Source organism: Falco punctatus (assembly GCF_963210335.1).
Source record: "Falco punctatus genome assembly, chromosome: 3".
Taxonomy (NCBI): domain Eukaryota; kingdom Metazoa; phylum Chordata; class Aves; order Falconiformes; family Falconidae; genus Falco; species Falco punctatus.
Genome location: NC_137582.1, coordinates 59,228,100 through 59,499,391, shown reverse-complemented (window position 1 = coordinate 59,499,391; position 271,292 = coordinate 59,228,100). Strand labels below are relative to the sequence as shown.

Genomic DNA, 271,292 nt, shown 5'->3' with positions numbered 1-271,292 from the left:
CCAACTTTTTTTTTTTTTTTTAAATAAGCATCACTTTGGGACATGTCAGGTAACATATATTTGACAATGAATTCCTAAATGTGACAGCTAAAAACTGACCTCTCACTGCAGCCTATCAACCCCATTACCTAAACTTCTGTGTAATTATCAACCATAATGTGTTGAAAGCCTTCTACCTGCTACAGTTATGGACACAGACATGACTCTTTAAGCATCCATTAGGAACCCATTAAGGCACACATTGCCAACACTTGAGCAAAACAAGAATAAATTAACTACTTAGATACATTTTGTGGTTGTTGTCTTCTCTTTGAAGACTCAACAACCCTGAAAGATAACTTTTCCGTGAATGAAATTTTAATTTCCTAGGATCCTCTTGGGGAGGAATGACAGCTCTGGGTATATGTTATGCAAAGAATTCTTACAGGCTATGGCTCCTGCAGCATGTCAGAGTTGTTGTAGGTACTTATCACCCTCCTATTCAAACAAAACTAACATAGCACAAATATCTTTGAGATATTTTAATTTTCTATAGCCAAAGCTCTCTTGTGCACTTGAAGGCAGGTTCAGATACCCACAGAAGAGGGGTCTTTTTTGTGGGTCATTTCCACCTCAAATGTGATGCTATTTGTACGCATTCCAACACACAAAGAAAATGGCAGGAGCAGAAAAGGAAATTTGCAGCACTTGCTAGATGAGATACTCTAGGGAACAAAGAAAATGGGAACTTTTGAAATGTCATGCTTGTTTCTGTAGAAGTTTTAAACAAGGCTATTACTCAGAAGTGTTCACAGAAAAACAAAATATTACCTAATGCTACAAGATAAGCAACTGTTATATATTTTGGAATCACATTCAGCATGTGTATAGACTCATGCTTTCTTTAGAAACTGCTTCAAGTTTGGCTCATTCACTGGAAAGAGAAACAATACCATACTTAATTAACTGCTCAAATGAACTATAAAAAGTTATTTACAGGCATTATTTTGTCTTTATTATGGAATTTTAGGAAGCAGTAATTCACCTTTCTACATGAAGGAGGCTATAAATACTATTAATTGCAGAGTAAGGCACAATATCATTAAGAGTTATTGAAACTGTCCTATCTCCTTTATTTCTTTTGCTTCTGACAATCAAGTTAAGAGAAAGAGTAATTGAACCTTTCCATCAAAATCCTGGTGTGGATTAAATCCTTGCCAATAATGAACTACCATTGATTACTTGTAAGAACTAGCAGTTTTAAAGCCACAGAATAATCCCAGAACCTCAGAAGTTGGGCCTTGAATGAGCAAGCAGCTGCACCACCAGCATGAAGGAAACAAAAGTGTACGATCAGTAGCTTCAGAACCAATTCAAATAGATCAAGAACTATAGCTGATCTATTTAAATTCATGAGATCATATTTGGAAACACAGAAGAGTTGCAGAAAAATAAATGTCTTTGACTCAAGTCTTACAGAAAATTTATCTTTCGATGGTCTGTTCAACATCTCAAGGCAGTCTGATACCATTATGTGCAACATCAGTATGAGGAATGAAGACACAAACCTAATGATTATAAAGAAGCCCTGAAAAAAATGGTCTGGGTTGGGAGATGGCTGCTTTTCAGAATTAAAAATAGGGCAACAAGAGTATTAAGTTACAGCTTAAATACATACATTTACACACACATATACACTGTGCATATGTATATACACATGTTTATATAACCTAAGCAAGCATTTCACTTATCCAGACTGTTGACATGTATGTAATGTATCAACATTAGAGTATAAATCAGCTCACCCATTCCTTAACTGCGGAAGCTTTTATACTGCATAGCCATATGTTCCTTTCAGCTGCAAAAGGATCCCAAAAGAAAGGAAAGATGATTGAACAGAGACCTGCAGGCACATATCCCTTTGGGCAGTCCGCAGAGGACCCACCAATCCACTCTGCAGATCAGGGCAAGCAACTTCAGGAGGCATTTCCCTCCCTCCCAATATCCCCCTTTAGGATTCCCAGATTAAGACATCTCTCAAGGCCATGCTCTTATTAAAGCAGTTAGAAAGCCTAAGGAAAGTCACAGCAGACTTACTGCATAGCCAAGTAGAAAAGAGGCAAATTGGATGCAAGACAGTTATTCCATAGGTGAAAAGGAGCAGCAGCCATAGGGGCAGCAAGACAGAACTGGCAGCCAGAGGTCAGCGTGGGATGAGGGCAAAGAGATCTCCTCTTCTGATTGCATCTTACCCAGGCAGCACTCCCCATTCCCTCGGCAAGGCTGTAAAGCCACAAGACATCTCTCCAGAGGGGATGAAGTGCTCTCAGCTACAGGCCACCCTCCCTCGGGCATGCTACCCAGTACTCCCAGAGCAAGTTAGACCGGCATTACTAGTGCTCGTCTGCACTTCTTGGGCAGGGGAGATTTACACTTCAAAGCTACTGACTTAGCATTGTTCCAGTAAATACCAAGTTCATCTTGAAGTTGTTATCGAAATCACATGCCAAGTCTAAAGGACAACCTTAAGGCTAAGAGAAACTTTCTTGTCCTGGTTTTTGAAAAGTATCATGACAGCAAATGCTAAAACATAAACAAAAATAACATGCACAAGTTACAAATAAGCAAGACACTGTTATCATTAACTATTCCCAGTGGTGGTAGCTTACTAGGCCTACAGTCAGTTGGTAACAACCTTAGATTTAGGTTATTACTCAAACTGCATGTCTTTGAAGGCCTATTAAAGGCAACAAGAGGATAGCCCAGCGTACTAGATAGCTGTATCTTAGCAGGTCAGGTTTCTACAAACATACATAACCAGTAACTTGGTGTTCAAGGCAAGTTTTCTCCAAGGGCAGACATTTGTTAAATAAAAATAAAAAACCCCACAAACCTAAAAATAAACATTTTTACAATCATCTCCCCCACTCCCGTTAAGGGGATACAGATTCAGTACAAGTAGATCTGGGTTCTGTTCCTCTTGAATTGTCTAATCACTTTAGCATCACAAGTAGATGCAGCCAAAAATACTGAGAACAGAAATTTTAAATAGGAAAGATATCAACAATTTATAATCTAGATCCATAGCAAACTGCTGCCACCTGCTTTATAAGCCAGCACTAATGGACAACATCACAATTCATCTTACACCTCAAGGAACACATTTCAAAGGGAGATTCCCTTGGAAGTAAGAACAAAGTCATAAGGTATAATACAGAACCATAATAAAAAACCACAATGCAAACATGCTGGGCAGTTAGGTTTTCTGCATATAATAGTTGCACTTCACCTTCACTAATATCAAATGAGCTCAGACCACACCATTGTCCATCTCCTGTCTCCCAGCCCACAAAGTCCTAATACCCTTGACCATTTTTCGAGCACTTAGCAGAAGCCAGAACTTGCCATTTCTCAGGCCACAGCACATTCACATAACCAACTACAGCTCTTTAAAAAAGCAAAGCTATAGCCAGGAAAACAGTTATGAAGTAAAAACTACCGACCTACTTATTTACCTACCTGTTAACAGGAACACTAACAATTTACATAGAAATCCATTCAATCAAGCACTTGAGTCAACAACAGCTACTAGGCTACACATACTTGAACCTCTTGACTAAAACTTACACCACCTACAGGCAGAACCGAGCTCCTGGGATAGGTGTTTATAACAAATCCAATTCACATGACTGAGCTTTTCTCATGAATGTGACCCATCTGCACCTGTGGTGAATCCTGGTGGTCATTCAAGGGCAAAAACCTGAAGCTGAACTACTTAAGTTACTGCTGATAGATTGGGAGGACAGCAGGGCCAACACTGATACAGCTGAAACACCAAATACTTCCTCAAAAGATTTACTGCTTCAGCCTGTTTTTTCATGCACAACACCTGAGGCTCTTGGACACTCTCAGGTAGGTGCTAGTGAATAAACATCTAGGTCTGGTTGTGAATTACTTGTATAAAAGCTTCTTCACCTTGTTCCCTTTTTTTCTTTTGTGTTTGGAAAGTTGCTGAGAAGACCCCCTTGGTGGCATTTAGAGATTAAGTCAAGCTGAGAAAGTGTATGATAAAGCTTAGTAGGGGAAGTGGGTACCTTAGCATGTTGTTTTTGAACGGAGGGATACAACTCAGGTTGAGGCTTTTCCAGCATTTTGAAATTAATACATTGACTAATATTAAATATGTGCCCATAAATGAGCAATATAATTAGGTCGAACAGTGAGAGTTTAGGTAACAGTTCTTGTCAGACTAGATTGGCCTTTGAGAAGGCAAGAGAGCTAAGGCAGTAAATAAGGGCATTGCACAACCTGCCAGTACTACCAAATGTTGTTTTCCCTAGTCATGCTTCAAAGAAGGCAGGTTACATTGCAGGAGCTGCCAAGTCTTGTACTGTAATCCCTGTTGATATCTCTCCCTAGTATTTTAGGGTCTCCATATTTTTTTAATAATAAAAAAATAGATTGCACTGTATTAGGTCACAATAATGCCATCTTTATACAGTGCTAGCTAACAAGTATTTTATGAAAGTGATTTCATTGAAGATTTGTTATGGGTCAAATGAAAGATGGATTGATCAGTAAACCAGGAAGATTGTGAAATCTTCTGATAGAATATATCCAGTAATCAGGGCTATTTTCTTTTCCTAAGTAAATACAGTAAAGCTGATTAATGGAGGCCAGAGCTGGGTTGTTTTCCCTTTGCCCTGACTCCTTAGCCAGCTTTCACTCTGCTTCCAATATTGAAGCAAAGGATGCCTGTTGTGGAGGCATGACACCACCATGTCTTGGCACCCCAGTCCAGAGACAAGGGGTAATGACTGGATGAAACCATCAAAAGCAACTGGATGACCCGTGTAATGTCCAACACAGGGACTGGTGAAGTAAATTTTGTGGGAGAAAATCCTGATGAACGAAACGCTGGACCTGAGATGAAACTAACTGTGCTACTGCCCTTTGGATGGTGGCTGACATGACCTTGTTCCTACCATTATCTAAACCAAATGGGGCATCCTCCCCTGGTTCTGTCTGGGCAGTGTGTGTGACCCCAGCCTCCCTGGGGCCACACGTGGGCTGTAGCTATAACAGCTCATTGTGCAAGTGAGATGGATCCATGTGGTGGACTGCGAATGGTATTTGCAGTCATTCAAGTAAATGTTTGTTTCATATTATTGCTTTGTGAAGTTTGGTTATTATTGTTTTATCAATTTTGTAGATAAAATGAGTATTTGAACTAAGCAAGGGTTCATCTGTGTCCCTAGTGCAGTCACAGCCCTGCTAATCGGTCTCCTGTCGGAGCATGCTAATGAAATTTGGTGCCTGCTGTGTGGGCAGAAGGCACTCACAGTTTTGAGAGGCATGAAGGGATAGCCTGGTGGGCAGTGAGAAGCTGTCCTGTGACAGGTTTCTGTCTCAGAAATAGTCCATAATTCTCAAATGCTCCCAAGAAAAGAGAAACATATTTTAAAGGCTTGAATGAATCTTTTTTTCTTCTTTTGTCCTATGACACAAACATATTCCTGAATTTGGACTAGATATACAATAAAATATTTTTATGGTTATCTAAATGGGTTGCTCCAGAATTTAATCACTCACTGAAGACTCATCCTTTCCCTGTTGTGAATTCTGTCACTTGAAAGCTGACTCAATTACATTTTCAGAAAGGTAGTTTAAAAAAAAAAAACAAGCAACAGTGTTGGGATAAAGTGGTTCTACTCCTCTGTGTTTTAGGTCTGAATTAGCTGTGTAGGGGTGTCCTCCAGAAGCCTATAATGATTAGTTGTTTTGTCGTGCTGTCTTTTGAAAATATTATCAAGGCAATCCTTGCCTGGAGAGTGTTTTCACAAGAATCCTTTGCTTTTGTGTGGAAATTGCCTGCCCTTTAAAGATTTGATACCTTTCTTTACTATTTACAGATGCCGTGGTGAACATTTGATCTCAGGGATGTTAACCTTTCTAAACTTTGAAGTATAGAAGCCTTCTATTTATAGGCTGGTCTCTCCTTAAAGGGAATATTTAGAGTTTTACACATCTGGTGCCTGAAGTGCCACTTCCCTGTCCAAATCAGCCTCTGATGGGCCCTGACTAGGAGAAGATCAGCACTTTTCCTTAGGTAAGCCCCAGCTACTCATGTTGGTCCTCATATTGGGCATGCAAAGCCCAATAACGGCAAATGGGCAGTTAGCTGAAATCCACCGATCTCTCTTTTTGGTATGTGTCAGAGAGAGGTTTCACTGCCTCTTTACTAGGCAATCTCTACACAGGGCAGGATACGCTTGGTCGTCTGTGCTGAGGGATTTCTGTGTGTAAAGCATGCGTGTCTGGGCATGAGCCTGGACTTAGACCTGCAGCAGATGCACACCACGAACTAGACTTTGCAAGGTGCCTTATGGAGATACTGTGGAGGGATGGTGATGTTGATGCTGGATCTCCCACATATTTTCCCACTAAGTGTTTCTGCAGCATGTGTAAAAGTGCAATCAAATTGGATGTCTGCTACCCATAGCTGGTCTTGATTTAAGCAGCTGTGGAAGGAATGAAAGAATCTTATATTTTCTTGCTTCTGGAAGTGGCAAAGGCCTACATAATAAAATACACTGGGGATATATACAAAACTAATATAATTTCCAATAAAGATTTAGGAAAAATTTTTTCTAGCCTTCATTCCTTCACTCAAAAGCATATTCATTTCTTAATTACAGTCTTGTGAGATTATCCTTTAACAAACAGCTGGTTTGAAACTGAAAGCCAGTATTACAGTACCTGGTATCTTTTTCTTTCTACTGTGAGTCCATGCTTACTGTACTCTTAACAACATATTCGCTTGGAGCATATTTCTCTGTTTTTGCTAACTAAAGGGATGGCTTCATGGCCCTATGTGCAGATCAGCCAGCCACCTCTTGCCTCAATGGAGAACAGCAAATGTGTGAGGTGAAACATCTAGGAACTATGGTTTGGTTTTGGGATTTTTTTAAGAGACCCTTGAATTCTGCCATCCAGGTACAAATAGCCAAAAATCACATAGGAGACCTAATAGTTATTTTGTCTTTAATGGTCTATCTCTAGGGATATCATTCCTGATTTTCTCCAGTTCCTGAAGAATAATTTGGCTGCCTGTGCAAGCTTGATTTGAGTTTGATTCCACAGCTGCAAAAGCCCATTGATATGTGGTGGTGAGCAAATCACCGCATTTTTTTCAGTGCTCAGCTGTTTAAAATATACTGAATGCAAAATCACTGGTAAGTTACAATGTGTTTAAATTACTCTAATTAAAGCTTCTGTAGTATGGCACAGTTCATGATATTTCATTGCAAATTATAGCTCATGTACCTACCATGGCAGGCAGGCGTTATCCCTTATCTCTTTATTCAAATACTAGGAAGAATGGGAAGAAACAAACTTCTCAAGCTAAATTGCAGACTAACTAGCTGAAGTCTTTTGACAAAATTTTTAGCACCTCTACAATGTGGCAAACAGTTAAATTATGGGCCTGAAGAGCTTCATCTGATGGTGGGAGAAAGAGAAATCCCTCCTTAGGAAGGCTTTGGTCTGTTTCTATTTTTAACAAGCTGTCTATACCATACAAAAGGGTGCACTGTGCTTAATGTTGCTTATCAAGCTGTGTACCATATTGTGCAGACTGCAAGTCTTCCTGCTGCAGACAGGAGCAAATCAAACTCACTAACAGCAAGCAGATGTTAAGCTAGTGGGAATGGATGTTTGGGAAGGGTTGGTTTGGGGTTTTGCATTAAGATGAAGATGAGCAGGGATAATCTTAGAAAATGTTTTCCTGCCTCCACTGAGGATAGATGTTGCAGAGTTTCTGAAGTGCCTTTTTCATGTTTGCTGCTAAAGCCTGAATTGCTTTTCCTGTCTCAGCATAGCCAAAGAAAGGCCTGAGTGACATAATGATTCATTGTAAAACAACTTCCAAGCAACTGTCAACATTGGTTTACATCCAGCCAGGTTGCCATCTCCCAAACTGGGTATGGACTGGCCAATTGCTGCTGGAATTGTTGCCCATGAATCTGCACAGTTTAATTGTACATTTAGACTAACTATTTAGATTAACTCGTTGTCTCAGAAGGTGGGGGGACCCTGTACATGACAAACAGCACCTTGAAACTGCTTGGTGTGCAAGGCATAAAGGTGACATAGCCATGTTGGTACAGCACTGCACCCACATTGACATGGACTTAGTAGCTTAGAGCTTGATGAACACATACTGCATCTAAGCCTGATCTGGTTTGTGATGGGTATGTGGAACCTTGTACCTCTACATTCGCCTGCTCCAAGATAGCCTCTTGTGAAGGATTTTAGTTCCAAGTCTACACTTGCGGTTTATGAAGTATCTTTCCTCTCATATACTGACAACAGAGGGAGGAAAAAAGGAAACACAAAAATAGATAGCATGGGAAAGGAGGTGCTGAGAGCACATGAGCAGCCCCAGAGCAATGTTGTCATTGCAGGGATGGACTGGTTTGTATGACTGGAGCACTGTAACAAATGACTGCAAGCTCTTTAGGAAGGACAATCTGGGCAGACATGCTGTGCAGAAGAATTCATTAAATGCACAGAGGACTGCTGTGAAATAGGTGACACGTCTGTTCAGAGTCTACGGTAGGGAACAGAGGGAATATTACGGTGGATGTCTGCTGTGGATCACGATCAAGAACAGCAACTGAGCAAAGCCAAGTATCTAGAAGAAGACTCATGACCACAGGGGATGCTGCACTGAAAGGCAGAATGTAGAGCAGGGGTCCTCAAACTACAGCCCATGGGCCAGATACAGCCCCCCAGGGTCCTCAATCCGGCCCCTGGTATTTACAGAAGCCCCCTGCCGCCCACCCCCCCCCCAGGGGTTGCAGGGGGTGGGGGGTGGGGTGGGGGGGTGGAACCAAGCAGCCGCAGATGACTGCCTGCCACTTCATCTGCACACCGGCCCCCTGTTTAAAAAGTGTGAGGACCCCTGATGTAGAGGAACAAAGCTGGGTTAATTAGCATTGGTAATATACAACCGTGGGTTGGCTTCAGGAGCGGTGGGTTGGCCAATGTAGATAAGGTGCAGCTGTGGCTGGTTCTGTTAAGTGGTTGAGTGATATGAAATCTGGGGAGAAGGAGCTGAAAGAGTGAAGGGCGGGATTATTAGGCTGAGGACCCTCAGCAAGCTGCAGCAGTGGGCTGACAGCAACCTCATGATGATCAGCAAAGACAACCATGAAGTCTTGCATCTGGGGTGGGATAACCCCACACGTGCATTGGGTCTGTCTGGCTGTGGAGCAGCTCTGCAGGATGGGACCTGGGAATCCTGTGAGACAAGATTAACATTAATCAGCAACATGCTTTTATGGCAATGGGAATCACCCACATATAAGCATTACAGGATATAGTAGAGGCTGGGCAAAGTGCTTCTTCCTTTCCTCTTGGCACTTGTCAGACCACATCTGGAGTGCTGTGTCCAGTTTGGGGCTCCCCAGTACGAAAAACACATGGACATTCTGGACCATGTCACAAAGTTGTCTTGGGGCCAGAGCACAAGACTTAGGAAAAGAGAAGGAACCAGCCTGTGCAGCCTTAAAAAGCAAAGGGCAAAGGAAATTCAATTGCTGTCTACAACTACCTAGGGAAGCAGTTGCAGAGGGGCTGGGTATAGACTTAACAGTATGTAGTGACAGGGTAAGAGGCCATGATGCAGCCCGGGTAAATCCCAGTGGTTAAGCCATGGAATAAGCTTCCCAGAGGAGCTGAGCAGCCTCCATCCTTGGAAAATATCAAACGCCCACTGACCAAACCCAGACTGTTTCTTGATACCTGCTTTAAATCTTTGCTGAACACCAGGGCTGATTATTTCTTGTCATAGCCCTAAAGAGCATGCAGAACATTTGCTGACTATCATCTTTATAGCAAAACGTTTACATGCTTGGATAGTCTTTTTCTCAGCTAGGTCTAGTTCCTTCATTCTTTCCACTTCAGGTGTTTTAAATTGATTCTCCCTGGTCTGGGTTTTGTTTTGGTTTTGGTTTTTTTTTTCTCCTCCTTGTAATTCTGTCTGTACCTTGTGGTATCCGGAACTGGACACTGGGCCCTGGCTGCTGACCCTAGGCACCACACGAGGTGAAGAAAAAATCCACAGTCTGTTTCCTCTGTCTTAGATAAGATGCTCAGGTTACAACATACAAGATTTCAGTTTGCTTTTGTTGAAGCAGCATCACAACATCAGCATGTGTGCAGTTCATGATCAACTATATGAGCTAGTTCAGCTTCTGCAGTAGTGCTGTTCTGCTGCATGGTTCCTACTCTGGTTTTTGTTTCCTGCCTCGCTCCTCTGCAGTTTAATGCATTGAAATTAATTTTACGGATTCCAGGCAGTACCCTTGGTTTTCAGAGCTGCAGAGTTTGTGATGCTCTTTTCAGTGTGCTTCAAATTAGCATTTGTTCCTGCTCTGAGATGGAATATTGGGTTGTGGCACGGCGTTAACCCTTACCCCAAATTTTTAGCTAACGTGACGTTTAGCTGCAATGACAGACTTCTTCAGCACTGAGAGCAGATAACCAAGGCCAAAAAAGGCCCATCATTTCATGATACTTCTGACATGTTCTTCCTGAGTATTGAAGTTAACCTTTCTGTTTTGTTCCCTGAATTTCTGTTTTCAGGGATACTTTCTGAACTTTTCCTGTTCTCAGACCTTCTCTGTCCTCAATGAATATTCAAAAAGAATTGTTCCAAGATTATTTTGGCCTACTTCCCTAGACTCTTTCCTGGAATTTCAGCCATTCTGATAATTAAAATACCTTTAACTCTTTATGAATGTAAGTATTTCCTTCCAGATTCTGGTCTGCATCTTAGTCCTCTGTTTAAAATTGCATTAAACATCTGGTCACAAATAACCCTAATTGCAGATGAGATACAGATCTAAAGTATACATTCACTTAAATCATTGCTTAAAAAAAAAAATCAAAAAATCCCAGCATCAATAGACACTGGATTTGCTGATAATTGGCCTTTTCATAAACACTTAAAACTGATTTGGTCCTCTTGGATCCTTCTCCTTACTTTTTCTCTATACAGCTTATATTAAGTATGCAACTGTGTTTCTTTTCACTGGCTTTTGCTGCTTCCATTTTGTCTCCAGAAATATCCTTCACTTCACATTGGTCAATGCTTAACCTTTACGTTGATATTCAATTCAAACTGGACACTTCCTCACTCTTTTCATTCAGCCATTTACTAAACCCTTCTCTAGAAAGTAATCTGACATGATGGATATTTCACATGCTCCATGTGGGCTGACATTACCAAAGCTGTGCTTTATGTTCTTAGGGTAGAAACCATGCACATGTTTTCAGAACAAAAGCTTGCTCTTAGGAATTTTTCAGAACAGGGATTTGGTCTACATGCTTGTAACTGAGCTAGTTCTGTAAGAACAGTAAGAAGAAAATCCATGGACACCCTTAGGACTAAGTTACATAATTTTTTAAATTAAGCATTCTAATTTGATAGTAAATATGCAAAGGATATAAACAGGTATTGTTTAGGATGTATTACTTAAATGCAAATATTCAGAAGCTAGTATTCACATACACTTCTCTCCACTCAGTGATCAGGTGCAGCATGATGGCTAAGGACTAAAAACTGCTAGGAGGGAAACAGTCTGTCCTTCATGGCTAGCTTAACACAAAGCAGAAGGAAACAGAGAAATAATCTTCATAGTTCTTATTGATCTCCTTTTATACTGTTGCAAGCTAGAAAGCCAAGCTATTTATTGACTGAACTTTGGATAGCCACCTCTGATTAGCTCAGCTTTCACGAGCAAATCTTACAGTTCAGTGAAAATGCTGCATGCTGTCAGAAAGTGTAGGAAGATGAGGGTTACAAAACAGATGTCATTTTTCTTCTTTACCAAATAAATTCAAAAATATTCAAGGTTAACCTTATCACAGTTGATGGCAAAACAGAAGGTGTTGACATGCTTCTGAACTTACACTTCTCTCATTTTTATTGACAAATGAGCTAAGATATTTGTCAAAGATTGACAAAATACGATCTCGGAAGAATAGAAATATTCAAACTATAATAATTTTTTCTGGATGGAGTCCTGTTTGCCTACTGAAGCTCTCAGATCAAATGTAATGATGCTCCTACTTTCATGTTTTATTTGGCAAATATACTTGCAGAGTAATGTCATTTAAGTTCCAGCCTGGCATCCTCTGGTCACAGAGGTTTCTCGCTACAAAACACTGAATTTACAAGACATGCAAGTCTCGATTCAGCATTGGCAAATTAAAAGGGGCTGAGGGACCTGCTCCTGGGGGCTGTCCTCTGCTCCTGGGGGCTGTCCTGTGTCACCTTAGGCACGGTCTCTAGGTTCACACAGGGAGGGCAATGCAGCCCTTGATGTCTCACACTCCAAAATTTCTCAGCAGTCTGTAACAAACTTAGGAATAAAATACCACAAATAAGGGTGTGCTACCAAGAAAAGTCTAGGGCCATGTATGCCTCCCAGACCCATTCCATGGAAGGAAACTTGTTATTGCTCTAAGAGCTTTGGTTAGAAACTAGACTGTGCTCCACACTCAGTAAAAACAGATCTCCAGCACCCCTTTGTTGATGTATCCAGGGGAGGTGGACATTATCTTCAGACCCTAGATCTAGAGATAGGTGTAGCCATGAACATTTGAGCAATACCTGTTAGCCAGGTACCTGGTGAACTGAGTATTACTAGAAGTACAGACATGCTCTCATTTTCAACCTTCTTTCTAGAAAAGGAAGGTTTAAAAATATTAGAGCTCAGTTCTACAGGAAGAATACAATAAAGTGGAACGTACAAATAAGTGAACTGAACCAGAAAAAAAGATTAAATTAAGACTAAACAAGTTTAAAAAATTATCATCAGACAAGGATCAAGTTTTGTTTTCAAATCCCATCATCAGACACTCAAAATCTCACATACCCAACTCTGACTTTTAAATCCAGGATCTTCTCTGCCCAGCTAATGGCAGGTAATCTACCCTAATGCTATTGAGTCTGTTTTTCCCCACAGCTGATCTGAAATACCTAGCTGTCACTGTTGTCTTTGGGTGATAAAGAAACACCATCAAGTTTCAGATCTAATCTTATGACTGTTTATATTTATCTAATCAGATTTAAAAATTATCTAATCACATTAAAAAATTATTTATCTAAAATCAGGTAAAAAAAAAATCAAATCAGATAAAAATTTAGGATGTAGGGATTTTCCTCCTCCAGTCAATGCAGAGCACCCAGCTCCTTTCCCTGGGATGATTAGCCATGGAGGGATCCAACAAGGCAGAGTCACAAATTTTTTCCCCTCTCCATTTGGAGCTCCACTAAGAGTGTACAATTTCCACTGCCAGCCCTCTCTTCTGAAAGAAATTAATTTCCAATTTATATTGCATCGGTTGCAGCGCTAGAAAGTTGGTGGACTTTTGTTGGCATTTTGCTAAGCTTCTTAAATTCATCACGTCTTAAATCCAGTAGATAAATATCCACATGATTTTCGGTTTAAAACTGGTCCTTTTGGGGTGCTTTTTATGAGCACACTTTTAAAAGAGCTGCCTGGAACTAAACACAAAGTAACAGCATCTTTTATTGACAAACATCAGTTTTAAAAATAGCTGCTTTTAATTACTAAGCTCTAAATCAGACAGTCAGTGCAACATCAAGGAGCTGCTTTTCTCTGTTGAATGTGAATAATATTTAAAAGTGAGATGTCTTCTAACTCTTTAATTTACACCTTCTAGGGATGGTTCTGAGTCACAGTTTTAATTTCTCCCTATTTTTTCCTCCATGGGTTGCAAAACACTTTTCAAAGCCTAGAATAAGTGTAGAGACCTGATCCAAAATTCCTTGGCAAATCTCCCTCCTATTGTGAGGAATATTGGCTGCCAAGAGTCCAAGACTGAACTCTGTAAGGACAGTTTTTCCAAGACTCCTTGGTCACTTCAAATATCTGTTGAAAATCTCTTCTTTGGCTGAAGCTTTCCCATTTATATTGTTCCACAGTAACATTCCTTTACCCTTAATTTGGACATTTCAGAAAATCAGAGAAATGCTCAGCTTCTATGTGGCTCTTGTACTTGAAATATAGAACCTCCGTGTGCCCCAAACTCATAGAAGAAAGAGTCTGCATTAAATGTTACCACCACTGAGCTCTGCTATTCCTCCCAAACACATAGCAGAAGGTTATTATAATTATGTAAAATCAGAAGGAGAAGGCACTTTTCACAAGGCTCATCGTCTCAGTGTTGCTGCCTCAGAGCTTTCTGAGATGAATGAGGTGTCTTTCATTCACAACTGAGACAAGTTTCATTCAGTTATTTGTTACATCTTACTGATGACTTGTAACTCCCAGTAAGTGAGCGTTTTTTCTTAACTAATGGGAAAAACATTTCTTGACTAGGATTTTCTCTGAAGCCTATTGTCTCCAGTGATGCAAAAGGAAAGCTGTGTGGTGGGTGATCACTAACCTTTTGACAGTAGGTGGTTTGGTATGGCGGAACGTTTATTAAACAAACAACATTAACTTGACCTAAGACTGACTTTGAAGTTTGATCTCTAGCAGGAAGACCTATCTAATGATTAAACCATGGAATTAGGCTCTTAGGGCCATAGCCTTGGGTGCTTCTAACTGAGATGCTGCAATTCCTCATTCTAGACATATGCTGACCACAATGAAATCCAAGGACTGAGTGAGATGATTTAAAGCCGTTCATTGAGCAAAACGTTGCTTCCAACCAGCCAAAGAAGGGATTAGTACAGGAGCAAAGGCTGGACTCTGACCTCTTTAGTGCCTAGGTGCCTGAGGGAGGAGTATGAGGTGACTCACAGCAGGGCAAGATTCATTGAACCAGAAGGAGAGGTCTTAAGGAAGCTGACTCCCCTTTTCCCAGCTATGGTACAAAGCTGAGAGCAGGCAAGTTCTGCTTTTGGAGGATTGTTTTCCCCTGGGCAATCACAGAAAGGAAGAGTGGGAATGACCCTGACACCAGAGACCAGGACTCAGGGATACCCACCCCACTGGGGCTGTGATTTAGAAGGTGGGGTGCTGCTCAGGGAGGGCAGGCCTTGTTGGGAGGAGCAGGGAAAAGAAGGGTTGTCACTCACCCCTTTGCACAGCAGATTGAGATGGCTGAAGGGATGGGAGCACGTCCTGCTGGCTCTCTTTTTCTCCCCTACCTGTAACGCAAGTCTGGAAGCCTTAGCGAAGCCATCCTGCAGTGGTGAGATAGGACTCCCCAAAATGCTTAGTGCTTGCCTATCCCAGGAGAAAGGAAGCTCTGTTAGAGCGCAGTGTTTACCGTGCTCTAATGCATCTTTAAGATATTTTTTTTTCTGTAGCCAAATATACACACATGAGCTAAAACGGTTAAGCAAAGTCAAGAAGGGAGCTTTAAAGTTTAACAAAACCAGCTTAAGAATATGCAAATTTGGTAAGACTTTTTTTACAGTGGATTTAAAAATAGCTGTCAGAATACCCTTACCATTCACGGAATGGTGTTGTATAATGATTTTGGTGCCATTACCAAATTTTAGACACTGAGGCCTAGGTATTTGAAGACGTTTACATACCCACTCCTATGGAATCACAGAATCATTTAGGTTGGAAAAGACCTTTAAGATCGTCAAGTCCAATCATTAACCCAGGACTGCCGAGTCCACCACTAAACCATTCCTCTAAGTGGGGGTTTGCGGTGAGATTCAGCTGCCTAAGCACAGATGGGTAGAGTCTTTTCAGGTGCCCAGTGGGACCCAAATCATCTGGGCAGGGCAGGTAGACATGACATGCATTCTGCTGGAATCCTGCTCTCTGCTGGAGAGGCAGCTGAGGAGGACACCAGACGGACTATACGATGGCTCCAGGCATTCAGGGCGAGGCACCCAAACCACTTTCTATGTTTTTGGGGTAGTGTTTGCTGCAGGTGCGGAGATGCCCGTGCTGGCTTTATCTGAACGTTGCACTGAGCAGCCTGCTTCATCCCTTGCTGGGGACTTCCATACCACACTGCATTTTGCTGGGGAAGACGGTCACAGTGGGGTGGGTCTGTGTCCAAATTCACAACTTTCCAAGGAGGAATATTTTTCATTCTGATCTGTGAAGCCTAAGTGACAATTTGGGTCCTAAAGATTATATTTTATTATGTGTTGATAAAGCACTGCAAAGATTTTCAGTGCTTTATTAAAGGTTTTTAATATGGATGATTGCATATATCCCAGCCAAAATCTTTTCCATCCTACATAGGTATTTATCTCAGCTAGCAGATTTTGTTTGCTCAGATCCAAATTAGAAAGTATTTAAAGCAGATAGCACATCTCTAAAAATATACTGAATTTACAATGAAGCTTTAACATTCTCTTGCTAAATTTCACACATCTCATTTGATTTCTGAAGAGAAAAGGTAAACACAGAAATTTCCTTTACCAGTTCTTATGCAGTGCTTGCAACAATAAAAAAGGAACATTTCTTCTATTGCTACCATGTTTTTTAATTAGAGAAGAAATGGCCATTCCATTTATAGGCAAGCAAGTCAAATTCCTGACTGCAGTTTGTGCCATTATTTTAATCTTTATTGGTAATGTAAGCTCCTGTGCAAATTGAATGGCTGCTGTTCAGAACCAGTCAATACAACAGGGAAGGGTGAGACAAAATTACTTCTGTCTGTCTTAGCAGGACTTTTAAATAAAATTTACTTTACGTGGCCCTGAATCTTACTAGGTTAAATTGTCACTTTAGCCATGTTCACGTTCTTGCTAATGTATTTTAACTGCAGTACAAAAGGTTAGGGTAATGGGAAGAGCTGGAAGCAGAATGGTTACAGTGAAACCCACTTGCTGCTTGTATTTAGATAATTTTCCTTCCAAGTGACAGTCCATTAAATCTCTAAATTGTTTTATTTTCTACTTAAGAAAGTCTTTGCTTAGTCTTTGGTTGTCAGGAACTAATGAAAGAAGCCTTAGGAGAAAATCTGCAAATTCTGTAAAAGTAGAACTAATATGACATGCAGGGCTTGTACAATGTTACAATGTTTGACTTCGTAGAAAAGTGAGACAGCGCATCATAAAAAGTATTTTTTACAGAGATTTTATGCTTATTTCTCCCTTAATTCTAAAATATAATAGTTTCAAAATTCAGGTTAAGCAAAATATCCTAGCCATTACTTTAAAAAATCAATCTCTATGTTAAATATATGTTACCTTAGTACAATTCCATTATTTTTTGCTACTGAACAACAGAATATAAAAAGGTTTTCAGTTTTAGTATCATACAGGTCTACCTTGATTCATATCACAGAATCCAATATAAATAATGTTTTGAAACACTCAGTTATTCAAAACTTATAAGGACTTCCTTAAATCAGTTTATGTGATACTTCTTCTTCCCCATCCCTGTTCCTCTTCGCTTGATATGGCCTTGGAGCTGCTAGCTCTTCACCTCTTCATCTCATGGTTCTTCCAGCTACAGTGGCTTACTGCAAATGCTCTTATCCTAATTGGAAAGATAACAGGAATTACCACAACCATCTGATATGCAACTCCTGCGTTATGTGCTCATAACAAAATGTTATCAACACTCATCAGCTGAAGAGTTGAAACTGTCATTATGCTTTTATGTTTGAGTACATTATGTTCTCATATTTGTGTATATTGTTCCGTATATTTGCAGTGCTGTCCCAGCTGGGAAGAAACATCATTTTGCCTAGTGTTTAGGAAGCTACGTCTATGGAGCGTTAAAGTTTGGTGAGAGAGCTCAAGATGTCCAAGTGCACTGGTGTTTTGCCATTTCACACATGGGTTTGGCTTTCAGAAAGTGCTGAGAAGATACTCTTAGGAAAAGATGGGTTCTGAGCCACCCACAACAGGTTTAAAATAAAGAATAGAAGACGACTGTATGGTCTAATTTCTGTGCTTGGGAGTATGAGATATTTCAAATAAGGAATTCAAATAAGAACGCCAATATGTCATTAAGAAAATATGTGCAACAAGTTTTAAACAGTATTCTCAATTAGTTGAGAAAGAAACAGTATACAACATACCTGCCAAAGGCTGCAGAAGAAACTTTCAGTTATTATGTTAAAAAAAATAAATTAAAAAAAAAAACTTGCTTTTTATGATAGAGTGGGAAAGTTTTAGCTTTGTTTACAGTCTCATATCAGATTTACAAGATAGTTTTAGTTATGGTAATTCTTTTTAAAAGAGCCTGGCTCTAAAAATGTAACAGTCAGTAAAGTGGTTGTTAGAAAATACTATTTTTCTCAAATTTAACACAGCATTCAGTTTGATGCATGCACTATACATACGGCTTCATTACTCTCGTAGGGCATGTGGTGTTTCCTACTGTCCATCAAGACAGATCTTGTGGATAGTATGCACTGGCTTCACTAGACATTAGCAAGGAAGCTTATTTTGGGCAACATGGCATTATATGAAATATACATTTAATTTGATCTTCTGTCATGACACACAAAGCTATAGATGTTAATGAAGCACCACAAATCAACAGAGTAGCTAGATGTAAAAAAAATGAAAAAAGGGCTCTTGCTCTTTTTTTGGCTTTTTCTTCCCTTTTTTTTTTTTTTTTTTTTTTTTTTTTTTTTATCAGTCAATTAAAGCTATGCTGATTGAAAGACATAAATTTTCCAGTTTGTAGACCCAAGCTGAATGTGGATCTGTGGTATGGTTCTTCCAACTGGTACCTCAGTAGTCACTGGCTGCATTTTAATATAAAATTTAAGCAGCATGTAAATATTTGCACAAGACCAAAAAACCAGACAGTCTAGAAACTTTGGGTTATGACTTCTGGTCCAATTTCCCTGCTTAGGCAGGGCCACCTACAGTCATCTGCCCAGCACCATGTCCCGATATCTTTTGAATATCTCCAAGGTCGGAGATTCCACAGCCTCCCTGGGCAGCCTGTGCCAGCGCTTGGTCACCCTCACCATAGAAAAGTGTTTCCTGATGTTTCAAGGGAACCGCCTGAGTTTCAGGTTGTGCCCGTTGCCTCTGGTCCTGTCACTGCGTACCACTGAAAAGAGCCTGGCACCATCCTCTTTGCACCCTCCCTTCAGGTATTTATAGGTATTGATGAGATTCCCCTGATGTATTGGGTCTGGCTGAGCCCCACAGCAGCCCACATAGCGCTGTGCTTGTGTTGGCGGCTAGAAAGGTGGTTGATAACACACCAGCGTTTTGCCTGCTGTTGAGCAGCACTCGCACAGCATCAGGGCTCTCTCTCAACCCTTCCCCTCCATTCCCACCAGTAGGCTGGGGGTGGGCAAGATCTTGGGAGGACACAGCCAGGACAGCTGCCCTAAACTAATCAATGGATGGATGCTTGCTCAGATATAAAAGCTAAGGGAAAGGAGGAGGAAGCGGGGGGATTTGTTATTCACAATGTTTGTCTTCCAGAGCAACTGCTACCTGTACTGAAGCCCTGCTCCCCAGGAAGTGGTCGAACATCACCTGCTGATGGGAAGCAGACAATAATATCTTTTGCTTTCCTTCACTTGAGCACGTGTGACTTTTGCTATTGCTTTTATTTTGACCCACAAGTTCCCCCCACCCCCATTCTGCTGAGGAAGGGGAGTGATAGAGCAGCTTGGTGGACACCTGGCGTCCAGCCAAAGGCAACCCACCTCACCTGAGCAATCTCTTCTCCAGGCTGAACAATAATCACAGCTCTCAGCTACACTTATTAAAGAGATGCTCCTGTCCCTTCATCATCTCTGTGGCCCTTTGATGCACTCTTTCCAGTGTGTCCATGTCACCCTTGTACTGGGGAGCCCAGAACAGGAACAGCATTCCAGCTGTGGCCTCACCAGTGCTGATCACTTTGGCACAGACTCCATAGCAGAAATCTTTCACAGGCAGCTACCCTGGGACAGTCTTCCCTTTTATCATAAAGATCATTTGTTGCTGTCAGTTTGAGGATTAGTAATGCCCAAATGCTCAGCCCAAAGGGTAGTAGGAAAAAACAAAGGAGCTGCAGGTTTCAGCATTGACAGGACTGTTCTGTCAAGAACAAAATCCTTGTTTGCTTAGTTGTACTTAAAGGGTTTTTTTTAATATAGATTTAAGTTATCACTCTGACCAGCCTGATGTTCAAGAGACTTTCAACACATTTTTACAAGTTGGATTCTCTGTAAGCTCACAGTAGAGCAGTCTGAACTGCTGATTATTTCTCCTTTTAAGTACCAGGCAACAGATAGCTAATGTTGTGTGCCATTATTTTCCTAATCTATATGGCCTACATAATCTGTATGATTTCCTTAATATTTTGATATGTGAAGCAATTTCATGAGCTATGAAGCCCAAGAGCCTGCAGACATGGTCAAATCCACTTCCACAGAGCAAAGCAGTGTTACTTAAACACATGTTTAAATACGTTACTGAGTTTAGAAGCAGCATTTGTGGCTTGCTGTCCCTGAGTTATCCCCTCACCAGGAAAATACAGGGTGGAATCATCAGCAGAGACAAGCTGCTATCAGCAGGATCACAGTGCCCCACACTTCTGCCATATTTTTATTGTTTCAGAGTTTGGAGTATTTAATAGGAGCATCCTGGTCCAGAGCAGTGCCCTACAGATTCATGGTCTCCTGTGGGAGGAGGACCCAGCCTACTGCTCTGCTTTGGCATAAGAGTGGCCACTGCGAGACTGCGTTGGGTGATTGCCCTGTTCTCCTGAGAGGACACAGCCTTTGGAGAACCATCTCATGGGACCCACAGCCACTGAATGCAGGAGGCTGCTGTGCAGCTGGTGCCCCAGCCCTACTCTGCCATCCGACTTGTTGGGTTGGGGATGCTGTTCACAATGATGTGGTGTTTTATCAGCTTCTGCAGTTAGGTCCACAGACACGCGCAGGTGCGTTGGCACCCTTAACTCCACCCTAAGCTCAGTACAGAAAACTGGTTCTGGAAATTATATGGCAAAATGAAGTGACCAAATTGCTGCCTACACTTTCCCTTTACGCAGCACCAAACTGGAGGTTATACTTGCTACCACCCCAGTGAGCAGCCAGCCCTGTTAGGTACTCCACTTTTCTTACACCATGAGAAGTGAAGCAGGCAATGCAAATGCAGTACATTTGGGAAAAGAGTTTTGTGCCGAGATGAATCTTTCTTTTTTTTTTTTTTTCCCCAATAGTAGCGGGTTTTTTTCCTAAGAAAAGGTAACCAAACAATACAATCCTACTATTCACAATTCAAGTAGCATGGAGCATTTCCTGCATGAAAGCTGTGCCAAGGTCTCTAGGCATACCTTGGAATAAAAAAAAAAAATAAAATCTAATCTAAGCCCAGTAAATATAACTGTATTCAAGAAAGATTTGGAAAACATGTTTTTGAAATACTTCTGTGTGTGAAGCTTATTAAATTAGTCTGTTCCTCTCAGTATAAAAAAAAATAGATTAAAACTCAAGTAATTTCATGGTCTGAAAAGACTGTCAATAAAAGTGAAATAATGTTTGTACAGTTTAGTAAGGTGAGTTAACCTTTCGAAGAACGCAGCAAATGCTTTGTGGAAAAAGAAATTACATTCACATGTCCTTTTGGCTTTGCAGAGGTAGTTTTGTAATATATCATGAAAGAGCTGCAAATACATGTATTGAATGGCAAGTACGCTGATTGTTGCCCTGTGGCAGGTTTAAGCAAGGCGACAGCCAGAATACACAGCAGAACTGTTTGAGAGATCGGTTGCTGTGTCAGTTTTGACATCTGTTTTGGAAGAATTTTGTCTGTCTCTGAAGCAGTGTGATCCTCAGTGTACAGTCGCTTTGGAAGTGTTAGCTAGTCCACGTTGTGCTGAGCACACTAATGCTTTGAAGTGTCAAAAGCTGCTCAAGATATTTTAGCAATATATAAGCCCATTTCCTTTGACAGAAGATTCAAGACAAGGCCGTGGGAGAGTGAAATTTCTTCTGGAAGATTACACCCGTTGCTATATTAAGTGGCGGAAAATCTTCCAGTCACTCTAGCCTTTGCAAATGATGATCCAAAGCCTGAGTCAATGTGCTCATATTCCTCCCCTGGCTGGGTGGCTGAGGCTCAGGAAGTGTCTGCATTGAAACAAACTGGCTGTGGCTGTAGGAAAGGAAAGCTCTGGGCTTGAAAAAACCCAGAAGTGTGTCTGTCCAAAATGGGGAAGGCAGGGGAACACGGTGCAGCGTGGAGAACTGTGCGCAGTTTAATTGTTTTCCTGCACACATTTGTTCTGTTCCCTTGAACAGTTTATTGTAATCTGAAAAAATGAGTTCATTATGAATGTATTTTTTTCTGTTCTGTTAATTTGAGAGACTTTCACAATTAGAATTCTTAAACCAAACTCATTTAATGTTCAAAAAGATGGAATTGCCACTAATTAAAGATAACAGTAAATCAAACACATAAAACAATCACATGCTGTACTGAATATGATTACAAGAGCCAAGGTATTGAACACTGTGAGATATATCCTCTGTGGCTGATGGGAAAATACGCTGTTTCTTCTCTGATATTGCAGTTTCCACCCCCCACTCAGGTAGCATTTATCCTTTTTTTAAAATACCGTCATCCTGCAGATTAGTTGCGGGCAACAAGGCTTTTCATAGTTTGGCTCTAAACCCTCATTATGATACAGCACTTTGTCTTAGGCATTGCATTGCAAGCAACAGTGAAGATTTACTTTCTACCAGTAAATGATGCACAGGCACCGGAGCCAATCCTTCTGTTGACACTGTCTATTTAAACAGCTATGGATGGTCCATCAAGCCCCTGTGCTAACAGAGAGCAGCATACAGCTCTCATCATTATTTTTCTTCCCAGTGTTCTTCATCCCCCAATTTTGTTTCCCCTACTGAAGATTATAGCAGGCCAAAATGGAGCAGAGCTCGTTAATAAACAAAGCATAAACCAAATTAATTATTTAAGTTTGGAAACATGCTAACTCAATCAAATTGATAGGAAGTTTTAGGCACTGGATTAACTGATTAATGTCCAAACTTGCGCATGTCTCTGAAGAGTCATGCAATAGTGTTCAGCTCCTTGTCTTGATGATAGACAAACATACATATCTTGGCATCAAATGAGGTGCCAATTTAAATCTGCTAGCTGAATTCAAGATCCTCTTCAAGAAAAATATCAGGATGTATGAATAGATGCTCGATAAGACAAAGCCTCGAAGTATGTTGTTATAACAGTGGTTACACTGATAGTGACTGGACTGAACTTACTCCAGGGAATAACCATGAACCTCAAAGTCTGAGCTTAAGCTCACTTCACTCCATGTAAATTAAATGAGAATGTAGAGAGCCATATAAGAAGTAGCCAAGAGGGTCTAATTTTGTGTCAAGAGTGACCCTCGTTTATGAGGTTGTGGATATACACTTGTGGATATACACATCTGCTGGCGGATGCTAACTAAGCTAGCATGATAAACATAGTCTTTCAAGGGGTTCTCTTTGTAGACACTGTTCATCTGCTCAGCTTACTGCAGCCAAACCGACGCAAAAGCCAAAGGTGTGCTAAAGACATGTAAGTGCTTCTGCACAACGAATATGTCGGTTCCCTTTTAAGAAGCAAAGCTACTATTATTCTCACTTATAATGGACTCAAGCCTTGTTTTGAAAATATAGGAGCATGAAAAAGAAGTGTAACTTTCTCTTGCCAGTTTTGCTCGCTTTCAGGGCTCTTTGAGCTGTCAGAACGGGACAGAAACCTATTGTTCATGAGAATCAGGCACGCTATATTTAATAGCATGGAGGAATATTAGAAATCTGTTTAAGAATGAATAAATCAGGCAAAAAAAGCTAAGCATTAATTAGATTTAGAAATATCACACATCTCCCAGATCAGGGACCTTATAATTAAAAATGAGTTTACAGATTTCGGTTTTGCCTGTATGAAAGAGTCATCCACTCTATTTTTATCTACAATTGTTCTTGGCAATCTGTGCCAATCTGGGAATGCTCTGGATTTTGGTCCAAAACCCTCCAGTAAATGACCTCATTAAAGATATAGCAGTATAGCATAAATTGGCAGAAAATGACTGCAGTTTCCAAAAGGCTGAGTCTCCCAATACACACAAATACGCTGGCAGCTGGTGTCAAATGTAGGTATAGGTGGAGGGTCTCTGCTACTTATGGACATAACAAGTGTTATGATTTATGGCCTGTTTGTTTCTAGATTTATCCTGGTTTATGCTGTCAGACGATTGCAATGAAGGTCCTGCTAAGGCTGCTTTTACCAAAATGAATGTTTAAAATCCGTGAGAATAAGTTGGGACAGCTCTTTATTTTGTAGACGCACCCTTATTTTTGTAGCTACTTTTAATGATCGTATTTGTTTAACGGGTTCAGAAACATGTGCAACACCACTTGTATGAGAGGTCCCAGGTCACTTCTGTTTATACAAAACAACAAAAAAACCAGTGATGATTTCATTCACATTTCGCAGCATGTGTGACTCAGAACTAGAAACGTTGCTATAAATAACATAGAAAATTGTAGATTGTTACTAAAAGCTAAGAGCTAATTTTTGCTTAGAAAAGGATCACTAGCATATCAGAGTCTCTGGTCTCTTGTGTCTCAGAGCATCAACATATTACATCTTCAGTGTAAACGGCTCAAAAATTGTGATGTTGAGATAGCATTTACAGTTAAGATTTCCTCTTGCATTTTGTATCCTGCCAAGCAAGAACAGAATATATTTTTTTATTTTACTTCTATGACCAAGTACACCTTCCTATAATTTATATGCTTAAAGGAAAGGATTTTTTTTTTTTAAAGGAACATAATATAAGCTTCTTTTGGAAAATGTATGTTTAAATCCTTGGACAGAAATGCCTACAGTTCTGATCATGTGAAGTCATTAAAGTGGTATTTTCCATTTTTTTCTGGAGTATTTGTTCTGTGCTCTTGACAGTCCTTTTGGCATCATTTCCTTCAGCATTTTCTTTTACAACCAACTACCAATTATTTTATTAATTCAGAGTAATACACTGGAGTGCCTTTGAAACAGAGGTTCCTCTGGGCTTAGAGATGACCATTCTTGCTGCAAGGAGCTGACGATTTCATTAAGCAAGATGGAGTAAGGGCTTAGTCCTGAAAACACAACGCAGACTTGCTTTTGCATGCCATGGGAGCCCAGCTGCTCAAGCAGGGGCACCTTGCTGCCTGCCAGGGAGCACATGGCTTCCTCCATACTCCACCTTGGTGCTCCAGGCTCCAGGCTGAAGGAGGCAAAGATGCCAGCCCGTGTGCTGCCTGCTTGCTCCAGCAACCTTGTATTGAAGGGACAGCCTGGAGGCTTCCATGATCATCATCCAACATCCAGTGCATGGTTTTGGGCAGTGCTGGGCTTGGCATGCAGAAGTGCTGATCCTCTCGTTGCAAGGTGTGGTGGGTCAACCTTGGCTGGCTGCTGGCCACCCACAAAGCTGCTTTCTCTGTCCCCCTCCTCAGCAGGGCAGGGAGGGATGGGTGAGTGTAAGGTGTGATGCATTCAGTGCAGCAGCAGGTTGTCTCCTCAGTTGCATTTCTTTAATTTTCCCCTCAAACCTACCAGTAACTCCTCTCACTCGATTGATATTAAATCAGTTAAAAGTTTATCTTAATGTTTGTCCAGCTGCAAACTGAGCTGGGGCCTCAGAGTGCTTCAGAGAAGTTCATTCACAGTCATTTCTCTTTCTTCATTTTGTGTTTTTAATGGGACTGTCCCATAACGCACCCATCGTTCCTCCATACAGAGCAGTAATCCTTCTTCGCTCCCGGCAAGAAGTATCCCCATGGGCCTTCTTTCTCCATATAAGATCCCACACAGCATGGACATGCTTTGAAAAGGGGTCAGCGCTCTTTCACAATGCCTGTTGCTGATCAGGAATAGCAAGGGAGAATCCTTGTAGGTGCCAGAGAGAAAGAGGCAGCATGTACACTTGGTGTTTCTAAAATGAGAGAGTATGAGTGCACCACTTAGGCTATCTGTCCTCTGATCATTCTGATCTATGCCTTCCTACCCTGCTCCCTTATCTCCCCCGTTTTCCTAGTCCACAAGACAGCTGGATGAGTGGGCAGCTTTTGAGGCAGTTAAGGAAGGGAAAAAAAGAGAGTAGATCAAGCTAGGTGATCCTGCCCCTCTGCTCTGCCCTGCTGAGGCCGCACCTGGAGCGCTGTGTCCAGTGCTGGGCTCCCCAGTTCAGGAGAGACAGGGAACCGCTGGGGAGCGCCCAGCGGAGGGCTGCCAAGGGGATGATGAGGGGACTGGAGCATCTCCCTTGTGAGGACAGGCTGGGAGAGCTGGGCCTGTTCAGCCCGGAGAAGGGAAGACGGAGAGGGGATCTTATCAATGCACACAAATATCCCATGTGTGAGTGTCAAGAGGACGGGGCCAGGCTCTTTTCAGCGGTGCCCAGCGACAGGACAAGGGGCAACGGGCACAAACTGCAGCACAGGCAGCTCCATCTGAATATGAGGAAGGACTTCTTTACCCTGAGGGTGACGGAGCAGTGGCACAGGCTGCCCAGAGAGGCTGTGGAGTCTCCTTCTCTGGAGACATTCAAAACCTGCCTGGACACGATCCTGTGCAACCTGCTGTAGGTGACCCTGCTTTAGCAGGGGTTGGACTGGGTGATCTCCAGAGGTCCTTTGCAACACCAACCATTGTGTGATTCTGTGACTTGGACTGTGGTGGGATTGGTGTTACCTCTTCATCATCTGACTACCAAAAATAATGGCCCACAGAGCCCACACCCTTCCCTTAATATCTGTTGGGGAAAAAAACCAGCCTCTTCACTGTGCTGAAGGAGAGTGTACCTTCTGATGTGAGATTCCTGATCCTGTGGAGGGAGCCTTGGCTTCTATGAAGATGTCAGGTGGAAAAGAAAGGCTGGGGTCAGGGCAAAGGAGGTATATGCTGTCTCTGTTCAAGCACACAGATAATTTTTAGGAAAATCCATGCCTTGGAAGTGTATTGACTTTTTCATGGAGTATCCCAGGGGAGGTAGAGCCACAGCTGCTGTGTTGGGTGAGTGCCTGTCTGGATTGCATTTGCTCCGCCACCTGTTGCAAATGGGAAATTATATTGTCTATTGTAGAACCAATGACAGACTTTAATAGCATGCAAATAAGCCAGAGTGTGGCTGCAGCTCTGCTGGCTCTATTTTGATCAACTGCAGCTCCAAGAAGAGAATACCCAGGGGAGAAGAAAGGACCTAAGCCCTGGTAAGAGACTTTTCAGCAAAACAGAAGAGAGAATTCACTGTTTGCCCATACAGATAAAGGATAAGGAAGTAAAGAAATAAAGAAAGGTTCTACTTTCATTCCTTTCTGCTAGAAAAGAGATAGCTGAACTCCAGTTTTAGTCCAGAAGATTAAAGTTTATTTCTAGACACTGAAATTTATACAGAAACCAACAGGTTTTCCTGTCTAAATAAAGTATGGGAGAAAAAGCTGTAAGGCATACGGTAGCCTTAGAAATCTTATATGCATGTTACAGTGAAGATGGGGGAAAAACAGCTACTAATGCTTAACACGTTGATGAATAATCCACTCTGTTACCATGATAGCCGCACTGGTACCTTGAAAGAAATCATGCTTGTGTGAATGTGGTGTGATGAATGACAAAAATAACCTTGGATACTCAAAGAGCTGGAGAAAGAGCTAATCAATCATGTTCTTTTTCATTCTTCTTAAACAACTATTGTTGCTGATAACAGGTAAGTAAATAGAATTTATTCTCCCAGTGGAGGAAAGCTGTATTAGTTGCCTGATTATAAACTTCCATATTGTGAGCAAATTGACTGTTGCAGATACTTGAGGCTCAAGGGTATGCGTGTGGTCAGAGGTATCCTTTCTGATGAAACCATGCATTTGGTGCTCAAGGCTGTTCAGCTGATGATGCTTACCCAGCCCAGATTCACAGGCTGCATTTCAGTGCCTCCCTCCCTTACAGACCTGCCTTGGCAGCACTGGTGCTTTCCATTCAGCCAGGCATTGCCTGCCTGGAAACCAGGATAAAACTTCATAAATGTGGGAGTCAAACCATTCTGAGCAAGTCTAATGCTGTAGACACTGGAAATAAACCCCTCTGCATGCTCCCATATGTGGAGTGAATGTCTGGCCCAGGGAAATGGGGCTTGGGTGCTCACGCTCAGGTGACTGACTGAATGAAAGCGAGTGTGAGTGCACATGTGGGCTGGGGCAATCCATCTCTTGGCTCATATTTTTGCCACTGGCCAGATTTGACAGCAGGTCTAAAGGTATGCATTATTCAGGTCCCAAAAGTTTCATGAAAATAAATAGTAATATAGTTCAAAACCCCATCTTAGTGCTTCCTAGAACGGGAAGGCTGCTGTGTAAGTCCACTCCTATATATATAGGCCAGATAAATCATGCCTGGTTCGCACAGTAAAAAAATAAAGCAGAGATGAAGTAGTTTGCAAATTCAGAAATCCCTGTAGAAACTGTCACTATAAGAATTTTATGAATGATTAGTTACTTGTCAAGTCATTCCTCCCTTCTGCTTCTCCTCAGATAGTTCCTTTGTTAACCTACTACAGCTCAATAAATACATTTAAGTACTGTGCAGCAAAATAAAATGCCTGCTACAGAAATGTGCCTTACAAGAGTGGCAAAATTTGTGAAGACTCATTGCCCTGTGTGTGGAATCAGGCAAAGGTCTTGTGGGTGAGATATTAGAAGATCACTTAATTAAAGACTGTCACACAGTGAGCACATGCGTGGGGAGTTTACTGAGTCCCTGTTAATTCTGGAGGCTTTTCTTAAATTCTGAGTGCTTTGCTCTGCAGCATTATTTTTTATTATTATTATTTTTTTAAATGAAAAAGCTCAGTTGGAGTTCTCCTGGAGGGCTTAGGGGTTTCTTCAAAAACCAGCTGTGCATTGTTTGAACTTTAGCAGAAGTATTGTTTATCCCCACAAGTACAGCATCTCTGCTTTCTGATCGCTTTTGCTACTGGAGCCATGGGGGGTTACACTAGACTGTAAGCTAGCCATTTGGAAATGAGGGAAGGTGACATTCACACACTGTTATTGGATTTCTTAGATATTGCTTGACAGCAGAATGGTGAAGATGTTCCTGGGATCAGCATGACTTCTTGGAGGGCAGAAGACTCCAATGGCTACAGACCGTCTGTCTCCACACTCTCTCTTTTCACTTCCCTTTGCTCTTACCCATATTATTTTGTCTTTTATTGCCATCCATCTTCACCACACATCCCTGCATCCCACCATCTATCCCATATGCACTTATTCTGTCTCTCCTGTCCTACTCTATCCCTCTTTTCCCATGAATGGGTCCTCCCTTAGCAATGATACCTCCCCAGAAGCACCTCCTTTCACACTCCTTCTCACCTTCAGTCCCAGGCAGGGGCTCCTGCTCCTCCAGCTGGGGGGAGCCTGCACACCAGTGTGATGGGCTCCTTGCTTCCAGGGCTTGCACTTGCACACAGCCACACCTGACTGTGAAGTAAGCTGGCCTCAAGCAGCACTTCAGAAGACAAGATGCCTTCCCCAAAGCTCTGACAAGGAGGTCCAAACTGAAATAATTAATTTATCATGTGGGCCAAAGTAACAGTTAATGGTGAGGTTAGTCCCCTGCCCAAAGGAGGAAAAGAAGAGAAGGATATAATAGTTCTTAAAATGGGCAGGACAGTACATTCTTTCCTTATCCCATTCACCAAAGCTGTTCTGTTGCAAAAACACTGTGGGGTCAAAGAGTCAGCTGGCAGGAGATGTTTTTTCACGTGGATCACCTTCCTGAAGTTGCTGTAAAAGGCAGCAAAAACGGCCATCAGATGGAGACAGCCTGTGTCACAGTGGGTGCTGCTCTCAATTCTGCCTGGTGCAGCAAACTTTTACAGCAAGGGGACAAATGTCTTGGAGAGGTAATAATGGCAACCATTTTCTTTGCTCCTCCTGCAATTTTTTTGCAAATAAAATGTTTTCTGCTCAAACATCCAGTGTACCTTCTAAGACATTCAGATAACCTCCCTTCCCGCAAAACCTATGGTAGGTGTCATGGCCATATTTGCAAACCAGTATTTGCAGAGGTAATGAGTTGTAGGGCTATCTCACCAGAGGAGCTTGGAGCTTGTCTGAACGCAAGCCTTTTGTGATTCCCATCCTCACAGAGCCACATAATGGTAGAGAACTGTGATCCAGAAGCTAAGCTTTCATTAAAGCCAAAATAAAACTAATATATAAATAGAATATGAACCAGGTCATTCTTGCCAATCAGAGTTTGCAGACAGTCTGAAATAATAGCTCTGAGCAATATATAAACTGTTCCCATTCTTCTCAATGCAGTGCTAACTAGGAAATCTAATTATCACAATTTAAATGTCAGCATCATTAAATATTTTGCTACTGAATACTCTAACAGAAACATCCAGCTAATGTGCTCTTATTGCATTCTCAAACCACCTCTGACATTTTTCACTGTGTGCCAGATGCACCACCTGTCTTCTGCCCAGTCACCAAACCCTCCACATTCTTCCCCAGAATTCCTAAGCTACAAGGTAATTCAGCATTGTCAGTTTGACAACCTGGGACACATCTTGAAAAGAAACTGTTTGGGAGAAGATAAATAAAATTTAGTGCTGAAATGAAAAGCACAAGGAATACTTTGCAGGCAGTAATGCTCACTTAATTCAATATAATACTGATTTTAATATTCATTTTCATATTCAGTTTGATACAGTAAGATGCTCATGATTGCATTTATCTGGATCTGCCATGGAATTTCAGACAGTTTCATTCCAGTTTGTTGAGGAGCTGGTAACAAAGATGTTGGCGAGAAAGATAATGCAACACATAAAGGTAAATATTTGTCAGGAAAATAGTAGACAGTTGCTGCCGGTTCCTCAGTGCAAGAACTTTTCACCAATTGTCACATATGCTGTGCCAGAGGCCATATTCCACCTTGAGCAAATGGCTGTTAAAAACTAGCAGATAAACTCTGTATTTATTTCACCATCCACCCAAAGCTTTTTTTCAGTTGAAATTAAGAAGCTTTACTTGAAACACTTGAATCAATCAGTTGTTTCAAGTAAAAATTGATCTTTCAGACTTGTGATCAGCAGCAATAAAAAACTACATCCTTTCCGTTACTGATACACAAATTGGAAATTGCACTGGATAATCTCCCAGAAGGCGATCCAGAAGGAGACATGGAGGACTGCAGTAAGCAAAGACTTGCTAACATCTTTTTATCCTTGATGACAGCTGTTGTCCATAGGCTAAAGCAAATCTATGAAGAACGCCTGAAGAATAAGAAGTTGCCTTACTATGATTATCCAACGGAACTAAAAGCAGGCTTGAGAGCATGAGGGATGGGAAGCTAGAGAACAGACTAAAACTGGGAGGCCTGGGATCCATCAAAAGACTAGCAAAAGTTAACAGATGAGTGGAAATGCTACCAGAAATGTTTTGGGTAGGGGGATAGGAAGAGTAGGAATATATGGTAAAGATACATGGCATGAACAGAGCTAATGGAGCTGGTAATGTTGTGGCGTGTGTATGCTCAATGTGTGGACAAAAACAGTGATCACAAAATACACAATCTATGCATGAAAAAATGGAGACATTAAGTGTAAGAGAGAGGTTTATGTAAAAGTGCCGTAGTATGGCTCTGAGCTGCGACTAGTTGGATTCCCCTGCAGACCCTGTGGTCAGTAACATACAACACTGGGCTTTCTGTCTGCTGCAGTGCCCAAAGTGTGGCCAATGTACGACAGATTCTGTGCCAGAGCAAGTCTCACAGCTGGGGCAGGCTGAGCTCCCAAGCAGCTCCTGAACATGCCTGTGGCCAGTGGGTGAATGGTTCTAGCCATGCCATGAGCCGACCTCAGCCCCAGGCACCTCTAATGCTAAATATAATATTGGTCAATAGGAGAAGCAGACCTAGAAGGAGCAGCCAAGGCTGTCTGAGGAAGGGCACAGACACCTAACTTCAGATGCTGGCAGAGGAAGTTGCCCAAATTAAGAACTGCAACCTGAAGAACCTGCAAACAGGATGCTCATCCCCATGGGGCCACCAGTGGCCACTGCGGGGACCGTGCATTGCAAGCTGCCACTTGTTTGAGGCTTGTAATGTCCATAAAATAACAAAATATTTTATAGAATTTATCTTTACAAATCATGGGTTTAAGGAAAGACTAGGAGCTAGAGTTACAGAACTGAAGGGAAAGTCTGTTCCTGATGGCAAAACAACTTTATTGTGAGTGTCACCAGGCATGCTGCAGAGATGAGGGCAGTTGATGATGCTTTCAGACTGATTCTCCAGTGTCTCTTGCATCAGTAGATGTATAAACATCTGCTCCAGGAACTACACAGATGGGTGCAAACTGAAAAATCAGTTCTCTGAACTATAGCTTGCTTTCCAGATGTTCAGGTGAGACCCATGTTATGGAAGATGTCTCCCTGATGGTGTCATCTTGGACAGAAAGACAAAAAAGAGCTTTCTATGTCAAGGCAGGAGTACTTAACACAATCTGTTTCTCCTTTAGACAATACCATTGCTGTCACAATCAAATTGAATGCTTTGTAGGTTCAAATCAGGAAACACAAGTTACTTCTCAAAAACATCTCTAGGTGAGATGAAAATTAAAATTGCAGTTCCCTTTGAAATGGAGGCCACTACTGTGTAGTTGCGCCAAACTTTGAGCTTGCCAATTTGCTTGAAATGGGGAAAGCATAGTTTGGACGAGTACCCACTGTGCACTCAAAATAGATCCTAGTTGTGCTTTTGGAAATAACTAATCAATGAGCACTTTAATATAGGGACTCCATTTCCCATCAGTGTCATCCCTCCATATAACTGGCACACTGCACTTCAAAAATTCTCTCATTAGGTACTCCACAGAGGCGCTTTATTCACTCACGCTTATCAGCTCAATATGTCCTTTTCTGATCTTAGTGTCTCTTAACCAAAAAGTATAGTGTGGGCTACTGGTTGCTTTGGACAACCTCCAAGAGCTAATTGATAGCTCTTTGGATGCAGCTTTGCCATCACTTTTGGAATGATAAACCAGTGGAAAAAAAACCAAAAAAAGCTTTGATAGCCAGGCCACAGAGATCAAAGATCCTGAAGTTTGCTGGCTTGGTAAGGAATCATATAAGAACAATTCAGACGGGAACAAGCACTAGGTTTCTAATGGTGTTTTGTTCTTTGTCTTCTCATCGTTTTCCGGTCTGCTAGTGCTCCAAGCAGAGAGTGTGTGTGGTCTCACTGCAGCCATCCAGAAGGAGAGAATTAGTGGTCTGCTCCATGACATGATTAAAGAAAACAGGCTTGTAAAACAAATACAAATTTACTGGAATATGAACATTGTCACTGGGAATGAAAACGAACCTCAGATTTTAAAGTATCTAAAAAAATCTACCCATCCATAGAGGAAAAAATTAGAAAAATAACCAGATATTCTGTAGAGGGTCAGATCTGTTTTGTATCGGTCTCGTAGGGCTCTCCAGGGAAGAACAGTCTCTGGAGGTGAGGGGAATCTCTGAGGTCCCCGAAGCAAGTCTGCGGCAGGGTCTGGAGCTGATCTGAGCCTCACAGGATGGTGCTGGCTGGGAGTTATGTATTTCCAAGTAAGCAATGCTTTATTGTGTGCCATGCTGCAAATACTTTTTCTGTTCTGATCTCACCAGACTGAACTATTCTCTTTTCTACTCCTGGGGGATCTCGCAAAGGAGAATTATAAACAAACAAACAAAACCCTTCTCTTTGTTCCTGTGTCCTCTGACTCTTCAGTGAAGTTCTCCTCCTGTGAAGAGGAGGCCTGAACTGGAGCTGAATGGGTAAGTGAAGATAAATAAATACATTTTGATGAGCTGGGATCTCAGAAGTCCTCAGCAGTATAAAGTGCATTGCTATAGATCCACCAAAGCATTTAAAACCTATGTCCAGGGCTCTCAGTATTGGTGATATTTGACCTGTAATAAAAGTAATTTATTTGGCATCATCCCTTCCAGAAAGAAAACAAGCTAATGGCTTATTATTTGATAAGTGATTTCAATGGAAACATTTTTTATTCTTGAATAATGTTTGCATCCATAAAAAGAGTATCAAATCAATGGCAGAGGTCTTTGCTAAACAGAAGAAAGAATTTGGAGACTCTTTGAAAAGTCCTTTACTTAGCTTAAATAGTTTGCATAGGCAATATGATGACGTTTCCACTTTGAAAACTATTTTCATTAAAAATATGAGAAATTTTTAACCAAGAAAGTATCCGTTACCTGGTATAGCTTTTGCTCTAATACAGTATTTCTTCCTCCAAATGGTCTATTAATCAAAACAGAATGAATGTGCTTTTTCTTCCACCTATGTGCGTTACTGTAATTTTACTTTGTTCAGCGATTTGAAAGGAAGGGTTTTTTTCCCCAATTTTCTTTCTTTCCAAGTGAATAAACATTTATATAAAATACATAATATGAGATACATACCTTTTAAAAAATTGCTTATTTGTAGAAATTAGAGGAATTAGGACGGTTACTGCATAATTTATTTTCTCAAGGAGTAAAAAGTGCTGGCTAGAAAGTAGCTGCGTCATATTTACCTCTCTTAGGTGCCAGCCTGGAAGCTGAAGCCACACAGAGAGCATTGTAGGCAGCTCTGGAGTTATCCCCAGGCCAAGAGGGCTCTGCAGTGCAGTGTAGAGGGGACATTTGCAAGAGCTCAGTTGAGGGAGGTAGGCTTTGGTAAAAAAGAAAGGCAAATAATGACCAGAAGATGAGGTCTTTCAATGGCTGTTTGTTTGGCTTCGAAGCAAGTTTGATTCTAAAAACCTCGTGTTTGTGTTTACCAGCAGCACAAAAAATTCACTGGTGGAAATTTTTATGGAAACGTCATTCTTAAATAAATATTGCAAAATACATAGAAGGGCTTTTTGAAAAAATAAAAAGTAGCATTTGTAACAGCTAAGGAACACAAACCTATCAAGTACCCTACCGTATTTGCCTAAACTGCTAGTAAAGAGAATTCAGATGTATTTTCTTCATTTTATTATTTTTTATTTTATAACAAATGCTGGTTTATTATCATTTTTTCAAGGTGGGATTAATCTAGACTACTGAGAATAGCCCTATTTCTGTTTCTAGTCAAAAAAAATTACTAAGATAAGAACTAACAGCAGGAGTCATCACCATCACGGTAAAAGTCCCTCAGAAGTGCTGTTTGTGTATTAACCACAGAAGACAGTTTTCCATTTTGCTGAAAGCATGCACAGTGTTTGGAAACATTCCCTATCTCTCTATGTCCAAAATGATGATGTGGGAACCTAGGAAAGTTCCCTCATGTGCAAAATGGCCTGAAGTCTGAAGTCTGCAGGATGCGTTCGGTGGTGCCAATCAGTTCCTGTAACTCTTAAATCCTAAAGGGTTATTGTCCAAAGCAAACTGGAGGTGTCCAAACCCACAACTCACAGCCTGGAGGTTTTAGAGTTTTCCACAGGGTTAATTATTTATTGGGACCTTGGGGTACAGTGAGTGAAATTGCATTTGAGTCTGGCAGCGTGGTATCCGCCTCTCTCAAGTCTGAGCCTAGCCATCAGTATCTGAATCAGCCACCTTGGCAAGTCACAAACTCCAGCAAAATTTGAAATATACTTTAGGAGCAATTGCTGATGGTGTCCTGCCTAAAAGCAAGATAAGATAGATTATATCTACAGTCCTGAGGCACTTTTTTCATTCTGGAATGGTAATATTTACCAGACCAAAATACAGTTAAACAGAGGAGTAGATAAAAATGGATAGTAAACTATTCTAGTTTATCATATTGTCTTCTGACAGCATTTGCTATAGATATGTTTGTAGGACTGAGGTTATACATCTAGGATTTTAATTATAAAATTCTGAAGTTCGGAATATTGAGTTTATGCTGTCAAATCTTTAATTCTGAGTCATTCCTCCCCTGTTAATGGATGGAATGGTTTTGCCAATGAATGCTATTGATTTTTTTTTTTTTTCCATTTTGGAGTTCAGCAAAAGTATTTTCATTTTTCAGAAAAAGCATTTCTGCAACAACAAAATTTGTTTGAGTTGAACTTTTACTGTTACTTCTACTGCAACATCCTTGTTAATTCATGGTAAAATTATTTCATAGGATTTACTCTCTGTATAGTTCCTTACTTTACAGAGGATAATGAATAAAAAAAATTATGCAATTCCTACAAACCTCTGGTATCAATGTAGAATGTTTTTAATACAATAGAAATTGAAAGTTTCCACATAAGACTTGGGAAAAGTTATGCTATTTAGGATGGAGCCATCCATAGTATCACAAATTCATCTTCAGTGAGAGGAAAAAGTTCCTCGGCACCGCTGTGCTGATTGAACTGTCTCTCAGCCTTTATCTTTCCTCACAGTAACCTTTAGCAGTCAATATCCATTAGCCATTTTCCTTTTGTCTTATTATAAATCTGAATTAAGATCTCAAATCTTTCTCCAGTAACCTGTTTTATTAGCTTTATTGTAGGCATGAAATTTAGTCAATAATGTTCTAATTCAGGGGTTATGAAGTAATTATAAATATAACCACTTAATGGTTGTATTTAAAAGTAATTTTGTTCTTTTAGATGCTTTACCAAGCAAAGTGCTCAAGAACTAAACCTACAGACGTTATCAAAAAAATGTAAAATATTAAAACCAGTTTTGTAAATAACGTAAAAATGTGAAAGTTTCTCTTATCAAGCTAAAAAGGTCACAGCATAAATGTGACAAGTTTGACTATAATATTAATTTTGAAGGCACAGTGCATCCTCTGAACTGGCACAGTCACAGGCTTATCAGAGAAATGGTAATACATAAAACATACAGTTGACCTTCTTCCCAAACTGCTGATCATACTTTTACGGCTTTATATTTTCCTGCATGGGTGTCAGGCCCTGCTCTCTGCCAGGGTGGATCACGGGGTCCCACCGAAATCGGTGCCGTACCCGCCTTTACACTACCCACAACTCCGGCACACGGCATGTATGGCATGACAGGGGCAGGAGTGGTTGAAAACAGCTTGGAAAGATTTTAAACACACGCATTTCTTTGTGAAAAACAGACTGACAGGACGAGCCTTAACCCCTGCGAGCAAAATGGCCGGCTAGATTACATGTGTAAGGAATAGTGTAGTGGGACAAAACGCTGTATATAATTCATAGGAAAAGTTAACAGCTTTCACTAAAATAATACATATATAGAAATGTATATTCACTTTTATTCTTTAAGGGCTTTATATATTCTTTAGTCTTTGTGCAAGTAACACTGAAGTTAGAAGATATACGACCCTTTCTGCATTGTTAATATCCCGGGATGCAATCCTGCTGCTCTTCATGTGCTCTTTTCAGTTGCCTCACCGAAGTGATGACCATTCAGTCTTGCTCATAAAAAGCACAGTAATTGCAGGCAGGGTTTTGGTGTGTGGTTAGAATTTTTTTACACCTAGTCTCCAAATTCATGCTCGAAATCATTAGTAAAGCTAATAGCTGTCTTCTGTTGAGCCAGGTTTGAGCAGTGGACAAGCTGTATCCTTTGCTTACAGTTTCACTGTCTTTCCAAAACCATTTGAAAAATTATGGCCTCAGTTATGAAAAGCTTTTTTCCTCCACTTGTATGATTAAGAAAGATGCTACTAGTGTCAAAGAAGAACTGAACTTAGATATATCCAGTTTGCTGCTTCTGCAGTTGTGTGCATTTGATTTCAGTGTGTGGAGTTAATAAATTATATAAAGTAGTCGAATGTGTCAACATATTTGCATTTATTGAGCCTAATTGAGACTATTCTGTATTTCCTAATGCATTACCTATTGTTTGCAGGATCTACTCCATCCTTCAGCTCATTTGAAGTCTTTTGTTTTTTAAGTAGGGCCCTCATGAATGTTAATAATCTCTTTCTTTCTATAATAAGTAGGAAGCCTATCTGAGATCCTGTTTTAATCATTAGTTTTGATCCCTATATTTAAAAATGAAAATTAAAGAAAAAAAAAAAGATTCCACATTGATACTCACCCAAGACAAACATTACCTCCCTAAGGAATTATTATCTTCTGTCTTTCAGTCAGCACTGTGAAGGGGCTGGACTACTTTTCTGGAACTTCTTAACGATACATGTACAACTTGCTTTTGTGAAAACTTTTGCAGCTGTCAGGAGATTTAAAATTCCAGAATTTGAAATATGTGGGCTAATAAGGGAGAATAGTATGGTCTGAAAACATGTGTAAATCCATTAGTCTTGCTTCAAGCATTTTTTATTTTTTATTTTTTAATATAGCATGCCCTGCAGATTATTGATCTTACGTATGTGCAATGGTCCTTCTGCAATCCATGCTGTAAAACCACATACAATAACCTGAAGGGTTGTAATAGTAACTGTCATGGTAACTGTAAATGTCATAAAGGAATGACATAGTCAAAATATAAAGGTTGTCAGGAGGCACCTTTACAAATTTTCTGATCCTCAGAATGTTTTCAGCTCACTTGTCATCTTTATTTTCTACACCAGAAAAGCCTAAGCTTTAAAAGAAAATAGTAAAAGGGCAGCTACATGAGCATGGTCTGCTAAATGTCTTAGGCTTGTGGCAGCTCACATGGGAATAAACCCAGTCTTACCTACAGCTGGACCTGGCTCTCCATCCTAGCCCACCTATGTCAGCAGATGCAGTGCCTGCCTGGCTAGAGGCAGGACTGGGCTGTCCTCTGAGGACCACCCAGCTGGAGATGTAGCCAGGGACTGTGAGCGGGAGAGCACAGGCTGGGCAGAAGCAGGGCAAGCCCCATAAATCCTCGGCACCAGCTCTGATGGCCAGCCCATCTACCCAAACCAGGGCAAACGAGTCCCAAAGCAGCCCTGGCCCAGAGTGGATGTGTCCAGCAGCAGTGTGCTCAAGCTTCCACAGCAGGGAGTTCACCCTGCACGATGCAAGGCTATAAACAGGCACTGCTCCCCGCAGCTCAGCTCTTTCATGGGAAATCCATCCCAGGACAAGGTGCTGGAGGTCCTGCAGGATGATTTGAGCTCCCAGCGCTGCACCAGGGCTAAAACACAGGTGTAGTTGCTATAGAAAAGTGCAATTATAAACCCCCAATACTGCACATCAAAAAGAAAGAGAAAAAGAAAGAGAAAGAAAGGAAGGAAGGAAGGAAGGAAGGAAGATGAGAGATGTCAAAAGCAAGGGAATCTGGAACTTGCAAAAGTTTGTAAGACTGCAGTCTGTGGGCTCATCCCCTACCTGAGGGCATGTGAATCCTTCTGTCCTCGCCTCTCCCTACACATCAAGGCTTACCTCCCACCTCCAAGGGTTATGCACACTTCCCACCTCAGCTCTTGCCACAGGCTTCCCTCCATTTCCACAAATTGGGTGCACAAGAAGACAAGACCAGGGGAGCTGCCGTACTGTGCTTTGTGTATCTGAGTCCTTAGCATTGCAACAGGGTCATGAGAGGCAGGGACTGAGAGAGGATATACCAAATAAATATTTCAAAAAAATACTCATGTGTCTTTAACTATGAGGCACATGTTCATTCAGAGGATTAAGGTATACATTTCTGTCCCCCTGCGTTGCTAGACTTCTGTGAGCATTGGCATAGAAATGCGGACTAGAATTTTCACCTTCAAATTGGAGCTATTTTTGTTGTATCAGTGAAAAAGCCCAGATTACAAACAGCTCAGGCTACATAATCACAATTTCCACCATCAAATTAAAAAAAGTTCAGTCAGACATGACAAAAAGCATATTCTGTGGGCTTCACGAAGATGTTCATAAAGGAGGATGGCTTTTCAAGAAACTGAAAAAGGACACATTTAAGGCAAATGTAACAAAGCTTTGCTGCTCTGATACTGTATAGCATCCTGAAGGGATTTATCATGTCACTGGGGTAGAGAGCACTGCTCCTCTTGAAGCGTTTCCACAGACAGCCCTGGGAAATCAAGCTGCAGCACACATCTGGATAGCTCTGTACACAAATGGCATCGCATTTAGAGATGAGGAGTTGGCAAGAAAAAAGCAGCAGTGTGTGCACTCATTGCTGCAAGTTCTCAGTTTGACATGAGTACCATGAGTAGACTGAGCAACTAAAGTCAGGTAAGAGGGTTCTTTTTGTCAACAAGTGGGTTGTTTTGTTGGGTTTTTTTTCATGCCACAGATCATCCAGACATAACACTTTACCTGGAGAACCATCTAAAGGACAGTTGACTAATATTTTACAATTTCGAAAAAGCTGGCAAATCACGAATCTTCAAAAAGCGCAGAAGGAAATGTGAAACACTAGTAGCATGGCATGATCCACTGTTTGCACTGAAATAACAGGTGTGGAAGATTAATACATTCAGAGAGATCAGAACAGCTTAAAAAATTCATCAGGCTGGAAGTATTTAAGCAGCTGAAAGAGGTCTTTATACAAATTAGATGTTGCTTTACTGTTTATCCCTAAAGGAAGAAAGGTTTCATAACTTTGTGGGAGAAGCTGTGTAGCTCTGAGGCTATAATACACATCTTTTTCAGACTGTTTTGCGAGAAGAGTTCTAATTGATAGTAGGATGGGACTCTAGCCAGCCTTATGGGGGACTGATTTAAGTGCTATAGATTATATGATGTTGCAGTCAGATAAGGCTGCTGCTTGCAAGAAGCCAAAGTTCGCAGAGTTCTAGGGTCGTTTCAAGTCAAAATTGTTTTTACGAGCTGGGTAAAATCTGTTTGTTGAAATATAAATATTTTTTGATCCAAAACACGGGAGGACCATACAGTTAGAAGCTGTGAGAGCTTTTTCCAGGCTTTTCAGAGCTGGAAAGAAACAAAGTCATTTACTCTTGGCTACCTTTCTGGGGCCACACACACGCTCTGCCTGTCCGTCCGCCTGCTCGCTTTGTGCTTGTTTCCACCCACAAGCTAATGCAGAGCTTCAACCAAATCAAGGCCGCGTTTCCTGGTTTTGCAATTAATTTCCAGTGAAAACCCTCTAGCCACATGCCTGGTCTTCCAATCCAGCTTTCCTATATTGTGTGGCACCTTGGGCGGTGGCTCGTCTTGTTTCAATTACCACTGAACAGATGAGGCTTGAATTTCTCTTTCATTTTGGTTGAAAGGAAGATGACCAGCATGCCCTTCCACTTCAGTGTGGTCTGCGATTGTCCAGACTTCACACTTGCAGGCAGCCACCAGCCCTGTCCAACAACACAGTATGCCTCTTGCATATTCAGGTCAAGCAGACCAAGGACAGATGTTTCTCTGGTTTTACTGCACTTTTGGCCTGGAGCGATGAGCCATTATAGGTCAAAATGGCCAATCTGCGACAAGTCCTTCTCCTTCATCTTGACATAGTTTTCTGATTGGAAATTGTCTTATTTGTTTTAATTTGAAACATGGGACTCTACATGTTCCATCCCAAACTTTGAATAGAAATATTTTCATTTCAAGCTAAAGAATATACCTACTTTTCATCACAAACTGGGAGATCCACGTGGATTTATTTAAGCTTTCAGATTAATGCAGACATAAATTTGATGGCAACGGATGAAAAAAATAATCTTTATTTTACAAGCATAATATGGTTTTAATATGCTGGTATGTTGTTAATGATGCGTAATGTGTTTTCTTTCATCAAAGTCAGAAAATGGAATTACAGTGGAGTGTTTTGCTGTTTTCTCTTTGAGAAGTAGGAAGAGTGCTGCTCTGTGGGGTGTCTGATTTAGTCACAGAATCACAGAAAAGCTGAGGCTGGAAGGGACTTCTGGAGGTCATCTGCTCCAACCCCCACCCTCGAGGAAGGTCACCTACAGCAGGTTGCCCAGGGCCATGTCCAGGTGGCTCTTAAATATCTCCAAAGAGGGAGACTCCACAACCTCCCCGGGCAACCTGTGGCAGTGTTTGATTACCATCACTGTAAAAAGTCGGTGGGGTTGCATTCAGATGGAATTTCTTGTGTTTCAGTTTGTGCCCATTGCCTCTTGTCCTGGCACTGGGCACCTCTGAAAAGAGCCTGGTATCCCTGTGTTTGTTCCCTCCCATCAGGTATTGATATACACTGATAAGATCCCCCTGAGCCTTCTCTTCTCTGGGCTGAACGGTGCTAGCTCTCTCAGCCTTTCCTCATACCTCAGTAGTTCAGGTCCCTTAATGATCTTCAGGGTCATGAGCTGGACTCTCTCCAGTAAGTCTCATATCCCTCCTGTACTGGGGAGCCCAAAACTGGGCCCAGCACTCCAGCAGTGGCTTCACCAGTGCTGAGCAGAGAGGAAGGATCACCACCTGTGACCTACTGGCAACACTCCTAATGCAGGGTACCATTGGCCATCTTTGCTGCAAGAGCACACTGCTGGCTGACGGTCGCTGGTCGTACATCAGGATCTCCAGGTCTTTCTCTGCAGAGCTGATTTCCAGCTGATCAGCACCCAGCCTGTGCTGGTGCCTGGGGCTGGTCGTCTCCAGTTGCAGGACTTTGTATTTCTCTTTGTTGAACTACATGAAATTCTCACCTGCCCATTTCTCCAGCCTGTCGAGGTCCCTCTGGATGGCAGCACAGCCTCCTATTGTATCTGCCACTCCTCCCTGTTTTGTCTCATCTGCAAACTTGCTGAGGATGCACCCTGCCTCATCATCCAGACCATTAATGAAGACATTACACAGTATTGGCCCCAACACTGAGCCCTTGGGTACACCTCCAGTGGCTTGCCCCCAGCTGGACCTTGTGCCACTGATCGCAACTCTCTGGACCTGGTCATTCGGACAGTTTTCAGTTCACCTCACTGTCTGTCCACTTATCTAACACATACAACATCAGCTTATCTGTGAGGGTCTTACAGGAAACAAAGTCACGTGCCTTGCTAAAGTCAAGGTAAAAAACATCCACCACTCCCCCTCAGCCACCAAGCTAGTCATCTCATTGTAGAAGGCCGTCACCTCACTTAAAATGTCACATAATGTATTTCTTGCTATACTTTTTAGGGGTCGAGCTATGGAGGCTGCAAAAGCAGCATTTCATATGACAAGACCTTAATTCACAGTAATTTATTTCAAGTCTTTTCTGTACAATTTGATAGATAGGCACTACAGATTGTTGTTATTCTGAAATTCATTGAAATTGTTCACTAAATAAGGAGACAATCAGTAAATAAGGAAAGCTCAGGTGACAGCAATGGCTCTGTCATTTGCAATTTTTTAACAAAAAATGACATTTTCTTATCAACAGTGAAAAATTACTCTTGTGACATAGAGAAAGAATGATGCTAAAGTAAATTCCTTTCACTGAATGAAAATATATGGTAGGAAGAATTTAAAATATTAGACAGCATGATGTGGACATGTAATTACAGTCATAGCCGGCTATAAATGATCAGTTAGATCATCCGGTCAAGTCCCCTGTCAATACTAAATTGTATTTTGCATGCATTTTGTATTGGTTTAGGCAGCCTGGGCACTTTCAGCAAATGTGATAAACATATTTTTAAATAAAAGTAATTCTGTCGTGTCTCAGAAATCTGGAGAGAGAGAGGGAAATATCACATCAAACTACTGAGTGTTGATACTTCAGGTTAGTCTTATTTCAGCTTTACAAGAAAAAGCTGTCAAGCTTTAAAGGAAGCCTCACTGCACAAAGAAATCAATGATAAAGTTCACATGGATTTCAATAAATCTGTTTCAGTTCCAAACCCATATATATGCTGGGGCAGGGACGCTGCATCTTTCTGTCTTTTTGTCTGTTAAACACCATGTGAACTGATGATAGTATAAAAGTAAAGCTGTGGATAGCTCTAATCTCAGATAACAATGGTCTCTGATTCAAAAGCAATATTCAGGGACTGGCAAATTATAGCAAACACTTCCCTGATCTGGGTAACAAACCACATCGATTTAAAATGACCAGGCATGGGCAAAGCTGCTTCTGTGGTATATAATTTCATTTACTGAAAATGGAGCATTTAAACAAGTACTCTTGGATTTTGCTGTAAGCAGGTAACTTGTCAGACCAGAAAACTTTTCAGGAACTGAGTTGCACAGCATGGGAACAAGGATCCCTGCCGAGGTGGAAGGTCTGCAGGAGCTGGCATTGCTACCTGGTGTATCAGTGATGGCAGGGATGCGGAGACCATTCAGAAAGGTCTTTCCACAGAGAAAATGTTGTCTGCATAGTGTATTACTATAGTATTTATTACTCCTTTTACGTGACCCCAAATTTAATTGTAAATCTGCACCTCTGGCCTCATCCTCAGAGCATGGATCTCCGGAGGGCTGGGCTCCTCCTTCGGAGTCTGAAAAACAGCGACTGCCAGGCACTCCTCTCCCACTACTCAGTCTCCTGGCAGTATGTTAATAAGTAGTGGCAGATGAAGCATTATTAATTAGGTTCATTTAAAGTAAAAAACCCACCACTGCCACACAAATAATACAGAGGACCCATAAAAGTTTGGATATATGAGGCCAGCCCAAGCTAGAAAGTACCGATATGTGTGGAAATAATGATGCTCTCTGGTGTAAATGGCTCTTTAGAGTGATGCTGTAAATACTTCCCCTCATTCATCACCCTGTGCTCACAAGCTCTGCACTCTCCCGAGCCGGCACCCTGGGGCTTCCACGTTCCCATCACGGTCAGAGACAAATGTCCTTTCTGTCGCAAGGTTTCAACTTTATATCACCTATTACCACAAGTTGTCATGCCGGGTTACCGTAAATCAGATTAACATTCTTGTAATGCAGCCTCTGCGATGGATCCTTAGCAGAGGAATTTCAGAGAGGGGTGCTTAGGATGGCAATTTTAGTAAGGACAGACTCCTATACAGTGTGCTAAAAGCATTAACCACAATATAAGCAAGAAAAAGCTTCAGAGCTGTTACAGCCTATTAAGCAAATACGTAACGAACGTATGTAAGCCACCTCCCGAAACACGGCTTTGGAAGTATTAGCAGAAAGTACCGGAGGAGGGTCAGCGTGATTTATTTCTGTTTTACCTGCCCCAGCACACTCTCATTTCCTGATGAACACAATGACTTGGCACAACTTGAAGCCCAGCAAGTCAGATTTCTCTCAGCAGACATCCTGATCACTCTGAAGGATATTTTAGGAACTTGCCATTAGTTCCTTTAATTAATGCCTCCCCGAAAGGGACTGGCGTAGCCTTTTCCCACATCAGCAGAACAAAATATGTTTCAGCCATTTTGTCCAATAAAGTGGGGCTGGGTGATTGCTTCTGTATCGCCTGAAACCAGTTCCCCTAAAGCCCCAGGTACCTGCTGCCGTCCATGGCAGAGCACCGGTTTCCCTGGGAGCCTTCCCACCCCTAGCACTCATTTTATAGCACTTTTTCTACACTCTCGGTTTCTTCCCAGAGGCCCCCTCAACTTTAGCAGAGGTAAGAAACCCCTTATACCACAGGATGGGACGGGATGCACCATCAGTCCTTTCCACGATAGCCAGTGGAAATCTGCGCGGCATGACTGAAGCCACTTTCCTGCCCACAGCTTGATTCCTCGCCTTGCAGCCTGTTGCAGCTGGGAAGCCTGGCCTTGCCGTCCCCAGCCAGAGCCCTCTCCTTGCCGAGAGAGCATCGGCTCTTGGCCGGTGGATGCTTGCCAACACATAGGCCACAGCCGGGTCCCAGGTCCCTCAGCTCGTCCTGTGCATCCTGCCATAGACCTGGGACTTCAGTTCCTATGAATGCTTTGCCAAATAGCAGAAAAATCAACTCGGAAAAATCAAATAATTTTTTTCATCTGGCTCTTTGAGTTCATCACGTCTTGCCTATGATTTTGCAGAGCCGTAAAACTCAGTAAGTGTACACAGCTGCCCAGTTAAAAAAAAAAAAAAAAAAAAAAAAAAAAAAAAAAGTAAAAAAAAATGCAGGTGACCAGGAATTTGCTTGCCACACAACTCCCTTCGATAGCAGGATGTTCTCGCTGAGCCGACCTAAGCATAACTTATCGCAGAAAATTATCTCACATGCTGAACAAAAATGTCCCCATTGGAACTTCAACCTTTGTCACTGATGACTGGCACCCCACGCCCCCCTCACAAGGAGATCTTCCCCACAGGTATCCTTTGAACTCTTCAGACTACGTGTGGTGGATTTCAGCAGCAGTTTGCACCACGGGCAAACTTCAGGCAGAGGTGGCAGCCGGCGCTGCTGGCCGAGCGCCAAGGGACGCCAGGGCCCTCCTTGCCACAGCCTCGCGCAGGGTGCTCGGGAGGGAGCCCGCCTGCTCCTGACGCTCGGCTTCGGGAGGGAGAACGTCTTCCTCGCCGCTGGGCACAGGGCTTTGTGCCGGTGGTGCGTAGCCAGCAGGCTCCCTCAGCCCACGGCTTCTGGCTGCCTCCCACAGGGGCTACAGCCTTGTCGTGACTTACAGACCCTGGCAGGGTAGATGTGATGGTGGCATTAATGACTTAGGCAGGACACCCAAAGCAACTGGCCAGGGAACATTCTTCCCGTCGTCTGGTAGGACATCTCACCACCACTTTGGCCAAGACAAGTCAGCGCTGGGAGGTTCTGGCTCTTTCTCGGTGTGCTTTTCCTGCAGGAAATTTCTCACTTCTCCGTGGGTGTCCCCATCAGCTCCGAACACAGCTGCGGGTTTCCCGCCCTGGGACAGCTGTGCTCCCAGAGCTGCGACCTCACTTCTCCAGAGGTTCAGGGTGGTTGCTCCCAAACCCAAGGGGAGATTCCCACTACCTGGAAACTGCCTTTTCACACTCCCACCAGTGCAGCCGTATTCTCGTTTCCATCCCACACCTGCTATACACTGTCCTCCTCCGTGGCTAACGCGCACTTGTGCAAGGGCTCCTATAATTTAAAACAAAAAAAGCAGGAAACTTCTGCGGGCTGTTGGGGGAGGGCGGTGGGCAGGGTGGGGCGCTGGGCTGTGGCGGGCAGTGTGGCTCCGGGAGCCCTGCGGCTGCCCGCCCTGCCCTGCCCTGCCCTGCCCTGCCCTTTAGCTGGGGCGGAGGCGCCCGTGGTTTCCCCGGGCCTGCCGGGAGCGCCCCCCCCCGCCGCAGCCCGCCTGGGCCCCCACCGCCCGTTGCGGACCGCGTCCCCCTAGCGCGGACCGGGCGGCAGCGCCTGCACCGGCACCTCCCAGCGCCGGCCGCGGCAGCGGGCTCCCGTGCGGCCGGCGGCGCGGAGCGGCGGCACCAAGTAACGTCACGGAACCGCTTTTATTATTTCCCCCTTTTTATTCCCCAGAAAAAAAAAAGGGGGGGGGGGGGGCTGAGGGGGGGCCGGAAGGGCCCGTGTCCCGCACCGCTCTCCCGCGGCCGCCAGCTCCGTGCGGGGGGGGCCGGGCCCCGCTGCCCACCGCCCCCGCGGGCGCTGCGGGCGGGCGTGGGCGGGGCGGGGCGGCGGCGGCGCCAATCGGGAGCGGGGGGCGGGCCGCGCCGCGCGATGCCGAGCCGAGCCGTGCCGGCCGCCGGAGTCCGCTGGGTGCTGCAGGTGGGAGCCCGGCTCCGCGGCGGCGCGTAACTTCGGCGGGCCGGGGCTGTCCGCGCCAGCCTCCTCCGCGGGGAGCGGGAGGAGGCGCCTCCTGCGGCGGCGGCAAGCACCTCCCGGGGCAGGCTCAGGTGAGAAGCCGCCGGTCTCCGCTCCCCTCGCTTTCCCGGGCCGCCCTTGTCGCCGCCCGGCCCGGCTCGGTGCAGCGCAGTGGGGCTTGGCCCGCCGGGTCGCGATGCGCCGCGGGACCGCCGAGCTGTCCTTGGCTTGAGGTCAACGGGGAGGGCCGAGGGGCGTGCGCTGCTCCGGCCGCCCCCGCGGGGCGCCGTGCCGCCGCGCTCCGCTCCGCGCCGCTGCGCGGGGAGGCCGCCGGGGGCTGCGGGTCTGCGGCGCGGGGTCGCCTCTTTGCCTTCCTCCTTTCCCCTTTCCGCCTTTTCGCTTTGGGCTGTTGGGGTGTCCCGTCCGCGCCCTCCGCCGCCCTGGGCCGTTTCGGGGTGCCCGAGGGCAGGGCTCTCCCCCGCTCCGGCGGCGGAGCGGACTTGTGGTGCGGGATGCGCGGGGCCGGGCGGTGCGGTGCGGGAGTGCCGCAGGCGGGCACGGCTCTTGCGGGAGCCTGTCCCTCAGCCGCCCTTCCCGCCTCTCTCCCCTTCGCAGAGCGCGGCATCTCCCGCGGAAGATGTGCCCGGGGCCCGCAAAGTTACGGGCTTTGCGTGGTGCGCAGCGGGGGCGGCTGCGGAGGCGGGGGGTGAACGGGGGAGCCGCTGCGCTGCGCAGGCTGGAGCGCGGCCGGGGGAGCATCTGCTGCCGAGCCCAGCCGGTGCAGGTGGGGTGCCGAAGCCTCTTTTTTGCGGTGATTTAGTGTAGGCTTAGGGTCAGTCCCGGTGAAACAGCAAGGTTTTGCTGTCGGTCGGTGGGGTCAGTGCGTCTTTAGCGTTAAAAATGTTTAATATGTTTCTCAGTGGTGCCCCCCCCCCACACACACACACACTTTGTCTTACCTTTTCGGGTTTTTAAAAAAACCCAGACCTAAAACAACTCAGCTGGCGACATTTACATTTCTGTAGTAACAGCAGTTCATTAGAAAAGAGATAGTAGCAGGAAAATTAAAAGTAGTAGTAATAGAGCCCCGGCAGTGATTGCAGATAGCGCTTAGGGATCCGTAGCCCCAGGCTCGCTGCTAGCCGGGAGGGGCGCCGGGGGCGTTGGGGGGCGTGTGGGATCGCGGGGGGCTGGGGCTGGGAGCGCAGGTTGCAATGCAGAACTGCAAGCACTGAAACTCTGCATTTTGTGCACAGTTCAGTGCTAGGTGGCCATTTTTCTGATTTTTCCTGACAGGCTGTTGGACCCCCAAAATGCTCATGTGGGATTTGAAAAACACCCCCTACCCCCCTTTCCTAGGCCAGTTTCAATGTCAAGTGCTTGCATTTTTGGATCCTAAATTGGCGATGCTTTGTTAGGCTTTAAACCTCATTAAAATGTAGCTAACCATCTCTGAGAAGGATTCTTCACCCCCCACCCCGGTCTCTGTCTCTCTGGAGTTTGTATGCTTGTTCTTCCCCTGTTTTTTCCAGGGAAGGATTTATTCCCTGGTACGATGACTGAAATGGTGACACGCAATTCGGTGTGCTGCCAGATGCTTACCTTGTTTCAGAGTTTGGGATAGGCTCAAGCAGTATTAAAAGCTTGCTAAGAGGATACCGTTATATGGTTTCCTCCATTTTCAGGCTATATTAGAAGCAGTCTAAAAATACTGGATCATCATTCCTCACACTGTAACTAACTACAAGACTTTCAAAGAAACATTCTTAGATATGCTTTGTATTTTTTTTCCTTTTTAACCTTGGAAATCGTTAGTCCTCATACCTAATAGGGAGCTACTGTTGTATCCTTGTTCTTGTAACTTGGAGGCATTGCTATTGATTCTGAATTTAACAGTTTTCAACATCAAATTATCATTGTTACGAAGGGTTGGGTATTTTAACAAAACTTCCTGAACATATACCCCTTGATGTTCCTAGAAACCCCCCAACCTTTGCCAAGTGCCATAAACATGTGCAGTTAATGCAAATTTGTTAAGAAAATGGCCTTTTCTTTTTTTAAATTGGGAGATTGCAGGGAAATAGATTATATCAGCATCTCAGTACTGCTCCTGTCCTTCCTGCAGCAGCATTTATCTCGGCATATGAAGTTTCTTTCAGAGGTAAATGTTATAGAAGTCCCTTGCTCGATTACTGGTTGCACATTACTGCCCAGAACTAGCTTAGGAAGGCACTTTACTATCTCATGCAACCTTATCTGCCATTCCACAACTTCATAACAAACCCACTGGAACATGAAATGACCTTGGAAAAGCATCTTTCAATCTGACACAAGGCATTCTCTTATGGGCGACAGCACTGCTCCATGCAGAGCTGAGTTTCTCAAATTGATCCTTCTAAGCTGATTTTTTTTTTTTTTGAAGAGGGGAGGGACATGGGTGGAATATTGAATTTGAAGGGAAAATATGTTTTTAAAAACAAACCCACTTAGCTGAAGCTGAAGCACCACTCAGCTGAAGAAGAGGTGTATTAAGACTGTACATATGATAGTGACACTTAAGTCATGGGTGAAAACAAGTCTTCCAATTTTAATCAAAGGAAACCAGCATTTCCGCTGCCAGTTCTGATTTGCTCATTCATGGGATCTTTGAAAGCCCAAATTACTAGTGGGACTAATTAAGAGCTAGTTGGGTATCTTAAATGGCGAAAAGAAGTGATGAAGTTCTAAGTAAGTTTTACATTTAGTTGTATTGTTCTCGACATCATCATGTGATGCTTCTATGTCGAAAATATTCCAGAACCCTTTCAGTCCCTGAAATACTGCTCCTCTGTAAAGGCTGCAAGAACACTTGAGAATTAGGAGCAGCCAAGGGGAGTCTTGCAGCTGTCGAGGGAATTGGTGGAGGTGGTGCCTGGCCAGTAAGCTTAATGGGATTTTGGCCTGGATTCTGGCCTTGACACTTCAGGTCTTGCAGAAGGATGGTGGACATCTCTGTGCACATGGTGGTTTTAGCTTTCAGGAAGATGGTGCCTCCTGTAGAGCAGTGCCTGCTGACAGCTTCCCACCGTGCTCCAGCCTCTGGAGCTCGTGGTACGAGTGCCACCTGCTGGGTGATGAGCACGATCTATATAAATTAAGTGTAATATATATATGTATGTGTGTATTTCTATGTGTATCCATATGCGTACTATGTTTATTAAATATCGGTGTATGTTTTTTTCATAGAGATGTTCTTGGGTGAACCGATGAAACGTTGCTAAGACCTGAAGTTTCTCACTGTCTGAGGAGTTACCACAGCTTGTGTTTTGTGAAACAAATTGTGCTTGGGTTTTGCATGGTGAGGGCAGAGGGGTGATTTTGATACTCCTGATGTTTAATGCTGCCCTTGCTTTACTGAAAGCAACTGGGAATTTTTGGTTGTGTAGCTTATTGCTTTTGACGTGATAAGCTTTCACAGTTGTCTCAATGGTCAGATAGCAAGCAGTGGAGGTAGGGCTGTAGACCTGAAATGGAGATTAAACAAACCAAACTCAGCTTTATGTTATGTATCACTTAAATGTTAAATCTCCATAACACTGCTGATTTCATAATTTCCCATGTCAACTGTCTTATTTCCGTAGTTTATGAGCATCCCATTTTGATATGAAAAATAGCACCTCTCATTTAGATTAGCTGAAGTTGTATAGAATTTGAAGGATATTGCTGGATGGTGTTTTCAGTTTTTAAAGAATACTTTTTCATATTCACACTTTAATAATGTTTGCATAGGAGAGTGAAATATTAAAGTTTGATTATGTCCTAGAATTTCCCTTGGCAGGTGACATCATAAAACCAAATCTGACCTCGTCCCCAGCAATGGCTTTCCAATTTCCATTAGTTTCTATCTTTCCTAGCTTGGTGGAGCATTGGCTGGGATGCTGTTTAAGTACCAGTGTGATTCAGCTGTATCCAGAGTGAAATCAGTTGCAGCATCAAAGCTTGTAGTTGTTCTGTATTGTACCGTCAGTATTAGGGGAAGATGCATAGCTCTGTTTTTTGGACAGCTAACCTCATTAAGGCTTTATTGTTTATATAATTTGTGGTACACTGGTGCCAGATGAGTCTTTTACCCTGCCTGTGGATTAGGAATGGGTCCAAGCTAAACCATAAAAGTTTTGAGGAAACTTTCAAAAGCTTTCAGCTGGAAAATCTGTATTGATGTGCTTTTGTGGTAAATGGAGAAAATGTTTCACTTGGTTTTGCAAGTGTCTTCCACCACTTGAGAGCTGTACACTGGAGAGTACATAACAGTCAGGAATGAGTTGATGGAACAAAAAGGAAGCAGTGTAATTGCAGAGTTCATCTTAAAGTGCAATTCTAGAAAAAAAAAAAGGCACCTGGCATATCAAGAGGGATTAAAAGATAGATTTTTGAGGAGGGGGACTCACAGTAATAATGTACTACTAAAGTTCACTGTTCCCCAAAACATTCACAGTTAATTCAATACTTGAAAAATTGTGATTTCAGTGCCTGGTGAAGAAGCAATTGACCCTGAAATTGCTGCCTGAAGCTGAACCAACATTTTCAGTTTCATAACCAGTGTCATGCCAAAATAGCATGTGAAGAGGAGCAGGGGGAATGAAAAATGTCTCTGTGGTCTTGCTCTAATGTATCGCTCCTGACTCTGACACAAGCAACTAGCATGTAGCGTAGGCAGTGGATGCTGCTGCAGTGCTCAAGGCAATTTAAATCCAATCCATTCATCCATCCCATCACGGCATATTGTGATTTCCTGCCCCCAAACCTTCTGAGGTGCTAATGGAAAGCTGCGCCTTATAACGTGTCAAACTTCAACAATCACCTGTTCTCACTCAGAAATGCATACGCAGTACAGTCGATGGGGATGCTGCACTACTATCCCTCTCTCTCTTCCCCTCCCCATCCTAAGTAAACTATTTCCGCAGCTCTCATGCTTGAATTCTGCCTGTTTTGAGTAATTCATACTCTCGTTTTGTTCCTTCCTCCTTTTTTTGCACACCACATTTCCCAGTGTCTCTACCTATTCAGCATCTACTTCCCTGGGACCTCTTGATCTCTCTCATCTGGTGATAAGTTCATTAATGTTCCATGCCACCATTCTTACTTTCTTTAATTTGAAGTCCTGTGTTTAGTCAGATCACCCAATGGCTATTACAGTCCTTGGGAGTATCTTGGAGTTGTCTACTCCGGTAAAGATGTCTTCCCAGTACTGTCAGCTTCCCTTGCAGAGGGAAAGGCGGGTAATATCTTGAGGGCAATCTGTAGCTGCAGTTGCACTGACAGTAGTGGTGCATGGTCTCATCTCTGGGGAAGGACTGCAGTTCACAAGACTGACAAGAGAAATCAGAAATGAAGACAAATCTTTTGCAATCTCTTCCCTTTCCTCTCCAATATTCTTCAGATGAAGGTGTTGGAAAGGCGCCTTTGGTAAAAGCAGTTCTAAAAAAAAGTTGCTCGCTAGCAAAGTGGTAAATACATGAGCAATCATCATCCATCTTCTGCAGTCTTTCGTGCTGTCTTATTAATGGGCCGTGGAGACAGAGGAGGAGGTAACTCATCAGCCGTTATCTGTAGGGGGCTGCAAATTAGTTGACTGTGCCAATTATGTTTTCCTTTTTGACACCAACAGATAAATTTGTCTTCGTATGGCAAGGTTTCTACAGGGATCAAAACCAAACCGTGCTAAGGCCTGTGCGGGTGGCTCACTGCCCTCCTACGCTGCCTTGGGGTTTCTGGAGGCCAAAGTGCTGCCCTGGCCCCAGGCCCCTTTGCTGGGACCCAGCAGAAGATTGCCGAGTTGTGACCGTGTCTGTATTCCTGAGAACAGTTGGTTTGAAGAATTGGCATGGTCAAAACATGAAATAGGAAGATCTCCCAATCTATTGCAAGAGATTTTGCAATGACCTTTGGCCTCTTGGCATCTGTTTGAATGATGGTCAGTCTGGTGGTTACACAGCTGCTGCAATAAGATGGCAGCGTTTCCTTCGCTGCCACCGCCTTCTCTCCACTGCAGGCTCCAGCACTCTCCTCATCTGGTGTCTCTGCACCCAGGACTTTAACTTGCAAATGCAGTTGGCTTCTCTGGTCAAAAGAAGAGCACGCCTTCTGCTGCCGTTACGTGCACATGTGCAATTTGTTTGGGTTAACCCATAGCAACTGGCATTTTGTTCAGATGTCTTTGAAGCATTCCCACTCCAAAGGAGTAATAATAAGAGAAACCACCAAACAAAAAGGCAAAGAAACTAATGCTGAGTTTGTTAAACGTTTTGGAGTGGTTGCCAAAAGAAATCAGTGCTGAGCCTGGAAAAGCTGTAAAATTTGTTCTTTGGCTTTTTATTAGGAGGAGTGACACTGGGTTTAGTCACCTGGACACTGTTTGAGGTCCAGATCAAAAAAATTGTTACTTCAGCTTGGGTATTGTTGACAGCTTGCAGATGTGTAACCATGTGTAGATAGCTGTGAGGTAGGCTGCAAGCCCCCTTAATTGCAAAGAATAAATTATCAGTTCCCCATCCTTGATTGAGAATTCTGAAGATGAGCAGTTGCTGTGGCCGTTTTTGACTTCTTTGCCGAATGTTAAATCTCCTCATCAAGGATTTAAAAATGTCAGCAGTATGAGAAAATAATATACCTTTTCTGTATGTGATGTTGCCCACCTGTTACAGCCTGATGAGGGTAGGTACAGTAAAAGATCTGACTTTTAAAAAAATATATATTTTTCCCTCTCACAAAATCTTCCTTATGAGGGCAGCCTTGGCAGAGCTTTCTTAGACGGTAATTATTGTTCTTTTATTAATATGACTTTGCTATTGTGGTGTTGTTTTTTTAAAGTAAGTTAGTGTTGTGGGTGTATGTTCAGTCCATTTAATGAGTTATCTGAAACTATTCTGTAATACAGACTTTACAGAAAACAGTAGTGTTGTAGTGTACGTTGAATCTCAAGAGTCCTTTTTTTTTTTTTTTTTTTTTTTTCCTATTTTCCTGCTGATTGCTGTAACCATGCTGCAACGGTGGACTTCGCAAACTGGAAAAATGGCTGCCTCCTGGAATATGGACGATTTTGGTGAGTCTGCAAAATGAGTTTCACTTACTTGTGCTTGCTTGGGAGAAAGAGGTGGAGTATTATTTCTTGCAAGTTGGGCTTGGTGAAAGCTAAGTGTTTTTATGGTGTTGGTTTTATGGAAGCAACAGGCAAAACTTACTGAATTTCAACTTTCTTTTTTGATGGAGTAGGTTTTTTTCTCATTCTATTTTATTTTTGGCAAAGGTGAAGGAATTAACACGCAGTGGATTAATTTGAAATAGTGTAATTTTATGAGATTGAGTGTTATTGCTTTTGTAATAACTTAAATTACTTTTCTGTAAGACACACTGTGAAGCAACAGCTTAGAACATTTTTATTTTTTATTCTTGGCTTATTCAACAGAAACAGTTGTTTCTGTGAATAGTTCAGACAGAAAATGATTAATTCATTGGATGGCTTTTCAGAAAAGCTCTGTGTGGTTCTCTTTGCTTTTCCTAATACGAGTGTTGCCTGTGGTGTGAACTTTAAGAGATGATGCGTTGATGGTGTGTTTGCGTTAAATATTGTACCAGACTTTGCTGCGAAAAGAATTTCCATCCCAAGTAGTCTCTGGTGAGATCTTTTTTCTTTAAATTAAAAGGGGGGGGGGGGGGGGCGGGGGAAGGAAAGAGAGGCACAGAGCTCTTTCAGGGTCATAGTCTTTACTGGTGTGCAGACAGCTGACCTGCAGAATACCAGTCTAGGAGTACCTGCTGTTGCTCCCTGAGGAGGCGGCTCTGGCACTTTGGACTTTCAATTAAAGATGACTGGACAGCTGCAGGGAAAACATTTGCTGCAAACATATCAGCCAGAGATCTGCTCCAAGAGGCACAGTTGGAGGTGGCAGTATTCACCCAGTGTTGTCTGTAGGAGTAAAGCTGCCTCTGAGCACTGACTGGAGGTGGTTGGCAGCTTAGAAGCCTTGGGATTTATCTCTGAGCTATTTAGACCTAGGAGGAGTGACTTGTTACTACTAATAGGCTCAATTAAGGAAAACAACTTGCTTCACCTCTCACCTGTGTGGTGGCAACCTCCCTTATGCACAGCCGTAAGATTTGAGGGAGAAGGCAAATACGGTGTGGGCATGGTGTTGGTGGCCCGTCCTGTCGCAGGGAGATGCGAGTGTCCCCATGCAGTGGTGGTCCCGTCCTGGGTAAGGCATGGGAGTGCGTGTGGGGCTGGGTGCTGGCTGCTCTCTGACAGATTGCAGCCGGGTTTAGCTGGTGCACACCTCTTCGGGTGGGGGAGGGGATGGTGTTTGGCATCACCTCTCCCCCTCTCCTTTCTTTGCAGTCTCCTGAACACGCACAATCTATGGCACCTGCGTCTTGCAGTGATGCAAAGAGCATGAGACCAAAAGATGGTTCTTAAACTTCAGAGTTTCTTCTCAGACACAGCTTTGGAGAAATCTGAGATGAAACTTGATATTTTGCTTTTGAGCGTTTCCAGAGTATTGCTGCTTAATCCTTTTTATTGATCCATAGCTTATGCCGGAAAGCTCTTGTCTCAAGGCAATATTCAGAGTCCTGGAGGATAATGGCACTAATCACATTTCATATGACCTTTCAGGCAGGATGGAACATCTGTTGCGTGGCTGCATTTTTCTCCTCTCTTAGTTCCAGTTATATACCTTTTATTCCTCAGCAGTGTGGCTTAGGAGTGCAGTTGAGAAGCGTTCTGTATGACTGGTATGTGGTAATTTGGTAGCTGAGTAGCAGTGGGGTCTGTAAGTGAACTGCTGCTTCAGATTGCCATGCTTTGATGTGCTAAGAAGTCTCGATCAGCCTGAGAGAGTAATAGCTCCTGCGCCCAGGAACAGCAGCAATGCATGTTTACTGTGATGGACATACTACCCAAAATTCTTTGAGTCTGAAAACCAGCAGAGTGCATTCCTCATGGCTTTGCTTCAGCATGTATCTTGCTTTTTTTTAGCCTATTTTGTAATGTACGTGAATAATTCGCTCCTGTGTTGCACCTATATAAAGAGATGCCGCTTTAATGTCTGGAAATGCAGTAATATGAGTGCTGAAGTGCTGCCATCACCACAGCACATCAGGGGAAGTTTGATGTGATCACATGGATGAGCATTTCCACCCAAGGTTTATTCTTAGACTTATTTTTCACTTTCACTCTGGTTTGATTTTTTTTTTTTTTTGGCAAATGCAGTTAGCAAAGTTAAAATCTGAAACAGCAATCTAAATCAAAGAGCAAAGCGTACTTTGCATGAACAGATAAATACCAGAGCTAAAAGTATAAGGAATTATTTCATTTCCTTCCACTAAAAGAGCAGAACTGATGTCACTCCAGACTCTTCCCAACGGTGTATGGTGGAAGGGCAAGAGACAGTGGGCAGCAGCTCAAACAAAAGAGGTTCACACTGGTTACAGGGAGACAGTTTTTCACCCCAGGGACAGCTGGCCAGCCAGCCAGGGGCACAGGTTGCCCAGGGAGGCTCTGCCGTCTCCATCCTTGGGGGGTTTCAAGATGTGACTGGACAAAGCCTTGAACGACCCAGTTGGATCTTGTAGCTGGCCCTGCTTGGAGCAGGAGGCTGACCCAGACACCTCTGGAGGTCTCTCCTAGCCTGTATTGTCCTGTGATCCATTAAAACCCACTTGAATTTAGAGGGGCCTTTATGCTTGGAAGAAGAGTAGAGTGACAGGGTCATAGAGGGTGCTGTGATAATGGCAAGGCTGGTGGTGGCTGTTGTAGCAGGAGGAATGCAGCATCTGCCTGGGCTTGTTCTGGAGTGCCATCTGGGGCCATCACTCAGTATTTGTTGTTTTTGGTTTTTAATGGTGCAAAGCAATTAAAACCCACGACTTGCTGCTTCTGAAGTGCAGCAGCACATACATTCTAAACTATACGCTACTTGTTTTACACCAACAGTAGCTGTATTGCTAGTTTCCAAAATTTCAGAAGTAATCAGTTGACTTTTGTTTACAAGCCTCACCTCGTAGCAGCAGACTTCAGGAGAACTAGATTCTTCATGTAGAAGGCTTCCAGTCTTTGCGGGTTTTTTTGTGTAGCTTGTTTGTGTTTTGTTTGTTGTTTTTTTTAAGCGTTGGGCTATGGCTATCCCCAGCCCTTCAAAAATATATGTGGCAGTGTGAACAGGAGGCAGATTAAAATGGGTGGTTGGTTGGACTGAACAGGAGTCAGTTCCCTAGGGCGAGCTAGGTGCTCGGACTGAACAGGAGTCAGTTCCCCAAGGCGAGCTGGGTGCTTGCGGGTGATGATGTGAAGCCTAACAGAGCTCCTGTAGAGGGGGCGTGGAGAGAGAAGTGGTCTAGATACCAAGGCAGCCTCGCAGGGTGAAATGGGTGAGCCTATAAAGAGAAGCGTGAGCGGGGTCAGAGATGACCACAGTGGATGCTTCTGAAGGAGCAAAGGGCTGCTGATGGTTCAGACACCCCCCTACCCTGAGTAATCCTTTGCATTTTTGGGAAGAAAGCCTGCAACAATGGAGTTAGTCCGGGGACGCTTGAAAGCAAACTTAAGAGTATGCAAAGTGCACTATTAGTAGGATGTAGCTTATGAACGCACGAGTGAATGAATTTGTTTAACCTGATCTCAGTTTTTCTGTTGTATTTCTGGTTTTGTTGGCTTGATTTTTCTTTCCTCCCGGAAGGGAGTTAATTTAATTTACAGATTGACTCTCCTTCTTTGTGTTGGGAAGCGATACAGGTGAATATGGAAGGGTACATTTAGTAACTCCAAGTGAGATTTCAAAGGCTTTCACTTACTTTTGTGCTTTTTTTAGCACTGTCCTGTCTGCTTCCACCCACATAGCAAGTGAACTGTAATTCTTGCCTGTTGTGCTCCAGCTGTGGTCAGTGTGGTTAGTGGGTGAGGTTGCTATGCCACAGTGTCTTGTCCCTTCCATATTCAGAGGCTGAAAGCCATCAGGATTATTGCTGTGAGAAACTAAAAGCTTTAGATTTTAACCTTAACTTTACCTTGACTGTAACCACGCTGCTCCGTGTGCCTGCACAGTAACTATCTTCAGAGTTACGTTGACGATGCTATCGTGACTTTGTCTGCTTTTCCTCAAGCCTCAAATACTACACTGGGTAATTTGATTTTTATTTTGATCTTTTTTTATACATATGCAAAGCCTTTGTATTTCTGCTTTTCTTTTTTTCCCCTAGCTGTTCATTTTCAGTTGTTGCATGGATAATAGTGCTGATGAACAAGTATTTAGCCTGACACATAAAAGCATAGCTGTAAAGAAAATGAAGCACAGAAAATTACAGTGGCAAAGGTTCCTAAATTATAGTTGTACAGGCAGATTGTGATAAGGAAGTAGTTAAACATTACTATTTAGTCAAACCTGCAACTGTGGCTGGTACTTCGATTGTCTCCTCCTTTTGCTGACACTCAATTTGTGTGGTTGGTGAGATACTCTTCCTGCTAATAAAGTCCCTGTTTTATTGAACCAAAAGCTTTTGGAAGTAAATGGGTGTGTTTTTCTGGTTTTAGGTCAAGTGCCAAACAAATGCTAATTATTTTCAGATTTGCTTTTAAAAGAAATGTTAGGTGCTTGCTATACACACTGCTTAAAAAAAACACAACACAAAACCAAGACACAAATTGATCCACCCTTCTGAGAGTGCATACATGTTCTGTTAGGTGTATTGGAAAACATACCTAATGTAATAGGACTGAACTGGGATATTCATAAACAGAAGTATTAATGTTTGAGCTGACTGTACGCTGGCTACAGCTGGAAAGCCTGCTGCTTTTATGGCAGCAGCGTGTTTGCTCGCAAGCCCCGGGTTTGATGAACAGTGCAGGCAGATGTGAGCACTGTCTTGTGCATGCTCTTTGGTGGAGTTGAGCACTTGCTCATCAGCGTGGTCTTGAGTACAAGCCCCGATCTCCTAGCAACAGAAATATTTGAAGACCTTTGCTCGGTTTCAAAGCATCACAGCAGTAATCTGTGAGACCCTGGAGACCAGCTTTCATCCACAGGGATGTGGAACCAAGCAAATGTGCTGTGTAGAACTTCCATGGAAATGAGGAGTAGAACCCTTTAGGGGAAAACTTGCACCTTTCTTCATAGGCACTGTATTTTTCCTTCTTGGAAGTTGCTGTTAGGATCCGAGTTGGTGGTTAGTAATAACTCCCTTCACCTCCCCTCCCAGGTGATTCAGAAAATGTCCTAAGGCAAGTTGGGTTACTGTGGTTAATTTTGTTTGAGCAGGATGGGTCCCTGTTTGTGAGCAGAAGGTGGTACTCTGTGGTAAAGCTAACTGCCTTTGTGCTTATCTTAACCTTGATGAAGCTATTATCATAGGTTTGTTAGGAAAAGAGTGAGGTGAAGGCAGCGGGCCAGACTGAGCAAAGGTTAACAGCCATAGCTTGGCCGTCAGCAGAATTGTGTTGCTGGGAATTGCATCGGAGGTTTTGCACAACTTTATTGTCTGCTTGGCTTTTAGCTGTTTCTGCGAGCATGTCCTTCAGAAAGCTAAGGAATGGCCAAGGGTTGTCCACCTGCGATTTCTGCCTGCCCTTTGCATTGGGGAGCCAGTCCAGAGCATGGCCAAAACCCTGCAGAAGTGGCAGTTGTTTGTGGTGGAGCCTGAGAGAAATGGATTTATCCAGTAACTGTGAGGCTGTTCAAGTTGGATCTTGGCAACTTGGTGCGCTCTTTTTTCTTTTTTTTTTTTTTTTTAAATAAAAAATAAAAAATTCTTTCTCACCAGAACAGTTGTACTGAGGTTTGGTGTTGCATCCTATTTTTAACACCAAAGCTCGCTTATCTCTAGTTAAACATGTGGTATGTTTCATTTGGGGAGAGATGGCATTTTATCAAACGCCACAAATGAGCTTTCTTGTTAGAACTAATTCAAACCAACTGAAAAAGGATTCTTCCTATTTAATATAAATTTATGTGTGCATGGTTCTCATAGTCAGAATCAGTAGAGCTTATTGTCAAAATAGAGATCACTCAGTCGTCGTTCTCTCAACCCAGCATTATGTTTGTCATATGGTACTTAAAAAATCCTTATGTATCTAGCTTATCCCAGTATTGCAGGTCTTTTGCACCAAGCTCATGTTATCTGTAGAGGAATAGAAATTCTTCTGAAGTCACCCAGTTTTAAAGCCTGCCTCTTTATGCAGAAAGATAATTGCTGGCCGGTGTGTGTTTTTTGCAGTAGCGGCAGTCACCGCAGCAGTTTGAGTTCTGTCATGTTTATGCATGGCCAGACATTGCCCACAGGCTGGTAAAAATTTGCTGCAAGAGCTTTTATTTTTCAGTCTTGGGAAGTGGGCTCCATCTAGTGTTTAAATTTAAGATTAGGCTGGACGCCAGTTCCTTTGCTTGAATGCCCTTGCAGTGTGGATAAAGGACATAGAGAAGGAATTGTGATAGGCATCGCTTTCGTTGATGATTATCTGGAACGAGACGGTTCTCGATACAGTCAGTATGGGAATGGCAACCTGAAGCACTCTGTATGTCTTGCACATGCACTTGAAACTAAAATAATCCTTTTATGAAATGGCACATGGCTAAAAAGAAATTAAACCAGCATGGCAATTATGTGATCCTGGAATATTTTGTGGTTAGCTCCTATATATACTCTCACACTATTTGATGTGGCATGTTAGAAACCAGCATGTTCATCTATAAAATCAGAATTAGAAAGCTAATTGTGGAGTTCTTTTAAGAAGTAATAAACTTTGAAATGTGGACTGGATATTAATATCCAGTCAACAGAATAGTTTTCCAATATGTAATGCTTCTCTAAAGAAAGCGTGTGGGATTCTGCACTTTATTTTTACTTATGTTTTCTTAGTATTTCAGTTTTTGTAACATATAATCCTCTGATAAAGGGTGCTTCTTTTCTTTTATTACTATTAAAAGGGATATCAGATTTTGGTCTGATTTAAACTAATATAGAAAAGTATTTGATAGTTACTGTCTCATGTTTCTAGTGCCCTGATGATAAATAATGCTGTGAAACAGAAGACAAGAAGCATGAAGAAAAAAAATTTCATATGTTCAAGGTGGTGTTAATTAATCTAAGCAACTTCTATTTTTTGTTGTTGAAAGTGGATCAAACTGGGAAAGTTTAAGTACTTAAGACAGATCACAGATTTGCCTTCTCCACTGACCTTTTACACTCCGAACTGAAGAAGCTGGGACTCCGCAATGTTTAGTTGAGGGCACAGCAGCAAATCTGCAGTGAGGAAAACTTGTACTGAGGACTATATTTAATAATCGGTACAGAGGGGTTTTGTCTAGTTGCATTTTTTTTCCTCTAATTAAAGGGAGATTTGAGGCCACATTAACAAAATTTTAGCCAGAGCTCTATGGCACCTTGCAACCATGCTTTGAGACTGATGAGGAAAGAGGCAGGCAGGCACCGTGGCCAGGATGAGTGTGGCTGCATGCCTGAGCCACCAGTCCCTGCCTGCGCAGGGACATTGCAGACCTTTGCTGCAACTCGGAGGCAGGGTGGGGATGTGTGACTTGCCCCTTTGGTCACTTACCTTGAGGGCTGGGGGTTGAAAAGCTGCAGAGGTGCCTGCCCCTTGCAAAGGCGGAGGGTGATCCCCAACCCAAATCCCAATATAGCTTTTGGCTTGTTTTCTGCCAGTTGCTGGAGCAGCGTAGAGCAGGGGCTGGGATCCAGTCCCATGTCCCTGGCAAAGAGCCCGTTGTTTTTTCATCTGTGAAATATTTGGGGTCTAGGCTTTCCAGTTGACACTTGTGAGCCAGAGCGTGGACAAAGTTAATGGGAAACATCTGGTGCCAGGAGGGAGCCACGATGGCTGCCTCGGCCACGTGAAAACAGGGAGCTGTTGCAGCAGGGTGCCGGGGTGCCTGCATATCTGCAGCGTGGGGCTCGGGAGCAGTGGCCAAAGAGGGCACCCGTGGCAGTGGGATGTAGGCAGTGAAACCCTGCAGAGCATGGGGCACATGCCCCAGAGCCTCCCAGCATTGGACTGTGCTGCTTCATTTGGCAAAGGAAGGCAGCCAGCAGTTGTGTGGGGGTGCTTGAGTATGTATACGTACACATGCTTTTTTGGCAACTCATAGATTATTATTTGGTTTTGCTTTTGAGCCACTGGTGTAGTTGGCAACCTCTAATCTTCCCATATAGGCGTAGACTTAGTCTGTCAACCCCACAGAGACAGTAGTGTTGAGGTTGATCTGCTGGCTCACCTGGACTATTTTGCTATTAAATACAGTCTTCTGTAGGCAAAATACCCCACCCATTTCTTTATCTGTTGCATTTTAAAAAAGCCCAAACCCACAAAATGCATTGTTAAATCCAGTTTACTTTCTCTTATTAGTTAATTTCACTTTTCTCTTGGAGTGGACAATGAAAACAGACCTAAGTTTGTGTTACCTGAGGCCTCTGGGTCTTCCAGTGATCCGATAGATCACTAGATACCCTGTGGTGTTTGTTTTTTTAATTACCTATTCAGAAGCAGTGGCTACACTGCAGTTTCTAAACAAAGCTTGGGTATACCTCTGTTTCCCTTCAATCCTGTAAAAACCCTTTTCTCTCTTTAAAGAAAATTGAATTTTGTCCAAATCTAAACTACTGCTAGGCCTTTAAAACCTATTTGTAAAGCTACAGGTCAAAAAGGCAGGGCAATATTTTCCTTTGTGGAGTGCCTGGTAATATGGTGCTGTCAGCTCAAACACTGCACCACCTAGAAACTGGTTTGCATGGTAGCCCACGGGGTACTTCTAGCTGAGGCTAAAGCTGGTGACAGAGGCCTTACAGGTGGTTTTTGTTGTCACCCATCAGGCAGCTGGATAGGATGCCTTCCTCACGTTCTTGCTTTGAATCTGTGAGAGGTGGGCTTTGAATCCATGCTTGCCGTGTCTGACACTGCTGGTGGTCACGGTGGTGGTGTCTCACTGCCAAGGGAGCTGGTTTGCTGTGGCACTGGCAGGGGTGGGAGGGTCCCCGAAGAGGTGTTCCCTTCCCCCAGTATGGCCCTACAGCACAGCTGCACCAGCACCTCCCAGCTGTATCTGAGATTGCTCGTGGTGAAGCTCAGTGGAGGAGGGACAAACCTCAGGAAGGCTGGACTTGGTCATGGTGCCGAACTGCAGGCAAGGAGGTGGCGGCACCAGGGGAAGCTCGTAAATAAAGGGTGTTGCTCCTCTGCTGAGCAGAGAAGGGCCTAAAGTGACAAAGCAAATGCCAAATAATCCCTCTGCACTTCAGAATGGCAAAGTTGAGGGTAATCTAGAGGAGATGCTTTGCTGCACTTGGGAAGGCTGTTGCAGAGTTTATGGCAGCAATTAAGAAAGGCATAGTCTTGAGAACGTGAGGTTGGAAGGGTGGTTCTGGCACATGAAAATCAGGTCTGGAGCTTTTTGATCGCTTCTATTGCCCTATTAGAGGAGGAAAGTGCTAAAATAGAGACAGGGAGTGGAAAAGAGCAGAAGTGATTCATGGTTTCAAGTAGTGCAGATCCTGAAGATGATGTAATTAGTACTGGCCTATTTTACCTGAAAGAAAAAGAAAGCTATAAATAAAGGGTAGGGTGGGTAAGAACAGGTAGAATATTATGAAGAAATGACTATTTTGGACTCAGTATGTCCAAGTAAAATTAAGGTATAAAATCATTTATGAGCCATCTGTGTGTTTTCTTTTGTGGTAGAGGCAGCAGATACACAATGCACTGTGGAAGTAGATAGTAAGAGCAGGTAGTTGGCATCAGCTAATTGAAGGGCTAGGCAGTGTATTTTGGGAGAAAGAGAATATACTAATGCATCAACTAACTAGATGAAGGCTGCTAAGATGACAAGACCCTTAATTTAGATCCGTATTTCAGACCATGGTATGGTCTGCTCCTGAACATTCCTCTGCGTGGTGGGCACAGCACCCGTGTTGCAGTAGACGTATGTTCACCTCTTGCACATCCATCTTTTCCCCGTGCAAACTTGAGCCTGCTGGTTTGGGAGCCAGACTTAGTCGGCACTTAGTCTTGCATTGGTTCTGGCTACCTGACTTGAACTCCCTTCTCTCTCTGCCAGGGACTGATGTCTTTGGTAGTTGCCTGACCCATTGGGTCTGTGCCACGGTAGCATGTGACGTTGGAAATTTATGAGCCAGAAACTTGCTGCTAAGAGGCTATTAATTTAAACTAGAGGAAGAGAAATCAGGAAGGCAACTTCACTGTCCTGAGTTTGAGAGGATTGGTTTCACAGCTTAAACTGTTGCTTTTGTCATTAAATTACTTTTTCACTTGACGGAGAGATGGTTCTGCTAACATCCTTCCATCGTAATATGCCCATAAGAAATAACGGTGAACTTCATTGTATTGTAGCTCTGTTCTCACAAGTTCAACATTGTGATTTTCTTTTGGTTTCTTCTGTGCTTATAGAGACAGTAATTGTTTCTGAAGGAAAGCTTGCTCTAATTTGTAGACGTTAAATTGGTAAGAATTTGCTTGCTGTTGCTGATGTAATTTCTTGTTTGTCTGACCTCATTCACCTAGCATTAAAATCATATTACTGAATCTCAGTTTAAAAATTGCTGTAGCTAATAGGGAAAACCTTTGCTTTAAGTGTTTTGTTGGCATGATCTAATCTGTATCCTTAATGTCCACTGTGGGACTGGATCCAGCTCTTCAGTGCTGACAAGTGCCTTTTAGCCTCATTTATTTATTAGGTGGAAAACAATTTAAAAGCTTAGTTATTAATGCCACTTTTTATAGGAGAAAGTAATGAAATTGCCCAGTTTGAAGACACAAGTTATATAACTTAATATCTAATCTTAAATAGCATTATTAAAGCTAAATGCCCACCATTAAAATAATTTGAGGTTCATTTTGTTACAAAACCCAAGAAGGCGGCTTTCTGACATAATACCTTGTAATGCAATGGCCAAAAAAATATTCTCTGCATATGGGGTACTTTGCAAGTTACACGTAATCCAGGCTTTATTAGCTTGCTCTGCCAGACTGCCTGCCCTTGCAATAAGTGTCCCTCATGCTTGAAGCGCAAGCATGTTTGCAGCTTTTCTCCTTACGAAAGTAGGTATGAGGTTAGTTGGAGTTACTTGTGATCTGATTGCTGTGGAAGTGGCAGTATAAAACTGGATTGGACTGGAGTATGCAATAACATTTGCAATGATCTTTTCCTTCCTCTCTTAAATGTCTGCTTTGCTCTGACCTTACAAAGGAGCAAGACCTACCTGAAAGTTTTTGATTCTAGAGAAGCGGGGACATAATCTTAATTTCTCAATTAAAAGGTACACATTCTCACATATCAAAAAATGTTTTATAACTTTTTTTTAGAACGCGCAATACACCATTGAATTCCTGAAGTTTCATTTTTCTTGGTAATTCTGTTTAAGGGAAGAAATGGCAGCTGGTCAATGGTGGGGAAAAGAAAGTGCTGAATTAATGTTGTGAGAGGGGAAGAAGAATTTCATTAATACCAGGGATGATTTTACTTTTTGTTTGATTTGATTGCTTTCACGCTTTGATTTGCATCAGCATGCAAATATTTCTTCCTTGCTGTGCTTAATGTTGAAAGAGATAAAATAAAGCAAATTACAAACAGAAGCGGTGAAGGCAAATCTTTTTATTCCGAAGGAAAATGTAAATGTTATCAGTACAAGGAAAAATTAAAAAAAAAAAAAGTACGCTTCTCAGAAAAGTGCAGCAATCACAGAGTTTTGAATATTTAAAGATCAATTTTGTCATTACATCAAACTAGCTCAATCAGAGCAGGAAAAATGCAGTATTGATAAATGGTGCTTCTGAGTGAGATATTTGAGATGGTATTGTCACCAAAGTGTATTTATAGAGCTCCCAGGAGCTGTTCAATACTAACTGCGCAGGAGTGGTAGCTTTTTGCTTCCTGGTTAGGCTTATTTTACCTGCCATATTCCAACGTGGTTTTTGTTTTTGCATAGGAAATAAACCATCACTTCTGAGATTTTTTTGGAAATTAGGATGTTAACATCTGTTCTGAAATGCACTGGTATTTCCTTTTCTGGAAGAAGAAAGGGTGGGGGGAAGTATAGAGAAACTAAAAGATCTGATAAGTTAAAAAAAGAAGACTTGTATGGGAGAATTGCTTCATTTCTTCCTGACCTATATTAAGTCCTAATATCTGCCACTTTATTGTTGAGATAAAATAATCTTTTTATTATTTTTTTAAAGGAAATGTTCCTTGTAAAATCCCTGAATGCACTACACCGCAGATCAGCCTGATCGATAACTTTACATATGTTGTAGTAGTATTTTGATGGCTTTATGGTTAAAATTTATGCTTAAAATTTAGTGTTGCTGGTGCTGTAGTGGTACTGCTGTGTGTATTATTGAAATGGCTTGCTGCAACATCTCCAGTGTAAGGGAGGAGAAACAAAAGGAGGGAAAAAGTCTTGCTTGAAGCCTACTGGCAAGAAGGTAGATAAGAGAAGGGGGTGTGTAAACAGGGGTTGCATTCTGGAGGTAAAGCAGAAGATGCAGAGGCCATCAAGAATTTTAAGTTAAAATAGGCAATGTTCATGCACACACTCCACATTTGCTTGAGGCAGAGTATGTGAGTAGTCTCATTAATGTCAGAAGGCCCCCTTACATGTTTGAAGTTGAGCGGATTTATAATTGTGTGTTGGATTATGTCCCAAGTCCATTGTGCAAAATTATTGCTTCTAATAAATTCCTACTGCTTGATGCAAAAAAAGAGGAAAGAAAAATCTTTGAACTGCCTATTGTACCACCAGAAAAAGGAAATGATGAGACAGAATTTGGGAACCCTTTTATTGTCAAATAAAGGTCTCTCCCCTGAAGTGCACCTGCGACTCCCCAGTGGGGTATTTTCCAGCTGAGGTCTTGCCGTGGGTTTGCCTGCCCTCGCCTTGCCATGTTACTTGTTGCAACGGTTAGATGCTTTTTTTCCCCACCCTGCCACTTACAGATGTCTCCTTTGGATCGCTCCCACCACCCCCCCACCTCATCCTTCTCCGCATGATCAACTGCTCTTGGCCTCAGCTTGCTGTCCTACACGGCACCTCACTGCTGCGCCCAGCACCGGCTGGCTGTCCCTCCGTGCCCTCCTGCCGTGCTGCAGGGCGCCTGGGTGCTTCTCATGGTGCTCTCCTTGCTCCAGCAGGGCTCTACCTGCTGCCTCACCCCTGTGCTGCTTGGCTGCTGTCCTGCTGCCGCCCTCAGCCCTTCTGGTCACCTGCTTGCCCCGGGCACCTGCATGGGGTGCCGGACCGGTCAGGCAGGTGGCTCTCTGCACAGACCTGCAAGCGGCTGGATGGTCATTTATGTTTCCCATTCTTCCCTTGAATCCTTCTTTTTCTAATGTAAATGCTACCTTTGCATTTACCAGCTCTTTTCGTTTGTCTCCTACTGGTTTTTGGGGCTCTCCCAAAGCTGAAACAGAGGACTGCAGACCTGTTGAAACTTTCTGACTGAAATCAAAATGGAAAAGCAAGGCCCAGGACCTCAGGAGCAGTGCTAGAAAGCTTGTTTCTGTTGGGATACCTTATTGGAATGGGTCTTTTGAATTGATTTAGAATTTTAAAAAAAGGGTCTGAGAAACTTTCATTTGAAAGCCTTGCAGCTTCTTCTGGTTATAGGCTGAGAATTGACTTTGAAGTATCCCTGAAGTGGAGCCATCTGGCTTGCTATTACTGTCTAGTGGTCACCAAAGACAGCTTTTGCTGTTTAACCTCTACAAAATGTTCCCTGCCCTTAATGAATATCTGATGCCAACCTTGGATATATAGATGATGTCTCATGGGGAGAAGGAAATCATTGTAATAACGTTATTATTTTAGCTACTAATTTGTACTTTCCAAATGTTCATATTTACTGGAAGGTATTTTTGTTATTTCATTTTAATGCAGTTGGGTTTGTTCTTAAGTCTGGGTGCAAGAGAATCCTTAGTTTTCTGGCTCATTGCATTTATTCTGTAAATATTTTTTTCATTATACCACATTTCTCTGAGTTTTTGAATATGAATACACTGAAGTATAGTGGCTTAACTTTATATTATTTGTTTTGCCTATGTAACATGTTAGATAAATGCATCTTTCAGCCATGGTGGGAGTACTGTGCTTTGAAGTGAGAATTGTACTTTGGCCAGCAACATAAAGATCTACTAGTGTATTGAATAAATATATTGCAACTACTGATGACAGTCTCCTCCTCCACCTTCTCACGAGGTGCTGCTTCTTTCTCTTACACTGGTTTGCTTCTGGAAGTGTTTTTTCTAAGCATGGTTAAATGATAGCCAGTGATGGGCCGGGTTTTATTTCCGTCACCGAGGGAAATGACGCTAACATGCTGCAGAATGTGTCTGGTAGAAACTGCACAATCATTTTGACTTTTCTGGATAAATTAATTCTCCTATAGTATCATGTTTTTAGCTTAGAGCTGTGCTTGTCCAGCATAAGCACAGCCTTTCCTCGACTCCTGCCATCGCTGTCTCAGGTTTGTGGTCCAGCTCCTCACCTCCCTCTTCTTGCTCTGCCTCCACTTGGACAATTCTTCCAGAATGACAGCTGATAAAATACTGTATAGCCCTCTTCCCTTCGATGTTTTCTTCTTTTTTTCTGTTAAACAAAAAAGAAAAATCTTGCCTGCTACCCTTCTCTAGATTGTCCTTTCCTCTGGCTGCTGTACAAAATATATCCAGAATAGCTGTGAAGTTTTCAGGCCAGTACCTCAAATTCAGGGAATGGCTCTTGTGAGCTTTTTTATTTTTCTTAAAGCTGTCTTTTGTGGGAACATCCAGAGAAAAGCAGCGGTTGCTGGTTATGGGCTTGCTGGGCATCCATGGGTTTCTCTCGCTTGCTCTGCTGTGGGCTGGGAGCCACCTCTGACCCTACGCCGCTGCTGTGAGCCCTGCCTTGAAGCAGCACTTGGGAGGGATGCAACTGCTGCTCCTTCATGTGGTGACATACCTCCTCCTGATAATGAAAGTAATATAACATAAACAGGCTCTTGCATAGCAGAGAATAGCATTTTGCAGTTATTAATCAAATCCAGACATCCTTACTTCCAACAGCAGGAGGCTGGGCTCTTGGAGCCAGGGCAGAGAGATCTTTTCTGCAGTCTTTGCAGCTTCTTCTGTATGCTTTCCCCATCTGGGGTGGTGTGCTTTGAGTCTAGTGATTTATTGTTGTTGTTATTATCATTATTTATTATTAGCTAGAGATCTGTGAGGGCATTCCTCACCCTTTGGGGTAGATTGTACTCTGCACTAAGCTGAGGGACATCCTGTCTCTTTTTGTGAGTCTCTGAGAAAGTAACAGTTCAGCAGAGCCTGGTGGTCAGAGCAGCAGCAGTCGACGGGAGAATGCCATAGCAGCACAAGACACTTCAGAAAATAATCCCAGTTTGCTGCTGACTTTCGCTTTCCCAGGATCCTGTCCCCAGAGACCCATAGGATCCTGGGTGATGTCTATGGCCTCTTGCCCGGCAGAGCAAGCTCATCTCAGTAAGAACCATCTGTGGGGACCACTGGGAGGGAATCCTGCTAGCTAATTATCAGTCTTCAGCATCTCTTCAGCCTTGCTCTGAGCTGAATATGGGAGTCAAAAGTAGCTGTACAAGCAATTTGTAAAAAATATTTTATGTGAGAAGTTAGTTCTGCCAAATAATCTACATTTTGCCTATTGAAGTAATTCTGGTGGGTTTGGGGTTTTTTTGCATTCACAGCGTGAAGTTTACTAGAATTAAGTAACTTCTACTGAGCTGGTTTGGAAGTTCTGTGATAAGACTACATTTATGTATATTAAATAATCAAATTCAGTAAGAATAGCTCTTCATTATATCAATTAACTAATGGTGCCTTTAGATTCATATGCTTCAGAGCATTTAATGCACGATGCAGAAAGAAGCAATTTTCTAGCTTGTCTATTTGTTTGCTTACAAGCAGTTTCTTTAATTCCATGTTGAAACGAGTTTTTTCCTACCTAGCTGATATTGTAGCAAGACATATCTTGTACCAAGAGGAAATGTAAACAAATCATCAGTTCATAGAGTAAGTTCACTGATGTTTATTTTTTAAAGTGTTTCTTCTTCTCCCACCTCCCTTCCCCTCTTTTTTTTTTTTTTTTTTTTTTTTAAAAAAAAAAAAGGTTTGTATAAGGCAATGCATGGCAGAGAGATTAGGGTCTCTTACTGCTTCCTGAATCCTCTCCCCTGCCCCAAATTTATAAAACACATGCGTAGTCCACCAGACGCATTGGCAATTATCTTAGCAGAGGTATTGTACAGGTTTCTGCTTTGCATTTGGTGGATGTCACCTATGGTGGCTGCCGAGGAGAGGGTGAATGGGGCGGCTGGTGGTCAGTGGCCTTGGCTATCATCGCTAAGGGACGGAGGGAGGAATGCTTTAGAAATGCCAAGTGAGTCCCAGGCGCTGGTGGCCTTGCAGGGGAAGGAGGCTGCCTTTATTCAGCTCTGCAAATACTGCTGAGAGTTGTCAAAGTCTCCGAAGCTCAGTAAGTTGTTCTAAAAACTATTTAACTCTTACTGTGAATATTTGGTAGAAATGTAGCTGTTTGGGTGAAAAAAAGGCAGCAATCTATATCCATTTTGTTCCTGAATTAGGCTTCCCAGGATTAGGATTTTTGTTGTCTTTCCTGATTTAGAAATAGTCACCCACCCTCTTTGCAAGTGTAAATTGCTTTCCCATAATGAGATCAATGGACCTTCACCGATTTACAGTAGTAGAGAATAATTTGGCTCATTACGCATTTGATGAGATATGAACAGGGAGACTATCTTTGCATGGACAAATAGCAAAATAAACATTAGGACTAATAAAAAAATGTCATATCCTCCACAGCTGTGTTCTGGCTATGTATGTAGGGAGGTGCCATTACATATGAGTGGGACAGATGTATCCGTGGGTCATTTCCATGGGTCACCCAGATGAAGGCTTTTTTCTCCTTCCTACTTCTGTTGTGCTAAAGTCTGTTTTGTCAGTCAAGGTGGCAAGAGGCTTGAGTTTAATCTTGGATTTAGCAGATGTCCTGGCAAAGTGCAGCTGCTCTTAACACAGGCATGACTGATTTTTTTTTTTTATTTTTTTTTTTTTTTTTTTTTGCCTAATGGAAACACAAATCCTAATGAAGTGTTTTACAGTTGTACCAGGCTGACGTTAAGGGTGGGAGTTTAGAACCAAAATCGGGATTTAAAACCTAGTCTGTCGTTCCTGTAATCTGGTTGAGCGATCAATCACCTTAGGGCAGCCAGCTGGCTACAGGCAAGGCTTTTGCATTCCTACAGTTTTGATGCAGACCCTCAAAACCTCTACCACTGTGACAGGTCTGGCAACTGGCTTGTGCTGCCTGGCACTGTTTATCCTTTGGGAAAAAGTTAATAGTGTTTCCTTAATTTTGTTTTTTGTCCCAAAGAAGATATGTTGCGATGGTATTTTCTGTGACATTGATAACTGATATGCATTCCATCCCTGGTGATGTGAATTCTGGAAAGGGAAGTGGGAGAAGAAGATAAAATTGATTGTGAGATGTGAGGAGTGTACTTGAAAAGTTGTAATAAAAAAATGTGGAGGTCATCTTCTTTAGTCTGCTTTAAGAGTTAAATTATTTTTGTTTCTCAAGATTAAACATATCTCAGAGTAGTAATGAATTTATACAGGAAAGTGAATTTTGGTGGAAGACTGCTATTAAGACTTTTGTAGAAAAGTAAATGTGAAAGAGCTCTGCTGCTGGCCATGGTTACTGCATGTTCTTTTCCAAATACTTTTTAAAAATATTTTATTTCCTTATGTACAAATATTTTCCCCTTTATGTAATGCTGTAATGACTTAGATGTGAATAAATGAGAAATATAACATCATCTTGCATGTAGACTTTTCTGGACTGACTTCTTGCTCTGTGTAATACAAGTGATGTTTTTATCAAGTGCATTAAGAGGAACGGGCAGAAAATGTCCAAAGGGATCACCTTGAACTTACAGATTTCATCCTGAAAGTGTCAAAATTTGGAGTGCTCTGAATTTTTCATTCCGTATATGCCATTGGTGAGTAGGGTTGGGTTATCTCTGTTCTTAGTAACAGCAGAGCTCTTTACTCTTTTTTTGTTTGGTTTTTTTTTTTTTTATATATTTGATTGGTTGGTTTTGGTTGTTTGTTTCTTTTAAATAGTGAAGAACTAAATCATGCTTACACTACTATGAGGCAACGTATTTATACACTTTGTGGGTTAGGAAGCACTCAGGAAAACAAAGATGGCTTTGAGGTGGAATAATCCTCCAGCCTCCTACTCAGGAGGCTTGAGTTTAGTCTCTAGGCTACGCTACTTCAAAATAACCCTTTCCCTCCCCTCAGTGCTGATGACCAGACCGGAGTGTTATGGCTGCTCAGTGAGGCCTCCCTGCCATGAATCGGAGACGTGTTCTCCGGTGGCTGTAACCGCGGATGAAATATCTGCGACGGCGCAGCAGCCCCTCCACGCCTGGGGCTGCCTGCTGCGGGAGCTGTGTTTTGTTTATCCACCAGCTGCTTTGAAATGGCTTGTAACAGCGCTGGAGTCTCTGCCACTGGGCTGCGGGAGGGATAATGTATGAACCTGCTGTGCTTCAAATCCAATGGTGGTGTCTCTGTAAATCAGAAACATTAACTTGTTTAAAATGTACTGTATTTTGCCATGGTTACGTGGTTTCATCTGGTGTGGGATGCAGAAGTTGCCTCTTGTCCACTAACACCAAAACCTTCTTCTGACACGTGGCCATGATGCTTGTGAGAAGACATGTCTGCAAAAATGGCAGAGGTCCTTCTCATGCGACAACCGATGTGGGGTTGATTCCAGCCATGGGTGGCCCCAGGGCTTCCTGAAGTAGGTGGGAGCCTCGTGGGCTGTCTGGCTCTTGCAGAGGTTTTTCGTTTATGCCATAAGTTTCAGTCTTTGGGCAGGACCTTATTTTGCTGTGCATTGCACCAATTTCAAACTAGAGTGGGAAGTTAAGGTTTTGGGTTTTTTTTTTTCCCCTGCCAAAGGAGAGGCCGTATTTCACTGGGAAGTGGCAGCAAAGGTTTTCAGACTTCTTTTTGGTTTTCATAGGAGATGCAACTGGACTATGCTGCACAATCTTTTTATTATTTTTTATTCTACCTAAAGCTTCCTTCTGCTGCTGATAGTGATGAGGGGAGTAAATGCAGATCAGCCAGGACAAATAAACCCTTGCATTATTTTTTTTTTCTTTTTAGCAGTATGCTTCACCCCCACACAAATCTCATTCATTTGCTTTGCAAGTACAGAAATAAAAAAGCTGGTCCCAAGTTCTGCAGGAGGTTCATGAGTAGGGTGAATCGGCTTCCCAGCACAGCACCTATATCCTCAGCAGTGTATTCGGGGAGCGTTCCAGCATGGTGAGGACACTGAAGGGATTTTGTGTGGCATGTTCTCCGAGCAGCTCTCAGGGAACTGGAGCTTCTCTTCCTCTTCTGGTGTCACATATGACTGGGGAGGTGGAGAAGAGCTCTTGGGCAAGGGGCTCCCAAACTGTAGTGCTTTGAGAGGTTAAACCTGTTACCTTGAATTATTCTCAGAAGCTACATAACAACTAACACAAATATGTTCTTATCTTTTGTGATGAATGGTGTGATCTGAAATTTCACGTGATAATTGAGTGGCTGTGTTTCTTGTTGTTCCTGACAACTTCCCAAGCCCAGGCTGCTCTCAGAGCACACTGTAGTCCTCCAGTCTTGAAGTTCATCAGCCAGTCCATGCACCTACATCTTAAAACTATCACAGGTCTTCTCAAGTAAGCTAAAAACATAAAATGGTTGTATATAAGAATATGCGGATTAGTTTTGGGAAGGCAATAAGCAGAGTGTTAAACATTTTTAGTAAGATCCATAGGTCCATGGACTATTATTCCTTTTTTTCCTTTTCTTTTTTTTTTTTTTCTTCCTTAATACCTAGCTGATGAATTACAGAAGTAATTCAAACTTTGTTTTCCTGTTCTTTTCTGCTGGCAGCTGGCAATTCTTTCACTGTGATGCATATCAAATCGCAACTCTCCAAGGCTCCCTAAAAATAGGTGTGCAAAGCTCTCACATTGTGATGTTCCTCAGGGTTTAAGTCTTTAGGTTGAGAACATGCTGGTTGAATATGAAGTCGTTGAGGACTGTTGATCTGAGAAGCCTTAGAAAACTTTGATTTTGTTATTTTCAACAATAAATTGCCCTCACCACCACCCCTAACTGACTGCTCAGAAAGTTGTTACTCTATTGCTGCTTTTTATGACCTTTGCACAACCTTTCAGAATCATGTGCTCTAGAAAATTAAACTATGAAACAGTCTTGACAAAATCTAATTGAAGGCTCAAATAACAAAGGGTACAATTGTAATGTTCTTGCTGCTAATGAAACGTAATTTAACAAGTCAGTTCAATAATCTGCTTCTAAACCCCAGAGTAAAGTTTCATTCAGTCAAATTTAAGCTACCCCAAGCCTTGCAGATGAAGCAAAGACCATGTTTATAGCCCATTTACACTGGGAGCCAGACTGTCAATGTGGAGCCCTGCCAGCCTGGGCCAGATGAGAATCTGGCTGCACACAGCGAGCATGAGATCTGTGTTTTTCACAACTAGCTTTTTGACCCTGACATCCAATCTGAAAACCACAACTGTAGCTGAATTGGTAGCAAACAGCAATTTTTTTTTTTTTTTGCACGGTAGAAATGTGTGTCAAGCCCTAGTGTGTTCAGGGGGTCTGGGCAGCTTTCCTCACGTCACTTTAGCAGAGGCCTAGATAACACATGCAATCACACCAAAACCCCTCTAGGACAGTAGCACATGCAGCTTTACTGCTTGGGAAGCAAAGCTGGCCAGAGCGGGTACACAGGGACATGGTTACAGTATTTTGTCTGATGACGAGCAGAGCTGCAATGCTCTTGGCGTGGGCAGGTGATTACATCCCAGCTGAGATCACCAGCAACTATTTTTGTATGGGGCCACACGCTAACCTTTCCGGGGGAGAAGCCAGCCACGTCACTTACCGGTTCAATTAAATGTTGTAGGAACATAGATGGCAATTAGCATCTTAGCATCACTACATTGCTTCAGTGGTGATGGATGAAGTGATTTACCTTCCATGAACTTTTTGCTTGAGAAATATCCTCTCTCCGTTGTAGGCAAAGTGTCATTAAACAGGAATCCCAAAGGGATGAGTCAGCTAAATCTGTTCCTTTCTCTAGCTTCCTGCTTTTTCTTCATCTTTCATGTTTAATATTAATTTGATTCTTTCGGAGACAGCCATTTTAACTGATTAAGTAGACCCGAAAGGTTGGTGATGTGTTGCCAACATTTTAAACAATATGTTCCTTCAAAAAATCATCCATCAGCTTCGTGCTCTTTTCAGAGGACTGGGAAAAAAAAACCTATCAGTTCTACATCCTTCACCTCGTTCCCGGAAAGATCAGTCATTCCTCCTCATTGTGTGTCTAGTTTAGTACTCCCTGGCTTGCATTGTTTTTTGTGCGCCTTCATGTGAAGGTAGTTAATGTTCCCAAAAGCAATGCTGGAAGAAATGTATCCTGTTCCTTCTGCAGGAAGGTGGTTTGGGACCTTTTCTAATGAAGGCTTCAGGAGCAGCGTTTGCACTGCATTGCTTGGGCTGCCCGTGAAGGCAGTGGATGCGTAGCAGCTCCATGACTGAGCAGCAGCCGGCTCAGTCCTAGGCTTGAACATAAGCTGTTAAGAGGTGTCCCGGGATTACCTGCCAGGTGACTTTATGCTCCAAAGGCTTTTTCCGCTGTTAGGTGTGATTCCCGTCCGCTGTTAACAGTGCTGTGCAAAGGACTGAATTTTTGAGGAGGTGCAGGAAGGGAGAGCCACAGAAAGCTGCATTAGTGGACTAGGAGAGAACCCTGTGGAGCTTAGCAAAGAAAAAAAAAATGCAGAGTACTGCACCTAGGAGGGAATAAACCTAAGCAGCAGCACAGGCTGGAGGATGGCTGCCTTAGTAACAGCCTGTGGGGAAGGATGTACAAATCCCTTTGGTGGACAAGCTGAGCGTAATTCAGCAGTGCGCCTTTAAAGCAGTGAGGGCCAACCATAGGGAGAGATAACAGAATCATTTAGGTTGGAAAAGACCATTAAGATTGAGTCCAACTGTAAACCTAACAGTGCCAAGTCTACCGCTAAACCATGTCCGTGATGATTGAAAAGAGCATAGATGGCATGTGAAGAGAAGTCCCCTCTATTCAGCAATGGATGGGCTGCATCTGGAGCCCTGTGCCCAGTTTTGGGTCCTGGTCCCATGGAAGAAAGGCTTTCAGTTTTAGAATGAGGATTATCAAGATTGCAAGGATGCTGAAGGACAGAATGGTAGACCAAGAGAGGAAGGAAATGTAACTTTATCCTGGAGAAGGAAAAATTGAAGCGGGATCTTATGCATGAATGGTTTGTAGATAAAGTGGGGCAGGCTCATCTTGAAAGTGCATGGCAGCAAGGGGAATTCCTGCTAGGTGTAAATAAATAAATTTCACAGTAAGGATAATCAAATATCAACACAGGTTTCCCAGAGAGTATGCAGACTTTTTATCATTGAAGATACTCAGAACTTGACAGAACAAAGGCTTGAGTAACCTCATCTAACTTTGAAGTTAATCCTACTTTCAGCAAGAGCTGGGACTTTGTGACTTTCAGAGGCCTCTTCCACTCAGAATTATTCAATGATTCAAATAATCTTATGCTTTATAAGATTTTTATTTGTAGCAGGATCAACTGATAGTCTGATGTTTCTCATGGAAAGTGTTTTTCCACCCATAATTACTCCATATTTGAAACACTTAGGCTAACCCTTTTATCCAAAATGAGCATGTGCCTCACCTGGAGTGGAAGAGAAGGGATTTGTTTTTTCCCAAAGCCAAAATTATCTTAACCTTATTTTCAGGAATGAAAGGATAAGATATTGTTTTACCTGTATTCAAATTCTGACAGTCCTTTCTCAAAAATTCTATTATTCTTGTGCTTTCAGGCAAAGCCTATTAGCCTAGCAGGGTGCATGGCTTCTTGGCAAGGCCATACTGAGTGAAATACTGCGCGAAAACCTTGTGTTGAATGAGGATTTGAGTAAGTTGATATGACTAGGGCTGGATGGAAGAAAAGCATTAGAGTGGAGAGTATGAGAAGGATCAGATCATGGGGGAAACAAAGGGGGCAGAACAGAAGCAAGTCAGAGGAAGGGACCAGAGCGTGGTATCTTTGCTTTGCCCTGGGTAGACTCATTCAGTGATGTGCTTGGAAGCCAGCCAGCCTCCTGTTTACTTTTTACAGAAGGGCTGTGATAAATGGGGCAAGGCAATGCAGGTGATGAAGTAGCAGACTGGACCTGACCGATCATTCAGTCCTGTCCGTTGCCCCAGGGTTCCCTAGTGATGCTATGTTGCTTTATCTGATTTTTCCTTTTTCTGAGATTTGAGAATCACGGTGCAAAAATGATGAGCTGGAGCTGAAAAGTACTGGATTGTGCTAAAGATACCAAGTGATGTAAGCACCCTTCCCTGGGTGGCACAAGTTCAGCATCCCAAATTGATGGATGCTTTTGACTTCAACGTGAGTGGCTTAGTCTCCTGTGTAAAGTGGTGGCTGGAAACATTGTGATTCAGTATCGAAGGCTATTCTTGCAGTGGTAGTTTACCAGTGTTAAGCACTACAGGAAGGCATGCGAGGAAATTGATAATTCTGTCTTCATAGCTCAATTCCTTAAATACCTTTCACCCTTTACATGGATAAGGCAGTAGTTCTTTCCTGACCCCCCAGACAAAAGGAGAGGGGGAAGGAGGGGATTTGAAATAGTGCATCAGTGGAAGGCAATTTAATTCTGGCATTTTTTAAGTACTGGATTCTTTAATATTAATGTTAATGTAATATATTATACTGTTTTGTCAGTTTTCTGTTGTAGAAGTTGGCCATCGTGATGTGTTCCTCTGAAGCTTCTCAATCTGTTCACATGCTCAGTGTTATCAGCATAAAGGAGAGGGCTGGTTTGGCCTGCCCAGTTCACTCAAAGAAAAGTAAAAATGGTCTTTCAGAGGGCCTCTCTGCTGCATGGGCTTCCACCATCCCTTTCACCTCGCTGATAGCAAATACGTATTTCATCTGTATTTTGGCTCTGCTTATGATACTGTTAGAGCCTTTATTTTTAGAGTTGCCATCTTTTCTCCTGCTGCCATATCTGTCTGCAGAGTATTGCACTCCTGCCAAGTTACACTTGCTCTAGACACAACATAAACAAAATTACATGTAAAAAATGTGAAGCTGTTTGGATTCACTGGGAAAAGTGGTTTTAGTTTCAAAATAATTTCACTTTAGCATTGTTGCTAATCTTAATCCTGTCTAAAACAAGGGTTATCTGTTGTTGATGTGTACAGGGTATAGCATGCTTTAACTCTTACCACTGCCTTGGGTTGTGTGATGCTGCTATAGGAGAAGAATTAATAATGCAATTTATGTGTATCAATAGGAAAAGTTCTCTAATTTTCATACTGATACCTGAAAAGATCCCTGGAACTATATAAATAAATGGGGGGAGGATGGGATGAAAGATAAGGAGAAAAGTATTTATCTTTCTTTAAAAATGGTGGCCCAATCAGTGCATGATACTAATGACAGAAAAGGTTTTATTCAGTGTCCTATGAAGTGTGTCTTCATCCCAAATCCATTAAATCTCTGATTATTAAGACTGTTGTGGAAGCCAAAAGGAAAAATTAGGCATGTTCTGAGAAAGTAAAATACTTGTGCTTGGGGTTGCGTTACTTTGATGCTAAGAAAAGAAAAAAAACAAAAACCAAAAAACAAAAAAAACAAACCAGCTTTGGCTGGTGTTAGTTCAGAAAACGCCTGGTTTTAGTTAGCTCTGAAGAGTAAATACTTTGAGGCTGAACTTCAGTAACGTGTGTTACTCAAGCATTGCTTTGATGACTTTTTTTTGTTTGTTTTTTCTTTAAGTTGCGGAAGAGTCACAGAAACAGAACCAAACTGGTAATTTAGATGGATGCTGCTATCTGATCCCATGCTGGTGCAGAAGGATGTAGCTGCACATCACAGCTATTATGGTGACAGAGACCTATTGAAAGCCAGTTTTTGTTAAGGCTGTTTTCAGAAGAGACGTGTAGATGTTAGGAGAACGCATATGCGGTTGCGTTTAAAAAACTGTTTCACTGAGAGACACAGTAATAGTCGAATACAATGAAAATGTAATTTTTATTCCTGCTTCTCTTATGTGTTGTGTAGGACCCCCTGGTATCTGGTAGGACTAAAATGGGTTTGACTCTCCTTTATCTAGATAGTGTTCTTCGGTTTGGAGATAAAAGTGGTGCCACAAGCAATGATGAAGGGAAGGAATTTGATTAATTAACTGCAAAGCAAGGCACAGATGAGCTCAAGTCCAGAGGACCCTGGCTCTTGGGGAGGCATGGAGCTGCACAGTTCATGAGTGACACTATTCTCTAGGACTCATTAGAATAAAACAAGCTCTAAAGAACAGGTCCCAAACTGCTCTGATACTGAGCAAGTGAGCCCAAGAAAATGTTCTGCTGTCTTTGACAATATGTGGAGCAGTGTCTTGCAACAATTTAAAAAATAAAATAAAAATAAATAATAAAGGGATTATGTGAATATTGGTAGTGGTTTTGATGGCCTGCATAACTTGCAGGCTAATTTCTGAAGCTCTTGGGCAGAGCAGCCCTGCAGCTTTAGGGGCTGCACCGCACTTCGCCTTCTCCTTCATTTAGGGGCAGGTGGCAGCTCTCACCCTTGCTGCACCCAGCCTGCCTCCCTGTGTGCCTGCCTGCCTCCCTGTGGAAAGGATGCTCTGTGTGCCTTCTCAGAACAGGGCGGGGGACAGAAATTAAGCTTGGGAAAGAGAAATACTCCAGACCATGTGTTTAGCAAGTTCTCCTCTGCAAGAGAGAATTGGTGTGGGACGAACAGTGAAAACTCTGGCTATTCTGTGTCTGCTTGCTCTATGCTGAGGTAAGATACAGTTGTGAAGTAGAGCAGCCGGTTTTAAAATATTCTGCATATCTAGAGGAAAAACGGGGGTATAAAAGGGGGAAAGCATGGTTGTGTTATGGCCTGGTTATGCTCTTGTAGCACCCATTTAAATTCCCATTTATATTTTCCTAATACACTCATCTCCTTTTTGCCTCAGAGCTATTTTAATTGAATTTGGTTGTTCTGCCTGCCATTTAGCTGTGAGCTGCGCTGACTAAAACCAGTTTCAATGCAATAACAAACCACGTTGTTTCACTAAATTTCCGGTGTTAAAAGCAGCTGACCTTCATGTGCTGCTGGGGGAAAGGGCGGGTCTGCTGAGTGATGGGAGCCACACGCAAAATCAACTTCTGCACATAATTTGGATGAGAAATTATTGTAATTGCACTAACTACCCATGTTAAACACAGTTGCTATCTTTCCCATGTGAGTGTGCGTGTAATTTTCAAATATTAACTGTGTTTGGAATTGCGTTATCAAATGGGCTGTAATCATATGCTAGAATATGTTTGGGATGAGCATGTATTTTGTAATTATTAGTTTATTACTGGGCATGATGGAGCTGTTTCATTCTTCAGTGAATACAGCATTACTCCTACTGGGCAAAACACAAATAGAGAAATGGAGTCAGAATTTAGTTTCCCATATTACACTTTTATACAACTGTACAGCTATTAAAATTATCTTTGTTTACTTTGTAAAATAGTCAGCCAATGCACTGTTTCTATTTGACACTATATTTCTGTTGGATTTGTTGAGCTGGCTGCTTGACCACTAGGGTTACCACATCGCACAGGGCAGGGGCAGGGAGGACACCCTTGCATCATTCACCCACTTCACCCGCTGACCTGCTGAGATTAGACCTGCCTGTTGCAGGGGGGAGTATCGTGTTTGCTTATTCAAAACTACTGTGGCAGATGTTATAGATATAACTGATTTTTAAAATGTTATTTAGCTGTTTTCCACCTCTGCTGTACTTCCTGGGACTCCTGATAGTTTGTTTCAGGCTCTTAGTGAGTGAGTGATAAGATTTTTCAGAGGTTTAGAAAGTCTCTGTTGCTTCTCAGTGGTTCGGTTGGGAAAGAACATGTCAAGATAAGGCCTATCAGCAGCACCGAGAAATAACCTATGCGCGGCAAGCCAGAGAGGCTGCTTATTTGTGTGTTTTGTAGTACCGCTTTAATTCTTCAGGCAGAGAAGAATTCTTTATTTCACAGAAGTTTAATTCACAAGGCAGAGAAGCAGTCTTGTGAGATCCGATACAATTATTGGATGCTGCCTGAGCGCAGAATATGCATTAGGAAATGGGGATCGAGGAGGGAGGGCTGCTTCTGCCTTCCCTGCTCCTTTCTTCTTGTCAATGCGACTAAGTTCAGTGCAGCTTTCAAATCAGATTTTAAACCTGTTCATTTAAGCAAACTACTTGGTCTGACTCTGATCATGAACATCCTTCTGTTTCTTGTAACTTGAGGATAGCACCTCCTGAAATCATTTACTAGAAAACATAATAGATGTTAAAATAGGTTGGTGCGTTCTCAGTGTAATGATGAACACTTGAATAAAATGGCTTGATTATTTTTTTTCTCATTCTCATGCACATGATTAATTCGAGTTTCTTTTAAGTTAGAAAGTAAACTTTATCGCAGTACAGTGAAGACTACAAAAAGTAAAGAAAATTATAATCTCTAGAGATACAAAAAGCCTGGGTAAGAGCAGGTCCTAACAGTTTATACTGGCTGCCCATTGGGGAGTCTGAGTTATACAATGCTGGGTTGCTGTTACTAACTTAAAGTTTTAGAAAGGTTAATTTTTTTTTGTGTGTGAGTTAAAGAATGTCAGATGATTCGTCATGATTCATATTACCTCTCCTTCCCATGTTTAATTGCCTTATTCTAGTAGCAGACTGTTACAACACTCTGCTTCTCTTCCACAAGTTACTTTACTGCTCTTTGAAGCCATGAGGCTTAAGTGAAACGAGGAGATGTAAATAAGTGGGTTGGGAGAAAGAAGGGGGAATTGAAACACTTGGAAAGACCTGATAGGTTTTATTTCCCAAAATATATGTAGGTAAAGGGAGCCTGATACAGAAATAAGTACAGGAACTTTGGAAAATTGGGAAAGAAAATACACAATACAGTTGAAAATTATATTACTGCTACATTGCAATGCTTTCAAAATGCTTTCTCCAGTAAGAATTTCAGGCTGTTTTTTAGTCCACTCCACTAGTAGGTATTTGCAGCTCATCTGTTCCACAGAACATAGTTTCTCAGGGCTGTTATTTGTCCTTCACAACAAGCCAGGCTGACCACATCCCAATGCTTAAAATACAGGCTTCCTGCGATCCTGGTGTCATCGGGAGTCATGTTCAGGCATGTGTGCGCTCAGGTACCCAAGACACTGCCTGTGTTCTTCATCTTGTCAGCCCTCTGGCTGCTGAGCATTGCAGTTGTGGAGATGAGTTCCCACTGCAGGTCTGCAGCGTGGTGGCCCAGAGGGTGGAGGTGCTCCATGGGCTTGTCCAAGCTCAGTGTTAGCTGCACAGTTGCAAGCAGCTGTTGTTTCTCTCTCTCATGTTCTACTTCAGATGTGCCATCTCTGTGCATATGGTGTACAATTGTTCCCTATAGTAAAACTCCCAAATATTTGGGATTGCTTAGGCATAGCTATAACCACTTCTTGTGGGCTGAGGAAGTTGTACCCAAAACAAAACATTCCGTATCCTTAACTTAGAAAGTTTTACACTTGGTAAACAACTACTGTAAATGTTTGAAAAACTTCCTTATTTTTCATCACTTTTTTTTTCTTTTGTAAATAGGGAAAACCAAACAACTCACTCTTCTTTTGTTTTCTTTTCTTTATGGAGATCTTAATTTTGTTTCCATACAGTTTATGCAACTAAACTTCTCATGATCTGGAGTGTAGAGTCCCAAGACAAATTTTGAATGGAGTATCTTTGGTAGTTGTTTTCTTCTTTCAGCTAATGCAGTGCAGGCCAATGCATTTGAAGTTTTTTGTTTAATCAAGCAGAGATATAAACACATATTTCTTCTAGAGAGTTACCTCATCTGTATTTTACTTCAGAAGTGTTAACACCATGAATTAGTGATGTTTGAACAAGGTACTATAATTCTTGCCCTGCCACTTTGCATCTTGGCTTCTGCAAATAGGCATCACTACTTTTGATTTCAAGTCAGCCGTCAGATTCACTTCACTTTTTCTACACCACCCTTACACAATGGAAGTGTTTCAGCCACTAAAAGAGTTAACAAGAAGTGGTTAACAACAGTTGCTGTACTCCTGGTACAAAACCTGAGGGTATTAAGGACCTACAAGACAAGAAAATAAGATGTAGCATGCTATGTAATCTTACCATAATAGCTCAGTTTGCATGGATATAGTGCACGATAACCACTGTTTTATGGCAAATTTTCCAGACATTGTAATTGCCTGCTGAATGTTGCTCTGCTCTGCTAAGTTAATTGACTGATGAATTCTATACAAACTTTAAACGTGCCACAGAATGTGATGTCTGGGAAGTTGCAAAGTGAGAATTTTGTTCGATTACTCTAAATAAAACTGATAAATAATGGGCAACATAATTTTAGCTTTAGAGAGGCTTTGAAGAAGGTAAGTGAATACAATATCTGTGTTGATGCAGCCTTTGCAAGTGCATTTCAAGATCCCAGTCAGCTACAGAAAAACAAAATTTAGCTTTGTTTTACTTTGCAAGGTAATCTTTGGGGAGTTTAACTTCAGAAGTCCTGACTTTAATCATAATAGTGGACATATGCCGGAGTATTTGGTTTCTTGGGAGTTGTGGAGTATAGAAAATTTATTTCTCTCCAGGGGTAGGCTTCTTGTCATGTTACTCTAAGTAATGTTCATTATAAGGTGGGGTTTTTAATTATTCTTACTCTTAATTGCCGCTCTTTAAAGCGGGGGGTGGGGGGTGGGGGGGTGGCGGTGGCGGGAAAGACCTAAAACCTGCCGGTGAGGATTTTACTGATGATATGAAAACAATTTCTCTTTGAAGCTCATTTCAGAGTGCTACACAAAAATGATCTTGCTGTCTGAGAGGTTTTGGCACTCTTGCACCCCAAGAAATATGTTGCCTCAGTTGTGGTGGAAACTTGAGGCTGAGTTCTCCGAGAATAAGCCGCTGTATCTCCTGCCTTTTCACTTGGGTGGAACATGAGAACAAGAGCTCAGGTTTCATATTCATCTGTATAATCACTTTCAGGTTCCTTCAAAGGGTGGCAGAATCCCCCCAAAAGGAAAATAAAGGAGGGCTTTGTATGCCTAATTCAAAGCAGAGGGTGGGTGGCATGGGGAAAGACATGGAGGCTCTATGCCACGAGACACTGCTACAGCATCTTTGATGCTACTCGTTCAAATCGACCCTGCATAGTGGTTAAGAGAAATAAAGAGTAGTGGTGGTGGTATAGCCACGGTGGTCTAGAAGAGTCTAGAGGGAGACCATGGCGTTCTATAGGAAAATGTTTTGCTTTGGCTTGAGCTCAGCCGTTGAATGTCCTGGGTGGCCGTAGCAGGCAGGTAGCCTGTTTGACTAATGGAAGTGTTATGTTGTGATAGACAGTCAGCGTGTGCAGTGCTGCCTGTCAGCAGGCATACAGCTACTGCATATGGTCTCTCTTGCCTGACAGAAACATCTAAAGGCATATTTGGAGCGTTGGGCTTGGTGGTGGTAAAGGTGGAGTGCAGAGGACAAGAAGCAGTGATAAAAGCTTAGAAACACAATCTTTCCCATGCTTAATTTCCATCTTTCCAACTTTTCTCCCCTAAATGTGAAAGGAACATAGCAGAGGAACTCGTTCAAGTCCTCCGAAAACTCATAAAACTGCCTCCAGAGGGTATCTGGCTTGTTCACATTTCTTTTTGATGTCTTCCTTCCACTTAAAATAACTCAAACTATAGATTAGCTGCTGTACAAAAAGTGGCAAAGTAGCCCCTACCTGCAAAAATTGATTTGATACCAAAGTCAGAATTGGAGGATTTGGCGACATTTTATTCCAAACTAACGGAATGATAGAGTTCTTGCAATTGCAAAGGCAACAGCTGTGTGCTGCACATAGTGTAAATGCAGTGCTTCATGTCAACGCCACTATATTTTGCCTTTGAGAAAATGTGGCTTTTGTTATTTCTGCAGTTATGTGTCTTATCAGGAGAGAACAAAGAAAGAAAATACTCCTTTTACAGCCTTATTACACTTGTCTGGCACCTCAGGCATCAGTGAAATTCCAAATAGCATGAGCTCTGGTTACTTTTGTTAAGAACATGGTACTTGTTAATAGGTGCAATGGCAATGTAAATTTTTCCTAAACAGCTTCATGCGTCAAGATACCAAAGCGTTAAAGTGGTGTGATCAGTCACAGTGGTCTCATCAGGGTCCTTGGGCAAACTGGGAAACTGAGGACCAACTGTTTGTAAGCCCTGACACCGTTAATATGACTTTATCTTGCAACAGAGATTACAGTCCCACTTTTTCTGTTTGTTTTGAAACCTTGAAAAGCGTGAGTGTTTGGCTGCTCTGGCTGCGTTAAGGAGGACCTTGGGAACTGACACTTGAGCAAAATGAGTTCAAATGCGGGGGGAATGCAGCCTGGAGCTCTTTGGTTCAGAGGTGTTATGTAAATATGTTGTTGTTATGTTTCTTTTGTAACCACTGAGATGTGCTTACCTATAACCAGATACAATGTATCAGTGTTTGCTTGTTCCTTGATTTGGGTAAGGGATGGGAAGGCAGCAAACTTTGCTGCCACCCAGAAAATGGATAGTTTTCAACCTGAATGTTTGTTTAGATTTCAGTTTCAACCTTAGCAAGTCCACGCAATTGTTTGCATTTTTTTGGAGGCCAGGGCAGGAATTGCTACATTTATTTTACTACCCAGAACAATTTGTGTGCCCAGATATTTTCTGGGAAAAAGGCAGAGCACCTGTTCTAAATCCAGGGTCCTTATATAAGCTTGTGCTTTCCTATCAGCCTTTTTTCCGAGTAACTTTTTTTAAAGCAGGCGAGTTGGCCCGATGCTTAAGGCATCAAGGGTTGTTGCTTGGCAACTTGGGCTGTGTGTGCATCCCTCTGGGAGCAGCCAGACAGATGTTTGCACACAGGCAGACCGGGAGCAATCCGGTGGTGACCAAGCAAACCCAGTCCTAAAATTATTGGTTCAGGGGATGTGTGGTAAATTCAACATTTGCACTGTGAGAGGCTGTTCGAGATACTCATTATTTGCAAAGCATAAAAAGCTTTTCAAAAGGGTGAGAGGTTGGGATGCCTTTCTTGGATATTTTTCAGTGCCTAGGGGACAAATATATGTCACTTGTCATTTTGATGAGTGAAATTTGTTTAGTTCAAAGCTGTGAGTTGAGAATGATGTTGGTCCCTCCCTCGTTGTCCTTCCCCTTTTAATGTAACAGTAACATTTTCATGCTATTAAGAGTTTTACAGAGATACAAACCCAGATCCCAGGGGCTGTTTTGCAGGTCTGTGTCCAGTTAGCAATTAGCTGTGTGTCAGTTAGAAAGGAGCTAGCCTACTGTGACTCTGCTACTTTTCTATCCCAGGATACAGCATTCTGGGTGCACACAGGACACCTGCCTTTAAGCTATGCTAGTGTATTTACCAAGGGAAAGACGCGAGGAGCCTGGACTAGTACCTCCTGATTTTTCTCCATGAATACTGACAGCAGGAGTGAGTTGCAGGGGGCATGAGCTGTCGAAGCAGAGGGAAGGGAATGGGTTTTTCCTCTTCTCACTACCTTCAACTTGGTTTTGCTGGCAGTGTTCCATCACCTGAATGTGAGACTTAAACTGTAAACTGAACTAGAGTATGGTTTTATAAGGCAGTGCATTTTGAGAGCGTCCAAGCAGCTATAAGGTGGAGGAGCTCCTGGGTGTGTGCAGATGGCCTGTTAGCCCGAGTGGACTGGTCCCTGGGAGGCCAGGCAGGCAGGGGCTGAAGGTTAGGGATATCATTTTGAGCAGTTGCTCACATAAATAAAGGCTGGTGGCCAGCACTGCAGTCTGATGCCAGCACAGGCTGGCATAGCTGCCAAAGGAGGTGGTGGTGTGACTCTGCCGTCACCCCCACTCCTCGTGTCACACCACACCCCCCACTTTTCAGTCTCGCATTGATGAGATCTTGTGGAGAATCATGGTGAGGCACTGGTCAGACTTCCTGTTTAGTTTTAACTTGGCTAGGTTTGCCTGCTTCTTCCTATGGCCTTAATACATGGTTTGGGGAAGGGGTCATGGCAGAGGTGGGATGAAGCTGCCAAGAAATGGTGGGAAGGATGGAGATTTTCTCCTGTTGGTAATGCAGACGTTTAACTGGCCAGGGAAAGCATGGCAGACAGTGGGACAGGGACAAACTGTGAGAGGCAAGGGCTACGTCTGGCTGGGTGGGCTCGGAGCAGCCGGGCACAGCTGGACACAGCCCTGTGTGCTTGGTTTTTGAAGAGCAGCTACTTCTGCCATTAAAATACTGTAAACAAGGAAAGTAGTAAGAGCAAGAGGAGTCAACATACTGGGAACAAATGTGCACTTTTCTAACTAGGGACAAAGAAATTGCACTGCATATTTTGGGTTTTGCTTTCTTGTTTTCTTCAATAAGCATATTTGGTAGATTGAAACCACCAGCCCTTTCCCTTTCTGTGAGTAAAGTTTATTCATTGTCCAACATTGAATCTGGGTTTTCTACTTTTCTGGCACTCTGAGAGAATAAAAATGGAGAGGGATAGTTTGACAGGAACCTGAAGTTCTTCTTTAGACATGCCAGGCCAGGAATGTTTTAATTCTAAGGAATCCTTGGAACTAAAGTAATCTTTCAACCATTAAAGAAACCAACCAGTGGCATCTTAGCATGTGTAACTGTAAGACAATGCAGATATAGGATAAATGTGTTCATTCTTGAGCAGAACATCTTTTCTTAGTAACACTTTGCTTATGCTTACCATAATATTATAGTTATTAATTGTACTTTATAAAAAAAGGTACTAGTGCTTCCCTTAATTGCTATTAACCTTTATTAAGATGAGAGGTGGACTGTGTTGGGTGCTTTGCAAACATTCATTGAAGTGCTTTCCCTCCCTGGTAAATTTTGCAGCTTACAAGAACTAATGATATAAAAGCAGTTGGGGACTATGCCTATTAACCTGGCCACTGAAGGTCGTTTTATTTTAGGTGTCATGAAAAGAAATTTGTAGAATGCAATTAGGATTCAGGATGGCGTTTCCCTTTCTGATGGTACTTGATAAATATGAGCATTCATTCTCCTTTGAGTCAGTGAGACTTAGCTTATGCTCAAGGTAAACTCCTGCTTAAATCCTTCTCTGAATTGGATGCTTCATGAAAAGAAGACATAGAAGAGCTAAAAATAGTTTTGTAACTAAGGTGCAAGACAGAGTTTAACAGCATGGAAAAGGTTGAAAGAAGTTATATGCTTTCCTGTTTAACACCCCACAAGTAGAGGATGCACTGTGGGAATAAGGACAAAAAGCCAGAATTCCATGGGCTGAAATAGACTGATTCAACAGAAAGCACCCCAGTAAAGAAGAACGGTCTGAGTTGACCTTGGTAAAGGTCTTAGCCAGCTAGGTTGCATCTAGAGTTGCTAATAGAAAGTAGGAGTTGTCCATGCCTCCCTCATTGTTAGGCTTTTTAGGAACTCAAAATAAATTTGTGTTGACGTAATATTGCCTATCTTCTGTATTTTGTTTCATGTCGTCATTGTATATTAAATTAGAGTACAGTTAAACCATATTAATGATTATGTGTAGACAAATAAAAATGAAAACCTTAACTGAGATAAAAGTTCCATTTAGTTACTCTATCTGAAGAGTAATTCTTGTCTGTCTGGGGTACAGCCTCAGGTACATCCCAAAGTATCTTAGATCCATAAAATTCAGTTACCTGTGGTTCATAATGGGAACAGGGGAACTGCAGCAGGAGGTAATCACTTGATAATCCAGTTAATGTTCTTAGTCAGAAAGTAGCTACAGATATGAAAGTGGCAAAGGGCAGTGCTGAATTAATTGCAGTAAATCTTCTGTAGGCACGATTTCAGTTGCAGAAGCACTGGAGCCAAATTTACTGATTGTTCCTTCAATAGTCTTAAAAGGGAGTGGATTTGGCACTGCCTGGCAGACTACGACTTCAAACAACAGACCAAATAAATCCCTGCACTGAGGTCAATAAACCAGTGTCAAGAATAAATCTGACCTGCTATGTCACTGAGTTGCACTAAGGGATATCTGACCTGAATTTTTACTACTTGTGCATTTGAAGGCAATGGTAATATTGGCCAGTTAGAGGTCTGCAGGCATTATGTTTGCAGTGAGGGAAGACAGAAGATCTGATCTAATTTCTAAATTTTGCGTTCATCTGCTGTCTCACAGTGATCACTCTTAATTTTGAGAATTTTGTTTCATTGCCATGCAGAAAGCTAAGCTGCATGAGTCATGGGCAGAACAGTTTGCCTTTAATAAATGGAAGTGGATACGGTAATAATAATAATAATAAAAAAAACCCAAAACAGTTTGACTCCAAACCCATCTACCCGTCTAGACAGATAGTGCCAAGCTCCTGTCTGCTAAGAAATATCTTCTTAATAATGCTGTGTAATAATGCTACTACTTTTACGGTACTTGCCATTTTTTGAAGTACTGTACCCAGCTAATTCATCATTGGCTAGGCTTGAGATAGCCTTTTGCTGAGTTTGATAGCATTTTTGTGTCTTGCTTTTCTGTAATGTGCTATTTTGAATGCCATGTCCAATCAATTAGGGAATCACAAGAATGTTTTAGGCAGCAGTTCCCAGGGCTGGGCAATAATCCTTGTCCCTGCTCTTCCAGGGTTGCCTATTCATCCTTTCCTGGCAGAGACCGTGTGTTTCCCCATTCCCCTCTCCTATAAAAAACAGCCCTTGTTGTGGCCAAATATTCTGCATGGGCCTATTTTCCTTACGGCTGCCCTCCTCTGAATGGTACCCCATGGGGAAGGGGAAGAGGGGTGTGGAGGTGGGCACTTTTTCCTTCCCCACCTCTAATCCACCTGCTTTATGTCGGAGGCTGTATTTTCTCTTTATTCATCCCTGGCTTTTCATGCCAGGAACAACTCCTTTCCTCTCTCCCTTCACAGGGCTTTCCCAAGCAAGTTGCTTATGTTCACTGAAGGGGAGAAACTGGAAAACCAAAAGCAGTGGATGGCTAGAAAAGGGAATGGAGGACAGAATTTTCTGCCTATTTTACCCGTTTCCCCAGCTTAGTGTCAATCTCTTGGGTGGCTCTGACTCTTGCTCATACAGCTGGATTACCTAGGTGTCTTGACAGCTGTGTGCCTTTGCCTGCAAAGGATGAGATGCTGGGAGCAGCCTGGCTTCCAGCCCCACACAGAAGCAATTTGGATATGCATCTGGCTCCTTGCATGGGTAGGAAATGGAGGATCCTGTTCTGGAGACAATTCGGGGAAGGTATATGGCACAAGGGGAAGGAAGGTGCTTTGGAGGGGAGGAAGATGAAGAGGTACCTTTTGTAAGGGCAAAGGAGGAATAGAGGGTTGGGAGGCTGCTGGTGAAGAGGTCTGGTGGTAAGTGGAGGGAGGGGAGAAGGGCTGAGCAGGGATGGAGGGTGGGGCACGCTGGATATGGGAAGAGAAGAGGGGATGACCTGACAGGATCAGGCTGGGAGAGGTTTTCTGTAGTCACCAAAACAGAGAGGAGATGGTGCATGGGTCGCGGCACACAGAGCCCGTGTGTCTAGAGCAGCAGGATGAGAAGGGTTCAAAGCCTGTGCCTTCAGGGCGACCGCCTGTGTGGCATCCTGCGCCCCTCCCAGGCTGGTGGTGTTTTTAAATGAGCATAATGGAGGAGTTAAGAACATCTCTGCAGCAGGGCTGTGTGTCTGGCTGCCACTGGGGCCTTTTGTGGAGGTGAGAAAGGATTGCCTTGGGCTGCGCTCAGCCTGATGTGTTGGGAGTTGGGACAAGCTGAGACTCAAATTGGACCATTAAACTCATTTGTTCCTGACATCCAGGTCTAAAGCATCACCTCCAGGGGGGTGAGAAAATAGCAAAAATAAAATAATTGTCCCACAGCAAGGCAGGAGCTCAGTCTCTTCTAGTACTGCCTGGACTTGTCATCCAAGCTTGCTTTTGTGTAAACAGACATTGGGAAAACTCCAGTGAAGTGCAGCGGGATTCTTCACGTTTCCCACCTGTGTGAGGAGTATGGTTTTGGGCTTGGTATAAATTATTGGAAGAACATTTTTTTTTTAAATAATTAAAAACTGCTGATTCATGGAAGTCTCAACTTTCGTGGAGCTCCCATCTGACAGAAATCAGGGCAAGCTGGCCAACTAACCCACTTTGGAATTAGAAAGTAACATTTGAAAATGAAGAAAAAAAAATACTGCGAACGTTGAGAGCTCTGAAACTTAGGTCCGTATCAGTAGCCCAGAGGTACCAGCTATCTCATATCCTCATACTGCAAAGGTTTTCTGCTCATAGGAACAGCCTGTAATACCACTTGATGTTTTGAGGTTAAATCAGTGGGCTGAAAGTCTTCTAGATCCTTGGATGGAAGATGCTATTATATATGCAGTATATCCACAAAAGGGATCACAGAGTATATTGTAACTGTGGGGCAAATGAGCCTGCAGTGCTGTGCAAGGACAGCGCGTTGCTGGGAGGTGCTAATACTCCGTGGTGTATTACTGCTGGAGAGCAGCGCCAGCAGCTGCCTCTGTAATGGGCAGTACAAGGGCTGCAAAAGGTTGAGTTGGTAAATCTCGTATTGTTTTTCAAATAAGATTTCCTAGGTCTCCTAGCTTGCTTTTGAGGCTTGATTTGATTCAGACCAACTCAGTCCTCTTCTTACTTTGTTTTTTGGTGGGGTTTTTTTCTTCCTCAAATCAAACCTTGTTAACTCTAATGTGTGTCTTAGCTGTCAAGTCCAGTCCCTTGTGATTAATGATGGTTTCCAGAGCTCCTGGTGGAGAAGAGTATACGAGTCTTTTTACTTCAGCTGCTTGACTAGAGGTATGCCTTCTCGTAGCTGATGGCACACATTTTCCTTTTGAAGTTTCCTTCCTTCTTATGCATGTTACAATGTGCCAGATCTGCTAAACGGCACAGCAGGTATGTCTTGCTCTGATTGTATGCTAAACACAGAGCAGTGCAGTTTTGCAAATCTGAGAAATGGTATGTCTGCTGCCTACTGCAAAACCTCTCCCTTCTTAAATCCCTCAGAGATGCTGCTAATTAAAGGAGATATCATTTCCACTATGCGCCCCGCCCTCCCCCCCCCCCCCCCCCCCCCAGTCCATATGAGAGGCCTGAATATAATTTGGATCTTAGACTTTTGGGGACCTCTCAAAATATACTATCTAAAGACAGACTAAGCTTAATTTATCTGCTATGTTGCAACAGGATTGAAGGTGCAGTATGAGAGCATGCTGGTCTGTGGCTCTCCCGTAGCCAGCCATCACTACCATTCATTCCCATGGCCAGTTCCTCCGCTGAGCAAGTTCAGCTGCTTCTGCCCCCCGAGAGAAGCCAACAAGCAGTGCCTCTGGGCGCCGTGGTGTGGCGGCGTCTCAAATCCAATAGCTGCTCATATGTGTGTAGTTAGTGGAGAGCTCAGTTACGTGCTCCAAGAGGAGCTATGCATTTACCAAAATGAAATGGTCCAAGTAGGATTATCCCCTCCCAAACGGTTTCTGTACGAACTAGGGATTTTTGATGATCTCTGACATGTGGCATGTTGAGGTCTGTATCATAGTGAAAACTCAGAAGTCATTTCCAGTTTTGCATTAGCCGTTCTGCATTGGGAGCTGGTATATGGCAGGAGCTGCGTTTTTTTTTTCCTTTTTGGTGATGCTGTTGAGTGAAATAGGGTCCAGATTTTAAGTGTATGTGGTTTGTCACTAGAAATTAAAATCAAAAAGGCTGATACCCCCCAGCCTCCAAGCAAAAACCCCACGTGTAAATCAAAGCCAGCCCTTGCCAGTGCCCAGCTTTTAAGCTCACAGGGAGTCTCTCCATCACTAGGGTTTGGTTGCGACTGCAGCAGCTAAACTCATCTGTGAAAGAGAAGAATTCATTTAGCTGAGCCAAAACCCGGCCGGATTCCTCCAGACGCAGGTGGGGATCCCGGTGCGGGTTGGGGGGGGGGGTGGCTTCCAGCTGCATGCCCGGGGAGCAGCCCCCGGCATCTCCCCTCGCATCGCAGCAGCAGGCCGGGGGGACTGGGCTCAGAAACCTGCTGACATCCAGCTTTTGCCGTTCTCCACGGCGTGGGCTTTTTTGTTTTAATTTTTTTTTTCTCTCCCCCCCCCCCCCCCCCCCTTTCTGTGCCCCCACCCTTCCCTCCCGCTCGCGCTTTCTTTCCCCCCCCCCCTTTCCTTTTTCCCTCCCTCTCTCCGGAGGAGCCTCCGCAGCCCTGATTTGCTGGGAAGCGGTGGAGGCTCGCCCTGGGCAGAGCCGGGCTGTGCTGCCGCTGCTGACGCGTGGCCGCCGCGCCGGGAGCAGCCCCGCGCCCCGGTCCCGCCGCCGCCGCCGGGCGCCCCCGCCGCTGCCCGCCGCCGCCAAGGTACCGGTACCGGCCCGCCGCTGCCGCCGCGGTGCGTGCGGTGTCCTCCCCGCACGGGGAACCGGATATGCCCGGGGGGGCGCGGGTAGATTGCACAACCCCGACCTTTTTCTTAATATATACGTATTTTTATATCTATCTATCTATCTATCTATCTATATAAAACCTCTTTCATAGGAGCCATTTTTAAGTTGGCAACGGCGGAGGGGCCGGGGGGCGGCGTGAGCGAGACCAGGATGCCCGGGGGGGGCGCCGGGGGAGGCAGCGAGCGGTGCCCCCCGCGGAGCCGGCGGGGCTTCTTGGGGGGGCCGCTGCGGCCCGGTGGGGAGGGGACGGCTGCTCCCGCCGCAGCTGTGCCGGGGGGGGGGGGGGGGGGGAAAGCGGTGTTGCAATTTTAATTCAGTTTTATTTTTAGGGGAATCCGCATTTCTGTGGGGAAACTTCTGTAGACGGCAGAGGCACGGGGCGGGGGGGGGGCTGTCTGGCTTGGTAGGGCGCACCCCAAGCCCCCCTCCCCGGGTGCTCGCTGCCTCCCTCACCTGGGGGACACAGCGCCTGGGCGGTGCAGGGGGAGCCGGCTCCCACCCCGGCCCCTCCTCTGTCCCACCCCCCGGCAGGGGTTGCGCGCCCTGCGGTGGCGGGGGGGCTGTCGTCCCCGTGTGTCCCCCCCCCCCCCCCTCCCCGGCCGTGGCTTCTGCAATGCGGTGGGTGTGGCTATGTACGGAGCGCATCGCAGCCCTGGACCGCTGCAGTGGCAGCGCCGCCCCGGCCCCCGCCCCACGGCCCCAGGCCGGTAGCGAAGGGCTCCCCCGGTGCCGGTGCCGCCGGGCCGGGCCCGCGCTGCCGGTGCCGCCCGCCGGAGGGCTCGCGCGTGGCTGCCCGGCGCGGGCCCGCGGGCGCCCAGGTGCGCGGGAGCGGCGGCCCCGCGGAGCGCTCGGCCAGGTCTGTGGGGAGGGGGCAGCGGGGAGCCCGCGGGTGCGGCCGGCGGGTGACCGGAGCGGGGCTGGGGGGCGGCGGATGGAGCGTTTTGGCGTTTCAAGTTCTCTTGTTTTTCCCGCGGGGCGGAAACTTTGTCGGTAACGCCGGTTGCGCTCTGCGATGGTCTCGAGCAGCAAAGCACAGCCAGCCTGGCCGGGCGGTGTGTCTCGCTTTTATTTCTCTCGGGGTTGTGCTCGAGGGGACGGCGGTGGGCCGAGGTGGCCGTCGGTCCGGGTGCTGTTCTCCAGCGCCCGCTTCTCCCAGAGGTAGAGGTGGCGAGCAGTCTCTCAACTCAACGTGCGCGTTTCTTGTAAGTCGAAGGGGAAGTACTCACGACATTTGAAGTCTTTTCTGTCAAAATGATTGCAACTCAGAGGCCTGCTTGCAAAAAAAAAAAAAAAAAAAAAAAAAAAAAAAAAAACCAAAACAACCCAAAAAAACCAACCCCAACAAAACAACCAAACCCCAACCGAAACAGCTCTGGGTTAGGCATGTCCCACGTGCATCTGTCTTTTTATACTGTGACGAGCTGAATTGTATCTTTTTCATTTTACTTTTAATATTGTCAGCATTTGTTTGTGTCCATAGAAAGCTGGGAGATTTGTATAAAGAAAACAAGCATAACTAAATCTCACAGAAAATGAGACTATAAGCAAAACGTCTAAGTTTTTGACTAGTAAATCTTGGTCAGTTGCTTTTCCTTTAAGCCTACGGAGAACAGTCCTTTCATAGAGTCTTAAAAAGGTCAAGCTCATCGTGCTGCATCACTGATGTGGTTAAATACACGGGTCGTGCTGCACCTGTGTGTGTACATGCATAACATCGGCTGGGTGAACGCTGCTGTGCTGGTCTCCTTGGGCTGGAAAGTTTCAGCTCTAACGTGGGGATGAGACCTGCATGGCAATAAGGGGGGAAGAGAGCCCAAGAGCACTGCATTAGAGTAGGAGCCACTGGAAGTTTATTCCGTACAGCACTGCTTCAGCAGGAAGGCTCCTTGAGCTGTCAATGTGCTGCAGACCTGCTTGCTGCAGCAGAGGACATAAAACGCATCGAGAAGCATTAAAAATACATCGGTTATATTTAATCAGACTAGTGCAGCGCAGGCCTCTCCCCGAACTAAATGCACGCAGTCGCATCCCTCCATTAATGATGCAGCTGATGGCCTTTTCGCCCCTAAGGCTGCCCCGTATGACCGGGGAGCTGGTCAGATGCACGTCAGGAGCTCATCCGATGGGAGCCTGCTTCTGCGGTGGGCAGGTTTGGCCTTGAGGAGGAGGAGGAGCAGGGGGGGCCCGCAGGGTGTGGTACCCAGCCCCAGCCCCCCCGCCCCTCCGCCTCCCCGGCTCCTTGCGGGGTAGGGCTGTGTCTGTCTGCTGGGGAACTGCAGCAAAACTGGCGAGGTCTGCCTAGAGTTGGGGTTTTATTCTCTCCTCCGAGAAGAAGCAGCGAAGGTGAAGCTACAATTTAACGCAATTTTTGAATTAAACAGGGTGAGGTCTTTTGTTGTCTGTAGTGGAAACCTGCTGAATATTTAGTCTTTGATGAAAAAGAAATACTGTTCACAGGTTTTTCTTTGAAGGTTGGGAGGGTTTATATATGTAATATGGACACTGATGGTAGATTTGACCCGGATTAGCATGCTGGCACCTGTATTTGTTAGGTTTGCTGTTTGGTGCAATGGTTGTGAATTCCTTGGCTATGCACGGTTATTTTTTTGAAAAAATACGTGAAGTATCACTTCTTCATATTTCAGGAATGATCTGGAGTTAACAGAAAGTTCTTGAAATATGTTAAATGTGTTATTCATGGTGGGTGACATTCAGACTTGTTTCATGGAAATCTCATGTACCAGTAAATGACTGCTTGTTGACTCAGGGAAAACATCAAACTATTTACAAGTGGTTATAAAAGAATGCTTGTTTCTCATCAGATGAAGCATCAGCTCTGTCTCTCAAGCTACAGCATTTTCAACGTGGAACTATTGATAAATGTGTGACTTTTTCACAACAAAATACATCCTTGGGTGAGAATCTGTGTACGTTCAGTGCGTGTTCAATGTATGTTGTGCTTTGAAAACAAAGGGTTGGTCCATGCAGGGAGGGCTGTTGTGAGTCTGCAGGATTGTGGTTTTTTTGGTATGTATAGTGTGGTCCCGGGGTATTGTATTTTAGCATCTTAATTATCACATTTTTAACTGGAAATATAACTGTAGGGTTTGAATTTTCAGTGTTCCATTCAGACATAATTTCTCTCTAAGCAAATGAAAATAAATGCGTGCGTGTAATTGAAAAATATGATTGCTGTCAACTAAGCTGAAAATTAAGCTGGAAACATGTTTATTCCGAAGGATCATGATAGATTGTTTTTGTTTGGTATGAAAGTTATAGGGTATATAAAAGAGTGTTACCCAGAACTGGACTTAAATAAGCATTGCTAAGCAGTCTGAATCAGTGCTGTAAAGGAAGCCTTTAAAAGAGATGAGCTACTGAAAAGATGATGGATTAGCTAGGTTTTACAGCATGTTTCTCTTAATTTTTAATCTCCAGTATTAGCCATTTCTAATGGCTGGGGAATGGTCCAAGTCTAAATGCGTATGTGAACACATAGCACCTCCTCTTGCATTAGCTGGCTGGAAACACCCAAAGAGAAATGCTTGTTTTCTTCGGAAAGATCTCCAGTTCTTAAAATGAACAGCACAGGTAGTGGGGAAGAGGAGCCTAAACACTTATCTTGGCTTCGGTAAGAGAAATCCTACGGGCCCTTTGCTCCTGCCCCTGCCATTCTCAATTGTTGTCACCATAAGCGTTGGTGCAGAGGAAACTCAGGAGGATTGCCAAGGACTAAATGTCTGTGGAAAAGCAGAAATGGGTCAGTATTTGGGACAACTGAGTTAATCTGAGACAGTGTTCTGTGTAGACAGCAAACTCGGTATCTCCTGCACCTTTCCCAAGTAGTTGATATAATGCAGTTTGAGTAATTGTCAGGTTTTTGTCTCTGAAGGAAAATGAAATCTTTACTTTTTACTTGGTCTTTGGCTGTATCAGCAGAGCTGGCTGCTCTTGAATAAAGCAGATAAAAGCAAAAATAAAATTATAATAATCTTGTACATCACTTGTTAATCTATTTGCAACACATGGGACACAGTATATGAAAGGATAATACATAAATACAAGTTTAAAAAGTACGTGGAAGTATAAAAAAGAGTGAAATTCCCATTTTTACATAGACCCCTTCAATTTTTTTACCCGTGCCTTTATAGACCCTGGAAATACATTGTGTGCCACAGACAGAGAATCCCTTTCAGTAGCTTCACTGCCTATCAAAACTGATCTGTTAGCAAGCTGAGAAGCAAAAGTAGTACCGAAATCCGTGGGAGATGTTTGAACCCACTGAGAAAAGTCTTTAGAGGGTTAAAGAGGAATGTGGAAACCCGGGACCTAGAGCGTGTGTGGGGGGTAAAGGGCTGGAATAAATGGAAAGCATATGTGAGTATAAAGAAGTATTTCAGGAAGGGCGGGGGGGAGTGTAAAGAGAAAAAAAGCAGTATACAATTTTGGATACATGCTCATGTGCATGTATTTGTATGAAACTTATGTTTGCTGACAAATGAGACAGAAGGGAAAAGTCATAGCTTTGCTTTAATGAGTTAGAGGTTGGAGAATAAAGCTTTTGCGTGGAATGGAGAATGGTTGACTTCTCTGTTTTCAGGCTACTTTGAAATCTGAACTACCAAGGTATGGCATGTGTCTGTTGCCTGGCTTTTACTGCAGCCTTTTTCCTGATACAGGGGCTAGGTTTTGGTCCCAGGGGGGCTGCAGGTAGCAAGCGGGGCAACGTATTTGAAGTGGGAATGGCAGATCCTGATGGGCTCTTGGTTGGAGCCCTGTTATGGATGATGTTCATGCCAGAGAGGAAGAGAAAACACCTGTTGGCCCACATCAGGCCAGAGCAAGCCACATGCTTAGTCCTGTCGTTTTGCTGTTCTCTTTGGTTGTGTCCTGCTCCCCTGGCTAGGCTCCTGCCTATCGCTCCCACCCCACATCGCCTGGCTGCAGCCACTGGCTGGGCACCCCTTCCTTGGGGCTCCTTGGTGGGGTCGCTGCTGGGTCAGGACCTTCCGGCTCTGTCCATCCTAGCCATCACCCAGGAGGGTGGCCAAGCACCTGTCCTGCTTCCTCTCCTCTCCATTTGAGATTATCCCTCCACGTTACTCATCCGCAGAGCTTCATCCTTTGCAGTGGCTCAGCCTCAGCGCTCTCCACCTCCCCAGAGGAGCGGAGGAGGTGAGTAAATCCTGGGAGGCAGCCACATGCCGGGTGCACCAGCAGCTTTTCCCCAGTGGCAGGAGGTGACACCGCTCACAGCAGCAGGGGAACATGACATTGCTGGTGGCAATGGAGCAGGAGGAGTCAGTCCCTGGTAGCAGAGGTTATCTTGTTTACTCCTTATGAATCTGAGGGCAATTATGTGTAACATCTCCTCATTTCCTAGGACATACTGGGTGCAAATAATACCTTTTTTAATAAGCCAGCAAATGCAAAAAAAATTTGAAGGAAAAAAAAAAAAGCAGCTCTTCCAGACCTAGAAAACATATTAGAAAACATATGCTTATGCTGAGAGACCCGTTCTTGCACCCTGACTGACGTTGGGGAGAATCTTTATCTGCCAGTCTTCCCACAGAAATTGGTAAGCCTGTCTGTGAAGCAGGGCACAATTTGATTTAGGTGCAGATGGCAAAATCTGACCCTACCAAATTGTAGCTTAGGTCAGTAAACTGTAATGTCTCAAAGGACCCTGGAGATGATTACTTCACCAGGTCCACTGAATTTGTCACTGTTTTCTTCCAGTTAAATGACTGCTGTTGCAGAGCAAGGGCTGGGGCAGGCAGCTCCCCAGTGCCGTGTGAGTGCTGCGGGTGCCCCACAGCTGCGCTCGAGTCACTATATGGACATAAACATGTATAGGGAGAGAAACGTTGCCAATTGCTTATGGGAATTATTTGTGGCAAGAAACCTAGTACCTCTGGTTTGATCTTAGTAGCAGTTCTTAACCTTGCATATCAGTAAATAACGAGGTTTGATAAAGAGAAAGGTGGTGGGTGAGATATAAATGTGTGCTCTCAGGAAAGCAGGGTTGTCTTGGCTTATCCAGCCGGCCTTGGATGTCCAGGCGTTAGTTGCAGAGAGCCCTTTGCATGGGGCATCTGGCAGCGGTGTTGGCCGGGGTGGTTAGGGAAGGTGATGCGACGTGCTGACCTCCGAAAGGCAGCTGCTCCTTGTCTTGAAGCAGGAGTAAAACACGGGTCTCACTCCCGCCTGAGGGTCTGGCACAAGGCACACTTACCTCTTGTTGTAAGTAGGTTTCTTAACTGTTCATTTTATAGTGGCAGTACATGGCTGGTTTTACCATGTGTCTTGCTAGGCAAACACTGACGTAAGATCTTGAGAACAACCCTGGGAGGAGAGGCCCAGCTGTGGGGTTGAAAGGTGAAGTGAAATGACAAGGTTTTTACTTTGGAATTTGTCTTTTCTGTTTCTGTCGCTCTCTTTTGGATCATTCCAGTAGACTGAAAGTTTTGGTTAATTATATGTGCTTAAAGGGAAACACTGTAATGTAGTTTCCACATACTGGAGCATTATTCGTGTACAGCTGGAGCTGGCAGCCTTTCATTCCCTTACCACCTCCTTTTTCTCCTAAAAATAGCAGCACACTACAGTGGGATCACAGGAGAGGCAGAAGAACGTTTCCTGAGCAACAGTTTTTGCCGGGTGGTAGTTGAGGTAGCATCAAGAACAGATCTGGGGGGACTCGGAGGGAGACATAAATAGGAACAGACCAAAACTGGGCAGGGGCAAAACTGGAGTGGAGAGGACAAGGCTGGTAGGGAGGAAGCGTATGGATGGCGAGGTTCACTGGGCTGTGTAACAGCTTGGCCAGGGAGTTGGAAGAAACCTCAGCACTTGAATCATTTAGGAGTTGCTGAGACAGAGCACTCAGCAGCACTGTAGGGGTAGCAAAGTCATGGTGTGGGTAGGAGGTGCGGACAAGATGACCTAATTTCCATCTCTGATTTCTATGATTTATTAAAGAATTTTGCAGGCTTTCTCTTAGCAGGCTTAGAGCTGGAATTTGAGGCATGGCAATTAGGAGGGTCCTTTAATACTGTGCCAACATGCTGTCAGGGCTTGATCACTTACTTGCAGGGGTAGTGTGCTAAGTGCAGCAGACAGAGGCTGTGGACAGACTACGCTGGTTTAGATCCTAGTATTGACACTGGTTTGCATTCCGTGTTCAATCCTGCTCTCAATGCCACTACTCCTATATATAGGTTATAATAATATATTAATGGACTATATTAGGTATCTCGTAAAAAGTAAAAGTAAAAAAGATAACCGCCACTCACAACCACTTCTCATGCCACCCTATTTAATGACACCATCATCAAACTAGGCAATAGTTGATCTGTCTTAGTTTATTCCTATCTTGGGTATTCCTTTGCACCTGTAATGGGTTGGAGAAGAAGAGTCAGGAGATAATGTTTTAACCTCCACTGGTTGTCCAAGGTAGGGGAAAAAAGACAGCGCCCACTGCTTTTATCAATATATTTAAATATACCCAGCTACACTTTCTGTCTGCATAAACTGTGTGCCTTCCTGCATTTGCGTGTAACTAAATATGCCACACAATTATTGTGATGGTGAAATGCTGGTATAACTAAAGTTACTTGAGAAACCTGCCTTTCTTTTCAAAGTGTTGGTGTTGAGGTTGTTATTTCTGATCCGTACCCATTGACCACAGTTCTTGCAAAGCCAAACCAAACCATCCAGACTGTCACATTTAAAGTTTGAAAGTGTTTTATCCTCATTTGCGGGTTGTGTGACACAGATTTCTTAACTTACTTTTCGTTGTGCAAACCCAAAACTATTTTTCTTACAGTCACATCATACATAAACCATGAATATTGTACTTTGCAACTTCTCTGCTAAGATGGTAGTGCCAGAGAAGTGAAGCCCATCCTTTTCTCAGCCTGAGGGGACAGTGATTGAATTAAGGATGCAGAGCTGAAGAGTAAAAATAAGTTCATTCTTTATAAATTTTTGCCATCTTCCCATTGCTGTGCTATAGGAACAGACGTAAAATGTCTGTTACCAGTGTAGGGCAAATGCTGTGATTTTGGGGTTACCAATGAATTCAAGGCTTTTGTAATTTCTGTGTTACACTGGCCAGAAGGATACCAGCAACTTCTGTATTAAAGTAAACTTGTTACCTGGTTTGGGACTCTGTCCCTCTTCAGCTCCAATTCTGTTTTTACCTGTCTGCTGTGCAGGTATGATCAGTGCGTTTTCCCCATTCCTTGTTGTTCTGAATAACCTCAACCACACCCCAGGAGCAGTTTGGTTATTGCAGTTTTGCAGTTTCCTGCATTTTCCATCATTTGAAGCACTGCTTTCTAACTCATGCTGGTGTTTCTTCTATCAAAGAAGCAAGCAGCTGGTGTGAAGGAAGATGCCGCCCGTGACCTTCTGTGATTGTGTTGCTCTGAAGAATGCAATTAGTGTAGTTATGGTTCCTTTTCCTAATCACTTTGTGGAAATTGACACAAGTGTTTAATATCTCCATAGATTTGTAAGAAGGCTTGCTCTGCCTTTTTATTTTCTTTAGTAAAAAAATGCTTGCATGTGATAGATGATGCAGCAACAAGACATCATGTTATAAAGATACAAATTGCCTTAGGAAGATATCCGTTCTCTAGCTTCCAAGCAGTTATAACGGGGTAAAACATATATTGACTACATACTACATTATGTAGTTCACTAAAAGTGCTTTGCTGCCTTTTTATTAAGGCATGCCAGGGCTATCGTTGTTTCTGACCTGCAGAACTGCAAGTCTGCTTCCTTGATAGTGTTCTCTGCGCCTGGGATGTTGTTGTAAGAAGAAAAATCAGTGCAGGATGGGGCTTGGCAAACAAACCAAGGTCTCGGCCAAGGAAATGCATTGTCTGTTCATTTTCTAAACAAAACTAGTTCAGCCAAAGGCGAGTGTTCTGTATCTGGTTTCCACTGGCTGTATTTTTATTTTGTGAAGTAGATGTGATAAGCAACTATTTCTCCATACGTGCTGTTTATTAAAAAAAAAAATACTAGTGGTTAAATATTTCTTAATTAAATGTTGGCTGCTGAGCCTGAAAGAAACTGTCCAGAAATTCTGAAGGATAGCACAAACATTAATAAGAGTCTGAATAAATGTTTACATGATGAACAGGACTGTTTCCTACTTTAAAACATACTAGTTGGAGAAGTGGGCTGAACAGAAGTCACTCTTGACTAGTGGCATGTGTAAGCCCAATATCTTGAGATTCTCAATCAAGAAATCCTACTTTCTGGTGGCATGTTATACAGGGTCTTAAAATGAAGGCAACCTTCTCTAATTTAACCTAGGTTTCTGAAATTGTGGTGTATGGAACCCCCATTTTAAGTTACTCTGTGCAAGGTTTTAGAACTTCATTTCTTTCTGAACTCTAGTTAGGCACATAAGGGAATTATTGATGAGTAATATTAGAGAGATACAAAATCAGTATCTAATAGTGATATTTAACATCGCTTTACATGACAGCTCTGCAAAATGCATAGCTGTCTTCCAGAATTGGAATGGAAAGGCATCATGACAAGTGCACTCTGTTAGAAAAAGGTGACTCATTGAAAAGTTATGGTGAGCTTGGAATGTTTATTGCCTTCTATAGGGAAAGAAAGTAGTGGCTGGCAATAGGTAAGACTTTCATTGACGCGAGTAAAAAGCTCATCAAGCTCCTTAGTCCTCCCTGCCAGAACTGCCAGTACAGAGCGAAGAGCTCTTCCTGGGCACAGATGAAGCCCTTCAAATCAATTTCTCTGTCGCCTTCCTTGTAAACCACAGCATTCCTTATCAGTGGGGCTGCCCAATATCCTCCCCACTTCAGAAGACTGAAGCTAGAATGTAGCCGTGGGGGCAAGGACAGAGGCCCTGGCTCTCCTGGCTGTTTCACCCTGGGATGCTGCAAGATGCTGCTTCCCCATCTCAAGAATGTTTTGTAGTAGCTCCTGGGGCGGGTAGCTGACTGACTGCTCTGCTTCATCCTTTGTTGTAGGTGCCACAAAGATTCAATTTGTCAGGTGAAAATTTAAATTGCATCAGTCACACCTCTTGTAGAGTTACCCTGTGATTAAAAAATGGCAAGCAGTTTTCAATGAAATACTGTTTTCGCATTCTCCCAGCCTCTCAGAGCTTACTTAGTTGAAGCTAAAGAGTGTCACGTGCACTCTTCAAAATTCAGCTTTAAAATTATATGTTTAATGTAAGGAGGGAGGAAAGTTGCACCTATAGTTTAGATAGAAACTAAAGCCTATTAATTTCCACTCAAAATGTTGACCTTTCTTGCCTTGCCGCTAGGAACAAGTCTTAGCTGTCCAAGCTTTGGATTTTTGCACCTGTCTGGTATGATCTCTTCACTGAGCAGTGATGCTTTTAGACTTGACAAAACCCGACTGATTAATCTCCTGGTAGCCTACTAAAATAGCCTTATGGTAGCTGACAAATCCTGCACAGTTACTGAAATATTTTGCAAGATTAAAAACTTAATGTTAAATTGTAAACTTCATCCAGTGGGTTAAGATTGAAAATGAACGTGTTTCTTTCCTGGAGGTGCCGCCTGCTTTGTTTAAACAGCAGAAAACTTTCAGCAAGGCTGCAGCCTTCATCCCCCGTGAAACCAGCCTGTGGTTTCAGAAATGTGAAGGCTGGATCTCAGTGCTCAATTTGTCTCTGCCATGTGAGGCAAAAAGCAAAGCCAAAGCATGCTGCAACTGCTAAACATGTCAGGAGGAGTCACGGGGGTGGCTGACCCCGAACATCCCCACGTCTTCATCAGCAAGCGATGTAATTGCTGCAGGCTGGTGGGCTGTCAGGATGCCGATGGACGCTTGCCAGTGATGTTATGAATGGAGCCTGCTTGCTATTTGTAATGATAGTGCTTCGGCAGTCTGGCAAATGTTGCCCTATCTACATAACAGATAGTGTTTGGAGATGCTGGCTCCTGTTTTGTGGTGCACAAAGTTGGAGAGCTCCATGAATGAGGATCCTGCATGTGGTTATCCAGCCTTCAGGTTTGGGGCGGAGGAGCTTTGTGGACTCGGAGGCTTAGCAGATGTCCCAGTTTTTTTGGGATACTAAAGTAATACGAGTTTGTGGCTGTCTGGTGGGGTTTTGTTGTCCTGGATCTGAAGGGCTTGTGGGTTGTCATTCTCCTTAAGCCCACAATGGGTGTTGCGCTGCCCTGACCTACTCCGTTCAGCAAAAAAGTAGTGTTCTCCCTTCCTTTTCAACTGTGAAGCCAGTAATTTTCTCATAAAATACCAAGTCCTCTTGAAGGCTGTAACAATAGCATCAGACAAAAATGCTGCCAACCATTTCTACTGTTCAAGTAATCATTTACATGAATGTGAGAAACAGATTTTTCAAGACTGAGGCACTAACCCCAATTCACTGCTGCAGCCGAAAGGATATTTGGTCTTCCATTACATTCTTTCAGAAGGTCTTTCCAAATCTTAATTCTTTCATCTCAGAGCTGCTGTTCAAACTTTGGGCTTGGGTTGAACAGCTTTGTAAGTGGTGGCGGGTGTGTAGCTCTTTCCAGCGTATTTTCCATGCAAAATGTGGAAGCACTTGCAGCGTTTATCCATCAGTTTTCAAGGTCTTTGCACTCCACCTATTGGCACTATAAAAATGCATTAGTTTAATTATTAAGATAATACTACTCAGCCATTTAATTTCCCTAGTAAAGGATGGGAAAATTTCTAAGTGAATGGAAGGTTTTTAGCCTAAAACCTCTAAGTGTAAGAGGCTTTGGTTCTAGCCCGTGGTCTTGGAAATGGGAAAAAGAGCTTTTTAGGTACTGCTTAGAAACAAATGATGGATATTGGTGCCATCTCTGAGTGTGGCAGCTGGAAAGTTTAATTATAGGCTAGAAAGTCAGTTAGGGATTAAGGAAAATGTTAGCAGAAGGGTTGAATGTTAATGACAGCTGTTTGCTGTAGGCTTCAGAGAGGCAAAGTACATATAGAACATAAATAAAGTGTAGGGCCAAACATATGCCGGCTTTGAACATTCAAAAACTGCAGGTCATTTGTTCCTTGACACGTGAACCTGGTTTGTATGAAATCATTTTAATGACTTGCACACATGGAGAGGTGTGTGTAGAGGGGGAAAAAATTCCTGCCTTTGTTTCAGAGCCCTCAGCATGGGCAAGCTTGTGTTCGCTGTTGGAAAATAGCACCTGGGCCAGGGATAAATATAAACTGGGAGAGAAGCATACACCCATGCCTGCATTACACAAGGGGCAGAAGGAGATCTGTACAATGAAACGTTCAGGGCTGAGGACCTGACATCCACACGCTTTGCACTGGCTTTACTCTGATCCCAAACAGCACGCTCCCTGTGCCTGTCAAGACCTGAAAATTAAAACGATTTAGAAAGCCCATGCCTGAGTGGGGGGGTCTGTAAGTATGCTGCAGCTCATGTTGCAAACCTGCACTGGTAGTTTGAAGGAAAATTACAGACCCTTTTGCCTTTAAAAGTGTATAGGTTGGGAAATAGTTCTGCATCTGCTTAGGGTACCTGTAAATCCTGTTGTACAGATCAGGCACCACTGCTGAGATTAGTAATGATGCAAATTGCTAGGACAGTTATAGCCAATATAGTATCAAAGCTGAATCACTCTTCCCTTTCTGTCATTTTCCTCAGGACTGAGTTTAGGTAGGTTTTTTTCATTCAACTACATTTGGTCTTGTCTGAAAATAGCCTCCCCCCCCTCCCCCCCACTTCTGTGGCACAGGTTTTTCACTGTATAAATTTTGTTTGAATGAGGGGGAGTTGGAAGGGATGTGTGCCAGACTTCAGCTTGCTAGGTGCATACATGACTTGGTGAATCTGCTTTCTAACATGCTACAGTAGCCAGGGGTCATCCTCTGAGAGGACAAAGAATGACAACATGAGCCATCTTCGGGGAAAAAAAGACTAACGAAAAAACCTAAACCAAAACAAAAAACCCAAAGCAACAAAAAAACCAGCTGCAAACCCCAAACCAAAATCCAACCTTTTTGTTTTGAAGAGTGTTTAAAACAGATGTACAATAGTGACTTGGTGGAATTTCTATTCTTATGTCAAAAGGTAATAGCATATATGGAAAAGTTTGGATTTATCTCCATTGGATGTGAGTTTTAAGATTGCCTTTTATTCAGCTGCAGTAATAGATCTGCTGTACCTTATAGAGTGCTGTGGCCTGAGCATGAAAGGAGTAAACTAAGGGAATAGTCTTCCCCATAAAAACAAACTAATTTGAACATGTGGCATTATTTATAATGTATTTCATAGATTTATAGCTATACATGGTCTTTCTTGAATGTTAAAAGCTTGTAGAGCACAAAAATGTGTATAGTTTAATAACCTACAAAACTGTCCTGTGTGAGACTTCTGGGTGTTACAACACCAAGTTTGTTGCAAAAAGGTAATAATTCAGCCTTTCCACACGTAACTCAATGTGACTGGCCATAATGAATGTATGGCTGCAGGATATAGGGTAGTACAGCCAGCTGCTCGAAAAATAAATGAGCGATCTTCGTAGCAAAAATTGGTAGCTTCTGGGTCCTTGCCAATTCTTTGGTTACAAATGGAGCTGGTGAAGTGGCTGGTTATCCCGGCGGAGGTGTTTTCAGTCCTCGCTGGCACCAGCGTGGGGCTGGAGCAGCACCCAGGGCTGGGTGGGTGCTGTGGCTCACAGGGGCTGCTGGCTCCCTCTCTAGCCCAGCTGCTTCCCACTTGCTGGGGAAGGACAAAGGTATTTACACCTCTCTTTCTTGGAGGGCTTACGGTCCTTGGGAGACTCTCCGGCATGGAAAGTGCTTCATGTGGTATTTAAAATGCTGGACAAGAATTCATGGCAGGCATTTCCTCTCCTCTGAAGTGTGAGTGGAAGGAGAGAAAAAAGAAAAACCATAATAAAATACGTCTCGCTTTAGGGATGGTGAAACTGTATACTTGAGCCTGTTTTACTTAAGGTCATGTCAGCATAGGTCAAGCAATGTGCTGAACTGCAGATGAAATAATAAGGAAAAAGAACCCTCATCTTCCTGAAGGCAGCACATTTTCACGAGACCATAAAAGATTATAAACGGGGTGAAACAGGGAAGAGCCTGGAATATGCATGTATTGGGAGTTGCACCTTTTATTGTATGCTTGTGTGTGAGCAAGAGAAGAAATCCTTAACTTGCTCAGTCTGCAGGCTGCTGGGCTTTTTGGGGTGGTTTTGGTTTAGGTTTTTTCCCCAGTTGATTCTTTTCCTCCCCTAGCTTGCAAAATCCATTAATTACAGCTGTAATTCTGGGGCTTAGATGCAGTTCTGGGCACAAAGGACCTTGCCATGTTTCTGGTCTTATTTAGTACCAATGGATTAGACAAAAAACCCCAGAAGTCTCAGAACCCCACCCTGAAATATTGCAAGCTGCTTTTCTTCTTAAGAACTCCTAAATATCCAAGTCCACACTTGCATCTACTTAAGCCAGCTTGAACTAGCTTCTCTGCAAGTTTTCAGTCAGCTGAATGCCAGCCATTGTCTAGCAACTGGTTTGAATGAAATGGTATCTTATACTGGCCTTGTGCCTGTTCCTTGGCATCGTGTGCTTGCGGCTTATTTCAGTGTCAGTACCAGGGATAGGAAGAGCAGATGTTCTCCTTACAGGTGTATTGTAGGTTGGGGTTTTGTTCCCTCTTAAGCAACTAATACCAAAACTGTTCTTAAAATACAGGTATAAAGGAATCAGATTCCATCAGGCTTTTGTTTTTTTCCATTTTTCGTTAGCGAGGCATAGCATGTAGTTCATTTCACGAGCATATGAAGATCCCCAGATTAACCTGAAATTGCAGTCTTTCCTCACCATTTAACTTTTGGCTCAATAAGGGTTGAGGCAAACATTTGCCAGCATATCAAAAGGGACCTGACACTTCCGTTGCAAGTAACTTTTCCCCAAAAGCATTGCTTGTGTTGAATTAGTTTGGGTTCTGGCTTGCAGCCATAGGTTCGCCTAAGCGTATTACAAGAAGTGACAGGTACACAGAAGTAATACCTATCTTAATGTGCTTGGCTTGGCTAGAGACCATAAAATGGGGTAGACTAGACTTCCCTAGCAGATGTGAGCTTGCTCCCAATTTATTACTAAGTTACGACACTGCCAGCACTGCTACTTGGGTCACCTTAATGGCCCTGAGGCTCTTGAAGGTGGAGGATCATGCCGAGTTCCTGCATTTTTTGGAAGATGTTCTCAGCTCCTGTGAAACTGCTACAGAAAACTTGCTGAGGGGTCAGCCCAGGCAAATGGCTAATGCCCCTAACACCTGCCGGGGACTGAGGTGGCTGTTTCTGGGGTGAGTATTTCAGCAGTAGATGGAAGCTATAAGTGAAATTTGCAATGTTTCCCATTGGTATTCCCCAATATCTCAATAAATAAGAGAGTATCGTGGCTCGAATGTGCTTTCGATACAGGGAGCCACAGTTGTTCTAATATAAATCATGTGCACTCTGTCACTGAAACTAGATCTCATAAGTTAGTAAATACTTCACTCGTTTGAATGATACTCGGCACAAGAGAAGGAACTTTTAAAATATAAACTGAAAAAAGACAAAAGTAGTATCTACCTAGTAGATGGGTTTTTTCCTTTTAATTGAATATAATGTAGTTAAGGTAGTTTTCTTCCACTTGGGAAATCTGTAGGCAGGAGTTTCGAGAAAACAGTGTGGGATTATGGACAGATCAAAGGTTAATACTAAGTTGATAAGTGTCACAATATGGTGAAAATATTGAACTCTACTACCAGGACGTATGAAGAGGAATATTGTTTTCAGACATAAAGCCAATCACGCAATCTTTTCAGCACCAGTAAGCACAGTTGATCTTCAGCTGGAAGTGGGGTTTGGATGCTATTGCTTGGGAAAGAGGTGGACTTATGGGAGAGAGAAGAGAGCCTGAGAGAGGGCTAAAAATAGGATTTGCCAGGAGAGGCAAAGGAGAAAGTGGTCTGAGGGGCGAACGGCAACTATCTGCAAGCTGCAGAGCCATATTATGCATCCACTGTCATCAGGGTGAGGAGGAGGGTGCCTACATTTCAAGTAGGAAGAATTAGGTCAGACATTTGGGAAAATTTTCCTGAACAGTAAGGCTATAAACAGTAAAGGAATCAACAGAATAAATGGCCTGTGGGGAAAATGGAAACTTCAGCGTTACAGGATTTTAATAACGGGTGACATAAATATATACCAGGTAGAGTTCAGACAAGCAGGGCTGGGACAGGGGACCATGAAGTACTGATGTCAGTATGCAAGACACTTTGAAACAATGAGCCCCCTAATTAACATCCAGCATGTATCTGATGTGCTTGTTTTGTTGGTGGTGCTTTTGGCGTACTTGCATGGCTGTATCTCTCCAAAAAAACTTTGGTGGCTGCTGCTGTAGGGATAATTAATGCTCTTCTGGAGCTGGGGGAAGGATTAGTTCGTTTCTTGCTGCTTTGCAAACCTTTAAAAAAGTGATTTCTTAAGGGTATGGTTTCTGTGGCCCCAGCTGTGGTGAAACACATACATATAGCGAAGGCGACAGAGAGCAGAGTGGGCTGAACCCCAGCTGCAGGGTACTGCATCCCCAGGGCATTCGTGACATCCAGGGAGGGGGTGGATGACTTCATTCATTTTTTAGTTCAGATGTAATGGCCATGTGAATATTGGCATGGAGATTTTCTGTCCCCACAGAAAACAGACTGCAGAGTGAACAAAAGAGGTGAAATGCAATTCTGTTGTTTACCTAGCATCAGCCAGAGCTACTAGTAGAAGTTTTTGGTTGTTGGAACCACAGTTTATGATGAAGTAGGGAGTAATTCCCTGTATTTTTTGCATATTCATTAGCTTCTGAGAAGGTTGAATTCTGCACTAAGATATCAAAATTGTTTGATAAGTTAAACTTTGAAATATTAAATGCTTTCTTGGGCAAATCTTTCTGGTAAGGAGTGAGACAGTTACCATTTTTTTCCACCCTGTAATACCACATAATGTAGAATGTAAGTAAATTGAATATTACGCTCTGTAATCTGAATGGTACTGAAATAAATGGATTGGCATAACATAATTAGTAGATACAACACACAGCAGTCCTCTGTCACGTGCCCAGAGAGTGTTGCATTGCACCCTGCACAACGTCAGGAGAAGGGATGGAAAAAGCCACCATTTATGGACCTGTTTCACCAATTTGGGCACTTCCCTGGTTAGCACAGGAGACAAGTTTGAAACTCAGCATGCTGAACAGGGTCATTCATTTTGTTTCTGTATTGTAGGATTCTCCCTTAAATTAAGAGAGATCATTTGGATTATTTAGTAGCTACCAAATTAGTGGTTTGTAGCCTTAAAAACACACTGTTAAACATTTAGCAGAGCTATTCATAAGGAAAAGAAGGTGGGGAAGGAAATAATTCAGGTTGTAAAGTCATTAATTCCTGAGTTAGGAAATACAGCATCTACCTTAATTATCTTCGCTTCTGCTTTCAAATTATAAAGTTGATACAGAATAGATTTTTATCTTTTTTTAAATGCTCAATTCTTGTTGAATGATTTCCGTGAATGGTTTATGTGACTGACTGTATTTTTTGAATCCCCAGTGATTTAAAAGCTGCAAAGAGCTTTTCTTCCTCTTTCTGCTGTAAGAGTTTTTCCATTCCCTCTTACTTTGATTTTTGTGATTAAAGCTGCATCACTGCCACTTTCTACTTTCTTACTCTTCCCCTCCTCCCTTCCTCCCCTGTTCTTTTTCTGACCACTGTCTTGCAGGGGCACTTCAAGCCACCTGGCTTGTCCCCATTGCCTCAACCCTTTCTGGCCTCTCTGAGCTGTTTCACTTGTATGTCTCTTAAGTCCCAAGATAGTGATACACATTGAGGAGGAGTTGCCTGATCTGGTAATGTCCATCTTCAGAGACAGCGTTAATCCAGTATAATACTGGGTCAGGAGTATATAATGTAATTACTAAACAGCTGTATGTATAGCATTTCAGGGTTTAATAGGTAAAAAGGGTTAGAACCTCTTTAAAGATAGCTATTTTTTGTCAGGCTGTATTGGATGCTGGTCTTCAAATCCTCGTAGTTTCGTGTAGCTGCACAGATGGTGAAAGGTTTTGGCTTTATTGGGATGTTACGTGAAGACAGAGAAAGCTTGCTCTTAATTCCTTGTAGAGCTCATCATGCAAAGGACCCTCAGGACTTAACTAGTATGCATTGGGACAATATGTGCGTTGGAAACATGTAACTAAAACACGTAACCAAAGCATAACTGAAGCTGGGAGAGAATCCCGCTTACTCGGTGATTTTAACTGAGATTGCTCTACTCTGCAGATGCCTGGATCCGCCGTAAATATTCTTGTTGTTCCGTGCGTTTCCACTGACTGAGTCGTTCCTGGAAGTCCCTGCTCCCACACCATCTGTGGGTCTTGGTTTGCATCCAACACATTATTTAACAGCTGGTGGCTTTGAGGTGCCCTCTGCGTAGGGCTGGGAGGATGGTTTTGGAGTGCCAGTGTAACCTGAAGCATGGGTTCCGTGGGCTAGCTGCTGGTTCCAAATAAACGGTGTTTTTGTGATCTGTAGCAGGTAATGAAAGTGCTGGGGAGCACGGGGCTCCTGAAAGAGTGCAGGCATAAAAAGCTGGCTGCTTGATGCCATGGGTTTAGTCGTTCAGACTCACAAGATTTTAATTTGCTTGGGGAGCCAGTGGTTTCCTGATGTGGTGCTCCAAACTGGGAAGTCTATTACTTGATATTGCAGGGTGTGTTTTACGTTCAAAACTGACGTGAATGCCCAGAAGATTAAAATCTAAATACAAAGTGAATAATCCATTTCAGAAAAACAAAAGCTATTATGACTAAACACGCTATGATCCCTCACCATGTAGCCTTACTGCATCAGACACATTTAATACCTTCAAAAGTTGAAAAATAGAATGTAAAATTACAATGATACTCTGTGCGTGTGTGTGTGTGTGTGGAGAGGAAGGTTAATTTAGGAGCACTTTTGCCCCAGCCTCAGCACCATCACTTTTCTCAGACAGAGCCGGCTTTAGCTAGGACCCATGGATTCAGGGATGGTTCCTCTGTGGTTTTTTGCTGCCTGTGACTTCTTCCTTCCTTTTGCATCTGCCTGAGTTGGAGGTTTTCCCATATGTTTTAATCCAGTGTTCAAGAAAACCTGGAGCTCCCCAGCGATGGAGAGTGGGTGCTGGTCTAGGATGCGGTGGGGGAAGCCATCGCTCGAGCACCTTGTCTTGCATTTCCAGTGTTGGATGGCTGCCTCCAAGAAGAAATGATTCATGACCTCTTTAAAAAAGATTTTTAAAGGCTCAGTTCTGGGCAGGTTTATGGAAAACGCTGTGGCCAGCTGAAGCTGAGCGTGCTTCAGGCCAGCAGTGCGTGTGGCCTGTGCCGGGCTTTCGGCCGCAGCGCTAACGTGCGTCTCGCGCGATGGGAATGGCAGTGCCTGGCTGAGAGAGGCGTTAGCCAGCTGACTGCAAAACCTCTGTCTTCTCTGCCCCAAGTGCTTCCCTTTTTCCATCCTTGAACCACACTGGGTTGGAGAAAAGGCTACAAAAATGCAAAAGAAGAATCCCACCCCTAAACCATAAAAATGGGGGGAAAGTATCCATTCACTACAAAAGTGGGAAAAAAATTGTAATACCATATCGCTTTTGCAAGTAGTAGGCTGTGCATTGTACATCATTGATGTACAGTGATGTTTCCAAGCACCACTCAGTAAAATAAAACAAAACCCAACTGGTTTCGTTGCTGTATTCTAGTTTGTAAGATGTCCAGGAAATCAGAAGAGCCATGTCGATATTTTAAATTACAGTTCATCGTTTTTTGTTTTACTTTGTAGGCTTTTACATCACCTGAGCTGGAAAGAAGTATCTGGTGGGAGGGAGCGGGAAGCCCTTGAAGGAGATGGGCTTGATGCTGTGACCTGTTCCTTGCCTATCTGATTCCCTGGTTTCTGTGAGGTTAGGCAGGTCACCAGCTTGGGAGCGCTGGAGCACAGTCTATTTAGGTAGTGTGTGAAACAGAAAATATTGTTCACAGTTGTTACAGTATTTTGGCCTGGGGGTAGGTGGTGTGATAATGTAGCACACCTGCCATGTGTCAGCAACTCATGCAACTCTAGTTTGGTTTTGTTTTCTTTTTTATTTTAAATTTTGAATCTATTCTATTTTCTGCTCAAAATAAGAGAATACAAACTTTAATGATCTGATGCCTGAAGCACATTCAGTCTCTGTAGCATTATGTACAACTTTTAAATAGTGAATGATGCACAGAGGGGCCCACGTGAACATTTGGCTCCAGAGCGATTCAGGAAGGTCAAAACCTCATGTAAATGTAACCCAAGTAATCAAAGCCACTTGTCTGCAGAAAATCAGGGTGAGCCATTGAGGGCTCTTTCTTGCCTTTTTAGTTCCTGAATGAAATATTTATCAATCGGTTGCAATCACAGCACCACAAGCAGTTTTGTTGTGTTTTCTTCTGCCTGGATTTTTAATTTTTTTTTAGAAAAAAAAACCTGAAATGAGGAAAGAGTGAAGTTGGGAGTGTTCCTCTGCAATTCTCTCATGGCCAGCATCTGTGGGACGCTGCTGTAGTCCCCATTACTGGTTCCTTCATTTCCTTCTCCTCCTCCTCACGTCTGCCTCCCGCCTGTAATTCCCTGTTGTTTCTCAGCATACTTATTTATTGTTTGCGTATTATTTCTGCTCCCCCTTACCTTCCTGCCATTGCAGTATTTCTGTATTAAAGCTTTTCAGTGAGCAGACGTTTTGCTGAAGCCTTTTATAAGCAGCAGTTTCTTGTGTTTCTCAGGAGTCCTCCTTTCACCTTTTTGGGGTTGGTTTTTTTTCCTGTTGCTGCTGTTTTTGTTGGTGGGTGTTTTTTTTGGTGTGTGTTTTGTTTTTTTTTTTTTTTTTTAATATGAATGAAATAGCCATCAGGCTTGGGTTTAATCACTATGCACTTCTATAGCTCCTCCCAGCACCCCCGGGAAGGGATGTGTTTGCCAGCTTGCCTGTGTGGTCTCTTCCCAGACGGGAGCCATCTGCAGGAACCGCAGTGCGAGGGGTGGGCAGTGGCCATGATCCTGCTTCTAGAGCTGGTGGATGAATCTTGCTACTGGGGGATGAGGATGTCAGAGACAGTCCCTGCTCTGGGTGCATGGAAGAGTGCAGCTGCAACTGCACCCCATGCCTGCAGACCTGTACAGAGAGTTTGGTGGGAGAATGCAGTTCCCTCCTAACTCTGGTAAATCCATGTTGGCCCATAGGGAAAACTGCTTGGGTCAGCAAGGTGGGAAAAACCCCAGCCAAAACGTGTTATGGTGGCCTGATTTTTCTTGTCCTGTTCAGAAATCAGGATAGCCTTGGGGGTGGTCTAGGTGACATGACCTCCAAAAGGTCATCTGGTGTCTTCCAGGAATCCGGTCAGTCATACTCTTCATAAACCTTTTGTTCAGGAGGGGCAACAGAAATTGCAGTGTTTCTGGGTTTTATTGCTGTGGGAAGCCACCCATCAAGCCGGCAAAACAGACCCAGGTAATGGCACTGAATCACAGTAAGGAAAGGAAAACAGGAAATAAAAATGTTACCCTGTGCATCCAGATGCTCTGAAGCAGAAGCAAGTATATGCATTTTGTGAATTCAGAGTTGCTGACCCAAGTGGAAAAGGTAGCAAAACCAACAAAATTTTAATTGCTTATGCTTTATAAAGTTGCAGACAAAGAATTTTGCTGTGGCTGTTTATCTGTACGTCTCCAATGATGACTCCACACAGCTATAGATAATCTCTTCTTTACAGTCATTATAGTTGATATACTTGTCTCCTCTAAATCCTACCTGATGCCAATCAAGTTCTTGCTCCGCCGTTAGCAAATGCTTGTTTACTTTCTTCAAGAAGCTTGTGTGTATTGCAAGGCTCTTGGCAGCTCCCCTCTCTCTGTTCCCTTTCCCAGGGTAAATGAATTCAACTCCTTAAACCTTTTTCCCCTGGTAATGTTTTCTAAACCTATTATCATTCTTTCTACTCTCTTGACACTATTTAATGCATATTTTTTAAAAAATATGAATCCCAGGCTGAAATACAATATGCTGTATACTTTTCCCTGATGCCACAGAAGGCAGAAGAGTTCCGTCATCCTGTCCCAGACTGAAATTCATCTTGTTTAATGTGTGACTTCAGACCCTCGCGCTGCTTCATTCCTGCTGGCTAACCCATAGCTTCCCCATCACTTTTCACTTCTGAGGTCCCCACTCCTGTTGCCATTACCCTTACAAGAATGTAGTCTGATTCAGTGTGTATATATGGTCTTCTGTCAGACTGATTTTCTGTTCTTTAAGTCTGGTGAGGACGCCAGCAGCGTGCCCAGCCTCCCTGGTGTGATGCTAAGCACAAATCGGGCATTCTTCCTTCCTTCCTTCGCTGTTACTCAAAGGGCTGTGATTCCTCAAATCGATAAGTTCTCACAGGCTGTCATTATGCTACTGATAACTTTAGGCTAGGGTTTGGGGTTTTTAATCACTTGCCGCCTTCCCCCTCCCCCCCGTCCCCCCCTTTTTTTCTCCTTTTTATCATTTAAACTATTCCTGTGGTTCACTCATGAAAAAGTCATGTGGGACTGTTTTAAAAGCCTTTCTAAAGATAGGCTGTGTCGTCTGTACCACTTTCTTTTTATCAGCTGGGACAGAGGCCCTGTCAGAGAGAGCGAGAGAGACATTACACTCGTTTGTCATGACTTTTTGATATATGCATGTTGACTGGTGGGGTTTTTTTCGGTTTTTTTTTTTTCCTCTAATCTCATTATTTTTACAGGATTAGAAATCCTTTAGCAATGTGCCTCTAGTAACTGCTCTGTTATTAAAAGTACACTGTGATTTCTGGTTTTTCCAATCCCCACTTTCCTTTTTAAGGTCGGGTCCAGTGTTGGGTCTTTTCATTTCTTTTAGACTTTACCTGGCCTCTCTGACATCTGCAAGCCAGCAGTTCATGGTTTAGAGATGATTATTGCTGGTAACTCCCCAGGCACTGGAGGGGCATTTCCAGTGGTTCCGGCTGGCTTGAAACCGCCCGGCTTACTGACGTGTGCGCTCTGTTCAGCCCTTGCTCCATCAGCCTGTGCTTGTACGTCGTGCACATCAGGTGAAAGATGCTCTGAGTACCTGGTCCCAGCTGTGAAATGAGGCACTGAATAATTCAGCCTCTCCTGTGTTTGGTAACAGCCCTGGTTTTCCTTGTAATGTATTTGTAGACTCTCTTCTTACTGTTTGCCGCATCACTTGCTGATCGTAAGTCGCTTTGCATCCTAGTCTTCAATTCTTCTTTTATGTCGATGTTGGTCTTTCATGTTTGTCCCAGAGTCATGTGTCCTGGGTTCTGCTTTGGTATACAACCGCGCTCTGATATATTCCCCTTCCCTTCCATATCTAAAAGCTTCTGATGCTTCTTGTCCCCACCCTTGCCAGGCAGAGGATAATCTCTCCAGAAGCTTTCAGCTGCTTTGGTGGTGGTACCAGACAGGTGCATAGGCGCCTGGGGCAGTGTTGGGTCCTTAGGAGGAATTGCCTTTTTGTCCCCTCTGAAGGATTTGTCTGCTGCTTCTAAGGTGTCTCCTCCATCTCCTCCAGATTACATGACTCCTTCCTCAGATGTTGCCTCCATTTTTCCTTCTTTCATCTTCATCAAGAAACTTTAAAGAAATCTGTGTGATACAGCTGTCTGGGAGGCCAAACAAATACTTCAACTTGTGCTATGTGTTGCAATACCTCCAGCCAACCTTTTTTTATTGCTTACTAACACCTCCATGTTCTCTCTGAAGTCTCTCTCATGCACCAACGCTTGGGCCCTTGGCTTGTGTCACCAGACCTGTTCAGTCACTTAACCCAGAGCATGCTGTGCTGGCATGATTGCAGGTCATCCTGATGTTTAGCACCTTTCTCCCTTGGTTTTCCTCATCTCCCTTGTTAATTACTTATTTGATTTTCAGTGTTTTTTCCATGTGCTGACTCTTAACGTGTTTGTGTTTGTTGTATGTGTATGTTCAAGGTGCAATGCTAAATTCTCGGTACATCGGTGTGTTTGTGAGTTCAGGTATAAGGGTTGCACTTGCTGGGCTGGAGCCTCACAGTCCTGTTGGACAGACGGGATGCCCACTGATGACCAAAGGAGGGGTGCTGTTCCCTGTCCTCATGCTGGGGAGATTCAGCCCTCCCAGCTGAGCTGCCTGGTCCCCCAAAATTACGCTGGTGCTGGCACGAGAGAGGTGACAGGGGCATGCAGTTGGGAAGGGGCATCCTGTTGCCCTTCTTAGGGTTGTTTCCCCCCTGTGTCCGTTCAGACCATATCTCAGCAGTTGCTTTGGCTTGTTGGTGTCCACCGGAGAAACGGTAATCCCAGGGAGAAGCCTCCTTTGTAAGACCTCCGGTTGCTGCCAGCGCTGGAGGATGGCAATGGGTAAAGAGCTGGTCTTAACTCCTGGTGAAGCTCAGCAGAGGTCCTGCCTCTCCTTTCTCCTGGGGACCCTGCATCGGGCTTTTGTGGATTAGGTGCCTCCTGCACGTGGGGGCAAAACTCACCCACATTAAAGAGGATCAACAAAAAGTTGTTTTTTCCTAGTAAGGAACCCAACTGGAATGAAGTGAGCTGAGGCTTCGAGCAGTTTGATGAATACAGTTTATATTTCAAGCTCAGAAGTCGGCGTTCTGGCGTGTATTCTTCTCTTGAAACATATATTGACATTTCTGTTACTGCTTATAGCAGCAATATTGTTGTCCATATGCTCTTCTCACCAGCATCTCATCGTTATTGGATAAATATGTCTCTTATTATGCGGAACATTATTTTTGAAGTATGGAATCATTATTTTCTTACATAACTTCCAAAATTGGACCTTTGCAGTGATTTATAACAATATTCAGAAATTGTTGTAATTAAAGGAGAACTTTCCACAAAGAGAACTAATTAGATCAAAAAAGCATTTAAATGTAAATCATTAATCTCTGCATTACAGAAAATATTGGCTTTGTATATTTCATTTAATTATACTTGGTTCAATTTTGTTTTGTCACTACATCACAATTTATTCAGAATTAATTTCCAATTTCTTCTGTAATGTGATTTCCGTTTGCTTAATATAGCAGATATTTTCACTAGCATGTATTTATGTATAAATAAAGGTTTATTAGTGACTTCTAGGTTAATTAAACTGTGGACTCTGCTGTCAATTAGCTGTGAATTTTGTTGCTCAGTAGATGCAATCCAGAAGGTCTGTGCTCTCAGAATGGGAGGCAAGGAGTCAAATAACTTGCTGAATGTGTGAATATATGCGGTAGTTTGTGACCGTCACTTGCTGGAGGGGACCAGGTGACATAGCCTGGGCTTTGCCTGCTCAGATAATTATTAGTAGAGGACAACATGGTTTTGGTTCCTGTATAAAGAAAAGGCAATTATGTGCTTTAAGTCTATAGCAAGTAATTGGTAATCTGCCATGCTGCAATATGTTGGTAGCTGTAGCTAACAAGGAGTAGGTGTGTTGGAAGGTTTTAGAATGTAGGCTTTTTGTGCAAGTGGTTTGCAGGTTCAGCAATCTGTATATAATGTCCTGACTTTGTATAGTGTAAGGGCAGGAAAAGATTTCTTTTCTGTGATTCGGTCTACTGAAAATGATTTGAAAATGTCATGTATTTTTTTTGAAGTTGTGATTTAATACCTTGATAGTCTATTAATTCATCTTCCCTTAATTATTCTTCTGCAGCGCTCTCAAACACTTCTATTTTAAACCTTGACACTGCTGAAAGTACATACATTTTTAGCTTAATTTTTAAGTAGTAGATTAAAATAAGCTAGTTCTTGGCTTTTTATTTTCCTCTTTAATCAAAAGACTTGATTTTCATTCCGATTGAATTTTGTAGTCAAATTGACTTTAGCCTTAGACTATCCAGTATTACCAGCATCTGTGTTAAGTTTGGACTCTGCTAATCTTTTGGAATCTTTGAATATTGGGTTGTAAGCCAAAACTTAGCTATCCAAGGGCACATCTGGCTTGCATAGTATTACCTCATTTGTATAAAGTAGTGCTCTTGGTTTCTTTTCATTAGTTTGTTTTCTGTTTGCTGGAAAGGGGAATTTGATACGGGGGTTGTGCTGGCAACAGGAAAAGTTTAAGGAACTTCAGTGATTTCTTTCTTCCTGTACTGAAATTCACATTAGAAGTCATGGTTTTGATACATAGCCCGGTATAGTAAATAAAGTAATTAAACAAGAGTAAGAAATTCTCGGCCAATTACGTGTTTGGCAAATGTGTAGACACTACTAGCTATTCTGCCAGGTTTGCTGCATGCACACAAAGGTAGAATAATATTTATGTTGTTAAATTTCTTAAGATTACTGTTACTTCTTCCAATAAGTGAAGCTGCCTCTTTCTGGGAGGGTTACTGTGCCATTTATAAAAACTGAAATGCTTTCAAAGTTCATTTGTATAAGCAGCTGTTTGCTGAGGAAGGCAAAACAACCTGCTGGTTAGCACTGAAAGAAGGTTTTCTGCCTTGTAATTTAGGTATTTTCAACCTGCACTAGGTGAAGTGAGATAAATCCTGATACAGTCATCTGAAGAGTCTGTAAAAAAATTGGATTCAAAATGTGTTTGCTTTGCTTCTGTTTATGTCTGTAAGATAACAGTGTGAAATCAATAGTATTTTGTTCTCCGTATTTGTTATTAAACATATTGTATGCAAAGGGAAATAAGGAAGACATTTGGAAATGGGTAACCCTGGGTTAATTAAATCCATCTGCTGTCTGACTAATGACAGGAATATTGTATCCAGGGAATTGCTTATACTAAAATATTTGATAACGCACCAAAAGTTTTCTAACAAAGCACTCTTAGAGCAAGCCAGGACTCGTGTAACTGGAGAGAAAACCTGTCCCAGAGAGTAACTCACAGTGTGGTAAAGCTCAGCTTCATGTGGGACTGTCCCAGAAGAAGTTAAGAATCACGTTTGTTGTTCCTTGAGATGCAAGGTAATAACTGGCAAGAAGAGTAAAACTTGTTTTCATCTCCTGCTACATGAAGTTGTGTTTTATGGGGCTAATTTAAATGGCCGTGTGTCCATGCTCATGAACAGCCAGGATAAAAATGATAATTAGGAAAGAAGCTATACAGGGTGCGGAAATGAGCTTCCAGAGAGGCAGTGATGGTGGCTGAAGGCAGGCAGGCTTCTGATGTTTATCAGCTGGCAATCTGATCCTATATAGATTAATGCCTCAAGATACTTGTGCTGACTCTTTCCAACAGCAAGTATGACAGTTCCTTTCTATTTACTGCTCTTACTCGTATAAAGAGGGGGCAAAAAAGACTTTGTACTACAGCTTCCATGCATTACACTTTGTATTGGTCACCTCTGCTGTTTGGTGTTGTTTGAGCGATGATTTTTGTAGCTGTAAGTTAGCTTTTTGTTACTTCCTAATTAATAATTTCTGGGGGGAAATTCAAATACATAGTTTGATTTTATTGAATTATTTGATTAGTTTGCATTTCATATCTTCATATACTTGTACAAAACATGGTTTTGAGAGCAAGGGAAAAAAATTATGAAGTTTGTGGGGACCTGGGTGCTTTTAAAGCAAGGCAACTGTAATAGCACCAGATGAAGAATGTATTCCACGTTGATGTGACAGATGGGCGAAACAAAACTCTGAGAGATTAACATTGTTCTGCAATTTAATTTTTAAAGCGTACAAAACCCGGTGTTTAACAGGATTGAAAATGGGAGGATGGGTTGGTTTGATCTACTTTTGGAGGAACTTGTTTAGGCTTTCTTCCTAGTGAGTCAGACAAAGTTGTCCAAGTTGTGATTTATTTCAGCTTAAAGCAGGCATCTAAAATAGGTCAGGTGAAGCGCTCTCTGAAACATCTGGTTTTCTCCTCTGCGTTTAAAGTGACCATTTCACATGTGGACATCTGAAGCTTGCTTAGAAGAATGCCTTTCTGACTGTCACATTTTAATAGGCATGAGTTAATTATTGCTTTTTGTAGATGCTAATGAACATTTGTTAAACAATAAATTTTAAAAGGTATTTTTGAAATTGCTGTTCCAGTTTGAGTGTAGAAATTTATTGATGTATTCCTAAACAAGTGTGTCATATGTTAGTGCTTTGAAAATGTGGCCCGAAGCATAAATCTGCCATGTATGCTTTCTAGTTCCGCTTCTCTCTCGTGCTGTTTTGGCATGCAGGAGGGAGGAACGTGCACTCCCATCCTCACATGCAGTGCAAAAAATGGGCAGAGGCTGAATGCTGTGCACTTGCTTGCTGTACAGAGGCGTGTATTCACTGGAGAACTTAGCCTTGAAAGTGCAGAACACGTAAATGAGTTTTAAAACAGTAATTGGCCTCATTTAAAACATTTTCTATCAAGCAGTGTCGCTTATTAAGCATTTAAATGGGGGGGGGGGAAAAAACAACCAACTGTACTTTTTTGTGATTTTCCGTAAACCTGCTTCTACTAGTAAACATTGTAGTGTATGTGAAGAGTTGATGGTGACCTTCTAGCAGATGAATTAGCAGATGTATATTCTGCGGAACTGCTTATAATTACATAGTAGCTATGGTTACCAGGTTAAAGAAATCATGGACTGATGATAAACAGAAATAGATTGCACCAGGCTGGTTTGTATTCAAGTTGCTTAAAAGCAAAATGCTCAAGGATAAGAGTGTATGAGTAACAAACATAAAAGCACACTCTCCTTGCTGAACTGGCACAGTCTGCTTTTTCAAATCCTTGTTTTGATACAAAATCACAGTGTTTTTTTTAAGTTGGGTTTTGCTTGTATGTGGTTTGAGAATTGGGTGCCAACTATATATTTGTAACAAAACTATTTAATTGAAATAGTTAAGACTTTGAATGAATATTGCTAATATTTTCATTTTGATTTAGTACTGTAAAAAGTTCAAACATAAACTTTTCACATTCAAGGAAAGTCATAATCACTTTAAATCTAACTCTTAGAATGACTTAATGAAGTATTTATCTTTTGGGTGCTCTAGCATTTAGAAAGGAGTAGCAGACATGGATGAATTCAAGCAGGAAGGACAGAATTGGGCGTGAAGACAGTTGTACATTTGAACTGATGTTGGTGGGCCCACTTCAGGTGTTTCTAGTATATCTGTTGCCTGGAAGCTCAAAAGTACCTGAGTCCACTTACAAAAGGGAGTGCAGGTGCTAGGAGTTCAAGTCCTGTTGACTTCAATGTAAAGATCAAAAATTTGAATGTTTTCAAAAGTTTACACATGGTTTAGAAACCCAAACTGCAGTGAGTTGTGTTGGGTTTAGGGCACTCCATCACACAAGCTTTTCTCATTGTGTTACTCTCCTTTTATGAGTTACGAACTATGTAGAACTGTATGTCTATATTTAACTTGAACATAAGACCTATGATGTCTGTATATTATGATGTAGAATAAGATTTTATGGCAACACGCTCTCCCTTAGAGTACGGATGGATTTAGACCTGTTATTTTGCACCAGGGAAGCGTTCCTTGGGATCCTCATTGGGCCAGCGTGACAGCCACTTTAGTTTTAAAGTCTTGAGCATATTAATACTAAAACTTTGCACGTGGTGTTTCTCCAGTCGCTAAGCCTAGCTTACAAATACGCATTTATGAGATTGTACTCAGTAGGTCTGCTCACCTTCTCTTACAGAATAACCAACCATGACTACAGAATCAGGATCGGACTCTGAGTCCAAGGATAAAGAGCAGGATCAGCAGGAGGGCGCTGCGCAGCAAGGGGCAGCGGAGACCCAGCCGCAGGAGCAGCAGCAGCCGAGCGAAGAGCATCAAAACGCGCTCGAGCAGTTCTCGGCTGTGGCAGCCCACAGCACGCCAGTGAAGAAGGAGCAGGTAAGGGAGCCTGTGCATGTATGCTCACTGCACACAACTAGCTACATGCCCGCTTACGGCTCCTGGGAAATAACAAGGCTGGTGTGTTAGGAGTGGAAATGTCTATTCAGATACACACGGAGGGCTGCTTAGTGTGATGCTGTAGATCTTGACTGGTTTGTCTTTAGCATTTAAAAAATGATAGTTCTCGCACAGAATGGTTTGAAATTCATGTCAAGTCTTTCTGCCTCCAGTGCTTAAATATAAGTAAGCACCTTCGATCTTGCGTTTGCATTAGGTAGCAAACAGTGCCAATTCTTAAGAAGCTGAAAATGTTTTCAGAGTCCATTTCTTCTTCGACACCTGCCGAAAACTGATTTCATGCTTCCTTGTCTGATGTGTGAGCCATGAAGAATCAGTTGTCCCTTAAGCTTCTCATAGTTCTGAAATGACTGCATTATAATTACTTTAACTACTCATGTAATAGGTTTCAGAAGAGCTATCACATGCTTTTCCATTTGGTTCATTGTTGCACTTACTAAATTTGCAGAAGCTGCTTTTTTTTTTTTTTCTTGTTAATAATTTCCAGTCAACAGGATTAACAGACATTGTTCTTCATGGGTAAGTGATACACAATTAATGGGATACCTACAAATCACGACACTTAGTTCCGTAAGGTTATGACCTCCCCCTGTTCACATGCACCTTTGAAGAGCAGAATGAGTCAGTCTAACTCCTCCTCTCCTCCACCTTTTGAAAAATTCAGATTGTTTGGAGTCCTGTAATTTTACCTAGTTGGGAGACAGTGCTGGTGAAGCAAGCAGATGTAAAGCATTACCTAAAATCAGTGGGAGTACTCCTGTAGAAGCTGTTTAGAGCTGGCTTTGGTCCTGGATTTTAAGCTTTTTTTCCACAGAGCTACAGCCCAAACTTGCAGTTGGTGCAGAAGAAATAGGGGTGTAAGCAATTTCAGATACAAAGTATTTTTGTGTCTCCCTCGTTTAGAGGTACGTTACCTAAATGCTTGGGACAACAAATGTGACAGGGTAGGATTTCTAGTGTTCATCGCTATTGAAGATCAACCATTGGAAGAACTGCTTTTTTTATTGTTAACTGTTTTTACTGTCGATAACCCTTGATGAGCCTCACTGTGTACCCACCAAAGACCTCTTTGCTCTTGCTCCCACATCCACCGATGATGGGAAAATTATAGTTTCCGAAATAGGTCAGAAATTGCATTTTGGGGAAGAGAGGCAGGGCTGCTTGTCCAAAAAAGAAAGGTGCTGCACAAACTGATCATTAATTTTAAGTGTGATTCTGTCAGGCCTAGACATAAGTATTACTAATTTTGTTCTTCCAAACATCTTCAGTAAGCTTTCTGCCCAAGTTTCTTTTCATAATTAAAAAAAACCCAAACCAAAACAAGCCTCAAAATAACCACAAAAAAACCCGTAGGCAACAAATCTGTTTGTTTGTTTGTTTGTTTGTGTTTATGGGGGTGTGTCTGGAGACCTGAGATGCTCTGTGTGAACCCTTCCTTTCCCAAAGGTCACCTGTGAGCCAGTGTCTGCAGAAGCCTTGATAGAAGAACTGGGTTAGTGAAGGGATATGTGAGACCTTCCCACTGAGATTACCCACCTGAATCCAAATATTGCTGTTGTAAGCTGACTGCCAAATCCAGCTGCAGTGATCTGCCTAGTATATTTTGTAGTGGCTTAAGTGTCTGGATCACAGGAAAGAACCACTTAAACACAGCACTGAAAGACAGAGCTATTAGCAATCGTATCATTTTAAAAGCCCCAAATTGAAGGAGTAAATTCTCTCTCTTGTTGTCTGTAATCGCGGTGTAGAAGTTGATGATTTTTGCAATCACACATGTGAGAGAACCTTGGGAAGAAAGATTTAAGTTGCCAATCCATGACAGTGACTTTTGGTTGTCATTCTGTACGCACACAAGAAGAACATTTTAATGAAGACAAAAAGGCTTCTTCATGTTGAGATTAGCAGCTAGTAGAGAAATTAATCCTTCCTATCAGGTATGATAATGCAATCTTACTATCTTCCTGCATTCCTATCTTGTTGAAAAAGAGCAAGAAGGCATCACATGGGTTGGGCACTAACATTTCTGAGCAACTGCCATAAGTAGATGGGATTCACACATTGTGCAAGCTTGGTAATATCACTTCACACCCCAGTGAGAAGCTGCGAAGCATCAAAGATCATTACTGCTGAATCCTGTGACTCCAAAGGCTTGTTTTGAGCAGGGGGTCCAGCTTCAGAAGGCTTGAACATACCCCTTCATGTGTTGTAGTAAGGCACAGTAATATAGACAGAGATGAGAGAGCTTATGCTCAGAAAACACAAACCTTGAAGCAGCTTGTGCTGCCCTATAATTTAGTCCACAACACTGAAAATACTGCTAAAATACAGCACAGAAGTGTGTTGCAGAATTTAGGAGAAAATACAGCTATGCTTGCAGAGGTAGAAATAATTCACTGAGTGCATGGGTTTTTCACTGGCCGCTTTTTTTTTTCTAGATACCAGGATGTCAGATTTCTTTAGGAAGAAGAGGCTTAATACAGTCTGAAAGTACTTCAGTGCCTGAAAATGTCAGCATAGTTTGGGGGATCTTCTCTAATAGTTCTTGGCATGTTTTATTCTTCAGACAAATGAGAGAAAACCCTTTGTATGATTTTAACCTAGACACATTCCCCTGATCTTACTGTAGACAGGAACCTTGAAAACCAAAATAACATCAGTACTATTTTTTAGAAATAAGCAAATGTCTGCTCTAGTCTTGAGATACTAAGTGTCTTCGTGAAGGAAAATAATCACCAATCTGTTAGGATTCATAGGAATTGTTTGCGGGCAGAAGATGCTCCTAAAATTTAAATGGCTGCTGAGTGCCCTTGTTGTTGTGGGCTTATCTTTCAAGCAGCTTTCATGTTTTCTTGAAAAAGATTAATTACATGCTTCTGTTTGTTTGGTCTTTTTTTTTTGTTGGCGTGAAGTGCCAACTCTCACATGAGAAATCCAGTGAGCCACCAGATAAGACAGCATATTTTTTTCCAGCACAGGAATTACTTTTGCACCCACACAAGTGCATGTGCACCTGCCCTTGCAGATTTCTTTAACAAAACATACAGAAATCATCAGAGAGCCCCTCTGTCCATCAGCAGCAGCACAGCTCTTCACAGAGACATCTTCAGTCTCGTTTTTCGCTAGGCTGGACCACTTGCCAGCTGGCCACGGTCGTGGTAGAGGGGTAGCTGGCCTCAAGCCTTTTTGTGAGCCTGAGGGGACTGTCCCCCTTCGTCACAGCCACTGTCAGCATTAAATGCTCAGCAAACAGCTAATCCACTGACATACATTGTGCCTTCATCTCTCGCCAGCCTTCAAGGTATGTGAGGACCTTGACATCCAGACATGGAGCTGGTGTCCAAGTGCTGGAAGAAGAAAGTCCTCAGCTTCTGAGCTAGGTGGGGGAAGAGCTGGCTGGTGCTGGGCTGCTCCCGAGGAAGAAGATCCACAGCTCAGGGAATGAGGTGGATTCTGAAATCACCTACTGCTTTTTCATCTTTCTAGCCCCACTTTCTTCTAGTCTCCCCACCCAGGGAAGCCCAGGAGACCATTGCTGTGTCCTCTCTTGCAGGGAAAGGAGAACCGTGGGGTCTTTTTGCAGTTGCCTCTTTGCAGTTTCTTGGGGCTTTGATGGGAGATGGCACTGTTGGTAGCGCAGCCAACTCCAAACTCCTGTTTTCCCCATTCACCCCGAGGCAGAGTGGAAGCATATGGCTTGTTTGTATGAAATCTGTCGGGGAAGGTTCCCTGTGATTGAGTGGTACGCTGTCGTTGCTGGCTATACGATGCAAGGTTGTTCTGGTCTCAAAGCAGATTAAAGCTTTTGGATGGATTTGCTCCATTCTCATGAAGGTTTTTTACATACAGTGAATGGAAACAGACATAGAGGATTAATTTACGATATATTTCCAACAATGCGTGCTGCTTATTACACTGAAATCATTCAGAGCCAAAACAGTTATTTTTTCTTCCTTGTAGTGAGATAAGAGAATAATGTTATTTTTATTTTATTTAAGCTTTAGCTTAGGTTTTACTGCACGCCTGTTGAGGTTTTGTTTGGAGACTGTCAGGGGCATAGCTGATGAGGAGGGTAATGACTGTGGCACAGTGCTGTTGCTAGGAAGAGTGAAGTGCTGTAAGGCTGTTCTGGCTTTCATCTAGCGCCATGGAGAGGACCACGGGCTGTGCTGCATTACAGGAACTCTTCAAATAGTCTGACCCTCAGATAAACCCAAGCAAAAGTAACCACAGTTGTTTCTTCTTGCCCCTTTTCCCTACAGTGTATTTGTCTTTCAAATAGCACCTACTTCTCGCCAGAATTACCGGGCATCTGCAGAGAGCAAAATTCAGCCTCTCATCCTGTGTTTATCATCCATTAGCCAGCGGGCTGGACATGAAAGCTGTTTGGCCCCTCACTTCCATCCTGGATTTTTAACCCTTTGCTCAGACACTTGGGGAGCCTTTTGCTGTCCCAGGCATGTCAGCCTCCCCTGTGAATTCACACTGTCACGGAGGGATCTGTGCCCTCATTCAGGGGACTGTTTCCTTACTGACAGCAAAATTAGTGCAACCCTGATGTTCTTTTCCTGTTCTGTGTGACACCATGGAAGCATCATACAATTGAACAGGTACAATACTTAAAAGTAGCATCAAGAAACTGTAGGAGTATCTGTTAACCACAGCATTTACCAATTATTCAGCATTTCCAACAGACCAAAAAAATAGGTCCAAGAAGTCCAAGTGGGATTTTCTGCCTAAGGAAACTGCAGAAGCCTGAAATATTTTTATGCATGCTCTCCTTTCAGGGATATTGTGTACATTTTGGAGTGAGGAGGGGGTGCTGGGAGGAATGTGGGAAGCCTTTCCAATAGATAAAGAAGACTCTGTCCTGCATCAGGGGCTTTCTCATTCAAACCCCACCTTAAATGCTGATTTAAATGCTTGGGTCTAGGGTGCATACTCTACTGCATGGCATGATTGGTTAATATCACTTCAAAAAGTCTTTTTCTTTCTCTTTATAGGCTACAGACAAAGAACAGGAGTTTGCTGCAGCGAGTGCAAAACAGTTGGAATACCAGCAGCTAGAAGACGACAAGCTCTCTCAAAGATCATCGTCAAGCAAACTTTCCAAGTCTCCTCTAAAGATCGTCAAGAAGCCGAAAAATATGCAGTGCAAAGTGACACTCCTGGATGGATCAGAATATGCCTGTGAAGTAGAGGTAAATTGCTTTTTGTCTTCTTTTTTCATCTGGTCTGGAGGAAAATAGTTGAAATTAAATCCCTAATTTAAGCAAAAGAATGAGTGTCGTGATATTTCAGCAGCGCCAAGCACAGAGATGCTTCAGTTGTTTTCTCTGGAGGTTAAAGATGTTGCAGAGATTTGAGCTGGGTGAGGGATTGCGAGCAGTCCCTGGAACAGCCAGAGACTTTGGATTAATTTTATGTCAACACAGGCCACAACAGAATGCAGAAAATGAATTATGGGCAGCAAAGCCCGTAAAAAATGAAGGGTTTTGATCTCATCGGGCTTTGCTTTTTCTTGGTGCTCTGCTGAGTGGAGACTCATGTTGAGTCACTGTCCAAACAATAATTGAGATCAGTAGGGACATGAGAGATGCTCAGGGGAGGTGGGGGAAATGTCAGGAGCAAATAGCAGCGAGAGTGGGGAGTTTTATGTGCTTCTCCATGATGTCTCTGAATCATAACTGTGTCTAAACATTACTGGAAGAAAGTTGCTCGTGGTTTTCTGTAAGAAGACTCGCCTTCCCTGCTGGGACTCTGCCAGGAGCCTACTTTGGGGAGTGGTGGTCTTTGCTGCACTCTCACTTAGGAACCAGTCTGTGCCTGCAGGCAGACCCGTGCTAAGAGGAGGCCTTGCCTTCAACTCCAGAAGGTCACAGAGAAGCAGAAAGTGAGAAAATTCAGCATCTCTGAGTGGACCCCTTGCTCCGTTCAGCTGTCATTACTGAGGTGGTATTTGGACGGTGGAGCAGCCTGTCCTGAACCTTGTTGAGGCCGTGCTTAGGAGGCCGTGCACATGAGGCACGGCTGAGCCCTGGCCGAGTGGCCGGCAGGAGGGGAAGGGGCCGTTGGAGTGCTCGGCAAAGCCAGCCCTCCTTTGGGTAACTGTGGGGTGCCGCCGAGAAGAAAAAACACCTGGGGAGAATGGCAGAATATAAAGGTAGAGATGGAATACTCTGTAGGCTTGAAAGGGGAACATGCAGGAACATGAAGAAGGAGAGAGGGCGGAGGAAGGGAGTACCTGACTGGGAGCCAGGTCCCGACGCCTTTACAACCAGATCGCACTCCGCGCTTGCGTCCTCCAGCCGCTCCCCTTTTAAGTGCTTTGGAGAGTGGCAGGGAAGAACTTTATGGTTTTTACTGATCTGCCACTTCAGAGTTTGGGCCAAATTTTGCTGTGCTAGGTGTTACCTGCAAACAGGAGCTGCGATTTTACAGCACTTACAGCAACTTAGCGCTTATGCTGTTGAGTATCTTCAGCTTTCACTGGCCGAGTCCTTTGTTATTTCCTTCAGTCTGGTGACAGCTATCTGGCCACATACTTTGTGACTATAAAATTGTAATTTCTTGACCTGCAGTCTGAGTTTTGTCTGTCAAGGATAGCGTGCAAACTGTTAAGCTGGAAGAATGACTAATACTAGCTTTGATGGAAAAAGTCAAACTCATTTCAGCCTTTGCCACTTGGTTGTGAAATGTGAGTCACTTTTTGGAATACAATCAAGCAAATTTTACCAAATAGGATTTCTATGGAAATCTTGTCTAGCAGGCTGAGCTTTATGAGAATATAAGATGGAGCAGAAAGGGAGATTTCTTAGGCCTCCATTTATGCAAAAAGATTATGTGAATAATACTTTCCTTTAGGAAGTTTCACTTTTTCACTAAACTTGGACCCTGCTGGAGTTGAAGTGTCAAAATGCTAGTGTATAGAAGCCATCATGTTTTACTGCTTGTCAGGTTTCTCTGCTTTGCAAGTTTTGAACAGCTCTGTAATCATGTCCAGTATAAATTTTGTATTCATTTTTTCTACTTACACTGCTGAAATATTTTGAAATTGTATTGACTGTCATCAATAATCACTTTATATGCTTCTAAGATGATCAGACTCCCTAGGCAGAATATGATATTGATGAGAATAGAGTTTGTAGAAGGATGAATCCCCCAATGACAAAGCTGTAAGGCTATGGTGATGAGAAGACCACTGGGTGTTGTTGAAACAGAAGTTGATTAGGAGGCACAAATATTTCAGGGAACAATTGCAGCTGGAGTGATACATGCATTTACATACCTTAAATGGAAGATCCAGACTTTCCATCCTTCTTAGGTGGTATTGTCAATATATTGTGCATATTGAGGATGCAACTGCAGGTACCTGTCCGGCACAGCCCACTCCAGCCAGTGGGAATGTTTGACAGGGGAGTCCACTTCCCATGTCTGTAAAGTTCAGCTGCAGCAAAAGGATGCTGTGTCCAGCCAAAAGAAATGATGTGACTTTCACTGTGCTTTTTCTCCCATGAAGAAAAAGTATATACAGAGGGAGTTATTAGGGCAGGGAGTCTGAGGGTCTGTCTCAGAAGACACTTCAGAAACTGTGTAGGAGGCTGAAGGTTAAGTTCTCCTACAGTAATTTTGGGTAATAAAGTACTGTGGCTATTTCACAGCAGCTCAGTGCTACAACCTGAGAAATAATCTGTCACACTGCAGAAAAATGCTACCATGTTTTAAGTATCACCTACAAGTGAACTTACTGAATCCCTTGAAACTGGGGAAAAATGTACATATATATATACGTATATATAAACAAATAAAAATATATTGGAAGACCTAACAAAATTGTGGAGGTCAGTAAATAAAAAATATTCCAAGATTAATTCCTTAAAAGAAAGGGGAGAGCGGTGGACAACACATGGCAATGAAATACTTAATATTTCCACTCCTTGTGTTTAACCCACTTAACTGAATCTTTCAGTGTGGACAGTGGCCCAGGGTAGGGATGTGACAATTGGTGATGAGTCAGAAATGTTATCCCATTGTCAGCCTCTGTCTTCCAGCTCTGTCTGTGTGTCATGGCTCTACCCACTGAAGGCTACTAAGCAGTATAGTCTAGAAGGACCAGAAACTCAGAAACCTAATTTTGAGCTAGAATAACAGCTCTGTCAGTGACTCTTGATTTGGACATGGGCTAGTTATTTACCCCTTCAGAACTGTGTTCCCTAGTCTGGGAATTGGGGATCGTTATCAAATCCATCAGTTACTCTGTAGAGTGCTTTGCAAATGAGAAATGCTTTTATATATGTTAAATATTAATAGCATTTAAAGGAGCTTATTGCTCTCAAGTAGAGCACAACCTAAAGGTTATCAATTATGTGTTCATCCAGTTAACAACCTGACAGCCGAAATAGCACGTACTCACAGATTGAGATGCTTCTGAGGCAGGTTTGGTTACTCCATTATCCTCTTGATGTCCTTTGTTTCAGAAGCCCCTCTTTCTTATTCCATATTTAATGCTGAGCCTCTTCACTCCCTTCTGCTGTATTTTTCAGTCTCTCTCACGTTCAGTACTTTGCATTTGTGACGCCAGGAGTTTTTCATACTGTATGAGATGTAGCTACAAGGGAAAATGTCATGGAGCTAACTTCAAAGCTGATGTTAACAGTGGCTCATCTAATGTGGTGTCCTTTCAGTGAAAGGATCTTAAGCAAATGCCAGGTAAAAGCTTTCTCTTGAGCCCTTACAGTGTTACTGCCTGTGTGCTGTATGTGTCCTGACCCAGAAAGTCTGTCATGCAGTAAGATGTTAAGAAGCCAAAACCAGGTTAAGTAGGTAACCCAACCTGTTCATTCGTCCTCCTCCAAAACCATAAAGCAGAAGTGATACCATCTGTACAGCCACTCTCACCTGGAAGCCTACAGGCAGTAGCGGTGGGCTTCCTTAAGCAGGGTGTTTCCTTTCAGAGGTGGGATGGCCACCTAATGGTGCTTTGCCTGTCCCAGGGACAGCCGTTGGCTTTTGGAGCAGAAGTGTTTGCTGTACACTGACATTGTCCCTGGTACTCTGTCAGAGAAAAACACTAAGCTAAGCAGTTCTCCCGTGTCGTGAAGAAGCTGGAGGTTTCTAATGGGCGCGCAGTCACAGGAGTCGGTGCAGTCTGCTCAGTGGAATGGTGAGTGGTGATTTCTACCCAGATGTCCACCCCCGCTGGAAGTGGTTCTTCTTGGGCTCTTCATTGCCTTCTCCCAGCCAGCATCAGCATCAGAGATACTTTTTGTCAAAAGCGGCCAAATCCGCAGATGGGGCCAAACCTGCGCTGCAGAAAGGGTACTGAAGACTTCTCTGTTAAGCAGGCTATACTCTGCATTTGTTGGTTTGAAGAACCAAAGATAAAAAGCAAGATCCAAGACTGCAAATTAATTTCAGATAACCTTAAAAAAGATAATGAATGCACTAATTCAGGTTTTTCCTGAGATACAAGAAAACGAACAGAAAGAACATTTCTGGGTTCCTTCCACTTTAAGTAAGGATTTTCAAGTGCTATAGTACAATTGCGCTATTTGTAGGATTTATTTCCCTCTCTCTGCCCCCTCTCAATTTTCTGTTATCTAGACTACTGCATTTTAATTAAAAGATGCAAGTGGCACCAGCTGTCATCTTCTACCTTACATGTAGCCTAATTTGAAGTGTCTTCCTAAAACAGGTTGGAATTTGCCTTCATTTCTGTTCTAAATGTATACATGTTATTAATCGCAAAGTGAGACCAGAAAGCTCTAACATAACCAGTCTAAATAAATGGTAAAATAATTACATTTCATTTTCAAAGGCTCAGCTGTCTGAGCCCATTGGTAATTTATACACTTTCTTCGTTCCTGTACCCGCTAATACTTTCTTATCGTGCAGGACACCAGTAAATGAAAACAAATGTTTCCCCGGCATCCTGTCTGTGGCATCGCTGCAGCACTGCATCAGAGTGTGCTGCCGTGGGAGTCAGATAGGCTGCAGAGCACAAGGGAAGCCAACACCTCAGAAAGCATTACTGGTATCCCCTCTTCTTAGTGGGTGGGGGTCAGCTGGGGAGGAGGGGACTGGTGAAAATACAATGTTTGGGGTTGGTGGTTTTTTTCCTCCAGTTTTCTCAGTGGTGCTGCCGCTGGGACCTGGGTAGTAGCTGGGTGTCTGGTGCTGTAGCTACTGCTATGCCTTTGTGATGAACCTCGGGCGGCTGCCTCCCTGATGGAGACACCGTTTTCTTAATGGGTTTCCCTGCATCCTTGGGTGACTTCAGAGTAGCACACTTGAGTTGGAATGGTGAGAAGTTTTATTTCCGTACATTTGAAACCAGGGTTTATAACATGGGCAGAGGGAGGTTGGAGTGAACAGGTCCCTTTGCCCTACACAAGCCTGTGCTGAATCTCCTTTTTGGACACAAAATGGGCATGAAATAAATGGATTCTCAAGTAGGTTGGAATATGGCATTTCACATGATTTTTTTCCTCTTAAAAAGTTAGAGTACACAGACACTTCCTTAAAAAATAAATCGTTAAATTTGGTTGTAGGACAGGCTTGAAGAATAGAGAACAAGCAGACTTATTTCTGCCTTGCCATCACTGCCAGAAATTAAGGAGAGCAGTGGCTGACTTCAATGCTGCATGTCTTCCTTTTCCTGGCTTGCAAGGCTACCTGTAGAGGAAAAACCCTTCTGCATTTCTGTAGGGCCATGGGGGAATGCTTGGCCCCCATGTCCCCCTCCCCACGCAGCGTCCAAGCTAACCCTTCCCCAGGAGCTCTTCCAGCATGGACCTGTGCACCACTTCCGCACAAGGAGGGTAATAACATTGAATTTCTCATGCGCTCTGAGGTAGGCTTCAAGGTCAGGAAGGAAACTTCTGTAATAAGATGCACTCTGCTTTCTGAAGGATATAGTTTCAGTTACCCCCTGCACATTTTAATTGTTTAACAAATTTCACAGTCCCTTGCAAATGGCTTTACATGTGGAACTGATTACTGAATGCAAGAGAGAATTTTTTTAAGTCTTCTCCTTTTGACCTACTCCTTGCTAACATTTCAGTTAATTTAATACAAAGAGCTTTGTTTTAGGTTTCTGTTCCTTCCCTGGGACATGTTTCAGTAAATGTGACTGGCTTGAGATGCATCATTGTTGTTATGCAGAATGTTTTCTGTCCCCAAACCCACTAATTAGGGCTGACTTAGATTAGCCAGGGGATTTAGTTAAGATCTATGTTACCTGACACATGTCAGTAGGGGTCCGAGTACTGCCTGAGTATGTTCCAGCTGAATAGAGTTAATATACAACTCTTCTGGCTCACTTTATCCAAGTACTGTAGGCAGCTTTTTATGAGTTAAAATACTTGTCAGGAAGCATGACAGTATGGAAATCAATACTGATATTGTCCAGCTCCTGCTAATCGGCTGTGAGCCTCAGCAGAGCAAGGTTTTTTGCTTCAGTTTGGTAATTGAAACAGAAATAAAAGTGTTTGGGCTCCCCTTTTAGTAGTGGTGGTGGTTGTTTTTATTATTAATACTATTATTATTAATAGTATTATTATTATTACTATTATTATTATTTTACTGAAGCTAAAGAAATCTAAATCCAAAAAAGTCACTTCAGTTTGAGCAAAGCCTATTGGAAACCCTACAAGGAGCAGGGAGGATGCCGGGTGGCAGTTGTGGGGCTGGGGCATTTCCTCCTCACCAGGAGAGGCTCAGCTCCCCTGCAGGTCCTCGCAGCTGAGAACATGTGGCCTGTGCGGTATTCAGGGAAAAGGGTCTCTTACAGCCTTAGTAAGAAAACCCAACTGAGCAATTAGACAGATGGGGTCTCTTGTAGTTCATCCAGTTAATATGCAAGTATTTTACAGATACTGAAGGAGGACCAAGAATCGAAACCAAGTCACTCTTCCAGATGTCATACAGAGTAAACAACAGGTTGGACATTAAATTCTACCTTTTGGTACAGCAGAGGACATGGTCACAATCAAAATAAATGCCAAAAATTTAAAATACTAACAAAAAAAAATTGTGTGTGTCCTTGCCATATCCATTTTCTGCATCTAGTCCTGTTATCTCTTGCCTTTCGTTAATAGATCCTGAAAACTATTTGGGCAGTGAAATGATGGGTTTAGCAGACAAAAGTCTTAATTTTGATACTCTGGAGGCACCAGCCATTTTTCATAATGATGAAAATTATTGAGAGGGGTTGACCTACATTGACAAACAGTTCCAGCTGCCCTGAAACTGAGTTTTCTAGGGAATAAATGATCAGCTGAAAACTTCCTAGTGAAATGTTGCCTCCAGTTCCCTCCCCTTGGTGCACCAGTTGAACATAAGCCAGACCACAGGAGCCTGTTCTCCATCTGTCGAAGTTTTAAGAAAACTTTTTGGTCATGCACGCTCAAAGCCAGGTACTGCAAGGCTTTTTGCTGTTTAACCTCTTTGCAAGAGCCCAGGAGAGGATGATCTTTCACTGACTTTTTGTGCAGACAGGTGGAGGTCTGCTGGGTCCAGGAGTCCTATCCTTGTCATCATCCTTGCTGATGGCCTCACCAGGGTGAAACTGTGTCAGTCCTTCCACGTTTGTCATCTCCAGGCTCATTGCCCGGGGGTGGTCCTCACCCTAGAGAGCCTGCTGCTTCTTACTGGGGCGCCTGGTGCAGCCAGCACCCAACCTTTGCATGCATTTTGAAGCACTACTGGAATATAAATCACAAACAGTGGATGAATGGCTTTGCTTGCCCTTTTCCCTTTTCCAAATGGATGCTCAGATTTTAAAGCCTCCTCCTATTTCTGGACAAGGTGTCTATTCCACCCTCTACTCAATGCCCATCCTTCCAGAGAAGTTGCTGATTTCCATGGCACTGCCCAGTCATGCTTCTACCAAGCCTCCCTGCATTTTGTCGTGTTCCTGCCCTGTTTCTGTGTTACTCAAGTGCCTGTTACATGCTCCAGCTCCCAACTGAGCCATCTGAATTCATCTCCAACTCTGTTTCTCGTTGCTCCCATTTTACAGGCACTGTCCTCGTAACACTTAGAGTTGCTGTTTCCAGACCAAAACTAAGTAAATGTTCACTTTATTATCATCCCTTAAAAATATTAGCTGTCACATAAAATCCTAACCCCTCATACGTTCGTGGGTTTTTTTTTTCCAGCTGAGACCCATGCAATGTTTGCTGGCCTGCTTTTATGTTTTCTTATCCCTGTGTTGATACAGCGAACAAAATATCAGAGATGGGACTGGGTGGTGAGGAAATACCTGCCTGCAAAGCAAAGCTTTGACAGGCAGCGAGGTCTGTGATGGTTTATCTTGCTCTGGCAGAAATGGTTTTGATCTTAAGTGGATGTAGCTTGGATGTAGCTTTAGAACAGACTACATTATTTTTCTTGACAACCCCAGCACTGATGGTGTGATACTGTCTAAGGTACCCCAAATCTTAAAGCCTGATCATTGTGCTGTCTCTCCTGCCTCAAGAGCATCTCTCTGTGCTAGAGTTTCTGTGTGGCTGGTTTATTTTTTTCACTCCAGCCCAGCAATGTAGGTCAGGAAGAGTTCCGTGGCTTTTAAATTCATATGGCAAGATTAGTCTGTAAATCGGACTATGTTGACAGTAGAGCTTTTTTCAGCTGAAAATAAACAAAATGTTTATGGTTGATTTTTTTCTGATACGTGCCAGTAACTAGTTATGTTACAGGCAATGGTTAGTTTCCCTTACTGTGCCGGTGCTAGGCTTGTGCATAGGTTGCAGTTACACAGGAGAGATGAGTGTTTGCGGAGCTCATCCAAGTATTGGTAGAGTAAGGAAAATACTTGCATTTATAATCCCCACTGGAAAGCTTCAACTGCTGTATTGAATCCCCAGGGACCCGCCTGAGTTGCCGCAGTGTCCTGCAGGAGGTGGTAGAGCAATCAGGAGGCATTAAGCCAACCGATAACTGCACGTCTAGTTAAAATCCAAGCCCAAACAATCTGCCTTCTCAAGAAAGCTGAGCAAAGGGCGTGCTTACTCTGTTGAAAAGCCTCCAAAATTATGGAATACGTTTTTACTATTTTATGTCAGGTTTTAGCAAATCTGTGAGACTAATCAATGTGCTGAGAATTGAACTACTGTTTGGGAAATAGTATCCACTGTTTTTTTACTTTATCAGAGAGTTGTGCTTGTAAGCAGATCTCAATTTTTACTGTATGAGTTCTGCTGATACACTTGGGATGTCCAAGTATTTGATAATCATCACGTTTGACAGCTATTTCTGTGTCTGTTGTGCACATGCAGCCGTGGCTGTTGTGCTTCCACGTATAAAGACACACTCCAGAGTATTTGTGATTTCTCAGCTGTCCCCTTTTGCTGCTTTGCATTGCCATGAACAAAGTGCCCACTTTTTTCCTTAGCATGCCAGCTGTGTAGCACACACATCTGTATGCTCAGGGCTCATATGATGCCAGTGCTGGTGTGATCTCTGCTGCTGATGTAGAAGGCAAAACCCCTAACTTGGTTTGATGCCAAGAATCGGGACTAGGTCACCAATCTTCTTACTGGGATTTAGCAGTTCCCTGGGTTTTTTTAGATTAGTGCTGGCTTTTTAGGATTGCGAGCTCAAACAGCATTAAAGAAGGTTGCCCCCGATAAAAACTATGTCATGTTATACAATGTCATTGTCACTTGCTGCAGGTCTGCAACTGTAGCATAAATTGTTATGTATTTATCTAAATGTTTGTATTAAATATCTAGGTGTCAGAAAAGGTTATTTTCAGGAATGATAATACATTTGTATGCCCTGTACTACGATAAATGTCAATAAGCTGTTAAATTAATCGTACTACGGGGGGGGGGGGGGGGGGGGCAGGGATATAAAAAAAATGATCAGCCATCACCATATGTCAAAATACCTTCTAGTCCACTGTAAGTTTTCTTATGTGGCGTTCATTTATATGTGCAGAGCAGTATGGGATAGAGTTCTAAATTAAAAAGCAGAGATAGGTGAAGTACTATTGCAGTTTTTATTTCAAACTATTAGAATATATTAGTCATCTATTGGGATGTATATGCAGGTTCACACATTAAAAAGTTAATAAACAAATAGAACATGTGGAGACCTTGTGTGGGCATGTAGCTTTCAGGAAAAGCATTTCCTTGTATGAAATACTTTATTTTTCAATGTGAATATATTTTTAACACAGCTTTTATTCAACTAAATGTTTCTGAAATTACCTAGTTCTTAGTTCTTCCTGCATTTGGCTAAATTGTTTATTCAGCAGATTGTATTTGGAGTTCTGACCTGTGACATTTCTAAATGCTGTTTACCACTGAAGTATGTAAAAGATTAAATGGTACTTCCTTTTGAGAACTGAAAAATGAATGCGCTTTGCTTTGAACTTGTCCTTTTCATTGCCTGTATTTATTAATGTTTTTTTCTACCTGAAAGGCTGGCAGAAAGGTCTTGTTGAGTATCTCCTACACGTGCTGGCAAACTGCTTACAAACTGGATGAGACTATTATGTCCATGCACGGAATAGTTATGTTCTCATACTCTGTGTATGCCAAACTCAAGATTTCTCCCTAAGATACATAAAATAGTTGGAGTAAAAAGATCAAACGGGTTAATTTCTTTTATCTTGAACTTTTCTATGTCAGTGTGGGGGAGCAGAGTAGAGTATTTGTTTTCTTTGTCAGTCTGTATATCTTAGTACTGTCTTTGGTGTACAAACCTTGGTGTACAACGATGTAACAGTAACTTCAGCAAAGTTCTTGGTCTGTAGCAGGTGTGACTTCTTCAAAAATGTTTTGTAAAATGCCTAGAACATTGCTGTCAACACCCTGAACTTTCAGATGATATTTCTGGAACTGCCGGTGCCATTTTCAGCAAGCACAGCAGGGGACGTAGGGGCCTAAATTCCAGTGGTTAAGTCATGTTATGCTTTTAAAAGCATAAAATTCATCCTGCAAGTTATATGCGTCATCTGTAAGATGTACTTCAGTAAACCGGGGGAAAACTTGCTGATTTTCTGCCAATCAACACTCCAGGAAAGATTGTCCATCCTATTCTTCTTCCTGAATGGTCCCCACTAGCTTCCTTCTGGGGACTTCAATTGAGGAATGACAGATTTGTGATTTGTGACAGAAGAAATTCAGTTTCTTTTCTCTTATGTCACTTTTCTCCCTCATATTTTTTTCCTCGTGGGGAGAAACTGTGGAGAAGTGTAAACAGTACAAGAGCAAATCCCTTGAAAATGCAAATTAAAAATGTATAGAAGTGAAATGAAGTTGAACTTATTTGGAATGAATTCTCCCATTTATCTTTCTTGGGAAAAATAAACCTGCTAATTTCTTTTCACCTTCTAATCAAGGTTTGTTCAAAAAACACATTCTGCCTCTTTGGAAATTTTCTAGCCTGAAGTGCAGTGATTAGCTTCTAGAATTTCTCAGTTCAGCCCTTTGTATCTTGACCAGCTCAAACTCTTTCAGAAAGAACACGGAAAATGTCATAGTATGTAGATTTTTATTTCATTCACTGATAAAAATGCGCTCTTTACCAGAATGACTGCGTGAATTTAGGACTTCTGACTGACTCCACAGAAGGAAAAGTGCTGTGGTGTGGTCAGCAGCTCCTCCGCATTTGGGACCACACTGAATATTCACTTATAAACTTGTATGTACGTATTTGCCTATGCATATTAAATTACGGCATTTATGTGATGTTCAGATCCCTCCCCAAGAAATGGGGTTCTCAATACAAAAGAGATCTTGGAAGACTGCATGCACTTGATCACTTTAGCTTGCAAGTGATGACTATTTCTGCAAGTAATGTTTTGGGTTTGTTTGGGTTTTTTTCCTGGGATTGGGCATATGTTTGTGTAAATTGGGTAATTCATGAGGAAAGAATGAGAAAGTGTGTTGTCAGAAGGCTGGAATTCAGCAACTTGGATACTCAGTTGGGGGAATTTGTGGCAAGAGTGCTCACTGCAGCGAGTACAAAGTATTCCTGACAACCAGTTAATTATTTACATTTGTTTGTGTTGCAAGAATGACAGCAGAAGTTGAAACGTGCAGAGGGAGAAACTTCCCCTTGTGATTGCTAGTTCTTTGTTGTCATAGGCATCTTAACTTTTATGGGTGTTTTCCTCATGTTTGCACAGAGGAGACCGCCATGTGGCCCGTGCAGTGCGGAAACCAGTGTTGACCAGAGTAATGTGCAAAATGCAATTTAAATCAAAACAGTAAAATGAAATAGTATCAATGGTCTGGACACAATTGCAATCTTTTTAATCATGCACGTTGCAAATAAAAAAAAAAAAAAAAAAGCTAGTATTTGCCCACCAGAAAGAATAGGGGTAAAGGAAGAGGTTAGTACAGCCACATGCCAAAATACATTACAGCATGCAAGGCTAGAGCCAGCCCACGCATTTATACAGTGCATTGTTAAGATCCATTGGAAAGTGCAAATGCTAATTAGGAATGTGAACGAGATAACCTCAACATCAGTTAAAGTCCAATTATTCCTACCAGGATTTCATGATACTAATCTGTTTGTCCTTCCAGTGATCGTGCCCAACTAGAGTTATTACAGTAATTGTGCAGAGTTTACGCCAGGCTAGTGCTAGTGTGTCATTGCTCACTGGCAGCTTGACAGCTTTCCCAAGGAAAGCAGCAATGTGTTTGCATATGAATTCACACAGAAAGATACATGCAAACTCTTTCCATTTAAAATCCAGGTCTACAGCTGTGATACTTGTTCATCTTGAAGTGCTCCTTGACTGAACAGAAAGGGAGGTGAAATTTCAATTTGTTGTGGTGCGCTGACCTTGCAGTTGCTGTGCAGTGAAGATGATGGTTACTGGTGGCAGAAATGAATTCTGATATAACTGTTTGGTTGTGGGACTCTTTCTGTCTTTGGCTTTTCTCTTGCCTGTAAAATTTGATCTGAATGTGATCTCTTGTAATTGCTTTCAGACAGGAGGGGCATGCCTGCATGGTGCAGACAGCCCTTGCTCAGCGTTTTGCATCCACATGAGACTGCAGCATCAGATGCAAAAATAGAACTGCTCCAAAATGCGTCACTTTGGAGGTTGCAATAGCTTTCATTTCTAGGAAGCTGAGAGGGCTGCTTTCTGCTTTTCATCTCCTCATCCTAGTTCCCTGTCAGTAAGAGGAAGGTAATCTGCTCATGACTAAAAATAGAGTACAAGAGTAGACAAACACTCTACGCTTTAATTGGGTACACGATGATTAACCCCTCAGCACCTGTGAAGGGGCACAGGGAGCGCAGTGTCATGGCTGTGCTGGTTCGAAGGGACTGGGGAAGCCCCTGATAGGAGCAGGGTGATGGCCAGCGCTGGGTCACACCAGTGGTGGCATTGCCTGGCCAATGCCTTGAAACCCTCTGAGAACAAGGGCTCCTCAGCCTTGAGGAGATACCAATCCTGGTGCAGCATTGCCCCTCCAGGGAGAAACCTGTCAGACAGAGAGTTGGATTTGGTCTGGAAGAAGCCCAAGTGGGCTTCTCCTCAGCATGGACATGCCTCTGCTGGAATAAAGCTCGGGAAGATGGCTGGTCCGATAGGCTGGGGGTTACTGGCAAGTGAAGGTGTGTTGTTCAGGGTGCGGGTGCATCAGAAGAGAGGCTCAGGCTGCATCACCAAGGTGGGTGCCAAAACACCCTGCAAGAAGGTTGCAAATGGTCATGTCTCAGGGGCAGGGCAGGGTTGCCCAACGGGGAGCCACAGCGGCTTGAAGGAGATGTTTCTGAGAGATGGTGCCTCACAGCATGGGGCAGCCAGGCCTACACAGCTTGCACAGAAGCAAAATTTGTCTCTTGGAGGTGGCAGTTCTGGATCCTGATAAGTTTTTCCTCTGGCGCAACTAGCTTCTAGTCTGGGAAGCAATGTCCAGCACATAACATTTGAAATCTTTCTGTTCTCTTCCCTATATCTCACTAAATAAGAAAGAGGGTTCCTGGGGTCTTACTAGCACCTGCATGACAAGGAAGTTGATGCCACGTTTTTGTGTTAAGTTGTTGGTTGCTCATTTCCCATGTAATTTTTTTTCATTGCTTATCACGACAGTAACATATGATTTTAGTAGCTTGATTGTTGCGATACAGGGTTTATTATTACCTGAGGGTCCTGGTGGACAACAAGGTGAGCAAGAGTCAGTGACATGCCCTGGCAGCACGGAAGGCCAGTGCCAATCTGGGCAGCATTGCCACCAGGTCAAGGGAAGCGATCCTTCCCTTCTACTCAGCTCCTGGAGTGCTGGGTCCAGTTCTGGGCTCCCCAGTACAAGGGAGACATGAACATACTGGAGAGAGTCTAATGAAGGGCCACAAAAGTGATGAAGAGGCTGGAATATCTCTTTTATGAGGAAGGACTGAGAGCTGGGACTGTTCAGCCTGGAGAAGAGAAGACTCAGGGAGATCTTATCAATGTGTATTGATACCTGATGGGAGGAGTAAAAAAGACAGAGCCAGCCTGTGCTCGGTGGTACACATTTGCTGGAACAAGAGGCAAGGGGCATAAAGTGAAATACAGAAATTTCCATTTAAATGGAAGAAAAAAACATTTTTACTATGAGAATGATTAAACACTGGCACAAGTTCCCCACACAGGCTGTGGGGTCCCTGGAGATACTCAGAACCCAAGTGGGACATGATCCTGAGCAACCTGCTCTAGGTGGCCGTGCTTGAGCAGGGAGAGGTGGGACTAGGCAGTCTCCAGAGGTGCCTGCCAGCCTCAGCTAATCTGTGATTCTTTGATTATATTAATGTGTAGTACATGTTTTGTGGCTGAAGTGATAACGTATCTGTAACAAAGGCTTGTGTTTTTTCACTTTAATAATGTTCATTTATCGTAAGTACGTTACAGCTTATGAGCTTAATCATCATAAAGGGAAACTTTCTCCTTATTTTACTGCATTATAAGTACCAGACATTGTACCCAAATGTTCACCAGTGAGAGTAATTGACTTCATAATAATCTTGTTATCCAGACAGAGCTAAGATGGAAGTGCTTAATTTTTGAGCTCCTCACTCTCAGTGGTGTACAACGTGTTATCTTGGTCTTGGTGATCTTCTAGGGGGACTGGAGGTGTGATGGAGGGATATGGGCTGAAGAGCCTGATGTGGAGAGGTTTGAGCGTGGACTGTTTCCGGAGAAGCCAATTAGGGAACTGGAGAGGCTTTTGTGGCCTTTGGCTTCCCAAGGAGGGAGAAGCTCAGCTCCAAAACAAGGAGAAGCTGGCGGAAAGAGGCAGATACTCCTCTCCCTTGCATGTGGGAATTGCTGGTGGGCACAGGCTTGCCAAGTTCGCTGCTGCTGGCTCCTTTCACTGGGAGCTTGACCAGGAGGCTGTTTATTCCCATTCCAGCTTCAAGTGAGAGCCCAGGCCTTTATAGAGCTGCAGGGAAGGATTTGTGAAAAGCATAAAGTTTTTGCTCACAGACTTTTGTACTTATTTATACCATTCAGTCTATCTTTGGCATTCTTTCTGTTGTCTTGATTTCCCAAAGCTTGAGCAGATTGTCTCTTTCTCCACATCTGCACATTTCATTTTATCCCATTCATGCCTGAAAAATAGCTAAGAATATTTCTGGAGGAGTCTTGCCATATTTACAACTCAGAAAAATTCTTTATTTACAGGGCCAGTATTTTACAGCATGAAGTCTAATTTTTTAAATTATTTTTTTTAATCCACACTTTTTGGGCTGCTGAAACTTGGTTAGCATTTTTGACATTAACTTGTGTTCCACAGTAACCAGCAGACTGTCTGCCTTCATTGCCTTAGACTTGTCACCCCAAAATGGCTGAAAGCAAAGGTTTAGGATCGGTTGAGGAGCTCTGTGAATTTGTAAGTTGACGTTTCTCTCTTCCTCCCATTCTCTCCCTGCCAAAGCAATGACACCTATGCCTTGTCTGGCATGCTTATTTGGGCACACGGTAAAATAAAAGCTATTAACAAGAGCATGGGATGTATGTTCCGTTGCTTTAGTTATAGATTCATAACTAAACCTCTGAATTTCCCATGGATTTATGCAGTAGCTTCCCCTCACTGTGTTTCCAAGCAAGGATATTTTAGACAGAGTGTGCGTGCTCACGCCGCCTGGATACCAAGAGGCAATGCTGCATATACATGGGTGCATGAGGATTTCTTTTGGTCTTTGTATTAGAAAGGCAGCAGTTCCACTGCCAGGTGGCCCCCACTCCCCAGGTGACAGCAGCTCTCCCAGTCTTGCTCCCAGGAGTCAGCTCTGACTTGGGAAGAGGCGCTTGGGGGCAGCGGCAAGCCTGCAACATGGGGCTCGTCTGGCCACTGGTGGGTGTTTCTGTGGCGGGTGAGGAGGGAGGTGGTGCCGGTAAGGCTTGCTTTCCCTCAACCGTCATCTGTTCACACCTGGTGTCTGGTGAGAAGAGGACCCCAGCTGGGAAGGGCTGTCATTTATACATGCTATTTCTGACATCCTCTCGCAGCACTGGCAGGGTTTCCCCATATCCTGACGCAGCAGGAGTTTTGTGGAAAGGGGCTGAGTACAACTTGGGCGTCTTCATACAGGAAGAAGATACATTTCGTCACGGATGAAAAAATGAGCCGTGCAAATTATTGCAAGCTTGCCATACCTAGTCTCACTTGTCTGCATCATATAGCCAAACAAGAAGTCTTGAGTGCTGGGGTTTTATTTTGGTTGGTTGCTTTTTATTACAGCGCAGCCCCACGCCACTGTTTCCTGCAGTTCTCTGCTAAAACACCACACCTTGCAGCTACTAGCTGCTGTTTCTCAAAGCTGACATCTGCTGATCATCAAAGCTGATCTGCACGGATCGGCCACGTGAAACAGCTCCTGTGTTGGCTGCCCTGTGTGACTCTTAATTTTAAGAGGACATTGAAGTCTCACAATTCAAATACATGTAGGTGATGCAGACATAGTGTTTCTCAAAGCGAGTGTCCTCTAGATCTCAACCTGCTTATTTCTTTCCATTCAGTATAACCGCTTGTTTTGTTTTCAGGTAGAAAAGCAAGAAATTTGGCAAAATACAGCATTGCTTGCTTATAGCAGAAATGTGACTGTTTTAGCTGGAAGGTTCTGAGTTGGTTCCTCTCTGCATGCGAATAGTAAGATAGTTTTTATCCACCTGATCCTCTCTATGGATCGTCAAGTATAATAATACCAACCTCTTATTATCACCTTCCAAGTCTGGGGCTGAAAAATTAACTAAGCATTTATTTGACGTTATAAAGGAGTTATAGTATGAGTATATAGTATAAGTATATACTATAAAGGGGTACAGTTATGTTTCCTACTACAGGGTGGAAAGCATGTGACAAGCAGAACAATGCCCTAGAGCTGTTTGTCTAAATGATACTGGAAGGCACAGTAAATGAAGTTACAGCAATACACTTGTAATGCATTTCTGTGCCTGATGTTTTGGGGTTTTTTAGCTGGAGGACACTTGTTAGACTCTTATCAGCCACGCTCCTCAGTTTCCATATGGATAAAAATGTAGAGGATATTTCCCTGCTTCCTTTCTAACATACCATCAGAGCCCCAGTAGAAATGCCAAATTTAACATAAATTGGGTTACACTGCATAACACACTCCATCATCTCTCTCATTGTTTTCACAGGGTGTTAGGCAGCAACCCTCAATTCTTTTTTCTTTTCTTTTCTTTTTTTTTTCTATTGGCTTGCGTACCACTTCTAAAATAGTTTGAGGCCAGTGTTGGGCTCCACGGGTTTGTTGGCATAGCTGTGTCAGCTTGGATTGTGAAACATCCAGCCCCCTGGCCAAGGCTGCTGGGCTGACAACATGGCCCGGGCGTAGCTCTGTCAGCAGAGGCGCGGAAATTTGGAGGCAACGTTCTCTCCTCTTTTGTGTCAGCCTCCTGCATTGCACTTGAAGACAGTAGTGTATTTGCAGTCTGCTTCAAGTCATATCTCTGCTACAATTAAAGAAAATGGGGCTGCTGACATCAAGTAAAATATTTATGTATGCATGTGTTTGAAACGAGGTGGGGAGATTTTTTTTCCTTTAGCTGAGTTGCACTTAAGGAAGCAGGCAGTGATGAAACAGTGGCCTGAATAATTTTGAATTGTTTACCATAATTAATGCACATCAAAGTTGGGATGCATAGCTTATAAAGGGGGTGTTTCTGTCTGCATTTGGTTTTTTGGACATTTTTTTCTCAACATCGCGTACAACACTGGGAACTAGGATGACCTGAATTTTTACTGTCCGATACGAGAGATACTACGAAGCTTCTGCTAAGGGCTTTGGCTGTTGACAGTGAGAGATCTTCTCATCTAACATGTTAACAGTGAAGGAGGTTAGTGGGACACTGGAAAGCTGCTTTTTACCCAGCTGCGTTCCCAATGAGATGCTGGGCTCTTTCAGTGATTTCAGTAGATGGTGTTATTGCATTTCCCTGTATATTAGACAAAAAACCTGATCCTGGAATCAGTCCACATTGCAACTGAAGCAAGAAATATCTCCACGTTTGGTTTTTCCTCCAGTGGATTACCCGCTAGTCACAGCTCTAATAGTCCATGATGGAGTATTTCATACTGTTGATTGTTGCCACTGTTACACGCAAAGAATGCTCCGGTTTGCTGAGATGGGACCTTGGCATGCGTTTGAAGTTGGAATTTCTAAAAGACAGAAGAGATCTGCTCGCTGAAACTTGCAACATGACACGTATTGACTTATTTTTAACTCCACAAGCAGACCTGAACTTTCATGAAAAGCAGATTTGCCCCATTCAGCAGATTATTACTAAGCTCCAGGCCAATAGATTTGAAAGATGGATGAGTTGAATGAAATAATTTTAGGGTTGTCGATTTGAGAATTAAACAGAAAAGGTGTCATTTTAATGCGTATATTACTTTATTATGCAAACATGATTTATTTTTTTCCTGTTAATTTCCCACAGAAACGTTCCAGAGGTCAAGTGCTATTTGACAAAGTGTGTGAGCATCTGAACCTTTTGGAAAAAGACTACTTTGGGCTGACATACAGAGACACAGAAAACCAAAAGGTAACCCACAAAACTGCGGCTGGCCTTTGGCATGTGAACATCAGAGCTCCCCAAGACACCCCCCAGACAATGACTAATAGTCCAGAGGTGGTTTTTATCTTCCAAGTTTCACAGACATAGCTTGAGCTATTGTTTTTTGTAACTCTACTTCTTGAGAGCATCCTCTGTGTTTCCCTGGCTTCCCTCTGTGCTGGCTATTTATGACATGAAAGAAGTTAATCATATAGCTGGTTTTTTTTCTACTATGATTTATTTCATTACTGCCATAGATGAAAGTCAGATTTACATTCATAGATAGACTACTAAACATACACTACTAAAATATGTCTTAATAATATGGTGGTTGAACTACAGATAGGCAGGGGTTGATTGACTGCTTCTGCTAACTGCTAAGATAAAAGTAAGGCTTTAAGTCTTGACTTGCTTTATCTTAGCATTATTGTTGATTTGGCTAAAGACATTAATCTTCAGGAGCAGTTGGTAGCAACAGTGAATCACATTCTGCTTGTCTGCATCTCAACTGCAGTGTTAAATAAGCTGTGTATTAACAGTGTCTGTGATGATCTAATGTGCAGGTGAGATAGATGTATTGGTTTGGACGCATTATGATGAAAGAGAGAGTATCAAGGGATAATTTAAAATATGTTGTGTGATTTTAAGATAGGTATTTTGAAAGAAACCATTAACAAAACTTCTTAGCGATATATGGACTAGCCCAGCAGAGCTCACCAGGTGAAGGTATTTTGTGCCTTGCATGACCTGAAAGGTCTTCCTTGATGGAGCTGGAGCTATTACTACTTCTTTAGCTGTTTATGTCTTGTGAGAACAACAGTTGTATTCTCTAGGCTTCCCTTTGTTTCAGTCATATATATGATGCAGAAGAAATCAGTCATTTTGTCTCTCTTTTCCCATTTCTTTACAGACTTCTAAATATGAGGATTTTGCTTCTGATTCAGAAAATCATTTAAACAGACACTTGGTTGATGGCAGTGCAAGATAATACTTCAGCGTATGCTTAATTTGGAGTTGTGGTAAAAGTTAGGCAGATGTTTAAGTGCATTTCCAGACAGATGTGCTTTCCTGTGCTGGAAAGAGAAGAATGTATTCATTAGTAACAGGTGGTTTAGAAGCACTAAACATTTATAGATCAGCAGTTACTTTACAGAGCTAAACAGCTAAAAGAATAGCTGCCTGCCACCACATTTATTGATCAATAACATGCATGTTTTTAATATCAGAGTACTTAGCAATTCACCTCAATCCTCGGCCAGTTAACTTCCAGCAAGACAATATATGTGCCCACATCACATGTCATCTTTGAAAATAGAAATCCTGATGCATCTGTCATTTCTTGGTGCATAGGGTGCTTTTGTGCTCAATAGCTGGAGCTCTTTAGGCTCATGTTCTGCACCACAGACTGGGTTTGGACAGCTGAAAGCCGATTGTTTTTGTTGAGGGGGGATTGTTTGTTCTGCTTGTTTGTTATTTCTTTGCTGTTTGCGTTTTTTCCCTCTGATAGGTTTGTTTATCTTTCTTTGGAGAAAGTGGAACTTTCCTAGGGGAAGCTGCTTTTTGTTCTGGGCTGTGCGACACATTGTAAATATTAATTTGATTCTGTTAGGGGGCACGGTAGCGGCAGCACTAAGAAACCCCAAGCTGCTGTGCACCTCCTCCAGAGGAATTTCATCTGCTCTGTAACTTCTGTGGAATAGTAACACTTTGCTGTGATAAATCCCCACCTCCTCAGCAGGGGTTTTGTTTTCGTAGTCCCTGGGCTCTGCATGGCACGGATGGGGGCAGCTCCAGTGCTGTGGTTCTGCCTTTCCTTTCCCCTCAAGCTCCCTCTGCTCCCAGGGAGTTCCACGTTCCCACGCCAGGTTGCAAATGGGATGGTGCCATATGCCGCACTTGCTTACCGTTTAGCAAGGCTTTGCAGCCCTTCCAGGGTTAGAGCAAAGTAACAGCCAAGCAAACAAACAAAAATAAGACTTTTTTAACAAGCTTGTAGAAATTTTGTTTTCCTGGAAGATACTCTGGAAAAAGATTTCTGTGGATTTATTTTACTAATTTATATTTTTTTATTATTATTTTTATTTCAAACTATTCAGCCCCTTAATGCCTGGGAAGGTTAATAAAATATCCTGCTTCTACCCAGGGCCACATCTGGAGACAGTGTTACCCCTGCCCACCGTTGCTCCAGGGAGAAAGGGGTGGCAGACCTTCGTTCTAGCTTTGACTCATTGCACTGTTTTAAAAATGATGTTTGTTTTGTTTTCTAATTGAAATTGAAAAAAGGAAACATTTTCATTGCAGAATTGGTTGGACCCTGCCAAGGAAGTCAAGAAGCAGATCCGAAGTAAGTTTATCATTTGCGTGTTCATTTCAGGGGATCTGGAAAACTTTCATTCTGGTGTATCTGGACCCAAAAAATCTGCACAGAAAAGTCTCCTTCTCTAAGGTGCTGTCAGTGTCAGTGAAGGCATCGGACCCGTGTGATGCCGGGCAGGGGATGCGAGAGGCAGAGGAGGCTCCCTGGCATGCAGGCGGGGTGTCACAGGCACCAGGCGCCTGTCACTGCCCAGACCCTCTGATCCTCTGAGCTTGTTCCTAAACAGCTGGGATTACTCACTGCTCTGGGGTCAAAGGACTGGTCCCACCCGGGTGCCCCCAGCACCAGGGGCTTAGCAGCCCCCTTGCCCCAGCCCTACTGCCCACACGTCGAAGGGACAGGTGGGATGCGGCCACAGCCCCCTTCTCGATGCTTTCCCCCAGGAAAGCATGCTCCCCCTGAGGCAACAAAGCCTATGTCAGTCTTCTTCTGCATCCTGTCCCGAGTCTCTGGCAAAGGAATTACCTGTATCTTTTCCGTATTTTACCCCATAATGAGTGCGTGCAGTTACTGAGTCTTGTAACACGTGAGCTTGCGTTGCTGAAAGCAACTTGACATTTGCAGAGATGCAAAAACCTGGTTTTACATGAAGCAATGTAACCTTAGGGACTAGGCTATGCATGTGAATTATTTCATGTTACTGATATTTATATCCTATCCAGGAATGCTGCTCGTGCCCCGCTCCCCCCCCCCCCCCAAATACTTCACTGATGCAAAGATAGCATTCTGTCTAAAAAATCCTACCTTCCTGCATTTCAAAAGCTTGAACTTTGCTCCTAAAATGACCATTCAGTTCACAGAGAACCAATTTTCTGCTTCACGTGAATATTTTAAAAAGCTTGGTTGTTAAATTTAGCCATCACCTACATTAGAAATTCAAAACCCTCTTGAAAGAAAACCTTGTTAAGACTGCCAGGCTCAAAACTTGACCTCCCTTTTTTTACCCCCCTCACTTTTAAAAATTGATGAAATATTTGTATCTGTTACTTCTTTGGGCAGGAGAGCCTCAGTATTTTTTTTTCTTTTCACATTTTGTTAAATGATGTCTTCTAGCACTTCTGCTTTCACAAGTGAGTACATCTGGTAGTTTGCATTTGTTGGGTCAGGCCCAGGGAAAGAATCTCCAAGATTCAAAGGGTTAATTTACACTGGCTCGAAAACTTCTCCACTTACTATGAGCAACCACACCTTCCCACTTGTATTATTTTCATTCAAAGTAAGTGATCTGCAGTAAGAAGTAATGAAAATCTGTGGGTTTTTAATCTCTGGAGAAGGTGGATCTGGAGGACAGACCGCCATGGGTCAGGTTGCACTGACGGTCAATGCAAGTAAAGCAGCTCAGCTCCACACCACTGATTTCAAATGCATTTAATATATGCCTGAGCCATGAGATAGACAATGAGGGGTTGTGACAGTGAGAGACCAGCCAGGCCAGAAGTTGCTCATCCTGGACTTGATGCAAGAGAGAATTGTACGTGCAGACGATGGCAGCAATAATTTGCTTGCTGTGTACAATTCCCCCAGAAGTCTGGAACAGGACAATGATGGAACACTAGGGCTGTTACCCTACTTTCCAAAAATACGTGTGTGTGTGTGTGTGTTTATAACACTGCTAAATGCTGGTTGAGCTGTACAGCAATCAGGTATCTGTGGTCCCACTGCAGACCCCAGGGATTTCATCCCAGTGGTTGAGAAATGAGGCGGTCGCCATGTGTGCGTCCCCTGGTTCCCACCCCCTTAGTTATAGCCGCTGACTTGCGCAGTGTTGGGTCTTACTTAAACCCCTGTAAGTGAGGGGTGAAGGCCTCTTACTCTGGTATTTTAACAGTACATGCTATACGATAGGCTGTATCATAGGTTTGATTTATTGTATGTGTGCCAGGGGAATGGATTTTCAGGCCATGGCCCCTTCCCTCTGTCATGGGGCCAGGTGTCACACACAAGCTCCACTCCCACCTTGGGGCCAGTCCGCTCCCTGGAGGGACTATGCCCCATACTTGCTGCCAGCCAAATCTTCCTTCCAGGAGCTTTTGTGGCCCAAGAGAGTGGAAAAGTTCCTGAAATCAAGGAGCCCAAAAGTCTTACCAAGAGCTGATGGTAAACATCAAAAGTCTTCTTGCACATTGAGCCTGTTTTCTCAGGTGCATGCATGACCAAAGTGGATGGGGCTTTGCACAGGATAAAGTTTCCTTGTCATCCTTAAATAAATACTCCCAAACACCCAATTAGGACAACCATACAGTATTTCCAGGTAAGCAGACCTGTCCAGCATATAAGCTATGTTACTCAAGAACTCACCAGATACACCTTCAAACCCCATACATTTTAGGAGGTGCTCAGGCACAAGGTACCCCTGCACTGAAGACCATGGGAAGGCCCTACCCTGTCAGATTTGTAAGAGAGAGTCCTGTTTTTCACAATGTTCACAAGCACTTCCTCATTACATGGCTAATATGGACTTTTCAAAAGACATCTATTTATTTCTAGTTAGAGTTGCACTTAGACTTTGATGTGTTTTGGGAAACAGAAGTGTTATTACTTTGGCTTTGTTTTCATGACTACATATATAATTTAATGTATGTGGCAGAAGTACGTGTAAGAGCATATCCCACAACAGAGGCCTTGGTGAAAAGTCATGTTACTGAAAAACCACTGTGTTGCTTGTAAGAACACTGTGGTTTGGGGTTTTGTTACCGCTTTTTAGTTGCATTCGAGACATGCACTTGTATAACCTGTCCTTTTTTCAGAATAGCTTTTATATTTACATGCTACGTTCAACTCTTTCTCTTTTTTAGTCTTGATATTCTTTCTTTACAACATTTAAAGCTAACGCTAAAAAAAAAAAAAAAATATTCACAAACCATGGTGATGCAAACCAGTATCCATCCCTTGGGTCACCTGAACTTACTGAGATAACGAAGTAAGAATTCCCCAGTGTTGCGTACTGTTTTTCAGTCATGCTCTCTGTGTTTGTCCTTGCAGTTTTGTCTGCACAATAATTTATGTCTGCTGGAGACAGGAGCTATGTGCTGAGGCAGCACACTGAGAGGACTATGAGCTGGTTTGGGCGGCCAGACCTCGGCACATCACCCCACTCCAGATCCCATTTGTGCTCTGGCTTGCGGTGTTTCCAGCACCTCTGGGCTATTGGTTTTTAAAGCTTGTATAGGCTGTCTTTTCAGATGGTTAATTTCAGTAAACATTGTTTTTGGACAGCATTTTTTTGCTGTTAGTAATAAATCACTGCTCCCTTAGGGTCCTTGCTTCAGTGGAAATCTTAATAAATAAGAAAAGAGCTGTAAAATCTGATGTAATATTGTGATTGTGAGAGGGAGAAGTAGTATCTTCAGAACAATGTATGGGAAAAAGATACTATATCCTGTCCTTATGAACTGCTTGGCTGGGGTATTTTTAAGTCTGCTGGTAATCGAACAGCATGAGCATCTCCGTTTGCGCTTACAGTGTACTTTCTGTCAATCTGTGTTCTTTTCCAGGCGGTGCTTGGCAGTTTGCATTTAATGTGAAATTCTACCCTCCAGACCCTGCCCAGCTATCTGAAGATATTACCAGGTGTTTAAAGCATTAAATACCTTTCTAGAAGGGGCTTAAAAGCTGATCGTAGTAGCAGTTACACTCTAATTATCCAACAAAAGTAATGCTTTGTATTCCCATTGGCTTCCTTTCTCTTACGAGTTTATGGAAAATGTGCAATGCTTTGGCAGAAAAGACACTGTGAACAGTGTCATCCTCAGAGCTAAGAAGACTCTCGTATAATTTAACCCCAAAACCCAGCTTTTCCAGTATACATGTTCCTGAGAGTTTATTTTATTTTTCACAAAGATACTTCATGCCCATTTTTGCCAGTGATAAAAAGCTGTTGTTGTAAGTAAAGTCATAACTATGGAAGGAGAGAAGTGGAATGAGAACAGGCACGCATATAAATTTGTATATCATTTGACAAGGTAAGCAATTGATGTGCACAATACAGGGAGTTTGGTGGTAGTGAATGGCTGCTCGCTGCTATCCAAGTCACTTAACTCTGCAATCTGCATCTCTGCTCTCTGGTTTTGTACTCGGACTGCAACGATAACCAAAAAAAAGCCCAAACCCTCACCTTGGTTTCCTCCAAGTTTCCTCATTGGTATAAAGCAGGAAAACTTCTGAGTCATGACAAGTTCTGTGCCATCAGCAAATCGTTCCCTAGCCTGTTACAGCATTTTGCAACCTGTGGGTATTTTTTACCTTCATTGCTTTGTAGACTACTTGTTGCTTTTAAGGTAGCATGAAGCCTTTGGCTTAGATCAGAGGTCCCCTGTGCAGAAAGACTGTATGCCAAGAGTTCACACTTCAACAGAGGTCTTCCAAAAGAAAGGATTGCTTTTTTCTGCTTGTCGCCCTCAGATCTCCCCTGGGAACTCTGTGCCTTCACAACCCACCAAGCCAGTGCTCTTCGGGTTTTTTGTGTTTTATCTGGTGACCCCTTGCACTGCTTGTTATGGTGGTTTTACCAGAATTTACTGTTTAAATATAATTTTGCGAAAGCTCAACAGTTTGCTGAACAGACAACTTAGGGTTTTTGAACAGCATGGAGTTCAGCTACCATTTAATGAACAGTATTTGGGGGTTTTGATTATTTTTTTTTCTACTTAAAGAAAAGAATTACCAAGTAACTATATATCTTAGTGATTTATGATAGAAACCTGGTAAGTTTAATAGGTAATTCTCCATCTAGGTCACCAAACAAAGTAATGACCTATTTTATTAAGAGCTCTCCACATTGCTTTTTAAAGATAAAATTAGGCTTTGCTACCCATAAGTTAGACAAGTGTTTGGTTTTTTATGGGTTTTTTGTTTCAAAATTATTGTTGTCCTTGTTAACACATGAAAAACTTTGGGCTTGAGAGTTGTCTGCAAATTAGTAGAGGAACCAAGGCCCCTTGCCAGTGCTTGGGCTCCTTTGGGGACAGCGGTGATGGAGCACTTTCTGAGCTGCCTTGGTGCTCCGTTGCAGGTACTACCTCTGCTTGCAGCTGAGAGATGACATCGTGTCAGGTCGGCTGCCCTGCTCGTTCGTCACGCTGGCCCTGCTGGGCTCCTACACGGTGCAGTCGGAGCTTGGCGACTACGACCCCGATGAGTACGGCAGTGACTACATCAGCGAGTTCCGCTTTGCGCCGAATCACACTAAAGAGCTGGAGGATAAAGTGATCGAGCTGCACAAGAGCCACAGGTAGGTGGAGGACATCAGTGTGGGCTGTAGCCTGCTGCTGGGTACTGTCCTGGTGCATCAGGAAATGTTAAATCTGCTGTGGTATACTTAATAATAACATTTTTTGGACAAGACTTCTCTCCATGTCTTTAGTTAGCAAAAAGCTTTGCAGCATGAAAGGTAACGGGCTCTGCACCAGAGCTTTGCTGGTGGGTACCTGGCTACCTAAGGCTGTAGTTCTGACAGGCTGAAAATGTTTTCCAGCTGCTGGGTTTATTTCAGATTCTGTTTCCTTAACATTGATGTTAGAATTGGTTGCTTTTCCTCAGGGGAATGACACCTGCAGAGGCTGAGATGCATTTCCTGGAGAATGCCAAAAAGCTATCAATGTATGGAGTAGATCTCCATCATGCCAAGGTATGTATTCTAGTTCTTCCACTGGTCATCTTTCTCCTGTGGCATAGTACTTGAATCTGCATGGACTCCCTGATTTATTCTTTCCTGTTGTTTTGATACAGGCATTTTGTGGGATAAATCATGTGTCAACATCAGGGAAGGTGACTCATGGGATAAACATAAATATATCTTGTAACTGCGACGTAACTTGGCCTATAGATTCAAACGTGTTGCACATCAACCTTTCATGTTGATTAAACAGCCTAATCCTTTGGGAATGATGGATGGGAATTGAATGGACAGAGTAATGAGGAAGGATATTAGAAGCTGTCCAGAGAGTGATCAGTTGTCATTTCATTCAGCTACGTTTTGCGATTTAATAAGGCCAGCTATGGTATCTTAACTAGATAAGCAGAGAACTAACACTGCAGAGAACTTTCAAACAGTTATTAGCTGTTCTGGAAGCCTAATCAGATCAATGATAATGGGGAGACAGCGGCTCGTCTCCCTTCTGAAATGTGGTGGTTGCCATTGACTGGAAGGGCTGCAGTTTCTGCTGGAAGCATTCTCCCATGATGAAGTAGTTTCCCTAATTGTGGGTAGGTTAAGTTATGAAAAAAACATGGTCATTCTTATTGTGACTTGGGAGAGGCATCTACCAGTCTTGTATTGGTTGTCTGGTTTTTGTTTTTAGCTGTTATTTTTTCCAAATAAATAACAATTATTTTTTTTCTTCACTCTTCAAAGTAAGGCTAATGGATTTTAACATCTTTGAGGTTAGCAGGCATCCTTGGCATATGAATGCTGAACAAAGAATCCTGAGCTGTGGAGGGTGCTGCATTTTCTGTGAAGGTCAAAATATTATGAGCCTGGTTTTGTGCTGCAGCAGATCCTTTCAAGAACCAAAATAAATTTTCAGCTCAGATCTTGAAAGGGCCTGCAGCCACCTCCCTGGGGCATTTTGTAGGAGCTGTGCATGTGTGTTACAGAATTCAAGGCAGTCTTGAAAATGAAAAATCTGGGTACGGCTCAAAAGGCAGCCCGCTACCAGGAGGCACGATGCTGCCTTCCCCATGCCTTGCAGGTAGGCACAAAATCTTGAGGCATATTTGGAACAGGGGTAGAAGCGGATTGGCAAATGTCACTCAGTAGCTTTTTTACACATCCTTTGTCAAACATGAAGGAATCTACAAAACAGCAACAAAGTGAGTACCTGTTCTAAATACATTACAGGCTTTATTAGTTTATTAATTAAAATTTAGCATAGCATAGTGTTACAGCCTAGGTGTTTTTTTCAGTGTATTGGAGAAGGGCTGTGAAATTTAAGATAGGATGGTTTAAGATAGCCATTCTATTTGTTTTCTGAAAAAATATTAGTATCCCGTTTTAGTCTTCTGGTTTTTACGTGGAAAGACTTGGAGCAAGAGACGTTCATAGACAAGCTGATCTCACTCTAAGGTGATATTCTTAATTTAACAAGCTGCAATGGTAACTGAATTGGGTCTATCTGTGGATTAAGAAACCCAACAATAATCTTGGAAACTGAGCTGAAGGTGGGAGTAAACTCTGCATGAGAAGTCTGCGTGTTTAGTTTTAATTAGGTCTGCCAGTGAGATCTGATGGTATCAGGCTAGGGGACAAGTGTCTCTGTGGATGCCTTTTTGAAGTCACGCTGTGGCAGATGTCTCTATGTAAATGTCAATTCATTAAGGCTGTGCCAGTATCTTAGGTATTCAACAGATGCTGGACTCGCCAGCTACTGTTAAAACTAGTTCTCAATTATCCAACACAAGGCTACAATAAAAAATGTGTTCAAATAGGCAAATTTTTCTTCTGGGCTGTCACAGCTCTGGTAAAGCCCCCCATTCGTATGCAGAGCTGCAGGGATATGCAGCTCACTGTCTCATGCCTTGGACATTACAGCTAACAGTTTTCTGTTCCGTGCAACCACATCGCTGCTGAAAAAAGCCAAATTCTTTTATTCAGGTTTCATTTTACACCAGTAGTATCACACTGAAAAGCAGCCTCTGAGAGCAGCAACTAACAGAAGCCTCAAATGGACGTAGATCTGCTGCAAAGGTAGAGGTGAAGGAAGGATTTTCACAAATTTTTGAGAAAGTGTATCATAAGAAGGAGCCCCTTGCACCTGCAGCTATGTGCTGTATCTGAGCACAGATGCATTTCAGGCATCTGCCAGGCAGTGGGATTACTGGCAATGAGACTCTTTTTTAGAGTGTATTCACTGTATTTAGACATGACTCTTTGCTTAGGAAGTGTGAAACTGAAGTCCACTGAAAACAATTTGCTTGGAAAAAAACCTTACCTTTAAGGAGCAGGATCACCATTGTTGGAACATACATCTTCTATTGGTGTGTTTTCTAACACTGGAATGATTCTGTGGGACTAATTCTATGTTGTGTCTCTGATTTTAAAACCGTTTTTGTTACTTCAGGCTGTGCCATAGCCTTTTCATCATGACTGACCATGTGTGCCTTCGTGTTCATCCTAAAATGTAATCAGATTTGCACTGTGTGCCTAAAAGATGGCTGGTCGGGAAATCCAGAGGAAAACAATGAATTCATTTAATGGTTATCATAGGGTGACATCTTCATAGCCTAACTTGTCTGACTTTTGTAACTTTAAGTTATTTTAAAATGATTAACGAAGAACTCTGTGCTTTAGGGTGGATCTTTCTTTCATCTGGCAGTGTTACTACTTACCTAAATGAAAAAACAGAATTATACAGGCTAGTGGTGATAGCAAACAGTGAACATTGGTTGTAGACTGTTCAAAGGTTTCTAAAGGAAAGGGAAATATATACTTCTTACTTAAAAAATACATATTTATGGTTATATTCTAGTAAGATTGTGGCCAAATCTTTTGACTTGCTAAGCCGTCTGACCTACAGCTTCCCTGTCAAACATGGGTTACAGCGCAGGCACAGTCGCACACTTTAAAAAAAATCTTTCTGGTCCAAATGTCCAGCTTTCTGCCCACCGTTCATTTCCAAGCAAAAATACTGAGCATAGGCACAGCAGCGTTAAGGAAACTAGCAAACCAGCTAAAGCCAAGACAAGCAAACTATAGAACAAAAATCTATCTAAGGATTACTGTGAGGGTGATGAGACACTGGACCAGGTTGCCCAGAGAAGCTGTGGATGCTCCATCCCTGGAAGTGTTCAAGGCCAGGCCGGATGGGGCTTTGAGCAACCTGGTCTAGTGGAAGGTGTCCCTGCCCATGGCAGGGGGGTTGGAACTAGGTGACCTTTAAGGTCCCTTCCAACCCAAACTATTCTGTGATTCACAAGGCTTAGTCACAGAGATCAGTGATGCCAGAAGTAAATTTATATGCTGACCTACTTAATTTCAATCTGGTATTTATGCTAATAACACTTCTGTAATTATGGTAATAAAATTTTGCTCCATGGTTAATATCATTCTTTTAATAACATCTAAAATTTCCCCTCTCCTTTTGGAGTCTTTCTAAAATATAAGGAAACATTCCCAACACTCAGTTTCTCTCACCCTGCCCAACCTTACTATTGCTTGCATGAATGCAGTCAATGAGTAGGGTGGCTCTCAGAAACCAGGTCACTACAGCTGATGCATTAAAAAGACGTAGCTCGGATAGAAACACAGTATACAAGAATCTGTAGTACTGTAGGGTCTAAGGAGAGAAATATTCAACAAAGTGTATTGCTTGCTTTTCCAGGATTCTGAAGGAGTGGAAATCATGCTAGGAGTTTGTGCAAGTGGTCTCTTAATATATAGAGACAGACTCAGAATAAATAGATTTGCCTGGCCAAAGGTTCTGAAAATTTCCTACAAGAGGAACAACTTCTACATCAAAATCCGACCAGGGGAGGTAAGGGCATCCTGACACTCTTCAGTGAATGAACCTTTTCAAAAAACCCATGTTCTCATTGATTTGTTGATTTGGCGTGTCTTACAAGCCTTTTAACATTACTTTCCATTTATATTTTTTTAATTTGTGCTGATTTTCTTAGGAAAGAATAGGTAAATACTTTATTTAAAGTACAGGTAAAATCTTCTTTGGTGTTTCTCTGTTTACATCCATGGACTAACACAAAGAATAAGTACGTCCATCTGCATGTTAAAAGCTCATTCGTATTAAGAATACCTTGGGAATTTACAGAACATACTGCTTATTCGTGGAGCACTCGTTATCCACCATCATGTTGCATATTGAATTAGTCTCTCTTCATCTTACCCACTAAGAGTAGACAGGCCATACCAAATTTTATAAGCATATCAGACTAGTACCTTTGGAGTCGGAGCAGAGAATCAGAGACTGATAAAAACGGAGTCAGGCATCCGTCTATGCAGCATTTTCAGTAGCTACGCACATCACTTCCCCCAGGAGCTCATGTTCTGGCTCTGGAGTAGGTGATGCGAAATCTCGTACAGTGAGTGCCCTCTCGTGGCTCAGCCGGCTGCATACCAAATGCCTACCTCATGGGTTGACCCTGTGCTAACCCAGAAATAAGGTGATAAATCTCAGGAAAAATCCCAGGAGTAGTTCAGGATCATCACAGGCAAAGGAGTGTCTCCATTTGAAGTGCTGGTTCAATAATCAGTCTGCGATAGATGGAAAAACCCGTACCCGTTTTAGAGGGTGCAGCTGTACAGCAGGACAGTGGTGACCTGGCTGAGGATTGCCTTTTCTCCCTGGGTGCAGTGTGGCAGCTGGGAGTCCTGAGCCAGTGTCTCCAGTACTGACTTCATAAGTGACCTGGGAAATCTGCTGGGCTGCAGGGCCTGAGCCTTTATTTTAGAGTCCTACAAACCTACATCTCCTGCCTCTCAGCAGACACAGTTTTAGCAACCAACTTCCCAGTCTTCAGTTTAATTAAAAAAAAAACCCCAAACAACGAATAGCCGCTGATGTTCCCAATGCCCGCACTCCAGCTCTCCACCACTGAAGCCCTGTCGAGCTCTGCTGGTCTTGGTATGTAGCATCTTCTGCCCAGGTGGTCATAGTTCCTTATGCAAAATAATCAATGCAGTCTCTTTCTGAATCACATTTGATGGTAATGTGATTCACCATCCCATGTGTTGCTTATGTCATCTTTATTGTTCTGCTGTTTCCTGCCCTGTTTCTCTCTGTCAGCTCCCCGTAGGGATCCAGGCTTCCTTACAAGTGCCCTTCTGCCTACCTTTGCCCGATCACAGCAACACTATTGCACCTACTCGGCTATCTGCATGTAGCCATCAACACGTTACGGGGGTTGTAGCTGGCACAGCTTTTGCATCTGGAATGTATAAATCCGCAGCACAACCTAGAAAGGTCTCTTAGTATCCCCAGCCAACTCTTTCCAATTACCTGTCTTTTCCTCATCCTCCCCAGGAGATAAATTAACTAAAACCACTGTGATTTACTAACTGTAGTCCTTTCACTGTAAATCTCCTTAATCTAAGGCTGTGTGAGACCAGATCAGTCCCTGGGGACTATTGCTCCCCTCCAGGCTATTATCAGGCTTCCCACTGTTGTTTAAACTGGTAAAGTTAAAACAACAGGTTTAAAACACTTAAATGATGTTTTTTCTCAGAAGTCTCCCAAGTCTCAACAGATCTCTTTGTTCCTAAAGGGCATAAATCATCACTGCCACCATCAAAAACCTCTTGCTCATTATCTGGGTTTCCCCCAGAAAACGATCCTCAGAGCTTGCCATTGATTACCACTCACAGCTTCCTTCCCAGGCAGTGGTCTGTAGAATACGTGTATATGTGGTTATATACACGAGCGTATATATTTACACTTGCAATGAGATGATTTAAATGGAGGAAATGAAGATGAACCTGTTTACACTGTCTAAAAATAGATGCACAGCATCAAATACATAGTTTTTCTTTTTTCCTACCTAGTTTGAGCAGTTTGAAAGCACTATTGGGTTTAAGCTGCCAAATCATCGTGCTGCAAAGCGCTTATGGAAAGTCTGTGTTGAGCACCATACATTTTTCAGGTATGTGGTTTTCTTTTTATAAAGGTGTGATATAAAATGCAACAGAAAAGACCAATTCTGTCAGCAGAGACAAACTCCTTCAAATCAAATTGTCTTTTTGACCACGAGGTATCTGAGCAGACAAGGGAAGGTTATTGCTTTTTCAAAATTTGAAATGTTTCACCCAAATTATTCATGCTATTTCAGATAGGTACTGAATGTTTAAAATCACCATATGGTACCAATTAATGGTTTTGCTTTATTTGTGCCATGGTATTTTCAGCTGCTATATTTAGAGAGATGAGGGATTCTGCTGCACTTCTGCACGTACGCTTGTATAGGGAGAATGACTTGTATGGAAAGTTACTGGGGAATGTAAGAGTTTTTTTGAAAAAAGGAGATTTTTTTAATTACATACGAAAATACAGACAGTAGTCGGTGGTGTATATTTTGGTCACCCAGGATACCCAGTCCATAGCTGTAATTTTTGTATTACTGAGGAATTTTGCAGCTATGTTTCTGACATCTAAAGAAGACCTGAGAAAAGTTTGGGACAGTGGAATAAATGTTGTAATTAGTAGATACTGAGATAGTTAGCAAAGAGGTATTTAACAATGGAAACCCAGAAAATTGAGACATTCAATGGTGTGAAAGGGTGCCCAACACTTAAAACCCCCTCTCAAGATGTTTGGGAGGACTGAAGAATTTCTATCCTTTCTTAAAGCTATTGATTCAAGCTGTCTACATGTTCATATGAAATGCAGTCTTAACAGCAAAATATCTAAAAAGAAATTGAGTGTGCATTTTTGGGGTGTTTTCTGATTTATAATGGAGAATCAATGTCTAAAGCATAAACTCCATAGCTGGAGAATGGCTTCTTCGGCAGAGTCCCATAGCCAAAAGACAGAGGATGGAAAGGCTCTAACGTGAAAAATGTTTGCGTCCCTGCGAATGAATACTGCCCGACAGCATTCACTGGAAATCTGTTCTGGCCCTGTCCTCAGTATAGCAGTGCCATGTAAAATTTGAAGTATGAGAGAGGTATGTGTATTTCAGCCCAAATTAGGGTCCCTGATACAAGGGATGCCTTGTGTTTAATTTTGATGATTAGAAAATAATAAATCTGATTTTCAAGCAGGAAAGGACTGAGTAATTCTTGCCCATTAGAAAGAACTCGGCTCTTCAAATGCATTAGCTAAGTGGTTTTGTCATGCTGTATGAGAGGCATCCTTTGATTCCCTTTTAGCCGCAGATCTGTGAGGCACAGGTTACGATGGAGAGCGATACCCAGCAGCTGCATTTCCTCCTCTGCAGAAATAGCGGACTGGTTTTTGGAGGAGGGGGAGTAATGGGTGCGCTGCTTGGTGTGTTTTAGGCTCCTGCTGCCAGAAGCACCTCCAAAGAAGTTCCTCACACTGGGCTCCAAGTTTCGCTACAGCGGCCGGACGCAGGCACAGACGAGAAGAGCCAGCGCCCTCATAGACCGTCCCGCACCTTACTTTGAGCGGTCTTCTAGTAAACGTTACACTATGTCTCGCAGCTTAGATGGGGGTAAGGTCCTCTCAGTTGGCTTTGTCAAAAGTTACCATCACGGTGGTCACTGCTTTAGATTAGGTATAAACCTCTGTCATCTCATCTCCTTGAGCTTCAGCTGGGTGGAGGCTGTGAGTACCTGTACCTGCACGTTCACGGCAGGGGTAGGGGAGGATGCAGGGATATACCGCACTACATCTACTGCTGCGGTTCTTACAAAGTGTTTGCCTGGAGTTGGTCCTTGGGAGCCCACACTTTGTGAAGCCTCTCTCCTGGCCTCACAGCTGCAAAACACTTCCCTGCTTTGGGGAAGGATGGGACATCTGGATCTGCCAGCCTGGACCTGCCTGCCCAAGCAAGACAGGCTTCCAACGCTTTTTCGGGATTTGCATGAGTAACTGTTCGGGTTTAATTTGGCTTTTTTTCCTATGTAGGTTTTTCATTTAAGTGTAAGTTACAATTCATAAATTAATTATTTCCCTTGATTGAGCAATAACACTTGCTTCTGATTACCTCACATCCTGGTTGGACGAGCACTATCAGCCTTTTTCCACACATTGCTTTTGAAGGTGTGAGATGGAGAGTTAACATACGCAGGTTAATAGTACGTCCTTCCTCCTCTTCTCTTTCTCCATCACTCATGGAGGTTCTGCTGCTCCCTTACGTTAAACCAGTATGTGATTGAGTCTCAGCTACTTCATCAGCTGGTGCCTTTGTCAGCTGTTGAGTAAAAAGTAGTTGTAGTTTATTTTCATAAAAAAAAAAAAAAAAAGACTGAGTCAAATCCAGAATTGCAGCAGTTTAGGAAAGAAGAAAAAAAGGTGAATTCTCCTGCAGAATATCACAAATGAATTGCAATGAGTATAGTTGATGGTCGGGAGGGGGAGAAGCTTTGATTTAAAAGTACTAGTGACAAGCCTTCTTTTCTCCCCCTAAAGGTGCTGCTTGTCATTAATTATTTTGGAATCTTCTAATTCTGATGTGCTTCTTGCTCGTTACCAAGCAACTGGTGACCTGATTGCTGTGCATGTGTCTCAAAGCAGAAAATATCCTTCTGCATTATTTTGTTTGTAACATCTAAACAAGATGTCTTTCTCCACTCCCTTTGTTTTCACCCACCCTCTAAGCTTATTCCCAAGAGACAAGATACCCGAAATGCTTTTCCCCAGCATTTGCTAGACTCTGCGAGGTTTTTATGATGTTAATTTGCCTAACTGCAAATGGGGAAAAGAGGTTTTTTAATCAATGCTTATGATTTCTTCACTAATCTTGTTACTGTAACACAAATGTGGCTGTAACATTCTGCATTGTGATTACACTGTGATCCTGGCCCTGTCATGTTACAGATGCCAGAAACTTTACAAATTTGAATAGTCCTGTTGACTTAGAAATCAGTTACGCAATAGTCAAGAGCAGGATCTGGGTTTATATTAATGTTTTGATTAAGTCCTAGCTGGAAATTTGCTGTTTATTTGAAAACAATTTATATATATTTAAGTTTGCTGAATTATGGAATGTTTACATCTTAAAATATTCTGGTTTGGTCCACTGAATTGAATGCCATCACTTCCCAGAATTTTTTAGGATAATGAGCTCGCTTAAATAGCAGACTTTAATACTCGATAACACAAAGATCCCATTTCTTGATTCTCAGACATTACGCCTGTGTTATATCAATATTGTCATTTCCTGTAATGCAGCACGTTACTTACCATGCATTTGATCTGCATTGTTAGATTCTGACAGATTTAAAAAAAATCTCTTCCACCCCCATGGCTGATGTCATAGCTGGTTCTCCTTATGTTTCCTGCCTGATAACTGTGGCAACACGTTGATTTTTTTCTGATGTTTTACTACAGTAGCACTTTTAATGGCTTGCTAACATTTAACAACTGTGTAATGCGCACATTAGCTACAGTAATGTGTGTATACACATGCATAATATATATTTATGCATATAAAAGCTACAAGCTTTATTTCAAGTACACATTTTGTTTAAATGTATGCACATGCTTCTGGTTTCCTGAAACACGATGTAGTTGTGTTTTCAGCAATATCTGAAATGTTTTACTAACCCAGCTTTTTAATTTTATGCAGCTTCTCAGCAAAAGCTATTTCAGACTTTCCCTCTTTAAATATTTGCTTTTAGCATCAGTGAATGAAAACCATGAAATGTACATGAAGGATTCTGTGTCTGCTGCAGAGGTTGGTACTGGCCAGTACGCCACAACAAAGGGCATCTCTCAGACCAACTTGATAACCACTGTGACTCCAGAGAAAAAGGCAGAAGAAGAGAAAGATGATGAAGAGGGCAAAAAGAAAAGAGCAGAGGAAGTCACCCCGGTCTCGGCAGTGCGCCATGACACTAAGGTAGAGTTTTGAGGGTTTATTAAACTGACTGGCCTGGAGAGTGCTCAGAGAAATGCAGAATTGTTCAGGAGGGAGGGAGGAGATACCTCGTTCTGTGAAAGGAAACTGGAATATACACGGTTGTATGTACGTGTATATACATGTCTTGAATCAATAGTTTTACAGTCCTTTTGCATTTCACATACAGTTGTAAAAGTTAGTTCCTGCCTCGGACTGTTTTTTGAGATCTGTTTAACAGCTAGCACAGTGGTTTTTACAAGGCATGCAAGAGCTCTTCGGGAAATACCCAAAAGTAGCCTGGCAGCACATGGTTTGTTCCTTTGGTCTTCAGTCGTATTTTGACTTTAGTATGGTCGTCATGTTTGGGGGTTTTTTTGACAAGGCAACAAAATACTGCGTTCTTGTATGTAGCTCTGTGCTTTAAACAATTGTATTTTTCTCATTTACTTCTCATTTACTTCTCATAATGCTCTGTTTCCTTGCATGTATTGCAATGAGCAATTTTCTCTATTAACTTTGGGGTATTAATATATTAGTATAAACTTTTTTTTTCTGGCTTACAAAAGCATTTGCTTCCCTTGTTTGAAGTTTTGCATTGAAGAAAACTGTTTTTATTGATGATTCTTTGCTCAGTTGTTAAATTTTATTCATCCCTCACCATCTCCAATCTCACCACCACTGCATACATGTAGACACATGGCTGTACATTATATCTACTCAGTTACTAAGACAGGGTAAATCACCAAGGGGACAGAGAAGATACTGAATTGCAGAGATTGACAGTGAAGAGAATTAAGGTAGAATCAGAAAAGATAGGGTGTAAAATGTCCTGTGTTTCTTTTACATTGAGAAGAAAAAAGTATATGAAATAATCTAAGATAACATTCAAAAATGTACTGTGGAATGTACTTGCTAAACAAGTAAGATTTACCCTCTTCATTTATGAGGAAAAACTTCATGTATACCTTTACACCCACAAAACTGTCATGTGTACAAATGTTAGAATCTGAACTTCTAGCCTTATTGTATAAGGCCAGAAAGAGCTACATAGCTAAAGGATCAAGTCCTCAAAAATAGTCGCAATTAAGGTACCAAAAATCAGAAACTAACTGAATTACTGAAAAATGCAGATGAGAAAAGATTTTCTTTTGAAAGTGTGCGCTGTAATTGTAGCATTAAAAAAAATAATCTCTGTAAAAATTAACTGGGGTTCTGAAACTATTAATTTCTGCATGGAGAAACTGATGAAAATCAGATATGCAGAAAATATCCAATAGAAACTAATTTTGTTCCAAGTGTTTGTTAATTTAGGTCAATGGAAAGATCAGCTGCATTTTGAAGATTATCTGTTCCTTATGTATGGCTAGAAATAATCAAATATCTCTTTAGGAGAATATTTTGATGGTACTTAAACCTGGACAAATGAATGATTTTTACTCCCACTCAAGAGGTGGGTTCTGTTTAAACCATCTGTTAATGGAGCTTCGGTTCTATAAGCATATAGAGATCTCAGTCATGTGTCCAGTGGACTTGCTAACAGCTTTGTCATTCAACATACAGAAAATGGGGTCTCAAGAAACACAGGACAAACTTGAAATCAAATTCCTATTTAAGGCTATTTAATTTTATAGATAGGTTTTCAACTTTTCCACTAAGATATTTTTCCTTTGTTTTATCCATATGTATTTAAGTGCCAGAAGTTATTCTAAATAGTAACACTGAGAAGATGTCAGTCAGTGAATAGTCTGTATTAGCGAAAAATAAATTTACTTTGGCTTTTTTGCCTTTACAGTATAAAGAGAAGTTCTGTGTATTTAGCTCACATAAAGTCCTGTGAGTCCATCAGCATTACATTTTGACTTGAGCTTACTGCATTGAGCCCATAAAGAAGACATTTGTAAGCAGTTTAAAGTTAGGCTTGGTTTTGATTGCTGAATTTTGGAATACAGGTTGTCTGAACTGATAGATTGGTTTTTTAACTGTTCTGGTTAGAGAAGAGAGAAGCAATATATTAAGAGGAAGGGAAGGAGCTCCTTTGTGTAAATATTGGGCTTAAATCCCATTCCTACTATTAATATACCTGGTAAAGATTAGGCTTAGTAGCTAGCGTTGCTGCAGCCTGTGTCTAAGATTTGGATCCTGCTTGTTGGCTCAGATTTGGCACCAGCTTGTACAGGCAAATGCTGTTCTGGCTTTGAAGACATTTTGCTGTTTAGAGCTGGGAGTGGCAGTGGGGCTGAATTGCCTTTTGTAGCTCCTCAGGGAAATGCATGGTGTATGGAGCAGCTCAGGCGCTTTGGGGTTGGGCATGGAGCCAGTGTGCCACTTCAGCTAAGTGTGCCTAGTTGACTTTGGCCAAAACATCCCAGATCCATCAGCATCACGGCAGGTCTGTTGTACTGGGATATTTTGATGGTGATGGTGGTTGTTGTCCTTCTAAAGAGCAGTCGTGGATGCCCACAGGGAGCTTGTTAGGTGACAGTCACCCCTCCTGCTGAATCACCTCTCTCTTCCTACCGTTTTTTTGTCCTTGAATGACCTTAAAGACTGATTGAATGCCCTATAAGTGGTGTATCAAAGCAAATCCTGCTTGTTGGTAGCCAGCGTTCTCTGCACTGTGGTAAAATTTGTAGCAAAGGTGCTGGGTACCTTTTTACCTCTTCACTGTGGGTAAAGAGTCGCCTTCTGACTATGAGGAGATGTGTCTGTGCGGGGCACGGACCGCGCTCTGGTCAGCCCATCGCGGGATCCCCGGCGAGATAGCATGGCACCTGCCTGGCCAAAACCCTCAGCTCCCTTCTTTCAACTTGCTGCTGAAGCGGTGGGGTGCAGCGTAGAGGGGCAGCGGGGTGCATGGGTGGGCAGGGGCCAGCCCCCCAGCACTGGCTGCTCTGGCCCGTGGCGGGCAGCGGGGAGGGCAGGGCTGTGGGGGTGCCTGGCAGTGGCCAGCCTGGGCGGTGATGGCAGCTCTGCTGAGGAGCTGGTCAGGCTGGAGTGCGTGTTGAGCCAGTGCAGTTTTTTCCATCAGTAACAGCTGACTTGTGGATTTATGCCCCCCTAAACCAGAATGTGTTGTAGTTAGGTTTAGGACCTAGGTATTATATTTTTAATAAAATATTGTCATGGAAGAATTTGGGCACATAGAGTTTTAAGATCCTTGGAGTTTTTATTACTACTGCTGAGGCCGACCAAGGCATAGATGGGAAGCATCTGGCCCCCAGTGGGTCTCCTCATGACCGGAGGAGTGCTGTCACAAAGCAGTGTTGGTATTGGAAATACGTTCCCTCGTTTCTTTGTTGCTTTCCATGTACCTCATGTTTGAAAGCTCCTTATGGTGTGAATCCAGTCTTACAGTAAGTGGAAATTGGCAGCACCTGGAATCTCACATACGGCTGTGAAGGTTTTTATGTAAATCATGTGCTGCAGATGACTAGACAAATGCCGAATCAAGAAGTTGTCTTTTGTAAGCTGTAGCCCTGATTCACTAATACTTGTGGTGTGCGGCACGGGAACATGCACCATTTAACTCAGGGGAAAGCTGTGGTGTTAAAATACTGTTTATAATTTTATATATATATATATATTATTTATCATCACAGAAGTAAATTAACTAATTACAGTTTTCTTTTTGTCCTTTTGCTTCTGCGCCTTGTTTGCTGCTCTTTCTCCGTCACCAGCCATCTTTGCTTGGCACTGACTCCCACCACCCCTCACCGTCCTCTCAGCCTGGCCCCCATGTATCTTCAGCAAAGCTTCGCAGGAGATGCAAGGAGAGCGCCAGACCAAAGCCCTTAGGTTGTGAGGCGCTGAAAGAGAGTGCTCCAAAGCACGGCGAGTCGGAGCCAGACTCTGACAGAAAGGGGCAAGTTTGCTCCACCGAGCAAGACGTGGCTTTCGGCTATAAGCAAAAAGCCAGCAAAGGGGGAACGCTGTTTTCCTTCTCCTTGCAACTTCCAGAGTCATTTCCTTCCCTCCTGGATGACGACGGCTACCTGTCGCTCCCTAACCTCTCCGAAACCAACCTCCTGCCTGCCAGCGTGCAGCACTACCTTCCCATCCGCTCCCCCTCCCTGGTGCCTTGCTTCCTCTTCATTTTTTTCTTTCTGCTCTCTGCCTCTTTCTCAGTGCCATACGCCCTCACTCTCTCCTTTCCTCTGGCTATGTGCCTCTGCTACCTGGAGCCCAAGGCGGCCTCCTTGAGTGCCTCACTTGCCAATGACCTGAGTGACAGTTCAGAGGAAGAGGTGTGTACCTCGGCATCGAACACACTCTTTTTCGTGTTCAGTGCTTCAGTCCTAACCAGTGTTAGATTGCTGCAATAGTGGTCCTACTTTCAGAGCCTCATTTCTGTCTGTGCTGATATGTTAGAAGGGGTGGTTTTGGTTTTGGGTCGGGTTTTTTTTCAGTTTGGGGGCTGTGATTTTTTTCTTCTTTATTTTTTTTTTTCTCGTGTTGGGAGTGCAGCTTGGGGCCCAGGGTTAGGCACAACACTGTGTGGAAGTGGCTTGTTTGAACTGTGTCAGCTGATGCAAAGTGACTTGCACTGAACAAATTGCCACTGATACTATATCTGAACCCACCAAGACCTTTTTCTTCCCCCTATCACTTTATCCTAGGGTTAGAATAGTTATCTAGATAGTGGGTATCAAGTACGATTTCCTGCATCATTAAATAGACATGCATATATACGCGTATGTATTTACATTATATTTGTATAACTAGCTAGCAGTAATAATGAGCACCCTCACCAACTTCAGCATCTTCAAAATTCAGGTGAACTCAGCTTTTTGCAAGAGGCTATCGGCTGTAGCCCCAGCCTAGAAAAAGGCTTTCTGGTCCAGCAAAACCTGGATCTGGATTTTCAGCCTTGATCCCATCTCTGCTGCAGATTAAATTGTTTTCCCATGCTTAAATCCAATATATCAGTGAGAGGTCAGATTGGGACAGCTGTTCCGCAGCTGTTGGGGCAGCATGCCATGTGGGCAGTCTTGATGTTTGCAGTTTTCAGTCAGCATTACCAAAACCAATGCCTCAAGCCACCTGGGTTATCACAGGCAGATAAACCAACTGCTGTAGGAGTCCACAGTGGTTCTGGGATCTGTGGATTGATACTACATCCAGCAGAAGGAAAGGAACCTGCTTGTTTAAGTAACAGAGTAACTGGCATCTGAGTCTTTGCTGGTGCCTAGTTATTCTTTGTTGACAGAATAAAATGAATGTATTTTTTCCTTGTTTTTCCTTTTCCCCCTTCATCTTCAAATGCAAAAATATAGGTTTGCTTTGTATGTAAAAAAAAATAGATGATCACAGACCAGTTGGCCATTTGTAAAAAGCCATCTTGGCCACTTGTCGATGCCATTGCAGTAGTTGTCTTCAATAAACCAGCTTCCTCATCTAAACATTTGTGTAATCTGCCGCTGTTGGTTTTGTAAGACTTGGTGCAGGATTTCATTTCCTTTTTATGGAAAGTCAAAAATTGCATCAATTTATTTTGTAAAAACATTGTCTTTAGATGCTTTTGGCTCTGTGGTGCCTAACAACCAAATAATATTGTGCAATTTCTGATAAAAGGCATCCAAAATGTTGCTCTTTCATTTTGTGTCCTCATTTTGAGATAGCATTTAGGTCTCAATTTGCATTAGCTCTGCACTTGGATTAATCTAATAGCAATAACAGCATTAATACAGTGCCAGCTCCAGAGGCAATACCGAGGCAGTGTTTATGTAACACATTGGTCTGTTCTGCTTTCGGAAATGAGCACTTCTTTTTGTTAGTAAAGTTAGGAAGTATTGAGCATAAAAACTTATAAAATAGGCTTTTTAGTGTCGTTCTTTTATGAGGGTAATTACTCTGGCAGTGCTTCCTGGCAGACAACACAGACTTGTGCCTAATCCAGGGGGTATTTCTTGTTCAAAATCTTGCATGAAAGTGAATATGTTTTAAATTTGGGCATGTCTGCATTACATTGGCAAAACAAATCACAGCAATTATGATTGCAAGTTAGAGGAGGTGCAGCTGCAGCATTGCAGGAGATCGCTGCCTTCCTTTCCTGCTCACTCCCTCGCCTGCCCACAAGCCCCAGCAGCAGCTGCACTGCAGCCCGCCTCGGAGCTGAGCCCCAACTTTCATACTCTCCACTCCCAAGGAGACCTGTCCTGCGCAGCCTTAATTCACCATTCCCTGCTCTGCGATAACCCCAGATCGTTATTTCAAGTACTTCAGTAATGCTGGCTTCAACTCCACAGCTGTTGATTGGCTTATTAGCAGACATATGTTGCAATAAAGTGAATTTTATGCCTTATTTAGGATTTCGTTGCTGCTATGGTAAAAGAAATAGGAAGCTTTCCCCCTCCCCAGTTCACAAAAGATTGCACACAGTGATGTAGAAGGCTACAGCCAGCATCCTGAACCAATCTCATACCTTGTTGAGCTCTGTTCTCCCTTCAGCAGTGCAGCTGGAGACAGTCCGTGCAGAGACAGAACCTCTCCCCTTAGATTTCATTAGCTTCTGTGTTTGTACCTTAGCAGCTAATATTTCTATTGATTTTTCTTTAATGTTCCCAGCTTCAAGTTCTTAAATGAACCCTGTGTGCCAGACTCACATGTTACATTGCCTTAACACAAATATTTTAATTCCTTTTAAATGCCTAGATTCATTAATTCTTTTTTTATAATGAAATGACAATGCATAGATTTTTTTTTTGTATTGCCATACCTTTACAATTGCTTGTAATTTTATAAAGATGTGAGATCCTTCACTAATAAAGATACAATTTTCTAGCACTTCAGTGAAAGCAATCTGACTAGCTAGATAGACTATTTTGGCCTTACAGTTTCATTTAAAAATAAAAGTCTGTCTAGTGAGTGGTTATCTCTTGAAAAGTTGCATGCAACTTGCAGTCGTGCACTTACTGAATAGTGCAAAATGCCTGCTTATTCTTCTGCCTGTCATACAAGCAACACAAATTATTCAAAGGAAGGAACAATAGACAACAAAGCAATGAAAAAATATAAAAAAGCAGTTTTGTGCAACGCTGGAGTTTTCAGAAAATGACAGAAGATAGAAAATTCAAAGTTAAGACTGATACTCCATCCTCCAGGAGGTTGCTTTTTTCTTGTTCCATACTGATGTGATTTGAGGATGAGTTGTATTGTCCTAGCTTTAAATTACCTGCCTGGGTTACTTCAGATTATCGAAGGACCACAGAAAATCACTAATCAAAACCAGAGCTTTCACTGATGTTAAAACAACTTGGATGTGCCAATCTGGGGGAGTAGGGAGCACTGCCTTTGCTTACTAGTTTTCCATAAGCTTGCATAATATCAAAAATAGTCATTTGAACTCTCTTCTCAGCCTGTAGTAATCTATGCTCAAGTCTCTGTTTACTAAATCTCAACACTTGCGCTCTCCACTAAAATGTTCTTCATGGTGTCGAGCAAAGCAGGGATAGATTAGACTGTGCAATGCTGTGCTTTGTTTCATTTTTATCACTCGTACCTAGTAAGTGTTTTGTTTTGGGTTTTTTTTTTGGGGGGGGGAGGAGTTACTTTTATTTTTATCCTGCTTTCATCCATATTCTTAAATGGAATGAGAAATATTTTTGATTCTTTTAATGGCAGTTTTCTTTCTTTTTACAATTGTTAACAATATCAGCTGCACTTTATTGGAACCGAGTGGGATCTGAGCCTTGCCATTACTCCACAGACAGACAGTAGAAGGGCTGGGGGTACGGTTATTTGAACTCCTTGTTAATGCAGACAGCCTCATGGTGTATAAATATGGAGACAAGAACAACTTCCGTACAAATGAGGGGCTGAAAGTCAGGTGACTGTTAAAGTAGCCTTTTTTTTATTATTTTATTTTTAATTATCTTTTCCCCCTCCAGATAAAATGTTAATCACCACATTAATCTATATTGGCTAGAAAAAAAAAATCTGATCATTTCCTTTAAAAAAAAACACGGGAGGAAAAGCTGGTTTAGAAAATATTAGCTTTTTTTTTTCCCTGAGTTCTTTTAAAGCCACCTGGCTTTCTTAAGAAAAAAAAATCTGCTATTCAAATAACACTTTCCCAGTAATGTCTTGTTTGGCTTATAAATTTGTTCCAGTAAAGCCATATACTGTGTACAGTACGCCTCGAGTCTTCCTCTGAGTCTGTTCTGTTTACTAATATAGCATTTTTATTTTGCTTCTTTGACTTGTGCGTGGTTTGAAAAGCAATGCTAATGCAGTTCACAGGGATGTTGAATTTAACAGTTCCCCATGTGAGCCGTGTGTACTGATGAGCTGGGTTTATTCTTTATTCCTGCCTTCCTCTTGGGACCCGGTTACTTGTCTAACCAAATAGACTGACAGTGAGCAGACGGATACTGCAGCTGATGGTGAGACCACTGCCACCGAGGTTTGTACAGTCGCCGGCACCCAGTTATGGCAGGGGAGAGCGTTGTACCTCATCTCTTCCCGACCCCGGGCGTGAGGGCTAAACCGCATGTCTCCTACAGCCGCTCAGGATCCCTCTCTGCGCGCGTGTGCATGTGCGTGCCTGTGGGCCTGAGAGTTTTGCCCGGGGAGCTGAGTTTTCAGTGCTGCCTGCGGGTTCCTCTGTTTCCCGTGTTCAGGTTGGAAACCGCAAGGCTTCTGTGCTGTGCAGATAGCCGGGCAGTGGCAGTGTCACCCACACCAATGCTGCTCACCTGGCTGGTCATGCTGGCCAGATTGTGCCCTGGGTTTTTCTATTTGCTTCTTTGCTCTTACAATCTGCAGCCTGTGTGAGAGAGGAGCGGGGAAAGACAGTAAAAAGCAGTTTTCCAATTTTCTGGATAAGGGTATTTCCACATTATAAATATCTGTTTTCCTTGAACGTAACTTCACGTGTCATCTTCACATCTCGCCACCGGTAGTCCAGGTATTGTCTTCAGAGGAGGAATGTAAAAAAATTTACCTTTTCCTTGCACTGAGAAGCCTTGTATCCACAACATGGTACATCGACTGTGCAGGCAGATTCAACCCTATGTGACTCCAGTGAAGTGCATATAATGCTTTCATAATTAATATGGTTGCAGCTGCAAACATGAGCTGAATTTGGTCTGACATCTGGTAGAAGACAGAGTCTTACCACAAACACTACTGTAGGTTTTCACTAGGACCTCATTAATATTTCAGACTGTTAAAATTATCAAGGAAAAATTCTCGGCCTGACACGTCAGGACAATTCAGCCTCGGCAGTAAACAGAATAGATTTGAACTGAGTTATAAAGTAAACAGCAGATTTTCCCATGGGTCATTTGATTAATCAGGACTATATGAAAAATTGACAGTAGAATCCTGGCAGAAGCATTAAAAGAATCCAAATGGAGCAACAATATAAAGTCTGCAGAGAGGAGTCAGGAGTACAGAATGCTTTGAAATGCCTCTTGCATTCTATAGCTTCAGGCCTTGAGCCCTACAGAAAGTAAAACATAATCCTAAATCCGTAACATTTAAAATGTTCCGTTTATTACTCAAAAATGCATGACAGTCTCCCTAGCTGCCATCTTTATTTGATGGGAGAAGATTTTGTGAACCTCAGTTTTCCTTAGGGACACCTCATTTTCAAAACATGTGGTGTACTTGCCATCCAAAAATTCAGCCCTCAGAAATGGGGCTGCTTGGGCAGTGCTTGTTGCATCGCTTTTGGAAATGTCAGCTGAAGTGAACCCGATGTGTGTGCCATTCCAGAAGGCCATCGCAGATAAGACTTGAAAAAATACATACAGGCTAAATATGAAGTAGAATGATAAAAATACAGAAAGGGACTGAAGTCAGGGAAATACCATTTTAAGCAAATAAGATGTGCTTCATTCTGTAGAAAGTGTTGCAGGTTGTTCACCTGTGCTGAGTTTATGCAAAGCTTTGCCTGTGGCCCAGGAGATGTCATATGCTTAAACTCTGGGATTATGGACTTCCAAAGAATTTGCTGTTGCCATTCGGTGCTAAACCAGCCATATCTCGGTGAAAAGGTCCAACTGCTGCTCCCTAACTAGAGAACCTATGAACATGGCGTGCACCGGTATTTATAAACGGAAAATGTTTAAAACTTCTTCATTCACAAATAACAAATTTGAGAAGAGGAGGCTTGCTCTGAGTTAGGAGAGCCATGCAAAGACAGCCAGTGTGTCTACTCCTTCTCCTTAAGTGCTTAACATAGAGAAAATGTGATTTTAACCTAGTGTGTTCCTCTCACCGATTCTTGTAAATCCTTTGGTCATGCGAGTGGGTAAGGTGTTGTTTTCCAATCTTTCTCATGCTGGCAGTCGGATCAAGAGGAGGATGGAGATCTAAAGGCACAGGTACAGAAACAAACGACCTAGATGTTGCTCAAGTATCAATGTTGGAGGTGATCACCTCTCTCAGCATGTTATTGTCACTTCTCTGTGAAGAAATGTGTAGAAAGAGCATTTTGTATCCTTTCGATACTATGTCCCTTACCTTTCCCTTTCTTTTTCACTTCTTTCAGAATAGTCTGATTAAGCGAATACAGGGTGAAAATGTGTATGTCAAACATAGTAATCTTATGTTAGAGGTTGGTATTGGTATATACCAGTGCATGCACGTACATGTGTGTTAGTTTTAGTGGTAAACTGTGAATCTGCACTATGATGCATGAACTGTGTATTCCCACCTGCTAATAAATGAACTAGATATTTTTTTTCCCTCAGATTATGATGACTCCTCTAACTTGTACTATAAATATAGATATGTGTGCGCGTATATGTGTGTGCATCCACGCGCATATGTATGTTCGTTTGAAGCCTCTTTATCAGGTGTAAATTGTAGCAATATGGATAATCTTTAAAAGAGTATATTTATACTCACTTGTATGAGATATGCTGTGCTGTATCTTTCAAAATGCCACATTTTCACAGAGTGTTGTGTTAGTGCTGTGCTCCCCAGCTCCCTGAGATGTTACTTCCCTCCTTACTAACCAAGTTGTGTGTTTTGGCTCTAAAATTTGGTTGGCTTAGGATGTATTACAAACTGCTCTATTCTTTTAAAATGTCCAGGACCTAGACAAAACCCAGGAAGATCTGATGAAACATCAGACAAATATAAGTGAGCTGAAACGCACCTTCTTGGAAACCTCCACAGAAACAGCTGTGTCTAATGAGTGGGAGAAGAGGCTTTCCACATCTCCCGTTCGGCTTGCAGCAAGGCAGGAGGAAGCTCCCATGATTGAACCACTAGTGCCTGAAGAGGTCAGCATGAGCTGAAAGGCTTCATTATGTACCTGTCTACTGGTTTTTACTTACGATAGCTGGCAGTAGATTAGAGGCCATAGTCAGGGGCCATTCCCCACTTGCAGATGCTTCCTTTTTTCAGGACTCAGGCTCTAGCAGCAAAGATGCAAGGAAGAACAGGGTACCTGTTTTAAATATACATATATTCAGTGTATGAAATTCACTATAAGCTGTGTGGCAGATTTGGGTCTCTCTGAGAGTGTGAAATGCAGGCTTCGTTACAGGTTCGGTGAGCTTGAAAATGTGCAGCTGTGCATGAAAGAAACCATGAAAGTGATGGAGATAAAATTTAAATAATGGTGACTGGTTGGGAGCAGCAGTATAGCGGAACGGATGGGTGTGCAGTACCAAACTTGACAAGAAAATACAGAGCAAAGGGCAGAACTCTCTCAGTCTTTGAAGACAGGGAAGAAATAATGATGATACAGTCATCATTACATAGTCTAAATAATTAGACCTGCTTGGCCAGTTCTATAAGGGAACCAATAGTTGCTGCAGTCTGCTGTATACCGTTTCATTGAAGACACAGTGCAGATTGCTAAGCGTGTGCATTTTCATGCAGTGTGCATGCACGAAAAAATCTTGCTCACTGTGCAGTCTTGAAGTGTTTGCAAGAAACTTGCAGATTAAAAAACTGCCTTTTATTTAATTTGTGGGTAGATTAGGAGATGTGGAGTTAACAACGTAACACTCATGTTGCCATAAAATACATGGATCTTCAAAAAAGCAAAGTGTCTTGATTTAAATCCAGTGGAGCAGAAAGAAATATGCTTATGTGGTCTGCATGAAGATTAGTTTTTTCATTCTGTTGTGGATAGGTATCTGGTTTCTGTCTCACAGGAGTTATCTGTATGGTTACCACTTGTTTCTAGCATTGCAGACCAATAAATGGACATGAGATGTACTTCTGTCCTCCCAGCACTGATGTAATGTTGTAAGCAAGTCAGCAAAAATAGGCTGGAAAGTATAACTTGAAAGAGTCTTCTGCCTTCCCACCTGAGCGGTTGGCATTGCAGACCCACAGCTCTCTGGGGAAGGGAATCTCAGGAGGCACGCAGATAGCCCACGACAGCTTTCTCTCTTAGGGGAAGGTGTGTTGCCAAGGAAAAGGCCCCAGTTCATCTTTCCCACATTATACCCATCTAGCCAATGGCTGATAGAGGCATCAGGCATGCATTGGAGTGGCCATCAAGTTGGATTAAAATACCTAAAAAGCAGACTTGGTGCCCAAAGTTTACCCTTTGAAGAAAGTGCTGAGGAGTCTTAATGTTGCTCCTACTTTCTTGTTCAGGAATCATAACAGATCCTACGACCATGTTAGATGGTTGTAGTTGAAAATGTGTGGGTTTTTTCCATAAAAGTAAAACTATAATGAACAGGAGGCATTTAACATATTAAAGATGTAAGGAATTGTTGAAAAGGGAGCAGCTGGCTAGATGAGCCTGAATCAGAGGAGTGCAGGTGAAACAAACTCATAACACACACACACAATTCATTTCATGTCTGTATTACTTTAGAAATTTAATAGCAAATGTTAGTTAAAATGCACAAGCAGTAGCAAAGCATTACACAGTTTTGTAGGCTTCACTGTGAGGAAACACATCCAAATTGAACCATTCATTTGGAAAGGAAAAGGACAAGGGTTATCTTTATCTGGTATCACTTCTCTTACTGGAAGAAAAGACTTGCTCAAAAGCACTGTCCAGTTACTGTGTCTTACAATCATCTAAGTCAACTACACCTGCCCCACAGAATCTCATCCAAATGAAGGCATTTCTGTGGAAAAAATGTGAGTGGATTTGAGCTGTCAGAGCCCAACAGTGCAGTGACTTCTGGCACTAAGAGAACCCTGCTGTAGATAACATCTGACCGTCCTTTTTGGTCCCACTAAGCAGGATGGTTTCAGAGAGAGGAATTCTTCAGGAAAAGACCTGAAGCCACACATAGGTCAAAAGCAGCACCTTGGTGTCTACTAAGAAATGTGGAGGCAGTAAGGACGGAGAGCACATAGAACTGTTATGTAGTAGCTTCTCATAGTCAAAGATGTTACATGTTTAGCTTGGCATACCCACTTTAAAAATTCATTCAGTGCTGTTACCTGTAGCTCTTTTGTGTAATAAAACAAGAACAGAAGGTAAAATATGCCTTTTCAAAATGCATACTTTGAGCATTTGGCAGCTTCGTGGTTTTGATCAGTTTGACTTTAAGCCTGTCTTGTTACCAGTCAGTTTCTTACAGTAATAGGGCAAGGACTGACTTTGTTTTTCTTTAATTGTGAAAAGTGTAGTTTTAAATTTCTGCCATAATGGTGGCCGGATAGGTGAGAACACAAAAGCCATCATATTTACAAACTCCTTGACAATGTTTAATCTGACCCGGATTGGATTACATCAGCACTTTAGAATAACGAAGCTACGCATCTCATTGCAGTCAGGGAGATGAGCCATTTATCCCTTTGTCTCTCTAGTTTCTAGTTTTGTATCTTTTCCTTTAAGTTTAAAACCTTTCTTCTTGAGTACATGGAGTATACATATTTTAAACAGTACCATTTTATCCTCCTAGCCATAGTACTTCCATTGGCATGTCTAATAAGCACACTAGCCATTGAAGTGGGTAGGAAGGTTTTGGCAAGAAACCTGCTTTGCTCCACTGGGACTTACTTGCTGTGACCAAATGAAAAAGGTGGCTGTCCCAGAAGCTGAGCTCCAAAGGCTTAGGAAATTGAGCCTTACCAACTTTTAAAACTTTCCCATTTGGTCAAGTTGCAGAGATACTCTTACTATTCTCACAGCGTTGGGAAGGCACTGATGGGATAAAAGTGAGGAGGATTTTCGTATCACATTATAGCAATAATACAGCAATTGGGTTAGCTTCCTGCGTAGGAAAAAGACTCTGAGACATCTTATACCTGTAAGGAGAAAGGAAGAGCTGAAATTTTTGCAGGGCTTACCTGCTGCCTGCTTCAGCAGGGAAGGCTGCAAACTCAGGAAAGAGCTAAGACCAGGGTGAAGGTGGAGGGGCCTGTTCTCGGCTGATGATGGAAGCCATGTAAGTTGGCACCAGACACGGTTAAATGACTAAGATAAGATGAAATGAACACAGGGCATCCACAACCGGGTGTTAGTCAATGCAGTGGGGTTTGTGCTGCGCAAATGGCATGCTTGTGTCTGCTTTGCTTTTGTCACAGAGAGACACCGATTCCCCTTCTTATTGGAAACCTCATTGCTGTAAAATCATTCTGTTTATTTCCTAATCTACCATGCAATTAACAATTTGTAGAGTAGAGAAATATGACGAGCTATTGCAAAATATAGTGGACTTTATACCCTCCATTTACTAAAACCATTTATTCCCCTGACATTAGACCAAAGAAGAAAGAGAAAAATCAGAAAAACTCATATTTTTGCAGAAGGGAGGTACTACATTCCTTGAATTGCAGGTAAAAACAAATACTACTTTCTTGAAATGCAGTCAGATAGACTGGCAGTGATTTATTATTTTATTATCCTTTTTCCTTTCCAAGCTTCCTTTTTTTTTTTTTTTTTAATTTTTAAATATTATTTCATAAATTCCAGAGAGATTTAATCTGGGGGCCAAAATCTGCGGAATGAGTCCCCTTCAGAGTTTATAGCTTCCTAATAGAGATTGATTTCTCTGCTAGTTAGAAATCTACTTGCACGGTGCTGTTTGTGGATGTTGTTTGCCGTTGTGCATGCATTTCCAGCATAAACCTCACAGAATGTTACAGTGAATGGGGCACTTCTGTCATTAGAATGAATTTCCTTTATACTGTCAAGTGAATGCAGATTATGCTGAGTGATGGTGAACTTTGTATTCTTATTGGTTTTTCTATTAGCCAAGTGTGATAGAGAAGAAGCTGCAGGAAGGAGAATCTGCTGGCACTTTGATTACTTCTCATCAAATCATTATCCAGAAAAGTATTCCATCATCCCTAGAGGTTATTTTTAATTAATTTGATTTTAAACTACCACATTTGCTTAGTTAAATACAGAAGTCATGGTCTTCAGGTCAAATAACCGGATGCTGGTTGCATAGTCAAAGCAAATCACATAGCATATTTGCGTAAGGAGGAAAAAAGGCGTTGCATTAAGTTCCATTCGTAATCTTCAGTAGAATGGCATTTACTGTGTTGTACTGCTCAGTTTAAACAATCCTGAAGGGGGTTGATGTTACTCTATTGAAAACAAGGAAATTCGGTGCAGGCTACAGCTACATACAAAGGCATACTATTCTAAAACCTCATCAACAGTGTGTCTGTGACAACTGGGGAACAGTTGAATGGGCTTAGTTGCCCTACTTTTGCGATTTGGTTTTGACTGTAGCATTACGAACCATTGCAATATATGATTTTTAACCTCAGGATGATTCCGATCATAATTTTAAATGACACACTAAAATGCTGTTCTGCTTCATATTAATACAGAAACAGTGTGGCAAAAGTAATTTTTTGTGTCCACATTATATGGGCCTCTAAGGGGAGGGAATATGGAATGAAATCATACTTTGCCTAAGGTGATTGTTTATTTGTTTGATGACTACTGTAAGAGGTACAGTGGTAAAAGTTGTTATATGCTTTCAGAAGAGGCAGCATTGATTTCTTAAAAGTCTTCATTCTTTAGTGCTCCAGAAGTATAGATAAACCTTCAGCTATTCTAATTTAGCTTTTATATCTCAAATATAGGGCACTGAGGATTGGGTTATTATAGACAAAATACCCTCTGAGATAGTTGATGGTGAATCGAAAAAAAATCTGGCATACAAAGTAGTGACTGTGAGCAGTAAAACTGCCTTTCCACCTGAGATGTTAAAATCCAGTACCATTCTAATGCAGAGCTTTGAGGACTTGGAAAGTGAAATACAATCCAAAGAGGAGAATAAGCAGAAAATGTTCACCCTAGGAAAGTCCTATGATACTGTATCCGGGAAAATTGTAACCATGACAAGCAAAGCTAAAGAGGGTGAGAAAGCAGTACAGCCTTCAGTAGAAGCTTTGCAAAAAATGGAAAGGGAAGTACAAGAATCTGTGAAAATCATTCCGGTAGTGGCCGAGTATGAAATCCTTGAGCCTGTCACTGATGAGAAAGCCAGGCGGGGATCCGACATGCAGAGCACGAAAAGAAAGCTGTCCGACTCTCTGACGCCCATAAAGGAAGCAGGATCTCAGTTGCAAAGTCCTGAAGAGGAGAGTTTGAAAAAGACACTAAAGATGGACCAGGATTTGCAGTTACATGGTACACTGGGAAGCTTGCAGCTTGGCAAAGCAGAGAAACACCTTGGCAGTGAAGCTGCAAAAGCAGGGGCGTTTGCCCGGAGAGATAAGAGCCTGTCTGAGTGGAGATATTCCAGAGAACGGCCATTTACCATTGCTACTGCTCACTATGTTACTGAGTCGTCTGCGTCAAAAGTAGTGGTAACAAGTGGCTTTGACTCCATGCCACGGTTTAAAGATTAAAGCATGACTTCTTTTAGGCAACCCCCTCACACCACCCTACCTTTCAGTTCTCTTGCTGCCTGGCTTTATGTTGACAGCAGCCAACCCAGCTTATTTTTTTCCCCTCATACTTTGAATCCGTCCCACGGTCTGAAGCAGACATTCTATAAGGCCTTCAGCCTTTCTGGTTGATTTAAAGAACCGTCTTACTGAAATGTACTATTGCTGCTGTGGCTTGTTAATAAAAGGAGAAAAAAAAAAAAAAGAAAAAAAAGGTTTGCTTGAACCAGCAAAATGCCAACGCTAATAACTTATGCTTTGTAACTATTGCTTACTACAGCCATTACAAATCTGCTCTGATTTATTTTCCCATTCTTTTCCTGTTTCCAACCTCTCTGTGCCCCCGCAACCTTCTCTTCCTTTCCTCCGTCTCTGCCTCCGGTTTTGGCGATTAATATATCTGTGCATGTGGGTCTGCCTTTCTTCTGTGTATGACTCTACATTTCTTTGTCTATTTAGACTAAGCAGTCCACCAGTGAAAAAACCTTGGATGGTTCAGATATCTTCAGTTTAATAGAGTCCGCCAGAAAACCAACCGAGTTCATAGGAAGGGTTACTTCTACTTCACATAGCTGGGCTCAGGTGGCCGTTTGATTCTCTCCATCAGTATTATAACCACACACCAATTACTTTTGCTTTTCTTTTGTTTCCTGGTTTTGTGCATAACTCGGAACCTATATAACTAATGCATGTATTTGTGTGCCTTTTTCTTTGCTACAATGGACCGCAATAGAAACTTCACTGAAAAGAGAAAAAAACCCACCAGATTTTCTCTCATTTCACTTTATTTTGGTCATTTTGCAGGGTGCTGTATTTTGCCTTTATAAAACTCACGCAAACAATACGAAGTAAAACACTGTGACATTTCTCTTTGCTTTTAAAAATTATGATTCTTGCTTTGTTTTTCATTTCTACTGTTCTGATAATGTTCTGAGAGTGAAAATCCATGCAACGTGAGAGAAATAAACTGGCAAAATGTAATACCCATTTTTTTATTTATGTTCACAGTACATTAAGCTGAGGAGCCATTGCAAGTAGTGTTGCCTGCTTCTGTTGTTGAGGGTTTTTTTTTCTCCTTCCCTGCAGAGAATAGACACGATGACATCTCAGGAGATAACTGGCAGTGAAATGAAACAAGCAGTTCAGCCGCATCAGGATACAGTGAAGAAGGTTGTACAGGAGACAGTAGTTATCGAGGAGAGACATGGGATGGATGTGCATGCAAGCGGGGATCCTGCTAAAGCGGCCAGACTTGCACTGGATGCCCAGGCTGCAGCGGTGGCAGTGGCTGCTGGCATGAAGGGGAAGGAGGGCTCTGCCGGGACTCAGGGGGCGAAGGAGGAAAAAAGGGAGGAGGCTGGGAAAGCCCTAACCAAACAGGAAGGAGCCGCTGCTGCTGCTTCGTGTGAGCAAGCAGAGGAGCACAGTACAACAGTCCACCTTTCAGAGTCTTCAGAAAGAAAACCTCATTTTGAGGTAACTCGTTATTAAATGGGTCATGTTTGTGCTGGATTGTGAATGTAGGCAATGCTGGACAAAGTTAATTCCTGTGATGGAAAGCAAAGTGTACCAACCTTGTATGGTTGCATCTTTACAGCAGACAGTTTGTTTCTCTTATTTCCTCCTTGTGTGGCACCTGCAAGGCTTGTTCTGGTTCCCATCATTAGCAAAATGCCATGCATGTTTTGCCTAAAAGCGCTTTTCATGCTACAGAGAAATACCTATTTTGTGGCATTGTATGCAGTGGATGAAAGAATTCAGCTGGCATTCTCTTTGAGAAAGTCCATCAAGATCAGCAAAGTTTGTGTGTCCTCAAAGAAAATATATTGTTTTTTCCATGCTTGGTACAATTGTAAATAAGTGTACTGTGTCTTAAACAACTCAGGTTCCTTATCTTAGCCCCATCAGCATAGTTTCAAGACCTGTTTTGCAGAGGGGTTAAAAAACACTTGTTCTTGCTCTTTTTTTCTGAGAGCTGAATGGAAGACTAAGCCTGGACAGGGATTTTTCTCCTGTCTTTTTAGGAGAATGTAGAATCACAGAATCCCAGAATACTTGAGGTTAGGTGAGACCTCTGAGGTCATCTGCTCCAATCCCTCCTGCTCAAGTAGGGTCACCCAGAGCGAGTTGACCAGGACCATGTCCAGACAGCATTTGAATGTAGAATCATAGAATGGTTTGGGTTGGAAGAGACCTTAAAGATCATCTAGTTCCAACCCCCCTGCCATGGGCAGGGACACCTTCCACTAGACCAGGCTGCTCAAAGCTCCATCCAGCCTGGCCTTGAACACTTGCAGGAATATCTCCAAGGTAGGAAGCTCCACAAGCTCCCTGGGCCACCTGTGCCAGTGCTGGGTCACCCACAGAGTGAAAAGGTGTTTCCTGATGTTCACAGGGAGCTTCCTGTGTTTCAGGTTGTGTCCATTGCCTCTTGCAGTGTTTAGATATTTTCTGAAGTTTATTTTCATGAAATAATATATGCTAAATGTTGCCAGCATTATATACACGTATTTGCCACTGTGATGAAGAGTATTCCCTCTCTCTTTTTTTTTTTTTTTTTTTTTTTTTTTTTGTTAAATGCAGAGCACTTTTTAGTTGTTCCCTCTCCTTTTCCCAAGGAAAAAAAAATGTTCTGAGAAATCCATAAGCTTTGCTAAATGTTCCAATTCCTTTTTTTGTTGTTCACACAGTCACCAGTTGTGAAGACTGAGACTATCAGTTTCAGTAGTGTTCCTGCTGGTGGGGAAAACCTTGAAATTTCAACAAAGGAAGTGCCAGTAGTCCATACAGAAACAAAAACCATTACGTATGAGTCTTCTCAGGTAAGAAATTCTGCAAAAGCCAGGGTCTAATTTAATATGCCCTTAAGGAATCCATGTTTCTTCACCCATCTTTAAGTGTATATCTTAGTGTAAATTGTTCTAAGTTGTTAAAGTATTAAATATTAGCATGAGGAGGTTGTATATAAGAACAGCTTACCCAAGGGTGACTCATGTCCTGGTGTAGGGCCTTTGGAGAACATTGATGAAACTAGATTTCAAAGCCCCAGCTTTTCTTCTGCCCTTCCAGAAGCAAAGGGGAGTCTCCAGATGCAGAAAGAAATACTGACACACGATCACTCTAATAGCAGTTATTTCCCTACCATTAGACACTCACTTTATGACTTTATGAAAAACTTCTGTTTTCAGCTGGGGTAGAGCTGACTTTCTTCTTAGTAGCTGGTGTGTTTTGCTTTGGTGTGAGAATAATGTTGGTACCACACTGCTGGCTTTAGTCATTGCTGAGTGATGTTTATGCTAAGTCAAGGACCTTTCAGTTTCTCAGCGTCTGCCAGCGAGAGGGCTGGAGGGGCACGGGAAATTGGGAGGGGACACAGCCAGGACAGGTGACCCGAACGCGCCAAAGGGATATTCTGTACCACAGAATGTCATGCTGGGTATATAAACTGGGGAGAGTTGGCTGATGCCTGCCGATCGCTGCTCAGGGACTGGCTGGGCATCAGTCAGTGGGTGGTGACCCTTGTGTTGTGCATCACTTGTTGGGGATTTTTCCCTTCCCTTTGGATTTTACTCTTCTCTTCTCTTTCTTTTTCATTACAACTGTTGTTAGTAGTAATATGATTATTTTAGTTACTTTATTTCAATTATTAAATTGTTCTTATCTCAGCCCTCAACCCTCAAGCTTTGTCTTTCTCCCGATTTTCCTCTCCATCCTGCTGGGGGGGTGGGGGTGGGGGGAGGGGAGTGAGCGAGTGGCTGCGTGGTACTCGGTTGCCAGCCAGAGTTAAACCATGACAGAACTGTAGAAATAGGGAAGTTCAGCCAGTGCAGTTCTTGCCTCCCTGTGCTCAGGAGCAGGGTTTTGATGGCGGGTTTTCTCTTCTGGTTCCCTAGGTGGATTGCAGTGCTGACTCAGAACCAGGTGTATTGATGAGTGCACAAACTATCACGTCTGAAACCACCAGCACTACAACCACTACACATATCACCAAAGTGAGTCTTCAGAAAACAGGGAGCTTTGTTTTTTGGTTTTGGTTGGTTGTTTTTTTTTATTTCCCACATGGAAGGCTGTGTGTTTTCCTAACTTCAATTCTATCGTTTATTTTAAAATATGGACACATGCTTGTGCTTTCTGGACAAAATCCTGTCTGTTTTGGGTACCTGCCTTCACACACCTCTCTTTGGCTATACTGGCTTCGTTAACACATGCAAGGACCTAACAAGAGTCCTGAGAGTCATAAAGCCTTAGGGTATGTCTGTGCAAGCACAAGACCTTGCTGTGCAGAGACAGCTGCGTTAGCTGCAAATACTGTCTGGAACTGGAAGCAGTGTAGCCATGTTGGCATCATAGGGTAGCCGGGAAGGAATAATTTGCCTGAGCATGAGGCTCTATTGACATGACTCTGTGGCCTCTCAGTCCTGAGCTATTATCACTGTATAGCACACAGTAAATCTGTATCGTGTAGTCGTAACACGATATTCAGTCAGCTCAGATGCCACGGTTGCATTGCTGGGTGGTACCCTCAGGAACTTGCCCACAGCCAGTCCGAGAACTTACGGCTGCACAGACAAATGATGTTGGGTCTTCCATGTGATGCACAGAGTAACTGTGCAGAGACCAATTTTGTCTTTAAGCAGCAAAGGTATTTATTTCATGCAAAGTTGGGGAGCTAGCCAATTCACACCGGACAAACTAGCTCCAAAGTTTTCAGTGAAAAGTTAGGTATTTTATACAGTTTTTGTGACAGGTTACAGGACATCTTTACATAGATACTCATTTGATTTTGACACCTATTAATTCCATTCACAATAGGTGGGATCTAGGTGGAGTAGACCTTTCAATTTGCTTTGTTCAATGATTTCCTGACTTAATGGTCTCCTTATCTCCTTCAGGTGCTCACCTTATCTTTTCTAACTATTCAGAGTACATTCAGTGGAACCTTTTCTAATTATTCAGAGTACATTCCTTTCTCAACACAGAGCATCACCCAGAGCATTGTACCAAACTCATCCTGACTAATCTCTTTTTTTTTTAAGACCTTGTTCTGTTTCACATGTTCTAAGACATCATCTAAATAAATAACAGTTCCTCCCTAGCAGAAACCCTTCTGGGGCCGTGACACCTTTCCTACCAATATTCACTGCGGATGGGATTTCATCTTTCTGTAGTGAAATTCACCTTGCAGTAGATGAACTATATACAAAGGCCATACCACCCTGTATGTCCTTCTGAAGTCTGCAGTGGACTTAACTAGGCCTTAACGTGAGCTGTCTGTATGCCCATTCTTTTCTTTATGGGATGAATTTACCATAAATACCTGCCATTTTTGACATAAAAACATCTCTCCTGACAGATGTGCAGACTAGAATCATAAAATTATATGTGTTGGAAGGACCTCTGGAGGTCATCTAGTCCGTTCAGAGCAGGCCAGCTCCAGAGCTGCGCTGGTTGCCACTCAGGGTTGTCCCCTCTTGTGTTGCTGTTTGGGATAGTTCAGTCCCATCGTGCCCGGGTTCCTGCACAGATCATTCTCTGGATGAGTAGCAGTGCTCTTTAAAGTAACCTACTGACATGCATTTGTCCCTCGCATCTAGACTGTGAAAGGAGGTATCTCAGAGACAAGAATTGAAAAACGAATAGTCATCACAGGAGACGCAGATATCGATCATGATCAGGTAAAATCTATAAATTGCTGAGGACTGCCAAAGAGAACGTTTCTAAACATTCCTTTAAAAGATACTATTCATACTGGCATGCTTTAAATTAAACTGGATTAGTAGTTAAATCAGTGATGGTATATTTCATATTTTAATCATTTTTCCTCATTTGTAAATTGTGTAATATCTCATGAATCTCTCCACCTTGCTACTGATCATGCATGTTCCACCTCCTTTTTGTTTTTGCCCTTCTGTGGTTTCCTTGGGATAGGCGCTGGCTCAGGCAATTAAAGAAGCCAAAGAGCAGCACCCTGACATGTCAGTGACCAAAGTAGTGGTACATAAAGAGACAGAAATCACACCAGAAGATGGGGAGGATTGACCACAGGTAAGAGGACTAGATGATTTTCCGAGGCATTTACTGGGCTGGCATGTTGCAGATGTTGTTTTCCTACCATCAGTCACCTCTAACTCATTGCTTTCTCTCACTGGCATTTGCAAGTTGCATTTGTGCTGGTTATCAGTTCTGGTATTTGAATGTAAACCGCATTCAGATCTAAGTGTCTGTCATCATTTAATGGTGCCAGCTGGAGAAAGAGAAACTATAATTTGCTTTAGTTGGCTCTCTGGAAAGTCCTCATTCGCCATGCTTTGATATAGTCTTAATTTTCTAATTCTGAAGTAAAAAAATATCTGTTGTCAGCTTTGATGTCATTTAAGAACAAAACCAATTTGTTCTTAAAGGTGTGCATTTTGTTTAAAAATGCTGAGGGAAAAACCTACAGCTGCTTTTTAAATGTCCCATGCAGATGTTACAAGTTAAGCTTTAATTCCTAACGTGCAAAGATACCGTCCAAATTGCTTTTGATTTTTCTTTTAAACCCAGTGAATTAATGTGTTGGTATTTGGTTGTCTTGGCTTTCTTGTATTAAAAGAACATTTTATGTTTTAAAGCAGCATTGTTTATTGGGATGAAATGATAATGCAGCTTTTGTTATGTCAAGCTTTTTTTCAGTAAAGGCATGCCGTCCAACTGTGGCTGGCTAAACAGACATCTTAATATTACTATATTTATTCTGTGTGCAAAAAACATGTCATGCATACTAACCTGCTATGCAAAAGCTGTTAATGCCAGCACCATCTCACAAATTGCTTTGAATGCTGTATGCAGAAGGGAAAAAAAAGCTGCTTGTCTGATTTGTTTAAATTGATAGCAGCGTTTTATTCTTAAAACAATATATATTCCCTAACATTTGGTGTAAGTAACAGAGTATAATGCACAGCACCTTTTGAAGCTGTTTTGCTCTCCTGCTTTTGGATATACAGACCCTAAAGAAAACTGAATTTCAGTATCTGTTATTTATTTGGAAGATGGAACCCATCACTGAGGAGTGAGTAGCTGTGATTCTTGCAGTATTCTGCTAATTGTTTAAGAGACAACACAATGTGGCTGTCTTAGAAGTCTATTGATGTCATTGATTCTTTCAATTGGCATCAGTGGACTTTGGATTTGGGCCAAGTTGCTTATACTGGGATGATGCCATTTTCAAATAGCTTTTGTTACACGAACAAATCAACAAAATCTCTTTTGCAGGAGAGTAGTTGCTTCAAATAATTAACTTGGTTCTCTTTCCTACAGGAATAACCTAGATTGTGTATGAATCCAGACATGCACACCAGTAGGAGTATGAGAGCCTATACGGAGTCTCAGTTCCAACCTGACTGACTTGTATCTGTCTATGGAAAATTTCAGTACAGAAGAATTATCTTGACCGTTAATAACGAAACTGGCAGAGATACCTTCCCAATCTGAATCAGCAGCAGTTAAACAATATTGCATGAAGCAACAATAAAATTACAGAAAAGCAGCATTTTTAATTTTCTTAAAATGTCTAAGTTTCCAGCTATACCTGCACGTTCATAAACAATATAAACAGTGATCTCATGTAACACATAAACAGTTCATGCCTTTCCCAGTTTATGAAAGTCTAAACAAATTAAAATTTGCTAGGTGGCAAGCCTTTTGTTTACGGATATTGTAAATGAAGATTACCCCCAAAATGCTAGAAGCTGTATAGGTACTGTGTATAATGTTTTACCACACATTAGATGTGCCAATAACACAGTTTATTCAGTAAACAACTTGAATCTTACATTTGTTTCATCTGGTTTTATTACTGCCCGATAAACAACGATGACTCTTTTACTCTTATCAAAATATTTAAATGCTTACAAAGTGTGCTTTGTATACCTGACTGAATACCTTATGAGGTAGTAATGATTTTAGTATATTAACTTTAATGATTTTTGTCAGCATTGTTCAGAGTCAGCTTCCAGTCACCCTTCACAGAACCTAACCTTGTAAATTATATGTAGTTATTTTGGAGGGAAAAAAAGTAATCTGTATTTTACTTAGTTTGCAGCATTAGAAAATTATTAATCTGAAATAACCGTGATGGTTTTCTATTGATTTCCCTTTTGTTCTCAGAGGAAGAAAAGGAAAGAAAAAAAAGTCTGTTTGAGAATCTGGTCAGCATTTACTATCTAGTTCAGAGTCAAGCCTTAACCTGTACAGAACGTCCACTGAAAACTCGTTAGTGTCCAGCTATAATACCCACTGAAGGGATAGCATCCATTACACTGTCAGCTGCATCACAACACATGGTGAATGTATGTTTCTGCATAGTGAAATAAAAGTGGTAAACACATCCAAAATTGTATTGTTCTGTGTCTAAAAGCACCTAGTGTTTTTTAATATTCAAAATGTCAAGTTACATTTGTAAGACACCACAGGTTTTACTCATCTGCACAGTAGACACGTTTTGTCTTCAACGGCTGACACTGCACTGTGCAGACAGTTGGAGTTAGCGGAGCATCCAAAGGGATGGCAGTATCCACCTTTGGGCATATGATGCTTGCAAAGGAAAAGGAGTATTTGGTTCCTTCTGTTTTCTCTGGTCGTGTACCATTTCAGCGAAGCTAAATGAAGGATTTTGTGGTTCCTTAGACAGTAAAGGCTGGTAGTGCTTGATCCAGATCCACTCCTTTTTTGTACTTTTGCTCTGAAACATGGATAAAATTCTCTTTGAATCAGTACTTATCTGTTCCTTTTTCTTGCTCCTTTGCCACATCTCGTTGAGGTTCCCCTACTAGTTCAAGAGAAATTCATAATAATTCACCCTTCAATCTGTATTTCCTTGCAGGATTGAAAGAAATGGGTACAAGCAGACTTTTCAGGACATAAAGGGCCCAATTTGCCCTTCGTTGTTTACACAGTGCTCCCTCACATTGAAGTCGATGGATTTGGCTTCAGCAGAGAGCAAGATTTGACCCAGTGACTTGTTAATAAATGTTTATTTTCTTAATTTAGAAAGAAAAACAGTATATATAGACAGAATAACCTGTAGATAATAATTAAAAGTAATATCCCAAGGCTTTTAAAGCTTTGCCCTTAGTCTCTAAAACTTCTTCTTTCCACCAGCCATTCTTCATGCCTTTAATCCAGAATGCTAACTATGTAACTCCCTGTACCGCCGTCACTGCTTACCTCTCGCCTAATGACCAATGCAAAGATTACGGTCTGCTGTGATCTTTGGTTGACCTCTCCTCCTCCTAGTCCAAGAGCATCTACATTCTCAGCCCTCTTGTTGACAGTAGGCTCAGCTCTCTGGTGCTGCCGGCGCCTGGTGGCAGCCAGGGGTGGAGGAGGTACTCACCCTGTGTCTCAGCAGACAGCATGCCAGGTTCTTGCTTCTGCATCAGGAGTTGAAAAACAGACTCTGAAGCCATATTGATCTTCCCTCAGGTGCCCCTCATGTTGTCAGCGAAGAAACAGCATTGTATTACCTCAGAGATGCGAGGCGATTGCACAGGCTTTTCTCCAGAGTTAGCATTATATTTTAGCATGGCTTGAGGAGATTGTACTTTGGTGATACTGCACAGTATGTATGCTGTCTAAAGATATTGTATCATATGAGGTTAGTCTCCTCAGAAAGGATGCTCACAGCTAAGATATGGCCTAAGTGTATGCAAACTATGAGGAGATGAGAGTGGACAGGCAAGGTCATCTCAGTGCCACTGTCGGCAGTAGACCCTTGTTCGGGAGATGGTTCCTGGAAGTGATAGCTTTGGTTTTTGTTAGAAACTGTTCTTGGGTTGTCTGCCTAATGCTGTGCCACATGAAATAAAGAGCACCTGCCTGTTTCTACCAACCAGCTTTTGTCTCTGTCTCTTCTCATTTATTGTTGGTCTTTGTCCAGCTTCTCGACGTAAAACAGCTCAGAAAACAAACATTCAAATATTGTGTTACTTGACCGCACCATTACCAACACAGACACTGGTACGGGAGACAGTTGCACTTGTTACAGCTGGAGTCACAGCTTCAGCCCCTTGAGAGAGGTAAGGGACCAGGATGACCAGGTGGGGCTTTGCACACCAGGGCAAGAATGGGCACAGCAAGCAATCACAGCGAGGGTGACCACTACAGATATAAAAAGAATGAATACATTGCCGTGGCATTTTTAAGGCTGTTTGAAATCACTTAACATTTGTCCCTCTGAAGTTTTTTGAGGCTGTCTCATCACAGATGGGAAGTAACGGTGTTCTGGGCTCAAGCATATAAAAAAAAAAAAATAAAAAATTCAGTGAATCTCTAAATCCAGATACTGGATCAAAGCAAGGTTTTAACAGCTTTGCCTTATTTCTTCCCAGAGCAGACTTAGGCAGCTAGACGGATGATGTGGCTCACCTGTACAACAGTTTGTATCTGCTGAAATTTTAGTTCCTTATAAATGGGTCTTCAAGGCAAATAAATTGGACGGCGAGTCCAGGCTTCAGTTTGCAAACACCCTGGCAAATCTTGCTGCAGATTTTTTTGCCTTAACCCAAATAATTCTGTCAGTTAAGATCACAAGGCCCATTTACAAGCTTCACCTTTACATCTTCCCTCTTCACAGGTAATAAGGGTGAGGTAAAGAAATACGTTCCTCTTCTTTATACAAGAGCAGTTATCATAGAGGTTCTGCAGAACTAGGAATCAAACCCTAATTTTTAGTAATTCCTAGTTCAGTCTATTAAAAGTTTGTTGGCATTCCTGAGGCAATGCTAAGATACATTTCATGATTTTTTTTTAATGTTTGTTGAACACACCAGCAGCACATACTACAACTTCTTAACTGTATTGCCCTCAAACAAAATCCTGTTCAATCACATGTTTAATCAAATCAGCTGGATTTAATCAAATCATTTCCATATTGTTACCATGTTGTCAGACACTACACAAAAAACTCTCTCAAATGAACAAAGTTCAAACTAATACCAAAGCATTTTCATTTGACTTTAGCTATTACAAAGCAATAAGAAAAGTGGTGTTTTTCAAGGTAGATCTATCCCAAACTACAGTCCACGGTTTGGAAAATTGATCTCAACTCTTATATATTGTTAACTTCAAGGAAAATCTGTAACCGAGCCATTTCCCATTCCCAAGTCTTCAGTCCACTTTCTCCTGAAGTACACAAGAGTAACACACAGCTAATGAGAGGAGATTAAAAACTATTGATAGATTCTCTCCTTTCCCTTTCCCTCTGTTACATAAAGAAGCAGATACTTGTTTTCAAGTATTGTCTGTTTGTACTGAACCTCCTTCAGTTGACTCTACTGATCTAATCTCTTGAGATGCCTTTGCAATTTCTTTTGCTCCCAAAACCCACTATCTCTAGTTACAGGCTTTCAGTGTTGATTTTCCTGTGGCTATGTGCTAATGAAATGACACAAAACTAACCTCCATCAAGTGGAGTAAGACCAAAGTCCTCTCAAACAGCATCTGGGGCTAGATGGACATGAGGAAATGCTTTCTATGACAACAGGAGCTGAACTGGATTTCCTCAAGTCCTGTATAGATCCCAATCTAAAGTCACGCTTTGAGGTAGAATGGATGGACTCCAAGTTAACTATGAGTGGACTAATGGATGACTATGAGAAATGCTTACTCCATTGGCACATACATATTTTTTTAAAAGAGGAAATGAAGCACTTTGCTTAAATCCATAGATTCCAAAAGCTCTGTCAGTATTACACTGCAAATGATGGTTTGCTGTGTCTTGTCATTAGTGTTATGCCACATCAGCAAAGAGGTTGTCCATGGTTGCTCTGGGTTCCCTCAGAGCAACACAAAATAGCAGCCTTCCTAATAAAAACTTGGTCATACACTTGAAAAGACTGTTATTAGTTATGCATCTTTTAGTTCTGTCTCAAATAGGGATTTACATTTAATTAAACAAGGCATATTGCTGTTAGTTTTTACATTAAAATGTTTTCCAGAAATTCCTGTATTCATTAGCTGAAACCTGATTATTATCTTGCAATTATTGTTAGCCCTTGTTCATACTGCAAAGCACTCTGGTTTATGCTGTTCGATTCCTCCTCCACCCTTTTTTCTGTCTCCCATTCAACATCAGCCCTGCTTCTCAGCTAGAGCTAATGGCTGCTGTAAAGACTGCTAAGAGCAGAATTTCAAAAATCCTTCTTTAAAGGAAAACCAATACATTCAAATTATGCAAAAACCTCAGTCAACTCTCTTCCTTCATCTCCAGCTCCTGAATGCAGCTATAACCTCCATAAATCAATGACCTCGCTTTTACAGCTGAAATGACCATCACTCACTGTAAGTAGGTTTAATGACCTGTCTTTGAGAATGACTACAGTGACAAAGAGGGTAAAAGAAAAAACAGAAAAAAGTACTGACACTATAAATTATTTTCAGTTTTAAACACATTAGACTTATCTGTACAGCCTACCAGCTCTGCTTTCTCCAGTGCAGAACTTAAATAATCTTTTATTCTTCTTTCTTTTTGACCAGAGTTTACTAGGAATTTCTTTTTCATTTTCTAGAATTATCTTTGCTGTCTGCTTCTGTGGCGAGGTGTACCATGACTCTTAACTTCTGCACATAACCAAAGCTTGGGCAATGACGTGAACTCATCTGAACTGCAAAACACAGATCAAAAAAACCAAAAAAAGGTGTGGAGCTTTGGAGCTGCCTGAATTACAATCCAGTGTGGTTTGGTTCCGCAAGAGTCCTGCCTTACCCTGCACATGTTGCTTTTAAGTACTGGACACGTGTTCTTTGGAAGATAATCCTGGGTGACTGTAGTGTAAAAGACACAAGATTAGACAAAGCACATTAAAGGGCTCAAGGAAGGGTGTATCATAAATCATACAACAGAGCAGAGGAAAAAATGAAAGCACGATATCTGAAAGTACAAAAGGAAATAATTAAGAAACCTTCAAAGCCTCTTCCAGTAGGAAGAATCCAGCTAGTATGATGCTCAGTCTTCCCTTAAATAGAGTGCTACTAGCACAGATATCCTTCTTTGATGGATTTACAAGGTTCTTTCTTGGACATACTGGTTTTCTGGCCAAACTCAGTTGATGGATTTGGTATCTAAAAGCTTCTAAAGGCATTTATATTTCTTTAGTCCAATCTACAATCCATATACAACTTAGACAAACTGAAATCTTTTTATATAGTCACAGAAGTGTTGGCAGTTTCACCACTCATACTTCAGAGCTTCTAAATCCCAAGCTGCTGGACAAATACACACACACACACAGAAGCATACACAGAGACACATGCATGGCTCCACAGAACATTATTTGTTCTAGCAGCATTTCTATGAAATCATCCTTGAATGTACTTCAAGCAATGGATTTTTGTTTTCTTTTTCCATTCAAAATGCTGATGATTGACATGTCAAAAGATCTTTTTTCCTGCAATCAGATGCAATATGTCAAACTATAAAAATGAATATGTAACATGAAAACTCTGTGACCTGTAGCCTACCATTGCAGCAATAAAGGACTGTCTTGAATATCTGCATAAGGTGGTCCTGTGACAAGGAATCTTCTGCAAACTCTGGGATGACAGTCTGTAGTGATGGTTTATCCCACCACTTCACAGTTATTTAAAATTCTTTTTGTCCCTTGCTTTCTTTCATACTCTCCAACTTAACCTATCTGTGTTCGATCTATCAATCACCTCTCTTCTGCATCTCCCCTCCTTTCCAACTTTTCTCCCAGCTTTTGAGCAGACTGCATCTCTTTCCATTCATTCAGCTGTTACATCCTATCTTACCTATCAACCTTTTTTAAAGCCATGGTAATTCTTTGTCCTGAAGTTATCCCCACTCCTCCTTAACTTCAGCTCCTACAATAGTGATCTCAACCTGTTGCAGCACAAACAAACTAGTAGGCTGCAACAAGTTTTACTGTCAGTCAGATTCTACTGTCCATGTTGTTTCTTCATACTCTCCAGGCCAGTCTCTCTACTGCGTCCTTCACCTTGTCTCTCCTACATCCAGGAGACACACAGACACACACAGAGACAGACACTCCTCTGCCTCTTGCAGATCTCTCTTCATTAGCTGCTCCTCTTCCATATGGTCCTTAAAGCTATTTAACTACTTAGCAGGAACCAGCCACAGCTGCACCTTATCCACATCAGCCAACCCATCACCCCTGAAGCCAGCCCACAGCTGTATATTGTTAGTTAATCCAGCTTCATTCCTCTACATCGACCCCTTTTCATTTCTTTGCTTTCCTATTTCTTCAGATTTCAGCCTTGGTTCATTCTTCTTATCACTGGTGTCTTTCCCATGACCAAGCCTACCAAGCAGTACTGTCTTTGATTTATTTTTTTTTTTAATAGCTGCTTTCTTCCTCTTCACCCATCATCTGATTTCTTTCACCATCAGCCCATTCTCCCTCAAACTGGCACAGCTTTTTCATGTTTTCTGATCCGTTAGCTTTGATGGGTTGCCATCTGCTTTCAGACCTTTCAAACCCCATCCCTAGTTTCTCTGCTCCTCTTTCTGATCCTCCACTCAAAAGCATGCATGATGGAAATCCTTTAGATAGATTTCCTTCAGTACAATAAACATTCTTTTCTCTAACAATATTAAACAACACTTCTATTTAAATAAATCCCCCCAAGCAGACACCATACATGCTGCCTGTTGCCTCTGCTTCTTTCTGTCTGGGGTCCTGCCCATACCTTCTAAGGAGACCATTTTAAAAAAGCAGAATTACTTTTATCACCCTCTCAACTTTTGTCCTCTTCATCCCCAGCTTCCAATTGCCGTTTTCACAGACACAGAAGTTTCTTGCCTGCTTCAACTTCCAACAGCCTCAACACATCCTCCTGATCGCATCCCAAGCGATCTTTCTGCTCACAGTATCAGGTTTATCTCCTAAATCTTTAGTTCCTCTCATTCTAAAAATGTCTGCTCTGGTCCCCACCAACTCTCGATTTCACATCCAGGACCACGTTATTGGCATTATCTAGAGCTGCTCTCCCCCACTCTGCATGCCAGCATGTTTTCCCCCACAACAGCTACCACAGCATCTCAGGTTGTCTTTTGCATGCTCAGGACCAGTGTTCTACTCTCATCCTCTGTGACCTGTTCTCTGTGCCATACCCCACTTTTCTATCTGAGTCCTGTCCTGCTCTTTGTGCTCAGTTAAGTCCTCCTGACTCTCCAACCACTCTTTTAGCAACAGGCTCCACTTTTCTGTAGGAATCTTCAGAGCTCATGGTGTTTCCAGCCTCCATTTACACCGCCTCACTGCAACCTTCCCCATGAATGTGGATTCAGCCAGCCCACATTTCTGTCTCACTTATTGAAGGTAAGGTTACTATTGCTTCTCCTTAACCAGTTTGTGCGTTTTTGCAGCTGCAGCACTATTTAGCAGGAACAGCTCTGTCACTCATCTTACCATGTGAGGGCAAAATGGAAACACCACCAGGATATGTGATATTTATTAGTGTATGAGAAGAAAGAGGTAACACCATCACTATGTTGACACCTAAACTGTTATTCTGCTTATTGTTCTGAAATAAACAGTTCTCTTTCTGCCAATCAAGAAGCCCCATGACCAAAAGGGCACCTTTGCTGGGGCCTAGCATTGCACAGCCACTGTTTTCTGTCTGATCTGCTCAGAGTGAGGGCTGGGGAATGGGACTGCCTTCTTCTATTCTTGTACACATGACCCTTTCATAAACCCTATGAAAACAGTGAAATTGTATCATCCACATGAGGCAGGCTGCTGAGAGGCTGAACAAGTCAGGTATCAACTCACGGATTATATGCATTGATGCGAATGCGCTGAAGTGGTGCATCAGCATTATTTATTCAGTCGTGGCACTAAGCTCTCCTTCAGTGCATTTAATGCTGCACTCACATGCAAGTCTGAGTGGTTTTAGGATGCAGGAGAAACAGCAGAAGAGAGGAAGGCAGAGCAAAAACTCTGCCATAGCCTTGCAGATGACAGAAACCTTGGCTGACACCCTGCATGTTCCATCTGTGTTATCAAGTATATCTCCCCAGCTATTAAAGCTAATGGATGTTGGAACAACAGTAGCACCAGTTGGCTCCCTACTCAAATTTTATCATTATATGTCCTTGTTTGGCCAGTAATAGAAGTACATCGTGGAGAGCTGATTCCAGTTTCTCCAGTGAAGTAGGTTAATCTCCTATTGACAACTAACCCTGAAGTGTCAGAAAAGACACCTGGTTCTGTGGCAGGCCAAATCCCATTGCTTTACTGATTTGAAGCAAGTTTTTTTGTTATAGGAAACCTAATTTGGCCAAACAAAAAAAATTGCTGGTGATACGGAAAAAAAAACTCTACCAGCTGCATTAACAAAATTCCTCTAACAGCAGCAGTATTGTTCACATGTTATGGTGGGAAAATCAATTCCTTCACCACGCACGATGGAACTTATTTTTCAGCCTGGGGAAAGATGATGTGACTGAAAGATAATGTAGGTGGTAGTAGGATCAAGAAAGCTGCTTCTTATGACTAAGTCTTAATAAAAAGACTTTGCTATAATATCAAACTTTGTGCTGATTTGACAGCATCAATTTTGTGCTTCTTTAAGATAAAAAAATGGTGGCAGAGAGTTAGAAAAATCTTGTGGGTATTCATAAAGGAACCATATGTGGAAAAAAATAAAACCTCCAGATATGTGCAAGTAAAGTAAGGGAATAGTGTTGCAGTGTGGGGTACTTCACGGTGGTACAGAACAATGAATAGCTAGGTGGGTTTTGCAAAACCCTTCGTTCTTTTTCTTTTAGGATAACGACATAGTGGTTACAGTGCTAATTCAGGGATTCTGTAGACAAATAGATTGTATTCTCTCTAAGTGACACTTGGTAAAATTTTAAATCAGCCAAAACGTTGCACTGCAGGAGTCATAAAATGTTCATATATGCAATACAACAAATCTCTTCTGTTAGCATGCATCCTATAAAAATAGCTCAATGTGTTCTTAGTGTTTATTGCAGTCACAAATTACTAGAGTTGCTGTCTCATAAAAGAGTGAAAATAGTGATAGACTAATATCTATCCACCATCTGAAACAGGCATAATTCACCTTTATAGGCTATTACTTTAAAACCTTGATGAATACAGATAAGAATAGAAAAGGCCATCACCATAATGTTGCTAACTTCCAAAGCAATGTATATAGTACTAAGACGTATCTCTAATAATGTCTTTAGATACTGACAACTGTCTAATTATTTGAGGATATTTTTAATATATACCAGGGTAATACTAGGGAAAAGACTGTCTATATCCAATGCCTGCACAGCTCCAGTTGCTATCTTACTGAAGCTACTGCTGATGACTCAGTTGTGAGCACAAATGTCAAGTGCTGTCTAGCTTAATGATGCAGTGGTATGCTCATTTGCATTTGCCCCTACAGAAGCAGGCATGAAACTACAAATTTGTGTGAGCAAGCTCAAGGTTTCATTTCTATGCTAAACTAGTAATATCTCTGTACCTACACAAAATTATGCAAAGCAGCTATTACTGAGACTCTACAGTGATTTGATTCCAGCTGTACATCCTTGGCTAATGATGTCCATCTTAAAATCTCTCCTTGGTCAGAGATGACCTCTGTGTGCTCAGCTACACCTGCAAGTGGATTTGTTATATGTCAATTGGCAAAGCAAATATTTTTTGTCAAACATTGTATGCACCGTGTTGGCACCAACAGTTAAAACTCCCCTGTATCCTTCCTGCCTCCAGCAATGTTTTGCTGCTAGAGAGAGAAATAATGATCTTTTGAGACAACAGTGATGTCTAAGATTCTCTCCTCCCAAGCAGAAAAAAAATCAGACAAAGACAGCAGGATTTCTCTCTTGATTCTCTTGGGATCATACTGAGGGATAGAAGTCATAATCCTGTGCAGGCTTTGCTTCTGACAGGGCAAGCCTTTGTCTTTAGCAGATGCAGTATTTGAGAGCATTGGATCTGCTGGTGCCTTTTCTGCCTGGTTTCTAGCATCTCCTTGACAGCCTTCTCTGCATAGTTACACTTTAACTGATCCAGAACTGCAGAGTGGAGAAACCTGCCTCTCCTCATTCTGCTTCTGCTTTCTATATTCCCCCCAGGTATTCTTCAGTGGTTCTCATTGTATGCACTATGGGCCCCTTGGAATTCGTCACACAGAACCACAAAATGATTTGCGTTGGAAGGGACCTTTAAAGATCATCTAGTCCAACACCTCTGCCAGAGACAGGGACATCTTTCACTAGCTCAGGTTCCTTAAAGCACTGACCTTGAACACTTCCAGTGATGGGGCATTTACAGCTTCTCTAGAACAGTCTCTCACCACCCTTATTGTAAAGAAGCTCTTTTCACAGCACTCTCCAAACTATCAAACTGCAACAAGGTCTTTTACCGTCTCATACCAGCATACTCTTCATGCCAATCCCTCTGCTACCTTCTCCTTGTCTCACCTCATCCTGGGTATGCATTCTCTCTCTGCTTCCTCCTCTCTCTTTCTTGGCTGCTCTCTCTTCATTGGCTGTCCAACCTCTTAACTTAACCAGCCACAGCTGCACCTTACCTACATCAGCCAACCTGCCGCCCCTGAAGCCAGCCCACAGCTGTGTATTATCAATGCTAATTAACCCAGCTTCATTCCTCAACAGTTTTTCCTTACATCCAATCTAAACTACCCGCTTTCAGTTTGCAGCCATTGCCCCTCATCTTTCTTGTAACAAAGTTTTCAGCTTCATATACCTTTCCTCTCTGGGATGGAGTCACGGCCACACTTCATGCTGAGCTTTACTGCCATTTTCCTGGTAAAACAAAACAGTAACACAGATCACAAGACCTGAAGATCTGACCTTACTAGTCTTCTGGATTCAACCTGCAAATACAGTATCCCTACTACCTGGATGACAGAAATTTTCATAGACATCTATATCCATGCAAGGTGACAGGGAACCTTTCCTCATGCCTACTTACTTGTCAGCCAATACCTACAGCCTGTTCAGAGCCTGCCATGATGGCAAGCAGGGCCTAGGACCTTTCCACGTTATAAATAACCACATACTGGGTGTCAGTCCCCTTGGTGGATCTGACTGAACACTAATCTTTGTGTTAGCTGAACAGAAGTGCATACAATAGCTGCCAAAAGAGAAGCTCAAACCTAAATAACGTAACCCCCTCCTCCACAGTTTTCTATATTTTTTTTTCAGTGATAGGCACAATATGTCTATACCATTTATCAACAACTATTCCTTAGGAATGCCTGCTATCATTAATAGCTCTTCACACCCTGCTGCTACGTCCAATGAGCAGAAGTTCACAAATGCAGGGTGTTGCTATTACTGCAAGCTAGAACCAAGCAGAAAACTAATGTCGGCCTGAGCTCAACGTATCCCATTGGAAATATTAAGGTGTAAATGATTAATCTCATGGTTGATGGAGAACAAGTTTAATATTTCCTCCAATATATTTAATAGGAACTTCTTTTAGATTAAACTCAGTTCTTTGGTGTATAGGAATAGGCAGCTCTCTAAAATTCATATATAGGTGATTTCAACAGTAAAAATATCCCTAGCTCAAACACAGCAAAGGTAAGAAAAAGGTTAGTACCTTTCCCCAGAAAGTTGTACCAACTCATGAAAAGCCTAAAACTATCAGGACCAATGAGAAAGGGCTATTCCTACTGTTCAGCAGGGAGACATTAACCTTACAAATGGTTACAAATGTTTTCTATGTCTGAATGTACCTTTGTTTCTCTTGCAAAGAGATGCCCATCCAGTTCACAACACCTATCTGCTGTCATTCAAGGGTAGGTTCCCCCGCCCCCCGCCAATGTTACATGTTATGCTGTTCAATGGTATGGCTTGTCAGGACCTTGCTTTTGCAGATCGTAGGATTACCAGAGCACTAAGAGCAACTCCTTTACTTCTCCTTTTACTTTACTGTTATATATCATGTTTTAAATAAAATTACCAGATAGTTCTCAGATCAGACTTACCAAAACATTATTCTAGGCCTAAATTACATTTGAGGCAACTGTCAGCTCTCAGGTCTTCCAGAAGACTGCATCTGAAGTATTTTCTCTTTCTAGATGTCGCTCTTTGTGAGTCTCAATGTCTTCATTGCTCTGCAGCACTCGGGTGGCTGCTAATAATACAGTACAGTGCAGCACCACTGGAAGCTCAGCAGTGAAGGTTAGACGGCAGTTTTCTTGGTTAATTACCATTTGATATGCAAGTGAAACATTTGCACATATATATATATATATATATATATATAAGCGAAAAATAAGAATTTAGTTGATGAAATTGGCACTTTGAATGACAATAGTGTCGCTGTCCTGGCCAAGCTCAGTGGGTTCAGCTGTTAGGGTGGATCTGGTGTTCGTAACAGAAGTGGTAAAGTTTGGGGGCACAGCTCTAAAAAGCCATGCTTCAGTCAGAGAAAGTTATCTGTGACTGGCAAGGATAAATATAGGAGATTAGCATGTGAATCTAATTGCCTTACCAGCCATACAATATGTTCTCCATAGACTCATACAGACAGACAGACAGAAGTATCCTGTGACAAAGACATATCAGCTGGGTGGAAAACCTGTCATTTCAACTTATTATTTTCTGTGTCTTTTTCCCACTGCAAGTACAAATGAGTTAGACACGGCAGTGGGAGTTGGGAGGCACAGCTTCAAACATGCAGGGGAAAAATTGCTAGGGACACGCTGCCTCAAGACATGGAAATGTGTAGTGCGGCTATTAAAGAATGCATGTTCCTTTCCACAGTGCCAGACAGGGAAAGAGTTATGACAGATCTAAAAGAAAATATAACATCTGCTATATCACACATCATCAACAGCAACAACACAAAAAGGTATTTTAGTTTGGAAAAGAAATACACCCTGAGGTCTGGGATTCAAACTAGCCCGAACAAACAGGTCTGAAGAATTGAACCCTAAAAGAAGGCTGTAGCATACAGATGTACAGCAGACACACCACGTTGTACTGAAAGCAGGAAAAGTCATTTGGCACTGAAATTCTACTGTGTGTTTGCACTGTAAGAACCAAACTTGTGAGCAAAACTTTCAAGAGATGTGGCATTAATGAAGAACAGAAGTTGGAGCCTGACTTTGAATTGACTGAAATTGAATTGAGAAAAGAAGAAAGGAATTCTGCTGTGGCAAGTTTTGTCTGAGCACCAAACAGAATCCTGCAAGGTCCTCCAGTAGAAATCCTTCCATTTCTAGATACAATCTTTTGGGTATTTGGTAAACTTTATACAGAACATATACATTCCACTGTGTCTTTTAAATCCTTCTTGCCAATTAAAACCATAAGTCTCCAAATGTTTCTGAATACTACATGTTTGTGTAGTATTTCTTTGCAGTATGATCTTGCCTCAGATTTTTACTTCAGGAGACCAACACTTTCCCACACAATATCTGGGAGTAACCCAGAGCAAATCACTAGAACTACAATACCAGAGCAGCCTCGTAATTACAGCACAGATTTCAAGTGAAAACCAAGGTCTATGAAAACCGTAGATATTTGAAGGCCTGAACTGGTGAAGTTGATTTTACCATATGAAGGTAATCCATAAAGTAAGTATGGTTATGCTTTGAACTGAGTCAGTAGTTTTTTTCTTCCATGGGAAACACAATCCAGAACCTCCTAACCATGCCACTATATTTAAGCCTACGTATTGAACAATGTTCACGGCAGCTGTACAACTGGCATGATGTTTGCTGACTTATTTCATACTGAAACACAGTAAAAAGAGGGGAACTAGCAACAAATTAGTTTCACCACCATTATAGTATATGGTTTGTTTTACCATAATGTCTTGAAGCCCCAGTCATGGACCAGGACCATTTTGCAAGATACAACACACAAACAGAACAAGAATGTGGATTCTTCCACCAAACAGCTTACAGTCAAACAGTAATGTAGGAGGTGACAGGATAAAGACACACAGGTGAGTACGAAGGGGTATTATGGATAAAGGATCCCAGCACTTGTGGCTTATCTACCTTCAAGGGTTTTGAAAGGGGAATTTTTAAGCAGGGCTCAAGGAATACGTTATACATGTTTATAGAGAATTCCCAGAACTAACCCAAAATAGTTCTACAATGGACTGCCTCGGAAAAAACTACGGTAAACTAAGAGACAATAAACATGGATTTTGATGGCTGGACTAGTGACAGGACATGATGATGGGGGGCCAAAGATGCAAGAAACTGAACTGTACTAAAGTGTAATGGAGCCAAAGATCACAGAGAGGTTTTATTCAGTGAAGACCAAAATTGGGTAATTATTCTTGTGGGGAGTTTTGAGCTACACTTTTTTTTAAGTTGAGCAGAGATAAGGATGAGGAACTGGACAGCTAAGGGGAGTCATCAGTAAGGAGGTCACTGATGTCTGAGCATGAGAGGGCTTAAGAGGAGAAAAATATTCAACAAAGAACAGTAAGTCAAAATTAGAGACAGTGGCCTACAGGGTCCATGTACCCAGGAGATAAGAGTCAGGTGAGATCAAATGCTCTGAAAGTCAGAGGAGGTGAGAGTATTTGAAAATAAGAATGGAAAGGGAAAGCTGTCACAGCCTCACTCTGGTCTTTCTGTACTAGTGATCTTATGAGGGGGAAACGGCACTCAAGTCTTACTTGAGTTACTGTTTATGTGGAACTCCTGTGAGCAATACATCGTACGTTTCAGGAAAAGCAAAGTAATTGGCTGAGCAGAATTCACGGTTAAATTGCTCCTGCAAAACAAGCAAGCAAAAAGTTTTAATAGCATGTTAAGAGGACTGCAGGAGAATATTGGTGAATTAAAGTAGCCTGCAATGCCTAAGGCTGTTATGATATATTTAGCCTCTGAGTTGATCATACATAATCCTGTTAATCTTGTAACTATTACAGCAAATTTACAGCAAACATATTTAATAATATTAACACTTAGTGTAGTGCTAATAGACAGCAAATTGATCTAAAGCTCTAACAGGTGTTCCTGACTGGTGTGATGCATGAAATAGCTAAACATTGTGAGCATAAAGTCATAGATTAAATAAAAAGAGTAAAAAGTGGCATTTACTTGCCAAACTGTATGCTCTTAAGCTATTAAATTTACTTTTTTTTTTTTTTTTTTTTTTTTTTTTAATACAGCTGCACCTGAGCTTTTCAGGCTAGTGAAACAAAGGTTCTCAGAGTCTCCTGAGACAAGATGACAATTATGTTAGCAAACAAGAATCTTGGAGAATGCACACTTATCTTTGGTGATCTTAGAACAAACAAAAAAACCACAACAAACTCTGCTAAAGGTTCCCTAAATTTGGCTTTGAAGAGAGTTAAAACATAGCTAAGTGTAAGTGTGGATTGTATGTGGTACATCACCTGAGAAGCACTTGCTCTCTCAAGTGCCAAAGGCTATGACAGAATGTGAGGTACCACACAGGACAAAAATGAAATTATGCTGATTTTTTAAATGCTTTGTGGATATCATATACCTAAATAGAGGGTATTCTGCTGCTGCAATGAGTGACATCTATAGAACTTATATCAATGTAAGAGGTGATGTTTATAGCTGCTATTATTTCTTTCTTGCTTCTGCCAAGTTTCAGTCTGTCTGATTTCTCTGAAATCAGGGCTTGTGCTATTAAGGTACCAATCGTATGGCCTAAGCTGCTTCCAGTGCATGCTAGAACTAGTCCCCTAGGCACTAATGGGAAAAACTAATAGGATTGTTTACCAGAAACAACAGCCACATTCCCTCATATGGACATCTTTGAAGCAAGAATTTTACCAGCACTTTGATTTGGTTAAGTGTATATGGAAACTTGTTTGTTGTCATTTTATTGGCTATGAAAGCACATAATTGCATACACATAAGGCTGACACAAATTTGGTTTACTTCCATTTACTAACCATATATCTTATTAATATGAGGGCAAATCTGGAAATTGATGCAATTACAAAATAACTCTAACTAAAAAAGTGCATAAATAACCCTGGTTATTATTTCAGTGAGTGCTTCCATTATGGACAGCACTGGCCAGCATGTGGAAAATTCTGTTTTGACTATGATCTTGGAGAATGATAGTCAATATGCAATAGCAGTGTACCACACAGCTGCTTTATTTGCATATATCTCCACTTAATGAGTATGAATGTCAGCAGTAACTATTGCATTTGATTTAGGGAGATGTGATACTTGAGATGGAAAAGCCTGTGAAGGGACAGAGCCTCTCTTAAAGCGTTCTATAGACTTTCCATTTACTTCACCTGCATGAGACCCACCATTCAAGGATGATCCAGACTGGAAACATTACCTCCTGTAAACTGGACTACTAGACAGACAGTAGCCAGAGCTACTGCGCTGATGCTATGAAAATTGTTCTACTCTATCCTCCCCATCCCTTCCTCCTTTGACTTATGTTACATACAGATGCTGGGACTGAGAAGGTGCTGTAATAATCATTCCTGAACTGTGTCATGTATATTATCTTATTTATGCAAGGTCTTTGAGGAGCTGCTGTATCTTCTTCAGTATCACAGTTGGACGATTGGTGACTTAGTTCTGAAACTCCTCTAGGGTTTTCCAAAAAGAGGTTTTTTTTTTAGCATGTGTTTCTCTTCCACATTTCTGAAACAATGTCTCTGCATTCATGTCACAATAAAGCTGAAGCTTGAAAGCAGAGAAAAATGCCAAGCCATCCTTGAATTCTGTGAATACAGATTAATTTTATTGTCAATGAATAAAATAATTAGACTGTAAGTTTGCAAATTCTGCTGCAGATGTACTATAAGTGATTAATGTAACCCTACCTTATTTTGAAATCGTAGCACATATCAGGCAAAAAGGCTTGTTATATTACCATCACAGGGTGTTATATCACTAACAGATTTGGCTGCTATGTTAGTTGGCATTTAAGTCCAAAGTATGCATTAGGTAAAGCAGAGTGAGTAATGTTTGGGATGACCATAAGACATGATTGTTATTAATCTCTTTGTACTTACAGAGACTGAGCAATGTTCACTTGCTTCAACTAATTTGGCATTCACAGCTACTGGAAGTATGTGTTCTGTGGAAAAGACCCTAACAGGCTGTGGTTATAAAACATCAGTCATTCAAACCAAGCAAATATGACTTCTACTCATTTCCATGGGACTAATAATTCACACAAGCATATAACTTATGGCAAGTTATGTTTACTGTATTTCATGCAACTTGTACAGTACTGAAGCACACAACCTGATTGTGACTCCAAAGCCCACGTGCATTTGACATTGTATATCAGTTTGAAAAATACATACACATATACTGAGGAAACAAGCAGCTGAAAGAACTTTAGTCAAACAAGCTGGTAAGAAGAGTCTGCTTTGGCAGAAATTTTGACAATTGTGTGGCTGAACAACCAACACTGTTCTCAGACCAAGTCCGAATGTACAACACCATCACATTAGGGCAAGTGGCACACCACAGCCAATTATCAATCTAGCATGCAGCAGCTACATCCCATGGATCTTTTCCAACCTTCCCCCTTTAAAACTGCAAGCTCTTCATATTTGGAAAATTCATAGGTCCGCTGCCTCAGCAAGAAGCACTCTGCAGTGCTATAACTTCTTGCTGCAGCAGACCAGTTGCAAATTTAATTGTCTGCTGTACCTGTTGCACTATACCTTTTTTGTACTGTACTCATTGCATTTCTCATTTTGGTAGCTGTGTTTACCAGTATACATAAGGACATGTGCTGTCCCTAGGAATTCTTGTACATTGGTCAAACACACACATCTAAACACTTCTGTCTGAGTTCCAAGTCAGATTATTTTGCCATATATTAAACATTACCAGCTACGATGTCTTGAGATATTTTCAAGCTTCTTCAATGGTGGCAAATCCACCCTACAGCTATTAGGGTGCCCTGAAACACTGTGGGAAGAGTGCTGTGTTTAAAGTCAATAGCAAATCACAGTGCAACCTGAGCTTCAGGAAGCCATAGTGTTAGGGGTTTTTGACATTGGACTTCACAGAAGAGTAGCTGAAAAAAGGAATTGGTGGTGTATGCTCTGCATCTAGCTCTGGTAAGACTAGGTTAAAAAAACCCAGAAACAAACAACAACCAAAAAAACAGAACAAAACAAAACCAAATCAAAAAACTCCAAACAACCAAACCCTAGTCTCTTTGCTAGGAATATTCTACCCTGGGAATTCCTCGAGTGAATTGACACAAATGATGCAGTCATATAAAGGCAAAATGCATAGGTCTCTACAAAGTCAGGAGAAATTAAACTATTAAATAATGTGATCACTTGAAATCACTTGTGGCCATCTAGTACCTGTCACTATGGTCCATACTAACAGCAGAGGAAAGTATTTGTTGACCATTACATCTTGTTTTCTTATAACTACAGGGTTTTTTTTGCAATGCAGCAAATATTGAGGACTCTTTAACAAGCCACTGGAAGATGCTGAGCAGCCAAGAAACAACTGAGGGGGGAGAAAAAGGGAGAGCTGTTTAAGTTGTGTTATCTTAGGTTAGTATTTTCTGCACATTATCACTTTGATATAATTATCTTTTATTCTCTTAACAATTTAGAAAACTGTGGCAAAGCAATTTGTTGAAGATTGTACAATAGAAGAAGTATTAATCATGGTTCAAATCTGTTATCCCTATCAGACAGTCTTTTTTTCCTCTGGTAATGTTTTTGAATTAAAAGTCAGAATTATTCATTTGGATGTATTCAGGAGATTATTCGAAGTGTTTATAGGGGGAATGGCTAGTACACACAAAGTAAGTGGTTGCCAGCTACTTTCCTTTAGCTATCCTACCACAGTTTTCACTTAATATGACATTAAATTGTGACCTTATGCAAAACTTTTTCGGGTGTTTCTGAGATGATGAAAATCATCCTTATCTACAGTATATATACTTATGCATTAGTAAGGGTTTCTGTGTACCCACCAAATCCCATAACCAAAAAATTTCATACTGAAATATCACAGTGAGGTCCAAAAAACACAGGAGTCTTTTTTTTCAGTGTGGAAGGCAATATAGTTGGAGCCAATGCCTCTTCCAGTAACCTTTATAACCTAAGCATCAAAATGAGCACAGCTTAAGGGAAGAAAGAGAAGGAAACAGAGGTGACCAAGGTCATGACCTCCTTGAGAAGAAGCAAGGAGAGAATGCAGCTTTCTGATTTCCAGCCGAGTTCCAAATCCACCACCAAAGCAAATACTTTTCCTTTTGTGTTACTCTTTAATGCCCATTAATAATTTACTATTTTAGTTTCATGTAAGAAGGTAATAATTTTTTCATTTCTCTTTAGAAAAGCAAAGAAATATAAACTTGTATTAACTACGTGATCCTAAACTACAAAAAGTAAGCTCCAAAATTCTGACATGGTTATGATTTAAAAATTAAAGTATTTGGGAATTCCTGGGGTCTGTAAACTTTAATAGAGAAATGGAGCCAAAGCCACCAAGCAATTAATGCCTTGTTTCTTTTGGGCAAGACGAGTAGCCATGTGATACAGAGAGGAAGCATATACTAATAATGAACACTGAAGGAGATCCAGACTTGTTCACAGAGGATTGCTTCAGTTTTAAACAGTGAATATAATCAGATTCAGCATGGTTGTTTTATCCCACAAACTTTGTCCATGTTGAGTAACACAGAAGGATGCAAGTATCTTCAATATATTTAAGAGAGGTAATCACATAATTAAATACAGGTTTTGTAGAATCCAGTCCAGAGAAAGCAGTCAAAGGCAGTAATAATACTTCTATTGGTTCTAATAGAGGATTTTTATTTTTCCAAACTCTCATCAGACTAAATGGAGAGGTAGTGGGGTTTTTTTAATCTTATAAATCTTATAAAAATGAGACTGATAATTTACAGTAATAGCTTTGGATTTATCAAATAAAACTCCACTACATCCAAAGAGAGCTAGGAAACACTCAGTCTTACCCTTAACACATCTTGACCCTGTCTCCCATGGAAATCAATGGGAACCATTCTAGGTACTTTAGTGGATGTCAGATGAGATCTCTGAACACTACAACATTTGGAAAGGGCCTAAAAAAGAGGGGCACACTAGAAATAAACAAAGTGTAGGTTTAGATTCTTCTTTCATACTTTAACATACAACATTTTAATGTAATATTGAGACCACTAAGAGACAATGGCAGGCAATGTTATAAATTAAACCTCTCTTTCCCCTCTCCCCTAAAAATGTACTTATACCATTATTTTACTTTATTTTACTTTAAATTTGTAAATCTGTTTCCTAAATACTCTGTTATGTACAGAACCATAGAAAGTTATACCTTTATAATGACTTGAAAAGGTAATTGCATAGCTGTATACACTTTTATTAATCAAAATTTTATATTTATTTTCTAAATATGAAGTTATATGCTCAAAAATTAGTGTTATATGATAAGCCAGTGTTATCGATACGCTGGATTATAAATTATGGGTTCACATCTACTTCCCTTATGAGTGGTAATATTCCCACTGACTGTAAGGAGAATGGGTTCAAGCAAATTGCTGGGCAGCAGATTTTCCCAGTCCTATTCATTTTCCTAACAGGCATATGGTAGTCAAATGATGTTTGTCTGCATCTCAGTTAACACAGATGAAAGAAAATCCTCCCTGTAAAAACACGTATTCTGCAACTGGGCTATGATCAATGTCCTGTATCTTATTTATGACAGACTATCAGTTCTTAATATGACAGGATCGTGCCCTCCCATACCTGTGCTGCCTTTCAGAACAGGCTGGACAAGTCTGGCAGCCTAATGGGGTATCCTCTCTGCTTGAAGATCCAAAATTCCCATACTTTCATTAACTTTACATTGATACAAAATGCCTTTCATTCTGCCAGTCCTTTATACAGTCATTTGCTCATTGCACCCCTCACTAACGGCTGACCGACATAAACCAGGTAGGAGCTGTTTCTTTAGATCAATCAATAGAAGAATCTGGTTTCTAGAAATTTAGGATTATAACTTTGGTAATGGTCCATGCTGAGAGGAAAATCTGAGTGACTGAGCAGTTAAGAGTGCATCGTAATGCAAATGCACAGAGGACCATAGTGAAGATTACTGAAGTAACCTTAACTCTGTCTTCTTACCCTTGGAGGGCTTAACTTCAAAGCATTATTTTTCTTTTAATGTAGGCCTTTGGCAGTTGCAGTATTTCACAGACTGGCAAGCCTAAAAGAACTATAACCATCTAATTTGACCTCCTATATAAAACAGGACACAATGTCACCTGCTGCTGTTACTTTGAGCCAATTAGCTAGTGTGTGACTAAGCATAACTTTCAAAGGCATTCATTTTTTTTCACTTTGAGAAGTTCAAGAGATGGAGAATCCAATAGTTTTCTTGCTGTTTTTTTTTCCAACAGTTAATTACTCCCCCTGTTTAAAAAATGTATGCTTCATTGCCTGTTTGAATGGTTTCATGGTCTCAGCTTCCAGCTATGGGCAATTCAGGTCTTTTGTCTTTGAACTAAGATCCCTGTATTCACTTGGTATTTTCTCTCCAGTAAGTGTCTTAGTTGCTGTAATCAAGTCAACCTAATGCACTCTTGTTGAGGAAGATAAATAGCTTGTGCTTTTAAAGTCTCTCTCTCTAAAACACTTCCTGCAGCCCTCCAAATAATTTTGAAGCTCTTTTCTGCTCTTCCCCCCCGCCCCTTTTCAGAACATGGGAACCAGAACAGAGTGCTGTATTTCAACAGCAATCATCTGGTATCCGTCAGGAGTCCACCAACTGAAACCATGCACACCGCCTCCCTATCTCAGCTTAATCTCTCCCTCTCTCTCCCTCTCTCTGTATGTACACATTTATATTCTTGGGCAAAAGTTCTGCAGCCACTTTGGGAAAGGTACAGACCTATGATATTGATGAAATTCATTTTATATTATGATATCTGTTACATCCCCTTCTGCAAAACATTAAATACAGAAAACCAAATTCATCTAACAAGGCCTGCTGCCACCAATAATAGAAGTACAAGCAGATGGTAAGGGGAATGCTTTACCGTGGGACCTGTCACTGCTCCGGGGCCATGATTCATTGTAGCAACACTGGTCCTTGATCCAAGGATGCTCAGGCCAGCCTAAGCTGGGGGGACCCTGCTGGTACTGCTGCCTTTACCAGACCTGTGCCAGTCCAACCTTAGTTTTCACCTTTCTACTTCCATATTATTTCCCCCCCATACCTTAGATTTTCCCCTTTTGTTTCTCTTCCTGTTTCTACTCTGCTTGAGAAGCATTTGGGGCTGCCAGATAAGACCCCATCTTCTGCAGTTTCCCATAACCATGTGGCCAAAACCATCACCGTCTGTCAGTTTAGGGAAGACAAATGGATACCAAAGATATTCCTTCTTTTTCTGCACTTTTAATGACTGGTAATGAAGGTTGCATGTTTGTCCACGGGACTGAGAAAGCTGAAAAGCCAAATCTTAACTCCTTAATGTTGTATGACATCAGGATAACTGTTCTAGCTTTCTAGGCCCATTTATTCCCTCAGAATGAATCACACACTTCTCACATTATCTAAATCTTTCTTATTCTTGAACAGGTTACAATCAATGATACTTAACAGTTCTGACAGAGCACTGAGCTTTTTTTGCCTCTAGCCTGAATCCAGTTCAGTTCAAACATTTTTCTGCGGTTATGTATTTTTTCCATGATGTGTTTTCCAGTGACCTTTAATGACTTTGCTGTTAAATGAGATCAGTTCTGAATTCTACTTTCATTATCATAAAATTGTTTCCATGCTTTCTACAAATAACCAGATTCAATAGTGAGATCAAAAATGCAGGTGCTAACAAGCTAAAATCTTTCCAAATTCCTTGGGGGAAAGTGCTGATGAAGGCTTTAAACGTGCAAACTAGAATAGTCAGCAAAAGTGCTCTCCATTCTAAAATTTGCACTTTTTAAGAAGTGAAAGTTTATGGTTATTAGCAAATATGCAGAAACCCCGATAACCTTAAAATAAAATGTCATGCACAGAGCTGCCGAACTTGTTTGTTGTATGAAGATCTCCACTTCTTTTTAAGCATATGAATGCCAAAATATGGTGAACTGCTTAGAAAAATGTCTGCAAATAAGCACGTGCAATCAACTAGTGAAGAAAGCAGCTGTATCACCTAGAAGCAGGCAAGCTGTCTACTGAGGGGGCTTGATTCCTCTCTATTGATGGCATTTTGTGAGAATTTATGAATGCAGAAATCCTGGTCATTCAGTCTTAGTTACAGAATTTCAAGCATTTTGTGTAGCATGGACAAGGCTCCATTTCCTTCTGTACCCTCTGTAGCTGAGTGATGTGAAACTATCAAATTAGATACTGCTTTTTATTTATAAAGCATTAAATAACAAAAACAGCAATGGAGAATTTAATGGGTTATTCTTGCTGAAAATAATAAACATTTAACTTTCAGGAATAACAAAACATGAGGTTGACAAAGAAGGAAGTTGGAAGGGAACTGAGGGTCGTGGCTGTGAGAAGACTGATTTTTCAATTATAGCCTATTCGTAATTATGAGGAAACATTTCCAATATTCAAATACAAGATAAAGGCTTGGGTTTTTTACAAATAAATTCATCACACTAACAGTACTCGTTTACATTTGGCAAGCTTGGCTCCTTTCAGAAAATACAGAAAATGCCATGTCCAAAAATTCACATTTGAATAAAAACTAGTTTCACATAGCCATGACGAGATCCATGATAACTTGGTAACAACAACTCTACCGCAAAAGAAGAGTTAAATTGTTCTGTTCTGTCTATTCTTTCAACAGCAGATAATTCATCCAAAAAGAATTTGCCTGCCCTACTTACATCAGGGATCAACAAACTGGACATCATATAAATAATTCACAGAAGAGCAGTCTCTTCTATTAACTGCAAACTGAAAAACTCTGCCTTAAACATGAAACGTGGCTGAAACTGAAATCATCATGCCAGTCTTATAGGACCCAATGGTATATGTGCTGTGCAAATCAAAAATATACCTGACCTGTTAATGAGAATTCTGGGGTTTTTCAATAGATCAGACACAAGGAAGCTGTTATACCCTTGTGGACCAGTTGTTTCTTAGGAGTGTGTTCACTGTTAGCCCGTCTGTAATACAATCAGGAATCAAGCACAGAAACAGCTCTCACCTAGGGAATATTAACTAATTCACCAAAATGCCTTCTATTCCTCTTATATATTACATACTTAAAAGTGAAGAATTATCCAGGTTAAGATTGAATGTGTCATTTTAGGCTTTTGTTCATTTGATTCCATCTTCACCTAGGATGAAGGATCTAAATATATGTAGGACTCTCTCTTTCTCCCCTGGAACCTCTCATGTCTGCTCAGTGTCCTCTTTCCTTTGGCTGTTGTGGATGACAGTAGACATTGATGCTTCCTAAAGCCTTTATCTGTAACACTTCTTAGCTTCAGCACCAGAGCACAGAATCACAACTAAATAAGGCAGGAACATAATGACAACAAGAGTAAAAAAACCACGGATAGCATTAGGAGAGAAAGAGAAAGTTGTTTCATGATATTCCTCTGGCACTTGGCATTGTAAAGTGGAATCCATCCTTCTTCACATACTGTCCATGTGTGTCCATATTATATCAAATAGGGATGTCAGACAAAGAACTGGGTCTACAGTAAGGTAATTGACAGTGAAAGAGAAGAAAGAATAGGAAAAATGAGAGAATGGTGGGTCTATAGGGAAGAACTAAGAGAAAATTAGTAAAGACACGGAGTGCAAACCCCCAAACATGAAGAAAAATAGCTCAGAAAAGGTGTGTGTGGGGAACAGAGACAGAGAGACTGTCCAGTAGGGACAGTGATAAGGTGTGTAAAAATATGCAAGTTACAGCTAGACTTGGCTATTTTGCTTTGAAACAGAAAGAATATGGGGTGCCTTGTGCATGCACAGAGCGTGAACTGCTGTGTTCACATGGCCACATCTCCTACCTACCACAACTTTTGACAAACACGTATCATCATGTGTTACTATACATGACTGTAGACAAACTAGAAATGATTGGTAAGGAAAGTATATATAATTAAAATGCTTTTCTACTTAGAATGCAATACTGTTAAATAAGATTTTAGAGATCAGGTTCTCTAGAGAGGGCTTGTGTCCCTTCTGGAACAGGTGCAAAACTATGAGTGCTATTCAATCATTTGGGTGGTGAGACGGCCTCTCACTGTCCCTCTTTGTCAGCTTAGCCAGGGGTTGTGCCACCAACCTCCATCATCTGTGCTCTGATCCTTCTCATTTGTCTCTCCTGTTCCCTCTTTTGTGGGGATACTTGAAAATACAGAAGTGATGCAAAAACATGACTAACTCATACGCAAATTTCTGCTGGGAAATTTGCCAGGTTGCTATGGGAAACACACACTGCAAGGAGCATCTGCTCCCTGACTGTCCTCCTCTCTCCTTGCACATTCACTTACACTCTTGGGAGGCTTACATAGCCTGTCCTTGCTGACATGTGGGAATACGCTTACAGCTCTGTGGTTTCCTTTCACAAATATTGGGCTGTTCATATCCACACTTTCTTTTACCCACTCAGCCTGACGAGAAATCAGACCCAAGAAAACTGAACACAGAAAATCTATGTCCTTGTGTGATGATTGTTTCTGCAAGACCAAGATACAATTTGAATACATGCAATCAGGCCATAATATTGTGATGCTTTTATCATCGCTTGTAACTCATACAGACTTTATAAAACTAACCATCACAAACACATGAGAATCCACTGACACTTAATACACATTTTAAAACCAGTTGCCGCTTAGAACAAGTTAGATGCAAGCCTTCAGCATGCAATCTTGGATGCCTCACACATGTTTGCAGACAGGGGCACTCACCATTCTTCACTCCTGTTACACAATTTTCTAAACAAAGAAGTGCATCCTACAAAAGGCTCTTTTCCCCTACAGATATCCCTGCAATCCAAACAGTCTGGAAACAGCTGGCTGGTTCAACAGTTCTACAGTATCTACAGTCTGGTCCATCAGACAGGAAAAGAGCAAAATTGCTTCGAAGCCTGAATGTTAGTCAGTTAGCTGGGTACAGGCTAATTTCATAGGAAGAGTGTTTCAGTCACATGATCAGGACAGGTTTTCCTCCTGGTTACACTTTTTTGGCAGAAGAATATTTTCCAGTAGATTGAAAAAAATACTTCCTTTTGGCAAGCGACATGATTACATAAGTTAGCCCACAGACATGCTAGTGGAGGTGTGTTTTCTTACTCTTATGCCTCACCTTCAATAATACATATTTTCAATCCCAGGTCTTTTCAGCAGAAATTTTTGTGACCTTTACCTTTTGCCTTTTAGTTCCAAAACCCTGTGGAACATGCCCAGATTCAGACCTGTTGTCAGGCTTCAGTTTTATACGCGCATTACCATAGAACCTGTGCTTTCCACACACCAGCACTTGAGATGACTTGTAAACTCCCATTGCTTTTCAGCACAGGCCATTCATGGGGTGTGTGGGGTACACGTTCACAGGTGCACTTCAGACAAGCAGGTTTCATCAGAAACTTGGATTCCCATGTGGCGCTGGTTTCTACTTCTTGTTCACTTCAATTACTCAGCAAAAGAAATCACAGGGAAATGTGCAATTGTCTCACATGCAATAGTTTAAATAAGCCACTTATTAGTGGCTGCTAGAACTGCACCTGCAATTTTATTATTATTACCAGGTACTGCTAAATTTTAACAGCCTTTACTCCTACTGCTTTCTGTACGTGCTTTATAATATTAGCTATAGCACTTACAATTCCGCAGTGTTCCAGCACTCCCACAGAAGTGAGGAAGTCTTTCAGTTTGCCAGCTCACCAAACAGCACTGCCAAATTCAGACCACATGGCAAATACCTGACACATTATATGAAATGAAAAGTATGGCACAGTGTATTGGGTTTGCACGGCAAGGTTTAGGTAGCAGGGGGCTACAGGGGTGGCTGCTGTGAGCAGCTGTGAGAAGCTTCCTCAATGTCCAACAGATCCAGTGCCAGCCGGCTCCAAGACAGACCCACCACTGGCCAAGGCAGAGCCCATCACTGACGGTGGTAGTGTCTCTGGGATAACACATTTAAGAAGCCAGAAATAACCCTGTGCAACAGCAACTGCAGCTGGAGAGAGGAGTGAGAGCAACATCCCTGCAGCCCCCCAGGTCAGTGCAGGAGGGGCAGGGGGGGCTCCAGGCGCCAGAGCAGAGATTCCCCTGCAGCCCGTGGTGAAGCCCACGGTGGGGCAGGCTGTGCCCCTCAGCCCGTGGGGGTCCATGGTGGAGCAGATCCCCACCTGCAGCCCGTGGGGGTCCATGGTGGAGCAGATCCCCACCCGCAGCCCGTGGGGGTCCATGGTGGAGCAGATCCCCACCTGCAGCCCGTGGAGGACCCCACGCCGGAGCAGGTGGGTGCCCAAAGGAGGCTGTGACCCCGTGGGAAGCCCACGCTGGGGCAGGGTCCTGGCAGCGCCTGTGCCCCCCGGGGACCCAGGCTGGGGCAGGGTCCTGGCAGCGCCTGTGACCCCGCGGGGACCCAGGCTGGGGCAGGCTGTGGAGAACTGCAGCCCGTGGGCAGGGCTGACACCGGAGCAGCTGATGGAGGACTGTCCCCGCGGGAGGGACCCCAGGCTGGAGCAGGGCAGTGTGAGGAGCCTCCCCCTGCGAGGAAGGAGCGGCAGAGACAGCGTGTGATGGACTGACCGCAGCCCCCGGCCCCGGCCCCCTGCGCTGCTGGGCGGGAGGGGGGACAGAAATCGGGGGTGAAGTCGAGCCTGGAAGAAGGGAGGGGTGTTTTTAAGATTTAGTTTTATTTCTCATTACCCTACTCTTTGATTGGTAATAAATTAAACTAATATCCCCAAGTTGAGCCTTTTTTTCCCATGATGATAACTGGTGAGTGATCTCTCCCTGTCCTTATCTCAACCCAGGAGCCTTTCATTATATTTTCTCTTCCCTGTCCAGCTAAGGAGTGGAGTGATGGAGCAGCTTCTGTGGGCACCTGGCATCCATCCAGGGCTAACCCACCACACACAGTTAGTAGCAATGCTTTATTTTTCATTCTCCTCAATTCATAGTTATCTAGTCTGGATATTGAACTTACACTTCCTCTACTTTAGTATCTCAATGAGAGCTATTAATGATAAAATTGGAAACATGCAGTACGCATTCAGAAGTAGCCCATGACACAGGAAAACAGACAGGAAAAATGGATAGCCATAGCTTTCCTATGACGCCACACTTTTCTCCACCAGGAGTTTAATTCTTCCACTTGCATTACTGTAGAACCTGGACCTAGATATTAAGCATGCCCATACTGTGCCAGGCGCTGCACAGGTAGAGCAGAAACAGAGAGCATGACAAAATGAAGAGGCATAATTTGCTGGTCAGCATAGTAAACTTTGCACTTACATGTTTCTAAAGACTCATGAGGTTATCACAGGAGTGTTTGAGGCACTGCTGAAGAAAAAAACAGGAAAGCTCATTCCACTCTGGAGGGAATTCTGGCACAGGACCTAGAAATAAAAGATTTAAGACAGTTCTGCCTTCTGAATGCAAATCACCAATGTTACTACAAGAAGGAGCTCGGCAGTTTTGACTGCCCAGGCTAAATAGGGACTTCATTTAATTATATCTAAATATGGGTAGAAAACATAAAATCTTTTAATTAATAATAGTAATAAAAGACAGAGCAATCCAGCTGGAGAGCAATTCACTACAAATGTTAGCGCATGTTTTGCTGACTGACTGGATACTAAGCAAAAATGGACTCCAAATAAAATATAAAAATAAATGTTTATTATATTACAATATAATACAGGAAAACAGCATGCAATATGATAAAAAGAAACAGTACTAGTTATTATGCACAATATGATAAAAGAACAATAGGAGCGATGCATCAAATCATTACCGCAAAGCATTACAGTGATTAAGAAAAGGATACATCACCGATTACCACCTTAGTAACACCACCCAGGCCCACACTTCAGCTGGGAAGCCTCGTTGCAGCTGATGCCAGGAGTCTCGGTAACTGGGAAGCTCCTACACAGAGCATCCACCCGTAGGTGAGGCTTCTGACCCAGTCCCGGAGCTTGCCTGCCTTTATACTCAGCCTCAGCGAAAACAAAACCAGCTTACATACCCAGCTTTTAAATTTGTGCCAAGTGCAGGTGTGCACTGTCTCATGATCCATTAGGTCCACACACGCCAGGGACGCTGGCCAGATGCCTGAGTGTGGTTGAGTTACTCTCACGACACAGCTGCACACGGTATTTATTGTCCGGATGGTCCCGCTCATATACTGCCTGTTCAGGGGGCTCAGAACAAGCACCACCTGTCAGATTCATTAAATCCGATTTAAAGTTGTCCTTGAGCTCCCTGTGCAAGTTAAACAATTCCTAATTAAATACATGATCAAAGACTTTTCCATGAGCAGTAACCAATCATTACTTAATAAACTTTCACCACAGTGCATTACACAACCACATCACAGAGGTGACTCAGGAAGGGGCAGGAGTTATCAACCTGGCGAAAAGTCACCGCGTTGCTCCCAGAGTACGATTCTGCTATTCTGGTAACTTGTTTAAATGGCTGTAATTTCCAACACAACTAGTTATTACCTTGAGATTTCATTTTCTTTTCTAGCAGAACTGCTGCCTTTTACATTAAGAGCAACATGTTCAGGTTTTGTTTATCCCCAGATCTGTTAAGCGAACGCTGTGCCGTCAGGCTAGCGCTGCGTGAACTGCTTCTGGGAAAAAAATGGGAGGTGGAAGATGAGCGGTGCAGTAACGGCTTTTCTTTCTTTCTGTTGATCGTGTTATTTTGCGAAAAATCAACCCCCCAGGTTTTTAAGCAAGGGAGCAGTGACCGCCCGCCGCGGATTGCAGCCGCAGCCACTTTTCCCCGTCAGTGACGCGCAGAGGACGCTGCGGACGTGGAGGGGCCGAAGCGCGCCCCGACCCGTAACCGCGGCCCTGCGCGGCAGCACGGCCGCCACCCGCGGCGTCCGGCTCTCTGACGGCCGGGAGCGCCGCCGCCGCTCGCCCGCGAGATCACCGATTTTTAAAATTCCCGCCTAAACTCAGCCCCCAGCCCCGCCCCCCGCGGGGCCCCGCCGCTCCTCGCGCGGAAACGCGGCACGGGCGCTGCGGGAGCCGGGCGCGACACCCCGCTGCCGCCTCTGGCTTCCGCGCCGCCGCCGGGGGCGAGCGCCCCTTCCCGCCCGCGGGGCGTGCCCGGCGCGCGGCCCCGCCCCTCCGAGCGCCGCTCAACGGCCTCGGCGCCGGCCGCCTCGCGCCCCTTCTCCCGCCTGGCGGCTGCGCTCGCCGCCGTGCGAGGGGGCGGGGACGCCGGGCTCGCACACGCGGGCGCAGGCGCGGCGAGGCGGGTGCCCGCGGCGCGGCAGGAGCGGCTCCGCGGCGCCCGTTCGGCGAGGGCCGCCCTAAGGCGCCGCCGTGCGCGCCCCCGGCCCCCTCCCCCGCCCGTCCGCCGCCGCCGCCGCGCGGGCCCCCCGAAAAGGGAGATGGGTCCGGCGCGCTCCCGTCCCCACCTCCTCCGCCTCCTCCACGCTCCCCGGCACCGGCGCGCCCTGCTCGCACCGCGCATGCACGTACCCCCGCCCCCGGGGCGCGCGCGCGCACTGAGTGCTCGTGCAGGAGGCGGCGGTGACGGCCAGAGAGACGCGCGCAGACCCCCCCCCCAGCCCCCCTCCCCAAATTCCCCCCTTCTCCCTCCCTCCCTGCCCCCCCTCCCCGGCCCCCTCCCGCGCGGCGGCAGCGGCGGCAGCGGCAGCCCCCCGCGCTCCCCGGGAAGTGCGGTTCCGCGCGCGCGCGGGCGGCAGGTAAGCGCGAGCCTTCTCCCCGTTCCCCTCCCCCCCCCCCGCCCGGCGGCAGGGCGGCCGTGGCTCTGCGCGCGCGCGCTCTCCCTCGCGCGCCCCCTCCCTCCTCCGCCTCCACCTTTTCCTCCCCCCCTCCCCTCCCCCGCTCACTGCTGCCGCCGCCCCCAGCAGCCCCGGCTGCTGCCGGCCGCAGCCGTTAAAGCCCAGGCAGCTCGCGCTGGGTGAGATGGAGGCGCCGCGGGCGCGCCCGCCGCCGTCAGCAGCTCGGAGCCGTCGCGCGCCTGCCTCCCGCGCGCGCGGCGGGCGGGCGGGCGGGGGGAGGGCGAGGCGGAGAACACGGACACGGCCAGCGACGGATGCGCACGCTGGGGCGCGCGGGCCCCGCGCGGCGGCCGCAACAAAGGGGCGCGCGGCCGCGGCCTGGCGGCGGCGGGAGCCTGACGTCGCCTCGACCGCCGCCACCGGCGGGGCGGGCGCCGCGCGAGAGCCGTTGGGGCGAGGGGGATGGGGGCGCCGTGCCCGCGCAGCCCCGCGGGGCGGCGCGGGGCGGGGGTAGCGCCGGGCTCGCTCCGGAGAGCGGCCGCCTGCTGCTCGCGGGCGCCCCCGACGACGGGCCGGGAGCGCGGGCGTGGTCTCCAGCCCAGGGCCGCGCCGGCAGCCGCGGGTTCCCGTGGCGGCGGCGGCGACGAGCGGGCCGCGGCGGCCCGGCAGGGCTGGGCCCGCCGGGAACCCGCGCCTGCGCCGCGTCCTCGCCGGCGGGTGCGTGGAGCGGCGTGCGCCCGGCTGCCTCCGCGGGCACGGGCACGGCACGGCAGCGCCGCGGCCGCCCGCCTGCAGAGCCGCCAGAGCCGGAGTGGCCGAGGCACCGAGCCGGGCTCGGACGGCGGCGGACAGGAGCTGCAAGAGCAGTTACAGCCCCGGACACGTTGCCCCCCGTCCCTGCGGTGGTGTCGCTGTGTAACAAGTGTGCGTGTGCGCAGCAGTGATGGGTGACCCCGCAGCACAGGCGGGTGGGCGAGCGGCAACGGGTTCCCCCGGCCTTGGGTCAGTGCTCGGGGTGCTCTGGTCAAGTGCCCGCACTCGCAGAGCAGTAACTTTGTTTCTTTCACCAGTTACACACCCCTGTCAACACCACTTTCAGCCGATTACTTCGCCTGTATTTGGCTATGGCTTAGGAAATCTCAACAGAATTGCCGCAAAATTGGGTATTCTTTAACAGCACAGGGTGGGATCGCTGCTAGATTATTAGCAGTGACTTTTGCTGTTTGCTTAAAAAGAAGGCAGCGTTTTTCCCCAGAAAAGAGCTCTAAGTGGATCCTGTTGAAATAATTGTTTGTCCTGCCCTCTTCGGTGCTGGAGCAATGCATTTTCCTGGGATGGTAGACTGGGACAGCCCAGAAAAATACACACTGTTTCTTGGGGTTGGGGGGGGGGGTGGTGTATTTCAAACATTTATATGTTACATTTATAATGTATTTCAAACATTTATATAGTCTTGTCAGGCTATCTTAACATCTGATTATTTAGTACTAAGAAAAGAATTTTGGCTTTCCTCGGGTTTTTTGTAGCCAGTGGCACTATATGCTGAGATTCCAGACGTCCAGAGGTATTTGTGGGGGGCCAGGTGTTCCCATACCGTGCTAAACACCCAGCATCAAGAGTGGAAGTTGCATACCTGTCATCTGCTTTCATTTTGTATAGGGTCAAGTATAAATTAGAATTTAAGAAAGGAGTTCCCAGTAGCTCTGTGCCAGGTGATGGAGGATTTGTTCTGAACTGAATATTAAATTTCCCTCCTCTTCGCTGCATTTCCTGCTTCTATCACAATTGGATGCCTGTGGGAGTTTGGGATTGAGTAATTTAGGTGTTCTGGATTATCCTTTAGCTGTTCCAGCATCTCCACTGTTTGGAGACTTGGTATCTTCGGTGTCTCTTTCTCAGGTCCTGGATGCGTGTCCATCTGCAGTCCAGACTGCTGTCTTTTGGGATGCTTGGTCTGCTTGCCAGACCCTCTGCTAGGCTTGCTCAGCTCACTGATTGAGCAGAAGACTCATCACCTTTTTGATAGGTTGGTTGCTGAGTTAACTGTAGTGATTCCTGTAGAGGTTTTTCAGACTTGGATGTAGTGCAAAGTAAGTAACAAGAAAGCGGATTCAGGGAAGTAAAGTAGGCAGAGGAAGGTAAACACATGGATTATGACAACAGCACTATCAGATCAATTTACGCAGTCATCTGTAGAACCAGTCAAAATATCTGGGTGTTTTAACAGTGCATTTTGTATAATTTTAAACAGTTGAAAATGCTGTCTTTTAACATTAATTTAAAACAATTTTTGAAATAGATTTTATCATTTCTTAAAATGTTATTATCTTTCTGTCTTTCAGGCTGAAGGCAGCCCATTGTAAGGGCTAATCTGTCAAATATTTAACAATCATTTGTTCAGAAAATTTCCTGCATTGTTCATGGTAAGGCTTATATTTGATATTTCACCTTTACATGGTAAGGCTTATATTTGATATTTCACCTTTAGTTTGTTATGCTGACACATTTAGAGTATTTTGTATATGTTTTTTAGTATTAACTTTTCCTTTAGCTATAAGAATGACTTCTGCTGCAGTTGGATCATACATTTATTGGGAATTGCAACTTCACAGGTTCCAGTTTCAGGTAACTGAATCAATAAATATTTGAATAAATTAGTATATTGATGCAAAAGTTTGTCCTTTATAAATCACTATGTACCCTCTAAAGTGTATAACCTAGGGAAAGAACTTCATGTATTCACAATTTTACAAATTTACAAGTTTGAGAGTAATGCTTTTATAATTTGAAAGGCTTTTCCTGGTTATATTAAGCAAAAAAAGAACAAACCAAAAAACAAATTGGCAATTCTTTGAGCATGTAAATCACATCAACTGTTGGGATTTTATGACTTGGAGTACTTCATAAAAATGACGACACTTTCCCTTGTTATTTTACAGGAGTTTTTCATCAGTATGTCTGAAACCATTAAATATAATGATGACGATCACAAAACCGTGTTTCTGAAAACATTAAACGAACAACGATTGGAAGGAGAATTTTGTGACATAGCTATCGTGGTTGAAGATGTTAAATTCAGAGCACATAGGTGTGTGCTTGCTGCCTGCAGTACCTACTTCAAAAAACTTTTCAAAAAACTGGAAGTTGATAGTTCATCAGTAATAGAAATAGATTTTCTTCGTTCTGATATTTTTGAGGAAGTTCTCAATTACATGTATACTGCAAAGATTTCTGTTAAGAAAGAGGATGTAAATTTGATGATGTCTTCTGGCCAGATTCTTGGTATTCGATTTCTAGATAAACTCTGCTCTCAAAAACGTGATGTATCTAGTCCTGAAGAAAACACACAGTCCAAGAGCAAGTACTGTCTAAAAATAAACCGTCCTATGGGGGAACCTAATGATACTCAAGATGATGAGGTGGAAGAAATTGGAGATCATGATGACAGTCCATCAGATGTGACAGTGGAAGGAACTCCACCAAGTCAGGAAGATGGAAAATCACCTACCACTACCCTGAGAGTGCAAGAGGCAATTCTGAAGGAGTTGGGAAGTGAAGAGGTTCGAAAAGTAAACTGCTATGGCCAAGAAGTGGAGCCTATGGAAACAACCGAATCAAAAGACTTAGGATCTCAGACCCCTCAGGCTTTGACATTTAATGATGGCATAAGTGAAGTGAAAGACGAACAGACACCAGGCTGGACCACAGCAGCTGGGGATATGAAGTTTGAGTATTTGCTTTATGGTCACAGGGAACACATTGTATGTCAGGCTTGTGGTAAGACCTTTTCTGATGAAGCGCGATTGAGAAAGCATGAAAAGCTACACACTGCTGATAGACCATTTGTTTGTGAAATGTGTACAAAGGGCTTTACCACGCAAGCTCATTTGAAAGAGCACCTGAAAATACATACAGGTTACAAGCCTTACAGTTGTGAGGTATGTGGAAAGTCTTTTATTCGTGCACCGGATCTAAAAAAGCATGAAAGAGTTCACAGTAATGAGAGGCCGTTTGCATGCCATATGTGTGATAAAGCTTTCAAGCACAAGTCCCACCTCAAAGACCATGAAAGAAGACACCGAGGAGAGAAACCTTTTGTCTGCAGTTCCTGCACTAAAGCATTTGCTAAGGCATCTGATCTAAAAAGGCATGAGAACAATATGCACAGTGAAAGAAAACAAGTTACTACAGCCAATTCCATCCAGAGTGAAACAGAACAGTTACAGGCAGCAGCTATGGCTGCTGAAGCAGAGCAGCAATTAGAAACTATAGCTTGTAGTTAAAAACTAAAGCGGGAACTTTATCAGAAATAATATAAAAAATGACAATGAGCAAAATCTATCATTGGTATACGTTTAGACTGAGAATTATCTTTTCAAGAAGACATATTTTTAGAGGATTTGGATGCCACATAGGAACAGATAGCATTGCTTGGTTAAGTATTTTAAAGCATTTCAGAGATGGATATTCTTAGAATATGAAACTGTTTTGTTGTCATTAGCAGCATAATGCACTAATATCCCGATTTATTTGAGAATACGATCAAGTTATCTATCAAACAGGGATCATCACCAACTGGTGTTTTTTCATCCTGTGTGGAATACTGCATACAATGTAGACATTTAATTCAGTGATTTAAGTTTGAAAACGTTGAGATCTCAGAAAATAACAAAGATGGAAAGAATATACTTGCTTTTCATAATTATGAAGGTGTTATACCTGCGTTTTTTGAGAAACAGATGTTGATTCCCTAAGCTTTTTAATTGCTCCTTTTTTCACCTAAGTAGGTGCTAGGGGTTGTATAACAAGGGTGTAAGGGGGGATGGTGATCAAAATGAAATTGCTTCTTAGTCCATTCCCTCAGATATCCTCTTATTTTAATTAAGGTGGCAAGTTTAATTAAATACTTGCTTTCCTGGAAAAGCCTGCATTGTTCACAGTGGTCCTGGCTGGCAAAGCAGAAGGTCATGGCATTCACCAGTCCCTCTGTGGGGAAAAGAGTCTGCCTCTTTTATTTCTGCATTCACTCTTATGCAGGCCCCCAGAGATGAGACAGAGCCACAAAGGAAATAGGGTGCAGCGTGAAAGAGGCATCTTCCTTACTTAGACCCATCAGAAATCAGCTAAAGCTAACACAGCCTGAGGCTGTAGTTTTTATTATGCAGCTTTCAGCTCACCTAACCTAGCACAGTTGCAAAGGAGTGTTTCTGGCAGCACAGGAGAATTAGCTGTTCCGCTGAGTGACCAGGTGTCACTGCCAGACCTCTGGAGTTGCAGAGCACATGGCTGTTGCACACCTGCCTGCAGCGTTCAGGCTGGCCATACGGGCTAATAGGTTCTGTTCAAATTTTAAAACTTCTGCCTTCTGACCCACCATCTCTCGGCAAGCGCAAGACTTTAGTCATCAACTTCAGTTGTTATTGATCCATAATCAGTGTTCACTAACAGACTGTTACTTAGTTGCCTGTTTTGTTTTTTCAGGCAAGCTGGGGTAGATGCTGCTAATTTAACTTTTAACTCACAGAGTCAAAATAAGTGGTCTTTGGATTGCAGTCTTCTACATGTAGTCAACAAGAGAAGACACAGTAACAGTGGTAATGTAATCCAAAGGGGTATCGAGCCTTTATTTTAAATTTGTAAATACTACAACTGTTGTCAAAACTTCATTTGAAGTTGGAATGGGCAAAAAAACACACCCTTGGGCATGTGGTTGGGTAGCATTGGTCACTTGCGATACATATAGCATATGAAAGTGTTAGACCAGTTTCTGGTAAGTTACTGTGTGGTAGATCACATCTTGCTTTTTTCTAAGTAGAAATTGAAAATAGTGTTTTTGGAACTGTTATATGGAACTTTGATTATTGGTTGTGTTTTTTTTATTTGGTTGGGTTTTTTTACAGCTTCATTTTATTCATGTATTCATCAGGTTAAGCAGTTATCTTAAAATGCCAATAGCTGTTTGAAAGCTAGTCTGTAAATAAAACATGAACTTAATATTTTAGAAAATGTAAACTTTGGACCTTTACCGATATATTTTTTTAAAATGTTGCTTCATTTTACATTCAGTAATATTAGTTTGTAAACAAACTATACATTTTGTATCTGTGCAACATCAAAGGATGTGTATTCATTGCATTTTATTGGTTCTCTTGAGGAACATGATAAATGACCATTGTTAAAATGTTTTACTGTATATGATCATAGATATAAAATTGGTAGGTCCAAAATGGGATCTACTTTTTTCTAAATATATTAGTCTTGCTATGTTTTCTTACCTAAAATTGTGTTCACTTTTTCTTAGATGATAAAATTGGGATTGATAAAACTGTACAAAGGAGATCTGTTGTGATAAGAGTTCAAGAATGTAAAAGATGAAGAGAGTAAATTTTCTCAAGATCTCTTATGAAGGAGTAATGAGCTTAAATTACAGCTGTGAACGTTTATGTTAGACATTAGAAAAAAACTTTTGAAGGGTTGAGTAATGAATTATTAGAACAGAATGACCGAGGAGGCACTGCAATCCCCAACTAGTGACAATATTCAAGAACGACTTGGACAAACATCTGTTAGGAATGGTATAAATACAGTTAATTCTGCCTTGAAGCTGAGGGATAAGCTAAGTAACTTCTCAAGAAGAGCTTCATTGGTTTTTTTGGAAAGTAATAAATGAAAATGAAGCTCACTGGGACAGCAGATGCTTGAATGGAAGGACAGAGCTCAGAGCTTACAGTTAAAGAAAATTGCCCTCTGACATTTAAGCACAAGCAGTCAGGCTGTGGATTTGAAATTGTTATAGAAAAGCAGGTGTGCGTTAAAAATCATACAGCTGAAAGTGGTAACATTGTTTTATGTCAGAGTAAATTCTGCTATAAAGTTTACAGTGGTAAGAGTTATACAGGGTTGCAGCAGTAAGGGTTGCATGACGTTTGTCGCTCTTTAAAACTGGGACAGGTTGATATTACACATATTCTAGTACAAAAGTGTGCAGAGGCAGGAACAAGTGTTATCATTGCATGTTCCTTGGACAGGCATAAACACCTTACGTGAGGCTTGGTCTTAACAGTGTGTCATAGGAACAAATTCAGTCAAACCAATGGAATTGCTTCCATGTCAAAGGTTTTGAAAGACGCCTCAACCTCTTACTGGTTTTTAACTGCTTAAGAGTCAGAAGACTGCTGTATGTTCCTGAGACCAACAATGATAGTATTGATCCAGAAGGGAAAGGCTCAGTTATTTTTTGAGAAGTTGAGAATTTTATTGGCAATTTCTACTACCACTATCTGTTTCAAGGGTGTGAACTTACCTTATTTTTTTTCTTTTTTTGGAAAGCAAATAGGTAATTTTTTCTTCCCTTCCCAACTGTTTTTATTCAAAACAGGGAGATGCCCTGGAATGCTTAAAGTTTTGGAAAAGGTTTCAGAAAGGATGTGTGGAGGTAACATTATCTGTACATTATTGTTAATATGTTCTAAATTAATCATGTTCGTTGTGTACATTCTGAAGGGATGTTACCTTACATGCTCCAGGGGTCTGTCTGTAAAGTTCAAGTAAATCTGTCATCATCTTAAGATACTACTGCTCTCAACTCTCTCCTGTCTGTGCCAGAAGATGCCACGTACAGAAGCAGATATGTGTCAGCTCCAAGTCACACAGGTTTTCCAGCATGATGAACTGTAAACTATGAGTTGTGTTGATCGAGGAATGGGTACATTTTTAGTTTTACTTTTACAAGGATAGAAGCTTCTTTCAGAGCTTATGAGACAGAGGATGAAATTCTGTCCAATTAATGGGAATTCTGTTGACTGTATTAGGGCCAGACTAGTCTAATATTCCTAATGAGGTTTCCAACAGCAGGCAGATTTTTAGTGAACTAGTATACGTGCAGGAATGACAGAGTGCTATAGAAACACAGAGGGCTAAAACCACATTAGATGTGAATTGATTGTTTTTCTCAGAACTAAGTAGGAAAATAATCATTCATGGAATGAGCCCAAAACATACAATTCTCCATATATGGTTTGTGAAATCGGAGTCAGTTACGTCTTCAATATTACATAGGCTAGCAAAAACTCGGTTATTCTGGCTTGTACTGAACGTCTGTCCATGTTACGATGTTAGGTGACCATATGACTTCAATGGAACTGTGCATGTATTGTGGTTAAGTATAAAAATAAGTTCTTGCATGATCAGGGCTTACATGTATGTAAAGCAGCAATGTTAGTTGATGTGAAATGAGGTTCTTCTGGTGACCCGAATGGGTCTTTAAGGTCAACATAAGTTGAGATGCTAAACCGAATCCTCTCAGTTGCAAAAAGGTGCAAATACTAAGGAAGAATAACCATTTACAGGATTATAGAATGGTTTGGGTTGGAAGGGTTAAAAAGCATAGTGCTTTAAAAGACTAAGTAAGTTAGAGTGAAAAGAAATACTTGAAGTAAGAATTTTGCTATTCTGTGATCTCAGCTGTATGTTCCTGAAAATAGCGTGGGTTTATTGTAAAGAGAAAAGGGAACAAAGAGAACACATTTTGAATTTTGGTTGAGTATTTTATATATATACACACACATATATATATACACACATACATATATATAAAAAATTGAGATTAATTAAGTAAAAGATTGAATATCTGATTAATTTCTGATCCAAACTGTGTTAGCCACGGGCACGCTGCTGATTATTTGGTACAACTTGGTTTGGTAACTGTAAAAGTTCAGGAAAGAATACTTTCCATCCCTTCTCTGCTCCCCACCCCTTCTTATCAATATTTAAACAAATATTAGAAAATTAAGCAATTCACAGTTGACTACTTGTGTTTTCGTTTTTCTGCTTTAATCTTTTAAAAAGTTTTAGCTCTCAAGATTAGAGTTTTAAAGGTGGTTGTGTGAAAGAAAATGCCTCGTGCTGACTTAAGTAGCAAAAGTTTGAGAAGTTCAGCTTCTGTTTGTTCATGTAAGCTACAGAATACTAAGTACTCCTCAAAATCTTGCCATTTAGGTACGCAAACTGGAGTTCTTTTGAAGATCAGGCCCCAATTTTCTAATCTAGAGATAGTCTTTGTGATTCCAGTAAGTATGGATATTTAAATTAATAGAGTTGGGTGAGATATAGAATAAAATATGAGATGATTTCAGAAAGTCTACCCTAAGTTTAGAGTATATTTTTAGGGACAGATTATCTATTATTAAGTCTTTCGTCAATTTAGACACTGCTTTTAGTTACAGAAGAGACAAAGCATTTCTGAAACAAAGTACATCGACTGCTAACGACATACAACTTTTCTGAATGTAAACATTTACAGATCACTACAGAATAGAATAATCCTACCTAGAAGGTAAAGACAGATCTAAGGAATTTCCATCTTTTTCAAGTAGTTAGTCCATAGATCACAGTAGTATGCCAAATCAGCCAGAAACATGCGTGTTTCATTAAAAATTCCATTACAGCAGTTGGTCTGTCATTTGTTTCTATATATATCTAAAACAATTATAACATTCTTACTTGTTTCAGAACAGATGGAGGATTTCCATGAAGAGATTTGTTAAGTATGTGTCATAGGAGTCAAGATAGCTCTTCTCAGGAATGATTTTTAAATGTAATAAAATAAACCTGAAATAATAGAGTAGCTAAAAATAGTGATTTATACAATATTGATATGTTTTCCAATGTATTTCTCTCCACTGTTCTTTTATATTTCTTTTATTTGCAGGCCCTGCTCCTTTAGATATGTATGAAACTCAAAACTTGGAAACTCGGATGAACTTCAGTGGTTCCAAGGTGAACAGCACTAGAGCTTTTGCAATAGAAATCAACTTTTGAAGTCTGTTTTTTTAATAATCTGCAGCTAAGCATCTAATTTTTTATTGATAAACTTGAAAAACATGTAGACCATATGAATAAAGTTGTACCATGTCTGACCTGTTTGTTACATGGATATCAAAAAGCATGGCCAAGCAGAATACAGATACTTGTATCTCAGATTCCTTCCAAAACACATATATTTTATTTTAAAAAAAAAAAGTCTGTAGTTCTTGTTTGTAAAACAAGTGGTACTAAAAAGAAATTGAAATTCTTACTGAATAGAAATTCCAAATGTATGTTCTTTTTGATAATACCGAGACATTTTGAAGAAGTGTATAAGACAGTAAGTGCGTGTTATGTAGTATGCATATAAATAGATTGAAAGCTATATTTAATGCAGAAGTAAAAGGAATTAATGAATATACTGCATTGAATATATATCATCTTTATGGAGTCATAAAATCATGAGAGTTATGAAAATTGATCATTTCAACTTTTTTCACCGAAGCATAAAAGCACTCTTCTGTTTTAGAAAAACGTATTTTCTGATGGAAATCCATTACGTTAAAAGTAATAACCAAAAACCCCCAAACCCTACAGTGCTTACATTTTTAGTTTTCTGACCTCTTCTCAGTGGCTGTTTATACATCTGAGTAATCTGACTATGCAAGCAACTTGGATGCAGGGAAGCTCAATATTTAGAATATTTTCAAAGACAAAAATATCCTAAATTTTTTTTGCTGATAAAGATGATCTTTCCAGGATCAAGGGTACCACAAGCAGTGCTTACAGGAGCAAACTACTGTTGTGGCATTGCAGATTGCTCAGACAAGAGGATGTAGTATGGTAGAACTCCCCTCAGAGATCAAAACCTCACTTCTTTCTACACTAGAAATTGGAAGTGGTACTGACACGAGATTCTGTGTGACTTCAGGCAGGAGTTCCTCTTCAAGGGAAGTTGTCATTTATCTGTGGATGATTTATGTCTGTTTTGTACTTGTCATCAGAATAATTGGGGTTAACAGAGTGGAGGTTTTGGGACTATGTCTTTAAAGATAGTATTTCGTTCTGTTTTGCATACTGTCAAAGATTGTTTACATGTTTCTGTTTTGTTCAAGGTTGCATGGACAAAGTTAGGGAGAAAAGTTGGAGTAAAAGCAAGAATATACTGTGAAAAATGTTCTAAACATTGCATGAATCAAACTTAAATATAAACTACATGCAAATTTATATTTGATATATTAGAGTACGTTATATTTAAGAATGTGTTTTCATTGCTTAAGAAGTCAGTAGCCTGAGATGATAGTTTGTTGATTTGTTTTCGTTACCTTAATCTCCAGTATTTAGAATTGGTGTATAGATTTATTTTTTCTTGGTTTGAAAGCCATGAAGTATCTGTTCCTGTAGCTCTATTATGCTAGAAATACCTAATTATACTGGCTGCCTATGTCTAAGCAGCATTAAACACTTCTTTATACCCAGGGATCAATCTTCCTTGTATCCCAAATAAGCCCATTATCATGCCCCTATTCCTGTTACAAAATAGCTGAAGTTTTCATGAGATCTGCTTAGGACACTGAGCAGTGTTTTCTCAGGTGGCAATAGGGTTTGATCTGATTACTTTGCCAAGATATAAAGTGGATAGGAAGTGGCTTCTTCTGTTACGGAAATATAGTTTACAATGGAGTGTTTCTCCATGTTTATTTTTAAACTTAAGCATTGTTTTTATTTGTTTCTGTTCTGTAAAGTTGGGTTTTGAGAATACAGTCTTGTAAATGCATAGCAAAGTACATTTTGCATTGTACAGCTTAATTTTGGTGAAAGGGTGAGTCTCGTTCCTTCCCCCCCCTTTCCTGCTCACAAAGGTGCCTGGTGAACTTCAGTGCCAATGTGAGGTAAGTGATGAAGGTATTCAGGCAGGAGCAGGGATGAGGATAAACAGGGAAGAGGAAGGAGCAGGACCTTCTTGTTTCAACTGTAGCTAAATGAGTGACAGCTCACACTGTCTTATATAGTTAACCCCTAAAAGTTTGTCCTGTCTGGACAAATCTCATTCCTAAGTTATGTTCTTCTGTTCTTGTTGAAGGCTTTCAGGGCAGAGAGGTTCAATTGAAACTGAAAAGACTTTCCCGTATTTCTCCAGGTAGAATTTACTATGCATAGAATTATGGTAGGGCTAATACTGTGATTGCTCATTAATATGCTGAACAGTATGTGCTATTTTGTTAACACAGTAATGGCTGTTGGCTTTGATCCAAAGATGATCTATTCTCAGTGTTCTTGGAGCACAGGAACAGGCTTAGCACTCTTTTTAACTCAAACATATTTGTCTATCCTAGGTGATAGCAAAAAGAGAGAAGCAATGTACCAATGTACCAAAGCAGTAAACTTTATGTCCAAGGCACAGATAAATCATGAGATGTTTCCCTGTTTGCAAGTGAACAAAAAACCTAAATGAGGTCAAGGGATTGAATCCGTGGTGATTTAAGACTACTAAAGTTGTGGTTGCTGCAATTTATTGCCGTTCTTTTGCCCATAGTAGCACTCATGAGATGTCTCAGTGAACCATGCCATGCAGAGCTGCAGTGCCTGAAAACTTAACGGTTATGAAGCGGTTTTTGTTTTGTTTTTGTTTTTTTTTTAACCTTCTTAGCAGCTCCACATGATTGTCTCAGTGCTAGGGTCAGTGGAAGAGCAGCCCCAATTTAGCTGCTGTAATAGAAGTGCAAATTGCTGCTAAAGGGGGTAATCCCATTCTTTCCTCTCTTGCTGGTACCTTTTGCACCCGATTCTCTGTCTTGTTTGCCTCAGATGTAATGGCTTTGGTGGCTTTAGGATAAGCCAGTTGAGTGAATTTCTATAATAAAGCAATACAGTGCTTCAGTGAGTTAGTTTTAGGTTGACCTACCTTGTGGAAGCAATTCATTAGATCTGATTCAAGGTAAGTGGCAGGAGCACATAGCTAGAGTTGGGAGAAAGAATGAAGCGGGACTTGCCCAACTTCGGTATCACACTAAATACAAGGTAGTGAAACACAGCACTTGTTGCAAAGTGTTTGTGAGAAGCGCTCAGGCAACAGAAAGGACCAGACAAAACTTCTTTGCAACAGCCACTGGTGGGAGACTTCCAGGGTTTCAGAGAGTGAGGTGTGTATGCTGCAGTCCTGCTTTTTCAGGAGAGCAGAATTGGGGGTTTGAAGGCGGTGGAGTTTTTTTTTCTTTCTTTTATTATTTAAATTAATCTGGCTCTGTTTGCCTTTCATACAACAATCCCACAAAGCACTGAATTGTGACAAGTTGCTCAGGTTAAGGAGAAAAGAGTAGTTATAACAGACAATAGGTATTTAATTTACTGAAGAACAAATCTGTAACACCAAAAGGATGAAAAATCATATTTTTGCAACACAGATAAATGTTTACAAGTATAAGAAGTAGATAATATTCACTTCATACTTATTTTGGGTCTATTTTAGATCACTTACTGTGTAAAAAATAATCAGTCTCTTTAGTGATTGCGAATAATATAAATCCAAAGGATAGGGATACATTCCGTATTTCATTAGGTGATGTCAGACTGATTTCATGTTAATTTTTTTTCCTGTCTTTCTAGTTCAGGCTTCTGTAGTAAACTTGAAGTTTTTAGATGATTGATTTTGATCTCTTTCCAGGTACAAATATGAATCTATTTGAAGGCCTGAATGTAAAACTCATAGGTATTTTTACATTTCCATTTGGTACTTCAGAATAAGGAGTTTTAAGTTCAGTTGTGTAGCTGAACCTGTGGAAGATATTTTTTGTCCAGAGTTGCCTTCTTTCAGTGAAAAGTTCTCCCCTGGAAATGTGTTCTGTTCTGTGATATTTCTCATAGTTTTCTGTCCTTTACTTTTACCAAGACTTTATTTTTCCCATCTGAAGTAACAACTGGAATACTTTCTTTTTACAAGGTGCCTTATTTTATATTACAGCTATTATTGATTTTTTTATTTTACTAATTCATCCTTATTTTCCAGTAAGATTTATAACAATCATGGCTACTACATTCTTGCTCTGAAAGTATAAAATAGAACTTAAAACAGAATTTTGAGACATAAACTTTGTAATGTTGGTGTAAGGTTTCAGTCTTTTAACTTTTCAGCACTGTACGTGAAATCTTATACCCCTGAAAAGCAGGTAAGATCTCATCGAATGCTTCAATTGGAGAGACTTGTTTGTTCATTTGTTTGTTTTTAATATAAACATATTTTTACTTTGTTTCTGGAATTCTTGATCTTAAATCCAGTATGGGAAAAGAGTTCAACTGTACACTTGAGAATTAGGAAGGAGCAACCGTACCCTTTTTTATTTTAGTAGAGTTAGAGATCTGAAGGTAACTGGCCTTGTTTACTGGACTAGCCATTACGTACAGCTGCACACATTGTAACAATTAAAGGCTAGTTTTTAAAGCATGTGACAGGCAAGTTTGCTTATGGTAGAGTTTTGCTACTCGGTCTGCAAAAAAACTGAAATACATTAGAAACTCTTACTTGAAAATGTCATGGCTGCTGTCATAGAGGTATGTTAGACAAAAATGTTTTAATTAAAGCTAACAATTACCCATTTTAAAAGCATTAGTACATGTTTTCAATATGAAACATAGGTTTAATTTTCCACTGCAGTAATTAACTTTTCCTTTATCCAGTTGTATGGCTTTCTTGTAGATCTCTCATTGTCCCAAGGGTGGGTTAAATGCAGTCAGAGGGGAGCCCTGATTTGGTGGATGTGATAAATTCTGCTGAAGTAGGGATGTCCTATTGGGGATACTTTACAATCGCATGTGGATTATGCTCTGTGAATCTTGCTAGCCTAATGTAAAGTTTTGATACTCTGCTGTTCTAAATCATTTTGTAACAAAGTTGATGTTTTCAAACACAATGTAAAATTTATATATTTATCTTATTTGATCAAGTTGTTTAATTTTCAGCCATGCATGATGAAATCCCAGTCCTTTTGACTCTACAGGACAAGTTAGGAAACTGTTGTTTATTTACTGTTTGTATTTCATATAGGTGTAATTCAATATAGTTTCCCATTCTCAGTTCTTGAACAATCTAAGGTGTTCAGTAGCATTTAAAATTATGCTTGTTAGATTTACGTTTTTAGTTATATGTACATTTTACATTCTCTTCTTTGAGCATTAAATTTGGCATGTAGTTTAATATTTACATTGTTTACATTTATCAGAATGTTATAACTTAATTGTGGACTTCAATGAAACAGTATTTTCTTGCAAATTTGGTAATGTCTTATTTTAAAGTTGACTCTTCAGCTCATGGGCTAACAATTCTGTCATGGGTCATAAGTGCTTCTTTGCTTCTATCTTTTTAAGTTCTTTGAAGACTTTGAGCATTTGCCTAAATTTATGACTTGTGTCAAGTTACACACACCAGTAAGCTGTGGTATGATCAGGGTCTTAAAACAGTTTTTATAGAAAAGAGGAAGACACATGCAAAAATATTGATTTCTTTTGGTTTTTGTTTTTTTTTGTTTTTTAGTCTAACAAATGTGTTGTGCTGGTAGAACAGAAAAGGTTCAAAGTTGAGAATTTTACTTGTGGCAGGCTCCCAACTTATCCTATGAGTCTTTAGCATGCCGCAGAATCATATGGCCTTGTTGAGTCAGTGGTTATATGAGAGGTCCTTTAAAACCTTTTCCTATGTTTCACAGTGTCTCTGCTAGATCCGGAGTCATTAGCCAAGGACTTGACTGGACTGAATTCCGTGCTATATATAAGAATTGCTGTGTGACCTAAAGGCTCTGAATTTTGGGCTGTGACTCCTTCATCTACCTCAGTGAAGGGAATGCCTGTCTGCAGAGATGTGGCAGGTGGGAGCAGTAATTTCTTTGGCTCCACTGATTTTTTGCATAGTTGTATATGTAGTAATGTTTTAGGTGAATCATCCAGTCTTGTATTTAAACCTCCTAAATTTATCTCAGTCTCTGTTTCTTATTGGTTGGCTTTTGCTTTGGGTTCAGTTCCTCTGTAATTTTGACTCCCATCCATAACATAAAGATACCAATTTACTTGTTATGGGACTGGTGGAAGGTAGTCATTAAGGCCTGTGAGGCATTCAGCTGTTGTGAGAACAGTGATGTAGTCAGCTAGACAGGTTCCCTAGATGGAAGTGGGACTGTTGGGATCTCTTTACATGCCATGAGAAGTCCTGAGGTACACTCATCTTTGTGATACAAAAAAACCCAAAACCAAACCCACCAAAAAAAAAAAAAGCCCTAACACTGTACAGCTGTTTCTTCTAGACTCTATCAAAAATGTATCTACCTGTAAATCTGAGCCCTGGACTACTATGCAGTTTATCAGATTAATTAAGAAAAATGAATAGACTCATGTATTGAAACTCTGATGGCCACATTTATCCTTGATCTAATGATACTCGCTTTTTCCTATCTGTGGAAATGTTGCATGTTCTTGCTGCTGACTTTCAAGGTCTCATGTCTTTGGCTGCTGGAAATCTGTGCATTGCTATTCTTCTGGAGTACTTACAGAAAGGTAACTGGCTTTTGATTTACTTCTTTTTTTTTCATGAGGATGGTACTTCTGCCCATCTTGATTTTTCTCTTTTTCCCTTCTCTATTTATTCCCTACATCTGCCCATTAAAGGCATGTTAATCACAGAGGCATTAGTTGTTCTGGTCTAAATCTGGGACACTGAATATTATGATCCCTGCTATACAAATTGCAATTTGACACCTCAAATATTCATCTAAATAATTGTGGGTATTTGTTGCTGACACTGTCACAATTATTTCCTTTTAACAGTTTCTTTGCAGTTTTAGATGTAGTCTTGCACCTTGGCTAGTAAAGATTTTTATTATTAAACTTAACCATAAGATAGTCAGTGACTGTAATTGAGTTTTGAAGACCCTTATGTTAGTACCCAGTTTAACAAAAGACATCAAGTAGATGAAGCAGTTTGCTGATGATATTAACCTTCCCTCCCAAAGAGCTAGATTTGATTATTAATGTTGACGTGTGCAAGGAAATAAAAAAAAAATGGCTCAGAGCTAATTCATTCTCAAAGTTGGGGGGGAAGTTTTTTAGAAAATATAAGATTAGCAGTTGGTGAAGACATATAAATGTTTCTGATTATCTCTTTATCTCTGTATTTTATTATGAAATGTTTTCATTTATGTTTAGGTGATTAGTTTCAAATGATTCTTCCATAAAAGGCTGTAAAATGTTAGCTGTACATTCATGTTAACAAAACACTGAAACACTGAACATCATCAGGTAAAAACAGCTTCTTTCTTGAAACACGTTTAGAGAGTTTCTGAATCTATGTGACCAAATAATTGTTTTCAGCTCCATTAGAATTAATGGGTTACTTCAGATGCAGAACCACAGTATTATGAATAGCAACAGATGATTTAAAGTGACATCAGTCAACTTAATTTTTGTAACTGTCTAAAAATGTTAAGTGTTGAAGTTCTTAACAAAATACCCTCTAAGGAAGTCAAGACTTCTTCAAAATTAATCTTTGAAGATGCATACTGGAGAATTTTTAAGTCTCCTGATGTTACTAGAAACTAGTAATACCTCAATCAAACAGTAAGAACTTAAATGATACACAAGGCAGAGATTGTATAATTACTGATAAAAGTATATACAGATGTTTTTGTAAATGCTTTCATATTTTCTATTTCATACAAGTTGATGGTACATGTTTAAATGAACAAGCCTGTGTATTGTATTTCAATGTTACACCCTCATTTTTACCACCATGCTTCATTCTCAAGGGCTTTTTTTGAATAACTGGGCATAACAGATGTTGGGTTTGACTGATCTGAAGTTGGATAAGAAATAATTGTTAGTGCATTGTTTGTTTTTGTTGTTGTACTGCATGAACTGCACATTTTTTTGAGGTGAAAATTCATTACAGAGCTCCATTCTGTGCAATTCTGTTATCTTTGTGCATTTGAACTTGTGAACAAAACTGAAATTCAAACCTAATTACATGGGGAAAAAAAGCTAAGGATGCTTTTTTTTAAACATTTTTGCTAATAACTTTCAATTTCAGGAAGAAAACTAAAAACTCGAAAATAGAATGTGCCTGTTTTGAGTATTTTATTACATTAAATACAGATAGCAGTTAAAGAAGGGTGTGCATAGAGCATTATAGTTAAAGACCTTTATTCTTTCATCAAAATGGTGTAGGCTCTGTTATAAAGTTGCAGGTACCCACCTAGAATTTTACAGGTCACTTACAGACTTTCAGATCACTGATCCATGTTTAGTGTTTTGAAAATCTTTTAACAAACTTCTCCACCGCCTTGAAACCTAATCCCTTAGAAACATACATTTAATTTCTTTTGAGGATGATGTAATAGAAATACATCCAACAGATTATTTTTTTTGAGAGGGAAGTGGATTAACTTTTTTTTTCATGATGGCTGAGTCTCCATTGAACATATGAATCAAATATGTAGGGGCCACATAACAGATATATCATAAAAAATAGCAGTGCAAATTTTCCTACAGTCTTTCCAAATAATATGTCAGACCTGGTTTTTTAAAAGATTATAGGGTATCCTTCACCTTTCTTTTAAGAATGCTGAGTATTGGTGACTGTAATCTTTTCTGTATTTTATGTTGGATGCTTGTACTAGAAATTGTTGTAGTTCACTTGATAGGTATCTTCTTAGTTCTCAGACTTAAGGTGAATGAAAATGATGATGGATGAAAAAAGGTTAGAATAAAGATTTTTAAGTAACATTCTTGGAGGGAACATCATTTCTGAAGAGCTGGAGGTATAATGTTTAGGTTAGTTAATTCAATTATCATCTGAGGAAAGTGAAATCCGATCTCTGAAATACAAGACAGGAGACAGAAACTAATGGCAATAAAGAAGCTGAAACTGCTAAGAGAAATAAAAGGAATATCCAGAAATCAGATACTAGAAATGGCGGGTGAGGATAAATCTGGAAGGCATTCCCAAGGAGAAATGATCTTGTATAGTATTAAAAAAAAAAAGGGGGTGGGGGGGGTGGAAACTGTCACCAGATGATTAGTTTGACTTTGATGGTGATGCTATTCTTGAGTTTTTGCTGAAGTATATAGCAGACTATTTAAGCAGGTCACTGCTTTTCTGTATCTGTATTTTAAGAACAAGGCCTTATTGGAGGACTTAAAATATTCCAGGTTTAATTGGAGAATTCTGTGTGTATAAAATGCTTGACCAAGAAAAGAATGGAATTGGCTTGTAGGAATATGCATCGGTTGTGAACATGCAATTGGAAAATGTATTGCATATTGCAGACATCTACATGCAAACCTTCATGCTGATTTTTATTTTTAATCTACTTTCCCTAATTTGCACTGATAATATTTTTCAAAATACCTCTTGCATGTTAGGCTTAAACAGGACAGTTAGATTCTCTAAATTGTGTCCCGTCTGGCTGTTGTTCTTCTCACTTCTGTTGTAGAAGTTCAAGGCCCACAGGAATTCTGAGTGTAGGTTTTACAAATAAAAGCACATTCATTGTGAAATATAAAAGTTGCTGGGAAATTTAAGTTTTGTGTTCTCCTGCTGCTTGCCCTCCTCTATTTATCTTTTGGCTCTGATGGCATCTTTTATATGGTGAGATATTCGTGTTTCCTCTTAAAGCAAAGTGCTTCTGTTGGGTACAGCTGGGTTAACAAGCCTGTAAAGTCAGAGTATAAATTCCTCAGCACTTGAACCTCTGAAAACTGAAATACTGTGATGAAGGCTGGTGTTACTGAGCCTATTAGCAGGGATGTTAGCTTGCAGTGAAAGTCTCGCACCCCAAGATGTCAGGCAGCCGGGCTGTTGCCGAGAGGTAATTAGAAGCAATTAGCCGGTGTCCCTGCTGGGCAGATGCCTATTACCTCTCTCCTCTTTGTCCTTCCCCTGCTGCCGCCGCAGGGCAGCGACTTGTGGCTGTGATGATCCCCTGACCGGGTGTGCCTGTGCCTGTGTCCGTGCGGGCGGTGGAGGCGCCTCGGCCCCCTCCCCGCCCCGCCGCATTGTGGAGGGAGGGACCGCGGCCGCCTCCGCCGGCGTGCGGGGCCCGGCGCTGTCCGGGGTGCTGAGCCGTGCGGGGCCCGGCGCTGTCCGGGGTGCTGAGCCGTGCGGGGCCCGGCGCTGTCCGGGGTGCTGAGCCGTGCGGGGCCCGGCGCTGTCCGGGGTGCTGAGCCGAGCCGCGCCCGGGAGGCACCATGGTGTTCGCTCCAGGTAAGGGCAGCCGTTTCCTGAGCCCAGCCGGGGGAGCCCAGCGGGAAGGCCCCGACCGTGCCGGAGGGCTGCTCGGGGGATGCAGGGGAGGCGGTAATGGCTGAACCAGAGCTGCCACCGAGTAGGCACAGGCGGTTGCAAAGAAGGTGGCTTAGCTTAGGGTGTGTTTAGCCATGGAGCCAGAGGTTCACCCCTGTGGTTCCCATCAAGGACAGGAGCCTCCTGTGCAAGTGTACAGGGTACTATGCTTGTCGGACTGCACAAAAGGGTTAGGAAGGGGGTGACTGGAGAATGAGCCCTTCCCCGGCACTCAGAGTGGTGGCTGCCAATGAGACAATCTCCAAAACTCTGGGAGATATTTTACAAATATCCACCCTACCCCCACCTGCCCCCCCGATATTTGAATGGAAGAGAACAGAAAGTTTGTTCTGTGCAGTTTTTACTGGAACAAAATTGAAGACTTCAGCAGGAGCTCATGTCTAATGCAAGACCTTATTGTATAAGGATGCAGAATCTCTGCTGTGTAGTATATATGTGCTACATCATAGAAGAAAGGAAGCTACAGAGGACTTGGTACATTCTGCTGAGAAATAGGCAGTTTGTTGTTCAGAAAGCGTTGAGAGGCCAAATAGTTCCAGGATGTAAATGTAAGTCATGCATAATACCTTATGTAGTGAAAGGACTTGAAATTAACTTCTTTAAAGATGTATAATTGTCTCTAAAATTAGCGGGTCAATAGAAAAGGGAAACTAAAAGCTGCAACTTGACAATGAGTAATTATTAATACCTTTGTTTTGCAAAGCTAACAGAAGTTTTGTCTTCCTTTGAAATTCTATGTCCAGCCTGTGAAGGGATAAGGATCCAAAAGCTTTATACATTCATTAAAAAAGTGATCTTGGAGTTGAATTTGCTAACACAACAACTCAACAGTCTGATGTATTGAGAAATTAATAGCCTTTTTCAACTATCAGAAGTTAATTTTGTCTCTTTAACTGCCCAGTTGCTGTCTAATTTGATACAATCTCATACATCATGTCCTGAAATTGGGACCAAGTTATTTATCTTAATAGAACCAGCAACTGTCTAGCGCACCTTTCGGTATTAGTGGCTTTTTTCTGAACTCCTTTTATCTGACAGAATGTCACCATTAACTGTACCCATTTTTTAAATGCACCATGGGACTAGAATACTGCAGAAGGCAATTACCTCTAAAATAATGAAAATGTTATTTTCTCCAAAGGCTGACAATGAACAAACCCCAAATCTCATTAATAACTGCATGAATTCTTTTTACAACTCTAATCCATAAAGAAAAAAAAAAATATCTGTCTACATCTGTCTTGTATAGTCATTCTTATCCAGTCTGCTGCCCATCGTTTCCTTGCAGATGTTGTGATAATATACATGGGGTAACTAAGTAGGACTTTGTAAAAGAGATGATAAAGGAACTGGAGGGGCTTGACAATCTCTTGTATTCAGACAGAGCAAGCCTGAGTAGATTTCTTCATTGTTTTTCTTCACTGTAAATCAGTCCTGCCCTGGCATTATCTCTTCTCCAGGTACTTAAAAATAAAAAAAAAAAAAATCAGGCTTTTGTATGTCTTTAGCATCTTCATAGTACTTAAGGCCATATGATGTAGGAATATGATGAATTTACTGAGGAACTGAGTTTCATTTCTTGAGTCAACTTTCTGATTTTATCTCACTGTGATGAATGACCTTATTTTCTGTTTCATTTACTTGGTGGTGGGTGGGGAGGAGGAAGAAAAAGATTTGTCTAACTGTAAATGTTTAGGGTCAGAATGAGAAGCATCATTCCAGAATAGGGGTGGAAAAAAGAAAAGAAAAGAACAACCAAAATGAAACTCTTTTCCAGAAAAAATAATGGAACTTGTTTATCTGAAGACAAAGATAACATTTTGCATATTCATAAAATGATGCTGTTTTCCTTAAGGTAGTGGATGTGTTATTGCAGGGCACTGAATGAACATACTATGTTTATAAACTGTTATGTAGAAGTTTACCAAGTTTCAATATTCTTTTTAAAAGGTGAAGCCAATTGATTATTGCTTCAGTTAAGCTTCATTTTTTTTCCTAAATCTTACAGCTACTATGTAAAAAACAACCAACCAACCAAAAAAAAACACCAAACCCACAAAATATGCCCCACCAAAACCTCACAAAACAAACAGAAACACTCTAAGCAAGCCTGGTTATTGCTGAGATAAATCAAAATTTTACAAAAACGTTTACTTCTGTCCAAAACTGGGCTTTCTGGCTCATTCTAGACAGTATATTGCTATTTACATATTTACCATTCATATGTGATCTTTCTTCATACCCAGTTTACTTGGTTTAATTTGACTGGGGCTTCATTGCATTTTGTTGTGCTGCTTGACTGATGATAAGTTGGTGTATAGGAAATGCAATCCAAACTCTGTGAGATGTCTGGGAGTTCATTTTACCTGGAGAATTCCCATATGACACTCTGCCCTTACAATGGGGGTTGATACATGTAATAGAAATGTGGACAAATTGCATATTACAAAGTTTAGCTTCTTTACTTCTCATGAATTGAACTGCTGTAGGCAGCCTTAGAAGTAGACAAAAAAAAGTTACTGATTGTCAGATGTAAGGACAGAGGTATGTATGGAACTGCAGTAGGGAAGCATAAAATTTCAAGGGTTTGGGTTAGGTCAAAAAGCAAAAAGAAGTCATCATTATTGAATAGGCAATTTTTCTTAGGAGACTCCAGAAGATAGTGTATTCCAGAATTTTAAAAAATATCACTGCCAGATAAGCTTATAAGACATTGATGACTATAAATAATTCCACAGATTAAATATCTGTCCTTGTAAGTTAAGGAATGAAAAGTTAGTAAAACATTTATTGGTTTTAAAGCATCAGCAAAAACTATAGAATGCAGCAACCTTTATTCTCTTGGCCCATCATTAGTTTACAAAGGAGTGATCACTTTCAATATCAGGGTTATCAGATTTAACAATAATTTTAAAAGTTGCTAATCAATGTCATACTACTACTTTACAAATTGCTTTCAGTTACTTTTCCCAAAAATTACCTTGGACATAGTCCGTGCTTATTTTCAGCCTTAAAACCTTTTCCAGTGGAAAGGTGAAACGAAGTTTAAAATAATACTGTTTACTTCTGCTTTGTCTGAACAAGCAGGATACAAAGTTATTTTTGAGGCTTCAAAGATTTATTTTCTGATGCACAAGTCACTCAAACACTTATGTCTTATACCTTTGTCCTGATAAAGCACAAAGATGGCCTGCATGTTTAAAACTAGCTTGGGAATAAAGTTAGAAACCTGTTAGGGATGTCTGAGCTACATACTGAGTTTTCTAAGGAACTCTTGCTAGAGTACAATTTTAGTGATTATTTTAGTGTATTTGGGGACTTTTACTGTATAATGTAAGACCATAAAAGAATTACCAAATTATAGAGTCTCGTTGCAGGCCATAGTTGTTCCACCCGGTCAGTGCTGTGTAAAGGTGTGTGTGGTTGAATAGGAATTTGTATTTTTGGCTAAATAATATCTCTTAGAAAGGAATCAGGTTTGATCTGAATACATCAAGAAAGACAGCAGCATTTACATTGGCAGCTTGTTTCAGTGTCTGAACATTTCCATCCTTTAAGCTTGTATCTGCTTTGAATTATGTGATTTCATCTTTCAGGTGAATCTTGTTATTTTTCAATGTAATTTGAAGAATTCCTTCTTACCTGACATGTTCTCCATAACTAGGAATTCACAGGCTTTACTCATGACCCTGCAATCTCAAAAGAAGGAGGAAGAACTAATTTTTGTATCAATATTTTTATGTTAAAAAAGATGTGTGAACACACTTAAACTTCAAAGATAGACATTAGAGAGGTCAGAAAAATCACTGCTCAGCACGACAGCAATGCCAGTAACATTTCAACTAGCTTTTCAGCAGCACAGATGCTCTTCACATTTTTAAACTAGGAGTAGTATAGCAGACTTGCGTAATGACACTGAAGATCAGAATTGCATCCTGTACCAAACATTTTAGGAATCTCATTAATCTGCAATTGAAGACATGGCAGCTGCACACTGAAACAGATGTGCTTACTTGTCTGAATAGTCCTGGTCTCCTCTAGTGAAAAAGCTGGGAAAGCAACAACCTGTTGTGCTGCAGGATGCAAAGACATGACATTTCTTGATAGCCTTTTTCTTTTTTGATCATAGAATTACAGGTAGTGGGGAGAACCCCATCTGCAATGCACAGATCAAGACAGTATGGAGGGACCTGTTAATGAGTGGAAAAAATGCTACCAATAACTTTACTTTTTTGAACATAACTTGTTGTGGGATATCTCCAGTGTTTGTGCTGAGTGTGGTATTCTGGCAGTCTCTGTTATGAAGTACCTTTCACCCATGAGAACAATTGTAGTAAGGCAGAATGGTTATTGTTCCTCTTAACTGCTGTGCTACATTCTACTAATGCTCTAAGTTCTGCAGTGCCAAAAAAAACACCCAACCCCTAATATAAGATGTAAGAATACTTCCATATAGAATTCTTCCTTGTTGTAGTGTTGACAAAGTCCATGTGACAGACATAATTTGGAGGCCACAGACAAGGCTACTTTGCAGGCCTCGTGCAGTCTGGTGTAATGGTTTTCTCATCCAGAGTGTGTGATGGCTGATAGTGAGTATGAAGGCCAGTTACCCTCAAAAGTATCTGGATGCATTTGCAGCTAAGAGCTCTCAACAGTACTTCAGTGTTTGCTGCCTAGTAGGAAGAAATCGTATAGGAAGAAAATTCTTGTTCTTTTTTGCTGAGGAAAAATTGTTTCTTGTGTTGACCTCTCCCCAATGGCACATTGATCTTTCCGTTGCTGTGAAACTCCACTAATAGATCTCATTGGTGAGGTGAAAGAAAATTAGTTCATAGATATTCAGAAATGTGATGAAATTGGCAAGCTTAAAAAGCAGTCAACAATCCTAGGTGCAATATTTATTTAAAGCATGAATCAACATAGTGTTAAAATTATTTTTAACAGAACCAAAGGCTTAACCAAATGAGGCTGGCACCTTTTACTTCCGTATCACTGGGTTGAATCCTATTCAAGTTGGCAGTGAAAAGAATTCTGTCTTCACAGAGGCTGCGTGGTAGCCTATATTGAAGGAATTGGTCATAGTTGGGGGATGGTGGTAATGAACGATACAGTCATTAACATCCTTACTGGTGCTGTGTATAGGCTGCATGTATTGAGCAGAAAAGTCAAACTGTGAGTGTACAAAAGGAATGAGTTACGCTGACCTCTACGGTTTATCCCTCCAAATCATTATTCTTCTAGATGAATTGTTCTGTTGTGCGTGTTATAGACATAAATAATATGATTCAAACCTTGTAAGCTTTATCATGATAATGGAAATTAAATGCACTTACTGTAAAACACAGTGAAAGGTAGATTTATTCCCGTATCTTCAATTTTGTCTAATAAGGATTTTATTAAGAACATAATCTGTTGTATTAAGTTTACAAAAACTAAGTTAAGCAAAAGTTCTTTGCAAGCAACATATTAATGATTTCTGTATAGGCTTTCTGAAAGTATCTGAGTACTGGTTGCCCATTTGTAGTGTGTTCTTTCCATAATAATTTGCAAGCTCCTACAGAACAAGTTTTATTATTTTTTAAGGGATTGTAATTGGAGCAGAATCTTTACTGATGTTAGCAGAAATGAAAAGCTGACCTGAATAGCCATAAAATGCTTCAGGTTCCTTTAAAATGCCTTGCCAGGGAAGTCAAGGCAGGTGAGCTCTGTGCTTCTGTCATCTGACCCTGCAAATGCCTGTAGTCACATTGTCAGAGGACGCTGTCTTCCTTCTTCAAGAGTCTGAAATTTTCTGCCTGAAGAAGTAAATTGAGCCATATTCTACTCCGATATTTCTCTAATGGTAAGGCAAATATAGTCTCCTGTGGGTTACCTACGTTTGCTTCACTCTGTAGTATGCATATTTGATATAATGACACTGTATTTTCTTATTTTGGTCAGTGAATCCACTCGCTATTTCTCAGTATGCACGGGATGCATATCCATTACTACTTCTGTTAATTACTCACAGATTGACATTATATTGTGTCTCAAAGTAAATTTTCTCAAAAGACCAGAAAATATTTCTCTGGGAAGTTAGAGAATTAGCTCCAAGAGGGGAAAACAGCATGTCATACTGTTGCAAACAGATTCCATCAAGATTACAGCTATAAAACCCCCTGAGTTTTACTCTTTCAAGGTGCACTTTAAATTTATATAATCTTTGGTTCACTTTCTCTTGTGAGTTTATGTGTATACATACATAAATATAAAAGCTTAGCCTTGATTACTAATAGCCTTATATATGGCTTTTTGGTTTTTTAGAGATAAAGAAGCGCTGTGCTTCAGCTGCAGTTTAACTAGCTGATTTCTGAAATTAGACTGTGAATAATCTGGTATAAATTGAAACACATCTAAAATGTAGCAGGATGCCACTGATTTGCTGGCTTTTGACAGGTTACATAACCTTTCCCCTATTATCTTCACTTTTTTAAAAAAAAAACAGGTTCAGATTTTGCAAATGTTAATTAACCTGTGCATAGCTCTTCAAGACCAAAACCCACAAAGCATTGCAGAACACAACAGCTAGCACAATAAATCTTTACCAGTGAAATATGCCTCTTTCCTTTTACTTACGCGATACAATCGTGGATACCAAGAGTCTTCTAACACCTAGCAAGGCTGGGTATCTTGGTGAGGATTTGTGCAAGTCCACCAACAAACTTTTTGGTACAGGTTCAGAAGACCTAAATGTTACCTAGTTTTCTGTGCTTAATGTTTTATTTTTGGCCAGGAATCTCTGAGCACCTAAACAGTAGAAAATAGAAGGCAGAGGGAGTTAGAGGACATGTGGGTCACCTGTATGTGTGCCATTGGACCTCTCTCCCCATGGGAGAAGCACAACATTTGATGCAGAGAGATCTCTTATTTCGGTATTTGAAGTGTGTTCCCTAAAAGAAATAGCAAAATTGTACAGGTAAGAATTTAAATTTTTCATTAACTTTGGAGCAGCTGGTCCCAGATGTTCTTTAGGAAGTATCTTATTTATAGTGCATTGAACTCCAGCCTAGGAGTTAAAAACCCTCATAAGTTAATGTTAGTTGACAGTATTGGATCCAGAATTTTTCCTTCTGCAACCAAAATCTGAGTATCACACTTTGGATTTGGGTATGGCGGAATTTTCAGTGACTTCATTCTTCAAAGCTGAAAAGACATTGTCCTTAAGGAGTGAATTTATTGCTATATGTGAAAATACCTAGAAAATATGTAAATTGAAATTTTATCATCTGGTTTTAGTTAAAGTATGGCAAAAAAATCTTACATAAAACATGTTATGAAAATGCTTAAGAATAGATAATGTATCTCTAGATCCCAAAAACCTCGTAATCTAAAAATTTCGGAAGCTTCATTTTGGCTGGTGTATTACCGATAGTATGAAATAACACTGGAGTCTTCAGAAAGACAACTATTATATAGCAAACAAACAAAAGAAACTTCCAGGTATTCTTTTCTCTTAAGAAAGTGCAAAAGTCAGTGGAAAAAAAAAATAATTATGAAAACTCAGGTCAGATATAGCTAATGTCTGGGTTAAAAAGATACAATGAAGTATTACTGTGGAGATGATGTTATGTCCTTTGAGACAGTTCTGCATTTCTGCACTTCTTTGCTCTTCATTCCTCCTGGATTTGTGTTTAGAGCAGGGTTGTTCCAGTTTCGTTTCTACAATTTGTTTTGAGCAACAAAGTAGTTTGTGCTGCCCTCCTTCCTCATACAGTTCCTCTTCTGTGCTGCTTGTACATAGGAGTTAAGGGATGAAGTCGGGGCAGAAAACAACTGAATTGAGCTGTGTCTTTTCTAGTGAAAGGGAGTGTTAAAATCCCCTGCACACCGCAAGTTAGGTGGTTGGAAAAACGTGATGATTCTACATGAATCTACATGATTTTAGCATTTCTGGTATGTTCAGTGTCTTCCCTTCTTCCTCAAGCAACCAGGTTAACTGAGCATTGCCCTCTGATACTTGACAGCTCTCAGTCAGGATCTCACAAGGCTCCATTTGAGAAATGAGAAACAGTACTGGACAGTGTTAACTCTAATGCAGTTAAGAATATGTTCCTTATTTAATTTTTTTAAAGATTAAATTTACAACTTCATTGTAGGACCTTTTCATGAGGTTTCTGAACTGGCATCATTACTGACACTGAGACAAATTGGTTCTCTAATCCTGTAAATAACTTAATGATCTCATGCATAAAGCTGGGTTTGTGCACATGTGTTGGAAAGCCTTCAGCCCTGGCTGACTGCCGTGTTCATTCATTCTGGTTGTAATTAACATGACTCATCAACATTTCCTGATTATGGATGCTGTGCAGCCTCGTATTTTATATCTTTTCTTCAAATCAGGCTTCTAGTGCTGAAATTCTAGCACAAACCTATAAAGCAAATCAAAGAAGGCAAATTTTTTAACCATTTCTATTCATAGGTTACAAAATATTCACCAGAAGAGGCTCAGCTGGAACTTCCATGCTGTGGCTGGCAAGATGGAGAGATGTGTCACTGCCCAGTGCCAATGGGAGGTTGAACTGAACTTGGTTTCTTGTAGTAGAATACCAATATTCATGCAAAGAATGACACTGTTATTTACTGCAACATATGCACATACTTGTATGTCATTACAAACTTGACAGGTTTAATTTTTTGAAAGATCTACAGTTTATAAACACAATTTAGGTAATATCCTGCAACTTTTCTCCATAAATACAGCTCGCGTGCATCCATACTGGACCTCGTGATGAAGTCTCATCGTCACAGCCTTGCTTACTTACACTTCATTCCATTCAAAAATTTCATTAGTACCATCAGTTGGATTATAAGAATTACAGCAGTAATTTTCTGAAATGGATTTACCAGAAAGCAGTATTTTCTTTGGATTTTTATTGATTGTTATTAATAATGGAAAAAAATAATTCTAATGTTGCACTGCTGCAGAAAATAGTATAATGGTTAACTATTGCAATGCAAAGCAATATACGGTTAAAAAAAATCATGAATTTTCTGATTAAAGGATATACTTGCATAATCTCATGTGATTATGAGATTGTGAGGTGAAGAAAGAATATCTTATTCATGGCTCTTTCAGCTTCAGAAATTTTGCATAAATTAAAATTGTATTTTTAAAAAAATAGGGGAATACATTTTGGGTAATGGTGAGTTTAAATTATTCAGAAGTTTGCTTACAGGAATGTGATTTTTATTTTCAGTTTTAGATATGGTTAAGCTCAAAACTATTTACACAAAAAATAATTCTTTTTTCCAGAAGAAGAACTTAAGTGGTATTGATTTGCTGGAATTAAACTGCATTTGTTATTCTTGTGAAGCAGAACATAAAGTTTTGACCTCTGACGCATGGCCCTTGGGATTCATGAAACTTGTCATATAAGCTAAGCTGTTCTCTTCAAATGCAGTGTTTGTATTGTGCCTCAAGACAGAGTGAGACCTAACCTGTGGGAGGACATGATGAGCTGTATAAATGTCACTGCTTTGAGGAAAGGTGAATTAAAATTAAAGACGTTATTTTCTCCTGGGAAAAAAAACGTAACCTTACACAGATGAAGAAGCAAAAGTGGTAACTGGGGGCCAGTAGAACTTTCCTGAGATTGGATGTACATTCATGGTCATGCATGACATGATGACTCAAAAAGTATGGGATAAATTATTTCTAGTTGATGTTCTCTGAGAGTCCAAAGTTCCTTCCTACCACAGCTCATTCACCATTTAGACCCTGCTCTTTCCGTGTGAGAAATGTTGCTTCAGTTTCCTTCTAAATCACTGATTCTGCACTCACTGAAAGGTGTCTTATTCCCCCACAGTTCATTGCAAGCATTAGTGGATCTGGGATGGACTTGTGTCTTTGCAAGGGCAAGGTCATCTTGTGGTAGTTTAGCTTCATGATAGTATTTCCAACAATCCTATGAAAAAATATGGTAGAGAACTTAACTGCTGATTCAAACAAATGACCTGTTGTTGAGTATCACTCAGTAGGAGTGTTTATAAGGCATATTTCATTTAACTTGTAGCAAGCTGAAAGGGAAAAGGTAGAGGGGATATCAGCAGGTGATGCAGGAGACTGCTTTGGTTGCAGGCTGGAAAGGGAGTGACTCGGGATACTTTGAAGAAATTGCTACCTGAGAAAAAGTCCATGTGAAACCAGAGTGAAGTTCTTCAAGATTTAATGTGTGCTAAATGTCCTTTCTCTGTAGCTGTCATTTTCCATGTATACTTTTCTAGGCATATTCCATAGTCCAGAGCATCGCAGAGAATGTAGTCTCCCACACAAGATGTTCTTGGACCTAAACTAGTATTAGTTCTAGTAATTGAAATGAAACTTGGAATGTACTTCAAATGCTTTTATTTTTTCAAACTGTTAGAATACGTGGGGAGCATCTTCAAGTGAGCCAAAGGAATTTCAAGGTACTGATATATGGCACTACTTTCAGGTGAAAGTGGAATATATGACTGATTCCTGCAGTCAGTCCAAGATTATAAGTTTTTTTCAATCTTTCAAACTATACTTTATATTGCAGAACCAGGCTGGAGTTTGCAAATTACTCTTCATCTGTTGTGTTAGTTGGCATGAAACTGACCAGGTGAAAGATAAGGTAATAAAAACATGCTGAAGAGAATTCATCACATCTTAATGATAAAATTGCTACCTTGCATTTAACATAACTTAACCTGGATTTTTTAGTTCTGTTTACAGAGTTAGGTTGCTGGGGTCCTGTATGAATCAGGTGAGCGTTTAAAGACAGAGAATAAGTAGAAAAGATTTTTTGACATCAAGAGAAAAAAAGTGGTCGTTAGACAAGGATAACTAATAGGCAGAATGCTGTTTCTGCTGTCCTGCAAATTGTTTCCAGCAATTACTTCAAGTGACTTTTTGTCATGGAATTTTAATTAAACTAGTTATTATTCCAATCTAAAAAAAAATCATAGATAAAAATTAATTGCATCTTATCACCCTAGTAACTCTTATTTTGATTAGCTAAACACCAAATACTTAGACAATACGAGCCCTGTCTCTGTTTTACCTGATTGAAAATATACAGTTCTTAAAATGCCTTATTAATTCTACAAGCCCTCATATTTCTGCCTTTTTTATGTCTGCAGCAGGCTGTATTTCAGCAAGGTGGAGCCGTTTGATAGATCTGTTCCAGCTCAGCCCCTTTAGGATCCTTGCATGAGTCATCGCTGCCCTCCTTAGTCAATCCCTCTCTTCTTGCTTAGAGTAGGTCCAGCATGTCAATAATAGAGCTTCTCAGAAAACAGCTTGGTGCTAACTGCTTTCCTCTAAATGAATAATTGGAAGAGGATGTATTTGGGATACTCTTTCAGAGACTGGTGTTTACTCCTATATAGGAAGTGGAAAAGTTGGGGTTTATGGCAGCCTCACCTGCTAGAATCACAATAATATAGAAGGCTTGAGGTTGGAGGGGACCTTTGGAGGTCATCTTGTCCAGCTTCTGCTCAAGCAGGGTCACCTAGAACCATTTGCCCAGAATCATGTCCAGACGGGCCAGCTGTGAGGGATACCACACACTCAGGGGAGTTTGACTGTTCAACATGTCTGGATCCTGCCTGGCAGTCCAGCTCCCACACAAAATGGTCCCAGTGCAGGCTCAGACCTCTACACAGTGTCAGATACCCCCTCAAAAAGGGCTGTTATTTTCACTGTGGCTTTGTAATTTAGGTGGTCAGCATAATTTAGGTGGTCAGTGGTCTTACTGGTCAGGCCAACATCTTTGACTCTGTCCATGTCCAAAGCCAATTAGGGGTGCTACTATCACCCTAACTGTGTTACACAGCTGCAAAATTGTTAAGTCTGTTTGGGCTGTTTTCATTTCCTTTCTGCACATACCTAAACCATCAGAGGCAGGGCAGAAGTAGTCCAGGGGGTCTGGGTGCTCTGTTCTTGGTTTGTTTTCCTAGCAAATAAAAGAATCATCTAAGGGATTAGAGCTGGACAGATGTAATCTAGGTGTCACTTATCTGAGTGGTGCCTTCAGGCAAGCTTTGCTCCACAATAAACAACTGAAAATCTCAGGCAGAAATTCACTGGAAAACTCACTTTTTCAACTGGCTGTTACTGCGGATGACCTTCCTAATGTAAAAATACTTAAAGTTCAGATTTTGTAGATGAAGTGACAAGAACCAAGTAAATAACAGTAAAGCATCCCAAAGGAAAGAAATCTGTAATTTTCAACATCAATGTGCTTGATGACATGATGACATAACAATGACTTCTGGGGTTTTTACTGGCTATAGGGGTTGGCAAATTTTTCACATTTCATATAACCTCATAGTCCGTTCAAACATACTCATTTCTACTTAAAAATTCATGTTTATTCATGCTTTTGTTAACATTTGTTTTTCTGAACATCAGCCGAATTGGCTGATCTTCTTCAGCCCAGCAAGAAGACTAATTCATTGTGTAATACAAAGTGAGTTCATATTTGAGTAATAAAGAAATAGCTGTACTTTACTGTTAAATTTTACTGAATTTTACCCCAAAAAAACCCTATTTCAAGTGCTGAGGAGTGGAACAAACTTAATCAGGGGAGCTGATTTTGCCAACAATTCAAGTGATTCCATTCAGTCAGGAATTCCAGCTTAAAACATGTTTTCTAAGTTTTCAAGGTCTTAAACTCTTAATTATAGACAAACTTTATCACCTCAGTACAGTTCAACAGTCTTTTAATTATTCAATTTCAATAGAATTAAACCGCATTTGTGTTTTACTTTTAGCCAGAATATATGTAATATGAACATAATAGACATGAGTATATTTTTTTCTAAGTCCTTTCAAAGAAACATGGGAGATAACAAACTATTTCTTTCTCATAGAGTAAGTTTTGATCATTTTGCTGGTGATCGTTTTGGACTCACAGATCGTGGAATTGGAGAACCACAGGATGGTTTGGTTCAGAAGGGACCTTTGAAGATCATCTAGTCCAGCCTTCTGCCATGGGCAGGAACATCTTTCGCTAGACCAAGTTGCTCAAAGCCTGTCCTGGTTTCAGCTGGGATGGAGTTAATTATCTTCTTAGGAGCTAGTACAGTGCTGTGTTTTGGCTTTGATGTGAGAACAACATTGATAAGGAACTGATGATTTAATTGCTGCTGGGTAATGTTTATACTAAGTCGAGAACTTTTCCAGTTCCTCAGGTCTTGTTAGCAAAAAGGCTGGAGGGGCAGAAGGAGTGGGGAGGGGACACAGCCAGGACAGCTGCCCCGAACTAGCCAAAGTGGTATTCTGTACCATGGGACGTCATGGCTGGTGTACATATACCTGGGGGGTGGCCGGGATGGGCAGATCATTGTCAGGGGACTGGCTGGGCACCGATCAGCAGGTGGTGAACAGTGGCATTGTGCTCCACAGGTTTCTTTCTTCCTTTCCCTCTGGATTTTACCCTTTCCCTCCCCCTTTTAATTGTAGCTGTTATTGTCATCATAATTATTATTGATCTTTTATTTTTAATCTATTTAAATTATTAAATTCTTCTTATCTCAACCCTCAAGTCTTACATTCCAACTCTCCTCCCCATCACTGTGGGTAAGGGGAGAGCGAGCGAGCGGCTGTGTGGTACTTAATTACCAGCTGGGGTTAAACCATGATAAAGCCCCATCCAGCCTGGCCTTGAACACTTCCAATGATGGGCTATCCACAGCTTTCTGAGCAACCTGAGAAGTTGATTCCAGTGTCTCACCACCCTCACTGTAAAAATATCTCTTCTTATGTCCAACATAACCTACCCTCTTTCAATTTAAAATCATTGCCCCTTGTCCTGTAACTACAGGCCCTTGTAAAAAGTCCCTCTCCAGCTTTCTTATAAGCCACTTTCATATATTGAAAGGCCACAGTAAACATGAGACATGCTGGAGCCTTCTATTCTCCAGGCTAAACAACCCCAACCTTCTCAGCCTGTCCTCACAGGTGAGTTGTCCCAGCCCTCTGATCATCTCTGTGGCCTTCTCTGGACCCGCTCTAACTGGCCTATGTCTGTCTTGATCTGGATGCAGCACTCCAGGTGGGGTCTCATGAGAGAGGAGTACAGGGACAGAATCACCTTGACCTGCTGGCCGTGCTTCTTTTTACACATCCCGGAAAACAAATTACTTTCTGGGCTGCAAGTGCCCGTTGCCAGTTCATGTCCAATTTTTTATCTACCAGTATCCCCAAGCCCTTCTCTACAAAGATGCTCTCAAGACATTCACCACCCAGTTTGCATTGATATTGGGGATTGCCTTTACTCAGGTGCGGGACTCTGTCTCTTCCCTCAAGCATATCACATCTTAGTAGTGTCTTCCTTAAAGTAAACAAGAGATTCTACTTTTTGTCTCTACCTTAAATTTCCTTGCAAAAAAATCTTAAAGAACATTGGGAATTTATCACAATTCTCATAAAAGCCAGTGACCTTTAATTCAGTCTGTTTTCTCTCAGAACATAATTTTTAATGTATGAGTTTAAAAAGGACAGTAAATTACATGTCCTGTTTAATGAAATACTTGAGCACAACAGTCAATTAAGAACAAACTGAGATGAGTATCTTAAACACGTTTAAAATCAAATTTAGTGATGTAAGCACCTAGCCTAAGCTTTTCAATTAACAACTGAGTCTACATGTTCCTAAACACCAGTAGCTGCAGATCACCTTAATTCAGAAATATTTTTTTTTATCAAGATCAGCTTTGAACATTACACAACATTCATTATTATCCAAATTGTCATTTGTGTTAGGAGGCAAGATACTTCCAAAGAGAAACCTCTTAACGTAAATTATCTTCATTACCAAATGTCAGCAGTCACACTACACTACTTTTTTCTTTTCCAGACTTTAGCACTCCAGCAAAACAAGTAAGTGCCACATAAGAAATGCTGTTTGTGAGGTTGCTGTAGACAATGTTGTGGGTTTCTTTTTTGTTTCACCTATAGTAATCTGAGCATTTTTTAAAGTTTTTACAAATATTTTTGCAAATGTAGCTAAAGGTTAATAAACTGACACTTAACGACATTTTGAACCATAAAGTCAATTGGAATTTGATGGATGAGGGCTTTTAATCTGATATAAAAGTAAATGGAATTGTTAATGAAAAGCTTTTTCTCTGTATGGTGGTGAGGGGCTACATGTCAGGCGTGCAAAATGAAGCCGGATTCCCTATCCCGAAGCACAGCTCGAATCAAGAAGGATGTGATTCACAGCTGGATGACAAAATTCTCCTTCCCTGTCTTGCTGCAGAATGCAGCTGTGCTTGTTTCAGCTGTGAATCCACAGATGTCCCCAGAGCTGTGAAGTAGGTAACTGAGCTGTATGACTCAAAGTCTCCCCCTTCTCTCAGTCCTGCAGCGCTGAGCCACCGAGGTGCTTTCAACCCTACTTATCATCTTCTGTGCTGGCAGGTTTCTTATGTAATAAACTGTTCCAGGCACTGTCTGGTGTTTGGGTTTTTTCTTTCCTCCTCCTCTTCTATTCTTTGGGTTTTTGGAGTAGCCACAAATGCTTAGTTCCTTTCTTTGTCATTTGGCTTTGGCAGGTGAGAAGCCAGGGACGGAGCAAGATGAAGTTAAGCTGCAAAATGCCAGCAAGCAGATTGTGCAGACTGCTATCCTCCGAGCAGTGCAGCAAGTTTCCCAGGAGAGCCAGCAAAAGGAGAAGCGAACAAACAGCAGTACAAGCCTCCAGCTAGAAAGAGGAAAATTAGCCAAGAAGCATGAAAAGAACTGAAGGAGCGGGTTTTTTCAATCCTCCAGTCTGCAGTGCTTTCAGCCTTCTCTTTAGTATCAGCCGTATTGCTAGTGCAATGTTACTGGTGTAAAGCAAACCAAAGTATAATCACACCTAGACATAGGGTAAAAGCTGCAATAGTCCTCAGCTGAGAAATATTAAGTGCATTAGATGACTAACTACGTATTTATGCAGTGCCTCCTAACAGAAACAGTAACCATAGCTATAAAAGTACTTTCAAGCACAAGCTATTACGGTCTGGACTTATTCTCAACAGCTTGTTGTCAGTGCACTTTCATTTAAGCTCTGCGTGCAATGTTTATGTCAATTCAGCTGGATGGACTGAGTTACTGGGTTCACTGAAGCTGTCTTCACCAAAGAAATAGTATCCTGTTGAGTGTAGCAGAATGCTTTCAGGCTGCCTTGTAGCATGAGTTTGTACTTTGCTTTGATCAAACATGGGCTATGTGAAATGGCAGTGTAAAGTGGATTTGGTAAGTTCCATGAACCAATTTCTTGTTTCATCTTGGGGAAAAAAAGCGCAATCCAGTAAGACTGCAGTGACTGTGATCTATGACTGTGATCGTAGACCTATGATCCATGTCTTTTTTTAAAGAAGTTAAAAGAAATACTGCAATTTTAATCTACTTATTTGAAATACTTCTGTGCTTCTGCATAGAAATCACTTGTGCCTCAACTATACCTTTTAATTATCTTGATATTGAAAGAAGAGAAACTGATGTGCTGATACAGAGTTTGCTAGCTTTTTCTTCAGTTTTGCAACTTTGCTGGGGCTTGATTTACAGAAAATGAAGACTGGAGTGGCTTCAAAAAAAGAAAAAAAGGTTTTGAGTTTATTAATATCTTGAAGGATAGAAATACACTGTGTCTGAATTCTGTCATGGTAGATATTTCTCACCAGCTGGGCGTAAAGTGACTTTAGATATTTGCAATTGTTACATAGATTTTCACCTTAAATAGCACGGCGTCAAGCTGGCAATACAGAACTTATCCTTTAACTGCTTTATATAGCTAAAGAAATCCATGATGTTTCTGAAAATACAAATTAAACAAATGTAGCTTTCACTTTTATGCTCCCGTACTGTAATGATGATTGCACTATTACACATCCAAAATGGATAACAGTATATATAGTTCTAGAAATGACTTGTAGCTCTGCTTCAACTGAATTCTTGTAGTAATACACCTAGAAATATAAAGAAGCTGATGCACAGGATCTGCAAAGGAGACAAACTTCCGTAATTGCTTTTCTACTTGGTTAGATGATTCTCAAAGAGACTTTGGTTTAAGTAATTGACTATTACTTACTGTGTCTTACTGCCTGTGTTAAAAAACTTTAGGATTCTTTCCCATGGCCATAGGCTTAGTCATGAATAGCCACATACTGTAATATTAAGCCTTTGAAATCTACTTAGTTCCTTTTTGTCTTTTTAAAATATAACAGCACTGACTCATACCAGATAATGATTTAGCTCAATCTTCTTTCACTTAAAAATGCAAAGAAGAATTTGACATGATTAAAATTGTTCTAAATCCTCTAATAATGAAAACTGACTTAGATTGCAAGTACACAGTTGGTTCACTTCTATAGACATTGGGTGAATTTTTTCCAGCCAAGAAAACTTTGGAAGGTGGAATCAGTTGGGTCTTGAGGCATCTGTGTGTGTCATAATAGTAATTTTTTTGCCATTAGCTTTTTCATCAGTTGCCCTTTGGGTGAGAGGTAGCTCTTTTCTGAGCACTCTTTGCATCTTTCCTGACTGAAAGCCTAAGAAAACTAATCATCAGTAAAGGTTCAATTCTGAAGCTGATGGGCATGCAAGTCTAGTAGATGGGGTAGAGCGAGCTTGTTGGAGAGACTCTGCTGCAAAATGGTGTTTGCCATGGACTCACCTACAGTAATGTAGGAAGGAGAACTGTAGAACAACAAAATCCCTATCTCTTTGGGATTATTCTACTATTTTTATGCTTTTTGTCCCCAGAAATTTGCAATATGTCTTTTTTTTTTTTAGTGTTCCTGGAAATTATTTTCATAATCTTTGTGCAGTTTGGAAACTTCTTTGCATGTCCATTTTTTTTAAATCATCGTGTTAGAAAAAGAGGATTTTCAAAAGCCAGTGAATCCAGGCTTTTGCCACTGCTTGATGTGTGCCTATCAACTCCTCCTTCCATTATGATCTTCCACAATATCCCTTTACTGTCCTCTTTTAGACACACCATTACTCAACCATTAAATCATGCCCATCATTTTCAGTGCTGTTAGAAGTCTAGTATCTTGGAGAGATAAAAATGGTAGGAAGCCTAACAGACCCTTTAGGAAGCTTTCTATGGTCTCCTGTTGAGGGAAAACAAATACTGTAGCTTAAATAGTGTAGTTTTCCCTGAGAGCCAGATAATACATCTCCTATCTACAGTATATATCCCGAAATTAAGGCATGCATTTAGTATCTCCTATTGACAAAGAGTGTTCTGCCCACCACTTGCATCCAGGATATGTAGTTGAGATCTGTACTGCATGGGAGAGAACTGCACAAAAGAAAACTTTGCCTTTGGCTTGTTATATGTCTACTACATGGTGAAAGCGGGTATTTTTGGTATCTTCACTGACAGATTATATTTTCTGGAGAAAATAGAGAGTATAGAAATTATTACAGTTGTGATGCAGGTCTGATTACAAATAAAAAAAAATATAAAGAAACTCTTAATACCTTACATGCCTCTGGTTTCTCTTGTCAAAAGAAGGGAAGCAATTTTCAGATTCACCAGACAATTGCAAAGCAAGCAATGTTTGTAGTAATTAATGCAGTATTCAGCAATAATTCGTATCTTAAAAGTATAAGATAATTAAAATGGTATCTCTTTGTATTTAAAACTAACTCACCACCTCTTAGCATTCATCAGTGGTAAGTATAAGGATGCACAAACATGTGAAAGTACTTTTATCACAACTCCTTTCATGAAAAAGAATCGTGTGCCTGTGGCTATCCTGCACTGCGCTTGCTATGTTTGTAGGCTGCAGTTCTTTAAATGTGTGCTAACGTTAAGTGCAGGGGTTAATGTGTCAATACCGAAGGCTTTTCTAAAAAAAATTAAAGTAGAAGAAAAGGTAAGAGGATGTAGAATAAATTCTTGGAAGTATGTGGGATTCACTCTAAGTCTCTTTTTTACCCTCTCAGGTCTGGGAAGAAATGAAATTAAGGAAAACCTGAATATTGGCATAGCCCAGTTTCTCTCAATGGTTCCTGCAATGCAGGGATCAACTTGTTAAAAAGGGTTTGTGAGAGTGAGGAGTAAAACTCGAGCTGTTGGTAACATCTTCCCCAACTGACACTCAGTAAGGAGTGAGCAGAAGTACTGATGGAGCCGGGTTTGTACTGGATGGGTTTGTTCATCGTTGGCTTTTTGTGCCTCATGATGAGCTCTGGCAAAACCTTTTTCCCTGTTTTGGGTCTTCCAGAACAAAGGGATTCTCTGAGGCCTAATAGGCTTTTAATTTGCACTGTATCCTGCCTTTCAAAGGGAGCAAAAATGTCCCTTTTCTCTACTTCCAGAGTTTCATTCACAAAACCTGGTGGACACGCATGAGCTTTTGTTTTTAACAACCACTGTATCTTTCCTGGATTTAGCGAACATGACCAACAATTTCTTTAATCCTTAAGACTGAATGGATGAGCACACATACTAGCTGTGTTTGAGTGCTCTGGGGAACACCAAGAAATAGATACATATATTAAATGCATTTGCTTCTAAGCTGTTCTTGTCTGCCAGGCAGATTTTCTTTGTTTAATTAACATAAGCAGCTTTTCTTTTTAAATAATGTTTCCTCCAGTCGCTTGCTACTTGTATTTTGTTACATGAGCTTGCTAGTTTTAACACTAAAATAACAATAGTTTATGTTTAGTTTGGGTGCAATTAGAACCCCTGTGGAATCACATGTTCCACTGTGGTGTGCCTTTTGTCCTTTCTTTCACTAAAGGTGAGTAGCAACAGTAAATAATGTTCTAAAGAAAAGGAAGAGTGTGTGTCTGTGTGTTGTGGTGGTGTTCCGTGCTGGTTTTTCCCCCTCTCAGTTGCCTATAGCAGGAGGCCAGATGGGGCAGAGCATCATGAATCATTCACATGTGTTGTGACAGTAGCTGGGGTAGAACATATACAGAAAGAAAGAAAATTAACTCTTATGCAAGCTGGAAACTGAACCTACCTAAGATGATTCTAAAACAGTAAAGACATTCCTGGTAGCCTTAAGGACAAAGTTCCATGTGTGCTGTGAGAGTTGAAACCCATTTAGAAACACCAGCTAGTGAAGACTGTAATTGCTTGCTTTGTGATATGAGGTGGAAAATGAGCACTACTTTATTGTTCTGAAGACTTAAATGCTACCTTTCATGTGTCTATGGAAGACTTTAAATTGTGTCCTTGTCCAGGGTGACCTGTTTGCTCCTGTCCTAGGGAATGAAGAGCTGCTATTTGCACATGTGCATTCATGTGTGCACATGCATCATGGAAGGTTAAGCCCTTGTCTACCAGTTGCTGTAGTAGACACACTTGCCACATATTTGCTTAGTAAACATACCTCCTACTGTGTTGCTTCCCCTCATTTCTTTCACATGACATTTTGTCTTGGAGCTGAGGATTTTAGGAATGAGCTGTGAAAGCCATCTGCTTCCAGAACAAGGAGAGTGACTATAATGAATCTTTGCCTCACTGGTGGGATATTGACCCTTTTCCACAGCTCACTGAATGTGTTTATTTCCAAGGTGGACTACTGTGTTTCCTTGCCTTCTCTTGCTGAGGGACTACCCATAAAGCTGTGATCTTTAATATTTCCTTCCAAGGCAAAAACTGTTCCTGTGACACACCTTGCCCTGACTTGTGACAATTTGCTAGGTCCAGCTGACTTCAGATTTCCCAAAGACCATATACCTGGTTTGGCTTTTTACCCAGTATAGTAGAAGAGCAGACTTTCAGATCTGAATATCTACAGTGGTAAGGATCTAATAGCTTGGTACTCCACCAGCTGAAGTTTAAATGTGTACAGTCCAGAAACCTCATGTAAAACATGTCAGATCTTTAATTCCTTCCATCGTATTTCCTGGAATTATAGATACTTTCGTGCAGCCACTTTGTTATACTGAGCACTGGACTTTATAAATCTATAGGCAGGGAGTCTTGTCATCTTCTGTTCAGATTGCTGAAACCTGCAGGGAGCAACAGAAGCTGTGCTGTTTGGGAAAACGACCCTCTCAGTGTTGAGCTGCTTTTGTAGCATTTCTCTTGACCTTACATGTTTATTTTCATGTATTCCCTTCCAGACAGCAGTCAAGTTAAGAGATTCACAAACCCGGTATCTGAGATACCAGAGGTGCAAGGCCCCAGTGGGTCCTTGCATCATCATCAAGTTTAAAGAAATCAGCCTCGTGCCGTGCTTCCCTCTGGTAACGGGGTGAAAGAACATGAGGCTGCAAACTTCCGTTTTCCTCAGCACTTGAGATGCTGGGATGCCACCAAGTTTCAGCTCAGGAAATGCACAGACTCTTCCTTCTGTTTGCCAAAGCTGGCTTCAACGATCGGTGCCTTAGTCAGGTGACAGCTTGCTCATCACTGTGCTCCGAGGAGCTGGAGGAAGAAGCATGTTGAAATTAGGCCAGCCTCCAAGGAATAAGGTTTTGCAGAACGCACTGACCAGGAACATTCCTCCACCAGGTGCAGCAGCTAAACAAGTCCCTTCTTGTGTGGGGTTTTGTTTTGTTGGTGTTCTGATTCTGTTTTAATTTAATAAAAAACCAAAAACCACAACCTCCCCCCCAAAAAACCCAAACTCAAAACCACAAAAAGCCCTTGCGTGCTCCATGTTCACTACCAGGCAGGAAAGCAAACACAGTACTCTAGGAAACAAGTTTGGAATTCAAGACCACTCTTCAGGGCACCTGACCACAGAGAAAACATTTTCTTCAAGGCAAAATTGGCACATCTACCTCTAACTTGACTTGTGCCTTCAGCCTTTTCTCCTTTTCCTTATAATGCAAGGAAACCCTGAAGTATGCAAGATAAATTTAACCTCCGCTGCTTGGTTTGCAGTTTTTTGCCTGCTTTTTTTTACTCCAATTAACCTGTACTGTTGTCTCCCAAGGTCACTTTTTTCCTTGCTCTGGAAAAAAAATGTTTGAGAAAAAAAATCAAACAGTCCTGTAGTCCCTGTTTTAATCTCTCTGCTCCAGCATATCTGATGCAACATGTTTTCCCTTGATTTAGGTAAAACTCCTAGTCATTGTTGCATCTTTCATTCTTTAAATAGTTTTCTCTGTATCTGCATTGTGTGTAGAACTAGAATTGTAGAAACTACTGCCATGTTATGGTTCTGAAGCTGCAAAACCTGCTGCATATCATAGATACTAAATCCTCACTTCCCTGAAAAATCCCTTACTCTTAGAAATCAGATTACATAACTCCATCTGCCCTCATAAGAATTAGGTTAACATCTATTTTGCCTGCTGGCAGCCTAGAAAGCTTTATTCCCCACCCCCACCCCCCTTTCAAATATCTACATCTTAGGCTATTGGCTTGATTTTTTGGAAAGTTAAACATGCAACTAGGGAGCGCAGTGAGAGGCAGAATGAGAATTCTGGATAAGGTAAGGGAACCGCATACAAAGCTGACGTATAACTCCAGGATCTGAGTGACCTCTGATTTGGAGGTACAATAATAAACAGTCCTGAACAGATTATGATGTCCAGATACTAGCGGTTTTCAGTGTGCAGATGGTGATGCTGTCGGGAAATGTCAGCCTTCAGTCTCTAAACGTCTGTCACATTTCATTAGGGAGCACAGATGACTGTGTTTCCTCACCACTGAGGCCTGACAGCAGATAACAAATGAGTTCTGCTGGTAATTGCCCTGTTCCTTATTATTTTGTGATTCGTTCGTTTCACACAAGTGCCCATATCGCAAAAAAAAAAAAAAAAAAAATACTTCCATGTAGGAATTTCCACATTGTTGGTGACAACAAATGTGTCATCACTTAGGGAGATGCCAAATGCTCTGCAGAAGGACAAAGAAACCCAATTTCTTTTCAGTATGCCTTTCTAGAGGAACAATGCATCAGCCTAAGGGTTCAGTGTATATTTGTAGACACCTATGGGAGACAGACAACCCTTTGCTTTGTGATTTTCCATTTGGGTATTACACTGTACTATGTCTCTCCTGCTGTCATTTACTCCACTTTGGACTGAGACTCCAACAGTTTCTTCAGGCTCAAGGAGAACAACAGATGATATAAAGGGACATGATCAAGCCATGGTTTTGCCCTAGCAGTACAAGAGCATAGCTAAAAATCCTACTCCCTCCCCAGTCTTTGGAAGCAACAGCTGAAGCAGCAATGCCTGGTGACCCTAACCTCTACTGTTACATGACCTTCCTGATCCAAGTATAGGAGGACCCCACCAGACCACCCACACCAAAATGAACAGGAAAAAAGGCCTTAAGTGGGCACTGAAGACCCTTGAAAACATCAGCCCCAACTCTGAGATGATGCTAGAGCTACAGGGCTGCTCTGAGAAGCTATTTTCCTACCAATTTTTCCTGTAGATCTTTATCTCACATAACATAAATCACTTATAACATGTTTTTGCAGAAGACATTCTTTTGGGTGAAATGAAGCAGCAGTCTCTTTTGGGGAAATAAATTACTTACCAACAGAAACTTGCCTAAGCCAGAGCAGATGCTCACTGCTCGGTCTTTCTCGCCTGCTTTATGTGTGCTTTATGCATCAAAACCCCCAAACCCAAACAGCACAGTAATTCTGGGGTGAACACCGTGACAGATGAAACCTAGTGTCCGTGCATGATAGCACAAAGCCTGAGATATTAGGTGACATGAAGTCCACAACAGAACATGTCAGATTGTCAGCAGTATTTTCATAGCCCAGGAAAACTCCATACATAAGTCTTACACACTACTCCTTGTTTCTGGCTTGATGATTAGGCTTTTGCCTGTATGTGTGTGAGAGAGAGAGGCTGATACTATGCTTTGTCTTTTCAAAAAGTCTTTCCTTTGCTGTTAATGGAAAAGCATTAACTTACCTGGAAACAAAGAAAACTTGTTCTGGCTGCAGCTGAAAGAAATAAGTGATGAGGGAGCAGCTGCACTTTTGTGTTCACGTTTGGTACATTGATAGCTTCAGAAATCATTAGCAACTTCAGAAAACAAAGATTTCCAAGGGTGTTTTCTGCAGCCTGTTAGAGCAGGAGTAGCTAATAAATATTCAATAGGCTTACTTTCAACAGGCACCTTTCCTGTGTACTTATAAATGAACTTCTTACGATCTTACTCTCTAGTGGTCCTAAAATCTCATGTGAGCAGCTTCTGGTTTTATATATATTGTCAAATGCACCTTCTAGAGATAATGATGGACAGGCATTATTTTCTAGCAAGTGGGGTAAGGGATTCTTCTAAGTCATCTCTTTTCATAGACTAGCTCTACCTGTCCTCCTGCGACCAGCCTGCCAAGTCAGCCAATATGCATCACTCTATACCCATCACAGCAAATCAAGAAAAAAAGCCACAGGCCCCAGCTGAGGTTTAGAAATTGTACGTGCTTGTGTTTTAATTGTGTTAAAGGCACATGATGCTTCTGTAAGAACAGCACCTGGAGGAGCACTGGCTCTAGCTCATTCCCGGTTTGAAATCTGTGGCATATCTACTTTTAAAGCTGTTATTATTTTGAAAGAATTATGTAAATCAATCAATATTTTGAATAATGTATATATAATTTTTTTCCTAGGAGCCAAGAAGATCTTAGTTATGTTTGCCTTTATTCCTGAACCTGGTTGCAGTTAATGAGTTTGAGCTCCTAAAAGTTCCTGGCAGGATTCTCTTCATCTTGAATGGAGACTGAATTTCATCCAATTACACTTCCAAAACTGGCTTCAAAGCTGCTGCTGCTTACACATTATACAAGTCGTGGTTCATATCTTGGCAACAAACCATACGCAGCAATGCACAATGAGCTCAGCTGAACCCGAGTTACCTGTTTATATGAATATCTGAGGTCAGTGGTGGAGTTTTCTTTGCCTGACTTTCCAAGAAATCAAGGTTTACATGCTGAAATTAGCTGTCTGTGTTTGTGCCTCCTAACAGCTTTTGTATCTGTTGGCCCATACAACAAAACCTGACAGAAGGGTCTCAGAATGCAACACCTCTTCCTGCATGGAGGTGGAACATCAGGGGGAAAATAGTGGGGAAGGCTTGATTTTGAGGTGTGCTCTAAGGAAAAGACATTTCCCCTGAGCACGTCTGAGCTACACAAGCTTTTAGTCTCATATATAACTCCATTATTCTAGGTTTTATTATTTATTATGTAAAATACATCTTTTTAAGATATTTCAGTACAGCTGGGCTTTTGGAGTTGTGGGTGTTTTTTAAAAAAAGATTTAAAATTCTTTACATAAATTACCGGAGCACTCTTTATTTGAGCCCTCTACAGCAATATTTGACAGTTTATGCTAAGCCAAAGAAAATACTCTCTCCATGGATGCATTTGGCAAAGGACTGGAAATAACAAGATTTACACATTTTAAAAAAGGAGAGAACAAAGAGTTCCTAAAACATGGGGATTCATTCACTTCACACAATATTCTTCCTATAAATATGGTGAACGCCACTTTTGTCAAGCTTCATACCTTCACTTATGCTTAAAACTGTAAGACACATACACACAAAAATATTAGAAAAAGTAGCTGGAATCATACTCAATACAGGTACTTTAGTACTAAAACCCACAAACAAACTACATTTCCTTCCTTTTTTTACTCCTTTGCCATTATGCTCTTTAAGTAAAAGATGCATTTACAACCAAAGGACTTGTCATTTATCCTTTGTCGCAGCTTACTCTTGAAGGAGTGCATTACCATTATAAGCTGCAGCAAACGCAAGATCCGATTGCTCTTAACATTTAAGCCATATGATAAGAAACTCCACATATTCTAAATGAAATATTAGTATTATGTATTTATTCACTGGAGGGTTCTCTCAGTCCTTAAAACGTATAACATACAAGTTGCAGCTATGTAGTCTTCACTTGGAGCATAGACAAAAATCCCAGAACACAGAAAATTTAGAATCATAGAACAGTTTGGGTTGGAAGGGACTTTCAAAGATCACCTAGTCACACCCCCCTGCCATAGGCAGGGACACCTTCCACTAGACCAGGCTGCTCAGAGCCCCATCCAGCCTGGCCTTGAACACTTCCAGGGATGGGGCATCCACAGCTTCTTTGGGCAACCTGGTCCAGTGTCTCACCACCCTCAGGGTAAAAAATTTTTTCCTGATATCTGATCTAAATCTACCCTCTTTCCATTTAATGCCATTAGCCTGTCCTATTGCTACATGTCCATGTAAAACGTCCCTCTTCAGCTTTCCTGTAGGTACCTTTTAGGCACTGGAAGGCTGCAATAAGTACTCTCTGGAGTCTTCTCTTCTCCAGACTGAACAACCCCAACTCTCTCAGCCTGTCTTCATAGGAGAGATGCTCCAGCCCTCTGATCATCTTCATGGCCCTCCTCTGGACCCACTCCAACAGGTCCATATGTTGGGGGCTCCAGAGCTGGATGCGGGGTCTCACAAGAGTGGAATAGAGCGGGAGAATCACACCCCTCGACCTGCTGGTCACACTTGTTTTGATGGGGCCCAATATTCAGTTGGCTTTCTGGACTGCAAGCACAAATTGTTGAGCTTTTCATCCACCAGCACCCCGAAGTCCTTCTCCTCAGGCCTGCTCCCAATCCCTTCACCCCCCAGCCTATATGGATAACTGGGGGTTGTCCTGACACAGGTACAGGACCTTGCACTTGGCCTTGTTGAGGTTCATGAAGTTCGCTTGGGCCCATATTAAAATCCTTTCTGTCGCTTCTGTCACAGCACTCTCCAAACTAGCTTCATGCCAGTCCCTCAGCTGCCTTCTCCTTGTCCCTCCTCACGCAGGGTATGTGTTCTCTCACCTCCTGCTTCTTCCTCGGCTGCTCTCTCTTCATTGACTCTCAACCACTTCACTTAACCAGCCACAGCTGCACCTTATCTACTTCGGCCAGCCCGCTGCCCCTGAAGCCAACCCACAGTTGTATATTATCAATGCTAATTAACCCAGCTTCGTTCCTCTACACCTGTCAACTGCAAATACAAAATTAACAATTTATTGAAGATATGTTTTAACATTTCTGAACATTTTCATGAATATCTCTTGCAATCTGAAACACTTGAAAAATGATCGATGATTCAAACGATGACAACATATCTTCCCATGATAATGCTTTCCTGCATTATTAGCCACCAATGTGACATTTACCAAAGTTATATCACTGTAGTCAATCTCCAGATTTTTAAATATTCCAATTCCCCTTCCCTGTGGTCTAAAAACATTCAGGTGAAGGAGAATTCTCCTATCCTGCTAATGAGCTGTAACTCTTAGGAATATCTGAATAGCTCCTAGGAGTATTTGATATTTCTGTGAATTGTGGCATCAGAGAAAAAACATGCCTTCTAAAGAAGTTTTTGATTCCTTTCTGCATAGACATGCCAGTAATACAAAAAGTTCTATTTTACCATGATATATAGCTCTGATTGTGTGTGGATGCTAGAAAACAAGGCTATTTCATTAATGTTTGCAGTCAAACAGTCCAAAAAAGGTCAGTATCTCAGAGGGGTTTTTTTTGCAAAAGTTTTATATTTAGTTCTCCTTTTAAACATTGCTTTAACCTCAGAAAGCAGCACCTTTCCCTTTCCATCACAAAGCCCAGCAGCTCCTCAGCCACACAGGCAGCACCGCATTTCACCATGCTGTGCCATGCTGTGCTGCACCGCAGAACCCCCCCGAGCTGCCTTGTGCATCTTTGCATGGCTGGTAACTCTGCATGGGACCTTCAGGGAGCTCTGGCGGTGGTGTCCCTCTAGAAACAGCTAGGCTTCTCCAGAGGGTCTTTACTTCAATGAACATTTGCAGTAAAGCATACGTACTGAACTCAGTGTATAGCAAAGGCTTGCTCTTTTCAAAATCAGCTTTCAAGTTATTTACTTCTTTTTGTATTTTTTGCCAGGTTTATAACTGCTAAAATGGTGCCTGGGAAGTATAACACAACAGGCAACTTCTTATAGGATTGTGTTAATGATTTTTCTTTGAGTATTTCTAATTTGATCAATGCAAACTGAGATTTTTTAACTTTATCATAGGTTTTCTTAGAGGATTTAATTGTCAGGCTTGCTTTCTACACTGAATTTAAGGCTTAATCAACAGTTACCTCAAATACAGTAAAAGGCTTTTGCAAGAGAAAGGGGAAGACCAATTACTTCTAAGAGAAGAAGCAATGGATGGACTAAAAATGCGGGGTAGGTGCGGGGTGAGGGTGGGAAGGGAGTAGAGAAACTGCAGGTTTACAAGTTACGGTGGAAGAGGCTGCTGGGAGGCGTTGTGGAGTCTCCATTCCTGGAGAACAGATGAAAGAAATGCCTGTCAAAAAGACCTGGGTGTAACTGCTCCAGTTCTAAAATGGGTTAGAAACTTTCCCAGCAACCTTTCAGACATTCCTGGTTTTTGTTATGATTCTGTCATTGTTTAGTGTCATTGTATACGTTATACTGTGAGGGTGACCAAGCACTGGCACAAGTTGTCCCGGGAGGCTGTGGGGTCTCATCTCCATCCTTGAAGATATTCAAAAGCCATCTGGACACAGTCCTCGGCAACTGGTTCTGGGTGTCCCTGCCTGAGCAGGGCACTGGCCCAGATGACCCTGGAGGTCCCTTCCAACTTCAGCCATTCTGTGATCCTGTGAAATTCGATTGTGCCAGTCTCTCCTCATTCATATGAGAAGTGGATAAAATAAGGAATTAAAGAAATAAGGGACAGTCCTTGGAACAAGGGATACATTACAACAGGCAGAAGACTGTTAAAGAGACCTTTGTGATAATGTTGCTGCATGAGAGGCCTCCGTGTGAGCTCAGCTCTTACTGCAGACTAAAATTTTCCTTGGGCTGCAGGTTTAAAGATAATGGATTTTAGGGGGGGAAACTAGCATGGAGAAGGTTTACTAAATACAAAAATACTTTGAGACCTATGAAACTGGAGCTGAAAAAATAAAACCTGGGAGAATATTCAAAAGCTCAGCTTTGCTTGTTTGTTTTCTACTCTTCCCTTGGTGTCTGCATGAAGGCAGGACCTCAAGGCGAGGGTGGGTTCTCTCCACAGCCTCTCCCCCCATGCATGAGCTAGGGGAAGGCCAGCCACCTCCTCCCCACACCCAGGGAAAACAAAGCCCAGCTCACGGTCCAGAGAGGACCTTGGCTGCCACAATGGATGCCCCCACCAGAGAGTCAGGAGACCTGTCATGGCTTGTGGTAGCAGGTAAGCATACGTGCAGCCCCTGAGACCCCTTTAATTGTATATAAAGCATCCATAAGCAAGGAATCAATCAGACATAACTAGTGGTTCTTTACTCTGCAATTTAGATTGTAAGTCACTGTTTAAGTCTTTTTTAAGCAGATGATGTGACAGGTCAGTTATCACAGTTGTTAATGTTTAGTGCTCTTATTTCCAAATCCGGTTGTCTGCTGCCACAGGT

At 41.9% G+C, this 271,292-nt stretch overlaps 2 protein-coding genes across 34 annotated transcripts; both read left to right on the top strand.

Annotated features, from left to right (window-relative positions):
* Window positions 1–47,176: 47,176 nt before the first annotated feature.
* EPB41L3 (erythrocyte membrane protein band 4.1 like 3) lies at window positions 47,177–191,221 on the top strand. 27 transcript variants are annotated; one of them, XM_080381229.1, is made up of 27 exons: window positions 47,177–47,510; window positions 123,927–124,105; window positions 129,187–129,384; window positions 148,104–148,208; window positions 150,522–150,564; window positions 154,092–154,167; window positions 155,609–155,827; window positions 156,136–156,223; window positions 159,915–160,067; window positions 162,089–162,186; window positions 163,541–163,716; window positions 165,848–166,068; window positions 169,746–170,312; window positions 174,416–174,469; window positions 176,361–176,396; window positions 176,564–176,629; window positions 177,111–177,302; window positions 180,709–180,783; window positions 181,201–181,302; window positions 182,047–182,775; window positions 183,316–183,438; window positions 183,943–184,332; window positions 185,547–185,678; window positions 186,750–186,848; window positions 188,451–188,531; window positions 188,785–188,901; window positions 190,153–191,221. In XM_080381229.1, the coding sequence occupies exons 3-26, from the start codon at window positions 129,331–129,333 to the stop codon at window positions 188,893–188,895; spliced, it is 3,990 nt and encodes a 1,329-aa protein (XP_080237355.1). In that variant the 5' UTR covers window positions 47,177–47,510; window positions 123,927–124,105; window positions 129,187–129,330; the 3' UTR covers window positions 188,896–188,901; window positions 190,153–191,221. The 27 variants fall into 27 exon arrangements, with proteins under 27 accessions (XP_080237355.1, XP_080237377.1, XP_080237375.1 ...); XM_080381251.1 differs by lacking the exon at window positions 47,177–47,510 and adding an exon at window positions 48,924–54,499 and having other exon boundaries at window positions 123,906–124,105; XM_080381249.1 differs by lacking the exon at window positions 47,177–47,510 and adding an exon at window positions 54,518–55,652 and having other exon boundaries at window positions 123,906–124,105.
* Window positions 191,222–218,669: 27,448 nt separating this feature from the next.
* Window positions 218,670–236,525, top strand: ZBTB14 (zinc finger and BTB domain containing 14). 7 transcript variants are annotated; one of them, XR_013927072.1, is made up of 5 exons: window positions 218,670–221,727; window positions 224,109–224,189; window positions 224,706–229,201; window positions 230,764–230,834; window positions 231,476–236,525. XR_013927072.1 is itself a non-coding variant. In XM_080380552.1 (4 exons), exons 3-4 carry the CDS (start codon window positions 224,187–224,189, stop codon window positions 226,047–226,049), a joined length of 1,347 nt encoding a protein of 448 aa, XP_080236678.1. In that variant the 5' UTR covers window positions 218,670–220,821; window positions 220,873–221,727; window positions 224,109–224,186; the 3' UTR covers window positions 226,050–236,525. The 7 variants fall into 7 exon arrangements, 3 of the variants coding, with proteins under 3 accessions (XP_080236678.1, XP_080236679.1, XP_080236680.1); XR_013927071.1 differs by lacking the exon at window positions 230,764–230,834; XR_013927073.1 differs by having other exon boundaries at window positions 230,764–236,525.
* Window positions 236,526–271,292: the final 34,767 nt, after the last annotated feature.

Excerpts from the sequence above, each read along its gene's own strand:
- EPB41L3 (XM_080381251.1), top strand. The coding sequence starts at position 123,917 with ATGACTACAGAATCAGGATCGGACTCTGAGTCCAAGGATAAAGAGCAG. Across the intron at positions 162,187-163,540 it reads GAGCACCATACATTTTTCAG|GCTCCTGCTGCCAGAAGCAC; the intron begins GTATGTGGTTTT and ends GGTGTGTTTTAG. Across the intron at positions 176,630-177,110 it reads ATAGTAATCTTATGTTAGAG|GACCTAGACAAAACCCAGGA; the intron begins GTTGGTATTGGT and ends TAAAATGTCCAG.